The 258,269-nt window shown below is 38.2% G+C and overlaps 2 protein-coding genes and 2 long non-coding RNA genes across 5 annotated transcripts; 2 read left to right on the top strand and 2 right to left on the bottom strand.

Annotated features, from left to right (window-relative positions):
* The first annotated feature begins 17,574 nt into the window (after positions 1-17,574).
* On the top strand, positions 17,575-20,137 carry LOC137469489 (uncharacterized). Its single transcript, XR_010996557.1, has 2 exons — positions 17,575-19,326; positions 19,452-20,137. It is a non-coding gene; the product is annotated as an uncharacterized lncRNA (long non-coding RNA).
* A 367-nt stretch (positions 20,138-20,504) lies between these two features.
* On the bottom strand, positions 20,505-32,773 carry LOC137469488 (uncharacterized). Of its 2 annotated transcripts, XR_010996555.1 has the most exons (5): positions 32,504-32,773; positions 28,451-28,564; positions 25,008-25,313; positions 23,976-24,097; positions 20,505-22,003 (listed from the first exon to the last, which is right to left on the bottom strand). It is a non-coding gene; the product is annotated as an uncharacterized lncRNA (long non-coding RNA). The 2 variants fall into 2 exon arrangements; XR_010996556.1 differs by lacking the exon at positions 25,008-25,313.
* A 167-nt stretch (positions 32,774-32,940) lies between these two features.
* On the top strand, positions 32,941-216,187 carry VWA8 (von Willebrand factor A domain containing 8). The gene is made up of 45 exons (XM_068182240.1): positions 32,941-33,175; positions 46,340-46,417; positions 57,265-57,395; positions 59,460-59,570; positions 71,445-71,612; positions 73,412-73,576; positions 73,976-74,025; positions 74,343-74,451; positions 77,366-77,470; positions 84,158-84,289; positions 85,605-85,739; positions 85,820-85,897; positions 90,493-90,653; positions 91,797-91,910; positions 99,068-99,236; positions 99,519-99,596; positions 102,574-102,689; positions 103,647-103,753; positions 105,659-105,765; positions 109,856-109,927; positions 120,289-120,365; positions 132,475-132,550; positions 133,173-133,308; positions 134,637-134,756; positions 136,612-136,817; positions 144,768-144,919; positions 153,328-153,436; positions 153,873-154,011; positions 155,726-155,928; positions 162,489-162,605; positions 163,078-163,142; positions 163,242-163,367; positions 163,991-164,100; positions 166,128-166,282; positions 168,026-168,227; positions 174,609-174,690; positions 176,745-176,949; positions 192,323-192,431; positions 193,193-193,349; positions 195,481-195,589; positions 200,750-200,875; positions 202,544-202,702; positions 210,436-210,534; positions 211,724-211,962; positions 214,309-216,187. The coding sequence occupies exons 1-45, from the start codon at positions 33,031-33,033 to the stop codon at positions 214,415-214,417; spliced, it is 5,718 nt and encodes a 1,905-aa protein (XP_068038341.1). The 5' UTR covers positions 32,941-33,030; the 3' UTR covers positions 214,418-216,187.
* A 23,008-nt stretch (positions 216,188-239,195) lies between these two features.
* RGCC (regulator of cell cycle) lies at positions 239,196-252,870 on the bottom strand. The gene is made up of 5 exons (XM_068182247.1): positions 252,661-252,870; positions 252,327-252,503; positions 242,941-243,048; positions 241,442-241,504; positions 239,196-239,813 (listed from the first exon to the last, which is right to left on the bottom strand). Exons 1-5 carry the CDS (start codon positions 252,695-252,697, stop codon positions 239,806-239,808), a joined length of 393 nt encoding a protein of 130 aa, XP_068038348.1. The 5' UTR covers positions 252,698-252,870; the 3' UTR covers positions 239,196-239,805.
* Between the last annotated feature and the right edge of the window lie 5,399 nt (positions 252,871-258,269).

A 258,269-nucleotide genomic window follows, 5' to 3' on the forward strand; every position in this document is an offset into this window, starting at 1 on the left:
TGTTCACACTTTAGCCTTCTTGGTTTACTAGATACCAGCATCCCCTTGAACACCAGCCAAAGCATTACAACTCTTCAAGTGGATGTTGTATGTCCTTTGAACTCAACACTTTCACTCATTTTTTTCTCCCTATTGTGGAATAGTGGGATATGTGAAAAAGTAGAAATGGTGGAGAGAGAAAAATTGAGGGTTAGTCACCATTCAAAATAATGGGGTTCTTCACTCTACTTTCAGTCTGCCCTTTTGAATTTGCAGCTACTTGTTTGATTACAAGTTATCTTCAGATCATCTAGTTGCCAAGTGCAAACATGGACAAGAAATTGTATTTCACAAAAAAATAAAAAAGGAATTTGTATTTGTAATAGTTTTTTTTAATGCATTTACATTTTCATTGTGTTTTAAAGCTTTTTCATACCAAAAAAAAAAAAAACCCACACAGACATCTGAGCTTTTGCTTTTGCAAAATCCATCTATTTACAAAGATGTAGGAGTACTATTGGTGCAAAAAGATGAATCTACTCATCTACTTATCTACTCATTTAACTAAGGCTATAAAATACTCCCATGAAGTTGAGATGGTGCACCACTAAGCCAGGCCAAAGAATTGCCACAGCAGTTCACCTCATTTGAGGAAGTGAAACTGCTGCACTTCTTCCAGATGCAGAAAAAGGAACTATTTTTGTTGATAATAAGTTTATCAGCAGTGAGTTGATGAACTGCCGTGATGGTAAGAGTGTAACCTCAAAAGGAAGAAAACAAGATGACTTAGAGCATTTTGGTTTTTGGAAGGCAGTTTTCTGAAGGTAATGGTGAGCAACAGTTGCCCAAGAATGTCTGGTCTCCTTCCTTTTGTTCCCTGAGTGTGAGAGACTGCTGAGGAATGTCATGTTATAAAGGGCTTTACGCTAAGAAGGAGTGTCAGAGTAAGATTACTCAGCTCCCCTCCTTTCCCCAGGATGCACCGGAGGATCTCACATGATGGTTGTTTACACCTCTCAACATCTGGCCTCTTTAGACTTGGTCATGCTGGAACTTTGTGGGGAAAGTCACCTGCCATGAAATATATGTCATACACAGTCTCGCGTTCCCTTGCTTGCTGAACCACAAAAATTGAGTCTCCTAAAACTCTAAGAGTCTTGAAGTTGTTCAGTTCACATGCTCTAAGTCCCCTTTTGCCCTGAAATTCAGATTCTTACTGTGCCTCCAGCCGCATTTTCTGTTTCTTCTGCCCTGAATCTTATACCTATGACTAGATATGCAATTGTGCTCGCCTCATTTCATTCCCTAGAGTTCAAACCTTGGTTTCCATAAGTGGAAAGCTAGTATAGGCCCCAGAAGATTATAGCAACCTACTTAGGTTGGAGGTGTATTTCAAGGTCTTGTTGAATATGGACAGGCATCAGTTGCTGCACAGATCCTGCTGGGTCTAAGTGCAACCTATGCAATGCAATTCAGCTCAGCCCTGCCCTTTTGGGCTCCTGAATGCCAAACCTGATTTTTCAGTTTTCTGTCAGGGTGACAGATTTCTGTCTTTGCTAAGGAGCCCTGCTCTGTGTGATTTCCCTCTGCTCACTGAGTCGAAGAGCACAGTTCCTGATGAGACTGAGGTCTCTCTGCTGCTTGACTGAACTGGTTGAAAATCACAGGCCAAGGGTTTTGCTGGAAAATGTAATTCTGTCAAAGCCAACAAAGAATTTAAAGATAGACATCAGAATTACAGGATTATTGGGGTATTTTTTTTCAGGAGCACACTGCTGCATTTAGGGAGGGCCAAGGGAACTGAAGTCAGGCCCAAGGCAAGGATGTGACAACTAATCATTATGGGGAAGAAAATACTTAAGATATGTTAGTGAGGGGTAGAGGAGCAACCTGCTAGAACAAGGAGTGACCAACTGTTTCCTTTCCTTCTCCTTGGACTGGAAGAAGAACCCACGGGAGGCAGTTGGAGCAGGAGCAGTGGTTCTCCTATCAGGTGTACCAAACTGCATCAAAACATCTCCAACACAGCCTGGGGGTCAAGTTCATTTTGTTATGATTTTTTTATTTTGTTCCAAGTCATGTTGTTTGTTTGGATAATTTGGGGTTTTTTTTAATATTTTCCAATTTTTTTCTACTCAGTCTAGACATTAGGGGTTTAATTTCTTGGTAGTAGTCTGCTCTATCTACTGTGTTCAAATATGCCTCATCTCCCTCTGTATCTTTTGTTCCATGCCTTCAATGACTCAGTGAAAACTTGAACAACAAATCAAATGTTTCATTATTAACTTTTTTTACATGAAGTAAATTGAAAATAGGCTGCATTTGCTAAGCAAAATATTTTGGATATATTGGACACACTTAAATATATGAAATTTGATTCCAGTGCTGTGGTTGGACATTCACAAGAAGGTCCCCACCACTTCAAGCATTTCCTTTCTCTGGGTGTGGAAAAAGGAGCTTTCATTTTTTTTTCCTAAGTTGAGGTAGAAAGACACTATAAGAATGAGATTTTTAATATTTTTCTGTATTTTTCTACTAGCATTGCATTTAGCATACATAACATATCAAATATCCACTAATTCTCATCAATTTATGCTAACATGAAACTTTCATCTTTACTTGGCATATAGTGTCAAACCTAATTTGAGGAAATTATTAAGGAAATATTGTTCTTCTTTCTCTTCACTGTAATCATGCCAGATTGCCTTTTTTTTTAATAATTTTGCATAACATTTGTAGGTATGATTTCATCAACATGGTAATTGGGTAGTTCCTGCCAGCCAGCCAGGTAGCAACAACCTGCACTGGGTCATTAAAATGAAAAATGTATTAAAAGCAAAATATACATACGTCTCTGGCAATCCTTCAGATAGAACTGAAGTTACAAATTGGGTAATTTAAAAAATAAAGGCATATTTTTTCAGTAACATCCTGATAGTTGCCTTGAAATCCACTACTTTCTGCTTGTAAGAGCATCTAAACTATTGAGCAAATTCTGCATTTCTCCCAGTTTACAGGGCCTACTGCCTGGAATTCACATTGGCACCTGAGGAATATTTTTAGCCCACAGTTTTCTTTCATGGACTTCCTCCAGCATGTGCATTCTTCTTCATTATTATTATTCCTCTCATTAATCGAAAAAATTCAGCACAAAAACTACCTGTAAGCACCAGCATGGTTTTAAACAATTCCCTTGAATTTTGGGTTTTACAAGTGGGAAATCATTTATGCAGCTGGAAGAATTACTTTCTAAATGAAGTGCTTTAGAAAGAAAGAAGTCACTGAGAAAAAAGCCTTGGGAAAAAGTGCTTTACCGGAGCAGCCGCAGAGTCATGGAAGGGCAATCCACCATCCGCTTCATTTTTCTCCCAGCATTTTTATTTCCCCTTCTAAATTCCCCTGCCCCCACCAGTGTCAGCACTTCCTGCTTGTTCTGCTGGCATGGAGAACCACCTCAACACTTCCTTCTGAGTGCCAACATCAGGGATTAACGTTGTTGAATGGTATTTTCCTTATGAACTTTATTCTGAGACATCTGATGGGGGAGGAGGAGGGTGTTTTTGTCATCCCACCCCTTTGACTGCTCCGACTTTCTGCTGAAGTCAACAGATACCCTGAAAGTCAGAAGGAAAATGACATGAAAAAACAGATGGCAGTAGGTGGTGCTTGCTCAAACTGCTGCTAACTTTTACTAAGCACCTCTGCCAGTGCTCCTGGCTGAGGCCATTTAATAATCCATTTTTTAAGGACATTGGTGAACCAATAGCTTTGTTTCATAAAAAATATCTTTGGAAAGAGTAATTCACTCCAGTCTCTTAGACCCCTGATGACCAGGACTTTAGATCTTTCCTAGAGGATGTAGTTAGTAAATTACTTAAACCTGCTGCCTGAAATTTATATCTCATTCCCCATAAAATGGTTTCATATAAATGAAACCATTCCATGCATCTTCACTAATAACTTATGGTAGGTTTAGATGTTGTTGTCACACACCAGCCTCTCAACCAGCCTAATTTCATTCTCATAATTGACCTCTCAGTCACACTTCAGAGATGTTGCTTGTGGCTTGCTTGAAATGCAGTGCCCATTGGACACGATGCTCCAGCTGAAGCCTCACCTTAAATAACGTCACCCTGGGTTTGCCCAGGTGTGATGAACATACTCCTTGACTGATCATCCTGACCATTGATGAGGGTATTCTGACATCCTTCCTGTTTGTGTGTAAAGCAGGACTTCCTCCTGATGGCATCTTTTTAGATCTGTGAGCACCAGGGAATATTTCAGGTGAAACAGGGTTTCCTAGGAAAATATCACATCAGTTTCAAAAGCTTCAGTGAATCAACCCTATCCACAGTCCTGATTTGTTTGACATTATTTGTCCTTGAAAAGCCTGTTAGTTATTAGTTACACCCCTCCCTGCTATCTTCTAAGCAATTAGAAACATTTTATTTTTATTTTGTGAGGAGTATAAGTTTATGTGATGGATCAGTAATTCCCAAGTTCCTTCTTTTGATCCCTTTTTAAAGTTTCACTTCCTAATACAAGACCTGAAATGATTAAACACAGGATGTGTTCTAATCTCATTTTTACATATGAGCCAAACATCTGTAATGGAGCTTTGCATTTGTGGTTGCCCACTTTGGGATGCCTGGCACAAACTTCTGTATCCGTAACTTTGAACTCATTCAGACCTTGCAGATACAACTTTTTGACAAATATTTATTCTAAAAGAGAAAGTGAAATTACTAATAAAGCATGAAGGTTACTGATGTGATATTTTAAAACCACAGAAAAATTAGTAAGCATACTACTTCTGAAATGCTCAGAACTAAATTAAAGGTTTTGGTTAAACAATCTCTAAAAAACTAAAGAAAAACAGGAATGGAGAAAAGCACTTTTCTCTTAACACTGAAAAAGGAGAAAATAGGTGGCAAAATTATTTGTTTGGAAAAAGGAAAGACTTTAGCTCACCCAACAGCCTGGCACTTAGATGGAGCCATTTATTTTATTGTGTTCCAAAAAGCAAAGTATTTCTTTCCAATTACAGCAAATCATTATGTAACATTCCTGCTTTGGTAATTTTTCTTTTCTAAGTCTATCAAGGTACATATTCAAATAAAAATTAAGACAGATCTTCTTTTCTAAGTCTATCAAGGTATATATTCAAATAAAAATTAAGACAAATCTTGTTTTTTTCTTCAACTCCCCTGCTTAATAGAGGAAAGAGGCAGAATTTTCTCAGAGGAGTTTTATTACTTGCACAAATGAAAGGAAGAGGCAACTAGATGTGTGAATGTGGTGGGTGAGTATGAATGCATTCGTGTGGCCAATCTGAAAGTAACATGATGGACTCACATCCATGGTCCTGGTCTTCTTTGGAGATAAGCTAGGGGATACTGAGACCAATATTGTTGTCCTGACAGAAAAGAAAAAAAACTAGAAAACTAGTTTCTCCAAGAGTTGGTGGATGTAGTGCTGAAAACCAGAGTATTTCTGGGGCCAAGCCAGTGAGGTGTATGTTTACTTCTAAGGATGCAGTTTGTCCCATTTACTTCACTTCTAGCACATGCTGAAAGAACACTGTCTCAGTGGGGAACCTTGCAAATTGACAGATTTCAGAAGATAAATATCTGCTGTATAAAGAAGTTATGAAAGAAAGGAAGGAAGATGACTATGAGAAACAATAGAGAATGAAGAATGTGAATGCTTACTTTTCTAAAATGATACATTTTTCTGACAGTAACAAATAAAATGTTAGTAACTCCACAAAGACCAATATTAAGTAAAACAGATGCTTTTAGCAATTGAGTCAAGTATAACAAGATTAAAGTAATTCTTACTATAAATCCTGTAGTTTAAATTCAATTATCTCAGGGACAAATCACTCCACAAAGTTTTTCATAGATTCTATTAACTTAATGTGGAGTTGAAATTCTGGCATTGCTTTAACAGTCTTCCCATATTACTTTCAAGGGATCCCATCAGATGGTTTGTATAGCTATTTTTGCTTTCTAATAAAGAGAAGGTTTAACATGACTTACCAGAAAAGAAAATAAATTTTTCTTAATTTAGCCTTATTTATAAGTTATATTTCTAATTTAAATAAATAGTTTTAATCCACAAAATAGTGATAGGGAATGGGAGAACTCCAAATTAACCTTGGTTAGATATAACCAAGCCTAGTTTAGATAAATGAAAAACTAAACAAAAAGGACATTTTTGTATGTTTTAGATTAGAAAAGCTGAAATGTGCAGGGGTGAAGCTGTTAATGGGTCCTGAACATGGACACCATTGTGTCATTTACCACAGAAGTTGCCTGTGAGTAATGTTTGGTTTTAGGGAAAAATATTTTATTGTCTTAGTGAAGCTATGCACAGCTAAATTTTTCTATATTACTAGTACTACAATGAGGTGTAATGAGCAAGTATGTGTTACTATTAGGGACTTGCAGCTTTAAGGAGTTTATTAATAGAATTTATCAATCTCAACTACTGCTGCCAAATAAAAGCATATCTAGGCATGTATACTTCTACCCCCTCCTTGATATTTTAGGACCAACCATATTCCTTAGAACCTAGTTGGTCTTAAAATCTTACTTCACAGTGTGGTGACATAAGACTAGTGAGATTTTTTCCAACAGTCCTGGAAATCTCTTGTCACTGGATGGAAGAATTGTGACTGCTGGTGGGTTCTGCCAGCCCAGTCCACAGAGGGTGTGGAGCAGTGGGAAAGGCAGGTTTGTCCATCCTGCCGGGATGCTGTGCAGCATGGGAGACAGATCTGTTTGCTCATGTCACTGTGAACAGATCCACCAGGCTGTGAAATACCTGAGGAGCTAAATCTTCCCTGGTGAAGAATGGTGGAGTGAGGCAATGGGGACTAGCAAATACTTTTTGACCAGGTGAATAGCAAAAGGGTAAATTAAGGACAAAGTTTGAAGATGCTTTATGTTTTTCTGTACTTCTACAATGTCAGAACAGTAATAAAATTTACAAGCAACTTTTTTCTTGTGTGAGGTTTGTGAAACTTAGAGGGGGTTTCATATTTGAGACCTGGTAGTTGAAACTATGCCTGGTAGAAATGTTTGTGGTTTGGATGGAAAAGTAACAATCTGATAAACCTAGAAGAGATTGAGCAGCTCCTGGTCAGCCAGATTTATTAGGCAACAGTTTCTAAGATGAAAGCATCTGAATCCCATGGAAACAAGCAGAGAAGGAGTTAGAGGCAGGCAGGCTTTAAGTGATAATATTTGTAGATGTCATGAAGACCAAGAGGATGATAAACCATGAAAATGGCAAATCATTGAAACAAATCGTTTGGGTTGGCTAGTGAGGTGAACATAAGCAAATGTATTTCTAAACAGAAAAATGCTAAACTTTGTACTGAAATAAAAATTTTGTAGGAAATATATATCTTTATCTGTGGAAGAGATGCCCACATTTCAGCAGTTTGTAGAGAACTGTTGCCCATGGGATGGACTCACATTGGAGAAGTCTGTGGAGAACTGTCTCCAGTGGGGGGGACCCCACACTGGAGCAGGGGAAGGACCCCTCTCCCTGAGCAGTGGCAGGAACAACATGTGATAAACTGACCCTAATCCCCTCTCCCTGTCTCTTTGAGCCATTGGGAGAGGAGATAGAGCTGGAAAGGAGGGAGGGGTGGGGGAAAGGTGTTTTTAAAGTTTATTTCACTTTTTATTATCTTGCTCTGATTTTGCTAGTAATAAATTCAATTAATAGTCTCAATTCAAGTCTGTTTTGCCCATGTTGGTATTTGGTGAGCAATCTCTCCCTATCCTTATATCAAACCATGAACCTTTCATTGTATTTTCTCTCCCTTGCCAAGCTGCAGAGGAAAGTGATAGAGTGGCATTGGTGAGTGTCTGGCATCCAGCCAGGGTCAACCCACCATAGCAACTAACATGTCCTGTAGCATATATGGTGTATAAGCTTTTCTGACCAGATAATCGGCAGGGAATCTTTTGAGTTTTTAATCACAGAAATATGATATATTTTCTCTAGGTTAGGGGGGAAAATCTATTTTATTAGAGCAAGTAAGGGCATACAAATATCCTTATCCTGTCACAAAAGCAATATATTTTATCATTAAAGGAGGTCTGGGTCACAATAAATACCAGAGTACTAAGAATTCTACAGTTGATGCATGTTTTCTGCATCTCCCATCTTATTCTCCCGATGATGTCCTAGAGAGCAATGATTGAAGCTGTCTTTTTATTAGACATGACAGCTTCCACTGATGAGGGTGGTTGCAATTCTCAGTGAAGAGCATATGTTAAGATGAAATGTCTTCAGTTCTCTAACCACAGAGTTGTGTTTTTCAGTAGACTACTCAGACAGTGGTTCCGTGATCATTAAATACCAGCTCTACAGAGTTTTACATCATTTAGCAGTACAAATTTGACAAAAATCAGGCAAGACCATATGATTACATTTCAATTGGTTTAGCCAGAGCACGTGGTACAGTGTTTACATTCATTTTACAATTTTATGTTTATTTTATGCTAGCTTCAGGAAGACAGCATGAAGTTAAAGTTGCCTAGACAGAGAATTACTTGCTCCACATTAAATCTACATTAATCTGCTAGGACAAAATTCTCTTTTCAATTTATTGTTAACAAATCAATGGAATGACTCTGCACCCACATAATGCATTCTTATAATTACAGTGGCTTTGAGATTTGACACTGAGTTCCCAAAAAAACCAGATTCACTGTGTTGTTAAACCACAGCTTGAGAGCCAAGTTGGACTGAGAGTATAAAGACAGATACCAAAGAGCAATCTCATTGTGCCTCCCCTCCAACAACAAATGCCAAGCCCTGGGATACCTTTGAATTTGCCAGTGATTTCTGAAAAGAAAAAAAAAAGGAAAGGAAATTCTTCAGCCATTAGAGGAACACTTTCAGGAAAAGAGCTAGAGTTAAGAATGGTTTACTTTGAACTTGTTCTTTAAAAGTCAAGTTTTGTGTCTTTAGATGTAGAGCATTATTTGGAAGAGGTTGAATTCCCTCCAGTTTGACCTACATTGAGTTCTGTGGTTTGGGAGGGTGCTGTGTGAACTGGGCACACCAATTAATTTAAAGGATGGTAGTAGTCTTAGTAAATGAATGATGTAAAAGAAGGTATAACTTCTTTGTCAACTGGCTGAAAAATTTTAGAAACCATAAAGGTGAGTTTGTTGGATGTTGGATCACAATGATTATACTATTATTAAAAGCCAAAAGAAGCTGTGGTGACAAAGGCTTGCTTTGAAATTAGCTTGGGAGGGAGTGTTCCATAACACACAGGCAATACAAACACCAGTGTGGTCAGTGTAGGAATGAATTTTGGTGGACTGATTTTTAAGGAAAAATGCCTTGGCCAGTCTGGGATTACAATATCAGAATTTATGATGTAGGAAATAGGAGAAACAAGGACTTAAAAAAGACTGGACAGATAATGAGCACAGTCTTTGTGGTATAATTCTAGAATGAGACCACTTATCTTCATGGAGGCAGATGAATATATCTCTGTGATAGCCAGATCAGGTTCTATGTCATTGCTCTACATTTTGAAAATTAAACCTGCTTCAGGGCATGGAATAGCCCAGAAAGGGGTGCTTCACCCCTGATCTGCTGAATTTCACACATCTTTTATTATGTGAATCCACAAATGTTGATGTCTTTATGAAGTAATTAACCTCAAGGTAGATAGAACATGCCAACTCCTCAAAGCACAAAATTCAGTGCTACTTAGATAATCTTTGAAGACCCTTGAAAGCACCACCTAACAAAAATATGCAAAAAAGTTTGATAGTCTTTTTCTTTTTTTGCTTGGAGATTAAAGAGCTCCATTCTCTTGTAGTTTTGAATGCAGAGTCTCTCATACACTCATACAGTACATAGGATAAATCTTGCCTGGTTTTTTTTTGGCTTATTTTCATTCTACATTGAGAAAATACATAGCTAAAAATACTTCGTGGTGCTTTCCAGGGAATACCACCCATGTGTCCCTCAAGAGACTCTTCTTTAATGTTCCTTAACCCACATGGTATTCAACATTTCCTGTGACAGACTGTGCCTCCACAAATAAGCTGCACAAGTTCCTCATATGAGCTATGCACTCTGTATGGTGGAATAATTGCCTTAAAAGAATGTTGAGGATACAAAACTAAGCAGTCACAGAGGTAGGCAATGCCAAAATTAAGGCAGTCTGTGCAAACTCATTATGGTCCTGTTGTGCAAAAGCCTAGTCTGAGCCAGTGTCTCATCACATGCTTTTATCTCTTGATTCATTCCAGCTACAGGTACATCCAGCTATTCAGTGCATGAGAAACCATTTGGTATTTCTTGATATTCATAATTTTCATCACTCTTCTTAGTGGCTTATTACCTTATACTTGCTATCCAAAAAAAGAAAAGTCAGTCAGCATGAACATGGCTCACTTCACAAATAAAATTGGCTCTGATCTTCTCGGCATACTTTCCCTCATTGGTGTAGCAAAGCTGTGTTCAGATCATCTACACTTTAGGGAATTCCCCTGCTGTGTTTTCAAACACCTCCCTTCGAACAGAAAGGCTCTGTTATCCCTAACAGTGGAAAGCATTATGCAACCCAAGCTACAGATGCTACCAGCTGTTTTCTGCCTCACATAGTATGCCCTTCACAACTGCCATAGGAAGGAAAACTTGATCCTTACATCAGCAATATCTGTTCTAGAGCTGTATGCCTTAAACTACCAGGTGGAGTTATTTTCTTGGGTAAAGCACAAAATCCTGCTTCTCAATGCACCAAAGCTCTTCAGTGAATATCCCTCCTTCCATCATCCTTCTCGGCTTCAGACAGCCGAATCCTATAGGCATGGGTCCCAAGGAGAAGCAGACTTTCATCTAAATACCAGGTCTGTGTTTTTCCTATGAGCCAGCAACTATCAGTACCAGGCTGCAGAAAAACATCCCAACACCCAAACCCTTTGAACAGGGCATAAAAGACATTCTGTTTGAGAAATCAATGGAAAACCAGATGTCTAAATGGGTGCAAAGCGGTGCTGCTGCTATTAACGATGCAATGATTAATGATTCCAAGTATTTGGGATACAGTTAACCCTTTTCATAGACTCGTCTAGGCATATAAATAGAACTTGTATGATTTTACTCCTTCCTAAGCCACACAAATAGCCTGTTTTGCATTGGGTTACAACAGATTCAGAGACAAACAAGGCACTGATATGCAGAACTTTACAGAACCTCCCTTAGCATTAAAATAGGCAAAATATTCCCCCCCTTCCCCAGACCTGCTAGGCTACTGGCAAAAAAAAAAAAAAAAAAAAAAAAAAAAAGCACCATAGCTTCAAGAAGTCTCAGACACTCTGCTCTGGTTGTTGCAATCTTTCTGTTTGGCCTTTGAAGGAGTGAAGCAGCCCTTTCACACATCTTCTGTGGAGGAGTGAAGAAGATGAGCCCTACCAGCCTATTTTAAGTCCAGTGTCTTTGAGAGAGGAGGCTTTCTGGAGCTGGAAAGGAGAGCTGCAGGCTTTGCCCTGAGCTTGTGTTTTGTACCTAATGATATTGAATGGGTCTTCAAACAGGGCTGTGCAGAAGCTGTAAGATGGTTTCCCTCCCCACCACTATTTTCATAAGCTGGTTGTTTACTATGAGATCAAACATGTTGCTTATTTGTGTCATACTATCTCAGCTATGACTCCTTTGAAGTGAAGCGGTTTACAAAGGTCATCCGCAGTAGTCTGTAGCCTCCACTTTCTTCAGGAGCCTGAGTAATCTGCAGTTACAGGGATAAGACGCCTGATAATTCTCCCTCCAAAAAGACAGGGTAAAGGCACGCAAAGCCTGCCTAGCGCTGATAGCAATTTTACACGTTGAATCGTTGAAGCTGAGGAAGCTGCAGCTGCCAAAAAAATGGGAACATTTTTAAATTGAGACACCACACAGGCCCAGGAAAGTTCTCATTTAGCAAATGAAATGAGGACAAACAGCAAAAGAGATGTACTTCATCACTGATTTTAGCAGCTAACTTTCCCTCAAGGGTACATCAGGCTTCTTTTTTATTTTCTAATCTACTCTCCTGCTGGGTGTAGAAGGGGGAGAGGTGCAAGACCTCAATCATTCATTCAAATCTGGTTCATGCCGTAGGTGCGCATGGGAAGATCAGTCCCATCAATCTGACCCTTGTTTTGTCATAAAAAGGCAAGATTTCAGCACTCTTCCCCTTCTGTACTCAGGCAGAGTGGCATCTCCTTTTACACTTCCTCCTGCTTCCATGTAGCTGGTGCTTTTGAATTCTCCAGAGCACAGTGTATGACTGAGCTGCTGAGAGTTATCACAGGGGACTGGTACTACAGTGTAAAAGTGGCCAAGGCATACAGTTATTCAGCTATATTTATCCTGATGGGAAGAGAAGTGGAAGTAATGAGGAGAGGTATGTTGGCGGAACTGAGCAGCAGGAAAGACAGGACATTTCAAAGGAGGGAAAATGCAGATGAGAATCTACTGAAGGCTAGTTAAAGGGAAGGGAAGACAGGGCTGAACAGAGGAGGAGTGTATGTATCCAGCAGAAAGAGTGCTGTGGTGCTGTGCTCTGTGCCTTTGCATAGCTTTCCCATCAACAAAGAATTGAAAAGAGTATATAGGTTTCTTCTTCACATACAGCTTTCTAATTCGCTCAACCATACCCTTCCTTTCCACCTCAAGTAAGCAAGAGTCTACAAGAAGACTAAAATAAATGTTAAAATAAGAAAGACACACTCTTTCACACTGTTAGGATCATCAGACTAAATGTATCATTTCTGCAGCTCCATAGAAGGCATTGAAGCTGAAATTACTTCTTCATGCATGGATTACATTATTGCACAGTGATTTTTAGGCATCCATAAAATGCAGTGCAAATAGTTTATGCTTAGTCCTAAGGGTGAAGTGCTTTGTTTGTTTACTTCTATTAGATCATGGTTATTCTGAAAACTTGAGGAAATATTGGATTGAAAATTTTAGTACAAATGAGGGAATTATTTTGAAAAAAAAAGTGGAAAAGATCCACAGAGTGATAAAATGAAAGTTTAAAAGTACCTCCATTTGAGGAAAACAGGAAAAATAGTTTAGAAATACACAGTAGAATAATGCAAGCCCAGGCAGAACAGGAAGAACAAAAAAAGTTTTTATACCCATTTTTATTTGTTCAAGATAGGAGAAAATCAGAGACATGAAAGGCAGAAGAGACATCATGCCAGACAACTTTCTGATAGATAATGGGAAATCCAAACTTGCTATATTGTTGTCTTTCTTCGCTTATGTCTGACATCCATCTGCTAGGTTTTGTTGTACATCACACCTACATGGATTCAGTTCTTAGATTTTCTTCCTGAAGGAATAAAAAAAGTTCATTGGGGTGGAGGACAAATAGAAGTCAGTAATCTTTAATATGGAACAGACTTCATATTCAGGTTGTTTTATACAAAGTAATAAAAACAAAAAAAAAAAAGGCAAAAAATTGGATTAGCAGAATAGAAACATAAACACTGAACACAATAATAACAGATTTAAATTAAACACAAGTGCGTAAGGAGGCTAAACCTTTCAGTCACAATCTGTTGTGTTAGTGTAGATACACAGACTGATAAATTCTGTGTTGTCTGGTTCTTAAGGAATAAATGTCACTTTGTGTCCTCTGACTGCATCTGAAGTCAATAAATCCATCTGTTGCCTTTCACGCATGTAGAATGCATTTTCATCCCCTTTGAGCCATGTTTGTTGGCCAGCTTGCTATAAATAAATGACCTGCACGACAAATTCATATCCTTGAATTTCAGCCATTAATTTAAGTGTGTATATTGCAATCTCTCCCAAGTACAGGAGAAAAGGGGAGCACAAACAGCAGTAGTCTTAAGGTGCTTCCCTTGCCATTATAGGTTGTCAAGAGTGATTTTAAAATATTTGACAAATGTTAAATAAAGACAACAGGTAATTTCAATAAGAGCAGTCTATTTTAATTTCTTTTTTGTGATACCTTCTCTCAGAGTTCTTGGTAGCACCTCTGCAGACTGAGTGAAATATGGAGAATAGCATACATCTCCTTCCATTAAATTAATGCAACATCTTTATTTCATCATAATATGTTAACTTGTTAAAACTCATCATCTTCATGCTACACAATAAATCACTCCTTGATGCAACACAGTACTGTGTTGTCACCCAGCTCACCCAGAAGACAAATTCCATTTAAATTATTTTGTACCCTTTGTTGCTTTGCCTTGCCAAATTTTCCCTTTAAAGATAATGCCTGTGAGATGTTAATTGACATATTGTTTGGAAAAATTCTGAAGAAACCTCTTTGATTGAATCAGTCTTAACATACTAAACTATTTTTTATTCTTACCTGTTTGCATTTTTCTTTTGATACAAATCATATTTTCTCGCTTTTTTTCAGAGAAACTTGAATATCATTCCAGTTTTGGAGAAATTCAAGCAAACCAGTTGTCAATAAAGAGTGTCCCGTCTCATTAAAGACCAAAACTAAACAGAATTAGTGATCTTTAATATTGCTCCCACATGTAGTAGGGTTGCTTTTCATTACTCGATGTGGGCATGATTTCTTTTTTAGAATAACACTATTGCTAACACACCCACACAACTCCCCTCTTGACTAGCTAAATTTCTAACTTATGTTTTATATCAGGTTGTTTGGCATAGAAGCAGACTGTAGAGAGAATATTTTTAAGAGAAAAAATGCTCTTCTCAATCAGAAGTACAAGGACAGTCTGGGTACACTTGTGCTGCATGACTGAAGTTTTGTCTCTTTGTTTGCATTTTTGGTGAGAACTGAAATATCCTCCACAAGAAATTGTGGATCTCAAGGGAGAAGAGAAGGGAAGAGACTGCAAGCTACTATTCACCAGGATGTTACAAAAATAATTTTCATGTGTCAAGTGGTACAGTGTAGGTGGTGCAATTTGGCATCATCTTGCATCACTACTTGTCTATCACCACACTTTTAAAAACTATCCCTGTGCTTGGCATGGTGTTCACACACAAAGTGATTTCACTTTTTACTTTCCTGCAAAATAAATCCAGATTTCAAAACAATAGAAGCAGCCCAGCATAGGACTAACTAATCTTTACAAAATTTGCATACTTATGTACATATATATATACATATAAAATGAGATTTCCAAGTTTTTATTTCATAGGCACTGAGAGAGAGAGGTTTCTATTCTAATAATCTAAATAATGAGTTTGCAAATCCTTGCAATAAGGATTTAAAGAAAACTCATGCAGTAATAGAGAACTGAATTTGGAGGTTTAAATTAGATTATTCACAGAATTGGCTATTTTACAACCTACTCCAGAAAGTAGTAGGCAAAAAGCTCTCATGGAACTTTGTCCTTCCATGACTGGTGTAGCAATATGGGCTCTGGTTACCCAAGCAACTGATCAACAACTTCACCTTGGCTGTAAATGAAATGTTGGGAACAGATTTAAAAAAGGAAACAGGAAGCAGGGAGATAATTTGAATAGAAAAAAAATAATGCTTAGGATCATGAGCAGGCAAGTAGTTTTAGTTTTTTGTCAGTACAAGAAAAAGGACTGGATTCTTACAACATGACAGTATAAAGTGGATTTAAAGAGGTGCCAAGAAAGTTTCAAAGCCCTTACCTAGTGAGTCTTACTGAAAATGGCATGTTCAAGTTATATAGAGAATAAAGGGAATATTTTATACAAAACAAAACGTGCAGACATTATCCTCTTCGGGCAGTAGGGAAGCTTTTAACCTGAGAAGGTCTAGATTGGTTATCTGGGGCACAGCATACTACTGTGAAAATACATAGTATTTATTTTAAAACTACTGGATAACACTGGAGTAAAACCTAGAGGTTTTCAACCTTATAATAGTGACTCTCTGATTCAAAGAGACTGGATATACACAATATATTTACTTGAATGTTATCAAAGTTACAAAGATTAGGGATATAATTCTATTGCTTTTCATTCTATTTTGTCCAGTCCAAATTCCATTCTATTCTATCCAGTCCAAAAATTCTGGATTGATTTTTTTAAACCCTTTTACAGCAGTAAAGTTCATAGGAAACTGTCTTTTACCTTGCACTGTAGAGATCCTTTCACCACTAGGGCTGAGAGGTGTGATCCTAGGAAGAACAAGTTCAGTATGAATCCAACTCTCCAACACTCTAAGGAGACTAGAATGGGAAACAAGACAATAACTGAGCAGGTGTGTTGCTTGTGCTTGAGGGCCACGCAGGACCAGAGGCTGGTGAGGAGCTTGGCACACAAGCCCTGTGAGGAATGACTGAGGGAGCTGGGGGTGTTTAGCCTGGAGAAAAGGAGACTCAGAGGTGACCTTATCACTCTCTACAACTTCCTGAAAGGTGGCTGTAGTCAGGTGGGGGTTGGTCTCTTTCTCCAAGCAGCAACTGACAGAATGAGAGGTCACAGTCTCAAGCTGTGTCAAGGGAAATACAGGTTGGATATTAGGAAAAGGTTTTTCACCAAACGAATCATAAAGTTCTGGAATGGCCTGCCCGGGGAGGTGGTGGAGTGACCACCCTTGGATGTGTTTAAAAAAAGACTGGATATGGCACTTGGTGCCATGGTTTAGTTGAGGTGTTGGAGCATAGGTTGGACTTGATGATCTTTAAGGTCTCTTCTAACCTAGTGATTCTGTGAGTTCTGTGAACCACAAATAGTGTGGGATGAAGTATTTAAACTAAAAGCTCACAGAGCAAGTGTGGATACATGTGCACATTCTATAACGCATCTGATCTGGTACCTCTAGGCATGGTAAGTGAGAATTTAGAACAATAAAAAATTAAGATAATAATCAGTGGTTTAAAACTCCATTGATTGAAAGGTGCCTTATCTTTAAAGGGTTGCTTCAGGTCCTAAAGGCATTTGCTTTATTCTCGACTATCATCACTAAATCCAAAGCAAGCAAGCATACTGTGTTATAACTGTTTCCAGATGACATAAATTTTGCAGGAATGGCAAATACTGCAGAATACAGGTGTCTGAGCCCTCTCAGCTATTTGATAAGCTAACTATGAAAGTTTTAGGGCACTCATGTGCTAAACAATATTTTGAAGAAAGACAGAAAGCATCTGAGGTCATGGAAGCTAGAGACTGAACATATGCTCTCAGCCTGATCCTCTTAGTAAGGGTGAACACAATCTTTGCTGTATAATAGGAGACTGTATCATCTCTGACACTGGTGCCACATAGCAGCCAGAATTGGTGCTGGCCTGAACACTGTGAATGTCCACTAGACTTGCAAAATAAGAATCAAAAGGTTACAAGGCAATTGGAATTATTTGTTCCATCATCAAAGTTAGCCTTAATTTCTGATCATTGGAATTCCTTCCACATTTCTGTGTAGGAAGAAAGACTCCTTTCCAACTCAATCACTATTCCATGTACTGAGAATTAGAAACTGTGATCAAGATACATCAAACTTTTTGCTAGGCAACACTTTAAGAAGATTGAGCATATTGTGTTGCTATTGTTTTACAGCAATGCCCCTGTTTTTTACTCTCTTGACCAATATAGGCTCCTGCTATAATTTTTTGTTTGTTTGTTTTTTCTTGTGGGAGGTAGAAGGGCCAAGGGGCTCTTTTCTTATATTTGTGTTTTGGCTACAGTTAATGCAAAAGGATCTCCTTGTGTCCCCAGTGAGGAGGAAAGCTATGACAAAAAGGTGGAGCCTCTTCCTGAAAAGAGTGCTTATGTGTTTCTTTCCACTTTCATTAATCCAATTATTTTAGTGTGTGTACCAGCAGACATGTAACCTCAGACTAAGGATTATCCTGTGAAGGTTTATGCACAAATTTGACCTGATGTACTGCAAATTCAGAGACAAGATGTTCTTGCTGAGGATCATCAACCAATTGTCAGTTCTTCAACCCCAAACTTCCCACTGTCTCTCTGTAGATCTTAGAATGCTGTTGCAAATACTGGTATTAGCATTAAAAAGCTTACAATACCTCAAATTAGCCTTGTCCCTTCTGTGAAGATTAGTTCAGAAGTTTTCTTGGGGTTTTGGGGGTTTAATTTTCAAACTAAGCACTGAGGGCAAAAACTCTTCTCCTCTGAGGAACCCAAAGCATGGACCTGATTTCTGCAGATTGTCTGCTCTGAAACTGAGGAAACCTCAGTGCACGGACACAAAGTATTGTCAGCTGAGAGCTCATTTGCAGGATCGTCTCTCCTTTTTAACTGTGCTTAATTCTATCACTGAAATAAGGACAACAGGGTCTATTTTGGGGTTTAAATGTAATTTATTATATAATTGTTGCTCGGTAAATGAGTTTACGTGGGATACAATAATACAGAATTTCAACTGTACTTTAAAGGCTGTCTTGCAAATCACTGTCATGTTTCTACTCGTTTAGGATCGGTGCTGTCAAATATTAACAATATACAGGAAATATGTCCTTCTTTTTCAGGAAATGCTTGTATCATTGAGTCAGTAAAACTGTTTCAGCTTAAGAGAATCAGATTTAAATACCACTTAGAGATATGACTAACATTTATAAAAACAATAAATATTAGTGGCATATTAAGTGTTTGCTTAAATTCACAAACTAACAGATTAACTACCTCTGTGTTAGTCTTCTTCTTTCCATATACAACGTGATATAATAGTTTGATGAAACATTTTCTATTAAACATTTCTGAAAATATTTTCAGGACATGTATGTTCTGTACAATATAGCAGTTTTGGGTCTTGTGCAATACTGCACATAATATATATCTGTATGTTCTTTCTATATTATGGGTGTGTATTCCTTGATAGCAGGGGGGAGGAAAAGCAAACAAACAAAGTTTCTGAGGATAAACAGCATTATTTAATTTTCACCAGTGGAGATCATGTTATTTGGTTCTGAATCCTAAATCACTTTATTTCAAATTTAAATTTATTTAAACTGAAAATATCTGTGGTATCACCAAACTGATGAAACTTCTGATAGCAACTCTATACCTCAAATTGTCCCCTTTTCCTGACTTGTAACTAGAGACAGGCTATAAGGTGCAGGCTGGATTCTTTATTACAATTCAGTTTTGCTGGAAGGAAGAGGCTAATGGGAATGTCACATTTTTAGTTTCCATCATTAGGTCCACATGCTATTTACTCCAACTGTTTCTTTACTTGTCCTTCTTGATGATTCTGGTCCCATTTTCCACTGACATTACTCAGTCCATTTATGCCTAGGGAATTATATGAAAAAGAAATAAAGAATAACAACGATGGATCAACAGCAGCCAGGGAGCTTTATTTATACTCCAGCCACACTTTGATGATTGGTGCAAGCACATTTATTGCTCCAGCAGGTATTTTCCAGATCTAAAGCGAAATATTTTGTGTCCTTGTCTTGCTTTGTAGAATCCCAGCAGTAATTTTCCAGACATTATTTCCATTTTGCATTTTTCAGTCATTTTGCTTCTCTCTCTTCCAGATTATTTCACATATTCTGACATAACCCAAGAAAACAACAGATGGCAACTTCATCCAAGTGGGTGTTATCCACTGGGACTGCAAAACAGGAGCTTGTTTTCCAGTAACTTCCTGCCTTTCAGGTTAAAAGTTGCAGATCCTACTGCAGTGCTCTAATGTGAGTCTCAAATGTGGGTTAGGGTTGGATTGTCTTACGCAGAGTTAAGTCTGCTGTTTTCAGTAAAATGAGATTGAGCCCTGCCCTCAGTCAAAATTTTGAATCCAACCTCACTGACTAGACTTGGATGTGGGATTTCTAATATGCAGTGCATGAGCAGCAGTGATAATGCAGTCCAGCAGAAGAAACAGAGGTAGTATAAAGAAAAGTAGAATGTTGAAAAGTTGTGTGGTTATGTGGGAAACAAAAAACAGCTGGCAGATTAAAAGGCTTGGAAGAGAAGCAGTAAGAGGAGGAAGGGAAGAAAGAAGGAATAAAGAAGGAAAGGAAAGAGGATCAGAAAAAAAAAAGTGGCAGAGACAAGGAAGGAAGGAAGGAAGGAGAGAGGGACAGATATAAAATATAGGAGGGCATATTTAGCCATGCAGTGGTGTCACTGAACTCCTCCTGAGCAAAGTTCTATTTCTTCAAAAATTTAGGGCTTCCAGTTGTGCCAAAAAACCCAAATGAAAATTAATACTCTAAAAGTTTTTATTGGATTTCTTTGGATAGAAGTGGACAGTATCTGTATCTTGTCCTGACAAACAAGTAAGGAAAGTTTTCCTTCTGCTCCTCAACAAAAAATATCCTTTTCATCAACAAAGGTTGAGAAGTGCAAAAACTTTGAGCTATATATAGTGATTAGCTATGAAATGGGGAAGTAAGCACAGAAGCATGAGAAAATTCAGCTCAGGTCACAGATGAATTTTCAGCTTTTTTTCTTTTGCTGGGCCTTCTCAGCCCACAGCTTAGCCAGTACAGCAGGAGACAGCTAATATATGTAATAACTGCTACCAAAGAAAGTGGTATGTATTATTAAAAATAGTGTCAGAACACTGGAAAAATACTGAGACTATAAAAGCAAAATTAAGGGATAATCTTTAATTCTAGGATAAGGGGGAACTAGAATACAGGACATGTCTATTGTCAACTGAAGAAGTTTCAAATGCATACAAAAAAGAGCAATTTAAATCAGACAAAGATGTAAGTAGTTAGTTAGCTTTGCCTCACCTGCCTTTGGGTGTCTAAAGTAACCCATTTGACCTAAGCTAGTGAGACAAAGTTCCCACTGGAAGGAAACAGATGTTTCAAAGAAACAATTCATCTGAACCGTACCTGACTTAGGTTAAGAGGAAATGTCCTTTCAGGTTGCCTGTTTTTTTTCTCTGAGTATAAGGTGGACCTTCTGCTGGCTGCTCAAACTTTGGTGACATTTCTATTTGTTCCGGTTAGAGCAACACTAGGCCACCCAGGATATGCACTGCCACCACAGAAAGCATCAACACCTGCTTGAGATGAGGAAGACTTTTGTACTGGCTCCGGGAGGACTGGTACAAACCAGTGAACCCCAGCCAACACCTGAACACCCACACAGCCATTCATTTATACTCCTCTCACATGAAACAGAATAAACAAGCATCTCTGTAGGTATTGGCACTTGGCCAAGGTCAATCCACCATGTAAAGTGGGACTGACCAACTTTATGTGTTGGTCCATCTTGTACTAAAATCCTTTATTTCACCTACTTGTCAGGAGGACTTTGTATGTTGATCAACCTGTTGAATTAAAAGATTGTTAAACAATTGTTTACAAACCCTGGGAGCTATAAAAGCAATCTGAAATATTGCTATCATTAAACATATTTTGCACTACTCATTTCTTCCATTAAGAAACAGAAAGAATCTAAATGATGGCTCTTTCCCATGGGTTTGTTAAAAATGAGAAATCTTTCCAGAACCAATCAATAGGGTTGGTAAAATCCAGATGTCATATTTGTAGTGGCAACCTTTTGCCTGAGCTAACACACTTGGCAAGAAATTAAAATTAAATCCCACATTTCCTGATACTGACAAGGAAGTAAGAGAAGTAAAAATGCTGATTTACTAACACACACACACAAAAAAAAGTTCACTATGTTTAGTTGTCCAAACACTTTCCCTGATTGTTCCACCTAATTATTTTGGTGATTTCAACTACAAGAGTTTCTTCAGTTTGTCTTCCTCTAGTGGATCACCCCTTTTGTGTGTCAGCGGATACTTTATTTTCAATTTTTAATTTCCATCACTGGTATTGTGTGGCTATAATGTTATTATAATAATTGAATAATCTATACACAGCAATTACTCTATTTCATTCCTGATGACTGCATCATTTAAACTTATATTTCTTCCTATTGCCCCAGGTATCAGCTCTCTGGGCTACAATTCATGCAAAGTATTCTCAGTCCTCTTCTCATCTAAAAAAATACAATTATACTGTATTGCTTTTTGGTCATTCTTCTGTCTTCTAGATGAGTTCAGGGACTGGATAAGTAGAGGCCTATGTAAAGCAGCCTTTTAAGTGGTCTAAATTAGGAGCTGGCGAAACAAAATAAAGCTAGGCACAGTTAAATCATGTCACAAATATGGAACGCCTTGTCTAAGCCTCTAGCAAGTATCATCTTTCAGCAACATAGATATATTCTATTGCTTGATGAATATAAGACAATGTGGCCTAGTCTTATTTTTCAAAGGATTTATATGTAATTTGGGGAAGAATATATTTAATTATAATCAACATAGAATCTGTCTTGGGCTTATTTGTATCATCTGCATTATTATCTTAGTGTTTCTGTGGTGGATCAGAGCCCTTCTGTGTTTAACATCTATAAACCACAGCAAAAAGGCTTATTTCCTGCCTCAAAGATACTTACACTACAAAAGATAGGGTGGCCAAAAAAGTGGACTTGGCAAAGAGAAGGTGAGAATGGAGGAAGCAATTAAGATCTGACAGTTGAACTGTTGCTGAATATTATTAGTGTTAGCACAGGCTACCAAACATCTTTGTGACTGCTGTATTTTATAGGCAAATAAAAGGTTTCAGGTTTACACAGATCTGAAGAAGGAAAATCTCATGACCACTGGCACTGCTATGTCTGAAGGGGTACAACTCCTTCAGAAGTTTCATCCTGTGAATACGTTCAAATTATACTGTTGATTTTCTTTCCTTTTGTCCTCAACCCGGATAATACTTCTGTTCAAGTAGGATATAAAATAGATTCTGTTGTAATTAAGCAATTACCTGCACAATTAAATCTGAAGTTAGATAAGTGGTGTGAGCTCCTATTCATAACTTGTGAAGTTACACCCAGGTTTATTTGTTCCCTATTCACTGGACTCCCACCTCCCCTTCTTCAAATTCCTTCTAATACTTATGGGAATAATAATTAAGAACAATAGCAAAAAATCTCACTGTCAAGTTCCTACATACTGAGATACTAAGCCACCACATTTTTCTTGGGCCCGTTCCCTTACATGGCAGTGAGCTGATTCATCTTGTACCAGCTTAGAGAGTGGAGAGATTCTCCCACTCCCCTTTTTATGTCTACTTGGGAAGGGATTTCAGGGGTTGATCCGGAATGAAAAATTGCATAAGAGGGCATTAGTACCTTCCCTTCTTACCTACTGTACTCCCTGCTTCCATAGCACACAACAAAGTGGTAATTAGATTGTCAGCCACTGTTTGTGCAATAGAAAACACAGCCAAAGCACTCTCAAGTTTTAACAAAAAAATCCTCTCTCCTGTGAACTTGTGTAATTGTTCTCCTTGGACCAATTCTGCTAACGCCTACCCACTTGAATAACTGTACTCATTCTTTGAAATTGAAGTATGACTGACTAATTGCATGCAAACTGGCTTAAGCCCTTAAATTCTGAGCTTTTGAAGACAAAACTACATCTGACATGCTTTGTGCTGCTCTTGAACTACTTAGCACACTATGAAGCAAGGAAATAAAAGTAGAAATGGAGGCAAGGCTTTTAAGATGTCCTTAAACTGACCTTCAGACAGAACCAACAATGAACACTGAGAGAAAATTTGTCAATGAAGAGGAATGTTGTCCCATGTGTAAACAAAAGCTTCACAATCCCATTTAAGCATTCTTAGAACATTAATCCATTTAGGATATTAGGACAGAAAAAGACCATTGCTGAGGACAGAAAGTGAAAGTTGAGATGGGTTGGGTTGCTCTGTCCTACTCAGACAGATATCATATTTCAATTCTGAAAATACATTCAGAGGAATTTGAGGTATTTTCTTATTTAAGAGGCTCCATTGTGGACTTTAAAAGTGTTTATTTTACCATACAGCCACTCATAAAACAAAGGAAAAAATCCACCTCCTAACATATGAGCTAACATTGTACAGGTAGTTCAATCTCCTCATAATTACCATTTTCACATTTCTTTCACTTGTCATAAATTGAATCTTCCCAGACAGACTGTCTGATAAAATTATATAGCTAGCTATAGTACTTCAAAGAGGACAAATGAAAGTAAGTTTCATACTCACACACACTGAAAATCTGGTTGACCTAAAAAGAAAGAGGTTTTTGTATCTCCTGCCTCTTCTTTTGGAATCTATCCTTGGTTCATGCAGTTAACGTCTCTAATTTTCAATTTGAACTGTTTCATCTGAACATAATGGAAAAGTAAAACAAAGAGCTGAAACAACAATCAGATTGTTAGAGGTTTGTCTTTGTCTATTGCGTAAAAGATAATGCTGCTGTACTAAAAACACTGAGAGAATTGTAGTGAAGTTGGAGTTTCCCTGGAGGACCTGTATTAAATAGTCTCGTCCTGAGAAAGTAAAGATCGTACTTCACTTCAGATGTAGACTTTAGGAGATGAATGACAAACATTTTCAAGGTCTTTTTTTTTAGAAAGAAAACCCTATCATGGCCGCATGAGAGCTGGCTTGGCTTTGTTTTTTTTTTTTAATTTTAATTTCTTTCAAAAATTTTAGGCCATTCTTTAAAAAAAGATTTAATCAATTTTCAGTTTAAAATTCCCAGTAAAAAAAGTAATGTCATTCATTCTAATTTATATTACACACAACAGATTATATTAATACAACTCTGTGGGATTTCAAATCTCAGACCGGGTCATTTAGAGCTATTTTAAATCTGCATTTTTATACACGTATAGCCTGTGAAGGTTCATGTAATGCCAATGCAGTCATGACATGCAGGCCACAATGCCTTTTCCCACAGATGACAGCACAGAAGGCACAATTTCATGTATTTTATTTACATTGACAAGGTGGAGGCGTCAGGCTGCTGATTGTGAACTCTCCTGTTAGATGGACCCAGAACATATGCCATCAGGGAATTCATTGGCAGCTCCCTTAAGCAAAGACTTGGGTTATTAATGTCTAAGTGGAACAGTTGGGTGCTCACCTCAGCTTTCATTCTGGACTAAATATTTCACTGTGTGCCACTCACAGTTCTGCCCAGAGGCCAGCAAGATGTGTTGACAATTTCACATAAAAGTAATGACTACAGAGAGGTGAAAGGTTCAGAAATGAGGCAATAAGTATTTTCACCTTTTGGGAATATGTAAACCCCATAAAAGGCCTCAGGTTCTACTGCACTAATGTTGTAAGTTCTGCAGCTAGAGTATGGCGAAGCTGTATTCATTAACAGCAAACATGAGCTTGTGAGATTGCCTCACAGTTTATTGAAACTTCACCTTTGTGATACATGAATTTGCCTGTGCTTTACAGGGATGATGTTGAATTATAGGGAAGCAACATTATTCCTGTCTTCAGGAAATCTGGCATTTTACTGATGACGTTGGATCAATGGCACATGCCGCCAGTGACACTTTGGAGGTTATTCTGTGCAATCTTCTGAAGACAGCAAAAGGCAGTCATTGAGACATAATCATTAAGAAAAGCCAAGTTGTTTATAACTTAAGGAAAAAGGAAACCTACCATTTCAACATGAAAAGAGATAAAGATTTCAGGTAATCATTGATCAGATTTTGCTTATCTCTTAAGGTATTAACAGCTCTTCTAACATTTTGTGGCTGCCTTTGAGCTGTGGGCCGCATCTGGAAAAGCTTTAAAATATAGGCACATAAGACTGGAAATGGAACTAGTGTATTTTACCCAGATACTACCTGTCCATTCTACTAAACAGCTTTGTGTACAGTTGCATAACACACCAGTTATAAAGTCAAACACTAAATACAAACTGGTGAAGTTTTTTTGGCAGATATTTTACACCAGTGTTGAGGTGGGTGAAGAGGAAACCAGATTTGTTTTAGAGGATCATGACAGCCATGAAGGACACAGGAAGGACACCAGTGCCAGTGAACATACATCTGATGCAAATACAGATAAATAAGTAAAACACAAGTGAGCTGATAATGTGTATCAGAAACAGTGAGGCCAGCAGGCCTCATTAATCATCATGTATGATGATTAATGTGTATCAGAAACAGTGAGGCCAGCAGGACCAGATTGTCCCTTGTAATTGGCACTGGTGAGGCTGCACCTTGAATCCTGTGTTCAGCTTTGGGTATCTCAGTACAAGAAGAACATTGAGGCGCTGGAGCGTGTCCAGAGAAGGGCAGCAAAGCTAGTGAAGGGTCTGGAGCAGATGTCTTATGAGGAGCAGCTGAGGAATATGGGGTTGTTCAGCCCAGAGAAAAGGAAGCTAAGGAGAGACCCTATTGCTCTCTACAACTGCCTGAGAGGAGGCCTTAGCCATGTGGGGGTTGGACTCTTCTCCCAAGAAATCAGTAATAGGACAAGAGGAAATACCCTCAGGTTGTGTAAAATTCTTTCAGAAAGAGCTGACAAGCATTGGAAAAAGCTGTCCAGGGAGGTAGAGGTATTCAAGACATGTAGGTGTGGTGTTTAAGGACACAGTTTAATGCTGGACTTGGCAGTGTTGTGTTAACAGATAGACTCAATACAAAGGTCTTTTCCACCCTTAATTAGTCTATAATTCTAAATACACATCCCTGAGTTCCTCAGATTGTAGTATTCACTATCCAGGTACTGTCTTCTTCAGGAGGTGAGACACCAGCAGGATCTCAATGCGTGGATTTTCTGTCTCTCTCTTCTTGAAGGGGTCATTGTCTTTGTTAAAGTGCTAACACCTGAAGTGTTAACACTATGCTAGGTATTCCCTAAATTCATTAGCTCATACATGAGCCTTGTTAAAGCATGCTAGGCTTTGTCAATGAATGAATACCTGTGAAGCCAGTGAAACCCCAGTGTCTGGTCATCTTACTAATTAGTTTTGTATCAATAGCAACGACAACCATATAGTAATATTACACACATATTGTTATATATCAACAATATTGTTATACTTCCTGTAACAATACCATTTTGGTATTTAATTCCTGAACATTTGACTTCAGGCAGCTCATGCAATTCTGCCATATTAGTTTACTGTAGCATTTTTTGTTTTTCTAGAGTTAAAATAAGTAACAATTACAGAAATCAAATAAAAACAACCTTTCTGCCTCAGAGTCCAAGTAATGCATCATCAGAAGAGCAGAGATGCCCCTACCACTCAGACAAACAACATGAACAAACCAGTTCAGTCTCTTTTCAGTGGATTTCACAACTATTTTTGTCAGCAGAAGAATACTGGGGGTTCCAGTGGTGCTCAGGAGATGTAAAACAGCGGTCATGGTCCTTTCAGCATGTGTCTTAACCTCATCTGTCGTTACTATTGAAAAAGACCTGAAAGACAATGCAGTCATTGGTCACAGCCAGCAGACCTTCATGAGAGAAAAGTCCCATTTATCAGACCTACTTTCATTTTATGACAAGGTAACTCACCTGATTGATCAAGGGAAGCCCATTGATGTAATATTTTTGGATTTCAGTAAAGCTTTTAATACTGTCTCTCACAGTAGATAAAATGCTGGATAAAATGTCCAGTTCACATCTTGATAAACACATCATGCAGTGGGTCAGCAACTGGCTCACAGGTTGGGTACAAAAGGTTGTAGTGAATGAGGTGACATCAGAATGGCGACCTGTCATTAGTGGGGTTCCACAGGGCTCCATCCTTGGCCTGGTGCTCTTCAACATCTTCATAAATGACTTGGACACAGAATTGGAAGGGATAATAAGCAAGCTCTTAGATGATACAAAACTGGGAGGAGCTGTTGACTCCCTTGAGGGCAGGGAGGCCCTGCAGAGAGACCTCAACAAATCAGAGGGCTGGGGAATCATCACCCATATGAAATCCAACAAGGGCAAGTGCCAGATTCTGTACCTGAAATGGGGCAACCCTGGATGTACAGACACACTGGGGAATGAGAGGCTGGAGAGCAGTGCCATGGAAAGGGACCTGGGGGTCCTGGTCGATGGCAAATTGAACATGAGTCAGCAGTGCCCTGGCAGCCAGGAGGGCCAACCCTGTCCTGGGGGCATCAGGCACAGCATCACCAGCGGCAAGGGAGGGGATTGTCCTGCTCTGCTCTGAGCTTGGGAGGCCTCACGTCAAGTGCTGGGGGCAGTTCTGGGTGCCACAATATAAGAAAAACATTAAACTGTTTGAGAGTGTCCAAAGGAGGGCCATAAAGATGGTGAAGGGCCTTGAGAGGAAGCCATATGCGGAGCAGCTGAGGTCACTTGGTCTGTTCAGACTGGAGGAGACTCTAACCCTCGTTGCAGTTAGAGCTTCCTTGTGAGGAGAAGAGGAGGGGTAGGCACTGATTTCTTCTCTATGATAACAGTGACAGGACCCCAGGGAATGGCCTGAAGCTGTGTCAGGGGAGGTTTAGGTTGGATATCAGGAAAAGATTCTTCAGCCAGAGGGCTTTTGGGCACTGGGACAGCCTCTCCGGGGAAGTGATCACAGCCTGACAAGAGTTCAAGAAGTGTTTGGACAACCCTCTCAGGCACATGGTGTGACATTTGGGAATGTTCTGTGCAGGGCAGGTAGTTGGACTTGATGATCCCTGAGGGTCCTTTCCAACTTAGTTTATGATTCTTTGATAACTTTTTACTCTCACCCAACATCCCTGTAATGGTTTCATGCTCCCCTGCCTCCTTCCCCTTCAGGTTCCTTGCACTTAATTCACCATTTTCTAACTGTCCCTTTAGGCTTGACTCCTGATCCCTCTGCTCTGAAGAAGCACAGAAAGTCCATCAGAGTGTCACTGCAGTACTCTCTGGCCATAAAGGAGAAATAAGAGGGGGAAGTCTGGCTCAACTAGTGCAGTCTTCTAGTAGATCATCCTTCATGTTGACCTACCTGTTAAACTATTACATATTTCCCCAGTTTTCAGAAGGTCATGATTCACTCATAAAAAAAAAAAAAAAAAAAAAAAAAAAAAAAAAAAAAAAAAAAAGGATGTCATCAAAAAAGCATCTTTCTGAAACCAGACTCTCTTAGCAGAACTCTACTCCTTGATCTAAAAGTGAAGTATGAAGTACCTAATTTTAGAACTGTTTTCATGTGGGTAAAACCAGATGCAGATTTATCAGGCAGGACAAAAGTTTTAATCTTTATTCTCCCCTCCACTTTCCAGTAACAACAGGGAAAGAAGTAAGCATTTCCTTCATGTGATGTGGCTGCTCAGCCATGCCAGCTTCCCAGTCACATAGGGGTTATAGCTGCTCCTGTGTAAAACATTCTGTTTTCTTTTTTAAAAAGTGGCTAAGCTATTTTTGTTTAAGTTTTCAATAGAAGTGTTCCGCCTGCGGCAGAAATCCAGCATGAAAAATTTCTGCCCAAATTATTAAAGAATGGTGGAGTAACAAACTACTGAAAACAGATGGAGTTTGGCATAAGAAATTACAGATGCCATCATTCATGGCCTTTATATTCTCTAAGCATCTATACCATAACACATATTCAAATGTGCACTACCACTCAGCAGAGTTCTCACTTCTCTTACCTTCTGTGTTCCTTACAAAAAATAAATACAGACTTTCTGGTAGTAATACTGATCTTCAAGAAATGTAGCTAGAGGCTATTAGGTCAACCTTCCACTCAGCAATCAGGTGGCAAGAACCTCCTTACCTCAATGTCATTATTTCTTACAAAAATCAATAATGACTTTATCCTTACCCACTGTTTTAGTTCAGTGTAACAGTGCAAACAGCACAGAAAAACTCAGAGACAGAGGGGTCTGAACAGATACCAAGAAAGCTGAAGGAGTGGATTTTAATAGAGTGGGGTTTAATTTCTTGAAGGATGTTGCCATAAAAACAGATAGCAAAAATCTTTCAAGTCTTAATAAGAAAGGTAGTAATTATACATTCTGGGGTGGGAAATCTATTCTAAACACCATTTGTAGAATGAATTATAGCACTGACTCTTGCTTATAATATAAGGGTGCAGAGCAAAGAGGTGGATATTCTAACAACCACTGGATACAAAGAAAGACATAATGAATGAAAGTCAGTTTAGCAAGAACTAGGAGCTAAGACACTTTACATTAGAACTTTCATGTCTTACTGGTGGATCCATTGATTTTTTATATCAATTTGGATTAAACAAGGGGACAAATTTAGGATTCAAGTCAACAAAGAAACAGGTGGGTATTTCCATTTCTATTTGATTTATATTGTTACAAATCAATTTCATACAAGAGAAGCACCTTCTGGTATATCAAAGACTCACTATAGTGAATTAGAGTGGCTCCATGGAAATAATAGTTATATTTGTTCAAAATTGATACACAGTAAGTCTGGCTCTCTCTACATCTACTATTTAAGGCACCTACAGCTAATGTGGGAGAACAACTCTAAATTTTAATGCAAGGAAACTAATTTTGCTTAACTGAAATGATCCAGAAGTATCCTCTTCATCTCAGGAAAATTAATGGTAAGGAAGGCCTGAGATGAAGTATCCTCTTCATCTCAGGAAAATTAATGGTAAGGAAGGCCTGCACTAATAGCTCAACTTTCTCTGTTAGTATCACTAGATGGAATCCACAATACAAAGGAATTATATGAATTCTAAGAGACTTCCCTTTTTTGTTTCTTCACATTCTCTGGACATCATTTCAAAGGCCTTTAATGTTAGATAGACCTACCCTTTAGACAAAGCTTTAACAGTAAATGAAGACTGACTTACTCCTATTACTGTAGTCCAGCCAGACCATTTCAGTAAAATTCAGGCCTCAATGCATTCAGTGGGAGATTTCCTATGAAGTTCAGATGAAGCCAGGATTTCATCTCAGCTTCCCTCTTCTGGTGTAGAACTGACTACAACTAGGCAGAGATGATGCATTGTTCTTTACAGTCTGCACCTGTGTCTAATTTAGTCTTGCAGCTAGAGCTACACAGCAAAGTACTTGACAGCTACTAGAGAGAATAGTCTGGAAACTGTCAACTCAGAGGGATGCTTTTAGAGCTCTCACTCTTTGGAGTGAGTTCTTTTCTGTTTAATCAAAGGAAAAGTATTTTTGTTAAGAAACTTGACATTCCAAATAAGAGTGCTGTTAAGTCAAGGAATGAAAATATGAAATTGCTGTTTGTTACTGGTGCTGTAAATCTTGCTGAAAGCCTTCACAAACACACCAGATGCAGACTGCTAAATCCTTCCACTTCATGACAGCACCGAACCACTGACGGAATCACGCTTTCCACAGAGGGGATTCAGCAAGTACCAGATATGTAAAGCCTGTATGCATCACTTATGATTAGCAAGTGAGGCGGATGCCATACTCAAGCAATAATGTAATATTGTACAGCCAGATAAAAATGTCACACATATACAAGAAAAGGCTTGATTCTATGCATTCACACTATTACATTAAATTTTGAGTGCTGTCAGGACTGAGTGTATAGCCTAAAAACAGTGCAACATTCAAGTTGTGCATGTTTGTGTATACATGTATACACGCAACAAAATTACCATATCCATAATTATGCACAGAGATAACAATGTTTGCATTATATCTTTCACAGCAACAGTTTGAAAATCAGTAAGTATAGTTTTCCCTTGCTGCAGATGGAAAGTTGGAGGCTGAACTCGAGGCTGAATTTGAAGTTTTGGAAAAATTGAATAATTCAGAATTTTAAGACAATGCTTTAAAAAGCAAAACATTTTATAGATACGTGACTCAGAGAGGGCTGAAATTTAAAGCATTTAGCTTGACGGGTGCATATACATACACACACAAAGGTAAAAGGAGGCTTTGGACATGCACAGTGTGAAAGTACTGTGAAACACTGAATCTGTGCAAAACTGAAATGTCTCCTTATTTTCAGCATAGCATAAACCTATTTAGCATTCAGGTGATGCATTTAATCGTTTGTGTGTCTGTTGCTATTTATTCTTTTTCATATACCTATGACAAAGAAGAAAAATGTAGTCTTTGAATTTAATATCCCAGATTGCTAAGATGTATTCATAAACCATTCCATTTTGTCTCACTGGCCTTCTAGTCTGTTCCAACAAACCTTCTTGCTGCTTAGCCTATCTTTAGCCTCCAGCATTTGTGATCTTCAGTTTACAAGAAATTAGGGCAATATCCATAAAAGGATATTTCAATTTAGTTTATCCTGCCTTAGACCCAGAAAACAGGTTCACAGACCTATATTAGGTACTAAGAATAGAAATTATACCTAACCAATACCCTAGCCAACAGGAAATGCTGAAGATGGTGAAATTTCAGCTCTCGTAAGTGTTTAATGCACCTAACACTGAGCTGCAGAAACGTCTAGGACGAGACCAACATTCCTAGTTCGTTATATCTTATGGGGGCTTAGAAGTCTAGGCTGTCTGTGTTTCAACTGATGCTTAGCCCCCACTTTAATGACTTTCCTTTGGGATAATTATTCGGTGCTTGAAACATGCAGGAAATGGGAGGTTTACGGGAGCAAAATCCTCCGGGCTGAGAAAGCCAAAACCTGAAGTACAGCTGATAAAGGTGGTGGCTTCACTCTGGCTTGTACTTCCACAGAGGTCCCTCCCTCACCGTCTTTCTACAGGTGCTGAGATCCAAGTCTCATCTGGATTTTCCTTGGAATTAAGCTTAGTTATCATGAAAGCTTCAGCCTTCCAACAAATTATTCTAAAATTTACTCCTGAGCTTTTCCAAGAGCATTACCTTTAGCTGGAATAAATCAGTTTTGAAGTCTATTTCTGCAACGTGACCTTTTACAAAAATCTCACATCTAAGCCAAAAGTCACTCCGGAGTAACTCAAATTCCTCCTGAAGTACGAAATGCCTGGATCCCGAGAACGCAGGCGAGGGGCGGCACTGGGGCAGGAGGGCCGTGAGAGACCAGAGGTGGAAAACCTTCGGCGCACGCATCCACCTCGGCCGCCGCCGCCCGCGCCCGGCTCTCCGGGCCGTTTCAAACGTTTCCAGCTGTGGAGTTCAGCCCCCTCGTACAGAAAGAAAACGCGCTGTCCTCGCAGCTGACGCCGCACTCTCCCGAGGGGCCGCCCCGGGCTGGGGGGCCATGGCCCCGCTCCCACGGGTCCCCGCACCCGGCGGCACCGGCCCGCGCCCGCCCGGCCCCGGTTTCCGGCAGGACTCTGTGCGGCTGCGCTTCCCTTCCCCCGCGCTCGGCCGGGCCGCGGCGGTGCCGGTCTCCCTGCCCTGGCTGTGCCCGTCTCCCCGCGGTCTCCATGCCGTCGCGGGTGCTGTGCCTGGGCGGCGGGGCCGGGGGTCCCGCTGCGCGCAGGGTCCGCCTGCTCCTGCGGCAGGTGGTGGGCGGCGGCGCGGCCGCGGCGCGGTACGGCCGCTCCGAGGTCAGGGCGCTGCACAGCTCAGGTAACCCACCCCGGCCCCCGGGTGTGTCGACCCCCGCTGCCTCCCCCGGCTGCAACAGCCCCGGCGCTGCCACCGCGCCGTGGGGAGGCCAGGCCGGCAGGCAGGTACCGCCTTGCCCTTGCGGGCTGCCGGCTTGTCCCGGCTGCGCTGCCGCCCCTGTGTCTCCATGTTCGTGAGTGCGGGGGCTCCGGAGAAGGGCAAGGGAGCTGGCGAGAGGTCTGGAGTGCAGGTCCCATGAGGGCGCTGGGGTTGTTTGGCCTGGAGAAAAGGAGGCTCGGGGGGACCTTGTCTCTCTTTATAACTCCCTGAAAGGAGGGTGTAGCCAGGTGGGTGGGGGTCGGTCTCTTCTCCCAGGTAACAACTGATAGGATAAGAGCGCATAGAGTCCAGCTGCACCAAGGGTGATTTTGGTTGCACTTTAGGAAGGATTTCTTCACAGGAGGGGTGATTAAGTATTGTAATGGACTTCCAGGGACGTGGTGGAGTCACCATCCCCGGAGGTGTTTAAGGCACGACTGCACGTGGCACTCGGTGCCACGGTCTGGTTGACATGGTGGTGTTTGGTCGTAGGTTGGACTCAGAGGTCTTTTCCAACCTGATTGATTCCAACCCGGCATGAGGGGAAAGGTCAGAGCTCAGTCACAGGCTTGCAGGGACGCTTACTGTGGCTCGTGATAGCTCCTGGTCCAAGTGCTTCAGTGACAGTGAGGCAGGGGGCAGCGCTGCGGCTCCTGCCTGTGAGAGCCACCCTGCTCTGCAGAGCGTCTGTCACATCTTGCCATGCTTTCTGTTCCTGCATACATGGCTTCCTCTTTCGGCTGGGGCAGAGCCTCAGTGTTCGTGTGGGGGCTGCCAAGGCTGGTGCGTGTTCAGACAGTGTTCTGTGCCGGCAGCATATGGTGATGAGAGAGAGGGTTGACCTTGAGCCTGCAGATGCCATGAAGGATGGCCTGAACTGCCCTGGAATATCCTCTGGTGACCTTTGAGACAGGTTATGGGCCTGTGCAGAGTAGAAGTGGTGTCAGGAAAGGGTGACATATGCCTGTGGTAACTTACACTTCTCAGGATGAATGCCAAAAGCAACAAAGCTCCTAAGTACAGACTGAGTGATGAGTAGTGATCTGCAAGTGGTGCTGATGGGGGAGTACTTGCTCAAGCTCTTAATTGCCCTCCTTCAATCCCATTTATCTGCATTTTAATATTTTAATATGTTTATTAGTTAACCAATTAATTTGTTTAGTTTCTGAAAAGTTACTCAAGAAGGAAGTCATTGAGGGATCGATAGCCATAAAATTCCTTCAAGAATTTGTGAATAGATAATATCTTATTTGTGAAAAGTACTAAAAAGATTTGAGTTATTTGTATATTTATATTTGAGTTATTTGTATATTTATATTTGAGTTATTTATATATATATATATATATATATATATATATTTGAATTATTTGTATATTAATATTTAAGAGCTATTTGTATATAAAAAACTAGTTGGGGTTGTTTTGCCTGAAGAAAAGGAGACTCAGAGGTGACCTTATCACTCTCTACAACTCCCTGTAATGTGGCTGTAGTCAGGTGGGGGTTGGTCTCTTTCTCCAAGCAGCAAGTGACAGAACTAGAGGACAGAGTCTCAAGTTGTGTCAAGGGAAATATAGGTTGAATGTTAGGAAAATTTTTTTAACAGAAAGAGTGATAAAGTACTGGAATGGCCTGCTGGGGGGGTGGTGGAGTGACCATCCCTGGATGTGTTTAAAGAAAGACTGGATGTGGCACTCGATGCCGTGGTTAATTGAGGTTTTAGGGCATGGGTTGGACTCTGATCTTGAAGGTCTCGTCCAGCCTTGTGATTCTGTGAATTCTATTAAGCATCAAACAAAATAGCATGAATGAAAACAAGTTAACAATGAAGTGAGTCAAGTAGAACAAACACCTGAAGAAGGCAGCTCAGCACTTTTCAGCCCTTTGTTGGGACGAGTAACCTTAAGAAGAAAAAAAAATTTAATAGTGTAAAGTGGTAGCAAATGCATAATTCCTAAAAATATTTCATCACTTTAAATGTGCTGTGGAATGCAACTGAGTTTAAGTCAGTGATATTTGTGAATCCACTCTGTATATATGTGAATAGTAGGAGTATTCACAGTTACAATCAATGATGGTAGGAGTTTTGGTAGACAGATTTAAGTCTCAAAGCACTAGATTCTTGTAGATAATATTAGGGATATTTGCCCTCCTGACGCCTGAGACATCACACTCTTTGTAGTGCTTCCCATTTTTTCTGTGAATTTGGATCAGAAGCTGATTTTCTTGAGAATATAAAGAGTTTATATAGGGTTTAATTGTATGACACATATAGGATTCTATTTTTGGTAACAATTTCCCACTAGTAACGCATTCTTCATTACATCAGTTACCTGGTAATTATTACAAAGTTTCACAACATGTCTCTGAATCACTTCTACCCCAGGTAGCAGTTATCTGTGTCTGTCTCTCCCATGGTTTCTGCTTTATTAGGCCTAAGATACCAGGCTCTTTTATCAATTCCATTGTACTCTCTGTCTTACTCTCCATATTTGGTGCCTTGATGTTTAGAATACTGGTTTTTTTTCCTGTTTTATTTTGTGGGTGTTTTTAAAATGAATTTTTAAAATGTGTCCTCTTGCAGACCCTAGCACTTTTTTTAGGATACTGAAGTTACAAAGGATGATCTGAATTTTTTTGTGCCATATGTGTTTTTGCTATTTCTGTGCAGCTGCTGTAATTACAGTTCTTGTTGTAAGAGGTGTTGAGGTTTCATAAATAAATAAACAAAACATGTCTTAAAAGGCTGGAAGCTGTTAACAGTCAACCAAACAGCAAATTGTTTTGTACACAGTAATTTGGATGTGATGTCGCTGCCAGGTCAGGGTTGAAATCCCAAACAGGATTTACTGTCTGTCCTGGTACCTTTTGAGTGTAAGGGAGCAACTGTTGCCTGATGTTGTGTTGTTATGTGAAGAAGCCATCCTTCTTAGCTTTTCAGCTCAGTCTTTGCAAAGTGAACATGGCTTGCTGGTTCACTGGGGGCTATGGAGGAATCGCTAAAGCTGTCAAGCGGTAAAGCTTAAGAGAAGTCTCAAAAGTGAAAGAGACTGAAGGACAAAAGGGTGATGGGAATGTCTAGGAAGGGTTTGGGATTGCACAACTTCATTAACGAGGGAAACAATTCATAGTAGCAAATGTTGTAGAAGGCTGACTGTCAGAATCCTTTTTAATGCAGGTTTCATGTTTCCTTGTCGCTGTTGAGTCAGGGATGGGAACAAAAGACTCCAGTCTTCAGAGAGTGAACAGAAGGTGTTTAATAGAAATTAGCGCGTCCTTTATAACCTGACTCGCTAAGCTGAGACTTGATTTGGCCTAAAGCAAAAACCTCTCACACTATTGGTGAACTAAGAGTAGCACACTCTGGAAAATCATATCTATAAACAACCTGTGTAGAAAGAGAGATAATAATTGTTTTCATTCTTTCTCTGAGCTTTCTTCCAGCTTCCCAGGAAAATCCTGGGAGAGCTATGTCTCTCTCTGTTCAGAGGGTATGTGATTACCACATTTCCATCTAAAAGACTAAAAAGTATTAAGTTTTGTAGACTGTAGATTTTTGTAGACTTATAATGAATTAGTTTAAATGGACTATGAGCTGGATAAAATGGACTTCTATGTAATTCAGTTCACATTTATTTAATTATTTTAATCTGTATGTAATGTTAATGTTTTTAAAAAGTTGACAGAATACACAATATTGGAATTGCTTTAAGGGATTACAGGGAACAAACACTAAATTTGATGTAAACGGAAGAGCTGGAAAAATAAAAACCATTGCCAGTCAGATAGTACTGGCAAAGGAAGGTCTCTTGTGTGCTTTGCTGCTCAGTGTACATAAAATAACTTATGCTTTGTCACTTGTGTAGACCAAAATATGTACTAGCTGCATTTGCTGTTTTCTATAGCATTGCCTGTCCAGGTTCACTTCCTCTACTTTCCTTATGTGAAATTTTGGTCAATTCCAGTTCCTAATCAAACTTGTGTTTAAAACCTAGAAGATCTCAATAGTACATACAAGTGTACTTGTATGTATATCTGCTGAGTAAAATGCAGTCACTTGTGAAAATTGCATCACACTTCAGAATCCTACAATGTTCATCATCATTGTACAGGATCTAAAAGATTGTGGTAAAAATCAATAATCTGAAAGAAGGCTATGAATTTGATTGTGTGTTTGTAAGTGTTTTTGTTTTTTTGTTTTTTTCCCCACGTTTGTTGTCAAAAAACTAAAGATCTGGTTGATGATGGATGTAAATGCTTTCTGCCACGTTGCCTTTTCCAGTTTTACCTGTGTCATTATCTTTGTCGAGGTTCATTTGTTGACAGCTGTGTGTTTCTGACAATATTTTTTTTCACTGGCAAAACCTATTTTTAGAGAAACTTAATTCTTTCTTCTTTCTCATGACATTCCTATAATTGTTCATTGCCTCCGTAGTTGTACTTAGGGGACTGCATTGTGGTGACTGAAATGATTCCAGGGATTTGATTTATGGTGAGCCTTGTGTACAGTTGTTGCGTCAGCACAACTCAGAAGGCAGCAAATGGGGATGGGAATTTTCAAAGCCAGTTGTCTGAAAGTTTGCAGAGTTATGCCTGGGTTATTTCAAATTATTCTAACATTTAGAAAAGAAAAGGTTCATGGTAAAAAAAAATAGTGTATTTTATTAGACATGCTGATGTAGCTGGAACAAAGGGGTAAAATGTCAGGTCAACTTCTGTAGGGCTTCACTTTTGGTATATGACTGGATGTCACTAAATAGTTTGAGTGTTAATAGTTGCCTGTTGTTTGAAATTTAATTTTTTCTGTTAAACAACTGTTACAGGCCTGATATGTGTTGATGTGTTCTACAAGTTGTGCCCAGCTTAATGTGTAAGATTGAAGTTGTAGCTGCTTGGCATACTCAGGGACTCAGGATAGTTGTAGGCAATGCCATAGCTAATTTTAAAGCTGTTTTGTCACTTTTGGATAGCTTTTCAGTAAATGTGAAATTTCAAAAACATTTATCTTGATTTTCATTTGCAGATTCTTTTTGATTGAAATGCATTTTTGAACTTATAGTGATGTACTTGTTATCTAAGCTTAGTTTAGAATGGATAGTCTGGTTTTTCTCCACTGAGCAAAATGTAGTTCAGAAACCTTTGTACACTTTGAAAACACTCTGAACTGATTTTTCACAAAAGTAGCACAGGCTACAGAAGATTTGAAAGGGAGTACTGGCGATGTGGTGGACATCTGTCACTGTGTGACTAAGGGGAGCTAGTGGATAGCACTTTCTACAGACAGCTAGCAGTAGCCTCCCACTCATGGGCTTTCGTGCTCACAGAGGATTTCAGCCATGCAGACATCAGCTAGGAGGGCAGTCTGGCATTGTGTGTGCACTCTTAGTACTTCCTAGGCTGTGCTGGTAAAAATTTTGTAACTCAGATGCCAGAGTCAGGGTTAACTCTTCACTTTGTCTGCTGCTTTCAAGTAGGGAAGAGCTGTGACCAGTTTGGTCACAGGGAACAACCCGGATCTCAGTGACTGGAGCATGACTGAGTTGCATGTCTGGAGGAAGACTGGGAAGGTGAGCTGCAGAATTAGGATCATGGACTTGAGGACTGCAAGCTTTCACTTTCAGGAGATTCATAGGTAGAATCCTTTGGATAACAACCATGAAGATGGAAGGTACACAGGAGAGCTTGAAAATTTTTAATGAAAACTTAATGGCAGGTCAGGAATGAACCATTTAGCAGAAGGCCTTTTTGGCCAAGCAAGGAACTTCTCAATGACCTAAAACACAAAAGGGGAACATATGAAAGTGCAAGTAAGGACAGACAGAAATGTAAAAGTGCAATTTAGTATGTAGGGACAAAATCCCTACCATCTTGCCAGACTGCAGGCATTTAGTCCAGAAGGATCCTGATGAACATGAGAACTGAGACAACAGAAACCTCAGAAAGTTTAGGAAGTAGGAAGGTCTGCCAGTGGACTAAAGTGTTGCTGAGAAGGGACTGGCTGAGTAACAGCTTTGGTGAAGAGGCTGTGGGATTGCAGTGACATCTGGTTGAATACAGCAGGAGAAGAGATTGGCTAGAGTGGCTGTGGAACATCTGTCCTTGAAGGTTTTTGAAATTCAGTCAGACAGAGCCACAGCTCATCAGATCTCATCTTGGTGGTAAATTGATGTTGAGGTTGAAGATGACCACTGTTTTCTGGAGTGTTTTGATGTTTGATGAAATGAGCAGCTTAACACCTCTCTCACATGGTAAATGTATTATGAAGAGATATTCTGGAATTTATCATGTCTGTGTAAGATCATCATGGTAGTAAACATTTAAAATTGACTTTTCACCACATAAGGCTTCTGTAATTGAGCATTATCAGACTCCCTACTTTCGAGGTATTGGCCCAAACAAATAATAGCTGTTGCTAAGTAAAGATTGTATGCTTCCTGCATGGCTGGATGATAGAATCATACAACATGCTGAGTTGGAAGGGACCATCAAGGTTCGTCGTGTCCAACTCCTAGCTCTGTGCAGGACACCCCAAGAGTCACACCAGCTGCCTGAAGGGCATTGTCCAAATGCTTCTTGAGCTCTGTCAGCCTTGGTGCTATGACCACTTCCCTGGCAAGCATGTTCCAGGATTCAAACACCCTATGGGTGAAAAGCCTTTTCCCAATATTCAGCCTAAATCTCCCCGACACAGCTTCAGGCTATTTCCCCAAGTCTTACCTCTGGTCACCAGAGAGCAGAGACCAATGTCAGATAAGATTGTGTGCTCATGTTGTTGATCTACTAATTCAGAAAAATGAAAAATATTACCTTTCTGGAGTAAATACCAAGATTTTGGTTTCATGACACCTTGGACTGTAACCAGCAAAGACATTTATTAGCCAGCCCAAAACAGACAATTGAAAAATCTAATGTTCGCTTCAAACCTGAAAATCAAAAAAATAGGTCTAAAAAGACCATTGAGTAGAGATTGAGTAATATTCAAATTTTATATTTGAAACAGTTGTTTTGGTTTTTTAGAGGGAAAGATTTCCTTTTGCCCATTAAAAAAAACAGAACTTTAGTGGATTTGTTTGCTTAGCTCAGAGATAGGTTTTGTTGTGTAAACATTTCGTCTATTTCAGTCAGCAGTAGCTGTCAGACTGCATGCAGCATCCTGTTGACAGGAGCTGAGCTCCACCTCTACTATGTGTGAAGGCACTGGTGGTCAAGGAACAAACTTAAACCTTGTGAGTGCAGGGAATAGGTTTCTGTCCCTCATATTCATGTGTTTGAGAGGTTTCCAATACTGATATGAGGTGCAGAATAGGTAACAGTGTTAATCAATTAATGTAGTATTTGCAGCCATAGTGATGCTATGAAATGTAAAAAAGAAGTAAGTTACAGGGCTGCCTTTTTTTTTCCCTCCCCTGAATAGTGTATTTGATAAAGTTAAGGAAAAAGAATAAACCTGGAAAGTATAATTTCTGTTTCTTCAAAATAAGTCAGCTCTTCAAGGATAGTAAGAGCTGACACTTTTCTCTGTTTCTTTATGGAAGTGTGCTGGATAAATACCAGCTCAAAGCATAATTTTTTCCCCTCCTTCACATTAGAATGAAATTAAGACCTTGAAAATTGTATTTGAATATAATATAGTTTTCAGACTTTCCTTTAACTGGTGTGGTTTTATCACATAGACATTATTATTAGCAGAGCTTAGTGCCTTCACAGTTTTAATATGTTCTTGCTATTGCAGGCTCTTGAAACCAGATGGATGGTCTGTGTACAAGTGAATGTGCAGTATACTAAGGAGAGTGTGTTAATCTCACCTATTTACAGGACTAAAGAAGCCAGAAGGCAATAAATTCAGCAGCCTAAAAACATAATGTTCCTGAAGCTTCATTCGCGTGTCTTTCAAAAACACAGATAATACAAATATGATTTACACATGAGATTGGCACTATTTGTGTTGTGTACTCAAAAACCTAAATACATGTATAGATCTCTTCAGGTTGTTTTCTTTTACAGTGGGAGTTCGTAATTTATTTTAAAATAGCCTTTTCAAATGTATTAGTTTTATTATTTTTTTATTGATGTGTTATTTTACAGAAAAATGGCAAGTAGAATAAAACTTCTTTCTACTTTGTAAGTTCTTATTGTGTAGTTGATATGCAATCTGTTTATGCATGACCAGTGCTGCTGTAAATAATTTAAACAGCAGTGGCTTTTTCTTTTCAGCATACAGGAATAAATTGTAGGATTAGGGAATAGTCTCTTCTTGGGAGGTGGAGAGGTGAGGAAGGACAGTTGGTGTGGTACTTACTAGCTTTTAAGATCAGTCAAACCTGCCAAGTGCATAGTGAGACTGCATGTTCAGGAAGCCTTCTCACTGAGATTGTAGCATCACATCATCTACAGTGGGTCAGAACAAAGGTCCATCAAACCTACTGTTCCATATTGGCCCACAGTGAGTAGGAGATGCTGGGGAAGAATAAAGAGCACAGGGTGTTCATGCAGGGATGCCCTGCCAAAGTGCCTTCCCAGCCTCTGGCTGCCTTCTCTGCAGCTCAGGGGCTTGGAGCTGGAGATGCTGCCTTTCTGTTCAGACTGAGTAGAAGAAATAGGCCTGCTTATCTGAAGAGCTCTTCTCAGTTACTGTAAAAAAACAGATACAGACAATAATATTTCTTCTGTCTAAAATGTAGGTCTAAAGAAGAGAGCGTATCATTCAGTGCTCTGCAATTACTGGGTAGCTATATGTCCATGTATGCATTTCTATAATGCCAGAGGTGCAATTCACACCTCTCTTTTTCAGACGCAATAGAAAGAGCTCATTGCATGTATTGGGACTGTTTTCATATCTCTTTTTTTTTTCCAGGGAGTCTCTTCAGGATTGTGTTACTGGTTTCAATCTCTTTGTGTTAATTTTGTACTCCTACTGCATAGGTTCTCAAAAGACCTCCTGTGTGTGTATCCCATCTGCCCTGTGAATGGGATGTCCCATTTACCTTTTAGGTTCTGGCCAATGTGGCTCTTGTTTTATTTCAGCAGTCATGTTTTTTTTTTTTTTTTTTGTATATATTATGCACTGCTTGTATCCCACTGTTTTCCCCAAAGACTCTGGTATCTAAGGTTACTGTTTTCTCTGTGGGAGACAAGAAAGCAGAAGCACATCTTCACTGCTTGCCCAAGCAAGCCTGATACAGCCTACAAAGTCTCCATCACAAAATCCTGTGGATAGCTCTTTTCCACATTAGTGTGGGAGTAGCTTGTGGAATGGGTTGGAGTATATGTGGGCAGTTCCATAATTTGCCATGTAGTCAAACAATTTTGGATACATGTTCTCAAATTATGGGTTTTGCTGATTTAACACCACCATTTTATCAAGCAGGCTGTTATCAGTTCCTTGCCAGCTGGTGAAACACTAGAAAGAGCCTGTCCAGAATGACATCTCTGTTCAAAGGGTTTGGAAATGCAGTGGAAATGGAGTAACCAAACATGAGTTTTTAAACAACTGCAGAAGAAACAAATTGAGATGAGAAAATGTAGCCCAGGTGGAAGTGCGTGATAAGATTAGTGGGCTAATCCTCCCTGTGCTCATTTAGCTAGGAAAATGGACTTTGCTGTCTTGGTTTATTATTGCTTAAGGTTCTATTAAACACTGCTAATATTTTTGCTTTTTGGACAGATGCAAGCTGGAGGCAACATTTGTCTCCAGGCAACAACACACAATTAAAAGCTGAATACCCTGTGTGCTCAGCTCTTACCACATCTTACATAAAATTCTCTCCCAGTCCATTTTTCATGAAAGGGTCCATTGATGTCTGAAATTCTTGTGGGATTTTTGAACATGGTTAGATGTTGATCAAGGGTTAGCCTGATATGGACTGACATAAATACCACCAGAAGTGATGTATTTTTCACCTAGATGAAACTTGGTTTTGATGTGTTTGGGGTTTTTTTTAAGGAAGTGTAGGAAATCAACTAAGGCTTTTGAGTACTGTGCTAATAAACTAAGTAATTGGAATTCTATCCTGTAGTTGTTATCATCATCCCAATGTATTGGAAAAGTTTGACATCCTCTTGTTTTGGCATCTTGGCCCTACTGGGTTTTGGAAGACTATGGATGCATGAAATGGTATTTGCTATTCAGCTGAGGTGATTTCAGCTAGGAGCTAATTAATCATGTAGTCTTGTCTCATTGCATTTTGGCTGGGGAATTCTGAGAAAATAAACTGTCACTAATTTCTTAGGGATATGTAAGGCAACCTGCTCTTTTTAGAATGTTAAAGTTGTTCCAGGCTGAGCTAATGAGAGAGATGTCAACTTTTGCAGGAAGCAGTGGGCTCCTAGGGCGTTTTTATCAACTTGGAGGCATTTTCATAGAACCATAGATGAACAGAATATGCTGAGCTGGAAGATACCCACAAGGATCATCAGCTCCTGGCCCTGCACAGGAATTTTCTCCAAGAATCCCACCATGTGCTTGAGAGCATTAGCCAAATGCTTCCTGAGCTCTGACAGGCTGTGACCATTTCCCTGGGGAGCCTCTTCCAGTGCCCAACCATACTCTTGGTTGAAGAGCCTTTTCCTAAATCTCCTGATACAGCTTCATGCCTCCCTGGTCACCAGAGAGAAGAGATCAGTTCTTGCCCCTGCCCGTCCCCTCATGCAGAAGCTGCGGACCACAATGAGGTCTCCTCTCAGTCTCCTCCAGGCTGAACAAGCCATATGACCTCAGCCACTCTTCATATGGCTTCCCCTCATCCCATCACCATGTGTAGCCCAGATTAAAAAGGTGTGGCAGAAATGTTGGTGTCCTGCCATGGTCCCTATTAGCTGTTCCCAGTGAGAAAGGGTGAGCGTGGAACTCCAGTAGAAGAAAAGGAAAGGGAGATGATGCTTAGTCAGTAAAATAGTTTTGCTTACTTTAAAACTCAAAGAAATGGGCAAAACACTCGGATAGCCAAAGACTAGATTTTAGTCCCTGCAGTTCTATGTCTATTGTTCAGTGACTTTAATTTCTGTAACAGTTCCCAGAGTCAGGACTAGGGCTCTAAACTATGGCAGGACTTTCTTTTGGACTGTGTTTGAATGCTTCAGGCTGGAGAGTGCACAGTAGTCTTTGGTGCCTTTAAAATGAAAATTCAGCAAGGACCAGAAAAGGAGCTAAAGCTCTAGACAGCTGCCTAATTGTTAGCTTAGCCCAGCTCTGTTTGGATCCATTCTATTTCTGGGCTCTTGCACAATCAAAGAAGGATGCTTAGTTCAAGCATGGTGAGTGGGAACTGCTTGGTTCTGCTTGCCCTGAGAACCAGGGATGAATCCTTGTCTGCCTTTTGTGGCAGTACTCTGTCTCACTTTCTGGCAAGCTATTGGAGCACTGTATTGCTCCAACTGTATTGTTGTATAATACATATTTATATTGTGTTGCATAAAATGTGGGAATGATCACCAACCTACTACCTTTTGCCAACATTTTAGGGAAGAATGGAGGGCTGATTATTTAGACTCCAGAAGCAATGTAAAGACCCATGTGCAGGCATGTATGTCAGGCTATGAATCCCAGTCTGAATTCTAGTCAAGCCCTTCAATTTAGCAGGAAATCAGCTATAAGCCTTTTTTCACTGCTTCCTGTTTGTTACTGGAGGTGATTCTAGACTGGCTGTTATAAATCTAGTAATTTCCCATTAATTGTGTGAGCCGTTTTAGAACCTGGGAATTCTCAGTCCTGTGAGATGAGCAGTAACATCTGGGAATGGTGGAAGAGTACTGCATTTGAGTGTAAAACCAGAGTTATGGCTGACTGAAAGGAGAACTACTGCATGTGTGGGAGGAGTTTTAGTTGCCTCTTTTAATTCAGGCAAGCTGCTTCTCCAGCACCTCCCTTTCTGGTTCCAGCATTGGTCTTCCAAACTGTTTGGCTTCTTTCATGGTGTTGGTGATAGACAACTGTAGATTGGGTCCTCTTGGATGGAACAGGACAAGGGGGAGGTCTACAAGAGGATTGGATCCCTGTTTGATCTTGTTTGTGGGCTCTGTACTTTCTGCATCTCACTTCTGAGAAAAGAATAAACACATGAGACAGTTCCAAAACTTGGTCTCAGTTCATGCAAAGGAGGTGTAATCAGTGTTGTGGCAAAACTATACTCCTGTGCAGCAGTCTTACTCCAGCAATCCTCTCCATCCTCATGCATGTGCTACAGTGCAGTGGAGCTGGTGTTATCTTTAGGAACAGTAATGGGAAAAATGCCATTTTGCTAGAGTCATCTTACTTTCATGGTCTTAATACTTGTGAACTCATTTGTGGGGCCCAAACTCTTGAAAGAAAATAAACTTTGGTGTTCTTACTAGTTCAAACCTCATTTTCCTGTGTTTTGGGCATTGTGCTGTTTTTCAGTGTGACTACTGCTGTGTCAGTGCTTGCCCATTTCTCTACTGCAAACTAGATTTCACTTTTGATTTCCATGAGAAAGTGCACAGGGCATGCCCTGCAATTTAATTCAAGCCTGTGGTTGCAGAAGGATAGATAAGACAAGCAGGTCCTAGTGAAGAGACCATTAAGTAAAATGGCCAAATGCTTTCTGTTTGTGGAAACCAGAGCAAGAAGTGCTTGAGACCACTCAAACTTTGGAAAGGTGCCAGGTTCTGCAGCTGTATAGTCAGGGAGTGCAGGAAGGGCCCACTGGCATGAATATGTCACTTTGTACCTCCAACAGATACTGTTCCAGGCTGCTTGAAAACTCATCATCACCCCTACAAGTGTTTGTCACTGATAGCTCTACAGACAAACATGCTAAAGTCTTCATTTCAGTAAGTCAACAATGGTAGCTGGAATTGTGTTCTACTCTGGGCTTGATTTCCATAGCTCCCAACAGCTTAAGGTTGTAAGAGCAGCAATACAAGAAAAAAAGAGGAAAAAGTAATATTAATTACATGTAAATTGTCCAGGTACCTGATCTACTGAAAAGCAGCAGAGTCTAATTAGTAAACACAAACACATTAGAGGCTGCTCTCACTACAGTAGGCCTATGATTTAATTTTTAAGGACATTAAATACTTTAAAGTATCTAAGTATGTAAGAACTAAAAACCTTATTTTCTTTATTTTAGGTGATACTGTCACTATTGGAGATGTGTCTTTTAAACTCAAAACACCGAAGAACCCAGAACTTGTTCCACAGAACTACAGTAAGGATCTGCTTTCCTTTTGAAGGAGTTTCATGGCTTTATTAAAAAAAATTCTACTCGCTCAGTCATCTCACTGACTTTACTAAAATGATCTAAGAAATATATTTGGAAGAAGCATGCAATTTGCAGGAGGCTGTCCTTGCTTAGTTCATTATGATATCTCTGGTTCAGCTGGTTGTATAGGAATCTTTGAATTTAACTTGTTCCGTTGGTCAATGGGACAGTAAGAGAATAATTTGTGTATGTTTAATTATTTTGTACAAAAAGGTTCTTATCCAGGGATTACTTCTAAGAATAATCTCAAGTTGTTTACTTCTAAAACTGTGGCCGTTTAGAATTATCATTCAATTGCGATACGATTATAGGTCCAAGGAGTTTGCAGGTGTATGGTGGTTTTTTACTGTGATATTTAGTATTCCCAGATTATCACATAATTGTTGTCAGCAAACATACAGGTCTTTGTGATCCATCAAGTCAATGAGGAGTCAGTTGTATAGTCATGAAAAATGCTGTCAAATGGAAAATACGCAGACAACTATGCACATTAACAGCACACACACATGTACCTAAAATTGATTCACATTATCTTTTGATACCTTGTTACAGACATCACAGATTTGCAGCATCCTTATTTCCTGACTTTTCATGGAGAATACATGCTCCTTGAGCTTTTCCTTTTGCACCATGGATCATAAATGTATCATGTTTGCATTGTGGCTTTTCTCAGTACACAGGCCGTATGGTTCCTCAACATCCAAAATGATCAGTTGCCATTTGTTCAGTACTTTCACATTTAGGCTGCTGGATATCCAGAATGCAAGTTAAAAAACATCCACTAACGACTGATTTTTCCACTCAGATAAATTTGCAGACCAAAACCGAGCACGTGTGGCATTCTAAAAGGGAAGTCTTATACTACTGTTTACACAGGGGCAAGCACTGAGAATTCCTAATGACTGTCATTGCAGAGTTCTATAGGTGGAAAGTGGGTGTAATTATTGACTTCAAGTGAATTTGCTTTCCAGGATCAGGTCTAAATTCATTCCATGACATTTTGAATCAAGAAAACTCGTGGGGCACTGGTCTTTTTGCTTGTTTTGTTTTGTTTATTTTACAGAAGAATGGCATTGATAATATAAACAATAGATTTGCCACTGCACAGCTGGCAATAAAAAAAGTTTATATTGTTTTCTTAGGTAAGAGTGCTGCAGTTCATCAGACAGGCTTTAGGTGGTCCAGCTTGAGCAGGAAGGTTGGACAAGCTGGCATCAAGAGGTCCCTTCCAACCTCAACTATTCTGTGTTTCTGTGATTCCTGATTTTGTAATAACTGGGATAGTAGACTGTTAATATTCAGATAATTATTTCTTACCTCTATTTTATCACACAACATTTTGTCTGAAATATTTTCGCTTGGCGAGTTGTAGCAGAAATACAGAAACATAGAGCAGTTTCGGTTGGAAGGGGACCTTTAAAGGTAATTTAGTCCAACCGCCCCTGCAAAGAGCAGGGACATCTTCAGCTAGATCAAGTTGTTGAGGGGGCAGTATTAAGGGGAAGATTTTTTTTGCTTTGACTATTTGACTGGTGTGAAATCTGCAGTGGTCTGGTGGGCCAGATCACTGATCTGCATCTAGACTGTGGGCTGATGAAATCTCATAACTCAGTAGGCATCATGCTGTTGCTTTCCTACCAGGTGATGTAAGGTACCAAAAATTTCCAGTGCCCTGTGCCAGCCCTTGTTACCCTTGTTACCCTTGTTAGGGTAGCCTATGAGGAAAAGATTTCTGGTTTAGACTGTAATGACACATCCCATTCCTCGTGAATTCCCTGGGAATGCAGCCAAACAGTTGAGAAGTGTTGCACTGTATTATTACTTTTTACAGCTCCTTAAATAATAATTTTTTGCTTTTCACTCTTTTTTTGTATGCTTCTTCTCTCATTTTGATCATCAAGGACATCGGTTGTCTATGCTAATCCATTTCACTTATAATTTTGGTAGATTGATTTGCTGTCTCATTTTCTGTGCTGTACCAAATGTGTTAATTATAACAATGCTTTACCACATTTAACTATTTAACAATGCTTTTTCACTATTACATATTTTGTTCAATCTGCATTTTTCAGCAAGTTAAATGTTAGCTCTAAGTTACTCTAACAGCATCTCTTTCAGTTCTTTGGACTGAGAAGGTAAGAGAATTATGAAAGCATTTAGTAGAATCAAAGGAGAGATTTTTCTATTTACTGACTATAAGAAGGAAAAAGTGGTTGAAAATTGATAGTGAAAAAGTATTAAGCATGGAACTGTTCAGAATAATGAGATCTTAGCTAAAATTTAATACCGTGTAATAATAATGTTATTGTTACTAACATAAGTCTGATACCAACTAACAGTAACATTTATTAGAACATATGTATTATTAGTAGTTTCTCTCTTTAAAAAAAAAATAATGACTGAAAGGAGCCTGTGTCATGCTTGGGATACTGTTGTTCATCAGTAGTCATGTACTGTAAGTAGGCTTACTTAAGGTACAAAATTTTGCTTGTAAACCTAAGTATCAAACACGTTAAAATTAAGTAAGGTAGAATACTGAGGTATTTCATAGCAGAAAATCTATTTCAAATACTTGAGCGCAGTTTCTTTGTATATTTAAACTTAGGAATTTTTTTAAGGCTTAGTGTTTAAGTTCTTTGGTTATCTTACTTTGGAGAACAAAGATATATTCCTGTAGTGGAGTTAAGTAGATTTTATTGACTTCATGTTGATTATCATCTTGTGAGATATTTAGAGATTGTATGCATTATTTAACAGATTCTTTTCTTCTTTTAAGAGTACTTCTCTTTTGCTGGGTGAATGACTGCTGTAGATACGAGTTATTTTGGTGTAAACCAAACGGAAGTAATTGCATGTTTATACTAATTTATAAGCTAAAATATCATATATTTGGAAAATTTATTTTAGTAGTTAATATTAAATTTAAATTAAAAATGTATTTACCTGATTCTTTTAAACTAAGACTAGAAATAATTAGGTAATTTGCTTAAGTGGGAAATATCCCTGAGAAGGTCTCTGCCATTGTAATGTTTGTAGTGGAGTAAGAACTAGCAGGAAGAAATTGAAGCAATTGCAGTTCATTTACTAGTATTGCATATGATATTGTTTTCTGTCTTATCATTTGTGTGAAGTACAATGTTTCTGCTTTTGTTCTTCTGCCAGATAAAAGCCTTGTTAAAATGTGGTGACGTTGAAAGCGCATATCTATAATTTGCAGCAAATTTTAGGTATATTGTAACATATGCTAAACTCAGCATTGTTTTCTAGGCTCAAAAATGGCCTTAAAATCTGAAAAAATCGTAACACAGTAAAGAATGTAAATGTATTAAATACCTACAAAATTTTACATTTGTCATTTTGTCACATAATTTATACCAAAATATTTCTTTGTAGTACCAAATTAGACTGATGTTTAAATTCATTATTGCACCTTATTACATTTTGCAGAAATGGATAGGATAGGTATTGCTGCTTGTCCTATGTTTCCATGCCTTTGCTTTTCAGGTTTTTTGCTAGGTCCCTAGCAAGTTCTCTATGAAATGCTCCATTTTGTGTGTTAATGTGAAATATTAATTTGTTTTGCTGTTGTTGACAAATGGCTTTTCTTGGAAGACAATAATTAAAGGTACATAAAATCTGAGTTCTTTTTGTAAGTGACAAGTAAAAATGAGTCATGCACAGGGGAGTTTTATTAATGGGATTTCTGTCATAACTGTGTCTGACACATTCTACAAAGAGGGCACTTATTTTTGCACTGCTTTTTCTTTTATCAGTAAAAATAAGCCCTACATTTTAAGTCTCACCATGTCTGAAAGCATGATTGTTTCTTTATACTTTGGAGAAATTTGTATGACTTTCTGTGATAGTTTAGATCTAAAATTGAATTGCAAGAATGCACTCTTTTTTTGTGGGGGGGTGGGGTTCATGGCAGTGTACTGTTTTCCTTAATGATTTCTGGAAATGGTATGAAAATGACAATGTACTTGACATTTTAGCTGTTTATTAATCTTGACAAAACGATTCCTAACACAGCTCTTCCAGGACATTTTGTTTAATGGTGGCAAATCCTCATTAGGGCAGGAAAATGGATGTTCTTTTGCAACAGGACTTTGCCGCTCTGTGAAGGTGCAAGTGCATTTGAGAGAGTTTACATGCAACTGCATTGAATTGTGGAAGATTAATTTCAAACAGTGTCATTTTTGCCAGATGTCCTCAATCTGAGCACACCCCCAGTGTGTGATCAGAAGTGATATGTGTGTGTACGAGGGATTAAGTGATGAATTTTGTTAGGGGTTTTTTTTTCAGTTGAAATATATGAAACAGTAATTATTGAGAGGAATTCAAACAGAATGCTTGTGCATGTAATCCTCACAGGATCGTATGTGCCACATATTGAAGCTGGGACTGGTGTATGTTCAGTTTTTGCTCTAAGTAGGCTCAGATTTTCACTGGAATGTGTGCTCATTCTTTTTTGTGTTAACTTTACATCTGCGTGTCAGAGTGCAACACTTTCTAGAGACAGGTTGTATTGCACGATGACTGTAATTTGATGCTAACGAACACTTCATTCATTACATTTCTTAGTTCCTAGCCTCAGGGAAGGTGTCTGCTGTCAGAGATGGTGATTATTTCAACAGTTTGAGTTTTCATGTAGGCTTTCAACTATTCTGCTGTTTGGGTGTTACCACCCCATCCAGAATCTGAAACAGAGGGCTTTTTATCAGTGGAGCTCTGGACATTTTACATTATTTCGTCTGTACTGAAAGTGAGGCACAGGCATACATGGGGACATGGAAACCTACAGAGAATGTCTAGATGGAGCTCAGAGAGTTGTCTGCACTGTTCCTTGTGCTTCAAAGCTAGGTCAGCTGAATCCAAACTACTCCTGAGAGGTGTTTGTCCTCCTTGTTACTGAAATGTGCTCATGATGTAGATTTCAGAACTTCTCTGCACGCTTTGTTCCAGTAATTAAGGATTCTTTTGTGACAAAAGCTTATTGAAATTCTTCATTTAAGTTTTTTTGGGCACACTTTTAGTTGCCAGGGGTTTATTCTACCTAGCATAGCCTTGATGCAGAGAACGTTTTTTCTTCATGGTGGTTCTGTCTTGCATATTGGAAAACAGTTATTTCTTTTCTAGACTCAATTCAAATATCTTATGATAATTTTTCTTGGTTTTTATCCTAGATTCTCTCATACTTTTTGGTGCTGGCCTGAGCTGTTGTGCTCAAAAGCAGATGCACTATGTCCCTCCAGTTGGAGTCTGGGCTATAGATAACTGCTCTATGTATTTTTCTGAGTAGTACATCCAGCTAGGAATAGTTTCGCTTATTCCATGTTTGTGTCACAGGGAGAAACTTAGTCTTCAGAATCCCATTCAGGGTTTCTTCCAGAAAGTTATTTGGTTTTACATGTTTCCTTTACATTATCTTTCAATTTCTGTTCACATGGAGAATATGATTTATAGGTGTAGAACTAACACCTTCCTGTGAAGTAATCAACTCAGATGAATTGATAAATGAGTTTGCAGTCTCATCCAAGAAGTAACTTCCCCCTTTCTAAACCCCTGCAAAAACATGCAACTTGTTTCCTTAGCACCGCAAGACCAAAAATTTTTGGAATGAAGAGTGCTCCCATGAAAAGTTTATGAGGAAAAATAGTGTTCCAGTGAAAACTGTCTGTGATGTAACCACATCATGAGACTGAAAACTCTTTGGGTTCTGTGCATAAAATGGGAAGAACAGCAATGTTTTATTTGCTAAATGGCAGCAGCCAAAAGCAGACCACAGAGCAGTGCCTCCCCCTCTACCTTGGCCATGCTGCCTCCTTCACCCTGTCCTGGCCAACTAAGTCTCTTTCCTTATTGTCCCCTAGCCTGAACAAGCTGTGAAGTAAGTCTTAGTGAGCTCATTTAAAAAGTAAAATAAAAATTCCCTTTTTGAAATGTATTTATGTTTTTAGACAAAAACCTCTTCCTTGTCCCTTCTCCCTTAGCTGTATTTTACAGCTGCTGCTCCCTGTGTTGGATGTACTGCAGACAGCCATGGACAGGTACAGGACCCCTTGGTATTCAGATGGGAGGGACTTCTTGTTCCTGTCATTAATTTTTAGCTCTCCTGAAACAAGGAGCCATTTTCAGACTTGGGTCATGCCTTGTGGTTAAAGTTCAGGGTATGCAGAGGTCTTTTTTATTCTGTTGAAATTATGTATATTGGTGTATTCTAAGTGCCTGTTGGTTATTATGTGATTGACCAGAGTCATACAGGGACAGGAGTTGTGCTGGATTTTGTTCCATATCTGGAATAGGTATTCTTGGGAATCAGTTTACCTAACTGTCTGAACAGTAGGAAGAATTACACATCTCCTTCATTTATGGGATTTCTTCTGTAGGTGGGACACAAGGACTTGCCAGCAGATAATGTCTGGTATCTCCAACAAATCTTACAGCTTCAGTGAGTGTGCCAAGAATTCAAGTTTGAGTGAAATGGACTATTTCTGAGGCTAGCACAGCCATTTCAGTCTTGGTTTTATCAAAAGCTGATTTGTGGATCAAACAAGAGCAGCTGCTGCATTTGCTTCAAAATCTGTCTAAAACATTTTCTACTTTTCTTTTTTAGGGATTTCTCTGTTCAGCTTCAGCTGCTCACTTTACTGAATGTTTGTGCAGATTCTGCTAGGTGCAGATGCTGCTTAACACTTATCATGAATCAATAGAATGCAATTTCTTTTGCTGTCTGTCATTGATACACAGGAATAGCAAATTGTAGCACCAAGTACTCTCCTGCATGTGCCAGATGGTGTCTTAGATAACACAGTGTAGAGGCTTGCTAGGCACCATCCTGCAGATTAAGAATATAGGGCCGACTATTTAACTGCCGCAAATCAGCAGAGTGCCCCTAAACAGATTGTGCAATCCCAATTTGCATTAGATGCTATCTGACTCATCAGGTAATTAATAGAAATTGTTGTAACATACTTGTTGTATTGTGCTTTTGTATCTCATGTGTTTTCTGTATGGTTTGCCTCTGTACCCCCATATTCCCTAATGGTTTTACCCTTAACTGCCCTTCTCCTTATATGTCAATCCCCTCCTCCTCCCCTGGCGTCAATCAGCAGAGAATTGCTGAATCATTCCCCTGTCCCCTCCCTGGTGCCTTGTCCATCACTCGACTCCCCATCCCACCTATCTAGAACCTTCCACTAAGGGCATCGAGTGACTGGGCGAGGGCCAGGGGTTCCTCCTCCCTGCCTTCCCCACTGGGGATTGTATCCATCTGTCTCGCCAGCTTCCACTCCCCTAAAATCCCTCATTGGTTGTGAGGTGATCCCCTCCCTTGTCTCCTCCCTGGTTTATAAACTGTTGCACATTGCCCTTCTGGGCTCTCCTGTGTTGGCTCCCCTGAGTTTCGCAGCTCCTCGGAGCTTTCAATAAATCCTTGGACTTTGCCCCAGAAGAGAGTCAGCCTGTTTGCCTTCCACGGCCATCGCCAGCTGCTCCTCCAACCAGGGCTGACAGTGTGAGCGCTCGGCCCTGAGCCGCTCTCCAAATTCCGCCAGAACACAGGAGAGTGTACCCCGCCACCAGCTGTGTCATCGCTGGTTGGGCAGACCAAAGTGAACATCGAGTGGACAGGGCGGCATATACTTGCTGATGCTTTCCTCAGTGAATTTGCCTTGTCTTCTAAAAATGTCATAGAAAATTATTATATGGTACTTGTGGTAAAGTTGATACACATTTCTTAAATAGAGAGGATGTTTTTTCAAGTCATATTAGAGAAAACCTAAAAGCCTTGCAATGTAGAGAACACAATACAAGTAGTCCAAAATTATATAAATTATATTCAAGATACTGTGTATGTGCATCTGAGGTTGCTTTTGAAAAGCATACTGTGCTTTGGAAACTGCAGCACAGACTGCATGTACAAGAAAATTTTAAATTTTAAAAAGACAACTGGGAAGGTGAAGTAGGTTTAGTATCTGAACAATGTACAAATATCACATGTTAGAACTGAAGGAACTGGCAAGTGGAAGCTGCTCTCTTGACAGTTCACTGTAGGGAATGCTAGCTTGGAATTGTTGGCGTCGTTTGTAACAGGCTTTCTTTGAGTGAGTTTGCAGATGTTGATGTGCTACTTTGTGATTGAGAACATTTATTATAATTGATCTAGTGGTAATTTGTTTATGAGGAGAATGACGTGAATGGGGAAGCAAGGAAGCCTTTTTCTATGAAATGTATCAATAAGAAATTGTCTTTTGTGACCTTTTCTCAAAAAAAATCAGGATATTCTCAGACAGTAAGTTGTATTTTTTTTGTATTGCTATTGCAGAGTACATTTGGACTGTTTAAATACAGTGATAATATAAGTGCCCTTAAACTCCTTAAGGTTTTTCATGGGGATCATGTTCTAAGATTTTACATTTTTTTTTTATTCTGTACACTCGTGTTCTCTTTTACTTGATAGTTTTTTTTTGCAGGTGCTGCTGAACATTCTAAAGTCCTGTTGCTATTTATGGTACTGTTTTGAAGTGTAAGCCAAGTTTTTTCTTGAGACTATCCTAAAAATGAAAAAGATAGCTACACATATTAATGAGAATTATGCCAGAGGTATTTGTAGTCAGGCTGTGTCAAAGCTGGTTTTGCTGTGCTTCTAGTGCATAAATTTTGACATGAAAGAGTTCCAAGCTTCTTTTTCCACTGCAAGCAAAGTATTTTTCTTCTTTTGAGACCAGCTATTGTAGAAATACACTAGAGGTACATTGGCTTCATCCAGGTAGAAGTAATAATGAATGTGACATCTGTCCTAAAATTTTAATTGTACCTTCAAGATTATACTTCTTCTTTGTGTAGTGCTTTTCGAATTTCCATACCTGTGCAGTAGCAAAGTTTGGACACAGCAGTTATTCTGGTGTGATGTATTACCCTTTATTTCCCAAAGAATATATCTAGTAGGAACTTCCCTAATTTCCTTGAAAATCTTGTAGAAAGGGACACGCCTATTTCCCTGTGAGGAATAGATTTGCGCTTGCCCAGCTGTGTGTGGTACAACATGCATTGCTTTTGGAATACAGTACTTCAGCAAGGAAGAAGAAACCATTTTACATTCATATGATCTCACCGCACCGTATATGAAAGCTAATCCTGGACACACTAATGACAGTTGTTCAGAAAACAAAACTAGAAAATAAGGCAAACCCGAAATGTTTGTTTACAAATAATCTGATAATCCTAATGCGTATGTTGCTCACCTGCATGTGTATGCTATTTCTGTTCACGTTGGTAGTAAGGATATTGTAAATTTCTCTGGAAGTAAATGATTTCAAATGGATTCCCTGAGTGCCAGACCAAAGACCAAAACCTACAGTTAGTTTTTGTTAAAATTTTCTTTAATCTCTCTTGTGCTTGAAGAATCTTACTTGATTCTTACACACTCATTTAATGCTGTTTCTATGGTCTTACAAAAATAGATATTAATTGTGGTTTGCAAAGGTTCAGCAGTGAACTGAACTCCTTCAGAACTGAGTGGCTCTATTGCCTGCCATCCTTAACTCTACCCTGCACATACTGGTTCCCCTGTATCAGATGTAACAACAGGGTTTGTTTTTGTAAATATTGGCTTCTAATTGCACCCAGTAATCACACTGAAAAAAGGCGGATAACCAAGAATTAGTTTGGAGATTTCATGGCCTCTTGCTCCTTTCTTACTGCACTTCAGCATCCCAGATCCCAGTCACTGCCCTTGAGCCTCCGTCTTCAAACCTCATCATTGGTCTTGTCAGACAGTTCTGAAAGCAGCCATACACACACATGCATACGTAAATTGCCCCCCTCCCCGACTTGCTTATGTTCCCCTTCTCCTCCTGCACTAGTGCTTTTTGCTTGTGGCTGAGAAAGAGCCAGGCTTTGCTGGGGGAGTATGTGAAGGACTTTTCTGGGGATAGGATGATGTATGGCAATGAGTGTGACGTATGGCTCCTTCAGTGTGCGGTTTCTGCATGATGCTTTCCAGTGCTGCCAGCATTTGTATGCATGTGGTAAAAGTTTTAGTTTAATTATCATCAGGTTATTGCTTTTAAAATTAATGCATATGATATTTCTTAATAGGAGTAAATAGATCTGCTTTGATTTGGTTTTTTTCAATTGTGATTTTGGAAGCTGTATGGTATAAATGTAGTGATGGGCCAAAGTTTGGGTTTCCTTGATAATTTAATTCTGTGGTTTATTGTGTCAAAATATAAACAAGAATGCAGTTGTCTTTTAAAAAAGTAACAAATTAATTTTGTCCCTGAACACTAATCTTAGTCTGGTGCAATTGGAGTTTTTTGGGTTTATTTGAGCTTCACAATTCACAGAAGCAGTGGGACATAGGCTGGATAAATATTTTACAAATTATATTTTGTAAATATATTGTGTGAATGTATAATGTATTTATATTATATTAACTGATGCTGGGGAGTCCACTCAACTTTGAGTAATAAAAAAAAAATCTTTATGTCGATGAGTTTAATGTGAAATACAAATCCGCAACTTTTCTTTCTGGTTTATGTTTGTTGTTTTTTTGAAGGATGGAGTTGTGCAGAGAAAAAAGCAATGGGTAAGATAGATGTATCAACTTTTATATGTAAGTTAAGTGGTGTAATATAAACCCTGTGTGGAATTCTCTGCTTTTCAGCTGTCCAGATTAGGGCAATACAGCTTTGTGTATTTTAATTTTGGAGATAAGCCCAAAGAAAGTGTTGGCCAATTATCTAACACTTCAAAATTTAATAATGTGTTCTTATCTTTGTGTTTCAAAGTGACAGAGTCTCTGGCCCAGTCTGTAGTCCACCATTTAAGATGGATAATGCAGAAAGATCTTCTTGGCCAAGATGTCTTTCTTATTGGGCCTCCTGGTCCTCTCCGGAGATCTATTGCCATGCAGTATCTGGTGAGTATGTTGGTTTAAATGTGTTGGAGACATCATTATTAATGTCAGTCATTCTTATACTAGACAAGTGGTAAAAGGTAGAAAATCTTAGAGCAAACTACTTAGGAAGTAAATAAGTTTTTTCATAAATGTGCTTTCCAAAGCTCAGTTTTTGTTATAGACAAATAGAAAGTGCAGGCATTTTAATAAATGTTTTTCTGCTTAAACTCCAGGAAAAAAAATAGAGTGGGAAAACTGTGTTACCATATGCTGTCGCAAATGGAGAAACAGTTTGTTCTTGGCATTATGTATGTTAGAAGATTAAGATATCTGCTTTGTGCTACACACAACAAATCGTTTTTGCTTCATTACATCAAAAAAGAAGTGAAGGAAAGGATTTGGGAGAGAAGTGTTCTGAGTAACATTTGGGAACAGTTATTCTGAGTGTTTAGAAAGAGTAGATGCGTGTATGATCCTCTCTTGGAATGTGGGAAGGACGTGCCTACAGCCATCTGCATGAACCATGGCAGCACTATGTACAAAATTTTACATTTAAAAAGTCAGTGCCCTTAAATGATCAGGAGGAGGGGGATGTCTGCCCCAAAAAGTGATGTGGGTAGGACCAGGTCTGCCATGAGCTGTATCTGGAATCTGGTTGAGCAGTGGGATCACAAATGGAGGTGTATAAAAAGTTGTCAGAAAGATCAGACATTGCTTTAAAAATCAAAAGATACTAATTCAAAGGCTAGCTCCCTGAGGTAAAGCATAGAGGAGAAAGCTACAAGACTCTGAACTTTGTAAAGCAGAGAAAAGATTTTTTAATTCAGCAAACCAGATGTGCTACTTGATAGTTTGATGCAGTCCTTAAAATAAATGATTAGAGTTTGGTATAACCTAAAAAGAGGACTTGGAAAAACACCTGATATCCAGGCATAGGATATAGAATGTGTCTTGTTATTTATGCCACAGACTGTATGCACTTGAGATCTATTAGAAAGGCTGCAGCTTACTGATTCAATGCCAAACCAAAAAATTATGTGAACACTGGTCTTTCCATGTGAGCTGATACATGCTGTGGTGTCTTTAATGAAAATATATAAGCCTGGAAAGCTTCTATTTGCTGTTGCTGAAAGCTACTATGCATTCCTACACAGGAATGTTGAAAGCAACTCTTTTTTTTCCCCTTTAATGAAAAGAAAGTGCAACTCTATCTACCTGCAACATGAAGGAATTGGTGGCTTTGTAACCCAATAGACACTGCAAAAGTAGAAAGAAAATAGTTGTATATCTTTGCTTTATTTTTTCATACAACTGTAGTTGAAAGCTGTCTGTTAAGAGAGGTCTGTTAAATCAATGACACCTTGAATTGAAGAATAAGGGCTAAGAGTATTTCATTAGCAGAACGCATGATAACCCAAATACGGAAGTACCAGAAATATCTGTTATAAATACATGGGAGAATTGTTTTTATTCCTTTAAGACAGAAAATTCTAAGTATATCTCATATTGAATCAAAATAAGAAAAACAATACCCAAGGGTTCTCCTTTTTTAAATAGCCTATAGTTTTACAGATGCAGAGTGCATCTCATGACAGCCAAGGAAGAGAGGATAAGAGTAATATAGTTCATCAGCATACTGGTAGAGCATGTGCAGGTAATAATCACAACTGCATCATACTAGAAGTGTTACTGAACTGTGAGAGTTGAACATTTGAATCTTTTACAGAAAACTTCTGATTTTTATTTGTGATTTGTAGATGCTGGCTGTTTTTCAGAGTCTGGAACCAGAAGATTAATCTACAGGATGTTACAGATAATCAGTGGAAAGAGTATATAGCTCTTCTAGAATAGGTTTGGGGAAAATAAAAGCTTATTGAGCAGAAATTCAAACAATTTTGTTTGAGGCAGAACACACTGTTAACATTTTAAAAATAAGAGATATTAGATTTTGTTCAGAGTTATTTCAGATCACTGTGCTGCTGCCTAGAGCTTTTTTGTACAATTATACCATTAGGTGTATTCTTAAAGTTCAGTCACTTGGGTTATAGTGTTATTTTTGCAATAACTTTAGGCTGTTGTCCTCAGGAGCTGACAAAGCGGGAGGTTGAATATATTGCATTGTCGAGGGACACCACAGAAACTGACCTCAAACAGCGACGAGAGATCCGAGATGGCAGTGCTTTTTATCTTGACCAGGCAAGTTGCAGTCACACACCACCTAGTAATTATTCACAAGTGGTTTGAAGGAAGTCATGGTTTATCTTATGAAAAATCAGTATGTGGATTGACATGTTTCTAATCCAAGTAGAAAGTTTCTTGCACAATAATCTCATGATTATCATAAATGTTATCTTTACCCAAATCTAAGATTACTCTGTCTTTTAAGAGGACTACAGGGTTGATTTAGACAGACCATTTTTGGTAAGAGTAAGGTCCATTCTGTGCAAGTTAGATAAGCACTACCCTTGCTGTGTCTCTTCCTCAACATTTGCATCACATTAGGTGTATTCCTGAAATGAATCTTCTGATCTAGTTTAATTGTAAAAGCATCTAGTACGTGTGTTTTATGACTACTCTGTGTTGTGAGATCCAAGCACAGTAAAGGGAGACAATTGGGAGATTTGATTTGAAACCTCACTGCTGATCTGGAATAAAATAATGATTTAAACTCTCCTGCCCTCCCTATTGCCCCAGCCCAGTAGCTGATTTGGCACAGCCATGGACTGACTTGGGTTAGGTAAGATTTCTCTTCGTAAGTTATCAGGGGCATGTTTCCTTTCTGATTATGCAGGTAAAATACACACTTCATGTGAAATGTTTGTTTTCCTAGATACCTAAAATTTTTATGGAAGTTAGTTTTCTGGTTAGTTAGGACGGGTGAGTTCCTGTGATGTAGTATGAACTTAAAGAGTTTTTGGTTGGTGATGCGATACAGGTTAATGATATCACCATTATGCAGGTGTTCCGTGACAGAAAACGAGAAAGCTTTGTTCTCTTTTTTAAAGAAGCATTTTCCTTTCTTTTTTTTTTTCTTAAATTCCCAATGATCTCTTCTTCAGCTCCCAAACTTTCAAGAAACCTCTAAGTAGATTTTCCTGAAACCACAATAAATGGCTTTGAGCAGTGGAAGATCCTCAGAATGAAGAATTAACAATTAATCGAAATATATTTTATTTCAGTTACTTCTAGGACTTCAAATTATTTCATGCTTACCTGGAAATGCACAATATGAGATAATTTGAAGCACTGTACTATGTATTAGTGCTGTAAATGTCTTCTCATTTACCAGAGTATAAGAGCACTTGTGTAGGTTGTGGGTTTAACTCATGGACTCATGTCAGCTCCACACTTGTCTGCTGTTATGGGTAGCCTTATCCTCACACTTGGTACAGGATAGTCAAGGTAATTGACCCATGGTGTAATAGCATTAATTAACTAACATTTGTAAGAGCCACTGTGTCGAAGCCTGTAAGAAGCTCACCAAGATGTGAGATGGTCTGTCACTGCCATGTTTGTCTGTAGACCTTGATCACCCTGTGAGGCAGCCTCACTTCGGATAATCTATTTTGAGTCATCTCACTCCAGCATGGACACTCTGGGAAGATTTACTTCTTAAGATCAAGGTCTAAGATGACCACCTTCCTCAGTAAGTTAGAAATTTTCAGTTGAAAGGTTTTTGCCAGAATCCAGTACAGCAGTACTTCAGACCAAGACTTCACTTTAGCAAGATACCAAAGTACTAAAATCTGTCGGAATTTGTTGCATCTTTCCTGAGCTCCCATTTTACTCATTGTATTTATAACCAATGTATGTATGTTTATAACCATGTATGTTATGAATGGAACTTAGGAAAAATAAATACTTGGTATTTAGATGAACACTTCTAAAATACTGGAAATATGAAGGATTAATCTCATAGATAGTGATGTTCCAGCTGAAGTTTTCTCATCCTGCATTTTAGTTAGAGGAATAAAATGTGGTACATACTTTAGAACTATCATATCTCTAGTTATTCCATTCTATTATTGAGCTATAAAGTTTTATAGATTACACTGGTGCCTGAATTTCAATGAGTTAATTTAATGATTTTGAGATTTGCAGATGCTGTACTAAGAGCATTACAGAAGCCAGACACTACTCTTCTTTAAACTACAAACCATTAACTGAGAAAGGTATCAGTAGGAAGCTCTAACAAAATATTCCCTAAAGAGCTTGGATTGCTCCAGTTGGCATAGCTGAGACAAAGAGAAAGTGAATTCATGTGAGGGACTGAGGATAGTAGACTCTGCTTTTCAGATTGTTGTACCATTTCCTTTCCTGTAGAATCTCATGCTTGCTCTTCATGTCACCCAAGAGAAGACAGCAGAGCTTGCAGGTCTGGTTTCCAGGACATCCTGTGTCTGAATTCTACAGGTTCAATAAAACTTATCTGTTGTTTAAGATACATGAGGCTCTTTGTAAGCAAGTCATAATATAGTAATGTAGTTATTTTACACTTTGAATAATGATATACTATAACAAGCTTGGCATCTTGTGACCAGAAAGAACTTTAATTTAGTGGCTCATCGGGTTTGCAGGCACAGAAAGGTTTGCAAAGTTATCTCTGAGTGACTGTTAAGATGTTGTAGTTGTTGATAAACACACACATATGCCACATTTACTAGTGACAGATTAAATGCTGTAAATTATTATCTCAGAGGTTTCAAAACATCTGCTATATTTTAAATGAAGCTACAGAATATGATTGCAGATACTTAATTAAAATATATTTGAGAGGCAGTCATTTGGAAGTAGTTGTTGAAATTCCATATTGAAATATATATTGAAAGGACAGCATATCAAATAATCTTGCATATCAGCATTTTTTAGTACTAGAGTGAATCAAGTGGGAGAGTTGGAGTTAGGTGGTTAGAAGAGATATCTGTTGAAGGCTGAAAAAAAGGGGTTTATACCTCAGAAATAGATAATTAATAAAGGTTTAATTAATAGATAATTAAAATAAATTAATAGATAATTAAAATAAAGGTAAACATTGAATTGTCAAATTCATTTCCAATTAAAATAATGTAAAATAAAGAAATTGCGATGCAGTAATGGTGATTTATTTGTTTTAATTCATGTACTGACAGCAGAAAATTCTGTTTGCTTGTCCTTACTTTGGGCCATTAATTTTGGCTTACAGCTGTTAATTCACTGTTAAAAGCCTCAAAATTGTCATTATTGCTGTTACTGAGCTAATTAAGTAACCTGTTGGCTTTATTCTCTAATTTCTTGCATGGGTTAATTATATTGTATATCAAGTAATTAGAATTACTTTATATACATAAGTATTCAAATGGTACCTTCCGATTTTACTTTTATTGATAGAAGACTTGTCTTGCAAAGTGGTTTTCTGCTTCTATAACTCTTGACAGTTAATCTGTCAACTTCATTGAACCAGTAAGACGATTCTAATAGCCTATTGTATTTCCAAAAATTAGGGAATTAGGTTTGATTTTTTTTTAATCTTTTTTCCCCATTTCTATGTAGTTTTACTTTTTGTTTTGTGTGTACAGCTACATAAGTCACATCTCTGGTTTAAATTCTCATTACTACAGCCTCTTACATTAATAATTATTACATCTAAGGAAATCCTACTTTTTTTTAATGTAGCAGGTGAATTTGGGAGAGCAGCTAATCCACTTTGTTAGTGCTTGAGAGGTGTGTTGCTCCAGGATTGTGTTGCAAACCACTTTGTCCAGATTTCCCATTTTTGTTTACCCTTTATCTTACAGCATTTACATTAAATGTACAAAATTAGACTCTGTTTTGCAGTGTCTTTGAACTATGTGAACATACTCCTTTTAATACAATACTTTTACATCCCTAACTGCACCAGCATCCTAAATTATACAATGGCAAAATGTAAAATTGATTGTCAAGATACCAGAAGAATAATCTTCTGACATGGCTTGAAACACTTCATGTAGTAAACAATTTAAACACCCAGAGTGACACAAATGACAACTTAAACTATACTGCCTGTAAAATGAACGTAACATGAAATCCCCTGGAGTAGCACTACACAGTCTGGAGTCTGGCTTCTTTTAATCAAAGCAGATTAGAAAGGGAATTATAAAATAAGATGTGAGATTAATTGAATGAAATTATAATCATATTGGAGAGTGAGACTGTAATATTTGAGAGTGTGTCTGTATGCACATATGTATGTATGTTTGTGTATACAGATAAAAAACTTTCCCTATTTTCTTAAAGAGATATGTAAGAATGATTCATCTTTTAAGAAAAATTAACCAGTGAGTGAAAACTGTGTGATTCTGTGATTTAGTAACTTACTGCCTTGGAGGTGACAGTGGGTTTATGATCTGCTGGGAAGTTAGCCACAACCACATTGTTGCAAAGTATAATTTCATGGACTGGCTAACACTGCAGTATCTGTGCATACCTAGAACAAGGAGTAAGATAGTGAAATCTGAAGAAAAAAGAGACAAGCAATGCACTCCAAAAGTGTGAACGTTCCTATTAATTTTCTTAGTTTCTCCTACATTGGAGACAGAGGGAAATATTAGGTAGAAATCAACAGTATTTGGATGAAATTAATCTTTGTTGATGTTGACATAATATATATTTTATCTAAAAGAAAAATGCATGTTAGAGAGCTCTGTATGGTAGCCTTTTAACTTGTAGAAGTGATTTTGGTATGATCATTTGCAATACTTCATGTTTCTTAAAGTGTCAGCATTCAACTAGATTTGTTAGTCTAGCAGTTCAGACTCTAGTATCTTGTTTTGATGTACAAGGCATATAGATGAATGTCTGTGATGTAATATGAGGAAAATTAGGATCGTGTATTTATAATTCCTTATAAGAAGTGTGAGATACTTTTTTCTTATGTTTGTATCTGTTACACATATATTCCACTTCCTTTTCAGCTGTTTTTTTCTACTATGGGGAAAGGAGCAATACTTTGTAATATGTGGGATCATAATATCTATAGGCAATATGGACTTGATGGATGGTGCTCTGAGTCAAAGTGATTTAAGAGTGATAATTAACGTCATAATTTTTAGATATCTGTTAAGTATTTAATTTTCTTTTTATTTTGTTGTTCATCAGGAAGAAAAATTTTAATTGTCCTCCTCCCTTATTCCTGTACAGAAGATAAACCTTGCCTAGGTTTATTTCTTTGTAGATTTTTTTTTTTTTTAACTAATAAATCTATTAAGAACCTCAGTTTGCCTTCTGCTAGGCCTGGTTTCTGGCCACGAGGCAAAATGTTTTGCGTAGCTGATGTAACTGTGCTCTCATACTAAGATGCGTGGTGTAAAACAGCTAAAATAGTTGGACCCTGCCAAGGCAGGGATGTAATTTCTTGTAAATACAGTTTGCATGCACTGTTGCAAAAACGCCTGACTATCATGTTAGGGTAAGGGGTAATGGAAGTAAAATTGGATCACTTGACATGTGGTACTTCAAAAATGGAAAATAAAATTGTGTGGAGGAAGGTGAAATCAGTGACTGGGGAAACAAAAATCAATGACTGAAATGAAGGACCATTCCACTTCTTGTCACATTTACGTATTTATGCTCTCATCATATGTTGATTCACTTCCTAGGGTAAACTTTTCTAGCCAAGTTTTCTGATTCAAAATCGAATAAATTCAGGAGTTTATTCCTTTAGCTACTTGTCATTCTGTGCCATGGTATAGCATCATTAAATAGATGCTCACCAGTTCAGGCCATTCATCCTCACTGAAACACTAACTGCTGCAGACTGCTGGATTCCGTCTTTGGACACTAGCTAGCCTAGCTGACAGTACTCCGGTATACTGCAATTTTTCTGTCTTCTGTGGATATTTAAATTAAAAAAGGAGTGGATAACAATATCTGCTCTGTAATTTTGCTAAACTCACAGGAGAAAAATAGCTATAAAGCCTACCCAGAAAACACTTGATTAACTCAGTGGGGAGATAGGCTGAATAGTGAAGATGTAACACCCTGCTCCATTTCAGAGGGAGAAAATAGAATACACTTTTTTGATGAATGATAGGCCTGTTTGTCATCTCATCTTGGAATGGCATTATACATTCATAACTTTTTAATTAAGTATGTTTTATTTTAAACAACTAGCATAAGATTTTCAAAATATTCAAAGGAAAAAGATAGTACTAAGTTTTCATTGAAATGTGACATTTTAGCTTTTAAAGTGGCTGAATGTGGCTTTAGTAGGCCTTTATCTTACTGTGCAGTTTTTGCTCATATTTCTACTTTGGAGAAAGCCTATTCTGATATTCAGTCATTTACTGGCAGTCCTTATCAACTGTGGAAGTCCCAGGTGACTGGAAATTGGCAGATGTGACATCTGTCTGTAAGAAAAGTCAGAGCAAATTTGTGATTGTAAGATTCTATTACTCCAGTCCAGTAAGTAGTCATCTGTTTTAGTGTGGCTCAACAGGTTTCTAGTTTGCTCAACTCATGGGGAAAAACAATAGCTAGGGAATTATGAGGCCTTAAAGTACCTTGCAATATAGTCTTTGGTAGAGACACACCATTAGACATGTCTTTTACACGTATCTTGAAAGTCTAACAAAGTAGTTTCCCCAGTAGGAGACAGTAAAAGCTCCTAATATTCCATTCTGCTTCTCTGTCATTTCTTTTCCTGTTTTCTTTTACTTGTTGGGTAGTTTTAAAAATTTAAATTTTAAAGGTTGGATTAATTGTATTTGACTCATGGAAATGAATTTAGAAGATATCAGTTTCCTCTGAGTTTTGTGATATTTCTTAGCATGGTAGGTTACAGGGACTCAAACCTCTCATCTATGGAAGACAGACTGTACCACATATTTAATAGTTCACGTTTTGTCAGCCTGCTGCAGCCAGTCACCATTTTGTTAGCTCAAAACCAGCCCAGGTTTTGTGTTGTCTTTACCAGATGGTTGTTCAGGATCTCTTTTCATCATAAGTGACATCTGGACATTATATTGTTGTGATGTTTATGAGATACAGAAATGAGTGGAAAGAATTGGGTGGATGAGTTTGTGTGGGATATTGTGTGGGTGGTGGGAACATGATATTCCATTGGAAGGGACATCTGAAACGTAGGCTGCAGATGTGGAGGATCCTTACCTCATTAGTTCTCATGCTCACTGAGATACTTGTACTGTTGTTTTTCTACATTCTTATGGTTGCTGTGCTTGAGATGTCATTACAGGGATCCAGTTTTCAGAGTGGAGCAAGTCATCATGTAACAAAACCCTAAAATGTACCTTGAGGTAGCTCCTGTAAAAGACACAGTTATTGATTACTGTTGAGCAATTTCCAGCCTTTTAATTATAAAACAATTCTGAATGTAGTTGGTCCATCATATTCTGAATTATGCCCAGATTTGAAAAAAGTCCTTTGGGAGTTCCCCAAGGACCTTCTATGGGCTACCCCGGACCGAGTCCCACCGGGTGACCCTCAGTTGGCTGGTCAATGGGTGCCTGGATAGCGTAATTAAAATCCCCACCAGGAAGACGGAAGGACTCTTGAGCTGCTGGAATCCGAGCGGGTTTATTGAGGATTGATCAAAGGAGTAGGGAGGCAGAAATAGGAGCAGAGAGACAACCACACTCGGGAGAGGCAGACTTTGAGGGCCACTGGGGAAGGAGTGGCCAGAGTATATAAATGGAGCGGGAAGGAGTGACTAGAGTACAAATGGGAAGAGGGTTTAAGGGGGAGACAGGGATGGGGTAACATAAACTGGGCCAATGAGGGAAAAGGGAAGGAGTGGTTTACAGAGGGAACCATTAGGAGCAACAAGAACGGGGAATTTTCCAGAACTTGGGGAGATGACAACCACAAACTGACAGGTGATGGGCATGTGCTCATTTGCACTGGGGGGCAGAGGACTCTGTGGAAATGCCTTATGCTAAACAACTGTAGTTTCCCATGGCATTCCCACACTGTCCCCCCCATGGGCACATGCCACAGCCTTCCTCATGGATTTCAGGACAACCAGAATGTTCTGGTGTGCAATAAGCATTTTCCTGAGAGAAAAGAGCTACCACTTCAGTTCTGGTATGTGAAAACTATACTGTTAAAACTTCAGTGGCTTTACAAACTATTTTGGTAGGCTATGTAAAAATGTCTTCTTTCTCCGATGTTTTTGCATTTCAGTGTGTGCATTGTGGTGAGCTTTTTTCTGTCCTTCCTGTTCTGAAACTATATAACTTCATCCATATGTTTATACACTGTGATTTTTGTAAAAAATAGGGTTTACAGCTTCCTGCATTTGTCCTATTTTGCACTGCTTGCTATGATTCAGCAGCAGGAAAGTCAATGAAAGGCTGCCTAGGGCTGTCTTGTTCCTAAAGTGTTTTTGCCTTTAAAGATAATTTTTTGTAGGTGCATTGTGAAACTATTGTAAGCATTCTGCCTAATGTATTTGTTGCATAAAGCCACTACAATGAGAGCAGTGTTGTGTGAAGCATTTCTGCTCCCAGCCTCTGGTAGCTGCAGGTATTTTCTGGAGCAGGTATCCAGGTTACCAGCCTTCCAGAGCTCTGGCAGCACAGGTGGGAGGCAGCAGCATCTGTCCTCTGATGGGCAAAATAGTCCCTTTGCTGCAGTGACAATAAATCTGAAAGTGAACTTTTAACAAATCCTTCTTGACCTTTTAACAAGAATTAATATGTTTAATCTCGGATTTAGTGACAAGGTTGCATGGTATAAAGCCCTCCCCGTCAAATTTGTGGTTAATGTTAGACATTTACACTGAACCAAACTAATGAGAGAGGGGGTCAGTGCAACTCTCTCTGGGTTCTCATTATAGAATTATGAAGATTTGTTTCTTGGAAACGTTTTTTAAAATAATTTTCAGTGACAGATTGCAAACTTACTTTGCTTCCTCTGATTTTTTAAATGCGTTTTAGCTTCCATACCAATCCATCAATGCACAGCTAAAACTGATGTTTTCAGAGGATGCCTTGTAGAATGCCTAGCTTATTGGAAAAAAATTACTACTCATTACCAACCAGAATGCAGAAACAGTATAATTCAGAGAGAGATGTTTCAGCTCTTCTGGTCTTAAGAGCAGACTTTATGCTACTTAACATAAGAACATTAGAGGCAGATGAAGCGTGCGCTTACTTCATTGTATTCTAGAGAACAATTTCCAGTATTCAGCTATGCTTTGAAGATGGAAAAAAGCACATCTGAGTAAATTAGTGCCCAGGGTGGTGGTGGTGGTATCAATGTCATGAGGTGTCTTTGATTATGAAATAAAAAAACATGGTTGTGCATTCAACCTTTCCTGAATCTGATTGTAAAATGTGCATATAGGTAGGCAAAGATGATTTGAAATTTTATTTTCCTGAGAAATAGACTTCTGAATAAAAATTTCAAACAGTTCCAAGTTGTGTACTTTTTAAATTTTGATCCTGTAAGCTGATGATCAGCAGTCAGCACAGTGTATATAGTAAGCTGCTTCTCAGGATTGCATTGTTAATGGAGATCATTTTTTGTTGAAATTAATGATTTTTTGTATACTTCCTTATATTTGCTGTCTACCCCTACAGCAGATTTTCTTCATATACCAGTTCAAGAGAGAGGTTTTTGTTAGTACTGGAAGCCTGTTACTTCAACACATCCATAGTGTGCGTGTGTCTCCACATGAGTCAACAAGATTCTATGGATACTCAAAATATTTTGAAACCATATGAACAGAATGTGTATTTTCCTCTGTCTAGTAAAAATCAGTCATAAAGTCTTCATAGACTTATAATATGCAGAATCCGACCAGCTTGGCAAATAAATTGTTTGTTAAAACAAGTTCTGGTTATGTCTCCAAGCTGCATTTAGACAGAATAGCATTTTGTTCATGCCAGGTACTGGACTGTCTGGTGGAGACTCAGGTTTTCTATTCAAGCAGGTTGGAGCAGATTTTTGACACAACTAATGACCTTCCTACAGAAGAATGTTGGTAGAAAATTTGTTCTTTGTACACATTTTATGGGATGAGGAGAGAGGTATTTTATGTTGCCTGTTAGGTAGGGTATGATGTCCTCAATGAAGAAAAAAATTGCTTTTTTTGAAGAATTAGTGGTTCAGTGGAAGAGAAATAATTTGAAGTTTAGTCCTTGTTTAATGGGCTTATTCCAGGTTCCTCTGATACTGATTATGAGGCTAAATATAAAAGTGTTGTCTTTTTAAGAAGGGAAGTCGATCTGGTGATCTGTACAAGGATTTTCAAGTGCTTTTTTTCAGTATTGTTTGCCTGGGTCCAGATTAGATACATTGATAATTTGGAATTGTTTCCATCTTAATAGTGATGTGAAAAGTTTACTCCATGGCTAATATGCCAGTTTTAAGTTATGCTTCTAAATTGCACAGAAGCATCTTGATTAGTCTTCTTGTTTAGTGTTGTGGTGGTTTAACACCAGACAGAAATTAAACTGCAAATAAACCTCTCCCCTTTCCTCCTTCCCCCTCTGATGAGAGAGGAACAAAGTCCAAGATGTGGGGTGAGATAGCAATTTACTGAAAGCAAACAGCAATGGAATAAGAAATGCATAGTAAAAGCAACAGTATTAGCAACAAAAGTATACCAAAAAAAAAAAAAAAAAAAAGAAAATGTACTCACTACTTCAGCTTAGTTCTGGCTTCCCCAGACAAAGACAAGATGGTGGGTGCTTCCAGTCAGTGCTTCCCATCCCTAGCTCTGAGACAATGAAAAGCAGTGATGGACAACCCCTGAAAACCAGTCACATTGCACCATGCCACTTGTTTCTGGACAGCTCTGCTGGGACTCTGTTCTATGTGGCGCTGCTGCTTTTGACCAGTCCCTGCCTCTGAGGCTTGGTTTGGGCTGAGCTCCTCTCATCCTGGTTTTGCTGCCACTTCGTTCCCCACGGCCACTTCCCGCACCGGCACCATGCTGCGCTGGCTCTGCTGAGATTTGTCTCTGTGCCAGCTCCACTTCCAGACTGCTTTGCCAGGCTCCACTGGGCTCAGCTGCTTTCATCACCCAGAGCCACACTCTCCTGAACAGTGGGAAGGGGAGGGCAGGGTCACCATGGCTGGTCCTGAGAGTGGAGACAGTGTCCCACCCGTGGTTTGTGCTCACCCTTTGCTTCCCCTGAGGCCACACCTCATGATGACCTGTATGGTGTAGAACAGCAGCCTGGCCATGTTCATGTGGCTCTGAGCTCCGACTCCTCTCCGAAACCAGGGCAGGTGTCTTCTGTGTCTCCTCAGATGGGTGTCTGAGTCAGTTGTGTGCTTTAAACCCATGCAGCAATTAATTTGTTGTGCTGAACTCATCTTTGTTCCTACTTTATCCATACGCATTTGTCTTTTATATGTCTGCTTTCATATGTAATTTTTGGTGGGTTATTTTTGTATTCTGGTGCTTCATTATTCTTTTTCATATCTTCCTTCTTTCTGTCTGACCTATTTTTTGGCATCTATTGTATTCATCAGCGATTTTCATCTAGCATTATATGACAGGTTCTTCTGTAGGAGTTTATAGGAGACATGCTGGGAAAAGATTTCATTTGTTCTCCCTTTGCAACTGTGCTTGTGTCTGAAATTGTGTTTAAATGTGATAGGAATGCAAAGAAAGACTGGTGCCTCTAAATATTGCCTGTGCCCAAACCTGCCACATTATTATCAGCTTAAATTTCTGCAAATCAGAAGAAGACAAGAATGCATTGTATTTCAGAGTTTTTACTGGGGAGTAATTATGAATATTAGATATCAAGTGTACTTGATGAACTTGAGTTACACAAAATCATCAGCACCAGAGGTTAGTTTTACATTTTGGTTCCACATTAAGAAGCAGCCATATGCAAACAACCAATAAAGTAGAAAAGAAACCATTTTCTAACCCTAAGTTTTCAAAGGATTATCAAGTTAATGGCTGCATTGAGTCATGTTGATTTTTGCAGAAATAAATGTTCTTTTGGGAAAGTTCTTGGAAGAACTTGCAGGTTCTTTTTCAACAGAAGAATTGTTTGAATTAATTATGCAAAGTTTATTTCTATTAACATTTCTATTAAATGTTGGGGGGCTTTATTTTTTTTTATTAAGTGTGCAGTTCGTGCAGCTACTGAAGGCAGAATCCTTGTTCTGGAAGGCTTGGAGAAGGCTGAGCGGAATGTCCTGCCAGTGTTAAACAATTTGCTGGAGAATAGGGAAATGCAGCTTGAAGATGGTCGTTTTCTCATGTCTGCAGATCGTTATGACAAACTTTTGCAGGTATGGAAATGCTGTTTGAATTTTTTTTTTTTTTTTTTTGCTTCCTCTTCTTGGTAGTGCTGGAATATTATTGTGAAGGAGAGAGTACCTTAGGAGTCAAATGGGGGAAATTTCACCAAGGTTTCAGCTTTTTTTTCTGTGTTATCTACGTATGAAAAAGAGTAGTCCATGTTAACCTTGTATGAAGCCTGTATGTTTCTAAAATGTGAAAGCCACAATGTAAGAATAACTAAAATGTCCTTGTGAAAAGATATTTAATTTGAAGCTGTTTCCATGAAGTTCAGATAATGCTTCAGCATGGCAGTAGTCTTGTTGCTAAGCTTTTAAAATAGTAGGATACTAAAAGGTAAGTATCTCTATATTGTCACAATATTGGTGCTGTTTTGCCTTTAATTTACAAAAGTATATGTAAACAGTAGTCTGAACTATAGAAAATGGTTAGAGGCTTTTTCTTTGATGGGAAATGGGATTTCAGTGTCTGCTGTCATTACTGCTTTGAACCATTTTCATTTCTTTGAGCCTCACTGCTTGGGTGGATACTCTTCAGGCTTTTTTTTTTTTTTTTGGCAGTTTCAGTAGTACTTTGCATCTTAGTTCCATGTACTGTAGTTTCCAGCCACATACCTGTCAGTCTGACACCTGCTTCCTCACCTGCTTCTTCATGTTTCTGTTCTGTCACACCTGTGGTTAGGTGTATGATTCAAACCCATGTGGCACAGTGAGGAAATTTGCAATAAGCCTTCAGACACTGATCTCAGTTGTATGAAGTTGCCAGCAGTGCTGAAGTACCATCAAATTCTTTTTTTGTATTATTTAATTAGTAGATGCAATTACTGGAAGCATTATTATTATATTTCAAAAACAAGCTTGTAAAATGTAATTATAAAGAATGAAAATGAGAATACAAACTAAGATTTTGATGTGAAACATCTTTCTTACTTTTAAACACTTTTCTGATGATTAAATGTTTCAAAGTGATTGCCTGAGGCACACTGATAATAGTATATGAATTAAATAAATCTCTTGCTACAATACTAAATCTAATATTGTTGTTTTGTTGTTTGGGGACTATTTTATTATACAAACTAATGTTCAATTTTGCTTCTCCTGTGTGAATAATTTCTGAGCATTTAGGTCTCAAGAAAATGTATTCATGTATAGTTTTAGACAGGACTTAACTGTAATGTGGATAGATAGAGAGCATTTTTGTATGCAAATAATCCTTTGCGTAACATAATACAATATTTAATGTCTTCATGAGTGAGACTAGTTCTGTATTATTTCAAATAATAAAGTATAACTTGTGAATGATGCTTCTAAAATGGAGATTTTAGTTGCCTTTACACTTATAAGAGAGGGAAAAAAGAAGAAAAAACCTTGTTCATTGTAACACACTTATAATGTTTTACAATAAAATATATTTTGTGGTCAGTTTGTTCTCTGTTCTTTGTAGAAAGAGTGTTGTATTTGTACATTTTCACAAGGTGTAATGTAAGGTAACATCACAACAGGCACCATCATCTCTAGGGTTTTTGGTCACAATGCTATGGGTCTGAAAGCTATACCTTATTAATAATTTTTTTCTATGTTCATTTTGGAAAAACTTGTTTTTATCATCCAGAGATTTGACTGGTTCAAGTCTTTCTAGTCACTGCGTGAAAGACGAGAACATTTGAGAAATACCACATTTAGGCTGAAAGACTGGGGCTTTTAGTTGAGCTGGAGCTTAGTCATCATAAGTTTTTAATGACACAATGTGGTTTTTTTTTTTCCCTGTTGCTTTGTTTTAATTTTTTTAGGAGCATACAAAATCGGAGTTAGATGCATGGAAGATTGTTAGGGTTAGTGAAGATTTTCGAGTGATAGCCTTGGGCCTGCCAGTACCTAAATACTCTGGTAACCCTTTGGATCCACCCCTTCGCTCTCGGTTTCAAGCTAGAGATGTTTATCATCTACCCTTTAAGGTGAGTGTGGTAGCAGAAGACTGGATCATTTGTATTAAGTAGAGATAATATTCTGATGTTATGTTTTACTTACCTCACCTCTGAAAAGAGTTCTTGGGTAACAAATTTATCTTAAGGTGCATTTTTCATATTTTTGTATTGCATAATAAATTCCTGACATGCAGTGTTAGAGTTGCCATGGAATGTTGCAGCAGAAAATTAACTTCCATAGCACAGCCCTAAAATAAAGAATTTGATCTTTTTCTTATTCTTAAATAAAATTAATTTTCTGTCAAGGAGTGAGTAGAATCTTCATGTCTAAATTAGAGAGAAAGATAGAGAATGCTTCATATCATGACCTGTGACCCACAATATGATGCCAAAATTAATTTACTCTGTGATTTTATGTTCTATTTCCAGGACCATCTTCAGCTGTTATATTCAATTGGATCAAACATTTCCACAGAGAGGTAATTTTTCATAATTAGAAAAAAATTGAATGAAGAAGCTATGTCCTTTCAGAATTCCATGCTATTTTTGTGTCTCTATCACTGCATAGAGACCAGAAATGAAGAAATGTTTAATACGTGTGGGCATACGCTCACACAGCTTTTTGTATGCAGCCTTCATATAATGAATCCTTAGTGCTTTAGAACTTCGGTCACACCTTACTTGTGTGCACTCAGAAGTAGTTTCAGCATCTTTTACTATATTTAACTTTTTATGCTTTAGTATTTTGAATGCAGATAGCATGTATAAAACTCTGTAATTACTTTTTCATATGCAGAATTTCTCAGCTCCTGTCTTTTGCTACAACTCTCTGCTCTCAAGAATCTTCTACACTGGGACTTCCAGATTTTCCTTTAGACAGCTTATCAGCTGCAGTTCAGATTTTGGTATGTGCATACATGTGCTGTAAAACTGTTTGGGTTTAAAACTGCTCAGAATTAGATTTGATTTATTAATGTTGTTAGAAGAAGATTAACATGAATATTTGAAAAAAACCTGAAAACACTAAGAATAGTTTGAGGGAGAAAAGTCTCAATCATATATCTGGATAATACTTTAACCAAACATATAGCATAATACTGAAGAACAAAGAATGGTATGACATAAGATTTGTGTTGTTATTAAATGTATCTTAGTGCTCAATTTATTATTTCCCCTTCTCTGGTAAATCACCTTACCAGACTTCAGGGCATCTATAGTTTATCTGATGGCACTGAGGTAGCAAGTGGAGAGAAATAAAAACCACAATCTAAAAGTACTTTGTATTTAATGTTACACATGTAAATCAGATTGATTGTACTACAAAGATACCTGCTGCTCTCCACTGACACCTTAAAGGGCCCAAAACAAATGTGGGCATAGGAAACAGTTAAATTGTATGAGAGGAAGCCTACATTACGTCTTTGGGCTGACTGGTGAATTTACAATAAACAGAAATGGAGGATTATGTGAAGATGCAGGCTGTGCACTCTCGAAGATGCAGTGCTTCCTGACAGCTAAGTCCAGAGGGAAATAGGAATTATACATCTGCAGAGTTCACAGTGACAGGTCAGGCATCTCAGGACTAAAGCTGTGTCAGTCTTTCTGCTTTCCTGGATAGTCCTTTGTCCCTTGGACTTGATAATTACATGGCAAAAAGTCAAAGACAACATGGAAGTTGCCTCCTGAAGGAAGTCAGAGACGTGAGTTCTGTATAAAGAGAGAAGGGTTGGTGCCCTTTTGCCTGCAGGAAGGTGTGGTCAACCCAGGAGGGTAAAATGCCAGGAGAGTTTCTTAGACCCACTCTCTGAGGTGCAGGTGTCTGTAGAAGGAACTCTAGATCGTTCTCTGTTGTCTCATGTGCAATCATTTTAGCTATAGTACTGCTCGGCAGCAGATCACTTCCTACATATTTTATTGGATTATAAACATTAAAACATATCAATTACTTGTGTTACTGTGGTGCTCAATCCCCTCAGCTGTGCTGGATACTTACAGACAGAATTTGTTTTCTGAATTAGGAGTCCTACATCAGATACTAAGAAGTGATGAAAATTCAAGTGCAGTGAGGTGAAGTAGTATTTGAAGGGCTTTGGGAAAAAATATTGTTGGATTTTGAAATAAATAGCAACTTTTTATTCTTTCAGCCGCAAAGTGAAAAACTATTTTTAAATGAATGCCAGATGGCTTTCAGAGTAACAAAGAAAATGAGCCTTAAGCTATTGTCTAAACTATGGAGTGAAAGAAGCATTTTATTTTACATTAGAGAATGTGAACTGTTACCATTGTATGAGTGTCTTTTTTAGGTAAATGGAAACTGTTTCTTTTAGAATTAGTTTTAATCACTTGGATTTCTAAGCTGTGCTCAGTGTTTTTGAGCTACATCATTTTTCCTTTGTATGTTGGGTCAGTGCCATACTCTGCTTCTAGTTCAGTTAGTCTAACTGTTTAAAAGTGTGAAGAGAGTGCATTGTGATGAGTAGTTTCTTCTCTTCTGTCATAGAGTCACACAGTCACAAAACATAATTTCTTAGTTTGAGAACTCCTGCCTGACAAAAGGGAAATTTTTTCATAGGATCTTGTTCTGAAGAGCCTTATTTTTTACATTTCATTGTAATTATTACTAATTTGAGATAATGTGAAAAAAATTACATGGTATATCTTTATAAATAGATGAAGGGCTTTTAAAATGCAATAAAGGGCTCCCTGATCCTTGAAGCTGTACATTTACTATAGTGCAATAACTAGTTTATTTTTACTGGTTTTTTTTTATGTGGAACATTATAAATAGTGTTACTGCTTATAAATTGAATTACGTATTTCATAAAATATGTGTCTCCTGGTTTCATTTCCAAGGAACTCTTCTTTCAGCTGTGTGCTTATGTAAATCCAAGTGTTTAACTGAAAATCAGTTAATTTTATTTGAATTGCTTTATTTGCTTTGATGAAGGCTTAAAAAGATAGTGCCAGTCAAATGACTGTTTTCCACTAGTTTTACACACAAATAGTCCTTAAAAATTTGCAAGTCATTTTTGAAGCAAACAATCAATATTTAATCAATTGAGAGAGAGTTTGAAACACCTTTTTTCTAAAAGGAAAGGCTTTATGCATAGTGACTTCAGTAGTCATAAGTGCATTTATCTTTCTTTATTGCTGCAGCAAAATAGTCAAATGTGTTTCTAGTTCAGGCAGCAATTGACAAAAGAGTTAATACTTGAATCTAACAGGGAGATAGTTAAAAAAAAAGTTGGGTTTTTTTTCTGTAGGAAGTGCAAGCATACTTAGTTATTCTTTTCAAAACACCACAGTTTTACTTAAACTGTTCAGAAATTTCTATCAACTGATTTCTTAAGTAGAACTGCTACAATATGATAGAATAATAATACTAAAATCAAATCAAATACTAAATCTAATAAAATACTAAAAATTGCTGTGAATGTGTAGATTATTATTGAAATACAGATTTCTTGTCATACGGGTTTTTTTTAGCAGTACTGTGAAACTCATTTACCTGTGGTGGGATTTGTCTCTCTTGGCCACATTTGTCTTTAGGTATCTGAGCCAGTCACTGTAGTCACATTTATTAGGAAAGAAAATAATTTTTGGAACCTAGTTCTTCTAATCTACTTTGGACACTTAAATTATAATGACTTATACCCGAGAAGTGCCTGTTTTGACATCTAGTCAAATACTGCTTGTAGTGGTGCTTTGTATATTGCCCTTACAGTGTTATTTTAAGTTCAAAGCTGTGCATAATTTTGGGTTAATGGCTGGTGACAGAATGAGCCAATAATGTTTTCAATTTTTTAAAATTTTAATTAGGATTCCTTTCCTATGATGTCAGTCCAGCATGTTATTGACCGGCTTTACCCCTATCATCTTTTCCTTGGAAAGGAAGGCAGGACTGCAGTCAAAGACATGTTAAAAGTAAGTATTGAACAATGGATTATATTATAATTCTAGAGAGTGGTGGATTATGGCAGTAGCTCTCCTGATTAATTGTATGTCCTGGTTTAGGGCAAATTTTGTGAGGAAACTTCGGAAGTGGTCTTTTCTAGAAAGTCAATTCAAGTGGCCTCTCCCCCAACTGGTTTGGGAGGTAAACCTCCTTTGAGAAGAGTGGAAAAAACTGCTTATTTAACAAGCAAAGTGGTCACAAACATGGAAAAAAGAATAACATTAAACAATGTTATTGTTCTGTTCGGAAGAGATGGCAGATTCAGAGTCCTTGGCATGGGCTGGAGCTCAGCTCGCTCGGTCTCTTATCAGTCCCTCCTGCACTGGGTAATGCTGTGTCCTGGGCCCTGGTGGGCCTGGTGTTTTTCTGGGTTTTCAGTCCAGAGCAGGGCTGAACAGTTCCAAGAAAAAAAATACCAAGCACTGTCCGGGGAACTTCTCTGCCTCAGCAAGCTAAAAACTAACTAAAAGCAAAGGAGAGCCCTGCCCCACTGTCTGTGCTGCAGACAATGCACACTGAGAGAGTGAGGAATATGGGGGAGTGAAAATGAAGCTTCTGCACACACAAACTGCATGCCACCACTTCCCCCTCCCTTTGGTCTCAGATCTTGTATTAAAGGGACAGAACTTATTTCTGGGCTAAACAGATGAATCGGGATACAATTCAGCATCATGAAGTCACCCCAGTACATGGTACTTCATTATTTCTGTATAAAAACAGAAATATTAGGTAAATTAAATGGCTACATTATTGCTGATGCTTAAAATTTTCATAACAGTATTTAAAAATACCCTCATAAACTAGTTAATTTCATTATAGTGAAAAGTGAAACCTCTAGGATCTTTGAAATATTTAGACCTCAGCTAAAGACTACAGAAAAGTCCTCATTATATGATAAGTGATTAATTAATTTGAAAGTTGTTACTTGTATGGTTAAGGTAGTCAAATGCTTAAAACATATCTCTGGCATTTGACGTTTAAGATAAGATTCTAAAAAGACTAAATATCACCTGCACTAAGTACATTCACTATTGCGTGATTAGAGATTGTATTAGTCTCTGGATTTGGTCTGTGTTACTTTTTGTTGCTTCTTGTTGGTCAGATCTGTTTTTTCAGTTTGTCCATGTTTAAAAGTAGCTTACAAAGCCTATAATTATGATGGGTTATTTTATTTATCTTTAATAAAGCACTGTGTCAGCTTTCTTTAATATGTTGTAGGAGTTACATATGTTGCTGAAAATTAGCATTAAAGCATTTTAACCAGTTCTTTCAGTCCTGAAAATTAAATATTATTTCTGTGTTCATATTTGGAAATTAGCAACTTTGTAGCTAGCAAATATTTGGTTTCCCTAAAACCAAGCTTATGTGTCAGGGAAATGTTTGCAGCCCATCCCTGCTTTCCCCCTTCTCTCCCCTCTTTTTTTGCATTGGAATTCAGTCCTGTATTTCCTATGTAACTGGGGGGCTGCTCTCCTACTTGTCTTCCTCAGTTTTGGGATGGACAGTCCTTGCATTTGATTAGGAGGTTGTCCTGAATGACTTGCTAGCTTTTCTGAACCGTCAAAGCTGACTCTTGTAGGGTCCTACCTGCCACTTCTCTGAATAAGCCAATATGGCTTGAAGTCCAGGACCTGAAGTCATTTGTCACTTGCCTTCGACTGTTGCACAGGAACTTCCATCTGAATATGAGGAAGAACTTCTTTACTGTGTGGGTAACCCAGCACTGGAACACATTGCCCTGAGAATTTGTGGGGTCTCCCTCACTGGAGATTTTCAAGAACCGTATGGACACAATCTTGTGCCACGTGTCTTTCTCAATAATAATCTACTTCTAAGTACCTCGTTCATAGATTTTTCTGTGTTAATTTTCTTCTTTTTAAAGACAGTCTTCCTCATCACTACCTTTACTTACTATGTCAACAAGTACATTTAATATCATTTGGCATTTTATTCTATTTGCACACCACAAATCTTGTTAAGCAACGGACCTTAAGAAATACAGAAAATAACTGGTTGTATTGAGGAACATTGGTTTTTAATGATGTTATAATAATAGCAGCTCCAGAACTGTATAAATTTTAATGAGAGATTATTCTTTGCATTCTATAAGAATGGTCAGGGAGAAGAGTCTAGCAGAAGCAAGACTCTTCTTATCTGTGGGTTTCCTGAGAGTGTCCAGGTAATAACTGCTACTGAATACTTCTTTCTGTGTAAAAGAAAATGCTAATCTTTACTGGGTGGTAACAAGAGTTGAAAAAACCCAAGAAATACTGGAAGTGTATTGGCATTGATGAATTAATTTGTGTATTCAATCACTTATTAACCTCAGCTAACATTTAAAGAAAAAAAACCCAAATTTCGGATAATGGAATGTAAAGTTTAGGTGTCACACTCAGAGGGAGATATGGGGATGTAGTAATATAGCTGATAACATACCCTAATTTCAGGATATTTTCTCCTCCAGTCAGCTGTTGGAGCTGAGAAATGAGATAGCCTGTGGTTATGCCAAACAGGTAGTTTTGGCAGCTGTTAGATGCTGTGCATGTTTCCTGAAGAGATCACATTCTCAAAGCACTGTCTTCCCAAATGTTATCTTCAACTTGGAGAAATCCTTTCCTTATGCACCTTGCTTACTGGGGCAGCACCAAGATCTAGGCATTACTTGTAATTCTTATTCTCAGTAATGAAATAATGTGACACATTGTCTTATATCTTCCATGGGAGTGAAGGTAGATTCTTGAAAGTGTTTGTGGATGAGAAACTTAAAGTGACCCAGTAATGTGAGCTTTGAGCCCAGAAATCCAGCTGTACCCTGGTCTGCATCAAAAGCAGCTTAGCCAGCAGCCTGAGAGAGGGGATGCTGCCCCTCATTCCCCTCTAGTGAGACCCAGCCTGGAAAAATGTTGAGGAAAAAAGGATGTATATAAACCAACTTCGTAATTTGATACTAATGTAACTCCTTGTTTCAAACTAGTTAGCATAAAAAAATGCAGTTAAGGATTGTGTACTAATCCAGCATCAGCAGTGGTCTTTAGAGGTGCTTAACATACAAAAGCATTTGTACAAGTACTACAGTTTGCAGCATTCATTAGTTCACTAGCTTGTAACAGACAGTGTGGTAAGCACAAACATCTGCAACAAGACAGGGCACAAGTATCAAACTTGTCAATGATGTGGCTTTGTTTACTCTTATCTGAAGTTTCTGCACTTTGGCAACTGTATCAATTTGTATTCTGATTCTCAAAGATTATCCTTAACTCAGAAGATCTGATAAAGGAATATATGAGTTGGCTGGAATTTTGGCCTTCAAAATTATTCTGTACTTTCATGAAATAGTGGCATGAGAAATTATTTTGACAGACAGATGAACATTTGAAATATAATTGTAAAAATCATGTTTAAAAGTATATATGGCTTTTCTCTGCAAGACTGAGATACGGAGAAATCACTGATTTCAAGGAAAACACCTTCCAGTTAAACATTGTCAAGCAATAAGCTTGAGCATGTTTCTCACAGCCCTGGAGTTTTCTGTATGCAACCAAGAGGCTTTTATAAAACTGATTGGTTTCATTTAGGCTGAGCATGGTGGCAAATAAGAGACTCCATATTTTCTATACTTATTTCTTCATTCTACCATAAACTGTTACTATTTTACTCCAGATTTATCAGATTTTTGGGTTTACTCATTTAATTCTCACATACCTTTCGTGCGCCTTTTTTCACGGTGTTGGAAACACCCACTGTTTGGATTTTTTTACCTTCTAGTCATGAGAATCTTTCCATGAGATTTTAGAAAAATACATACAGAACAGATTTGTCTTAATAAATGAGCAAGTCACTTTTAGCCTATATCCATTTTTAGCTTCACTCTAAAGCCCTAGAATTTTTCTTCGTTTTTTTCTTGCTTTGATTAATTCTGTGTTTACTGTCTTGATCTTATATCAAATAAAAGTTTTTTCTTGCCTTTACTCATTTTTCTATTACTTGCACACTCACTTTAATCTTACCTGACCTCCTCATTGAAAACTGTTTCCTTGTCTCACAGTACATAGGAATGCTTGTAAGACTGGAATTCTATTTCATGTCTAGACAAGAAAAAATTCTTCAGAATTCTTTTCTCTTCTAAGATATTTTGTTCTAAGGAAGGATTTGTTTCTCTCTTGCTCCTTCCAAAGTATTTTATAATCTTTGGGGTTTTGCATTAATAGCTGCTCTTAGTGCCAATACATATCATTGTAGTGGAATCTGTCAGACTTCATATATCAATCCATCCCATCTTGCATTTGCAGTTCCTATTTTGCTCCATGTAAATCAGTTCAGTCCTCTGGTTCTTTGGAAAATTCTCTTTCCTTTCCATGCAGAGAATCTTCCTGACATCTTTGCATGTCTCTTTTGAATAGCCTAGCTGCCTTGTGGGTTCAACTGAATGGTCATCTGCAGCTCTGGCTCATTTTAGCTCTCTGTTCCTTTGACCAGCTGGATTACTGGTGTATTCTTTGCATTTTCCATTTTGAGATATTGCCAGTCATTAGATGCTTCCAAGTGGTCAGAATTCCTCTTCCTTTTTTCCCTAACTTTTTACAGTTTGCCTTTTCTCGCATGTTCTTAGGCATGCAGAAGGTGGCCTGATGATTATGAGCTGCCAAACCACTTCCCTGGTTTTTGGTGACTGGTCTATTCTTTTTGCTTTCCTCTAAGTCAGTGAGGCTGCCTGCTTCTGGCTTTCCAAGTATCTCTTAAACTTTCTGATACTGAATGTGCTCGGTAGTTGTTCTCTCAAACCACAAACATTTTTTTCCTTTGCAGCTATCAGCTCAAATATTTTATAGAGGAAGTTGTTTCTGGCTCAGCAGCAGTGTTTAATGTGTTGTACATCCGTTTTATGCCACTCTGATTCCACTTCTACCTATCATAATTCTAAATGAAGAACTGAGTCAAAGAGACCTGTCTTGGTCTTAAAGACACAGGCAGTTTTGTTTGTTGCTTCTGTTCCAGTGTCAGTGTGGTATTTACTAGAGGTGTGAGGTTATTTAATTACCAGAGTATTCAGTTCAGCAACATCAATGTAATTACATGTGATAAATTCAAATTAACTTAGATGAATTGTGTAAATTGTGTAGATTGTGTAAATTCAGTAACAATTTGCACATAGACATTCTTCTTTCACTGTCCTGACTTAAAGTCTAAAATGCTACAGAACCCTCAACAACAACAAAGAACAACAAAGAAAATCCCACCAAAACAAAATAAACCCCAACCAATCAAAATAACACCTTAGAAATTTTAAACTCCTAAGATCTTTGTGTGCAATTCTGTTGTTGCTGTCTCTAAATCCTTGTTACCCAAGATCCAGTGTCTGCTGGTGCAGGTAATCTTGCACACTCACAGCTATCTTCTCTTGTTGGTAAGGGATTTAATGTACAAGCAGTTGGCAATTTTGTATATAAACACCCTTGACTCTATCCAATATGCCATTAAATTAGTAAGAATATTGCAATTTATTAATGGAGATAAGAGTGAGAGCATTTGATAGTTGCTTTCACAGAATTGTAGTTGGAATGTGTCTTAGAATCATACTTGGAGATAGTACTCAGTAAGCATTCCTGTCTCTTTTTTTTAAGAATTTAATGGTATCTGAAGTAGACTCAGCTGTTACAATAAGAATATAATTTGATGCAGCCCTTTACTAAAGCACATTTACCTTAAGTGTTTAAACATAGTATTTTTGTAAGCTTTTGCTCCAGAATGGAAATTTACAAAGTGATGAAGAGAAAAAGCTTTTGTAAAAATCCATCTCAGTGTTCTTTTTGAACTAATAGGCAGTGCTATGAATCCTAGTGGTAATAATACTATATGCCTTTTAAGAGTGCTTTTACATTAATGAATTCTGTTTAAAAACCTCTGTTTTTAAAGAATTCTAAGGAGCGGGACAGTACTCCTTTTTCTTTTGTTTACTCAACTTTCACTCTGTGGAATAAAATGGCTCTATGAATTCAGTAGTTCCAGTTATTAGTGTTTTGTGCATAAAGTCCCCAGTATGACTCTCCTTACTGAACATTTAAAAATTATTCTCGTGCTTTCTATGTCCAGCAAAAATAAAGAGTATAATGCTCAAAAGAGGATTAAGAAAACATAGCTCCCGTTTTGTCCTTGATATACCCAGAACATGCTGAAGACTTAATTTGTACAGGTTGTCCTCAATTTTCATTGTATGAGGCAGCTATGAAACTAAGTAAATGCAATGTTTGATGGTTATTTTTATTGGTAGTCAGATGTTTAAATCTACAATTGGTTATAATGAGCTGCAGAGGTAGGTGATTTATTATTACATATGCTAAAGGCTATGGTTAATTTCTTGTTTTATTTTAGACTGTCAGGCCAAGACTTGGCAAAGTCACCATGTTACATTTTCACTTTACATCTGTCACTACAGTTTGAATAAGTATACAATCTCTCTGTTTTGGTTTTAAATGTAAAATATATCAGCCATCAAGAATCTGAACACGAGTATCTGCTGTAAAAGTTGAAGTAAATGGATTTAGGACTTTACAAGCAATTAATTATGAATATGCTTCTGGCGTTATTTTAGAAGGAACAGTTCTAAAAACCAGAAAGTTGTTTTTAATAATTTATTTCCTCACCCCTGAATTTTACAGCGCTTTGAGCTTCAAGATTCAGAAAAATACTTGTTTCCCAGGAAGATTACTAGAGTAGAAAGTGTACATGGAAACAAACCCTTTAAGGCTGATGTAACTATCCAAATTGGTGAAAAAGACGTGACATTCCAGGTATGAATTTATATATTCATCGACCTATAATATGTTTTTAAAAAACACTAACTTGTTTTTGTCTCTTCAAGAATTTGACACAGTTGATAGTAAAAGTTATTTGCACTGAACATTTTTTTGGTAGAATAACACATGGTATTTATTGGAGATGCATTTAGATACTGGAATATTAGTTTATGGACACACATTTATTTTATTTCTAGATAAAGTCATAGTTTCATCCATGTGAATCATTATGGTTTAGATGAAAGAAAAAGCCGTTCAATTCCTTTTTTTTTTCTATTGGATTAGAATAGCAGAGAGTACTTATGATGCTCTTAATGCTGCTTTCCCTTTTTCTTTTTGTAAAAACAATAGTCTGTCTTTGTTTACACTTCAAATAAAATCTAATGAGTGCTTGGTAATATTCTGACACAGGATGTTGGGAAAATGGAACAAAGTAATCACATCAAATATGATTAGTTTGTTTTGTCCAATGAGGTTTATGACCTGCTAGGTGGTGAAATAAGTTCTTAATCAGGAAACAGATGCTGATCTGAGAATTTGAAGTTAATGTTGAATTTGGAGAGTCTAGAGAGTCTGTAAAGAAGGTGAATTAGTGGGAGTCAGAGAGATTATAATAACATTGGTGAGGAATATCCTAAGAGAGTTTGTACCCTGACAAAATGAAGAGGGGTATAACAGCAAATGGTAATTTTTCAGGAAGAGTTGAGTCTGTTAGAACTTGATTCAATTCTTTTCTGAAGCAAAGGTTTTTGGTTTCGTTTGACATATAGGTGATACGTTCACAAAGTACTTCTGCAGAATGCCTCTCTTATGCTCTCTGAACAGGAGGGCATAAGAAGTTTGCAGATTAAACAGTTTCCAGACTAGAGCAGGAAGTGGAAGTGTAGAGCATGAGCCTTAACGTGGTGAACAATTGAATCTCTCCAAAGTTTGGGTCAGAGTAGTTCCTTCAGATTTTCACAATACTCATTGCTCTATCTCTTCCATGTTTCTCTGAGGAGCAGTGAATATTGGTGACTTCTTACTTGTCTCTTTCATGAACAGCTTGAAGTTCTTCGCATACCCCAATGCTGTAATTGTATTGATTCACATTTCGTTAATTTTTTTCAGGAAGAGTAGGTGAAAGAGTTTGTCTATTAGAAATTAGGGGGTTTAATTTTACAACTGTGACAGTTTCTAGTTTGATGGATGGCAATTATCAGCAAAATATTAGAGTAGTTTTGGACAAGCATAACCTAGTTCACACAAAGCTTAGAGTTATCATAGTATTGCTTATTTAGCATTTTGATTTACTTTTTTTTCCTTCTAGGTTCCAGCTGGAACTGGAATGTTAAAAAATCATTCTCGATCACATACTTTCATAAGGACTTCCAGCCATAATCAACTGTTGGCAGAAATGATGCAGTCCCATATGGTTAAAGATATGTGTTTAATCGGAGAAAAAGTAAGAATTTAAATTTCTAGTCTCCCTTCTTCCCCATGATCTTTAGAATGTAAACTAATTCATATTTTTTAAACTTTTAGGGCTGTGGCAAAACAGTTATTGCCAAGGAGTTTGCTGATATACTGGGATACAGCATAGAACCTATCATGCTATACCAGGTAAGCATGCTGATGATCATGATTTAAGTATGGTCTTAAACAAAGACTTTCTCACAGCACTAAAGGTGTTGGGTGTTTTTGCTAGCCCTGAGCTCTGTCAAGCTTAAGAGCAATGTCATAGCCAGTGGTCACTCAGTACTTGTTTGGAAAGAATTGTCTGTCTTAGGTTGTAGTACACTCTAACCTCATGGCATAAGCTGAAAAATTACAAGATTTGAAAGTAGAATTAATTAATTTGCTTACTTTTCACACAGAGATCACGTGTGTAAGGTTGTCTCCGTAACCCTGAGTAATGAAAGTGCTTAAATAAAATATAAAGTCAAGGGTGTCCTATGACCTTATGAGCCGAAATACACCAAATATAACAGGATTTACAGTTCTAAGTGATAGTTGGCAATGCTGCAGGAAAACATTAGTATCAGGTTTAATGCAATATACTGGTCTCTTTCTTCGATCTCTTTTCTGCTTTAATTTTTTTCCCAGACAGCATGGAGACCTCCAAAGGAAGAAATAGTGGTGGCATCTGATTTGAAAGTGTACTGGCATGTGGGGAGAAACACTGACAGAGATGGGTGGTGAGGTTGAAGGGCTGGAAAAGTGAGGGGAAAAGAGAAAACAGAAATACTGATGATGATGAATAAAGACAGTCCATTCTATATTCTCCTGCACTGTTGAGAACCGCCTCAGACAGGATCCCACTGCTCTTCCGTCCCCCTCTGAGTGTCTTCAGCTGATAAGGGTGAAAACTTAAAAACTATCTGCATAACTGGAGTCAGACAGATGACTTCTGCCCTTTTCTTACACTTTACCGTGGCCAAGTGTGAGCAGATTTGGGTTCCAAGGCTACGTATTCTCATCAGTGTTATGTCATGTTCATAATAATATACCTGGATTCCCAGCAGTGCCTACTATCTTTTGTCTAATGGCCTATTGAAATAGGTGTATAGTTTCTGAGCTAGAACTGTGTGTCCAGCTACTCTGTGTACTTCTCTCTGTACTTGTCAATGTAAACACAGTTTAAAATCATCCCAGAAAAATAACTTCTGCAACTTGACAAACCTGCTTTAAGGGCAAGCACACCCTAACCATTGTATTGTTGCACACAATACAATATTTGGTATTCACCAGCAAAATTAAATAATTATTTGCTTAAAAACATGGCCACTGTTTCTCAACTTCCTACCTTTCATTAGTGTGGCTTCTATGAATATGAGCAGAAGGCTTCATTTTTGGAGCCACATGAGCAGAGCTGACAATGGAACTATTTATTTAGTAAACATCTTTCTTTGAATGGGATCTGTAATTCCTATAAAAATAAAATCTAGGAGAAGATTTGAGGTATTTCTCACTGAAGTGAATGTTTCCTTTGGTTTCACCAGGGTTTAATCAACCTCAGAGGGCAAAGGGGTTTTATAGAAAGGCTTTTGGTGATATCACAACAGTATCAATAAAGCAAATAAATGACTGAGAGCTGCTTGTTCACTGTAAATTCCTGTGTAGCCAAGCCTAGGTAAGATCCACATATGTATCTATGCATATAAATGTTTCCTAATGTACGATGTGTTGCATAAATTCAAAAGTTTTTACAAAAAGCAGTGTATAAACATACATGAATGTAGCTGAGCTGTAAATAGAATTTCAGAATTCATTTGTTTTTCTAAAAATATATAACATATCAGGGGCTTTGCCTAGCAAATTAATAGTATAGTTTAATGATGGAACAAATGTTAAATTCATACGCTAATTCAGCAGTGAAGACTATGAAAGTTTGTTAATGCTGTAAATTTACCATATTTTTCTACTTTCATTCAAAAAAGTGTCTTCTGAATTTTTTTTTCAGAGACGCATCATACTGTTCTGAATCCATTTCTAAAATTAAGGAGGCTTTTCTTTGTTCTATAGTTGTTATTTACTTTCTGATAAATTTTGCAGGCACAAGGATGAGTAGAGGGACATTTACCTTTGGTTTGAAGCAATAGCACCATTTCTGCTCAGTCTGACGGAAGAAATTAATTCTTGGATTTTTTTTTAACATACATATATACACATACATATAGTCTTTTAGTATTTGCTTCATCATTCTTTGCAACTGAAGTTGATTGAAGAACTTGAATAGTGTGAAAAGGTGTATTTCTCTATATTGGTTTCACAAAAAAAAAACAACTCTAAAAGTTTTTGTGTTGTGAAGCGAGACTCAAATTTACCTAAAGCAGACCTTTTGGAACATAGATCATCTCTTATACTAACAGTTGGCTGAGACAGCAGTTCCTGTCTCATTTGTGATATCTGACATCATTATATGGATTTCTCATTATATGCAGTTCCATGTAGGTAGATTGCTGAGAAAGGAAATTCATCCTGATTAGGAAAGGTTTGTTTTTAAGTTGTCTCTTAATGCAGTTAAGCAACAGCAATTGAGAAGCAGTAGCCAGTTAGTGCTTTGTGGACTGTAACTAGGGAACTTCTAGTCCAAATGCTTGAAATAAAATATTTTCTCCCCCCAGAATTTCAGAGGGGGAGAAAAGTAACAGTTGAAGTCATGTTATAACAGTTTTCCAGCAACTTGCTCCTTTTCTTTCCTAGCAAAAACAGTTTTGTAAGCACATCAGTAGTGTTTGTGTACTGTGATGTTTTTGTTTCTAGGACTTTTTTTTGCCTGACCTCATAATTTTTCTTTACTAAATCCTTCCAGTTTTTTATTTGAGAAATACTAACAAATTATGAGTCCAAATATGCATAAAAAGCAGGAAACGTAGATTGTTCACCTCATAATTGCCAAGATCATGATTAATATTACGAGCCATGGAGGCTTGTGTTGGTATAGCTGCTAGAGGGAGTGCAAAAGAAGTTATCCTACTTGATTTTTCTCCTAAATTTTTTTTCTTATACAAACTGCTTCAGAAAATAAACAGTGAAATGTAAAACATGTAAGTTATAATGACTGCTACAAATTAAAATAAGCTTTTTTTTTTTTTCACAAGGCAATATATTGTTGTCATTGCTTTGTCCAAAACAAGAGGTATAATTAATTCTTATACTTCAGTTACCTCCCCTCCAATGGGAGGCCTTTTTAGCATTAGAGTATTGTAAGATTAGTTTTAATATCATACATTTAGTGATTTGAATAAAACTTATTAAAAAATGAGTTAGTGTAAATGAATAAGCACAGTAAATCACTGAGCAGGTACTTAGCCATAAAATAAGTTCCTTACAAAAGTTGTGCAGGTATTAGCAATGGTATTCCTTTTTAATCATCCCTTAATTGAATCTCAATTGAATCTCATTCAACCATTTAAATCACAATGTTATATTCATGTTCTATTTCAGAAAATATTTTGCACAAAATACTCTTCTGAGTTTATCTGCAGAAAATTAATGCATGGTTCTCATTGTTGGAATTAATGATGGACTTGAAGTACAGCATACCATGCTCTCAGTCAATTCATACTATAAGTTGTTTCATTTCTCTAAAGGTGAATTATCCAAAGGTGTATTAGTAAAATATTCATTACGGCATTTACTAGCTGCTGAATGTGCAGTTCTTAAGCAAGTCCGAAGCCCACATTTTTCTCTTTTATAAAAATATTTCATGTCTAATTCATTAATAGTATAGAAAAGAGTGAGCACAGCAGTAAAACAATAGAAATACAACAATAAAAATATGGTATGATTTTGTGGATTTGAATGTGAGACTTTAAATTAGATAAATGTGGAAACACTGAAGGAACCAGACTTTGTCCTGTTATTTTAGGGCTTTTAAGGAAATGTAGAAAAAGGAAATTATTCAGGCCATATGACGTAATGTATTCTATTTTTATTCCTTTAAGTTCAAAAGGTTTAGGGTTGTGAAAAAGACATGTGCAAAAGCTACAATTACAATAGAAAATATGTTTTTATCTGATTTTGGGTTGTGTTCACAGCACAGCCGGAACAAGGAATTTAGTCTTCCAAGTCACAAAATTACTATTATATCTTTGTTTCTCTCGTGCTTACCTGTTGTAGTGGAACATCTAAAATATGTGTGCTGGAGGATATGCTAGATTTTGTCTTTGGTTTTATTCCTTGAGTATTATTTTGTGCTAGGCTATGTGCTTTTGATAAGTTCTATGTTACGGGCTTTTTCTTACCCTGTTCATTATTCTCTGATGCTTCCAGCAGTATTTTCTCCTGAGAGGTGGAATATCATGCTGTTTTGTGTTCAAGATTAATGATAAAATCTTTGCTCCTTCAGGTGCCTTCCATATGAAAGAAATTATTCTTGTTTGCTCCAGGTGTAAATTGCTGCCCCCTTCTGTGCGCAGGGCAATGTACAAGTTGTCATCTGCTTGTGTTTTGTTAAAGAGGCAGGGGGGAGAAAGGCTTTTGTTCTTGTTTCAAAGAGGTGATATTGGCAAGTCTAGAACTTGCAAAGACTATCTAGCATTTTGTGAGTAGCTTTGTGTGTGTATTGCTAATACTCTTTGGAAAAGTAGTTGAAGATTTCCTTCCTTTATTCTTGGGAAGAACAGAATGCATTTTTTTAAGGAGAAAGCATGTACTTGTAAATTAAGAGAATAGATCATAATTATATTCTTCTGATGGACTGATACTTCCAGGATATGACAGCTAGAGATTTGCTACAGCAGAGGTACACTCTTCCAAATGGAGACACTGCTTGGAGACCATCACCACTTGTCACTGCAGCTCTGGAAGGAAAGCTTGTTCTTCTTGATGGCATCCATCGAATTAACCCTGGCACTCTAGCTGTGCTCCAAAGGTCAGGATGTGAGTTTGGATAACCTGGGTGCACGTGATGTGTGTATTGAGTGCATGCATACCGAGACCTTAAGTTGCTGCTGGTGAATATGGCTTTGGAACTTCAGGAATACTGTAAAGATCAAGCTGAGCATTGAAGTTTCATAGAATATATAGTGCTCATTTTTTTACTTAAGAGCAGAAGCAATTCTTTAAATTTTTGTAAACCTAAAATAATACAGGAAATTTCAGCCTGTTTTAAATAGAGTGTAAGTCTGAATTTTGGAATGAGCTCGATTGTATTCTAGAATTATCAAAGCTAAAAGTTAGTAATATTTGTGCAACAATTTTAAAATGCAAGATTGTCAGAAAACAATTGAAATACTTTGCATTCTGCTTCTAAACAAGTATGTTATAGTATAAAATATGTTACACTGCATACTTCATATTGATTCCAAAGATCTCTTTCTAAACATTATTTCATAATTCAATAAAAAATAAATTAAACTTCGCAGAACACAGTAATAGGAAATACTATGTTAATAATTATTTAAACTGTCTGGTCAAATTTTTATGCCATTTCATATGCATGCATCATATACTGCCTTTTGCAAATCAGAGGACATAGTGAGCTTTAAAAGCAGGTTATAGCAATAGCATTTTCTTCTTTCTCTTATTATATATACGTGCAGAAGGACAGAACAGAGATTTATACTTGCCTGTGTTTTTGCCTTTTCATCTGTTTAGTGTTCCTTTTGGATTTTTAGTTTTGACATGTGCATGCATTGTAGCTAATCAACTTCTGCATATCACAAAATAAAACCTGGGTCTGTATGTATATTAATCATTGAAGCCAGCTGAAAGATAGCATTTCAAGAAATAAAAGTATATTATTTGGTACAAGCATAACAAAAAAGCAGTTTTGTGCCATTTATGCACACTCCACTGGTAAGACAGAATGTTTTATTTTTCATGTTCTTACCATATGGATTTAAATTGATTGACTGTGCATTAAGACTTGTGTATGTTATTTTACCTCCATGCCTGGATGCATCTTGAGGTGGTATCATTTTTTCTTTTTGATCACTTTTAAAAACACCCTTAGTTGTTATATGTGTTATAGAAATTAATCAAAGTCAAGATAGAGCTTATTCTTTATTTTCAGACTCGTACATGACAGAGAACTGACTCTCTATGATGGCACCAGATTGTTAAGGGAAGATAGATACCAAAACTTAAAAGAAGAATTGCAGCTCTCTGATGAGAAACTGCAGGAGAGGTAAAGTATCATCTACAACTATAGAATGCAAACATCATTTCAATTTTATAATTTTCAGTCTAATAAAAAAATGCAAAATGCTTTTTTGTTAAACTAATTCCTTTAAATTGCTAAGAGAAACATATTTTAAACATAAGGCTCCTCCTTAGCTCTATTTCTTTTTGTGGTATGGCAAAATTATATCCTGTTTAGAGTGCTTGAACTAAAAGGAAAACATTCAATAACCTTTAAGAGAAGGAGTTAGAAATTGAAAATAAATTCTAAGTTGGTAAAAAAATAGATATAAAGCTATATAGTACTTAATTTTGGAATATTTTATTAAAAGTCTTGGAAAATAAAGCTAAATTGAAGTTAAATACTACTTGTTAGTTTCTTTTGCCTCATGAGCTAGAAAGCTGGTATTTAATTTACAATTAATATGGGGCAGGAAATCCTAAGGATGGGTTGGGACCCATTATGCTTATTCTTTTTGTTCCTTTATTTCCACTTGTCTGCTAGAAACATTCCACAGATAGAAATGTTATGCTGCAGGGTGTGCGTGTGCCCAAACTTTGAAGAGGCCTGATGGGTTTATGGCAGGGGTGCAGTCATGATATGCCACACGTTTTCTCTCAGTGTCCTGCTGAATCTGATTTTTTTCTTTGGCCTCCATAGTCTGCCCTTTAGAAAAGCTGCTTTTCTTTTACTTCTTAGTTGTTTCCATATTTCTGGTTCCATTTTCAATCAAAATATGGTGGGTTTAAAAAAAAATAAGGCAAGAATTGCTCCTACAAAACCAACAAAAAACTCAAACTTCATTCTAAGCCTGTTTGTTGCAAATTCTGTCCCATCTGCAGAGGCACCTAGCTAGATGGTCATTTCCTGCATTTGTTTTATTTGTGTGAAGAACTATGTAACAGGGAAGTGTTCTGTTTATCGGGATTTTAAGCACAGACTTTGAAAAGAGCAGCAAAAAAGCTCCAAGGGCCCATCTGGGATGGTATTCCTACTTTGCATCAGACTTTTTACTACAAAATATCTGTTGTGCCAGTCTCCTCCTGCTCTGTGTTGATGGTTTTGTCCAACATGCTTTCAGGCAGAATGGTAGTGGCTGAGCTGATTTGCCTAGTACCCTTTAGTTCATTGCCAATATACTCCAAAAACCTGGATGGTTCATCACACATTCATCTTCAGAGCGACCACTCCTAGTGGATTAAATCTCTCTCACAAGAATAGAGATTTACATCTGGATCCTGCACATCCTTTTTTGTTCTGACAGTGGCTGTTTTGGCAGTGGGCTCCCTTTAATCTTCATTATCTGTTAGACCATGAGCACTGTCCAAGCTGTCTTCTTTAATGATTGTTCTGCAGACCCTTCTCCTTTGTGTCACCTGTGTATCTACTTTCCTTCTTTTCAGCCTCATTGAGTAAACCTTTTGGTTCAGCTGTTCAGTGGTAAATCTGCATTATTTTGACTACTTTAAAGGCTCCAAAAGTTGGGGTGTTTTTTTTGCTTTCGTTGAAAGGCTGTCTGTCTTTCCTTCAGATCCTGATATACTGCTTTTATCGAACCACCTCAGTATTTTGTAATATAATGTTTCTGAGTTGCTAATCTCTTAATTATCTGTTTGACTGACAGTGAGCTTTCACTCTAATCCATAAGCAAAGGGTGTCTGTTGTACTAGACATAAATGCATTTCTGATTAGTACTTGGTCTTAGAAACAGATACCCCATTGTGATACCCCATTGTGTAGACATCCTTATGTCTGGAAGCTCAGTGTCACCCTTTAGCACCATCTTGGGTGCTGATGAAAATTCTTGCTCTTCAGTTATCTGAAGTCCGTTTTGCTGAGAATCCTTACCTCCTATGTGAAGTGTTCAATCTGCTCTTGTTTTCTGTAATGACTTATTTTAAAAAGCTAGGTTAAAGTAATTGCAAACATGTATCTGCTTCTTTGGTTTTGGCTTTGAGCTTCTTTGACGTCACTGGATGACTCCTCTATAGAGAGGATACTGTTCTCATCAGCCCTTGAGGAAATGAAGGTGTTCCAGGACCTCATCCTGATTTTGTTGACTTGCATATTCTGAAAACATCACTGTCTTTTAACTGACTCCAGGATGCAATGTCAATAATTGCTGTTTGATTACAGGACTGTATTTGTCCTTGCTACTCATCCTTTTCAGCAGTAGTTATCAGTCACTACAAACTTCACTACCTTCCAGTGTTGCAGAATCCAGCAGAATTAATCTATCAAATGACATCTGAGGTACTTACAGCTGATTTAATCACAGATTTTAATCCCAACAGTGCTCACCATCCCTCCTTTGCCTGCAATAAATACTTTGGAGAAATCTTTAGAGAAGCTACATAGAGTATGTTGTAATATGAATTATTAGCAGATTGGTTGGGCAAATTCTTCCCCAAATCACAGGTGGGAGATGTTTTCCATATTGATGAGACATCTCTCTTGCTGCATGCCAATGACTGTGACTAGTGGCCTTAGCTGGATTTCTTAAGATGAAAGACAGCTTTACTTACCCTGATTTGCTGGATTTGAATAAAGTAATTTCAGTGCAACTGCTTTTTGCCAGGCCTGTGGAATAGATGATGTCATTCTCAGTTTTGTTGGGACTGAATCTGTAATGTTTGAGTGACACATTGTCTACCTAATTTTCCAATAAGTGAATATTAATATGTTCCTGCAGTTTTAGTGCCTTTAATCTTTAGTGCTTCAATGGTCAAAATATTCACATGTGTAGTTGAAGAGAAAGATGATCAACAGGTTTGCTTGTGCTTTTTTATTAAAGGGATGGTATTCAGATCACGCTGTGATCTTGAGAAATCATATGCCTCTGTGTACAAATGCAAACAGTATTACAGTAGAGAATGTGAATATGCTTAAACCATGATGATGTTATTAGAGGTGCTGAGCAAAGAGGAAAGTATGGTTTGGTTGTCAGGTTGTTTTCAGTTTTTGCACATTAGAGCACTATTATTTATATGTTACATATTTGACAACATTTCAAAGTTTTATTACTTTTGTAAGAGCTAATAAAGTATATTTTGATTTTAAATGAGGTTAATTATTGTCATTGAGTAATATGTTCACTATTATTTCATTACATTTCTACATCTGTAGAAAAATTTCCATTTTTCTAAGAAGGGCTTCAGGCTGGTGGGTACAACAGCTCTTTCAGGAGTGACAAGTGCAAGCAGTGCATTGCCTTTGGGACATTTTGGGATACTCCTTGCCCTGCTGAAAGCCCCTAAGCTGCAAAGTAGCTAGTGATGGCCACAGAGTCCTTTTTCCGGTATTCTTTCTTGTGCCAGTTTGGCTGTGAAGTTAAGTTAGCAAATGGTTGCAGAACTCATTCACTCCTCTGAGGAAAGTAAGAATTCATGTTCATGAGTTTAAGGAGAAGAAAAAAAGCTGCCCTTGAGAAAGTGACAGATGGTCCTTAAAGATATTTTACATAGAAGGAAATTATAGCTGCCGATAACGTATTCATTTAATGACTGCATGATTCATTTCCCTGAACAAGTTCAGAGAGTAAAAGAAAGTGTGCATAGACTTCTGCATAGAATTTCATCTGTAATTATCCATTACTTCACCCAGATAGATACTGTAAAGGTAGCACACAGCCTTTACAAATCAAGCAGTGAAGTGTTTGTTTGTTTCAGGCTGCAGTATACAACCTGTTGGTGTAGGTATACCCCCTCAGCACACGCAGATGCTAAGTTCTCAGTGTGGCGAACAGATAGGCAGCTATTATGGGAAAATCTAGGAGTAGGTACATAATAGGATAGTTCAAAAACTAAAAGAAGTCTCTCATAATGCATGGGTGGTTTTAATGCCTTGCAGACAGTGGATTCTTTTCTATGTGGTTTGGTTGAAAGGGAATGCACAGTAGATAAGACAAATCTGTATAATTGTGGCAGGGAGTAAATTTAACAAGCAATAGATTTTTTAATTGCTTACATTTCTAAGCTTTTATTTCATTTGTTGTTTAAGGGTTTGGCTTTTTTCCAGTTTAGTGAATTTTAAGATAAAGGCATCTGTTAATGTTAGACTGTGGTGAAATTTAAAAGAAACAGCAAGAAAATAACAATAGGTCATTTAGGTTCTAAGGTTAGAATAATTCCCCACTTATAAAATTTGATAGAAAATGAGATTTATTAAATCATGTTACAGGAAGAGATAATCAAAAATAGTTTGGTCTTAGAAAAAGTGGCATTAGAAATGCTGTTCTGCATTTTATTTTATTCTGTTTTTTATGAGAAGCTTCAATTGCTCAGAGCCATGGTCAATAACAAGAAAATCTTTCTTTAAAATCACCCTGATCAATACGTGTGATTTTCTTTGTGAGAGCAATGGTGGTAATTCTTGTCTGAAAAATTAAACAGTGATGTCAAAACAAGAATACTCATTTTATTAGGAGAGTGCCTTGCTGCCTGTATTGTCAGTAAATGCTTAATAGAGAGAAGGATAGACTCTTTGCATGAATCAGTTAACATCAAATCTTCCCACCATGTTTGAGGCTCATTAATTTAAAAGATGCCAAGTTTTTAAGAAGATACACTTACTTTATCTTGATCTGTAAAACCCACAAGATTTCTTGTCATATCAAAGATTTCTTTTCTGTGAAGTACTGCTCCATGTAGGAGCTCTCCATATTGTGTTCTTTTTGAGACTTGATCTGTAATGTGATGGAACAACTTTGAAGCTCTTCAGTTGTGCTGATGGAAGATGGGAACTTAGCACTGCAGAACTCAGTCATTTATGGTATTTGTTTAATAATACACTTAGCCTGATATTTTCAACATTGCAAACATCACTCCAAACAGCAGGCTTTTGAAATAGCCAAATAGTTTTATTCATGTTTACGACCTGGAAACCTAGAGCAGTGATGTTGTCCAAGTCTAGAGAGTACGTCAGTGAATTGAACTGATATCGCCAAGTTAGCTTGCACTGACTTTGCACCTCCTCTCTTTCCACTTCTTTCCGTGCCCTCCCTCGCTGTCCTCACCAAGCCCTTTGAGGGCAGTGACTAGGAGCTGATACAAAAGAAATATGATTTCTTTACCAGGAAATGATACAAAATAAAACAATTTCTTCACCTGAAAAGTCGACTCCTTCTTGTCTTTTCTTACGGTATTGCAGAAGGGCCAGAATTTGATGGTTGTCTGGAGGAGGGTTGCTTTTTTTCTTAGTAATGTTAGGGAAGATAATCTTGAAAGTATATGTATTTATCCTATCTAGGAAATGTTTTCTTCTATAATAAAGTTGGCTAATGTTCCCTAACCTTCTTTTATGCTTAGTGACAGTGACATTCCCATTGGTTCCTCTTTCATGTGATGTTTTCAGACATCTATTTCTATTTTTATCAATCAAGGAGTAGCTTCTGGGCTTATGACTTTCAGCTGAGGATAGTTCATACCACTGCCTTTGTTTGCTTTGATACAAGAGACTGCTGTAATTGCCCTGTTGTATCACAGGTTTATTGTTTTGATGCACAGATGAGCCACTATGCAGTAGATTTGTCAATTTATGTCTTCAGTAATTTTTATGGAAAATGATATGGTAACAATAATATAAATTTTTGCCTAATCAAATTTCACTTGCTTTTTCAAATGAATATCCTCTATTTTAATAAATTAATATCCTCTATTTTAGTAAGAGTACTGTAAAATTAGCTGATGAAAACAGGCCCTTCTTGCACAAAATTTGACTGGCTTTTGTATCTGATGTGTTACTCCATTGTTTCTGCTGCTTCTGGAGATCATCTTTGGTCAAAGCATGGTGCCAATAACACCAAGGTCACAGGTCTGATCTCTGTATGGGTCATTCACTTAGGAGCTGGACTTGATGATCCTTCTCTGTTGCTTTCAGCTCAGACTATTCACTGATTCTGTGTGATGCTGTGATCTTGCAGGTGTGCTGATTAATGAGCACCAATGAGTGCCCAGTCAGAGGAGGTGAAAATATTACAGAGATAAGGGATACAAAAGATGCAAAGAAGGCAAAGATATCAAAATTCAAGGCAGCAGACTTTTAGTGCCTTAAAATACACATCTGAAAGCTGTATTTTTAAGTTTGTGTTGCAAGTTCCCATTATCTTCAGTGGAGTCAAGACTGTTAGTTACCAAATCCTCAAGTGAGAGCTGGGAAACACTGACTTAGGCTAGGAGGTCAGTGCCATAAAGACTTAAAAAACAATAATAATAAAAGTACCTTTTACAGCGGGGAACAGGGCGTGTTTTTTCACAGGAAGCTGTGGAGGCAGATAGGATGAAGAAGGGAAGTTCAGAACAGTATTAGAAAAAATTTTTGGGCAAAGATAAATTAAAGCAAATAAGGTTCTATCCTGTGATGCCTTTTTGAAGATACGGTTGGGGGGTGCTGAAAGAATATGAGAGAGAGAGACTACTTCTTGTGGCTAGACTTTTGTGCTTGGTTGGCTTAAGGAGCCAGGACAGCAATTCTGAAGTTCTTGTAAGTCTTAATCTCCCACTGGAGCGACCTGTTTCCTCATGCTGACTCTAAAATGAGCCAGGGGTGAAGTGACTGGTTTGGTCTTTGAAGCATAGCTTTCAGGAGTTTTATGAAGTTAGACATATTAATCCAAGAACCACAAAGATAATCTGTAAGGGAATGTTTCTAAACTGTTACTAGATTCAGCTCTTCACAGTATCTAGGCGAATCTCTACAGTGTCATCCTTTCTGTCAGTCTAATTCAGTAAAAGAAGTTACCCATTACTGCAGCTCTGGTAGGTCTTCTTTTGTCCCTGAGTTGCCTGTGAGACACCCTGTTGTAGGTAAAGCACTTGTAGAAGTCCATGAAATGAGTGAGATGTGCCTATTTCAGACACACAGCACAGTAGAATGTAGCTTGGTCATATTTGTCCATCTTGAGGCATGCAGGTCCTGTTGCAAATGAAGAGACTTGGGTAGACTTCTGAGCATAAAAAAATGTGTAAATTAAAAAAAAATTCAAGTTACTTTATGCAGCGTGTGTATTTTCTTTTTTTTTAAAAATAAAGTTGCATTGCAAATAATCTGGGTATACTATGGTATGTTTCAGTACAATAATTTATCTTTTTTCATCTATTGTAAAAATTAAATCTGATATTCATTCCTTAAGCTAGGTAATGCATTTTTAAACTCTTTTTTTGCAGGTCTATCTTTCCTATCCATCCTTCTTTCAGAATAGTGGTCTTAGCAGAACCTCCTGTCATTGGAAGTAGTACCCAACAATGGCTGGGTCCAGAGTTTTTGACACTGTTTCTTTTTCATAATGTTCGATCTTTAAGCAAGAGTGAAGAAATTGAAGTTATTAAACAAATGGTAAGTACATTCAATACTTTAGGCAATTACTGGCTTACTGAACAGGATTACATATAAAATATATTGCTATTTCAGTGTAGAATAAAGGAGCTGATTTTTGAAGCTTATCAACATACCTGTTTATCTTTTAATGGCATAATTCTTATTTTAATATTGAATACTGCTGTAATAAAAAGTACTCTTTGTCATAAAGCAACTGTGGCAATGACATGGTTATTGCATATGTGGAACTTGGATATCTTGATTAATAGGTAAGATTAATACTGTTTTTCTTTCAACCAGATTCCAAATGTACCCAGTGTGGCTGTGGAAAAGTTGTTGTCAGTAACACACAAGCTTCGGGAGACAAATGATACCACCGTGAGCCCTTTTTTTTTTTTTTTCTCTTTGAATTTACTATCTCCTGCTGTGACTGTCTTAACAAAGCCTAGGTGAAACGTGCTAAGCTATAGGGTTTTTTCAAAGGCTGCCTGATTGGAAAACCAGCCCCAGAAAGCTATTGCTGGCAATTATTGTGCTGCATACTATAAAATTCTTTGATTTATGATGTATGTATTTGGAATCTCCATAAGTTCTAGGAATTTGTACAAATCCCAGAGAATCAAGAACAGAACACAGTTAGTTTAGGTATGATGCTCACAGTGAAACGTGCTGAGGTGCCTTTTGAATGTGTATGGATATAATCACATGTGTTTGGGTATTTTTTATTACTTTGCTTTAGTAATTAGAAAATTGATAGCTGAAGTTATTGGGGCTTTTTGAGCAATAGGAGCTATGTAGTCATTATAAAATGACAACGGGCAGCAGCAGAGATTCAAAAAATAGAATGCTCCAGAACTCCTGGCTGCATTGCTGCTATAGGCTATTCTATTAAAGAACTAATGTCAGGAAAAATAAGTTCTGCTGACAAAGTGACCACAGAATTCTTTAAAAATACAGTTAAATTATGGTGACAAGAAAAAGAAATTATTGCTATGGCAGCTAAAATACAGCATGCCTTGATGGAAGTAAAATGTAAAAGATTTTTAGTGGAATCCAGCAGTACCAGCTTCACAGGTGCTTAATAAATTTAATTCATTGTCCTTAGTTTCCACTATTTTAACATCGATAATAGCTTTTATAGTTTTACTGTAAAGAAGCTGAGAGAGGCTATTATGTTCTTTTGAGCTTAAAAAAGTAAATAAAAAATGGACTTATAGGTACACTGTTGTGACAGTTGTTACCCTCGTCAGTTGAGCTTCCTACATTTAATGTATAAATGTATCGGTTTGGACATACTTGGAGACATACCATGCCTGAATAGAGCATCACAAAAATCTTTTCCAAATATGTGGATATCTGTAGAATTGTGAAATATCTAAATGAATTACGTGATACTGAATGAGAAGTAAGTCACAGTGTGGTTTGAGAGAGGATTCTTGTAGATCGGCAGTAACATGAGACATGTTGGGAACAGCGCACCTGTGCAGAGAGATGAAATGTGTGCCTTATGTACATTAGGCTATTTATAGAGTTGTCTAAGTAAATAAGTCTCTGCCAGAGATTCTATTGAAATATTAACCATTGTTTAAAGTTATTTTGTTAACAATAGAATACCTGGAGACTGTTCACTCTGTGGCCGTTGTCCGCATCATTGTAATAGTTTGCTTGATTTACAATAGAATCTGGAGGCCACAATCAAGATCCTGTTGAATTAGATGCCTCATAGATGCATATTTAAAAAATTGTCACTAACACAGTTTTGAGTTTGCAGTTGTTTAATATAAAAAACCCCAAACAGATCAGGTAATAGAGAAGGAAATTTTATTGACAATATTTTCAACTACCAGTTGGAAATACTCAGAAGATGTGATACAACTTTACCTCAATGGTCATATCCTCTATGGATAGTAAGGATAGAATATTTACCCTTTCCCTTGCTTCAGGTATGGCTGAGTAGGTCTTGAAGTAACTCATTAAATGCCGTCATTTACATCACAGTGTTCACAGTGCTGGCTTGTAAACTATGGTTGTTCTGAAGATGCTTCACAATCTTCTGTCAGTGAAAGCAGGAGGAACAGGAGTAGTAATCTTTGCAGTTAGCCCAATCTAAGTAATTCTTGCTTATTGCTCAGAGGTATGCTAAAAAGTATTATTCTTTCCTTTCTCATAATTTGAGAAAAGTTTTGAAGTTTTGTCTGATTTCATACAACTGACTTTTTTAGGTTTTTTAAATTTAAATGCCTTTTTATCAAAACTGATGTTTTTTGGAGGAAGGAATTGGTGTTAAGATATTTCTCATGCTTAAAATTTAATAAAGGGGGAAAAGGCTCTGAAATTCATGAAGTGTTGTTTTTCTCTATTTCTTCCCCTAGATTTCAAATGTCAAGATTTTTTTTCCAATTGAAACAGCATCATATGTTAAGACATTTTAATGCAATTAGAAATTTTATATAAACTTGTGTAAACCCAAACAAAACATTTTGAATTACCTAATTAAAATATTTCACTTGACCCAGGCAAAACATGGCGTGACTTATCAGATCACACTCATTGTTGTGAGTTTCCTGCTAAAATAAGGAACCTATTTGTATTAGATACCTTCATCCGGTAGATATAATTATAGAATGATTTCTTTCTCAGTCTTTGGATCCTTCTTTAAATACATGGTTGCTTGTTTTGTGGTTGTTTGGTTGGTTTTTTAAATTGTGCCATGTTTGTTTGAGGTCTGCCTTCTCAAGCATTGAATAATTTCTGTAAATCTTTGCTGAATCATATCCAGTTTTTAGCATTTGTTTTAACATGTGGGCAACGGCAAAGGACACAGTGTTCCAGTAATGGCTCGCCCAGAAGGCGTGTGCAGAGGTGATACAATCTCCCTACTGCTGCCCAGTGTTGTCTTGTTTATATGTCTAAGAATCCTGCTGGACCTTTTTGCCAGAGCATTACATGTGGAGCTCATATTTAGTTTGTGAAGAGCAGATGACTTTTTAGCACATTGATCCTTTCACAATAGCTAACCTGGTTTTTATTGCTGGTATTAATGTTAGGGTTTATATTGCACATAAAATTCAGTTCACGTTCACAGCACATTTTTCTTCCTGTTGCTTATCAAGCGATATTTTAAGACTAATCTTTTGGTGACATAATGATTTCCATGACAGTGACTTACTGCAAAAAATACAGAATTACAAGCTTGCCTATTGAAGTGCACGAGTTGCTGTAGAAGGCACAAAGCATCCATGAATCAGAAGAAAAGTTGAAATTATTCCTTTTGGATTGCATTTTTCTCCTGACTTGTTTGCTCTAAATCCCTCACATGGATTAAATAATTTAACTACCCTGTATTTTTTGACAGGCACAGTCACTGGCCTCGTTTTTATCTACTCGACAACTGTTGCGAATTTGCCGTCGACTGTCACAACATCCAGATGAAAGCCTTTATGATGCTGTTAATAAAGCCTGCCTTTCCAGGTAGAACTGCTAGTTTTGGTGGAAGTTCCAAGAGCTTTTTGGTCAGTTGCTAGCATGCAAGATAACTTGTAATGTGTTGTAGTAAATAATGCAATTGCTGTCTCGCTCCTTGAACTTGATCATTTTGTTAAAAGTATTTCTGTGGTATTCTCAAACCTAGAAGGTAAGTAGAAAGGACTTGCTATGCTTTTCCCATCTTTATGAAGATACGTCATTACATTATATAAATTCGGTCACCATTATCAGCATTGGTTCACTGTCTAAAAACACTCAAAGCAGAGCCATATTAATGTCTAGTTTGACTTATGTTTCATGGACATTTGGTTTCAGTTCTAAAAGCTGTGTCTAGAAGAGTTATGAGGGTTTTGTTTGCTTTGGGATTTTGTTTGTGGGTTTTGGTTTGTTCGGGCTTTTGTAATTTGGGGAATTTTTGTGGTTTTTTCATCTTTTCAAAAGAAAGCAAGTTGTTATTATCAAAAAGTCTGGAAAACTGAAAGGATTTCGTTCTAGACACCTCAGAGCTTACCCTTTTTCTCTGGAACCTGAGATCCAAGTGAATTGAGTAATGAGAAAAGGTATTTCCAAAAAACAGTTGTTTCTGTTGTGGCTCTTACTTGCAATGGAATGAGGATATTACATGCCTTCAGTTTTAAACCACCCTACATTACAACCCCATTGCAATATTTCATAACACTGAAGCCTTTAAAAAAGAGTGCATTGTGACAAGTGTAGTTCATTGCCTGTGAAAGAAGCTCAATTCCTCTCCTTGGGGATAGATGAAATGTAGAAGGCTTTTTTGTGCAAGGAATAGACATTCAGGATTTGGAGGTGCAAGTGAATCTTCATTTTAGATTACAGATTACATTAGATTTAGATTTTTAGATTACAGAAAATACTGAAAACTTTAAAAAGAAAAACTCTTAAAATACAACCTCCCTATTGTTCTCCTTCTTTTAGATTTTTACCAAACCTCGCCAGATCAGCTTTACATAAAAATCTGCAGGATTCTGGTATTGAAAAAAGTCCAGATGACACAGGGAAACTAGAGGGAAAGGATTACACATGTAAGGTTCTGCTATTTTTTTTTCCTGCTCTGCATGAATGTTACTCAAATTGCTGGGTGTATAAAGGTATACTAGTTATCCTCAAAATTAAATGCAATTTGCTTCAGTTATATCTCTGTTCTATCTGAACATGTTGCTGCTGTCAGTGTGTTGTATTGTCTTCTGAGTTCCCTGGTCATGGAATTTTGTTTTCCATCATGTTTAAGTGTTTCTCAGTCTTTAAGATCCATGGTCTCAGGCTTTTAGTACTGCTTTTTAATTTATTTTCATCACTGATAGTTAGTCCTCTGTAGAGTTACAGCCTTAGTTTGATCTTAACATTTCTCTGTTGTATTTTTTTTTACCATTGCTTTTTTCTCTCCCCTATTAAAATCACTATTTTTTTTTTGAGATTCTTGTAGAAGTTTTGTGCTATCATTTGCTTTCATTCTAGCACACACTTCTTTGTTATTCTCTTTATTCTCTTTAAATTGCTGTAGTAGTTGCATGTCACCTTTATCAAGCATATCTTAGTTTCTTTGGCTTATCCAACTTGTAATCATTTGTAGTAGCCTTCAGGGCTATGCATATATTTCTGCTTCTGCCGTTTTTCTCACTTCTGCTTTCTCATTCCTGTATGACCCCCCTTCATCCTAGCTGTATATCTTTTCATATCCTCTGTCAGGCAGCATACTGTGAGCAATTTGCCATTTTCCATTCACTATGTTTTTCCTATTCTCTGCTTCACCAGTGTTATCTCTGCTCTTATTCTTCTGTATGTTTGTTCCCAGTTTTGTGATGTATTAGATCTCTGTACTTTTACTGTTAGATCTGTGCAGTGGTAAACACATCTTTGGTTTTAATTCATGTGGATTCTATTTTTATAAATTTATTGATGTCTGTGTATATAGAAGTACACGTGTAGATACCGATATATTAATGGATATATAGTTTCTATTATATGCAGTACAATATGTGTATATAACTATATACAAATATCTATGCAGCCAGATGTATATGCATATATATCTGCAGCCATCTATGTATTATTATATCTCAAAATAATTTGGCCTTTTGCCAGTTGTGTAATGCTCCCTGCTTACTTTTTTTTTTTTAATCTGGATACATCCCTTGTATTTTCTGGGTTTCTCTGTTTCATCCATAAAGGCAAACAGCTAAAAACATATGTCTAGAAATAAGGGTATTTTCAGTTTTATACCGTGCCAGATTAAGAAATTAGTAGCAAAAATTATATTATTTTTATTTCATTTGTTATTAATTACATGTTTTTGTTATTTTCCTAAGTACTGAATTTATGGTTCTTTTGATCTAAGAAAATATTTTAATGTACTTTTTCTCTCAGAACTGTAGTTGAGGGATATTTCAACTATGCAGTGCTGAAAGGAAGAATTAGCAGTTACTCTGTACAGTTGTGATGGGTGTCCTTCCCCTCTCAGCTGAGCACCCACAGAGCCACTTGTTACCTCCCCTCTGTGCTTCACTCCACAGTGGGACAGGGGAAGACAGCAGAAGAATCGAAGAGGGAAACCTTGTGGATTGAGGAAATATAGCCTAAAAGTACTGGTGATGTTCCAGTAATACAATGAGAGTGTCAAATTAGACCAAGGCAGTGGTCACAACTTCTGGTGTTTCTTATGGTCCTTTTCCTGTAAAGTCACCTTTTCATCATTTATTGTAATACACTTCTTTACAGTTTTAAAGCGAATTCAAATTCATGATAATGCAGCCTTTTGTAAATTGATACTCTTCCAAGTGTTCTCTTTCTTTAGGTAGAAATAATTTACTCTGAACCAGAGCCTTGTTAAAATCTGTAAATCGTTACTTGCAAATGTTAATATTGATTGCATTGTCTGCTTAGAAGATGTCGTAACAAATACATTTGCTTGTTTCCTGAAAAATGACTAGGTGAAATAAACAACGGGATTCTGAGGATAGGGTCTGTGACCATGCCAATTTATAACTCAGCTGAGAAAATGAAAGTGCCAGATGTTTTGTTTTATGAAAATGCACAAGTAAGTACAAATCTCTGACTTCTGAGTTAGAAAAGTTTGTTGAATGTGTACTAATGGGTATGCTCATATGTATAGTAAATAATGTATTAACTACATTTTAAGGATATATTTCTGAAGTAGTTTCTTTAGTCTTAATTTTTTCTCATAGCATTTGCTGATCATTACAGACATATCTTCATCCCCGTGCAAAGAGATTATAACAATTCTGTTGAACATTTTGTTTGTTTACTGCTGCTGGACTGATCCACCCTTAGGGCTGGATTGTAGATTGCATCCTGAGACTGTGTTTTACAGGCCTGTTGCATAAAGCTGTACCTCCCTGGCGTGAGTTGACCTTGGCTGAACTCCAGGTACCCACCAAGCCACTATCATTCTCCCTTCCTAGCTGGAAATGGGAGAGAAAATAGGCTGGAAAACAACTCATAAGTTGAGATAAGTCAGTTTATTAAGCAAAAGATTGTGTGTGCACAATTAAGAAGAAAAGCCAACAATTTAATTCTCTACTTCCCACCAGCAAGTGATGTTCAGCCACTTTCCAGGAAGCTGTGGGTATCAGCACATGCTGTGATTGCTTGGGAAGGCAAACATTGTAAATAACAAATGCCCCCACTCCTACTCCTTTTCTTAGCTTTTGTATCTGAGCTGATGTCAAATGGTATGGAATATACGTGTGGTTACTTTGGGTTATTTGGCCTAGGTGTGTCCTGTCCCAGGATCTTGCTTACCCCAGACTACTGATGGGGAGGAAATGCTGGGAAGACAGTGCTGATACTGTGCCAGCCCTGCTCAGCAGCAGCCAAAGCACTGGTGAGGCTGCCCCAGCTCAGAGCAGAGCAGAACAATCCCCTCCCTTGCCCAGCTGTCGATGCTGTGCCTGATGCCCCCCCAGGACAGGGTTGGCCCTCCTGGCTGCCAGGGCACTGCTGACTCATGTTCAACTTGCCATCGACCAGGACCCCCAAGTCCCTTTCCATGGCACTGCTCTCCAGCCTCTTATTCCCCAGTCTGTCTGTACATCCAGGGTTGCCCCATTTCAGGTACAGAATCCGGCACTTGTCTTTGTTAAACTTCATATGGATGATGATTGCCCATCTCTCTGATTTGTCAAGGTCTCTCTGCAGGGCCTCCCTGTCCTCAAGGAAGTCTACAGATCTTCCCAGTTTTGTATAATCTGCAAACTTGCTTCTTATCCCCTCCCATTCTTTAGTATCTCTTCCAAGACATGTATGAAGATGATGAAGAGCACAGGAGCCCTGTGAAACCCCACTTACTGACTGATGTCCCCTCATTCACTATAACCCTTCGTGTCCAACCAGCTCCAACTCAGCCAGACCCAATACAATCCTTTACATTAGAATTAATATTGCATGTTTGAAAAGCAAGGCAAATAGTACTTAGAAAATTAGTTATTTGAGTTATTAATTATTTCTTTTAAATAGTTCAGCTTATTAATTAGACATTAGTGTCAATTAGTTCATAGTAGTAGTAAAGACAGATTAATGAATACAAGGAAAAGGAAGATCTTTATGACTGTGGGCTTTTTGGTTTCTATTTCTCCAGCACCCCATTTTGTAGAGCAGCTTTCTTCTCTGTCTAGCATAAAAGCCTCAAAACTGTCAGACAAAGGTATTATTAGGAAGAGATTTACTGTCTTGGTTACCTTTAGAATATTTTGCTACTTAAAGGCAATACTGACAGCATGATCTTGTGAAATACATTGCTTTTAGGGGCCTGGTATGGGTTTCCACACTTTCTTTTCCTAGTCTTTATTTGTACCTCACTTATAATTTTGCCTAAGAAAGACTATGCTACATGGTTATCACCTATTGAAGGTGATGACAAGCCATGCAAGGGGAACAGATGACAGACTTCTTCATCTTCCTTACTAACATTTCATGTGAGATTTTGTTCTCTGTTGCCATTTTGATAAAGCACATAATCTGTGTCTCTTGGAAGTGAAATCCTGAGTTTTCCTAGGATATAACACCTGCTTTGCTTTTTCCACCTTCTTGCTTATAGCTTCAGAAAACCATAGACAAAACTGTGTTCAGATTTTATTCAGGGAACTTCTGTTTAAACTGCTGTAGAGAATGACCTGCTCTGTATCTGTCTTTGAATAGCTATGCCTGCTAAATGCTGAAGAAAACAGCAACCAAATACCAGTCAGGATAGGTGTTCCAATTTCTAAATGACTTCTACTCTTATTTTCTGTATTGCTACTTTGCAGTTTGGTGATTCAAGTGCTGTAATGATCACTTAACAAAACCTGCTGGAGAACAAATTTGATTTGATTTTAGTGCAGTGCTTCATTACCTAAAAGCTATGGAAATAAACTGAAAACAGAGAAAAAGATATGTCCTCAGCCCTTTGCAGTGCTGCACAGTGTAATGAAACACATACATTTTTGCCTTTATATGTTTGGTCTTGAAACAAACATTACAGTGAAATTTAATATTGCCACAGAACATTGCTGTTGGTCCACAACAGGTGTCATAGGGATGTAATTTTTTTAGGTAATATTCCAAATGCAATTTTCAGGCAAGGCACTGGGGAACATGGATTGATAAAGGTGACAGATGTGTTTACTTACAAGTCCTTTGTGTAAATAGCTAAGATTACAGATCTGCATGCATCATCATGCAATGCTAATTTGAGTCCTGGTGCAAAAAAAAGAACCAACAAAAGAAGAAGTATCAATACATAGTATTTCTGGTGGGTAAGCTGCTTTGCAGAGGGACCATAATGTACATATATTAGTTCAATTTAGGATAAAAAAGTCATCAAAAGGATGTATTTGTGTCTTAGCAATAAAATTCAAAATTGTAATCAGTGTGTGTGGTAAACTGACTTCCTAGAATTTCTCGTATATCTGGTCATATTTATTCTCCTCAGTTACAAATTTCTAGTGTATACACATGCCAAAAAATAGAATAATTTTCCTTGAAGTGCTCTCCTTAAATTGTGTGTTGAGCATTCAGTAGTCTTTTGAAATGCCTGGTTAGGATTTCATGGTATTAAGCTGTGTTTACAAGAGTTTCTTTCCCCACCCCCAGCCTGAGTTCTAGAGAGATTTGGAAATTTAAAATATTCTTCACATAGAAACAAAGGGTTTTTATGCTCAGAAATTATAAGCAAGCTGCTGGTTTTTAATTTTTGTATTAATCAAGTCCTAGAGATGAGATGATCATGTATTTATTTAAAGACAGTCATTCATTTCTCTAAGTAGATTGACTGACCTACTTACAGATGACCTATTTTTACTAGATACAGCGGAGAAATATACACGACTTCATTGCGAGTAAAGCAGTCTGCATTGCCACATTATCCTGAAATCCTTTCTATCCTTTTAAACAAATCATTTGTGAGAAGCAAGATAAGGTTAAATTATGTACAGTGTATGTTACCTGTTATGATACTGGTTATATAAAAAAATATACATCCAGTATTTTGGCTTCAATTAGGCACATATGAACTAATAATTAATAAAAATGGAATAATTAGGCACATATTGTAAGACACATATAAACGCTTTCAGACGTGAACATGCCTATTCCTATCTTTATCTTCCTTGAAAATAAAGTTTGATTAGAACAGAAGAAGTATATTTGTTATTAAGTTAGACCTGGTGTTTAATTTTTAATAATTTATATATTTATATTTTATGTGTATAATTAACATATGTCTTTCATTCTCTCTATTTGGTTTTTGTAATGTTCTACTAGGATATTGCTGGAAAGTTGGCACAAACTAAAAGAAAGTTCTTACACTCTGGGTGACAAGCATTCAGCTAGGCTAAAAGGAAACATAAAAGGAATGATTACAAAGTATTAAAAGTATTTAGTGAAATAGGCTCCCACAATGAGTTTGAGCAGAGGATGGAAATGCTTCCTTGTTCTAGTCACTGGATATATTGTCTCTGCTATTATTGACTGAGAAGCTCTTGCTATGTAATAAGTAGCTGTAAGTATAAAGTTCAAAAATATTTGGCCCCAAATCCTTGAAGTTAGGTTCCTATTGTACCATTGTCATTAGTGAATGCATAAACTTGAGAGCATAAAACCAAGTGAAAATTGTGGTTTTGTTTCTCTAGCATATGATGGTAATGGAAGATATGCTCAAGGACTTTCTGCTGGGAGAACATCTTCTTTTAGTTGGCAACCAGGTGAGTTAAATATTTCTTGCAATGCATGGAACAAACTCGTTGTTCAGTAATGAAATTAAATCTCTGTTTTGCTTCTTTGTAATTGCATTCATTTCTACTACTGAGGTATTTGGCCCATTTTTCAATTCCTTATTTAACAGTGTCCAGGGGTTTTATGGGCACACATTTGTGGAAAATGTAAATGCCGTAAATGTGTTGTATGTGGCTGTCAGAGTAAAAAGTCAAGGCATTAATCACAAAATATTTTGGGTTGGAATGGAGCCACAAGGATTATCAAGGTACAACTCCTGGTTCTGCAAAGGACTATCCTTGCGAATCACATGCTGTGCCTGAGAGTGTTGACCAGATGCTTCTTGAACTCTGTCAGGCCTGACCATTCCCTGGGGAGCCTGTTCAAGTGCCCAAACACCCTCTGGGTGAAAAACCTTTTTCTGATATCCAGTCTAAACCTCTCCTGACATAGTAATAGCTATATGTAACATCATGATCATAAAAATCTTCAGTTAATGGCTTTGGTTATCATTCTTGATTATGTATCAAACCACTCACTCCTTTAAAATCGCCAGTGGTAGGTAAGAAGTGTACACTCATTATTACCTAAATCCTATTGATAGCTAAATATTACTTTTCTCTAAAAGAGTAGCAGATTTGTTTACTTCTTTGACTAGAATCTTAGCTGATCAATACTTTATTGGTGAGGTTTGTTTTTCCCCCAAAAAGTAATATATCCCCCTTTAGTTTAGCTGTCCCTTAGCAAGGATACAATCATTTTTTAGCAGATGTTTCTCTTTTTGTTTTGCAATAGTCTGTAGAAAATGTCTAACACAAAGCACTTTTGATCTAACCAATATGGCAATGAATATAAAATGCTAATTATTATTAATGGGTGTATATTGAAGTATATATGCTGTTTAGCATCCTTATTACCAATTTGAATTTACAAAGATGGTTTATTTGAAACCTCTGTAGACTTTTGATGGATAATGCCAGCTTCTCCAAAAGGTTTAATCTCTTCATAAATAGAAATTGATCTATTTCATAAATGAAACAAGATCTATTTATTTTATTTCATAAACAATGCTGTCTATGCCCACTTCCAATCTGGTGTTGAAAATGTTATGTAGTACAGATTGCCTGCAGCAACTGCTGGCAAGGAATAGCAGGAGCAGGCTGAACCACAGGAAGAGAGAGGCAGGGACAGACTCCTTAATGACAACTTTTGCAGTCCCTCAGTGCCAAAGCAAGAGTAGCAGGTCTGGGGACCGCAGCCATGGTCATCCAAGTGCTCAGTGGCTGCCAGACAGGTCCATGGTGAATGAGGCAAGTCTGAGATCAGGCTGGGATCAGCAAGATCCAAGGATCAGGGCCAAGCACAGCATCGCCGCAGTGCAGGTTGGGAAGGAACCAAGGCAAGGGCTTGAGTGTAAATGCAGCTCCCAAAGCATGGGGGACAAAAGGAACCCCGGCAAGGCAAGAAAACCATGTCAGAGTTGACCTTCAATACTGAGAAGTAAAACCCTGGGTGTGGTGTTGCATCCCGGGTTTTGGGTTCAGATTAGGGGTTTTGATATGTATTACATAGCCGGTTCCAGGTACCCCTTTGTACACCCCTGTTCCCCCCGTGGCGTCCAGCTCCAGATCAACTCCAGTGACCACCCCCTGCTCCTTCCTGAGGCTTCCCTGTCGGTTACCCCGTCTCCGCAACCCTATTCACCCCGCAGCCTGTGTCCGCCCCTGTCGCGTCCCCGTTGGCCATGCCAGTCCGCGTCACACCCCTGTAGCCTGCCCCCATTGGGCGAGGGGGGCTTGTGCCTCCCCCGGCCCGCCCCCTATAAAACCCCACTCCATTCTATGCTCGCAGCCATTTTGTCCATGCGGCGTTGGAGAGCAGCAGTGCTTCTCCATTGCAGCTTCACGCGCCAATAAAAACTCTCCAGCCAACCATGCGGACAGAGTGGACAATTCCTTACTTCTTCGCCTCATTCCTCGTGCCCGGCAGCAGAATGCAGCCAACCCATCCCCAGTGCGCAAACGCAAAAGCGCCCAGAAGTAAGTGGTGTACCCAAGTCCTGCCAAGAAGCAGCGCCACTCCAAGCTCTCTGGAGCTGCACAGGACCGGGGAAAAGAATGCAACGTCGCAGTGTGGGGAAAGAGCTTGTGTACACCAGTGGTAAATCAGAGCTCTGATACGTGCCTCATTTGGCAGAAAAGTTTTGAGGACTATGCAAGTACAAATATTAGGAATAAGGGATTTTTCCAGCAGTTGTATTCTCATCTCTAATAACTTAATGCATGTCACATTTTCTTCCATCTTTTGAGTCTCTAATTGAAGACAGCATTAAAAGATTTGATTGAACTATTGGAACATATTGCTTTGATTCCAGACATCAGCTCAGCTGTACCATTAAGTTGGAAAATTAGTTGATTTGCTGAGCTTTCTCTTTGGCAAATCAGCAATACAGTTGGTTTTTTTTTAATTGCTAACATACTGTTGAGTACTTCCAGATTTACTCTTTACAAATTTGTTCCATACAAAATTTTTGTATGTGACTAAGAAAAGGCCAACTGGCCTTTTCCTTTCAAAATACTGTTTTTAAGTTTGAAGTGCTGTGTTTGCCATTCTGCAGTCTTTTTAGAGCCACAACGATCATTCTTCATTTATCAGGAATGATCACTAACCACTTAGAAATTTCTTGGCCAATTCCTTAAATATTTTACTGTAAATTTGTGCAGCTTGTAATGAATCATGTTCAAGTACTTTAAAAGCAACCATATTACATCAGTTGTGCTTTCATGCAGTATGTGTAGATACTTCATTGAAGATATTAGTGTTTTCATCCATTTTTTGAAAAGAAAATTATTTTTAAAGTATTTTTTAAATTCTTTTTTTTTCTATTCAGTTACTTTTATCAGTTCAGTCTATATAAGAAGCTAGGGTTTTGTGATGCCTTGATATATACATCAGTGTGTACCTGTGTTTCTCATTTGGAGAAAACAGATAATGATTTTGAGGAGATACAAAGTACTTTCTCTTAAATATCTTACATAGTGAATGAGTGAATCATGGAAATTCAGTGTAATAACTGAAAATTCAAATTCTCTGAACCTGAGTATTTCAAAACATAGGACTAACATCCCTTTGAATGCTTGTGTCATTTCCTACATATTTAATTGAGTTGGCATTTACCTTAGAACATGATTTGGTCTTTCAAAATGATGACTGTGTAAGAATCTCCATTCAGCTGTAATTTAATGTGCAAGGCTTGACCTGTAGTCTTCCTTTTAGAGTCTGGATTTGGTTTTGGTTGGTTGATTAAATGTGGTTTTCTACCTTTGCCTCTTCTGTTTGCATAACACATGTACACACACAAAATTCCTGTTAGCTTGAGGCCTCTGTCTTTTCAAAGTCTGTAAATGTGGTTTCTTCTATAACTCTGAGCTGACTAATGAGAACCCTTTTACCAAGACTGTTTTCAAGATACAGACTCTGACAATTAGTATCAGTAAATTATAATTAAATTACCTTGGTGGATGTTAGGGACTAGCTTTCTTAATGAAACTGAGGAGTGTTTGAAGACAAGTGTCAGATGGCAACAGATATTTTTAGAAGTACTCAGCTTCTGAAGTAAACTGCTTTACCACACTTCATTCATGTTTGTTCCATGGGGCTTATATGACCTAGGATTTCACAGCATAAACGTTTTACATGAAATATAAATATTTGTTTACAGTGGGTGATGATTTACTTTGGATGTTAACTGGAATGTGTTTCCATTTTGTATACAAGCAAACAGGTTTCTTTGAGTTCAGTGGATAGATATGAATTTTCAGCTATGAAATATTTTCCAAGTGAAGGACATGCCAGTACCTTAAATATGGATTCTGATATTGCTTTCTGAATGAGCCTGTAGTCTGAGTGTGAATGAATCCATCTATGACCATTTACAGTTTTTCAAAGCTCCTGCAAAGCAGCTTCTTCTTTGGCTGAGTAAGAAGCTGCATATTACTCTCACACCAGCAGGCAAAGAACAGCAAGAGCCCCAGTTATTTCAAATGTTGCAGTGACTGTTTATGCACTCATTAAATACAGGTCTTGCAGTAGCTTTTGAGCTTCATGGGACAGACTGGAGTAGTGATTCTTACTACCTAGGAAAATTTTTAGACTGTGTTTTTGTGATATTTTTCCTGATGGATAATGTGCAGTTCACGGATTGGCCACTACTTGCTATCTTTTACTGTCTCCTTGGATTTTCTTCAGCAAATGCAAGAGAAACTATATTAATAAATAGAATTTGTTTATGTGGAAAACCTTGGAAAATAGCATTGGCTGAAATGATTTTATTTTGTCTCACAATTTTAAATGTTAAATATCAACTATTCCCAAATAGTTGCATTTGGAGGTTATGTAAAGAGATGTGTTGGATTCTTACACCTTTATTGGTCATAGGTGAGGTCTTGACAGCCATCAGCTGTCTTTCAAGATACCACACATAGTATTTATGGTTACATAGGATCTGTGGCTTTCTGGATAGAGAAGGCTCACAACCCTCTCACTTCTGAATTGTTTTATTGCCTTGAAAGTTTAAAAACACCCAACAGCAAAATTGAGGTTATTTTATTTGGCATCATTCTGTTGCCATGAGTTATTGAGTGAGCTGTTCAGAAGTAGAATGAAGAATTCTATGAAGATGCTAAATGTTGAATATGAGGAAAAACTTCTTTACTGTGAAAGTGAAAGAGCATTGGAACATGCTGCCAGAGAGGTCATGAAGTCTCCTTCCCTGGAGATTCTCAAAACTCTCGTGAATGCAATCCTGTGCAACCTGCTGTAGGTGAACCTGCTTTAGCAGGACAGATGGACTAGATGATCTCCAGAGTTCCCTTTCAACCCCAACCATTCTGTGATTAAAAGGACTTAGAAATGTAATGGCATTCTGGTACATTTGCTAATACATTTCCCTGACAGAATGTAATTTCATCCTTTCTGCTGCCTTTATTTAACTGGGAGATCAACTTACATGAATTCTTGGGCTGACACTAGGAATTTATTTTATTCTTGAAGAATTTAGTAGGACAAATGATTGAGTCTTTCTTAAAGATATTTAAAATGGCATGCTTGATTAGATCTTTTCTTCTAATACAATATTTTTATTTCTAACTCATTGTGAAATTGAATTAAGTACAAACTGAGAGTGTAATAATATCAGTCATCAAAAAACTTGAAATAGCAAATGCTTGGCATTTCAACTTTTCTAGAAATAAGTCTTGTTTTCTTGCTTAAACTTGTTTAAAAATAGACAGTTTCCTCTGCAAGTCAAGAATGTACTATCCCAAACCAAATTTTTATTATTATTGTGAGCATGAAGAAACCAAGCTCCAAATGAGCTAAATTGGGCCGAATGCTATGATATTTCTTGTCTAGGGAATTAGGTATGACAGTTGTGGAAAACTCAGAAAATATTTCTCCGTCTCGTGTGTACACATATGAGAATAGGCATGCTTTTAAAATGTGTCTCTACTTACAGTATTGCTTTCTGCCTTTACACATTAAACTGAAGAACCAGAATTTAAAAAGAAAAAATTAATTGATTTTTCTTTTGGATACTTCTTCTCACTGATTCTTTCCCTCATAGACTTTTCATATGCTCCTCTCCATTGGACCACAGTTGTCTTAACTCACTGGAAGCACAATGATTGTATTTAGCCTGACAGTGCTCTGGGTTGAAGGGCTCTGGTTGTACTTAAAGTCAGAAAAAGGCATCAACTCTACAAGCTTGTCTAGAACTACAGTCAGAGATGTATCCAAAGCATTCCATTAATGATTCCTATCAGGGAATTAAGTTGATTATTACAGTGAAATTTTCTTCTTTTGCTGTCACTATAATTTTGGTGTGCCCCAGATGATAATCTTGTATTAAAAAAAAAAGAGATACTAAACCACAGAACACTTACTTTTGTAACTGATAAATACGTAGATATGTAGATTGCATCTGGGCCAAGAGTTAAAATCACCACTACTTTTGTATTTAAATTTGTTGCTAACATTCAAGCAAGGTAGCCATGATAGGGTTGATTGCAGTGGTCCTCTGGTAGCAATGTCTAGTGTCTGCTGGTGGCACACCTTCTGCAGTTATTAAAATGCATTGTTCACATTTGTTCCAAGCAGGGCTTCTCAACACCTGGAGTGTGTGAAATAATTCTGCACAGGTACTGCGAATTTCTTTGCTGGTACTAGTGCATTTTTTTGGAAAGCCAGAGACATGTCCCCTGGTCTAAAAATCGCAGCCTCAGCCAAAATTGCCTCAGCAATACATGCATGGCAAATGTCTTTGTTGACAGAAACACGGAAGCTGTAGCCATGAAAGGTGGTTTGATGCCAAACCCAGGGTTAGAAATGGAGCATTATGAAAAGTGTTTTCATTTTCTTTATTTTCATTGTTCAGCTAAAAGTTTCTGTGATAATGATAATACAACACTTTCTGTGATGTTAGAAACTGAGAACGCTGACATGAAGCCTCTGTGTGCTAAAATTAACTCAAATTTAACTCAAATTTGTCTTTCATTCTCTAATAATGCAATTTTAAAATTAATTATAAAATGAAACTTCTTGCAGTGAAAAAGTGATAAACTGCATTTTTACCAGTTTCAAAATTTGTTTCATTATTTCGTAATGAAACGGGTGCTCTGATATGGAGAAGGTGTGTCTGCAGTGTTTCAGCTGAAGGGCATTACTGAAGAGCACAACATGGCAACTTTTTCAGCTGCTTCAGTATGACGTGCAAATCATTTAAAAGAAAATAAAAATGAAGCAGCCTGGTTTAGAATTTTTTTTTTTTTTTTTTTTTTTTTGCTAAGAGGCAGACTGTTAATTTCAAAAAATTGAGTCCAGTTCCTTTGGACTGTAAATTTATTGCCTCTATTTGGGCTGTGCAGGGGACAAATTTCAGTTGTCAGTTCTGCATCCTGAATTGCAAAATGTCTCCTGGGACTTATAACAACTTTGTTTATATTTGAAACTGCAGCTTCTGCCAGGAAATGAAGCCATTTCATCCTTGGTAGCAAGTGTTTACAGTGTCAGTTAGAAGGATTTTTAATTAAGAGATTATTTTGCCTTCTAATTGCATAATTTCTTGTTTGTTATTTGTTAGTGCAGCTATTTACTTCCCATTTTTCTATTTCAGTTGTTCCATATGTCTGATGGAGTAAAAATTGTCTAATATTTGCTTTCTGAAGTATTTTTATTCTGTTCAGCTGAAACCCCAACACAGATGTTCTTTTCTCTCTAATTAGCATATGTTTATATTTCTGTTAAATTAAGTAACTGCAGTAAGTATGTATATAAATAGTACACATCAGGTGTTAATGGCAAACTGGCTCATCCTCTGAATGTTACCTTAGCCTGCAATAATTGCAAAATTACATGAGATTATGTTCTGAATCCAATCCAAGTTCAGTTCAGTCTTTTAGTATGTTCATATGAAAGGTAGTTCAGGTTATTCCTGTTTAAATAGTTTACTGCTAACTGTGTGGGTGTTCAGAAGATCCAGCTTGATCTTTGTCAGTCAGGGCAAAGGAGTGTGACTTTGTTGCCATTTTTGTAATTTCTTGTTTCTTGCCTGTAACTAGAGTTGGTTTGGTTTTTATTTTTCCAAAATGTGTTAGCATTTTCCACATTTCTTGTTCACCTGAAGAAGACTACTACCCATATTCTTTATCCCATGGAGGTCAGGTGAATTTGGAACAAACCTGCTCTTTTTTGCCTTACATTAATGCATAGTACTTAAGGAAAAAACTCATTCAAACTCTTGTTTTTTGGAATTTCTTAATGGTGCTAAAGAGCCTTCTTAATATCTTTGGTCTCTTCTTTCCTTTCTATTATATTGTGACTTCTTAGTGGAGTAGCTGAAACCTAGGGGAATGGTAACTTGTCATGAAGTAGGAATGTAGAGGGATGGAATCAAAAAGCTTTGACGTGAACTTTGCTGCAGCTACTGTTGCCAACCAGAGATTTTATGTGGTACACCACAGCCTCTGTGAAGGCACACAATGTACCCTCTGAAGCAGTTCAGTCTAGAAGCTGGGCAATGTTAACTTGTTTGTAATAGCTAAAACCTGGTGGGAATGCCTTCTGGCTTTTAAATACTGCATGCACCTTTTAAAAAATGTATGATATTCTGAAATTGGAGTATACTTAAATAAAAGGAAATATGTGGAGAGTGTGGAGAGATGCACAGATAAAAATGAGGAAAGGGTGAGATGTGATCATGGCACAGCTCCCATTGACTTCATTGGTTTACTTTGGTAACTGTATTTTTTTTTAATTACAGTAACGACTTTGTGTAATATTAAGTGTGTTTTACATTGATTCAGTATGTCGATCTCTTTCATCATCTTTGTACTGGCCATGGCTGGCTGGAGTCCCACTCTGCACTGAAACAGGATACGCGATCTGCTTGGGATCAGTACAGAAACTGTGCAGACATCTGCCCAGCCATCTTTAGCTCTCTTAGGAGAGGAAGCTGCTTTCAGCATGGGTGTTTTGTGCTTGACATTAGAAATATTCCTGTTTATTCACCCATTTATGATCTGACTGAAAGTAGCAGGAAACATATGTGAATAAAACTGTCTGTGTGCACCACTAGGGGATTCTTAGCCTGTTCCTGGTTACTTTTAATGTCACTGATAAAATTTCTGAACTTGAAAATTTCCCACCAAATGCATATGTCCTATAAGTTCCTGCAGGAACCTGTGAGCACAATTTCATCCGCTTTCACAGCAGTGGAGAGCTGTTTCAGGTGGCAGTTTTCAGAAACTACTGTGAAAGGTGTTAAGTGTGTTGCAGCTTCTTACTACACCCATATAAAGCTGTAGATTCTTATGAAGAATCAGATGGAAGAAGATTTGTCAGGAGGCGTGTGGTAGAGCACTAACAGAGTTGGCTCTTCTGTGTGGGAGTCAAGTCTGCAGTAGAATATAGGTAGTTCTATTTTTGTCTCCTGTGCAGTATTTTTTTCTCTGCTCTCATGGTGAGAACTCTCCTTCTGTGATTTCATTATACATATGTGCGTGATTCTCCATTTTTACAAATGTAGTCAGAGGAGAGACTGTGGTCCCGTTTTAAGAAGCTGAAACAGTTTGCAATTCTGCATCTGGCAGTTACCATCACTCAGCTAGAACTTACAGTCATAAATGTCATAACTTGCAGCTCTGAAAGCTCCTATTCTGTTTCAATGCCAAGTGAAACAGATTAGTGAAACTCAAATTGGTTTCATCTAATCTTTTTAATCTTTCTTTGGGTTATATTTATCTTCTTTACAGTGGTGTGGACTACTAGATACATTCATGCAGTCAGAGTGAGAATCTCAGCAAGGGAATAGTGTCTTGTTAAACAGCTTTTGGCTGGTCTACGATTGAGCTTTTCTTTCTGCTGTTTCCTTTTTCTTTGCAACCTGTAGCACTCTCACTGGCATTCTGAGCTTCCAGCAGCCACCTCCTTGCAGGGGGGATAAGAATTTCTGCATGTGAGCTGTCATCTTGGTCTGCATCTACATTAGCATTTCTGACCAGATCTAGAATGTTCTTTTGAAGGGAATTTCCTTACGGCAGTTCGGTACATACTCATTTCTCTTAGGAGGAGAGTGAAGTGGAGGATGTTCCCCAACAGCCCACCTAATTAGTGCTTTTTGATAATTCCTTCCTTGGGGCTAGGTTAGACCTGGACTGAAATACCAGTTCCTAAAACGCTTTTATAGGGCGCACCAAGCCCTTAGCAATCCCTAATTTCCTGTCATGATTTTCCACAACTTGCTAATGCATACATCCTTCAATAGAGTTATAGATCAGTTTTATCTCCAGCTGAATTCTGATTCCATCTGGGTCTCTTTTTGTAACTCCAGTGGAATTTGATCAGCAACTATTACCAAGGCTGTGCCCAAATTCCATGAGACATTTACAGGATTTTTCCTACGACCACCAAGAATTAACTTTGCCTGTTAATTGCAAGACAACTTCCTAGCATTGACATTGCAATACCTTTGTGAAATAAAAAGGCTGGAAAAACTTGTGTTAGTTAAAGGATGCATAGCACGTGTGACGTAACTCTAAGGACACAATCCTATTTCTGGTTATTTCTAGTAAGACAGATAGGTATTTTGTGAATATATATATATGTATATATATATAAAATAAAATACATGTAATCAGTTTGTGTTTAGAATTTTCTGAAATAGATTGAAGTTGTATTTACCTATGAAGGACTATGGAGAGTATTTTAACCATTTTGGCAAGTTATCTTTTCTGGTTTTATAACTCTTATTATGTACATCTGTATTATGTCTTAATATTATATTTTTTTTCTGCAGGGTGTTGGGAAAAACAAGGTTGTTGACAGATTCCTTCACCTTTTAAACAGACCCAGAGAGTATTTACAGCTGCATAGGTAAGAATGTGTTAGATTTCCATACTTTTTTATTTTAGTCAAATTTCTCATGTTACTAAAACTCATGTTTCTGAAGTTAATGTGTGTTTACTGTTTGAACAAAGACCCCCTATTATGGCAAGCGACACACAGACCACAGGAATGTGTCTGGCAGAGGCAGTAAGCTGACAGGTTGAGGAGTGGGTACAAGAATGTGATGCAATCACCTTGTTTGATACATGAGGAAGTAGAAGTCAAAGTGTTCTGATGCTAAACCTTGTTCAAAAAAACAAGTTATATTGTGCTGTCATTTCCAGAAAGATTTCCCTAGCATGAGGTATTGTGTGAGGGAAAAGTTGTTTGAATATATCACTCATCAGACAAGAAACATTTTGCATAGTAAAGACTTTTTGGCTTTTTTCCTTTGGCACTCCTGCTAAGTGCATGTATTTCTTTCTCACCCCTAAGAGCTTGGATTAGAAAATTACATCATAAGCTAAAAAACAGACTTCAAGACAATAAACCAACTGAAAACAATTCAAAAGCTGAAATAATAGGAAATTATCTGCCTGCTTTTTAGAACATGAACTTGAAACTAATAAATGGAAATAAAGAATAAATATGTCTAGAAGACTCATTTTCAATTTAAGTGAATCCCATTTTAACTTCATTCCTAATCTCTATCTCTTTGTCTTCAACTTCCTAGCTTCATCACCCTGCCTCTTTCCATAATCACTGTTTTTTAAATAGTGCTAATGAAAATGTCAATCTTTGGTATTTTGCCCATTAACAGCATAATCTCTGTAACACTTTCTCTCTTGCTTTCTCACCCAGATTTTTGTCTTCAAATGTCTTGTACTTGTATTTCTGATACTTGGATAGCTCTATCTCATTACTTTTCTGTTGTTGTTTTCCTTTATACTACTTATTCTAGACTACTTATTTCAAAGACTTCTATATGAAATGCTGCTTTTGTGACCTCCTACTTTCAGCTTTGTGTTAACTTTCCTGCTTGGAACAGCCACCCACTTCATCTGGATAAAATACACTGCGATTTTTGCAAATCCCAATTATGTCGCAAAGTACTACATTATTTGTGTCCTTTTGTGTGTTCTCCAGTGATGAAGCAGAACAGTGCTTAATATGAATTCATATAGCTCAGGAGAACATTGTATAAGCACCATGTTTGGGGTTTTCATGTGGCTGTAGAATGTATAAATTAATGCATGCTAATTGAGACATCACTAGGAAGAAAAATGTGCATTTATTGTCTTGCCAATACAGTGTTCTACAATCTCTGTAAAGTACTGCTTATGATTACAGGCGTTTGGAGAGAGGTTGAAGTAGAAAATAAAGCAGAAAATTATGAGCAGTCCTATGCAATTATACAAAATAATTTGTGAATATAGCAAAATCAGAAATTTCTATTTCCTGGGTAGTATTTTGAAATGCTATGTGAAGAACTCAGTCTATGTATTTTGATTATACTTTACAAGGTAAAAGTGTTTAAACAAGGATTACAGTATTGTTAGTGCACTCTTCTGGATTCAAAACAAAGTAAGACCAAGTTTACAAAAAACCCAAACAGTTTCCTAGTAAGCTTTTTACATACTTTGTGAGGGAGATTCAGTCAGTAACTTATGGCATAGATGTACATTATTAGAAAATATTCTAGAATGTGCACTTCATCTTTGATAGCTGTGTGTGTTTCTTCAGATTTCCTAGCGAGCTACCATAAGTACCTTCAAGCATGCCAAGGAAAGTATTTCTAAATATAATGCTTTTAATGGTGCTTGCATACCTGAATTACAGATCTTGACAAATTCATTAGGGTGGGTTTTTTTGTTGGTTTGGGGTTTTTTTACTGTCTTGCTGAAAGAGTGTAAGGAGTTCTAAGGCTGTTCTAACTCTACATATGCTCAATGACATTCAAGCAGGGAATATTTATCTTAGAGGCAATAAGCTATTACCAGGAGTGTTTTTAAAATCTCACATTTTATGTCTTGTACTTCAAGAGGATGAGAGGAGAAAAAATACAGGAAAAGAGACATCTGTATTTACTTGCTCTGCAACGGATTCACATGGGCAAGGTCAGCCTGACCCAAAGGTTTTGATTGCTTATGGAAGTTATAAATCCTTTCTCTTAACCTTTCCTACAGCATCTCATTGAGAAGTTTTATATTCTTGAAATTTGTAAGTCTTATAATCATTTCGGTACCATAAAGCAGAAAATCTTAATGGAAGGAAGCCGCAATTAGATTCAATAATGACAGAAATTAAGAAAAATATGTGCTTATGAATTATTCAAATAGTTGACTGCCTTCTCTTACATACTTCCTAATATTAGCAGCTGATCAGGAGTTGACCAGCTCTCTCACTGCATTAATTGTGGGGTTATCAAAACAGGTAATATGGCACAGGCTCAGACAGCCTCTTCCTACAGCTGCACTTATGAAGCATTTTGCTGCTTTTCTGTGTTAAGAGCTTTCATCTGCCAGGATTTCCCCGTCACTCCTTTCCTACAAGAGTAAGTTTCAACAGAGAAATCCCAAATTTTGTTTACCCTCCTGGTATAGTTGTCTTCAACTGGGACACCGGCTACATGTTACAGAATAAACAACAGCTATACTTTGTCTAATATTAAAAAACCTTTAAGAGTTCTTATAGAAATTAAACATGTACTGGTTTTACAGACAGTAACTAAGGAATTGGCTGTAAGAAAATGTGATGTTCTCCAAGCTAATGTAACAAAGTCAAGTATTTGTGTTGCTCCTAAATTTGTGAGCTCTGGAAAGCCTCATTATTTTATGAACCTTTCTGTTACTACTTTTGCTATCTCTCCTGTGAGTGATGTGGAAAGAATTTTCCAGTGGTTCTACAGAAAAATCTGAAGTTAAATTTGGTAGACTAAGTTAGTATTTCATTAAATCAGGAAAATAATTTTCATGGAAACTGATAATCATAGAATCATAGACTGTGCTGAGTTGGAAGGAAACCACTAGGATCATCAGAGTCCATGCTGGCCCTGCACAGGACCAAGAGTCTCACCCTGTGCCCAAGAGCATCGTCCAAATGCTTCTTGAACTCAGACATGCTGTGACCACTTCCATGGGGAAGCTGTTCCAGTGCCCAACCACCCTCTGGGTGAAGAACGTTTTTCTAATATCTAAACTAAACCTCCCTGACACAACTTCAGGCCATTCCCTGGTCACCACAGAGAACAGTTCAGTGCATGCTCCTCTGCTTCCCCTCACGAGGATATCTTGCTTTATTATTCTTTATTGTATATTTATGTTTCATTATATCTTGCTTTTTTTATTCCCTTGTGATATATTGCTTTGAATTACAAAGTCTCTAAAACCAAGAAGATTCCACAGAAAGAAGGAAAAAAAAGTAAAACGTTATAGAAGACTCATTCAAGAAAATATGCCCTATTAAGTCCATAAAATCCTTCTTAGCATTGATGTGAGCAATAGATAAGTATAAAACTGTAAGTTTCCCGCTCTCCTACATAAAAATGTCAGAAGAAAGTATTATGGACTCTAAATAGTTGTCTCCTTTGATATGACCAAAGAAAATAGAGATTGATTTTATTTCTCTTATCATCAAATTGCTAACTAATTTTACAGAAAGGATGATTTTGCTGGAGTAAGAGGTTCTTTATCTGTCATTTAAACATTTAGGTTTGCATCTATTTGGAATTAAGTCATACTCTTAAGGTGTTCTTTATATTTCAATTAGAATTATTTCTCCTCCTTGCAATTACTATTTTTGTGATGACTATATATACAGAACTACAGCATTTATCCTTCTGTTTTCAGTTCAAGCTTGATTTATTGTTCCAGTTTGGGGATTTTGGAAGGATTTTTTTTGTTTGTTTGGAGGTTTTTTTTTGTTTTGTGGGGATTTTGGGGGTTGTGAAGAGAATTTTGATAGAAAGTTTCCTAAAAGCATAGGTTTTGACTAGGAAGATGTAAACTTTAGTGACACATTTTTTATGGTAGTTTCCAGTGGTATAAATAAGGTGCTAAATGTGGAGAGGCATGTGGATTAATATATATGCATTAAGTTTTTTGGAGTCATGTATTGTTATCTGATCTTTGCTTTCATCAAAATACACTGCTATGCTTAATACAAATGCATAAAAATAAAAGAAATTATTAACATGTAGTTTATTCTGATATACTAATTTAGACAACTAAAAACAACTGGAAAAAATACTGTGGAGAACAAGACCCGGGAAAGCTATCACCGCTGTTCTGCTGGTGCGGGATTTGCTTTAAGTCACGTAGCCAAAAAGAGCTACTGGTAACATGAAATCTCTGAAATTACCATCTGCCATCATGAACTGTGCTCTTAATTGCTCTGATAGCAAACAAAAACCTCTCTGTCTTGATAGTGCCTTTACAAAAAAATTTATTGTAGAACATCTGTGTTCTAAGAAACGTTTTTGTTAGGTTCAGGAAGGCATGAAGTTCATTTATGTATGTCAAAACCTTTTCTTTAAAGTTTGGTGTACATTGTGCTCCTTGATTTTTTGAGTTATTCAAAATCTGGACGCTGGATACTCTCTTCAGTATCTTGACTCTATGTGGCCCTCTTTAGCAGAGGGGTTGGACTAGATGACCTCCAGAGGTGCCTTCCAAGCTCAAACATTCTGATTCTCTGATTAAGCAATTTCTGCAAGGTAGCAGCTGGATGACCCCTAGCTCTTGTTCTAGATATGTTGTAGTAATGTTGTAGTCTTCCAAAAAAAAGAAAAGTTAAAATGAGTTTATTTTATCTTCATAAAATTATATAATCCAGCAGTGCTTGTTGCACGAGAGGAAGCCATTTGCACTGTCCTTAGCTGATGCTCAAATGTATTAGTAGGAACAGTAGTTCAAGTTGTGAGAATTAAGAAACAGTTTCAGACTCAACATTGTTTTCAGAACAGTGTGTTAATGAGATTAAATTTGATAACTTCTAGATAATTTATTTATTGTTATGATACACATGTAAATAATGGGTGGTTGTTAAGCAGAAGTTTCTCAGTTATGTTTCCAGCTTCATGTTGTGTCAGTGACAGATTAGGTGTAGCAAATGCAAAATTTGGAGCCCACAATCTCCTCCCCTGCCTGTCTACCATGGACATTCCTCTGTACAATTGAAAATGATCAGGAGTAAAGAGTACTGATCCTTTTCTGTTTTGATGGGAACTTGGTTACTCTTAGCTAGTGGGAGAACTGGATCCCTCCTCTGAGCTACTACCAATGTAGCCACTGAAGTCATGATAAGTAAAGCTAGTCAACTTCAGCTCTAATGTTTTCAGTGTATAGATATGCATAAGAACATCACCATCACTTACAGAAATAGAAACTTTTGATGTGTAGACTGCAGTGTAATCTACATCAATAATTTATTGATGGCTATGAATGGATTTTCTGCTGCTCAAAACCTCAGTGAATCCGCAGCTGTGAAATGATTAGTTTTGTTCCATTGTTCTCCTTCTGTGTATCAAGAAAATCATCTTCTAGGAAGTTAGTTTATTGTGAAAAAAGATAATATGAATCTTCATAGAGTCATATGACAAAAATAGGGAATGTTTTTTAGTGTATGAGGGTTGCTCTCCATGAAGTCAAAAATGTTAGAACAGCTTGTAAATATGATGCAATGCCTTTTCTTGAAATAGAGAATGTAGGAAGTTTTCTTCTTTAGCTTTTTATAAAACAGGTTTATCCCTAAATTAGCCATGTTAAGTCTTAGTTCTCCATTTGATATCTTTTTCTAACAAGTTGAGATAACTTATTTTTCTAAGCATGTAAATATATGCTACAGCAATTTATCTTTGTTGTAAATGTGATGTTTGACACTGTCAATGGAATACTAACTGCTATTGAAATTCCATTTTGTATCTGATTATATTAGTATTCTCTTTCAAGATATTACACTACCTTGTTCTATGTGTCCCAATAAATTTCCTTACAAAGAATTTGCTTAAAGCGTCTTGATTTGATATTACATCTTCCTGTCAGTTACTATATTTATTTTAGTGACTGATGATTGGAAAGTGTGATACAGGGTTCATTTAAAAAAATCTACTTCATTTTGTGTTGTGCCTTTTCTAGTTCCCTAAAAAATTACAGTAATCTGATGATCTTTTTTCCAACATTTACCTGAGTTTGCATATGTTATCCTTTTCAAAAGAAACGTAATTTTGCTGTGATCTTTAACAATCCAATTAATGGGGAGTTTGAGGTGGGAAAATGAGCTTATGGTGTCCCTACAAGCAATACTTACTACAAACTGTGCATTAATCTTTAGATCTTGATTTTCTTTCCCTCTTTTTCAGCACATGTAATAAGTATAAAATCTAATTATCTGTTTCCCCTATTGAGATAATTTAAAACTACCCTTTCAGCTTTATTGACTTCAGATTTTTTAAATTCCAATTTAAAAAACTGTTTCAGAAGAAACAGCTTCCTTTGCCCAAGATAAAGGTGGATACTAGAATTATATTGTACTTGTTCTCAGAACTGCATTTGATTATCATCTCTTGAAAGAATATAGGACCACATGAAATAATTTAAATGCTGATATAGCTCTGCAGGTCTGTTTTTAAAAATGAACAATACAGAAAAGCTATCTCCATAGTGGGCTGTTGAAGGAAGTGTTCTATAGCTGCACTGGTTTATTTCAGTTGATCACAGCAGAGGCAGGGGAGATGTTGTGTTGTGCTTTTGTTTGTTGGCAGCCACAAAACAAAAGTCTATGTAATTTTTCCTCATGATTCATGCATCATTAATGTTTAGATTAATTTATTTTAATATTCTACTTTATAGTGTGTGTTTTATTCTTTATGTAGCTCATGTTTGGAAATTAGTAATAAGATGATACATTTTTGTCATGAAGATTTATGTTGTGAAGCGCTGAGTGCATTGACTATATAACAGGTGTCTTTATGGTTTTTTACTTGTTTTTTGCCTGTTTTCTTAAATACATTTTCAGCCAATACAGAGTTGCAATGCAAAGCTATTGAGATTTCATGCCAGCCGATGGTCCCTGTTTCCAATGTTATCTTTTTAAAAGCTGGCTGACTAGCTCTGTTGTTGTCAGATTCTGGGTGTTAGAAAGCTACTTCGTTTTTCTTTTTTGTAGGCATTGAATTCTGCTTTAATATCCTGCTGCATGGCTGTTACAGAGAAATAGCTCAGGTTAGAAGACCCTGTTGTTTCATTTTCCTCTAAAACTGAAGTAAAAGTTTCTCACTGTTTAATCAATTAAATGTATTCTTACAAGCAATAAGGGAAGCTGCAGGGTGTCATGTTTCCCCATTTATGGAGTTTACAATTAGAGTGAGTGAATTTTGCATCTTGTTTTGGCAGATGGCTCACATACAAGTAATTTTGTAACTTCAGATTTAAGCATATAACATGAATTAAACATAATTCCCTTTGACCTTTCTTCTGCCACCTGCAGTCATACTGAGTAATGAGTACCTTTATAGTCAAAATAATTAATTGCATTTTAAACAAACTTATGTCCTGCTGAGTAGCTGTAACAGCCTAGCAGGAAAAAAAAAAAGGTGAATTTAATTATCAGTTCATACAGATAAGTCTAAAAGCCTTTACAGGGTCATTTTTAACAAAGCAATGAGACATCTGGTTGGCTTTTCAGATATTTCAGAATTTCCTAAACATAGCAGTCAGATCAAGCAATGCAATGGCTCTGTGATGGGTTGACTAAAGAAATTAATTTGTAAATGTGAAAATTGTGCAGATTGATTCTTCATGTTGGGATTGCCTGCTCTTCATCAGGATAATCCGTGAGTGGATTAACTGACCAATTAACAGCTTCAAATGGCCTTTGGACTAATTATTTTTCAAATACTCTTTCAAATTAGGTCACAGCAGATGGGTATATTCATGTCTGATTGACATGTAATTGAGAAGAAATACGTATCTATGCACATAGGTATTTAGATAATAGATGCCTCACAGAAATGAAGGAGACTTTCTAGAGCATACCCTCTACATCTCTGGTTTTTCCTTTCAACTACCATGAAGTTTTGTGTGGTGAATCCGAAGAAGGCCAAACCTGATCTTGATTTATGTAACCTTGTTACCATGGGCAGGGACCCCTAGAACACAAGGTTGCTTTGCACAAATAATCTCTTACCCTTTTAGCCTCAGTGTAAGTACATACAGAAGCCAGGACTGTATTCTTCTGCACTTGTCGAGATGGAGTAATTCCATGGAATGTGAGTGTTTGTGATGTTAGCTGGGGCCCTGACACTGGGTCCTGTATTAGGACATAAGCTTTCCTGGGGACTCAAATCTTAAATTAAAGCATTGGAACACCTTTTGTTAAACTAGAGGACAACAACTAACTCTCTGAGGTTGATGGAAATTTTTCCTGACACAGTTCATAGTTGTTCTCCAGAAGGAAGGCATAGCTGTCAGTGAAACAGAAACTGTCACAGCGGTATGTTTGAGTCAGTCTGCAGACCTCAGAAACAGCTGCCTTCAGGGTAAACAATGCAGCAGTAGCAAAAAATAAATAAAAGACAGTGATATGAGCTAATTAAAAACATGAGAAGAATTCTCAAAAGTCCTACTAAGAATTGAGTGGTCCTGTCAGAGTAGTTGCTGTATTTCAGTAGTAAACATTTTTTCTTTTTTTTTTTTCCTTTCTTTTTTTTTTTTCTTTTTAAATGGAGCACTTGTGAGAATGGCTTCCTTGATAAAAGTAAAAGTACATTCTTAGGAAAGACATTAGTGAGCTTTTCGTGTTTTTCTTTTACAATTAGGTGAATACAAAATCAGTTCAGTTGGGTAAGATGACAGTATGTCAGACAGTTTTTCTCACTCTACATTCCTACAGTCTTGCTTCTTTGTGTCAGACCTATTTTCATTACTGAATGTGATGAAATTAGGAGGTTTTGGTATTCATGTCTTTGTTAGAGCCTGTTAGTTATTATTAAGGTGCTATTATTACTAAGTGGAAGTGAATTGGAGTTTTTAATTCCTTTCCTGTGGGAATTATGAGTGCCAGACATTTTTTACATTTAGGAAATGCTACTTGCCATGTTGTTCAAAAATACTTTGGACTTAGTGTATTTTTATCCTTTCCTTATTTCAGTGCCTTTACATTTACATAATTTGTTACAAAGTGGAAAATTAAGAGAAAACCCTAAGGAGACAGTTTATTTTTAGCCATTCTTTACTGTGTTTGGGTCATGGTAGGTTTCTGACAAACAGAAATTAATTATATATAAGTGTATAGCATATAATTCTGAAAGGAAAATAACATTAATCTGTTATAACCCTTGTAAAATCATTCATACATGTCTGAATAGCCTAAGCAAATACAGCAGTTTCACATACCCTTAAATTATCAAGCCAGTGGAATTAATGTTTGACTTACATTTAACTTTGCAATGTATTTGTAATACATTGCAAATCCCCCAATGTATTTCCTTAAATATTAAGGCTGACTATCAACAAAGCAGAAGAAAGATAAAATAAGAAAAAAAAATAGAAGATAGATTCAGGATGTCAGTTTTTATTTTTGTTACCGTCTATATTTTTCTGATTATGCTACTTTTGCAATAGCACTTAAATGAACAGTAAACTCTTGTAGTGTTTATTTTCCCCAAAAATATGTCAATTCTGTCTTCTCTGAAGAATGAGATCATCCTAAGGATTTGTGTGGGCTGCTGATTATTATGGAATACTAAGCACAATTTAGTATTCTGTATTAGGGGGTTGTAAATAATCTCTGCAGAGCCAGAGGATTAACTCGCTCAGCAACAGTAAAGTACTGTTTCATGTTACAGTAAAACACAATTTGACATTTTTGTCTTTTCTTGTGTCATCACCTGTTACCATCCACAGCATCCCTAGAGATCATTTCCTGATGTGTTTTGTTCATTTTATTGTTTTTCATGCATTACCTCCTAAGTGCAAATTTATGATCTGTAAAGCATCCTGTAATTCATCTCCCTTTACATTATTCTTGGCCTATGCTATCCTCGGGTCCTCTCATTTTCTCACCTTTCTGTTACTTTAAAGAGATCACAGTTCAAATTTGACAAGTTTTTTCCCTTTTTACCTTGTATTAATTCCTCAGAACATTTTTCCTTGAGTTATTTCTGACTAATTAGTACCTGTGACTGTGACCTTCATATACTTTAGCATTTGGTTTATGCATCTTAAAATTCTTCTGCATCTGCAGCTGTACAGGCTTGAACCAGAAGTGTTAACTGATAGTGGAGGTAGGCTGATACATACAAAATGAAAATTTAGTCCCTAAATAATGTTCGTTCAAGAAACAAAAATCATTGGTTTATTGTTATTTTTGGATCCGTTATTGATTTCTCTGCCCAGCATATAAATTGCTTAGAAACACAGGATGACAGTAGAAGATTTGTTTTTGTGTTCACAGTATGATATCTAAGATAATAGATTAGTGCTACTGCTTATTTTAATTATTTAAAAAGTTATATGTTGCAAGTGAATACGATATTAAGATAACTGTTTGAGGCAGGGTTGCCTACTTGTGACAGGGTTAAATGAAGTGAATGTGGTCCCATCTTTATAACTTTGCCCCTTCTGAATTGGAGTTCAGATCAGATAGCTAAACATTCAAAGTCTCTCTTTCTGCCCTCTGCTTTATTTCTGTGCATGGAAACTGTGGGATAAATCAATTGTGGGCTTAAAACTAAGCAAGAAATTATTAGTGATTAGGGACAGAAATCCTGCTGACAGCAGTTTCAAATAAAGGAAAGGTGCAAGTTATCCTCTCAGTTTAAAATTGTAATTGGAAGCTGGCCACTTAGTGGTGTGTTGCTAACAGTACTGTTTAGTTTCCTGTACCCATGGAGCTTATCAGAATTGTTGGTTTTTACAAGGTGTTGCAAAATTAAAGATAGAACTAAGTGGATATTTGGAAGAGTGAGTCACCTAGGCTTAAGCAAATAGTTTTGTTACGCGGCACAGCTGTGAAAGGTAAGAGATTTGTTGTATCAAATGTTACATACGGTGCAAAGGTTACCAACCTTACCAATGGATCAGTGTGTGTATCTCAAGCAATATTAAAAGAGGTTTTCCGGATGGGTTTTGTCCTGTGATCAGCCCATCATTCTTTTGACACAGACTAATCCAAATTTTGAAATACAGGAGGAAAGGGATGGCAAAACCAACTTGCCTTAAGACTGAATTTCCTGTTGCCAGTTGAAAACATGGGAGCCATGGGGACCTTCTGTCATGACCCATGTCTGGATTATGCTCTAGCTCATTGGTCCATCTGAACCCCAAAGTAAATGGGGTTGATTATACAGAGCATTTTAAGTATATGTATTTTATACAATCAGGAGGGGCTTTCCCTAGGTTATGGACATAGTTTATGTAGGTGATTCCATTGTGGTGATGTCTGTTGCTTCACCTTTCTGAATTGCAACTGTTTTTGATTTTTCTGTACATTCAGTGGTGGTTAAAATAGATTAAATAGTGAAGATTAAGGAATGTTCTCATTACAGATTTTAATTAGCACTATTTTAAGTTGGAAGGAAAAGTAATTGAGCAATTCAAACACAGAATTTCAGAAAGAAACTCTGCTGCTGAAGCCTCTGACCCATCTAAGAGCTTATACTGTTCATGATATAAATTGTAGCAAGCCAGTAGGGCTTAGAATTAAAAATAATTTATTTTAAGAATTCCACATGATAGGTTGTTGGATTTATTTGTTTGTCTGTAGGCTTTTTCATTATGATATGTGGAGAAGAACAGCTAAAACAGTAACAATTCCTGTTTGTCACATAAATGACAATTCCAGCATACTTAACTAGAAATAGTAACATCAATAATGTGCCTGCATACAAAAAAAGAACAATTCTTTCCTCAGTGGTTTTGTTTTCAGGGTTTATGAGAAATGGAGAACTACTGTGAAAGTCCTGGCAGAGGCAGGGATATTCCCATTTGACCACTAAGTGGGCACACTGTTGTTCCCAGTTATTCAAGTATTCTAAAAAAAGATATTTTTTCCTCTTAGAAAGGGACTATTCGGTTTTTCATTTATTCATTTTGCATTTTATTGTAACTAAAATTCCTGTGTATTTTTAATTAATACCATCTGTTTTTCCACATTTCAGGGACACCACTGTCCAAAGCCTCACCCTACAACCTTCTGTAAAGGATGGTCTTATTATATATGAAGATTCACCACTGGTCAGTAGTAGCATTTGGATTTTATATTTGGAAAGGTTTTTGATATAAAATGTTGGTGATTTTTTTTTCATGGCACAGTGAGTGTGCATAGTAACAACATTAATTTTTATTCGGTCACATTTGTCACATTTTCTGTGCCAAATGTGAATAAGATGATAATCTGGGAGTTCCCACACACAAAATGAGTATGGAAAATAATTTAATAATAACCTGACACATTCTAACTGGTAGAGTGATACTTGCCTCGTTCTCCTTTGTAGCACCTCACACCTACATGCTAAGTTGGGCTCCAAACAGCTGTTGCAGCCATTCTTCAGTTCTTTCAGCCACTGAAAGTCTAGATGCAAACTGGCTTTGCACTTCTCTGTCTGTACTCCAAGTTGTTCACGGTCACTTCCCTCCCTGGCATACTCCTTTCCATCCCTATCCAGGAGAAAAGGAAACGCCCAACTTTCTTGCCTCTTGCCTCACCTGCCTCCTCTTCCTTGTATTGTGATTTGGTCACAGCTTATCCCTGTTCTTAGTCCCTTTCTTGTCTCAGTGCTGCTCACTGAGAAATCAGTAATGCATCTCCTTGCAGGGTTTTGGCCAGCAGTGATGATATGATTCCTTTCTCTTCTAGGTAAAAGCAGTCAAGTTTGGACATATTTTGGTAATTGATGAGGCGGACAAAGCACCAACAAATGTTACCTGTATCTTAAAAACTTTAGTAGAAAGTGGGGAAATGGTTTTGTCAGATGGAAGGCGAATTGTTGCCAGTAAGTAGAGTGGAAGTGTTTTCACCATTTACAGTAAAATGTAACATGTTGCTTGTTTTCAGTTGCTCCATAGCAACACAGACCAGTCCAAATGGATAAATTGTTTGTTCCTAAGTTTACAATTAAAGAATTTACAGTCATTTTCTCTACTACTATCACAATAGCCACTAAGGTTTTTTTTTAAATTAGCATTCTTGTGAAATTTGCTGAAGAATTTAAAAAAAAAACCTAAACCCAGAAAGTGTAACTTGACCTCTCTGCTTCTCATTCACCATAAGAAATAAAGATTTTGTTGAGAAAATGTGATTATGCCTATCTAGACAGTTGGGGTATCATTGGATCAGGTCTGAAATGAAGATAAGAGTATATCTAGGGTCAAATTGTTAAGGGTTTTATCTAATCAAGCATTGTATATGTTTACTTGAGTATATGGTCACTTAATTATTTAACTATATCCTGCAGGATGAGGCTATCTTTAATTTGATGGAATTTAATTCATCTGACTTCCAGGAAATAAATAGTTTTCATTATTTTTCAAAAAAAAAGACCATGTTTGAAGGTATCGCTTGATGCTACTAGACACCATAATAATTAGTTTTATTTAAACAATATTGGGAATAATGTTTGAGTGTAGCAGTCATGCAATACTTACATGGCACACCTGAGTTTTGCTTGTCATTATAAACTCTAGGTTGGTTTATTCTAAAATATTTTGCTAGCCAGTTCTAATTATTACTGTAGTTTTTTAGAGGCAATTAAAGGATTCCCAAACACCATGTGCCACTGGTATCATGCTGAAAGGGAGCAAGGTTCTGAATGGGGCCAGTCTGAGTAGTTTTGGAGAACCAGAGTCTTCATAATGTGTTAAATAATGTATCTCTGTCTTCTCACAAATTTTGTAGTAACCAGGAGGAATTTTGGTCCTGTCTTCCCAGATCAAATAATGTCAGACCTATATAAAATCACATTTTATTCACCATTGGCTTCACCATTTTAGTGAAATGAAATATAAAAAAAACAGGTAGTCTGCACCCCAAGAACAGTGGATACATTTTTATGTTTTTTCAATTAAACACTTTAGTTAATTTTTTTGTGAAACAAACTATGAAACTTTAAGATGAATGCTAGAAAACTCAGTTGAATGACATGTAAGAAGCTATTGAGCCCTTTTTTTTTTGTAACTGTTCTTCTAATTCGAAGAAGAATGTAATTAAATTAGAAGAATTTTTCTTCTAATTCTAGGAATTCTTCACCTAATCTAATTATATTCATTCATTTAGTATTGCAAAGCTTAAATATGTAAGTATTACATTTTATTTCTTTTCCAGATCATGCTCATGTAGAGGGGAGAGAAAACGTAATAGCTATTCATCCTGATTTTAGAATGATAGTTCTGGCAAATAGGCCTGGATTTCCTTTCTTGGGTAATGACTTTTTTGGCACATTAGGTAAGTGATTCATATTAATTTATGATCTTTAATAGACTTGACTAATACAATATCTGTCTTTATTAATTAGATTTCATTAGGAGAAGGGGCCTTATGCATATTGATGCTTTGTTTCATGTAAGACATTAAGACTATCATGTAAATTTATGTATCTTAATAAAAGTGCCCGAACTTGCCCTGAATGAAAAAGCTGTGTATGATCATCTGTGTTAAAACTATTTTGTTTTATGGGACGTGGATGGACATTGCAGACACAAGGTTATGGAAATCTTGGTTAATGAGTGTATAGAGTATACAAATACTGCAAACAAATTAACTGTAAGCTTGACACCTGACAGCTCTCTCAACTGCTCACTGTTTTTTTCCCCATATCAAACAAGCCACAGCTCGCATACTGTCCTGTTTGGTAAAAGAGATGGTAGCTTGATGGATGGTTCTTTTCTTTGCTTTCATTAGTAAAGGCTACTATATTTTTGCTGCTAGCACTGTGCTACCTGCTTCTTAATCTTTATTTGCTTCTCCATGCATATGGCCTTAGTAAAATATGCATGTTTGACAAGATACTGAATTTATCTCAGTATCAGGTAAAGCTGTCCAAATTTCACATCAATGATTTTCATATCAACAGAAGCCTTATTTTGGAAAGCTCCTGGTAGGTCCCAGAAATTCTGTGTGTCAGCAGAGATTCTCTAGAGCTTCATCTCATGCAGAAACAAGAAATTAAGTTGCACAGGGGCAAGTGGTGAAGAATTCATTTGTCTGTATTAGTGTCAGTGTTAGTCTAAGTGGGCCTCTAGCAAGGTTTTGGCATTGTTGCTACATGATGGCTATGAACTGAATACCGTCCAGACTCCACTGACTGTATTATCTGTGTTAGCTTGGCCATTTTTATGCAGGAACCTTAATTTATGTGGTTTTGCCTCTTAACTTTGGCCATAATGCTTAATCTGCAAGAAATAACATACTCCAAAAAGCAGTTGCATACCAATATTACCTGGTAGTTCTTTGTTTTTCGGGTGAGGTTCCCACTGAACGGACATTCTCTGTCTGAAACTCACTGGCTCTGAATTTCACCAAGCTATGCTGTCCCAAAAGAATTTATTGTTGTGTTTCTTTTTCATAGCCTAGTTTCCTTCCTTACATGGACCCTTTACACAAAACCAATCATCCCAGTGTTACTGCTCTTGATCCACATGGCAGAGGTGTGATTGAGTCTTTGGGGTTCTTTATTGATATTATTTTTCCAACTTAGGGTGTCTTCTGCTTTTCTGCATGATCTGATCATGCTTCTTCAAAGTTTTGTACAACTGTTCAGAGATTTTTTTATGAATAAACTCAATTTATAGATTATATGTTTGGTATCAATATAATGCCAATGTATGGAAATAATGTCTTGCCAAATTTCTTACCATACTTCAAGACAGGCAGGGAGAAAAGATAAAATAAATTCAGTATTTCCTCTAGACTTCTTAATTGTGTTTGCATTAGGGCCTTCCTGCATTTCAAGATTTCCCTGCATTCTATGGTGTTTTGAAGGAGTTCAAAAATGGGTTCCATTCAACCAGTTATGTTTTCTTAAAATCTTTTTTTCTTTTATTTTTTCCTGCATTCATTTGATTTGTGTTTCTTCTTGAAGTTGATTTCTCCCTCAAGATATCAGCTTCATTAAAATGACAGGCAAGATCTCTCTGTTTCCTGAAACCTCAATGTTCTTCATTTTTAGCAACTTGGTACTCAGCATTCTTTTGAAATATATCTTTTCTATTAAAGGGCCGGTATTAAACTTAAAGGGGCTATTGTGATGCTACTTCTTTATAAATTATCTGACTTTGTGCTTTTTCTTTTTTCATTGTAGGGGACATTTTTAGTTGCCATGCTGTTGATAATCCCAAACCACAGTCAGAACTGGCAATGCTTAAACAATATGGTCCTGATGTTCCAGAGGCAATTCTGCAGAAACTGGTAGCTGCTTTTGGAGAGCTCAGGAGCTTAGCTGACCAAGGAATTATTAACTACCCCTATTCAACTAGAGAAGTTGTGAACATTGTAAAACATTTACAGGTACAGTATATCAGATTTAATTGAAAACTTGAGTTCATCAATGCTAATTTTTTAATGCCTGAAGGTTTCAGAAAGAAGATGCCGCTATTGTTCATGCATTTTTATTTCATTCTTGTGAAACACTTTACATTTTGAAAGAAGCATAATATTAAAGATGCTCACATAGTCAGAGGTTAAGGATCACAGATGTATATGGGCAGATATTTATTCTGCATATTTTTATCGATAGAAAAAAACCCCCTGTAAATCTGTTTTTCTGCTGTGTAAGAAAAGAATTGCATACTATGAATACTTTGTGCAATGTTCATACTGGCCCTCATTATAAAACTCCATATTTAATATACAATACTTCCACGACAGTGCAACTGTTCATTTTATTCTGCTATAAAATTTGTGGGTTTAATCCTTTCCTGTGAAAAAAACAAATTCCTGCTGCGTAACAATAATACATCTGTAGTGAATTTTTTCTAAGGAAAATGCTAGGTGGATAACAACTCACCAAGGGAATGTGTAGGATTCATGATTACTTCCTACACACATTTAACTGTAAAATTGTGAATTCTGATTTAATGATGATCTGGTTTTTAAATATTACAGTAAAGTCTGACTTCTGTCTTTATAAATTGAAGGATGTTTTTTCCTGAAGTATTAGAAATATAAAGTGTCTTAATGCTCTTTGAAATAGCAGTGCTTTTATTTTGTTTTGTTTATAGTTCTAAAATTGGTAGTTTGTTAATTTATAGGCCATTTCTTGAGTTATTGAATCCTAGATATTTTTTAAAAATAGTGGAAATTAATGTAATTAATACAATTAGAATGTAATTTCTCACAAATTTGGACCTACTGCTCCTGTGTTTTATACTGCATGCTATAGCAGGATTGAATGATAGTTTTGTGTTTGTGGTCATGTACATATTCACACACATTCAGCTGTATACACAGACATTCAGATCCTGCAGACTGGAATTACTACTTTTAAAAGCCATCATCTGGATTTCTGGGGAGGATAGATTTTTGTGTTCCGTGGTCTCTAGAGTGCAAAAAGATGTCAAGACAAACTGGTGCTACCATGTTATCAATAATAGAAAGAAAAAAATAATGCTCTGTAACTTTGTGCTAAGGATTAAGAAGATTCAGGCCTAAAGGCTGAGGAATCCAGACAAACACATCAGCAAAGCAGTCTATTAGGATCCACTACCAGCTCATAGGTATTTGTTTACCGAGCTGATAGAACATGTGCATGCTGATCTCTAAACACACATTTACTTTCAAAATGACAGTGGAAAAATTACAGACCTGAGGAATATTTGCTGTGCTGCTGAGAAGCTAATTTTTTAGGGTGTTTATTAAATTAACTCCTTTTTGTCTTCATACCTTTCTGCTCTTCCTACCTTCCTTCCTAGCTTCTTTCATTCATCATCTGTCTCCAAGTAACCTGAAGTTGTACTGATTTATGTTGGCAGCCAGTGCAGAAACGTAAGACTTAATTCTTGTCTTATTTGAGTGTGAACAGCATCTAATTGGAGATTGGAAGAACTGCATTGCTAATTGTCTTAAGGGCTCTTACTGTCTGCTTCGGCCTCCTTCACTTAAGCAGATTAGTACGGTCACTTCAACCTGGACATTGGATGCAGTTCAGTGGTCAAGTTCCCATCTGCTAAGCTTTTACCTCTTTCAAAGTGTAAATATCCAAATACACCTCCAACATGCATCTTTGATTTGTTTTGTAACATTTATTTTCAAGATCCCAGTCTTATAGCAAGAATGCAACATTTTGTTTACTGTAACTTGGTTTTCAGTCTGAGTAATAAAAAAACTGGGAGTAGCCAAATGTAAACAATGAATATAAACATAATGGTTATTCCAAAGAAACTTTTAGGTCTTCAGGTAGAGAAGAAAGAGGAAGGAGGGAAATGAGTCAATAAAATTGCTGGTCCTTAGGAAGGAAGGAGGGAAGTTAGTCATGTTGTTAAACAATTTCCCTTACAGCAGTTCCACAGCCTTGCTCTCTTTGTACTATTGTGTTGATTTCTTTCACATAATTTTGGAATTTTTTGCTTGTGTAAAAAAAGGTTGGATGTTTTGGAGGAAAAAAGTGCTTTTGATTACTGCTGTCTGAGAGCACATCTGAGCATCAAGACTAGTCAGTTAAAAATATACTTATTGCTATGGTGTCAGCATATTGTTAGGCTAATCTCTGACTAATTGTGATCTTCAGCGTTTAGGATACACACAGGGAGTGCAGTTACAAGATTATCTCCCCCTAAAGATTATGCAAGTAGGGAACATGTAGTAATTTAGTTGTAGCTTAGACATTGTGCTCAGAGCTATGTTGCCTCTATACTAACTTTTTCTTAGGGAAAGGTTGTTTTGGTGATGCTTGAGACACCAAACTATTTTGAAGACCCAAAACTCCAGGCATAGGGAGAGTTGTCTAATGCAGGTACCTAACTCGATTGCTGCAACTTTTTCTCCTCACATTCTGTATCAGGAATTTGGGTCTTACAGCTCTAGTTTGCAGGTGAGTTGGATGCAGCCTTTTTGTCTTGCTTACCTCCAGTTTTCAGACTGTCAAATGTCAAAAGTCTTTATGTTAATTGTAGCTTGTGGGTAAGCTCAGAAGCTCTGCCCTTGCTCTGTTGGGTTACCATAAGATGCCTGTAACCAGGCATCTTCCTATGACTGCTTCTCTGCAATCTAACATGCTGTTTTTCATGAGACCTTGGTAGATGTTAATCAGGAAAGCCACATTAGTCCATATAAAATGGCAATAGCTTTTTTACTAACTCTTTTTTAGTTTCAGAAAGCTCAGATTTTTTTCTTCTCAGTCATCTTTCTTGTTTATATCTGAGGTTGCTTCCTAACAGTAGGCATTAGTATAACAGTTTTCAAGTAGTAAATGCCTAAGAAACCTTCTGACCCTGAAGTCTACTCATCATCAGGTTTTAAGGCCTATTCAATAAGCTTTTGTGGTAAGATAGTGCCTTTTTTTTTTTTTAATGTTCAGCCTAATCTCATAAGGAAACTAGACATATCAAATAACAGTTTATATCCCCTTCTCACTTTGCTGCCTAATAACCTTTTGCCCTTTTGGCCAGTCACAACGGATCTCAGTTATCAGTTTTCAAAGATAATTAGGTTTCTGCTGGTTTAATCAAAATCAGTGGCTATGTGACAGAGAGGAACTGATTGAAATTGCAGGGGGAGAATTCAGCTGTTTCATTTGGCAGTAGATGATGCCCACTAAAGACACAAGTACTGGTTAATCCATTAATATGTCTGTCACTCAGGATGAGCCATAGACATGGTGCTTCTGGCCCTGCTGAAGGCCAGCTGAGGAGGCACAGAGAGAGCTGGCTACATTCAGTAAAGGACATGGGGGTGGGTGCAGGGGGAAACCAAGAGCACGGGGGAATGAACAGTTATCTGAAGGCACCAAGATACATAGGAAGTGAGCATTAGTGAGAACACAAGGTAGAAGTCTAAATCAAAAAGTCTGGACTCATTACAGACTGAATACCAGATAATTTATCACTTTCTTTTCAGGGCAGTTGTAGAAGTACAGTAGACCTCAATGGGTATAGCATATTTGAATTAAGATTCTTGATTTCTACTGGAAATTGCAATTTTGCTTATAGATTTTACACAGACTGTAGCAATATATATCCTCATGGAATGCTAGATCCAAAAAAATATGGCTTTTTCACCAAGTCAAATTCTGTGTCAAATAAAACATACAATATATAAATAAAAATACAAAATTTTTAAAGGCAAAAAACTATGTTATTTACTATTTTAAGGAATGGCCAAGAATCTAAGTTGTGAAAATAATCTAAGGTACACACAGAAGTGTTAGTTGTAAGGGGAAGGATAAGTGAATGACAAGCAGACAGACTGATAAGAGATCAATATTTTCTCTAGTAATTTCATTTTAAAAATCAATAGAAACTAAATGACTTTTTTTTAGATGTTCAATTCAAGCCCCAAACATTCAACCTTTTTTTTTTGTTTGTTTTCTTGTATTTTTCTTTTTTTCCCTTTAAGTGAACTGTCATTTGCTATCTTCAGTAAGTTGTCCAACCAGTTATTAAAGAGAGATTGGATTTGTTCTGGTTGAAACAGAAGAGTTGTGATTGTTTTTTAATTTCTGAAGTAGAGGATCTTTGTACAAGTGGCTTGTGTTCCCAGAAGCCATCTGTTGTACCTCAGGAAATTTTTTATGATGTCCTGCTGACACAAGAGGCATGGAAGTGTTGAGGCAATTCATTGCAGAAAAGTGTATTGATGACAGAAGTTATGCAGTGATACAGAAAACTGCAGACATACTTGGAGACTTCTAGGGAAAACTGGATATTATTTGAAGTACTTGACCAAGGTTTCTGCCGTACCTAGTGCAGGGAGGTGAAAGCATAGTTTGTGAGTGAATTAGATAGCTTGGGGCCAGTGTGTTGGTTGTGCTTTGCACTGAGAAGAACAGAGAAAATGCAGTGTTCATCATATAAATGTTGTTTCAGAATGATTCTCTATTTTTGACTCCAAGATGCAATTAAAAATATCGAAGTTAGAACTTTCACTACTAAACATGGTCACAAGAATTTCAATTCACCTTACATATGAAATGTTTATACAGTGTTTACTTAGAATAGATGATGGGAGAATGGGTTTAGTACCTGTTTTATTGTACTTGTTACTTTGTTAGAACTGGACCTTGTAACAAGGATGGCACAGGCTGTAGAACAATTTTATATTATCTCACAATAACTTGTATTTTGCTAAGCTGTAATGATGCAGAACTTCTAATAGGTCCCTCATAGGCAGGTTTAAAAAGGACAACACAGTTTAACATGGTTTTATAGCAACACTAGTACTAAAATACTCTGTGCCATGTACACCACAGATAAAAAAAGGTTTGTACAAGTTTAATTTAGCAGTGGTATTCTAGTCTATCACAGTGACTAGCTAATTTTAGTATAGCTTGTGTCACAGGTATTTTAATATTGAGATCAGATATTTATAAAGTTGGGAAAATATTAAACTCCTAATGTTGATATTTGATTAAGAGTATAGGTCAAAACATTTCTGAAATTCTTCTCTTTTCTTCTGTTTCAATTTTTAATCAAGATTCAAATATGTTTATTTTTAATACATTTATAAACCTCTCTGACCCTTAAGTCTGTTTTTCAAGTTTTCTGTACCAGCCTAGCTCACTAATGGGGAAAAAAACAATTAAGACTACAACTTCCTAAAATACCTCTCCACAAGTTTATGTTCATCACTGTATATGTGCCATACTGAGATGGAAGTGTCTAGATCCTTGTCTGAAAAATCTAGTATATGAATGAAACGCCTGTGGAGAAAAAGTGAGAGATTTTTAAATAGAAAGATTCTCGCTCCCATCTCTTGCCAAAAAAGGATAAAATTAATCAGTTAGGCAGTAAAGTTCCAGAATATACAGCAAGTTGATAATTATTTTTTTAAATTCTTTATTTTTGGTGTACTCCATTTACATTTGTGGTGGGCTAACTCTGGCTGGATGCCAGGTGCCCACCAAATCTATTCTGTTGCTCCCATCCTCAGCTGGGAAGAGAAAATATAATGAAATGCCTGTAGATCAAGATAAAAGCAGGGAGAGATCACTCACTAATTATTGTCACAGTTAAAACACATTTGACTTGAGGAAATTAGTTTAATTTATAGCAAATCAAATCAGAGTAGGAAGATGAAAAATAAGCACACATCTTAAAACACCTTCCCCCTACTCCTCCCTTATTCCGAAGTTCAACTTCACTCCTGCCTTTCTCTACCTCCTCCCCTTCAGCAGCACAAGAGGATGGGGAATGGGAGCTGTGATCAGTTCTTCACATGTTGTCTCTGCCACCACTTTCTCCTCAGAGGGAAGACTCCTCACTGACTTCCCCTGCTCCAGTGTGGGGGCCCTCCCATAGGAGACAGTCTTCCATGAGCTTCTCTACTGTGAGTCTTTCCCACTGGCTGCAGTTCTGCAGGAACTGCTCCCACCTGGGGCCCTTCCACAGGGTCACAAATTCTGCCAGCAAACCTGCTCCAGCATGGGCTCCTCTCCCCACAGGGGCCACAAGTCCTGCCAGGAGCCTGCTCCAGTGTGGACTTCTCACAGCCAGAGATCACTGCCTCCTTTTGGCATATACCTACTCCAGCTTGGGATCCTCCACCTCGGTGGCTTTCTTAATCAATGACATCAGTTTCTCTGAGTGGTTTTGTGATATTAAAAATTCTTCATTTCTCTTATTTTAACTCATTGAATCCTAGAATAGTTTTGGCTAGAAAGCACCTAAAAGATATTCTAGTTCTAACCCTGCTGCTTTGGGACGGGACACCTTTCACTAGACTAGGTTGCTCAAAGCCCCATCTAACCTGTCCTTGAGCACTTCAGGAGCAGGGCATCCACAACATCTCTGGGCAACCTATGCCAGTGACTCACCACCCTTAGTAATGAATTTCTTCCTAATACCTCATCTAAATCTGCCCTTTTTCTGTTTAAAGCCATTCCCCCTTGTCCTATCACTACGTGCCCTTCCAGTCCCTCTCCATCTCTCTTAGGTACCGGAAGGTGTTATAAGGCCTCCTTAGAGTTTTCTCCAGGCTGAGTAACTCTCCCTGCCTGTCTTCACAGGAGAGGTGCTCCACCTCTTTGATCATCTTTGAGGCCCTTCTATGGACTCAATCCAGCAGGTCCATGTCTTATGTTGGGAACCCCAGAGCTGGAAGCAACACTGCAGGTGGAGTCTCACCAGAGCATAGCAGAGCAGAGGGGCATAATCCCCTCCCTCACCTTTGCTGCATTCAGTGTAGCCCAGGACACATTTGGCTTTCTGGACTGCAAGTGCACATTGCCAGGTCACATCCAATTTCTCACCTTCCACCACACAAGTCCTTGTCAGAGCTGCTCTCAATCTGTTCATCCCCCTAGCCTGTGCTGATACCAGTGGTTACCCCAACCCAGGTGCAGGAAAATGCACACAGCCTTGTTGAACCTCATGAAACTCCTGTGGTCCCGCTTCTCCACCTGTCTAGGTCCCTCTGGACAGCATTCCATCCCACAAGCATGTTAGCTATATCAGTCAACTTGGTATCAATCTGCAAATTTTCTGAGAGTGCACTCAATCCCACTGTGTCATTGATGAAGATAATAAACAGTCCTGGTCCCAGTACAGACCCCTGTAGACATTTGTGACAGACATTTGTCACACATCTCCATTGGGACCTTGAGCCATTGACCACTGAGCCATTGGATGCAACCATCCAACCATTTAATTCCTCATTCAGAATAATCAATCCATTACAGTAACAAAACTTTAATTTCTGCTAAAGATACTAATGAAAGTCTGATGAATATTTGGGATTTTTAAAGGTACATAGCACATTTCAACTAGTATTCTTCCCTAAGGAAAAAAAATTTTGAATCTTAAGTGAATTTCTGTGTCTACTAAAATCCATCATGACCTAAAATAGTTTTTGTTAATCAGTGTATTATCTGCTTCTCCATATTAAACATTTAGACTCAGAATTCTTAAATTAATTGTATGAGTGAATTATATTAATGAGTGTCTTTGTATCAGAGCTTCATAGTTTACAGAAAGGAAATTTTAAGAATACAGGCTATTATTAATTATATTCTCCAGTGATTACACCATCTTGTTGTGTGTATAATGAAAGTAATTCTTTAAACCATTAATGGTGTTTAGTATTAAATAATTGTCACATGCTTTTTTTTTGTTTAAATCAAGTTTAGTGTCAATAATTTGATTCTGACTTGAAATGATATCCTGGAAATGAAAAGTAAAGAGTACTTCAGAACTTGTCTGTCAGTCAAAATTACTGTTACAATTGTTCATTTTAGAAGTACATAATGACGTGCTGTAACTTAATAGATAGTTGCTAAAAGAAATTTGGCGGTCTGTTTCTTTACAGAAATTTCCATCTGAAGGACTCGCAAATGTTGTTCGAAATGTATTTGACTTTGACTCCTACAACAATGAAATGCGTGAAATTTTATACAACGCTTTGCACAAATATGGGATACCTATTGGAGCAAAACCAACCAATGTACAGCTGGCCAAGGAGTAAGAATAACATAAGATATATATTAAGAAGACATATTTCTCATGATCGCTTTATAAGTGTGTTATCTTGCTGCTAATTGATTTTAAAACAACCTGAAATTCTTGGAAGTCAATCCTCTACTGGTTCAAATTTATAATCTTTCAAATAAGTTACAACAATAGAAATTACTTCATGATCGAGTATTTGCTTATTATTAATATTTAATCTGTTACATCCATGTACATATTAATAGCTTGTAAGGTAAACAGGTATGTCTTAATAAAGGGAAATACTTGTTTCTTCTCCTGTGTTTTTAATTCAATTGCAATACACTTCTGTCCTCTTACTTACCACCTAAGTCTGCAGGAAAAAAAGCTGTCTTCAGTGGTAGCTGGGTTTTGTCTTTGATGCTCACAGAGGGCTCTACAAAAGTATTTCACCTGAATGGAGCAGTGTGTGTAAGCTCCAAGAACAACTTTTGTATGTGTCTGTAACTCACTGTTATTCTTTAATTATATTACTATTTAACATATTGCACCTTATACTTCTTTTGCAGAAGTTAGAATCAAACCAGCTGCATTACGTAGTAATGCCCTCCCATCTTCATGCCATCCCCCACTCTCTGAAGGGGCCTTACCAGAAAGCTGGAGAGATACTTTTTACAAGGGCCTTTATTGACAGAACAAGGGACAATGGCTTTAAACTGAAAGGGGGTATGTTTAGATGAGATATTAGGAAAAAAATCTTTACTGTGAGGGTGGTGAGTCACTGGAACAGGTCACTCAGGGATGCCCCCTTCCTGCAAGTGTTCAAGGCCACTGCAAGTGTTGGGCAGGGCTTTGAGCAGCCTTGTCTAGTGGAAGGTGTCCCTTCCCATGGCAGGGAGGGCTGAAACCATGTGATCGTTAAGGTCCTTTACAGCCCAAACTATTCTGTGATTCTGTGAAACAAATGTAATACATTCTTCCAAAATTCACAGAGAACAGGCTTAAGTAGATCATATTAAAAAACAATTAGAAAACTTACTCTGTCTTGAGCTCTAATACATAATTTATTTATGAAGAAACAAATATTTCCCTTTCACAGAGAAAGCTTTATGGATATATGGAAAATTGAGCTTGCCATATGACATACATACTTTATATTTGCTAAGGAGGGACTGATTTTTATGGCATGATGTATTGATAGTGATTCTGGTGCAGGTGAGTGAACACTGAACAAATTGCCCAGACAGGTTGTGGAGTGTCTCTTACTGGAGATATTCAAGAACCTTTGGATGCAACTCTGTGCCACGTGTTCCGAGTGACCCTGCTTGAGCAGGGAGGTTGGAGCAGATGACCACTGTGGTCATTTCCAGCCTTATGCATTCTGTGCTATTGTGTGTAGGTTCCTTCTGCTGCAACACCACTGTTATCATATCTAATATTCTACATATAATTATTAAAAAAGATTGGCAGAGTAGTGCCTATGGTGGACCTTTTAATTTTGATGACAGGACTATTACATGCCTGGGGAGCTAGTAATTGAGCAATGAAAAATTCTGTCAAATTGACAGAACACACTTGAAAGTCTTGCCATAATTTCTTTGCTGAACATCACTTGGTAATTTCTATTTCAATGAATTACAATATTTGTCATAGTTTTTGAGAAATTTGGTCTTTGTATAATTTTAGAAGTATTAGATGTGGGAGAGGATTCTTTAGTAATGAGACAATCAGGTTTAGGAAACATAACAGAAAAATTGCTATAACTGGGGACTGCTCAGTCTAGAAGTGAGAATAGAAGAGAAAAATGTAATTATATTGAATTGAAGATAATCAACTGATCATTTTGAATTGATCACTGAGGTTTTCTAGGACAGGTTACACCAAGGATGACAGACTTACAAGATCCCCACAAGATACTCACCAAAAACTCCACTAGACAGGCAGCTGTGAGCATCTAATTTGTACACTGAAGGCCCAGGGGAGGAGCAACTACAGCAGCAGTTCACACACAGCTGATAAAAACTTTTTCTTAGATCTCACGGTGCTGAGCTGAGCACTTGGCTTTGATGATCTGTCCAGCCTACCTGTCTTGGTCTCAATCCCTCACTCTCATCCACTACAGCTGGTATTTCAGATTCTTACCCTTCCATTGTAAGACAAACTTGATTTTGTCATGAGATTCACTCCTATGGAGCTTGTAAGTTCCACAGGTAGATCACCTTGAATTACAGCTACATCTTTCATGTTTAGGCACAGTTGATTCTGTTTTGAGATTAAAGAACATTGAGATAATCTCTCCAAATCTGTTCCAGCCCAAATTGCAATCTCCCATGATGGACAGACACATTGAGGTAATTGGGTCTATGTTGTTTGGACTGCTGCAGAAAAGATACTGGAGTACTGATCTCTCTATTGTTTTCCATGAATCTGAGAATAATTTAATGATGTTAATCTTGTCCGGCCCACTTCCTTCAGAAAAGATGCAGGTTTTTCTAAAACCTTATCTAATTATTTCATGATTCATGCCTGAAGACCTTCAGAGATGAAGTTCTATAACCTCCGAAGGCAAGTCAGTCTTGTTTCTAAATAGCCTTGGCACTAGAAAGTCACTTCTCAATCTTTCCTGTTATTAAGGCCTCTGGTTAGTTTTATTTTTCTTTTATGCTCCTTGTCTTCACTTGATGTGTGTCCATCGTTAAGTATTGGGTGTGAAACTGGTCAAGTTCATTTTTGCTGAAGCCAAGTACAGTAGTATGAGAGTATAGAATAGAAATGTATCGACATTTTAAAACCAACTCTGGTTTTCTAAACATAAATCTCTACATCCTTTTTGCAAAACCCTCCATAGCACTTGCCCCATCTTCACTTTATGTGATCAACTTTCTTCACGCTTACATTTTTCCTACTGTATTGAGTTTTTTCAGATTGGTTTTGTGACATGTCAAGATCACTTTCTGTTTTAAGCTCGTTTTCCTACCTGCTTCTAGGCTCTCACAAGCTGGCAGTCTGAAGGTGTGATTTCTAGGTGTGATTTCTATGTTGTTCTAGCGACAACAGCATCTACTCATAGATGACTGTTGTTCCCCAGTCTTTTTTTGGTAGACTTTAAAGACTTACTAGCTATCATAATAAATTATTCAGCAATTCTATTGAGTAACATGAAAACTGAGGTAACAGTCCAAATCAATTTTTCCTGAGGATGTTAGTCATACAACAGTAAAATTATTGTATAAGAATACAAATCCTGAACAATTAAATTTTGTGATATAGAAGCATTTCCAGGAGGTTCTAGGGCAGGAAAATTGTTGTAGTGAAATGCTGACTCCTTTACACAGGTGCTCTCTGGCATGTCTTGGATCAAATGATTTGTGGATTCTTATTTTAATAAGCTTTGGAGAAGTCTACCACCTATTACTGAATAAAAAGAAAAACAAACTTGCATAAATCAGAATTATTTAAATTGCTGTTGCAACATAACTGCTGTAAATCTAGAAAAAAAAAAACATGAGACACACAAGCAACACACTAAAATACAGGGTCTCAGTAGAAGAATTATTTAGGTATGTATCCAGCTGAAATTGCTGAAATCCAGGGGAAATTGAACAGATGCTTGCAGTGACCCTTACGGGAATTTTAGATTAAATTCTGGAATTAATATGCCTAGTCTTGGAAGGGAAGATTAGATGGTCTATAATGATCATTTACAGAAGGATTCTTGCAATAGTTGTTTTTTCAAGAGAGAAATTAATTTGTTGATACTAATTTTCTTATTAGCAAAATGAATATCATATATTAGACTAATAAAGGAATGCATCACTTGGTCTTTTTGCTTTCGTCAGTTGTCATTTTTTTCCAGGTAGGATAACCATTCTTCAAGGCTCTGACATGTTCAGTATTGTCAGGTGTTAAAGTACTGTCTGTCTCTCCTGGTACCACCTGTCCACTAGTTTATAATTTTTATCAGTATTGTATGTAAAGCAGATGGATTGTCTATGAGGGTTTGCCAAGACATAGTAGGTAAAATGAATTATTCATGGTACTAACTCGTTATCTTTCTTTATGTGTACAATTGCATTTTGTTTTTCCCATTGACATCTGTTATGTCATGTTTTTCTAAATTCACGTTAATCTGCCATTTTGGTGCACAGTTCAGACCATCTGCAATTTCTAGGTAAAATAGCATTTAATCCTAATTCTGACATTTATCCTTGATGAAATTGCCATTCTGTATTTTTCCTCCTGTCACTATTCACTTCCAGGTGTTTCCTATAAATTCAATATTTGTTTTGTATGAACTGGGTTTTTTATATGTAATGTAAATACGTATATTTTAGCAGCTTTGTTTTTCACTTGAGACTCTTCTTTCGCTTTTTTTTCCTGGGTAATCTGTAGTTAATTATTGGATATGTCTCATATCATCTGTTGTCAACCCTGTGTGTTGCAGAGCTAGTTGAGGAAGGGGAATTGTCAGGGAACAGGAGTTTTACCATACAATTGTTCTGAATGTCTACTTCAGAATGTCTACTGAATGTCTTCAAATCAAAATATGTTTGGATAAATTATGGAGAGCTGGTTGGCAAGGAATTCTCCTGATTTCAAGCTGTATCTTACTTACGTCCAAAAAGGTTACGTGGGATGGAAATCTTTTCAGCTAGATGCAGCACAGGCTGTTACTGGAGGTCTTGAATAATACGTTCTGTGCCAGCACTGAGCTGGTTTACAAGATCATATATTAAGCAGCTTTGTTGTATTTTGTATGTCATAGTTCATCTCCACAGCTGTACTAATACGATGCCTGACAGTGAAGAATTTACTTTCAGTGGAGCTGCAGTTTTACAACATTCATATCCATCTTTTAGTATGTTCTCTGAAATCTAAACAAATAACTTTATAAAGCAGGTTCTGTTGACTTTTTTAACACAGTTGTTTGGTGATTTAGGTTTTTTGGGTTTTGATCACTTTTTAAAATAACGTAAAATGAATTTATTTTCTTAAATCAAAAATACAAAATGGAAAGAAATTGTGTTCTATAGGTGTTACTTTGAAAGGTTTTCTGGTAGCACAAGAGAATTATGTTTTGACAGATCATTTCCCCTCTGATGGCTGTGCATGCAGAAATTCAGGCTAAACAGTAATTTCTTGTAGAATTGCCCCATCAGCTGTAGGTCTCATAAAATCACTTTTCTGAACCCTGCCTATATATACATTTCATGGACAGCAATAATCATGCAGAATACTGGCACCTAAAATTAAGGGTGAATATACAGAAAAACAATTTTGAATTTTCCTTAAGCAACAGGCTTTGACATATCCATAATCAAAGAACTGATCCAGAATAATTCCTTAGAAATTACTCTTAAATCGTGGATTTCTTACAAGATTAATGCAGTCTACCTGTAGCTTTTCTATTCTAGAAACCCTTCTAGCTTTTGACGAAGGCAAAAATCATGGATTGCTCTTTACACCCCAGCTTGGAGAGACCAGTGAAGTTTTAGTACCATTCTTACTCAGACGCTGCACTTTTTATACTTATCAGATCTCTTTGCCTTACAGATTTTTGCCAGTGTTGACATTTCCATGTATTCTATCTGCCTCTTATGTAAATGCTATTTGGTTAATTAATTTGAAATACAGCCATGTGGCAGGAGCATCTAGAGAAGTTTTTACTAGTCTTGTCACTTCAAGTTATTTTTAGAATTTCATTGTTATAGGTCCTGGGAAAAGAAGGTAATCTCCTTACTTTGATGTGTATCATATGTAGTCACTAGGGGAAGGCTGTTAAGATGTATACACATTTTTTGTGTGGATATGTTGTTCCAGTTGTTCTGCACCCTCACTCCCTCCTGAAAGTCATTCAGGAAGCAGACTGATTTTAAGACATTAATGCCACCAGCTTCTTCAATACTCAGTCTTTCTTAGACTGGATTTACATGAGAGAGCAGTGGGACAGCAAAGAAAAAAAAATTGCCAGGCCCTGGAAGAATGAGATCCCTATTACTCTTGACAAAGAGCTTTGTATTGTGAACTCTGCTTTCTGCATTATTCTGAAATTGAGATCTACATTTCCCTCCTCTTTGCTATTTATGTGACTAGCTCTGCTGCCTCAGAGAAACAAAATCATTCAGAAACAGGGAAGAGAACAAAACCTCAAAAATCTAGGAGAAGGAAATCAGTTTTCCTGAGGGAAGAGAGAAACTGTTAGCAAAGAAAATCTCCAGAAAGCTGAAACAGAGTGGAAATGTTTATTTGGGAATGAAATCTGTAATTCTGTTGCTATAAAAAGCAGGGTATTTGGTTAGAGGTGGTTATTAACATATGTTTTGTTTCAAATTTTAATAGTTATTCATGATCATTAGTAAAGTTCTTGATTTCTGGGATGTTGTCCATGGGAGTAATGTGTAAGGAATTAAAACTAAAGTCCAAATCCTTGTGAGAGCTGATGTTCCACTGAGCTAATGGGAAATAACTATTGCTGATTATAGGCATATCAGAGATTATGCTACTCAGAGTCACAGAGCAAAAAGAATTCTCTAGGGTGTTTTTGCACACAAGACATAAACAATGCTTTGCCAACAAATCGTTTAGAAACCCAAATGGAAGCGTGAAGTAAAATTCTATTTCATAGACATATAAACTGACATTTAGTCTAGTGGTTTGACCGTTTGCCTGTTTTTCTGGTTACATGAATAAATGTATCTAAGAATTTTGTATATGTTGAAATACTGCATCATGAATGTTTTTTCCTAATGGTGTTGAATGTTGTCATTTGCCATGTAAAAACACAACCCCATGTACTTGTGGTTTTTTTGTTTTGTTTTATTTTTTTAAATCTGGCTTAATTTCTCTTCTTCATTTGGGAAGAATTTTGGCTATACTAGCTAGGTGTAAGACTGGAAAAATGCAGACTGAAGTGAAGAAAAATGCAAAATTAATCACTCTGCAAACATTGATATCTATTGATATTTTTAGTCAGGCAACAAACAGGCAATGAAGACTCTCCTGTTTCTTTGACTGAGAGAGGGAATTAATGAGATACTCTTTCCTCATTACATGCCCCAGTGGCACATTGCTGGCAGCTGGCCATTTATTTATCTGTGAGCATCAATGATCAATAGCATCCAAACCATTTTCTGTTTGCAAAACGGTGTCTTTGGCCGTCTGCCATGGCAGATGGTTCAAACACAGAATGGTGATGGAGGCTGAGTGAATGCCTGCAACTTCTGGCTTCTGGTTGCTTGAGGTTTGGTATCAATATATCATTAAGAAATGTTAAGACATCTTTCCTGAATGAGTAGCAAAAATTAAGGGATATCTGTATTCATCCCCTGACTTTTCCCATAAGTTCTTAGGGGGAAAATAAAATAAAACTAAAATTCTGTTAAGTTTTATATATAGTCCAAGTGATTTTTTTTTTATTTGAGATCCCTTCTTATTCTGAAAATAATATAGAGAAGAAATTAAACAAACCTCTAATATCTAAAAGTGCCAGATTGCTTGGTGAGGAGAGGGAAAATAATTGTAATAGTAGGAGCAAGCATCAGATAGGACAGAAGAGAACAAGCAGATACTTTTAACGAACAGTCTAAGAGAACTTCCTTAAAATAGACTTTGAAGTTATTTATAGAAACTGGGAGAAGGAATGTCTTCTATTCTCTTGCCAATTCCTGTAGCTGTGGAATAATGTGCAACAGCATGTAACACAGAATGCTGTTTTGATAGGAGATCTCTTTAGGAGTGACTGGTCCACAAAAAAAGAAGCCAACAGTTATGAGTTCGTTAGCTTGAAGTTATCTGTACCAATTAATGAAGTCAAACTGCTTTCAGTGGTTGTAAATCACTTCAGAGGAAAGAAAGAAAGAAAGAAAGAGAAGGAAAGAAAGAAAGATTGCACTGTCTGTATTTTGCTGTGATGCAAAATGATGTGATGCGATGATGTCACACATTGGCATTTTCTTTTCCTGTATAAATGAGTTTTGCTGTGGTCCACATATTTCTTCCTTAGATAAAAGATACAGAAATGAGGAAATTAGACCAAGGCAAGAAAATGTGGCTTTTGAAGATGTCCCCATCCTTTCTGTAGATTGTACTGTCCAGAAGGCAAAGGGATCCTCTCATGTCTGTATTCCTTTGCCATTTTTCATGATCTGGATATAGCTCACATAATTCAGGCTGGAAAACTTTTCCTTTTGAGGTCATATTATATATATTGCTGCTTCTTTTATGATACTGCTTAGATTGTATGTATTAGTAGTCCAGAAGGCTAAATTTTTTGTGATCTAAAAATGTAAAAAGGAATTAAATATTTTAGCAAGGAAACACTTTCTACAAGAGAGTCTTCAGATACATTTTGTTGGAAAAATGCAGTTGTCTAAATTATTTATTGCATAACACTTACTGGTAAATAAATGTAAAAATTGATTTGTTCCTACCTTGTTTGACAGACTGCCATTACCAGATCATAAGTTTATGGGCTACTGGAAGGTTGATCAGCCAGGAAATGCACAAAAGAAAATGCTGTGTCCATCAGAAACTCAAAAAATAGATGTAAAGGTTTGTCTTTTAAATTATTTTTTTATACATATAATACTGTTTTTAGATATTGGGTTGTGATGAATCTAAAATGTGATTAATTTCTTCAGGAACAAGAGTGTGTACAAGGCATGGTATTTTCCTTGTATAAACTGTGTTTCATCAGTACATTATATCTCCTCGTGCTACTAAGTGATAATGGTTCCAAACCATGAAAAGACTGAAGAGGAGAGGCACGAGGTTTCTATACTGTAACGGAAATGGTAGTGTGGACATTCAGAGAGTTTATAGAAAAAGGCATTTCCTTTTCCCTTTGTTTTGTTTAGTAATAAATATAAAATTATTTAGCAGTTATTTATTGTAAATAGTATTACAGCATTAAGAAGACGCCTGTATTCTCATAAAGAAAGCGGAGTGGTATATTTTAGGAAGCCCTCATGGTTATTATTTGTTTTAGGGCCCTGTGTACTTAAATATTCAAGGCTTTCCACTGGAGCGACATGAATCCAGGTCCATCAGTTTCACGGAAGAACTTGCTTTTTGGACACTGCCTCTAGATGAAATTAACTTAGTTTGCGACATCACGGTAACAAAAGGTACAGTAAGAAAAGCTACTGACTTTTTTAATGATCTGCAACATTACAAAGAGGTGACATGTCCTGGAGATGAGGAAGGACTGGGCTGTTAACTTCGTAAGTGCTTGCCAGTAGCCAGTGGCAGAATATAAAAGGGCAATATGAGCGATTTCAAGTGTAGTAACAGCACTCCAGTGCATTTACAGTAGTGTGTGTTTCTAGATACACTTGCAGTAAGAGTATAGGAATAATACTAGGAATTGTAATATGAGAATTAAAGAGTATGGGAGTGAACTATAGGAATAATAACTTACCTTTTTCCACTATTTTTTTTAATAGTAGGTGAAATATAAAAATAATCAGTGCATAATTTCACTGAGTCATTGTGGTCATTGTAAGGATATGAATCCTTTCTCAGACTAAGAAAATGATGTGTAATTAAAATAGAACACAGCCACAAAATTGCAAATTTTTTGCAATTTTTGTTTGTTAAATTTGTGTGTTCAACACTGCATTACTTGACAAAAACAATTCTTTAACTTTTCCTCTCTCAATTTAGTTTAATAGAAATCTTTTAACTTGGAGAGTGCTGTGCTTCTTTCCTCTGTGCTCATACTGATTCTTTCTCACTGCACCAAATCTGCTTTAGTTACCTCTACAGCTTATGTCCCAGAGGGAATTGCACCATTGGGAATATTCATAAATATTTTTAGGGTTCATCATTAAGCATGTCTTGCTGCCTTAAGTTTTAGCTTTTATAATTTTCAGTCCTGTATTGCATTAGTGTATAACTCTGAACTCCATACAAAGTGCTAATAAGCTCTCATCACATTTTGGTCAGACAAAACAATCCTTCCAGGCCTGGAACCAAGGTCACCCTCACAGCCTCAGGCCCTGAAAAGTATAGATAAAAGTGTATGAGGGGGAGCAGACTGGGGGAATGTGACTTCATTCCCTGAAGTTGTAATTGGACAATTAGCCTCTGATATGTAAATAGACAAAGCATATCTGCCCAAAAATCTCGTGACCATTGTCCGTCTTGGGTGTTGCCTCTGCAAAGCTTTTGCACTGCCCAAGGTGTATCTGTTAAAGGCTTTTAATAAATACTCACTTTGTTCTCTAACTCTGTCAATCCTCTGTTCTAGGTAGCCATTCCAAGGCATCAGTCTGAACATTATTATGTATTATATACAGATCTTTAATGATCAATACTGGAATGCTGCTATTTCTACTTGCAGTCCAATTTGCAAATACATTAGCAGACTTTCATGGAAGCAAAACAGAAATTAGGTAGCTTTTTATTGGTTTCAAGAATTGTCTGAAATTATTCAGGAAGGTGGTTTATCTGAAAAGTTCTGTACAATGTTTGTACAATGTACTATGTTTAATTATTAAATACACGAATTTAAAGGGAGGATAGGCTAGAGAAAGAAGAAGAAACAAGATTATAAACCAGCAAAATCAGATGAACATACTAGCATCTGGCAGACACTGCAGTCATGCCTACACAAATGTGTCTTGGACTACTTGTTTAGAGTTAATAGTGTTGTGGCAAGGTTCTGCCTGTTAACATTTAGTTAATAACCAGAGATCATCTCTATTTATCTCCCTTGTGGGAGTGGTAATTTTTCAGTTCTTTTTGCTATAACATCTGCCAAGTTTATGACATAATCTGTTTCCAGAAGAGAAATGCACAATGTCAGTAGCCTTTCACTATTTTGTTTTCTTATTTCAGAAGAGGAACATAAAAATGTTCTTTATGTTACTACATGCAATCCTGTTTCCTTGTACTTCATGAACATTTCTAGTAAGACTGGATACTTTGTGGATCTTTATGACCTCTTCCCAAGAACAGTTGGAAGTGTCTGGCAACCTTTTGTGACTGCAGCACCACTGGGAAATCCACTTAAAGGTCAAGTGGTTCTACATGAAGAGGAGGTAAAAAAAATTTAATCCCAGCTAAATGCTTAGTCATGAGCAAAGCAGTATCATGAGAGTATGTCACTGCGGACTCCACCTCTATAGACTGGACAAGGCTACCTCCTGCTGAATGTTCTCTCTTTGACTGTACTTTTAGCTTGGGAGTTGCCTTCAGCTTTAGTTTTTAAATGGAGATTTTCCTCTTGCACTCTAGCTGGACAATGTTCTCTTCCATTCTTGAAGCTGAGTTCTACCTGCTTATCTTCTCTTACTGATAGAGGGAGATTGGGCTTATGGGAGAAGGGGGGAGAGTGGGCCAAGTTCAGGAGTCTCAGTCAAACAGCATATACTGTTTGCAAAGTACAAAGTGTTTTATGTGAACTTAAGTTCTGCTCCAATCTTGTCCCCCTTTTACTTTTCAACTAGTATATAAAAGACACATTTTCTGAGTCACCAAGTAAAATGTTGCTTGTATTTGCTCCATATTTTTTTGTAAATCCTTCTTCTGTTTTGTAAATTCTTCTTCTGTAACCTGTAAAGTGTTGAGACTAGAAGGAAGAGTAAGTAAGCCTTGACATCCACAATGCAAATTGAGAACCACTAACTGTTTCAGTGTTGGTTTGACTCAAATGCTTTTTTAAAGACAACTGTTGTATAATTTGCACTTTTCCTTACTATCTGTGAGCTGATTGTAACATTTCCAATTCAAAATTTCTTTGCCCAGGAGTGAGAAGAGGCAACAATATATACCTGCTGCTGCTGTTCATTTTTTAACGTTAAAAATAGTTTATTAGGCTACCTAGCACTCGCTGTGGTTTGACATGGGCATTAAATCAGTCATTATTGTTGGCTTTTTTTTCTTTCCTTTGAATTTCTTCTGTCAATGTTTCAGTAAGTGAGAGACTTCAACCTAGAAGAACTTTTCCTACATAGAGTTGGAGTGTTAATAGTTTTCAGTCATTTCTAGTGTTTCTGCAACGCTATTGTTCCAGGAACATTTGTCAAGTGTTGCTGCCACTACCAGGAACATTTGTCAAGTGTTGCTGCCACTATCTGGTGTCAGATGCTGTTGTTAAGTTCAGTGCCTTCTGAGAAACACAATTTTTGTGCCTTTGGTAGAACTACCTATGCAGGTGCAGCTGCCTATTGGATACTTTCCAATGCAAACTGGAAACAGTATGATTCTGAGGTTACCTGCTTGTTGAATAGCTATAGAAATACCATTTGGGCTATTTTGAGGTGCACGTAGCACTTTTTTTGGTTCTAAATAATTCTTGGCTTTCTTTGGAGAAGTTGATGCAGGAAACTAAAACAGATGGCAGTCCGTCTTGTATCTAAGAATGTGTATTTAGAACGTCTCACACTTTTTAATATAAAGCCAGCAATATCCTTTGCATTCCAAATCTCCAAAATTCCTACCATTTTTTTTAACCAAATGACAGTAGCATCTGGTGTCAAAAATGAAGGTTCTTCCGTGAAGCTTTAGGTAGTTATCTCAGAGTCTGGTTTTGGCTGTCCTTATGGAATACACCTTTTAGCAGTGGTATGATAGATATATTTTTCAGACTCTGAAATAAAATTTGTGACATGGAGAGACTGTGGTAGTTCAGTGTACCTTTCCAGATGACTGCAGTCATGCTATAACCTCATGTTTTTCTCTAATAAAGCTTAAATATTGCCAGTTTCAGACTTGTCTTTCTTGGCAAGTGCTACAGGTCTACAGTGCTACATCTTGTCTATAGAAAAGCCTATTTTAAACTGGAAAATAATACAGAATTACAATATTCTGAATGTTTTGCATTATCTTAGAACTTTATAGATATTTTTACCATTAAGGTCTTATTCACTGTTTGTGAAAATATGTTTCATTTAATTACAAACTTGTTTGCAAAAACTCCTATTCTTAGGACACCATTCAAAAGTAGTTTTAGACTTCTTGACAACTTAAGAAAGCAACTTAGAAAATAAAAAAGAAGGAAGATTATTCTCTTGTATACTGCATGTTCATATCCATGGACTACATTGGTAATTTATTTGGGATTGGTTCTTAAGTGAGGCATTAAAACAAAGGTTAGACAAGTGCTGCTGTTGTAGTCTTCATAGCCACTGCTATCCTTCCTTATGTTGGGGTTCAAGTGTTAGGATCTCTAGCTCCCACTGAATCACAAGAGGGATTCTCAAGCAGTATAATTTTTCTACATAGAGTTTAGGTTTTATTCCTAACTCTTCCTGCAGTGAAGCCATGGAAAAATCGTGTGCTCTGTGCACCTGTGAAATAAGGTGGATGTTACTGTGTATGAAATTTAATCCATGATTACTGATGTTAGCAGGTAAGCATATGGCCTAAGATAATCAGGCAAGTACCTTCTGTATTTGCTGTGAGAACAGAGGTGGCCTGAAGAGCATTTCATCTCAGCTAAAGTAGAACATGTTTAATTGCCCTCTGGAAGTTGCTCTCTCCACTGGCTACAGAAAAAGGCTTGACATATAATCAAGGTGCCTACATTTTAGGTGTACTAAGATCATGGGCAGGCATAAACTCAAAACTTACAGCATTTACCTGTTAAGAAAAGTAGATTAGTGGCACATCTGCATTTTGAGCAAGGCTACAAGAGTTAGCTAGTTGTGCCAGGGTGAATCAAACAAAGCAAGGAAAACAAATAATATAAATAACATATTTGATGCTTTAGAGATTCATCTGTGTTTAGTTGCAAAAAGACTAAGAAGTACTAACAATATTTGTAAAAGAAATAATTTGCATCTATTAAATAAAGTAGCCACTTGACAGCTGCTATTTCATAATAATCAATGTCACCCATTAATTAAGACAATACCAAAAGCAGCTTTTTCTTTTTTTTCCTTTTAATAAAGGTCTTTGTAGATAATTGTTTCTGACTAAGTTGTAAAAAAGAACAATTTTAAATGGATGATAAATTTATTGGAAAAAATGATATTGTGGCTCTTCAAATAAGCTTGTAGGTTTTATCTTGTTCCCACATGACATCCATCTAGATTAAGTAGAGCCCTCCAGTGAAATAAAATGAAAAATCGCCATTTCTTCCTGTCCTTTTAAATAAAAATTTACTGAAAGTAAACTCCTCAGAGATTTAACTTAATGGCAGAAGTGGGAGATGTATCTGATTTTAAGCCACATTTACATCTTCTTGGAAGAAAGGGTAGATGATTTTATTCCTCACGGTGGCCATTGGTCTCAGTGAGTTCAAGCTGTTTTGACTCTATCTTTTTGTTCAGACTAAACTCATAGACTTTGAAAGGACTCTGCAGAAATCTCAAGTAACTTCTTTGTAAGATGGGAATTGCGTTCATCTTTTCAAAGCAGCAATGCCTCTGCCATCTGTCCTCCCCACAAGTACTTCAGGGCCTACTCTTATTTCCTGCTAAAGCTTTGTGCTCTCTGTATGTGCTTTTCTTTCTGCATCTCTCACATCTACTGCTCAGAAGGAGAACAAGTACAGACAAAAAAGAGGTTTGATAACTTTTATGCATGATTTTCGATGGGGTTGTAGGAGCAAACTGTGCATGGAGAATTGATTTGCTCATAAATTAACAGCACACTTCCGGGATTTTTTTACAAGCACTTTACTGTGTTGAAAGGCTACAACTGGACAAACAGAGTAACCTACAGGCTACCTCAGGGACCACAACAAGCTTTGTTTAGGCAGTGTCCTTCTGGCATCCTTTAAGTCTGCTTTTATCTTTCTTGGTCAGGAAGTGGGGTGGGGGGGAAGGAAATGCTTTTCCCTGTCCCACGTGCTGCTGCAGTTCTGTCAAAGCTCTCTGATGACAAGGGAGTGAGAGTCTGTGGCACAGAAACTCACACAGAGATCCACCTCACTCACCACATGTAGGAGATGGTAACCATTTTTTAAAGGACTTATTTTAACAGTTTGTGATCTGGCCTGAAGCACAAGTGAGAATCTGAATATGAAAGTACCAGTAACATAGTAGTAGTAACTCCTGTAACCTCTAGCCCCCAGGATATTCTGATGTATGTCTTCAGAACAAAGGCTGTATTTTCTTATTTTCTTTAAAAAATAGTTATTTTTTTAATATTATATAAGACTTTCCTTTTCTATGAGTACACCTTATAGTAAAGGTCTGCTTATATAGAAATGTGTGCACCTTCTGTAGAATAGGATAAGGCTCATTTTCCGTAAGCACAAAGCTTATACCGCTATTTGTTGTTCTCAGTTCACTGAAATCTTGAATACAGTCTCCCAAACCATCCGGAAGACACCACTTGCATTAATTAGAACACCAGTAATCTACTTGCAAACATTCCCCTACCTCTGAAGATGTGATGGTTTGAACCTCAAGCCATAAATTTTTGCACAGCTTTTTTCTAATTGAACCTGATGAACAGTGTGTTAATGTTTGTATCTGTTGCTATATTTACAGTTTCAGAGTTGTTATGTTTCTATCACTCAAGGAATCCTTGAGTAGCTTTAATAGAAAAGGTGGGACAGGAGGCAAGAGGATGTGTGATAACCCTGCCCAGCTAAGGATCAGCCTCAGTCTGAAGCAGACTATGTATGCAAGCTTGCTTGCTGAAGACATGAGCATTGAGCACAGAACAGATCAAAACTGACAATGAGTTTGGGGAGAAGAATACAAGAATGTTAAATTGAGTTATTTGCACTGTCCCACTCTGAAACTTCCCCAAGCTCTCTCCTCTGTCTGCAAAACCATAAGGAACAACTTCCCATACCAGCAAAATGAAGTCACAGCCCTGTTTGGTTTAAGAACTTTTTAGAGGAAAATGCTGGCTAAAATAAAAACAGCAGTAAGGAAAGGGAAACTTTGCAGTAACTAAAAATAAAGGCACACCACTTCACAAGATTGGTTATTGCATCTGTCCGGAGTTTGGAATTCCAGACACTGGGGTCAGGAGGTTGCTCAAAGGTTACTTTTCTCCCAGTCAAGAACAAACAGAGCACAATTGCACACCAACATCTTCTCCCAGCCCACTTGAAGAGTTGCCAGAGCTACTCTTGGATGTGTTCACAAGTGACGCAAAAATCTATTCTTAAACACAGACAGAATATACATCAGTCACTTCACACAGAAGGAAACCATTAACATCAAAAGGGGTGGAGTAGAGAAGCTTTTTATACTACCAACTGCTCTCATAAATTTAACACTAAGTAGAAGAATGTAGTTGATTCGTATGTGTTCTTTATCTCATGTGGAAGGCTAATGCTATTTCAGAATTGTATAAATGAAATATGGCAGAAACCAAAATCCAAAGCAAATGACCTATTTTTTTTTCCTAAATCACATTTCTATAATTTTAGTTTGTAATACATAAGCAAGCTTCTTTTTTTAGAAATATTGAACTTGAACTGAAATTCCCAAATGCTCCAAATAACATGATAATATTTTAAATACTTTACCATATTTAGCTTCAAATTACTGTCATTATTAAAGTTAACTCTCACAAATATTTCTAGTGAAAGTATGAAGAGTACCCAAATAGAACAAAACTGCTGTGACTCAGATTGTTCATATTTGTTTTATTTAGGGGAATTCTTTGGAATTTATGTTTTACTTCCTTAACATCGATTGTGCGTTATTGCACATGTTGTACGTAGGCAGTTTACTTTTAGTAAGTCCTTGCAGAACCTAACGTCCTTGCAGAAGTGAACGTTTCCTTGAATGGCAAACAAAAAATTGAACCCAAGGCTTAATTAACTTATTCCTTTGTACCTTTTGAGTTTCATTTGATGCAGTTAAGGTTGGCCCTGAATGACTATTGTCTTAAATTCTTAGTTAAAAACATTAGGAGCAGCTATAGTGCTTTGCAAAAAGAAATGTTTAAAGAGCCCCCATCATTTGATAGCATGTGTTGACCCTTGGGCATCAAGTAACAAATGAGAAATCTGAAGAAGTTCAAAATTTAGCACACTGTTATGTGATGGAGATTTGCACGATGCTTCTGGTCTCCATCCTTTTGAGTCATCCTGCTGTCCTCCAACAGCTGTCCTACCTCTGACACTATAAGCTGTCAGAGAGTGCAGGTCACAGAAGGATTGTCACACCCTGGGAAATTTAATATCCACAGGCTCCACAGTATCAGAAGTATGAACTTAGAGAGAAAGTACTAAGCCATTTCTTCTTTCACCAGTTTGTCAGCTTCTGTGGAACTTAAGCAGTAGGTACAACAGAAAAATGGTAAGAAAACATGAAAACTGAAATGAAGTATTTTAGTGACTTGACAGAACAAATTGGTATGTCTCTTATCTGTAGCTGCATCTTAGACATGTAAGCCGTACTAATCTGGTTCCTAGATGTTATGCAGGAGTGAATGTGAGATGTATAGATAAAATGCTGTGGAAAAACTGTAGTATCATTCCAGCTCTTGCATGTACTTAACCTCTTCAGTTTCTCTATGAACTTCGAAATGAACCAAGAAAATCCAGCTTACGTTTTGCAACAAAATCAAAATCATCTTTGTCAAAATGTTATAAGTGGCTCAAATTGCAAAAGTGCTTCAGATAGATTCATTGTAGTCTCTTAAACAAGCTTGATATGTACATGGATCTACTTTTCATTTACAGAGCAATGTTGTGTTGTTGCTGGATACTAGCAACGGTGCCCTTAGCCGACTTTTGCTCTCACCAGATGCTCAAGATTCTCCTAAGAGAACATCATGGTGGAGCAGCAAGGAAGAGAAGGTGAGGAATAGCACCTGCCCCTATTATACTAAGTTTTTTTAAAAACAAATGTCATTATTGGAAAAACAGAATCATTTTTTCCTGGTTTTACATCTCAAGCATTTATTTAATTGTTTACTCTTATGTATGTTTAAATGTCTTACACATAAAATAGCATTGTTATGGAATATTGATATAAAAATATAAATAAATTTTCTGAAGATATGTATCTTTAAAATATCCTTTTTTAGGGCTAGAACTGAAAATAATGGAACATTTTGTTACAATGAATTATGTCCAAAATAGTGAACGTAGCTATGATACAATTTATGACTAGGAACAAGGCAAGCTAGATAGCATTTTGAGAGATAATTAAAGCTGTGGATTCTTTTAAATAAAGGAAAAAAAACTAATACAATTTCAGAGGAGTCAGGGAAACTCACTGGGACAAATCTAACAAATGCTGATTGTCCTGTGATGTATGTTTATACAGAGCAACTACAAAATGTGCCGAGAGTTTTCACACAAAAACTGGCTGGTGTTCTACAAAGAAACAGGGTGAGAGTAAATTATATTCTTGTATTAAAATGATTTAAATCAGATTTCCTTGTATATTTCCCTATCTGATTATACTTTTCTTGGCTTCCAATTTTATAGAAACCGCCTTATTGTACTGGATGTATTGGAGGGTCAAAGTCACACCATCTCACTTCCAATCAGTCTGAAATCCGTTTTCCTGGTGGCTGAAGACCGGTGGCTCTTGGTGGAAAATGAAACAAATAAGTTCGTTCAGCCTACTTTTCTTGATGGCATTATTTCTTGCTTGTGTCTCGTTTGTGTTCAGGAGTTTCACTCCTGGTCTCAAACTTATTTTTTTCTGTTTGTGAAAGTGGCTGGACTTAAAAAGTGGGTGTTTAAGATACAGATTTGCTGTGGTGAAAATGCAAGTAGACTTTTAGAGTAGGAAATGAAGAGGATATTCCAGCTTCTGAAAGTCTAAACTGGCTTTGATCATATGTGTGTTAATATTAATTTTACTGAGGTGATACTGATTTTTAGAAATGAGAATGTTGGTGGACCTATCTCTGGAAATACAGACATGTAGTCCAGAGTTAGCACCTGCTTCCTTTACTTTCATGGTCACATGAAAGAAATGTTACTCTGCTGTCTCATTTTTATAAATGCACAGCAAATGAAAAATAGTTACCAGAAGACAAATCTGTCATTTGCTGGCCTACCCCTTCCTATCTCACTGATGTTTGGGAAATTATATTTAGTTTTCGCAAAAGGTGTTGATAACCTTGTGTATATAAATGTAGAATGTTTTCACTGTTTCGAAAGATAGAAGTCCTTGTTTAGAGTGACAAGTTTAATCGGGAATTATTCTAAATGTGTATCTTTTACAGGAAATTTCTTTTAACTAAGCATGCCCATATGGAAGCTCAAGGCAGTGAGGTTTGCCAGCTGCATGCATTGAGTGAAGAGCCAGCTGACATGGGATTTGGCTTAACAACAGGTACTGAATGCAAGCTTGGCTAGTTCCTTTTTTTTTTGGTTCTTTTTGTCATTTCTGTTTGCAGCTGCACAAACAAGACTCTTTAAAGGTCTGAGTAACTACCTCTCCTATTCTGTTTTTGCCCCCTTACCGTGTTTGGTTAATAATAACAGCTTTTCTCAAGGCTTGGCACATTCCATGCTCAAACTTCAAGTGGTTTGAATAAAGCATTTTTGTTTAATTTGAGCATTCAAGACCCTCAGTCATGGACTTTCAGCAAACAGAAAAGCATGTAGAATGGAAAAGGAAGAAAGATCACTAGGCAGGAATTAGAACAGGAATAGAAGGGAGCAAATATACTAATGATTTCAGGCTGTAGACTGTTGCAGATCTGCTACTCAGATGAGGTAGAAAACATTTCCCAACCCTTAGAAAAATACAAACCACCTACTGATAAAACAGACCAAAAGTCACAATTTCTGTAGTTCTGTTGATAGTGTGCAGGAGACCATCGGGGCCATTACACATGTGTTAAAAGATATGGGGAATTTGATCAGTAGCCTAGCATGCCAGATGCTGCTAGGCATTGAGGCATGTCTTAGTTACACAGTAAGGCAGAAATCTTCAGTGATAATCATTCTGCCTGGTGAGATCTGTCTATCTTCAAATCTGATAACATTTTTAACCCTGAACATTTGATCACAGTGCACAAAATCTTTAGTGTATTTGGTTTAATAAGACTGGAAATACATGCGCGTCCCACCTAGCAGTTCATAGGTTTTGGTCATTATATATCAGAGAGACAGAGGAAACAAACAGAGAAACCACTTTATATCTCTTAAAGAAGGAACAAGTTTTGTTCTGGTTCTTGTGACTAGCATAAATAAGAAAAATGAGATTAACACAGTGTAAACATGGTACAAACAAATGTTTTTGACAAATAAAAGGACTTCATTTACATAAACAACAACCAGGTGGATACCAAAAACTAACCATAGCCTAAATATCCAGAATCCTTTTTAACTCTTGTACAGTTTACTCTATCAACTTATCAAGCGCTATCAGAGCACAGTAGTTTCCTTCCTCTTACTACCTTATTTAGAAACCATTCTGGAGTATTATTCCTCAGATGGATAGAAATGTTATTATAATTTCCAGTCTCAAACTGTTTGTGGGCAGTTTATTGCTGCATGTTTTCTGTGCTATTTTTATCCTTTGTTATCTTGTTTCTTCTCTTCCAATCTGAAATGTTATCATATCCCCTGTTCACCCTTTTCCAAATCATCCAGCGAACCCTAAATGTAGCATCTTCAGCCTGTTCTTGTTCTTTGAAGCAGAATCTGTGGCAGAAGAACTAAAAAAAGGTAGACCAGTGCAGGTTTAATGCTGACCCAGACCATTTGTCCTTTGAGGGAGGAAAGATTTTCTCCCACTGCCATGTAAACAAGATAGTCTTGTGACCATCAAAGTGGAAACAGTGCAGTTCTAAAGATAACAGGTTCTGTTGGACTGTGTTAGTAATTTGAGGCAAGGTTAAGGGCTCGCACAGATGCACAGAATAAAATTCAGTTTTTCTTAGCTTAAAGACAAAGAAAACCAGACCAATATTTAACAGAAATGCATTACAAACAACATTATTTAAATTACAAAGACAAGAGAGTCACCAAGAAATGTCACATTGACACTTACCTGTGCAAACCTATGTGTTGCCTTCTGGTGCATTTGCATTACAGCAATTTTCAATGAGATAATATGCTGTTTTGTTCTATTCCATAAGCTTCCTGCCTCATTTGTATAGTAGAGGGCAAAATTAAGTGGTAAAAGCAACTATAAAGCTAGTATTTCCTGATTTTAAGTACTTGACTTCACAAAAATAGGATTATTTCCTTCTCCTCTGTGTTACAGTATAATCATGTTGTCTGCTTTTTAGTAATTTTATGCTCAAAGTAATAGCCAATGTTCAGTGCTCAGCACTCTTAGAGGTAATATAATTTCCTATTGCACATCTGGATTTAATGACTTTCATTTTGTTTAATTTTCCTGTTTAGTGTCAGAATTGTGTGTGCCTCATGCAGTTTCAACTGACCAGCTATCTTCAGAAAACCTCAGTGCAGCTGTGGGACAAAAGATCAGCTCCCCCAACAGGATCTTCTCAGATGAGCATAATTATGCTACTATTGTCATTGGTTTCCCAGACCTCTTGGTAAATACTCAGCATTATTGTGCAATGAAATAATATAATCTCATTTATTCTGCAACCCATTAAGTACCTGTTTACCAAATGATTTGGAAAAAGAAGGGAATGACAGCAAGGGACAAATTCCTGTAGTGTACACCGTTTGTTTTGGTAGTCTAATCTAGAGGGATGTAGGTGGTTTTTTAGGTAATAAGAAATGGGACAATACAGTGTCTAGCACAGACAGAATACATTTTCGGTAAGCTTTGAACAGTGCTGGCTAGAGTAATATTTTCTAAATCATGTGTTTTTACAGTTTTTTTTAATTAAGCATAACCTCTGAGAAAAAGGATATCAATATAATTTTGAACTCTTCAGTGTGAACTTCTTGCCAGTGTGCAGCAGGTAGCAAGACTAGATCAAGGAAAAAGGAAAAAAACAATACAGAAAATCATAGCAAAACTATAAAAGCCCTTTCACTACTGAATAATGTAGTTAAGTGTAAATACTACATGTAAGTGTGCTCATTGCCGTGACACAGTTAGACAAGGACCAGAAAAGAAAGTGAAACTTAGCAGTCTAATGACTAGGGCTGTTGCAAGGAGTAAAGGTAAACACAGGGAAAATACAAGCAGTGTGTTTAATTCTTTGGACTTTTTTTTATATTTTCCACCTAATGGTACCTAGACAGGGTAGTGATTATGGAATAAATAATTGTATGTCATCTTTATTTGATAAATTGGGGCAAATTAGCAAATGTAACTGTTAAGAGACATGAATTTTAGGAAAGCCAAAAGACAGAAGAAAATTCTTTGCAATCTGAAATTATTAAAAAATATTTTTTGTCAGTAAGACAGTCCTTGCAATTAGCTTTTGAGTTTTCCTTGGTTTGGTTTTATTTTATCAGATAATTTATTCAAGCTTTTCATATTACTTACAGTAGATGTGAGTTTATTGCTGGAAAAGGGAGGTGGTCTAGAGCAGGGAGTACTAAAGAAGCTGCACACTTCAGTAGTAACACACCAATGCGGGTGGAGAAGCATTTTTGGCTCTGCCTGATTTAGAATGAGGTACCATCTTTACTCATACATAGTTTTAGATATCCATGTGAATTTCAAAGAGGGAGTGCTAAGGGTGGATGTAAGAGTGATGGGGTAAAAGTTTTGATTCAGTGTTTAGTGCTGGTGGTGTAGATGTGTAGTATGAACAAGGTATCTGAGCTCTTATTTGTAATAGCAGTGCTCAGTTGACCAAACACTGAGACCTTCAAGATTATTTTTTCGCCAGACTCTTTCAACAGCAGTGGGAGATGAAGCCACTGGCTTTCATGTAGAGACCTACACTTAAATCTCTGAACCTGGAGCTAAGTCCCAGCCTTATTGCTTATCTTTGAATTTATTACTGGAATACATATTTGCATTTATCTATATTAATGGAAACCGAACAGTTTTTTACATAGTTTGATTCCAAATCAGGTTATTTCAATGATTTCTGTTCTTGGTTCAATTAAAAAAAATTATATTCCACTTCAGGTCTTCAAAGCATCTTGATGCTTAAAACTCATGTAGATGGTTTGTTGATTTTCACCCCATAGGAATTTTTGATGACAAAGTAATCCAGGTTATTCCTTGTTATGTGGTAGCATAAGAAGTAACCACAATAACCACATTTGATTTGAAATTAAATAAGAAGTGTAACTTATCAAAAAGTGTTTGCTCTTAGATATAATAATAGTAATGTTTTCTTCAGTGGACACATTCTCTTTTGCAGTCTCCCAGTGAAGTGTATAGCTGGAAGAGAAATTCCTCTCTGAGTCACAAACATGCTTCTCCTTCTGATCCACTTTATTATGGAGCCCAGAGGAAAACAGGAGCTGCAAAACAAACCAATTGTGTTACCTTATTGGCTTCTAATCAAATAGTCCGAATTTTAGCACCCGGAGATGTGCCTCTGAAAGACATTTACCCAAAAGGTAAGAGGTTCATATACTTGTGCTGCAACACACTAGTTTTTGTTTCATAATCTGCTATCACTCATTAATTTTTCCAGAATGTTCTTAAACAGTCACAGAGCAAGCATTTCAGAAGGAAGGAGTTTAGTGGCACATAGTTTTAAAATTAATTTGAATCTTATTAGCATGCTGAATTATACTTCTGAGAAATTAACAGGGTGTCTACACTGTGGATGTCTCAGTAGATGGGATTTTCCTCTGTCTGCAGAGGAAACCCAGTAACAGAAGATGATCATTCCAGTTCAGCAACTGGCCTTCACCAGTACTTCTAGCTTCTGCTCTGCATCACACAGAGATGCAGTGATAAACTTGTTGTATGACTAACTCAGAATTTTATCCCCAGCAGGGACAATAGGGAAGGTTATTTTGGGAATGTATGTGAGCCTGTCTGCTTCTTTGTCTTCCTCTTCATACTTTTCAATATTTGCACTTGTTTTGCTGGGGATGTTGCAGAGGACATCCCTGCCTCCGGCTTTAAATCTGCTTTTATGGACCTGTTGTCCACAAGTTTATCTGGTGCCTCTTTGAAGCTGTGCATCTCCACAGCAAAGTCACAAGTTCATGGATTTTTGTGATCAACTGATCTCTTACCAGGTTTCTAGGTGCCCCTTATTCTAGCATTGCAGGCTTTGGTGAGAAACAGTTCTGCAGTCGCCTTAACGATTGCCTTCATGACTTGGCAAACTTCAGTCACTCCAGCCTTCTCTCCAAACTGAAGAGACCCAGACTATTTAGTTCTTCTCCTGTCCAAGAGAATGTTGCATGAACGTTAACATGCAACAAAACCATCCTACTTTCTGACACTAAAAAAGCAGGTGTAGACTACAGATCTTCAGACATTTTTGTGCTGCTATGCCAAGCTTTCTTTTACCATTATAACTTTAGCTTCTTCAGCCTATAACTGAAAATATACCAATTAGTGCTAAATAACAGCATTTGTGAGTTTTACATTAATTACCTTTAGAAATCTGCAAAGTTTACTATCAAAAGAGAAAATGCCCAAAATATTTTTGTATATTAAAATGGTTGATTTCATCAGCACAATAAGCTATTCCTGATTTAGTCCCTGTGTCCCTATTCTGACCCAGAATAAATATTTTATTCCAAATTAACTCAAACAGAATGACTGATTTAATCTGCCTGTTGTCATTTAACACAGATCAACTTCCCTATGTAGAGAAAATCTTTTATTTATTACCAAGAGGATAAAACACTTACTTGACTAAAGAAGCCAAGTCAAGGATATCAACAAGGTAGAAAGTTTAAGTTACCTCTGTTTGTAACTGAAGGAAAGATTACCTCTTAAAAAGATTAAACTTAATAAAATTAGTTGGAGTTAGAATCTTGGAACTAATTATACAACTTCAGGCTGTAATCTTCTCGTACTTTATAAACTGCAGAAGGGTCAGACTGGGTCACTTTTTTTCAGGCCTTCACAGAAAAAAAAAAAAATCTGAATCTGAAGCAGATGTTTTAGAAGGTAAATCTTCTGACTAACTAAAATTAGTTTACTAATTTGGGAGTGAGGGAAGTGTCTTCCCTTAGTGCTTCCAAATGATACCTAAATTGAGATCTTGACTGCTATTTCTAAAAGCCTTTAAGTTGCTGTGCCATATTACACCTTGTACTGCTAGGTTATTATAATTAAACACCGGGGGACATTCTTCATGAGTCCAGGATACCAGTAACCTGAGCATATTATCAGTCTGAGAATTGGCTTCTGTCTGACCAAGCAGTTTATTTTTTTTTCTCAGGTGTGATGAAATATATTTGTGAATAGGGATTGATAGCTTGAAATATATAGAAAATAGTGTGAGGTTTGCACAGTGCTTTATGGCTACTTCAGCTGAAAGATTTCATGCCTTGAAGATCATTATCATTGATTTTTTTTTCTAAATGATGTTTTAATTTATGAATTACAAAGACTAATTTTAACTGAATCATATTTAATATAACCTTACTGATTCAATTAAATAGGACCTGAGTAAGACTCTAGGTTTTTTGTTCTATAGCCTTTTTCAGGACTTTTTCAAGACATCTCCCTTTATCAGTTAGTGGCTGGATTTTCTAGTGGAAGAGGAGCTATGAGGGAAATCCTGTGGTAACTTGTGCTACTCAGCATGTCATGAAAAAATTGAAAAATGAATTAACACTGAGGTAACAGTGCTGATGATAGTGGTTATTATTCATTGTAGGAAGGATTTACCATGGAGAATTATGAGAAGAACTACAATTCTGAATGCAATAGAAATAACAGGTGAAATTCAGTGTAGATGAATCTGTGGAGGAAGAAAAAAATTCTAATTCTACATCAAAAAAGAGGGGATGATGAGAACTTCTTACAAGCATTATTTTGCTGTCATGATAGATGGTTTCCTTAAGATAGCAGCTCAAACTCAGTAGTACTTGAAAAAAGGCAAATAAAATGTTAAGAATTACTAGGGAAGAAACAGAAAAAAAGCAGAAAATCTCTTTGTGCTGTTGTTCAAATCCACATGTCCTTAACACTCTTTAGTTTTGGTTCTCCATCTCAAGGTGGGAGAAGGCTGAACTGGAATAAGTTCAGAAAAAAACAAAAAGGATGAGCAAGATTGCATTGGCCAACCCTCCAACATGTGAAGACAAGGTCAGGAAAGGGACATATGGTAGAGCTCTACAAAAACATGTATGACATGGAAATGTGGAAAAAACCAACAATTTTGCACTCAGTACCAGACTTAGGGAGCAGCTAATGAAGCTATTAGAAAATTCATCAAAACAAACAAGATATAGTTCTTCATAGAGTACTAACCTATGAAACCACTTCCCAAAGCATGTTGTGAATGTTTATTTTTCCAAAAGAAAACTGGTCAAATTCCTGGAAAGGTAACTAAATACATAGATATAAAAACATGGACAGCACATTCAGTTTAAGTTCCCTAGTTCCCTAGATTGGAACTAATTGGTGGCTTGAGGAAAATACCATGTGCACTTGTCCTTTCTTACACATTTCAAGCACCTAACTACTCTTGGAAACAGGATACTAGATTAGAGGAACCTAGTATTGCCCTTACTATGGCACAAATCAAAAATATTTCCAAGTGAAAAAGAGAAGACAGGAAAAGAGAAGCATGTGTCTTTGTGCTCACTTGGAAGGTGAAATAATAAGGTAGTAGCCCTTATGATGCCCATTTGAGATTCTGTTTTTGCAAGCTTCTTTGCTGGGCTGTTGTTTCTTTTGGAGTTTGCCTCTCCATCTCACTAATTGATAGAGTATTTGATTGAATACACATTACCTACTACCAATTGCTGCCTAACAGTCTTGGTCCCTTGAACTTCAGTGCTGCTTATTCCTAATTGTGCTCCATTGTTTCTGTATTGGAAACCTGTAATTACTTACCTATGAAAGTTGTATCCTTCCCTGGGAGATGGTAAAGTGAAGCAAAGGCATCCTATTACATGAAATCAGGTATGTGTCAGTCCCTTGAAGTTCTTGCACTGTTGTCTTCTGTTCCTTTGAGAATCTGTTTTACATTTTTGATTTTGTTTCCATATCTATCAGATTTTCTTTCTCATCTTCTTGGACAGCTGGTCAGTTCTGGCATACAGTCTTTTATTTCTATTAATAATTCAAAGTACTCAGCCAAACTCTAGCTTACTCCAATATGTATTAGTGAAGCTGTTCCAGGAACAATAAGCAAAGAAATATTTGTCTGTGTGTTTTATTGGAACTGTAAACCAAATGATAGTTATTTTTGAAAAGAAGTTATAACAAGTAATAATTTCCCCAAAGACTGCCAAATAGATGTATGGACACAAAATATAAACTCAGAGAAGAGATCATGGCAGAATCCAGCAAAGAAGAATTAATGTTTATTCTAAAAACAAGACTGTAAAGATGAGGGACTACTTGAGATCAAATATTTACTTGGATTCTCAGCACTTTCTATAGATGGACATAAAATAACACCCTGTTACTGAGTGTGTATTCCTGTGAGTATGACAGTAACTGGAACATGTAGTGTAATACAATGTTACCAAAATAGCCTTGACACATCATCTGGTCCACCTGTTTATATAGGGACAGGATGACGTGTAATCTCTTCTTAACTGAGGTTTGTCAAACAATTGGCCTATTGCATTGCTTCATTCTCCTTTTATAAGAAAAGCTTTTCATGGTATCCATCTTTTCTTTCTCTAAACAAAACTGAATTCTTCATGTCACCTTCACTCAGGATAATATTGCTCTCTTTATAACGATCTTCTCAATAGGATTGGATGTGTTTAAAAAAAACAAAACTCTGTTTAGACAAGAAAAAAAATCCTTGCATTTGTGCTTATAATCCATCTGTTCTGACCACTTTGTCATCCTCAGGAGTATTTCATGTCACAGAACCATGGAATGGATAAGGTTGGAAGGGACCGCTTGAGGTCATCTGATCCAATCTCCCTGCTCAGCAGGGTCCTCTAGAGTATGCTACTCAGGATTGGGTCAAAACAGTTCCTCTCCAGGGAAGGAAACTCTACAGTCTCTCTGGGCATCCATTTCCAGTTTCAGGCGTTCCAGTTTCTGTGCATCATTTTCTCACTGTTGCCTCTTGTCCTATTGATGGTCCATCCTCTAACACCCTCCCTTTAGACATTGATGTGGTCCCTTCTCAGTTTTCTTTTCTTGAGGCTGAGCAGGCCTCAGTCCCTCAGCCTTTCCTCATAAGAGAGTTGCTTCAGTCTCCTCATCATCTTTGTAGCCCTCCACTGGACCTGCTCCAGGAGCTCTATGTCTCCCTTGTACTGAGGAGCCCAGATCTGAACATTGTGTCTGTTTTCCTTAAAGTCTGATGTCTGGAGCTGTGCATAGCTGTTCTTCTCCGTCAGGCTTTGGCAAAAGAAGAACAAACTTCACTTGTTCATGTCTAATGTTCATGTTTCATCATCAGGATTCTTGACTGCAGTTCTGGGGCCTGGCCAGCAGTTCTTGCGTAGCATTTAAACATTTGATTGCCTTGTTGTCAGCTTCGTACTCTGCAATCCTTTGTCTTTTTATTGTCTTTAATTTGTTTGATTTGTGTTCTTTCTCTAATTGATTAACTTAATTTTTAATTCTTATCCCACAGTTCTACCCTTTCTAGTTCAGTATCTGCCCTTGTTCTAGATCTTCATCAGAATTTTTCATGTGTATCTTACTCTTTGTTACTAACAAAAGAGAGAAATCACATTTTAAAATAGTAACAAAATCTAGGGGAAACCAAAAGTGGCCTTTGGCCCACAAACCTGCATTTTCCCAGATCTTTTTCCCCTGTTCCTGATGTGTTTGATATTCCCATTTTTATGAAGATGACTAAAGTCAATAGACATGCTGCTGTAGGCATGTATACTATAGATATATAAATACCTTGGGTATGCATGAGGTGCTGCTGTGAGTTATTCGGTGTGCTTCTTTGAATATTAGATCTCCTTATGCTGCTGATCATGTTGGTCTTTTCTGTGTGTGCTCTATGCAAGCATCAGCATTTCTGCAGGTAAGGTCGGACTCCTTCATTTCAAGGAGGTGAAAGATACATTGTTTCAGAGGAAAATCTAGACTTGCTTTCATCTTGTGACAATGACATTTTGTATCCATATTGGGCAATGGGATTCAGTCTTGTGGTTTCTTTTCTAAAAACCTGCCTCAATTTACTCCACGCAGATGAAAGTCAGCTCCTAACTGGAAGCCACTTCTGAGGCCAGGCACAATGTACTCTTAAGATGGCAAAAGCCAATGTAGGTACACAAACACAAATTTATTTCTGAGGGAAGGACCATATATTAGCTGTATTCATTAAACTGTCCATAAACAGAATATTTCATACACGATAGTCTAGGGTGTATAAGTTATAAAATCTTTGCATATTGAGAATCTGCCTCCAAAAAGAGTGGTTCAATTTCAGGGAACAGCATTTAGGTTGGTATTATTGAGACGTTTTCAAGTGGAAGTCATAAACACAATGTTTTGATATGTTCCTCAACATGTGTTTAAAGTCAGATATACAACTGACATTATCTTCTGTGACAGATCAAAGCAGCGAGGTTGGGACTGCAGTAATACTTGAATAGTGCTTTTGTGAGCAAAGTGATATTTGTGAGTAATTTTGACACTTGCTGTAAAAATACATTGTTCTTTTGTAACTGTGACTGTCTGATTACTCACTATTGTAATAATTAAACAATTCCTTATTTGCAAGTTATATTCCTGTATTGAATATGAAAGCATATCATTTTCTGACAGGTACTGTATAATAAAATGTTTAAATTTAAACTGCTAAATGCAAATGTAATAACCAGTTAATCATGCAGCTGGAAAATAACATGTTTGTTTGTTTTCAGATGTCACTCCTCCACCAGCTGCTGGATACTTGGAAGTAACAGATCTTAATTCAAAGAAAATCAAATACATTGCAATTCCTAGGTAACTAATTTTATTGACTAGATCACTGTCATCTTAAAAGGAGAGCAAAGAGAATTTAGTGTCTATTATAACTTCAGGATAAGCAAATATTTCTTTTGATGTGGAAAGTAAGACTAATTAATACCTAGTATAAAATTTTACAAACATTGCAGTTTATTTTTGTCAACATTATTTTTTGGTTTTTACTAGGAAATGCTGATGAAAATGTAGCAATTAATTAGTAAATATGATCGGTAGCTTTATCTTTTGATTTTCATTCCCTTTGTTCCTTCCCCCTCTTCCATCCACTTTATTCTCAACCCTGTTTCATTATGGTTTGCAGTCTATATTTTCTTGTCCTTTTTCCCTGTCTTTAGGATCTGAGAAACCCACTGCTAGGTGTTAGGAAACTGGGAATCAAGTTCTGGTCCAATATAAAGTTTACTTTGAAAATAGCTTGAGCTTTTCTGTAGTTCTTCCTTTGGAAAGTATACATTCCCATGTATCTTGCATGATACACAAGTATCTTGTATGATAAATTAAAATAGCCAGATTCTATGGCTTCTGTTTGGTTTTAACATCTATGTCTCACAACTCTGTGGAGAGTATTTGCAAATGTTTTATTTTATAAAGATATATTTTGTCCCAAATTGTAATTTTCTACTGTAATAATAAACATTTTTGTTTCAAATAGCACTTTCTCCACTTTGTGTATTTAAATAGTACATGTATGAAACTCACACATGAAGATTTTTTTTTTATTCTATTCTCTTAATATTGGTTAAGTGGTTCTTTAATAATCTGGGGAAACTCACACATGAAGATTTTTTTTTATTCTATTCTCTTAATATTGGTTAAGTGGTTCTTTAATAATCTGGGGAAATTTTAATTAATAGAGAATTATTTTTGCACTGTTTGCTATTTATAATTGGTCCATTGGGCTGCATCTTACACAGTCATTCAAAAATGAAAGACATTACCATAAAAATAGTGAGGAATAGCTTTATTTTTCACTAGGATTTTATAGGAAATAACAGAAATTATAAAGCTATTTTTCAACACTAGGACTCTTAAGCTAGCATTAGGATTTAAGCTGTGTATGGCAGATCTGAGCAGAAGTCCAGGTTTAAAAATGTACTCCAGTAAGAACTGATGAGGAAACTTAAGTTTTCATCATAAATGCATGAATAGTTCTCTGTTAAAATCTAACAACCTTTCTTCCTTCTGGCAAAGTTAGCCCAGACAAATGCTCAGATAACTTTCAGCTGAGTTAGTACATGGTGGTTTCAGTAATAGGTAGAAGCCTGTGTGTTGCTCCTTCTTATCTTTTTGAAAATTATTAATTTTGCTATTAGTGCAGGTTGCCAAGTCATTTATGCATGTAATTAACAGTAATGAAAAATGCACAGATTCTTCCCTGCATTGTCTAAATTTCCTTTCATATTATGTACTTATTATTATTTACTATGTTCCCTTCTTTTTATGTACTTATTATTACTTATGTACTGTCTTTAAACAGTAAATTTTTGTCAGAAAGCTGTTTAAAAAAGTGCTACAATTCTCTGTACATAAAGCTGTTAAATTATCATTGTTAAATGAGTATTTAAATCTTAATATTTTATTAAAGCACTAGAGAAAGGTGTTACTCTAAGTTGATGGAAGTGTATTTTCCTCAGTGCTCAGATCATGTTCTCTCTATTTTAGTTTAATACTTTTCAGTAGCATCTTTTAAAACTTTTTATATTCTTAATAGTTTTTTTTTTTTCTAAAGATGGACTACTTTTAGATAGACGAGGTACTTCAGTGTATCTAAACTACAGCAGTGGTTTTGGCAGCATGTTGCCTTTCAGCCTGGGCTTTTATACTGCTTCTTACACAATCAGGTATCTTTGTTACATCCAGTTTCAGTAGGTGGAAAGTTTCAGACAAAATAGTGGGTCCATGTGCCTGAGTTATAGTCTCTCATGAAATGAGGATGTAATTTCATTTAATTGTCGCCTTGACTGCAGAAATACTCATCCCCCTTTTAATTGCAGCTTCAAAAAAAAAAAATCACGTTAATTCATGTTTTCCAGGTCACAGTCTCTCTCTCCATATACATCTTGGCTCTCTAAGATCTCCGATGCTGATGCTCTGCTGGCACCCCTGGGCAAAGTGGGTTTGGTTACTGTGGACATGGGAGGAGGTGTGAGGCTTTGGGAGACTGGGCTGGAAAGCCTCCAGCAGTCACTGCAGGACTGGAGGAACATGATTGGCCAAGAAGACGGTCGTCCTGTGCAGGTAGGACTTCACAAAGCTGAACTGGAAGATGTAACAAAATGAGCTATGGATGAGTTTTCAGCTGGGAAAGGAGTTGAGGGGAGAGGTGTGTTGAAAAACATTATGAAGTAGAAGTGCACCTGTGAGAAAAAAAATTCATAGATTTCTTCCCTGAAAAAAAGAGGCACAGTAGCTTAATTTGAAAACATTTTTAACTCCTATAATTATGGTTACTGACAGACTCTTTCTTTCACACTGTTTGTACTTTTGCCAAATTCCAGTGCAATTAAATGCAAATAAATTCTTTATCTCCTACTGATTTTTAACCGTAACTTTCAAAATTAGAATAATGAAATTAATTTTTAAGAAAATTACATACTTTTCCAGAGTTCAAATTCTTGGAAAAAGATATTGGGGTTTTACTTTGAAAAAGAAACTTGAAACCTAGGTGAAAAATGCCTTGAATTCACAGTAGAGCCTTTGGCTGATCTTGATAATTTTCCCAGCTGAGCAGAGTTGCAAGGATCTCCATACAGCCATGTTCTCATGTGGAATGTTTAGGGAGATGCTGAAAATATACCGCATATACATGTATGGTGTGTGTGCGTGTATGTATGTATGTATATACGAGTGTTCATGTACTGTTAATGGCTAACATGTGTGATCACCGTAGCAACACAGAGGGAATGTTCAGTGGCATCTTTAATTGGAACGGGAAAACAGAATGAGTCTATTCTTAACTGGCTCTCTCTCTGGTGTTGGCTGGGGGGTTGTGTGAATGAGATATATTAGGCCAAAACGTCTTTGACTTTCTTTTCCCACTCTTTGCTCCCTTTCTACAAGATGTTCTGTGGCTACAGAGACTTGGGCAAGAACTGACATGTTCTTGTTACTGGACTTCAGCAAATGCTATTCATAAAAGTCATGACAAAAGCAAACTGTTACCCAGTAACAGCTTTGTGCTCAACACTTGTGGCTTTGCCAGTGTCATGTTCATTGCCAGGGCAACAGCACTAGCACCATCTTATGGTCATATATAGTCGGTTTACACCAGCCCAGGGAGTTTGACTAGTTTTAATTGTTACTTTTTCCTTTTTTCTTTTTTTTTTTTTTTTAATAACTTGTTATTTTATTCAACAGTATTACTATATTGTCAATAAAAGCAAACAAACTACTAGACAATACTGGCTTGGAAAGTACACTCCATAAGAAAATTTAAGTCATTTAACTAGTAATCTCAAGTAGCTATTTTAAAGAAGGCTAAGAAGTTTCACCACAGTCACAACATAATTTTCAAAATCTGCTGTAGAATTCCTCTCCACTGACAGCCTGCCTCACTACTGGGCACACTCCAGGGTAAAACCTCCTTAGAAAATCTTTCTATTTTCCTGTGTCAAGCCAGTGGTTTGTCAGAACTGAAATAGTATGCTCTTTTGTTGCCATATTATATCACAGTACAAGCTGGCTTGTACTGGGCAAATTAATTTGGCTACCCAGCCAGTTCCATTAACTAGCCCCTGGGCTGACTGACAGGAACTCCAACCAGTTATGTTCCTTCCTAAGCTGCAAGCATATCACTGGTCCAGGATGTGGGAGGCGTAAAAGATCAGACCAATGAGCTATCCAGACCAGGTTTTTCAAATGCCCATTATAAAGAAGGGCTGACGAATAAACTCTCTCTTTTGCCACATGAACATTGGGTGAGTGGTTTTCTTTGTCTCCGACCCACTCCCCCCCACATTCACACTCTTTGATTTGTGCTAAAGGACTGGAACAAAGCCTCCTATATGATCTTCTGACTTGCATGATTATCACTAACTTCTGTTTCCCTACTTTACTTTTTTGCTTTGCTTTGAATGGAAAGATAACAAGACCTAAGAAGCTTTGTTTACAAAGGCATTGCAGAGCAATAAGAAATAAATTAGGTCTTTTATTTTATGTAATCTCCAATAAGGTAATAGATATGTAGTTGCTGTGTAAACTCTGTACTTTGCTAATTCGAAATGAAGGCCTTTACCTTTCCTACTTAATTTCTCAATAGGCCTAGACATAAAAGCAGTACTTTATTAAGGCATTCATTTCTGGAAATGAAAGGATCCTATCACCTTAAAAAGATATTCATGTAGCTTCCCTGTGTAACTAAGTATAGCAAGAACATGTCTCTTGATCCAGGGACAATTACTTTGCTAAGAATGCTGAAGCTAAATATATCCTGATACCTGTTTTTGCAAAGTTGGACATATTTTGCAGCTATGTATTGATCTGATCATTCAAGTATATGAAAATTACCTCCTTTTGTGTAATGTTTTGTGCACATGCTCGTGTTAAGTAGCTTCAAGTCTAATGAGGTTTCTCTAGTTCTTTGACTAAACCCATCGTTCCCAGTCATCCTGTAGCAGAAACTCACTTCAATAGAATTGTCAGTGTTCCACATACCACCCCCCACCTCCAATCTCCCCTTCCCTTAAAACTGCCATTGTTGTATCTCACAAAACTGCGACAAGCTTAGCAAAGCTTATTATCCCTTCGTGGTGATGTCCTTAGACTGATCCAAGACCTGTCTATGTGGTTGGGAACCACTGATCTGCAGAAACACACACAAATTTGTTGAATATTCCTGACTCTTTAGAGAAAAAAGAATTAGAGGGCTTTCAATATAAATATAGTTTCAAAGAATTGGAATAAAATCTTCAACGAGGCTCCAGTTGGAACTATTGGTACTATCTTCTAGGGCTGCATTTTTGCTTTCACAAACATGTTAGCTCTGAGAAGAAGGCTGAATATAGATAAGCAACGAAACAGAGGAAAACAAACAGCTGTTCCACTTGTAATCAGTAATTAGGCTCCCTTGATATAATTTGTGGCAATCTTCATAACAGTCAACATTTGTTTTGTATTGTTGACATACTCAGCAGAGTTCAAACTGTTGAAGTCTTGAGGCTACCAAATTAGTTTATCAAAATATGGTATGTGTTTACATAAGCCTGCATTTATACAGGCAGGTCAGAATATTTTCTCATTTATTGAAATTTTAAACTCAAAATAAGACTACAGTATTCTGAAATTATTAAAGTGGAATGTCTAAAATACAACATCTAAACAAAATACTGTATTATCTAAAGCTGTGAACTCTACTCCAAAAACCATTGAGCTTTCTCACTGTTTGGTGTCTCCAACAAAAAGGTCACTTCATTATCAAATACCAGAAGAGAATTTGAAGGACAATTTATTTTTAAAATTTTGCCCTAAAGTTTCATGGCAATAAGCAGACATTGATAAGCTTGTATTTCTTTTTTCATCCAAGGTTTATTGATGGAAATTAAATAGAACAGCACTGATTACATTCTGATATAGTAAGCATTATTTAGTGGCATGTCTCATTTAGATAAAGTACAGTGCTTAGATTAAAAAAATTTAAAAGTACATCATTAGAGGTATTTCAGTAGATGTTAAGGCATTTATCTGTGACTATTAGCAAAAACATTTAGTTCCGTATTCACTCCACTTAATGTTCTCCTCCTGTAGACTGTTGTCCAAAATGTTTCATGCTGCCTACTCAGTATGCCATTGTTTTCAGAAGTCCCAGGACATATCCAAACCTGTAGAGTGCATGAAAATATACTTAGTCAAAGATTGCAAAAGCTTTGCCATCTAGTTTATACTAATATGTATCTTAACTCAAAATCAGATTTACAACATTTTTTTAAATCACAGTGTAGTCTTGGTCTAGGTCATATCACCATGCAAAGTGACATCCTGAAGCTGAGGATAGTCTCCTGCCATTTCAGATTGTCCAAAGAAGTGATCTGATTGATTAAAGAAAAATAATAATTCTTGTAAACTAAGATTTTTAGGAGTTTATTTGGGTGGGGTATTTTTTTGTATCTGTTGTTTAATGTATTTGTGGGACTTGCAGTAGTTGTATCATCTCCTACATGCATGAGATGGGTTTTTGAAATTGCAGTAGTGCCCTCTGTTTGTGGCTGTATATAAAGGCCTAATGAGTTAAGTAGTTGTGATTGTGACTATTTTGATTTCCTATGGACTGATCTCTCTCATATTTGGTATAGGAAGCCTTCCTCATAAGCATTCAGGTACGTAGTTGGAAATAAATTCATACTTACATCTAAATGAATAGTTAGCAAGTAAAAAAAGAGAGACTTCTTTCCATTTTCCCATCTTTCTGCTGTCCTAAAACAGGGTCACAATTTCCTGCTACATCCCAGATCTTAAAGGTCAAGGCCTGCTTGTTTTACAGTACACTTCTTCAAGGATGGATATTGCTTGTGTCTCTGGCCCCTGACAGAGCCCCACTCCAACATGTGTTCTGTGTAATGTGTGGTTTTCCTCAAAAACTTAAAAAGTTGAAACGTTTGACTCAGGTTATGTCTCCTATAACTCTAGGAAACTCAGGTGAGTTTCCTAGATGATTCAGGTTCAGCCAATATGATGTCAAGACCACATAGTGTAGGACTGAGCAGAGTAAAGATGTAGCACGTGTGAATTGAGTGGGCACCAGCTGTTTAAAAATAGATAAAGAACATTTACCCATGAGCGAGTGCATGTGCTGTGTAGAACCTGAATAATACAAGACCTACATGATCCCACCTCTCTAGTCTGAAAGCTGATGGGCAACACTCACCTTAAAAAATGACGTACTTCTTTGTAGGTGTGTCAGTCCAAAGGAAATGTGTAAGAGAGACACTGACACCTTAGTATGAGACCAGGCCCTTCCAAGGAAAAGGATCAGCCTGGAAATGTTTTCTCCCATTTTTTCCTCACTTTGCTTTTGTGACTTCGCCTGATGTAAAGGTTGGAGTCAAAGTTGAGTACACTCCTGAAGTATTCATAATGCCAAAAGTCTCACATTTCCTATTAAAGTTAAAAGAAAACCAATCACATTGAATTAGGTGATGGGTGTGCAAATGTAGCTGAGTGTGTGTATCTTATGTATTCACACACAGGTACATGTATATATTTGCACACACACATACACACACGTGCTCATTTTTTCCCCAGTTGTCATACCTAGACATTGGTTCTCTTGAATTAGAATTACCTGAAGGATCATCATAACTTTGCAGGCAGCCAGTCCCAGAGGGACTGTATTTCATAATGAGCAAGAATTGAAAGTCGATTTGGATAATGATCGTCTTATTCCCTTCCTTGAATAGTCTCATTTATTCCATTTGTATTCCATGCAGCTAATCATGTAGAACTCTACATGAAGTATTCACTCCTTAAGTGAATTCATATTGTTTTATTTTATTGAATGCATCCTTTTTTTCTCTTGTTATTTTCTGAAGCTGTACTTTAAAATTCAGGTTAATGCAAGTTCACCTGATGAAATTTATTATTTTAGGTTGGATGTTCATCTAAAGAATAATTAATTCAGGAGTTTCAGTGATTCCAACTTGCTTATGTTTACTGCTCAGAATCTACTTTAATCTATACTGATGGTTTGGGGTTTTTCTTCCTTTATAAAAAGTGACATTGTACTTTATAACATAACAAAAATCCAGCCTTTTCCTGATGTTAAAACTGAACTGGGCAAAGCTGCAGTTCTTGAATTGAGACAAAAGCATGACCTTTAGCAAGAGTGGTTCTTCTCCCCACCACCCTCCCGTTCTCTATTTTCTACTTTGCACCAAGCAGTCTTTCTAGCCACATGAGGGCAGCAGTAGGCTAATAACAGTGATTTCCCTCGGCTTTTAAATGCTGTCTGTGCAAACCCCATAAATTATGAGGAATACATGCAGTGGAGAGTTCTTGCAAGTTTGGAATAACCATATGATGGCATTCTGCAGACCTGCACAGGATCCTGAAAATCTTGAAATACTGCAGATTGCAGAGTTCGTTAGTTAATAGGTGGATTCCAAGATATAGTTTGATAGCACTTCCAGTTCTGAGATCCACGAGCCCCAAATCCACAGTTTAGTTCTGTGACCTCTTCCCGGGCCGTATAATTTATTCAGCTGAGGACTAGCAGCTGTGTGCCAGCCCTTGAATGAAGGCAACTGAGTATGGGGAAGCATGAGACTGGAAAGCTGTGAACTCACAGAGTTAAATAACTGCATGTCTCTAAAAGTATTTTTGGGATAAAGTAACTCAGATAAAGATCACTGGCTCTCTGTCACATACCTTTTCTATACATTTCCTGAGCTTGAGTGAGGCCCTTGTTAGAAGCACAGTACAAACACGTCTAAAATACATTCTCTTTCCTAAGGAGATCTTCCAGTCTAATTGGAGCAGACAGACAGAGCAGGAGGGAAATAACCTTAACTTTCTAGTAGAGCAGTCTGATGCAGCACAAAGTTCCCTTTCTTTCTCTGACGTTCCTGTGGAAGCCCAAACTCCTCATGGGAGAAAAGGTTATTACCTGACCATACCATCTTGAAGATCTCAGAAAGTCTGGAGCAGTGCACATTGCTAACATAAAGGCTGGAGCTCCTAACACCAGTGAAATCTTGCTGTCCCAGGAAGACAAATGCATACTGATAATTATGCCCTTATGTAAGTGGTTCCCTGATTGGTGAAAGGACAAACATAGGGAAAACTTAAGTAATCTGATATGTTACACTAATCACTAATACCAATTATAAGAGGCTTTCCTTTAGAAAAAAAAAACAGTGTAGTAGATATGAAATAATTTCTGCCTCTGCTTCTTAAGGACAGCATTGACAAGGTCCTAGGTATACAGAAAATCAGGCTTTTCTCCTTCCACATGTAATTTTTTTCAACTTTCATTTTACCCTGTGGTCTTCAGTCTGGAATATTCCAAACTGACATCATGTGTTCACTTATTCCATCTTTCTAGCTTGTCTAGGAGGTGTATAGTAGTCATGATAAATAACCAAGCTAGATGTCATCTGTCTCCTTTGATAATATTTCATAGTAGATTAGAATACTAAAAAGATGACAACCTCACATCTTATAGTTGAAAAGAACTGACTAGGGAATTTTAAATAATGACAGAGGAAAATGGACTTTATATAGGTGTTAACATAACAGAGGATCCATTAGATCGAATAAATGTATTATATTATCTTATTACTTTATTTAATTTTCCAGCTTTTAAGCCACACGCTGTATATTTGTGGGCAAAATACTCTAATGCATCTGCTGTGCAGAGTTTCTGAGTTGGTTCTTCAAGTGACAGCATTTAGTTCAAAAAAGAGCCCATCGCAGAATTTTGTACAGTGGTTTGGCTTTTTTAGTTGGTGTATATAAACTTAATTTGTAAGCCAGATACAGCTTTTTATAAGTTTCACTCCAAATCTCTACCTCTTCCCCATCTAGATTCACTTTTCTAAAATGCCGTCAAAGTTTGATGATGCTTTCAACAATTCTGGTATTCAAGACAAAAGCTTAATGCCTGTATGGATTTCAAATGTTACTTTTAGAATTAAATATTCACCAGAGTCAGATGATGCATGAAGTTTATTAGTTCAGTTTGAAGTCTTGGAAAATTTTACAGACAAGATAGAAAATCAAAGTGAAGTCAGATGAAAAAGAGAAAACATATCAAAAGTTTTATACTGCAGTGCAATAAATGTTTTTTTCACTTCAGGATACAAGTGAAGAAACAGGATGTATTTCACACATTTTTATTGTCTTATCTAAGATTAAATAGCTTTTCTGTGGAAAAATTCCTGGTGGACTCAATTTTGTGCTGTTGTGAACAGAAATTATGCTATTAATTTTTAGTACATAGAAAAAAGCTGTACATGATACAGTACAAGTGAACAAAATAGAAGCCATTAGAGGGGGTTTTGCCTATTTATGCCTTTCTCTCACCAGTTTGTGTAAGTAGATTATAAAAAGTTTTCTTTCTCTCTTTAGTAGAATCAGTTTTGCGGTAGAGTGTAAAACCACAATGGAACAGGCAGGTTAGGCTGTGATCTGCCTGATGTGGAACTTCTTTGCTCTTTGAGAATGTAATGTGTATATTCGTGCTGCTGATAAAGATTGTGTTAGAGGAAGGTATGTTCTTGTGACCTGTAAAACCCTAGGATGCAGCCTAGGATAATATTGAGAGTTTAAGGTTAGAGAAGCTCAGGAATAAAAGAAAAATAATTATTTGGTTTCAGGGAAGAATCAGTCTTTTGCACATCTGCAGAAGTACATTCCGCATTCCATGGAATACATTTCCTAATCCTTTGTGCCACTGTGGGATGGATTGCTTAATGCATTTTTCACATGGAGTGCAGTTGTGTTTTGTTACAGTCAAAGTCAATCTTTTTTCATAATAATGTATGAGAGTGAAAGCAGATTTTGTACTGATTTTGGTAATGAAATTACCATCTCCCAAATCACCCGTAAGGCAAAAATCTACAACATTTCTCTTCTTTTCCTGCAATATTCTACTGATGCATGCTCAATCTTTGTCTACAGCACTAATGAGGACAGCGAGGTAAGATACTTTACAGTCTTTCTAGTGGGTTTATGGTCATATAACTAATATTTTTCAGCAATAATTTAGTGCCTTTCATGGAAAGTAACCTGTTTTCTTCATTGACTATAAGCCACCCTGTTTAATATGTTTTATGTTAATGAAAAGGCAAAATATAAGATTAACTCTTTCCTTCCGCATCACAGATATGTTATGATAAGAGCAGATATCTTCTAATTGGATCTTGGAAGATTTCTTTCCTTTATGTTAAAAAAAGTAAATGAAGAATGGGATCTTGCCAGCCTACATCTGCCTACACTCCAGGACTGTCTAATCATGCAACAAATTAAGCTAATGCACACCTTCTTAATTTACACTGAACTAAGCACCTGAATCCTACTAATTGTATTCTGCCTCAAATCTTACTGCACACATTCTTTTCCCTATTTTCTTCTTATCAACAGTAAGAAACAACCAATAATGCAGCATTATTACTAATAGTAGAACAAGTACTTTTAAAAGCAATATTTGGGCACCCTAGAATTCTCTTTTTAAAGATTTTCCTCCATAAATATTCTTTATATCTGCAAATACTGCAGCTGTGTCCCTGTTTGCTTGTATAATTTGTATGCATTTATTCAGTTGTGACACATGAAATCGTGCTGGTTGCATCTTTAGTAAATGTGTTCTATGTGGAATGATCCACTGAATGCTTAAAAGGGCTTAGTAGAGAGGTTGATTTCTTGTCACCACATGCAACAAGGAGGAATTCCATTTATTTCTATTATAAAGATGTAAAAGCCTGTAAGGAATGCCTAGCTCTGCTTAAACATTCCCAAAAGGATAAGAAACACTTGGTTTGGGGAGGTTGGAAGAATGGAAATATAGACTATTTTTTAAAGTGAAAATTTCATCCCTTTACACCTGAGGATGTTAGCCTGGAATAAAAGTGGGGTTTTTTTCTGGTTTTTCCACCTTTTTGTACCTGAAATATTAAAATAAGCATTGTGTTTTATGTGAGAGAATTAGATATGAGTTCAGCCTGTCAGGGCCAGAGATAATTGAAACTAAGAGGTGAAAGGTCTGTTCCCCTGTACATGAGGCAGCTTGCCCCCATCGGAAACCAGAGTTTCTTTGCCATTCCTGGGGAAGAAACTTGCTTTTGTTGCTGTGAGCCCCACAAAGGAGCTTTCTGGCAAGCAGTCCTGAATGGGAGGCACTGACACCTCCTGCACCCTTCAGGAATTTTAATGAAGTTAGCCCTGTCAGGATACAAAAGTAAGCTGCTTTATTAAAAGACCATTCACTCTTTAGTCAATTTGCAGTGCTGCAGTGTCAGTTACAGGGCAGGATGGCAGGAATATCTACAACCAAAAAAATTGTCTGCATCCCAATTGCATTACAATCAGCATTAAGGAAAAAGCCCTTCGCATTTTACTGGAAGCTGTCACTTGTTGATTACTTTTCTGTTCAAAGCTAGAAATATTTTCAAGCTTGTCTGACTTCTGCTTGCAAGTTCTAAAATATATTTCCTAACCTGTAACCTTGAGTTCTCCATCTGCCAGCAGTTAAGTCTGAGTACATGTTCTGCCCCTTGTTTTTAGTGAGCCAGCTTTTTGCACAACTGTAACGGAGGCTTGAACAGTGAAATCTGTTGGCTCAAACTCTTGCATAAACCTGCCAGGAATAAATAAAATTTCAAGTGGGATAAGACAGGAGGAGATTAAATTCCCTCTCTTTCCCTGTCTTCACAATAAATACAACTTGAGGAATTTAGTCTTAAGTAAATTGTAACAGACCTGAAGAGTGAGGAGCTGATGTATGACTTAAAATACTTGGAGGAATATTGTTAATAATCTGAAACATGAATGACTGAATGATAGCTATACTGAAATGTTCATTTGACTTCAGTTGAAGTTAACAGTTAGTTGACTCCGTCAACATTCAGTTGACTTTGCTAAATGTCTTTTACTCATTACACTGGATATTATTATAAACATGTTAATAATACAGCTATTAATATACATTTAATGCAGATGTACTTTGAATAGTACTTGCTAAGATACACAAGTGCACAGTAGTGCTGCTTGGGACTCTCTTTAAATGATTAATCTTCTTTTTAAAGATTTTTTTTTTCTTCTCAGTTTTGCTGCAGTGTGGGATTAAGATTACTGGACACTAAAATGTCATTAAGGTCACCTGCACAAAATCAGCTGAAGCTAAATTTGATAATGCTTTTGGTCAGTTTTACTCAGAGAGACAGAAAGATATTTTGCAATGCATTAGAAGCAAATTAATTCTGAAATCAAAAGGGGAGTACTGTATTGTGAAAATAACTCATATATTAGAATGAAATATGGGTGTGTATGGGGCATCAGTAATTTTGATAATAGAGTACAGCATCCGTCTTCATAATTCCCACGCTTTTATTGTGGGTTATTTTCTAATGAGTTCATGCAGGCTCTTTTCTTCCCATAGCCGACAGTGTCTTGTAGCAGTGGCAATGCACAGTGTATCTGGGTCAGCTGTGTGATCCTCAATACAGCCTCTGTCTCTTACTGAGGAATTGTAAAAGTGTCAAAAGTATGCCAGTGCTTCCTTAATCTCCAGGGGTTAATGTTATTAAATTAGATGATTTCACATCAAAATTCAATAGAATTCATAGAATTCAATCCCACATTCACTTAACTGGCATGAATGTGGTTCCAGATCCACTTCCAAAATAGTTAAAATTTGTTTAGTATGCAATATGCCATAGTTTGTCTGACCAGCTGAGGTCCAGACAAAACTACCAGCCTTTGACTCATCTTCGCAGTGGCCACTATTGCAGATTGGTATGTGTTTAATGGCTGTTTGGCATAAATATGGCACAGATGTGAAACACCTGGTTTCACTGTGATGTTGAGTGCGGTAAATCATGTAGTGGTCTTCTTTCAACCTCTTTATATTCTTCATGAAGGATGATAAGATCACTTAGTTTCCAAACTGAATATGTTTGTATCAGTTTTCCCTTTGCAGTTTGCTTTTAGAATCCCAGGGTTGTCAGGAAAAAGGAAAAAAAAAAAAAGTGTAGCCATATAAAAGCATTTTGTCATACATCCATATTTTTCAGAAGAAACTGATCTAGAGCAAGTTGTTCAGATGCCAAGTATCTCTCACTGAAAGTGAAATCAGTGTTTAGCTCTATTCCTGCCTGGCTACCCATACTGTCAGGAGTTAATGGGTGTATAAGAGGCAGAACCAGAAAATTAAGTCAAAGAATTAACAAGTCATGCTATTTGTTGTTGTTTCTTGATTTCCCTTTTTTTAAGCACTCCTTTCATGCCATTGCCTCTTAAGAAAAGCACGTTCCTTTGGCATCCTTCTGACCTTAACTGTTCATATTCTTCTCATGCAAAATTTTTGCTGTTTCATTGAATTTGGAAGACCTACAAAGTCTACAAAGTCCATATGAATGTACCCATTACCTATTGCTATAAGTGCCTGAGAAAACAAAGAAAATGAGAGAACAAAAGTATTTGAAACCAGAGACTAAGATCATTGATGATTACTGAATTAGGACTCTACAGAGAATAAAATAAGAATTGTATATTCCAGGAGAGGATGGTAGTTGTGCTATTTCTGTGATAACGACTTTGAAAAAAAACCTTCCCAAACAGGGAGTGGAAAAGTGGGAGCTTTCACACTCACCAATATATATAAACAAGTTTAGATAATTTACAATTGAAGTATGTGTGCCTTGAGCGTTTTGGAAATAGTGGTTCTTTTAGAAATCAAAAGGAACTTTAAGAGGGAAAAATTCAGTTTTTCCAGCTATTCTTCTCTGACCTGTGCCTCATAGCTGGAGCTCAAGGCTGCAAGAATGAATTTGTGTGTTGTTTCACAAAGCCATAATATGCACACCAGGCAGTATGGAATCTGCACAATGATGCAGTAATGAATAGTGCCTTTCAGTGCATGTATAGCTAGGAAGAACACATATTTCTCTCAAGAAGGGGTGATTAATGAAAACTTTTTGAAAGGAAAAAAGTTCCTAGAAGTATTGCAATTAGATTCAAATGGAAAATATTCAGGAGGGGACAGGTCAACTTTTAAGCAAGGAAATCATTTATGTATTTGAAAAATACCCATCATAACAGAAATAGAAAACTCATTGTAGAAATTACAGTGAGAAAAGCCTGGCAAAGCTAGTGTGGATTTTAGGTTTGCCTGAGTCCTTTCTCTGCTTTTAGTACTTGTATCTCTTGTCTTCCTTCTCACTCTAGACAAACTAGATATTTCCTGCTGAGTGTTCTTCAGTTTCTCAGGTTCCTAATCCATGCAGTTTTGGATTCTGCCTGCTAAATCTATCTTTCCAATAGTTTCTAATGTCAAGAATTTCTCCAGTCCTCAGAGGGGTGACGTACCTGTGGCTCTTCCATCTCTTTATATTTGTCATGCTGAAGAATGTATCATTATCCAAATTTTTTCTCTTCATTTTTTTTTCCTGATCCTCCCTCTAATTTCATGTCAAGGCTCATTGATTTACTGTTTATTTATTTGTAAAATATATCTTCAATTCTAATGTAGGTATTTGGTAGTCTAACTTCTAGTTTATAGAGGTGCTTTCAGAGTAGAGACAATTTGTTGGCTGTAAAATTACCTTCCATAGGTATGGGAATGTGAAGGGGAAAAGTCTGACAGGTCACTAAGGGAATTATCTATGAGCTCAAAGAAAAACCAGGGAAGTATATCCAATGGATTCTCTTCAGAGGATTCTAAAGTGTGCTTATATAATGCAATTTCTAAGTATATGGTAAATTTGAAAAATAATTACCCCAGCAAACCAGTGCTAATAAAAATTGGTTGTTAAAATATTCAGAGTTAGCAAAATTCTACTACCTTTTGTCTACATAAGTGATACTTAAAAGAAAAGTAAATAAAATTGCTGCAATTCACTGGTATGACATTTATACATCTGCTGGTGGTGTTCCATTCCAGTATCATTGAATTTTCAATTATTTTATCCATTCAGATATTAACTATACATAAAAAGAAAAATAGTGAAGAACTCGTATTCTGAAGCTATGAGAGATTGTAGCCCTTGTTTATTTTCTTCTTTCTCAACCATTTTTTTTCAGAGTTTTAACAGAAATTAAATGTTAGATGTTTGGTGTCCTTTCAAGAAGAGAAAGCAAAAAATCAATATAAGATAGAAAATTTTCTATTAACCAAATGCCATTTCAAAGTTACAAATACCTGCTTTAATCAGATTTAATCAGATCAATACTGTTGTAAAATAAGTTTATACTAGAAACTTGTCTAGTGCATGTGTACTAGAAACACCATTTGTGAACAACTTATACTTGAGAAAGATATATGAGCACCAAAGTTCTTTTGTCTACAGACCTTTTCACTGAAGGTTTAAACACCGCTTTTATTTCAAAATGTTTAGTAGAATTTTTCAATGGAAAAACTTGATAAAAATAGAATATGACATTTGCATCACTGGTTATAGTTATGTTTGTTTCATAGAGTTTTCTTTTGAAGAAGGAATATTTTTCTATAAAAAATACATAAGCATGAACATGTAAAATTTTTGCCTAATTTCATGTTTCTCATTATAGAATAGTATTTTATTTTGTTTCATGAAGCTGAAACAATCATTTTGGGTTTATAATTTTGTTTTAAACTAAATTCAGCAATTTTTATTAACTAGTGGTTTTGATAGTTTTTAAATCTACCAGTTATGCAAAAAAAGAATGGTTTATTTTAGAGGAAATCTCTTAAACCAAAAAAGTATATAACCCTAAGGTATATAACCCTAGCATGCTGTTGTGGTTATGTGTTTTAACATTTCTATACAAATGTTAAATGGATGTAATTTAGCAGATTAGATCTTGATTTTACACTAATGACATGGTTCACAGAGGATGTGTTGTACCTCTTTGAATTGATATAAATTCTGTAAAGGGAAAGAAAATGATGTTTTGAATAGCTGCCAGGACGGTGTTGTTAGAGCACATGTTTTCAGTTCAAAAACACATGTGGAATTCATGTCAGCATGAAGTTGAGTCTGCAAGACAGTGAATTCACTGCTCTACAGTGAAAACCCTGATAATGCCAGTGAACTTCTGAGAAGGCAATAAATCGTAGTTGTTGGGACATCTAAATTCTTGGAGAATTAAATGTATTATGGTAGATAAGAAGAAAGTTAATTTTAAGTGGTTAGATACAGTAATTTTCTATCTCAGTCACTGGGTTTCGTCAAAAAAAATATAAAGTGGCGCTAAATTATAGAGGATTAGTGAGGGGCAGTTCACACATGATTCACTGATTTACTACATGACTCAGAGTTCATAACGGGAAGGAGTATTTTTGCCTTCAGTCACCCACTTAAATCCAGCCCCAGCCTAAAGTGACTCAGCCCTGACCATCTGGCAGCTGTTGGGCTGTGCTGTGAGTCAGTGGCGAAAGTGCCATCAGCGGACAGGTCTGGAAAACCCAGCATGTGAGAACTTCTGTGGTCCAGGCAGCAGTGTTGAGAATTGGTGAGCCTGTCATTTGAACTGGCCGTTTGCTGACCAGTCTCATCTCTAGTTGCTGTTCATGAAAGGAACATCAATCTACCCATCAATAGGGAATGTGGGACTGCAGCTGGGTGCACATGAAATGTGTAAATGGATGTTCTGTGGATATGCAGTACTCTGAGAAGTGTTTGAACTGCAGGTGATTCTGTCTACAGGGGGATTTTGAGTTATGTTGGGCAGTTATCAGGAAGCAATTTCTGGTCTGGATATGAACAGAATGCAGAGGGGCTCAGATGTGGCAGTAGCCTTAGTTCAGGTGTGAATCTAAAGTGCCGCTCAGGAGCCCTGTTTTACTCTGCTCTGTTCTGAGGTGGAATGTTGCATTTATTGAACTAATGCCGGTCCTACAGCTGCTCAGCACTCCTAGTATGTTGTTATTGGGTTGCGGTGTTTTCTTTACTGTAAGAGATATTTATATCTCTCTCTTTTACAGATAACCATTGAGAGGGAAAGTGGTTTGGATGTCAGCTCCCCCAAACATGGAAAAGTGGATCCAGACAACATGCCACATGTTGGTGGAAATATGTGGGCTGGTGGAACAGGTTTTTAATTTTTTTGTTGTTTTTTGGGGTTTTTTTGTATTCATCATTGACAGATATTTAAGGGAGGTGCTGTGCCAGTCAAAATTATACAAGCTGTCCTCTGCCTAGAGCTATTTTACCCAATACAGGGTTGATTTATTGCCAGTAAAAGGAGAGAAAATAAGTATTTGCAATGTCTAACTTAAACTGTATGTAGCTGATCTCTTCTTCAATTATATTTTTTTGTTTCTTTTTACTGGCCATACAGAGAACAAGAAGTTTGCAGCCACAGAAACTAGGCTGAGTCATTTGCCATTCTCTTAGATGTCCCTGTAGCTGCAAAAATTTAGATAGTGTAGGGAAGAGGTATACAGAACAGGCAAAGTACTTCCTAATTCTATTAGGTCATGATAGTGGTCACAAGATAAAGTGATATGGAAGCAGTGTAAACCAACAAATTCTAGGGAGAAGACAGAGTCTGAGACCAGGAGCTTTGAAGAGATGTACAAGATTTATATGTTCTGTGGTCCCCTTTGTACAGCGTGGAAAGCATTATGAACCATGTCTCAAGGAACTGTAAACACAAGTATTCCAGGGGAGTTCTTGTTTACCATGATAGCTGTTACGTTTTGAAAACCTTTGACAATAAATATTTCAACTGGGGATTGTTAACAATATTTTTGGAACATGTGTAGATGACAATGGAAGCTTTAAAGAAAATTTGTTCTTAAATTTTTATCAAATCTATATTCCTAATGTTTTTTTTATCTCAACCATCTTAGGAGGGAGAGACACTGCTGGGTTAGGTGGCAAAGGTGGGCCGTATCGACTGGATGCTGGCCACAGGGTTTACCAAGTATCTCAGGCTGAAAAGGATGCTGTTCCTGAGGAAGTTAAGAGAGCTGCTCGAGAGATGGGTGAAAAGGCCTTTAAACGGAGGTGATGTAAAAGTCTTTCTTTGCTTTTCCATTTCCCAGAAGAATTTGAAAAAGATGGCTGAAAAGAATTTTCTTTCTTAACTGCATTTATTAGCTACCTTACCCTATTCATTATCACTTAACAGAGATTACCAGCACACGTTTTTCAGCTGTTCTGGATAAGATGTAAGGAATGTTTTACTGAATTAAGCCACAATGTTAAAATGACCGTGTGATTTGGTAAAACATAGCTAGATGGAGAAGGAGAGTGAAGTAAATATTTATCATTTTTAAAAGAAATAGATTATATGAAAAATTCTTTGAATTATGAGGAATCCAGATTGTATGTTGTTAGGAATTAATCACTTAACAAGTGTCTTTCAAAATGGACCACTGAAAGCAAATTGCTTCTCTTTGAAAAATCTGTAGCCAGATGATTAGAACATGGTGTTTATAATATTGTGGGTTTGATCCCTGTATGGGCCATTCACTTAAGAATTGGACTTGATGATCCTTGTGGGTCCCTTCCACCTCTGAATATTCTGTGATTCTGTAATTTGAACTATTAAGCTTCAGCAGCTAATTAACACAAACAGCAGGTCTTCCCAGCATGAATGTAATGTGTGATTACTGATCAACCCTTTCCCAGAATGTGCACAGAGATTCAGATTTCTTCCACCAACTGAACTCTCAAGTCAATCTCTAGTATTTTGTATTTAAAAAAGCATCACACATCTTCAAAATTGCTTCTGAGCTGCTTCATAATAGAAACAATGGATATGTATGGTCTTGGATACTGTACATATGTCTGTACATATGTCCACCTGGCATGCTTTGATGAGTTTCTACTGCCTGTGTGGTGATTTACTAAATTACAGCACTGAAAGTTAGTTTTTCCTATTTCTAATGAATAAGAGTTGGCTATAATGACTATGTGTATGAAAACTTTAAATAGAAAAAGACGTCATGATAGAGACAACAAAGATGTGATGTTTGATTTTAATATTATCTTCAAAGGGTTGGTCTAAACAGCAGTTCTCAGGTATACTTTATGATGCAGGCAATTAACTTGTGATAATGTTATAAAAACTTGTCATTAGAAATAAAATTAGCCTATACATACTTTACTATCCATGTATAGTTCAGTTAAAAACACGGTATTTTTTTAAACACCGTGAGTGAGATTATGCTGTTATGAAGTGCTTGTTGGAAATGGGCTGGGCACAGATAGGCCAATATGTTTCAGCTCAGGACTGAACCCAGCCACATGCCGGGGGGGTTGGGTTGGGTTGGGCAGGTACCTGACTGCTGCCTCTCTGAGTGATGTTGGGGCATGGCAAATACTGAACAGTGAGCACTCCAGGCATATCTGCCTGTCCCTTAGCTCATCCTCACTGTTGGACCTCTGTAATTACATTCCAGTGGTGAATTTCACCTGTTCTGCTAAGCTATGCTGTTCAAAAGGTAATACAGAACTTGAAATGGACACATCTTGGCTTATAAAAAAAGCATGTATCTGTTTTCATGGTGCAGGTGTGCTCTCTGTCACAGGCCTCTGGACAGGATAGTGCATGACTCATTTTCAGTGGGGAGAGCACAATTTTGTTAATGTTCATTTAAAACTTCTTTGTTTCAAGGTTGCTTCACTTAATGAAGCACAAAGATAAGTGTTTGAAACAGTTACTGTTTGTAGGTCTTCAAGGACAGATTTTATTGCATTTTACTTAACCTTTGTGTGAAAGCATGAATCAGGATATGTTTCAAATACTCTGACAGTGAAGTAATGAATAGACACTCGTGATCCTTTTATGTACAGATAGATAGCAGCACCTGAGCCAACAAAACCTTTCAAATTTGATCACATTTTCAGAACCTCTGGTTTACTTCTCGAACTTTAAAGCAGATTAGAAGAGAGTAATATATTAATAACTTCAATAAGTTTTAATGTGATTCAGTCCCTGTAGACATTGGTGAACAACTGCCTTATCAAAAATTCACAAGAGCAGCTGCCACTTCTCTGATTTGTCTCTTCTGTGTGCTTGTTGGAGTCTAAATTTCCCTATTACCAAGTAAATAAACTTTAAGTTTACATAAGTAAATGGAAGATATGCATGTTTCCTAAACTGTTCTTAGCTCCTTGTTCTTTCCTTTAGATTGAAAGAGATTCAGATGAGTGAATATGATGCATCAACTTATGAAAGGTTCTCTGGAGCAGTCCGACGTCAAGTTCAGTCACTCCGCATCATCTTGGACAATCTGCAGGTAGTCTGAGATTCTCTGATAAAGGAGCACAGGGGGGTTATTACATTAGGCCCCAAATACTATCCTGTTAATATCCTGTTAAAATCTGGTGGTCAAACCTTTGGAGGCTAAAAGAAGATTCAGGTGATAACCAGTTAGGAAAAACAGTTTCATATTACTGTTTTAAAAGGCAACCTACATGTGAATGCCAGTGCTCATCTCTACATGTTCCATTATTCCCATTCCACACTTTACAGAGATTACTTACTCAGGAGCACAGTTTTGTGGCAGAAAATACTACTACGCATTAATAAACATTTTTTTAACGTCTTTAGAGCCCAGTCTTTGTCTTTACCTCCAGTCCAAAAGAGTATTTTTTAGCTGTGAAGTGCAAATGCTATAGATGTTAAAAGAGGCACCCACTCCAGGTAGGAGCTTTACTACATATGCAGCTGAAAACATGGATTTTTCTCAGGTTTTTTTAACTCTTGGTAATAGAAATAGGTATAGCCCAAATGTCTTAAGCAGAAACTCACTGAAACCACCAGTTTGCCTTTCTTCTGCTAACTGGCGTGGTGGCTGTTCTAGGATTTTTTTAATACTAGTATTCATATACAGGGTAAATAAAATTGTAAGAGCATTGTTTCTAGGAGGCATCTGCTAACTTCAGTGAAAATTACAGGAAAAGTGATTTACTCCTTATAAGACTTATTTGAGTATAAATATTTCTGTTGAGGGCTACTAACCACTAGTGTATATATACCTTAGATTACTAGTCACTGTGCTGTATCTTAAGCAATAAAACTGAAATACAGAAAAAAAATCCCTCTGTATGATAAACAGCCTCCTCCTGGACAACGAAATCCAATCCTCTGGTATTGCAAGCAAGAAGGGTAATACTTCTTTACTTTTTTTTTTTTTTTTACCTTTAAACCTTTGTAGCTACAATGGCATTACTATAATCATATACATACACAAAGAACCACTAGCCAGTTTTATTATGAATGTACCAATTCAGAGAACTCCTCCTGTAGTGAACATATAAGTTAGGCATAATTAGGTGATTCATGCAATTAACAGGTGTCTCAGTTCAGGACACAGACTTTTGGCTTATAAAGACAGGTCTCTGTTGAAAAAAATCAGATTTCATTCTCAGTTTTGTCTACAATTTACATCTTGGTGGGTTTTTTGCTGTGTTTTTAGCACACATGCTATTGGAAGCATGCTCTGGGTATGAAATCAATGAGTGAATCTTCAGTTTGAAGTATTTTTTTGAGTCTGCCTCATCTGTCCCTTGGAGCCAAAATTCTTACATTCAAGGGTCATGTTAATCATAATAAAAAAAAAAAATATTTTAATATAAGGAGGCATATCCTCTTGGTTTTTTAAAAAAGGTCATTTTAATATCAAGGCAAAGTCTTATAAGCTGCAATATTTTATGAGACTTTGCTAACTTCCTGCCAAAACCTGTAACAGGTAACCACAAAGTTATGAAATGTAATTTATGATGAAAAAAACAAATTACTGAATTTGAAAAAGCTAGGCATAGAATAAGAGCAATAGTGAAACAAAATTTTTAACTTCATAATTTTTATATAGATTTTGGTAGGGATTTTACTAGAAGATGAACTAGGAAAATGAAGACAAATTGTAATAGGAGATGCTTACTTGGTTGTAAAATGCCTTTTGTTAATAAGGAAGCTAAGTACAAATACATTTCATGTGATATTTTTGAGAGGAAAAAAAGTTTTTTTTATTATTCAGCATAGTAATTAATCCAGCCCTCATGAAGAACTGTGCATCTGTCTCCCATTATTTTCAGTATAGTCCTGTGTACACCCTGAGTTCTCAACTAGAACAGTTTTCTTTCTGTTGTCAGTCAGTCATTCCACATATCTTAATTAAGAAACCAGTGTCAAAGTTCATTGCAGTAAAATTTGCAACTCAGATGTCTATGTGTTTTTAACTTAGTGAAAATCCCAAATTACTTTCTCAGTAGAGAATGTTTGGCTTTTTAAAAATGTTTGCGTTTGCTTTGTTTCAAACTGTGTTCACATAATCAAAATGTGTTGCCCATGTTCACTTAACCTGGATTTTCTCTTAAATATATGCCTTTTTATTGTTAATTTTGTGGGTTTGTTTAAAATATATTCATTTAATTAAATTTTATCTCCCTAGAATCAAGAGGCTGGGGTTTGGGTCCAGTTGTCTATGGCTCTCCAAACATTAGTAGCAGCAGAAGGAGATTTTTGGAATAGGCAGATCCTTGAAAGTGACACATAAACATAGTCTGAGAATGTAATTTCATTGTTCATTTTGCTTTTTATAACTTGCTGATCTCTGTCAGCTCTTTGAACAACGTTATCAAAACATAATGAGTTTTTGTTTATCTTCTGTAGAAGTAGCAAAGCCAGAAGTCCAGGAAATCCTGCCACTGATGGGCTCTTTCTTCTCTCCCCTGAAGCTTGTCTGTCCAAATTCAAAAGGTTATGTCAGTCAGTCACTCAGAAAGACCTTCTTTAATGTGAGGTGACTTGCTTTCCAGAAAGTACTTCTCTCATTATTGATTATTGCAGAGGTAACTAGGGGAAACTGTCCCTGTAGCTTCTGAGCATCATTTAGGCCCCTACATTTAAACTGGGCAAACCTGAGCCTGAGTTACTGAGCCTGCTGGGTACTGTCTGATTTAGACCATGTAGGAATGGTCTGGTCATAGCAGCAAGAATAAAATAGTAGCAGTCATATAATAAGCATGGCTTGGAGAGCCGGAAATGTGAAAAATCCTGTGCCCTGTCAGTAGTATTTTCATGATTTCAGCAGCTAAGGGAACATTTGTGTAACATTTTCCCAGAAACAAATGCAGACCACAACTGGCAGTGTTTAATACATCTCTACCATTATGAGCTACATAGTTAGATGTGATAATTTCACATACAGACCTTTTTCTCTGACATTTACAGACATAACAGCTCTATTTTTTTTTTAATATGCCTATGATATCTTCTGGTGAAAAGAATTACTGTAGTGGTGCACTGTGATCAGCCACTGCCATACTGATAAGATACAGTATCTAGCACATTTTTCTAATTCAAAAGCAGCACAATAAATGTATTTTTCCATCAATATGGTTGCAGTATATTGAAATTGTAATATGTTTTATGTCCTTTCTAATTAAATATCAAAACAAGGTGTATATGTATTAGTTACGGTTTTCTCTTAAAATTCTGAATGCTTTTAAACTTAAGTTGGTTTTAAACATATGAAAATCACATATTAAAAATATTTTAATTTTCTCTGTCATATGTAAAATGTGTGCATTGTATAATGCCCTTGCTCAAGGGGATTATTTTTTTCAGCATTCATAAAAGGAAAAAAGTTCTCAGTAGTTCTGCATAGAAGAGGCAGACACTAAGTAGCCTGATTTTAGCATTATTTTGGAAAGAGGCAAGATCAGATTTTGTCGGTATTCTTTCCTATTTTAGGATAGGATGTCAACTCCATGTTCCTCCAGTAAAATTTCAGCTCAAATTCTGGCTTTTGAGGTCACTGGGAATTCGCAGGTGAATGTTATGCAACTCTGAAGGCAACAAAGGGATCCGTGATCCTATGGAAGAAGTAATTTAACTTTCATCCCAGGCATATTTAATGACAATAGAAATTCCTAGTTGGTGGTACAAACTCATGGATGCCCCACTGCCAAAGAGGCTCAAAGCTCAATTGACTGTAGCACTGTGAAAATGTATCAGAGAACATAAGTGGCTGAATTCACAACCTCAGAAATCTTTTCGGCTTTCCCTTCTGTGATTTACTGAAAGGCTGAGGTTTCCATGTCTTTTGGGAAACATTGTTTTTTTTCTTCCTATCAGGAATCATCTGTAAAGCTTTTGATTTTGTTAATTAAAACATTTTTCTGTGGCTTTGTAGTCTTTCTGCCTACTTGTTTTCATGGGCAAGTAGTCCATTAATCTTGAGAAATCATAGGCAGTAGTCTGAAGTCCAGAACTCCTTCTCTACACAGTGAAATAAAAACTCATACATTAAGTCCAAAGCAAAATCAAAGACTCTCTGAACCTGAAGAAGTCATTACCTGCCTATACAGAACTATAAAGATTCATCTTTTCAAATCCCAGGCCTGCAGTTTACTGAGGATTTGTAATGTAAGACTTCCTGCTCATCAGAGAGGAATTGGTTTTCATTTCCGAAAGTCAATGTTTAAGGGAGTTTGTGTCCTGTTGGATATTCAATTTTCCTCCAGTTGCTGACCAGCAATTTGCTGAGACGGCAAAAGCATTATATGTATACAAATTCAAAATTGCCTTTCCTTGTTGGGCTTACTACTAGGATGAGCACTTTTAACATGAAGAGTTAAACAAATTAAATAAACCATAAACCCTATATATACAGACTCTACTGTCTTTAGGGGATCTTATGTATTATGAACCTATCCTACCTTATGATGAAGCTATCCTTTGAAAACATGCTTAAATATGTTGCTTATAATATTGTAACACTTGAGTCTTTGATCTTAACTGCATGCTCTGTGTACAGGAGTTCCATGAATGTTTGAGTTCATGGATTGTAATGTATTTTCATCTAGTCGGGCTGTAGATAACCAATGTCCTTTTAACTAAAACAAAAGAAGTGTTTATTGGACTGTCTCTTGAGTATCATGATTTTAAAAGTAGGTTTTTTAAAATATGTAATTAGTTTATACTGTTAATACTGTTTTAAAAGCAACCAATTACCATTGCCTAAAGTAGATAAAGTGGATATTGTTTTGTTTTTTAAGTCACCCAGTGACTTTTTCTTGTTCTGTGTGGATTGAAAACACCTAACAAACCGTTAGTTATGTGTGTCCCTTCAGTTGTATGTGTGTCTGAACAGGCTTGCCACACACATTTTCAGCATATTTGCAAGAAGAAGGGTTGACATTTCTGCCGTTCACAATTGAATTCCCATAAATGAAACTACTGAAAAAAGACCAAGCTACAGAGGGAACATGTTCTTTTTCAGTGTTGATTTTTCTTTCAGAGAAGACCAGGACAGCTGTGAACATGTGTTTGGATTTCTTTGACTTACGCCAAAACTATCACATCATTACAAAGAAATTAATGTGTATGTCATGTGCAGTAGGTCATACATTGTCTAACACACACGCACATCACATCTTTTTTGTTGTAGGCCAAAGGTAAAGAAAGACAATGGCTGAGACACCAAGCTGTTGGAGAGCTAGATGATGCCAAAATCATTGATGGGCTGACAGGAGAAAAAGCCATATATAAACGACGTGGAGAACTTGAGCCACAAGTAAGTATCCAACAAGAACCAGGGAAAGGTGGAGAAGAGCTTAACCAGTTTGCTGATTTCGTAGTCGCTGTACAGTGCCTCTGTTTGGAGTTTGAGTAGGTTATATGGATGAGAAACTCAGAAAAATATCTCTGGTTTGGGATGTCCCTGGCACAGAGGCAACCACTGGATAGAAAATTTGCTATACCTCTTCTTATAGTCTTGCAGAAGTGTTTCCTGTTGGCCACCCTCAGAAAGAGGACACCCATCTAAGCAGTGTTAAGTTTTGATCCAGGGCAACAGCTTTTTATATTTTTATTTTGTATTTTAATGATCAGGAGGCAATTAGAAGAAAACATTTATAAAAATTATATAAAAATTATAATAGGAAAAAAAAACTGTGAGTAAAAGCCAGTAAGATATTATAAAGTTGACTGTCCTATGGCCCAATCAGCCATTCCTTAGAAGGCTTTACAGTAAGATCTGTGTGAGTCAGCAACAGAGAAACCACTTGAATCAGACCAACTAAACCTGGCCAAAACTAGTGGGGCTACTCCATAATATTTAATGGTAATAGATAATGACAGATTGCAATTTTTAAGTACACTAAGTTGTTTTTTTTAATGGCTGAGTACAGCATCTTTTTGCATGTCAGCTACACACATGTAATAAATCCCTGAAATTATTTCTTATGCTGTTTGGTCCTTAGGTTGCTTTGAATGATTTGTGGAATTTGCCACTGATTGTGTGAAAGATCAGTAAGAGAAAAGTGATTGAATTCTCATATTTTCAAAATGTGTTTACTCAATGTGTCAGTTTTAAGGCTTTGTAAAAATAATTCATTGAGGAAAAAAAAGGACACCTTTAAGTGTGTGCATAAAAACCAAAACAAATGTAGGCTTTAATAGGCCTTCTTTTGTTTCTGGGAGGGCAGGGATGCACAGTCTATTAAAAGACTAATTAAAAGAATAAAGTACAGAAATCTTTTAAAGGTAAAAGGAACATTTTAGCTATTTGTTTATATTGTGAATGGATTTCTTTTGTCAGGTCATCTTTAATAACCTCATACCTGAATCTAGACACATCTCATTGCTTGCTAAATCTTGAATGTACTATGCCAAAAATTGTTAGAACAGATGGGATTTGTTTTCAGGAAAAAAATAATGGTTTCAGCGTTAGAATGAAGATGGAACTAGTAGTTAATCAGAACAAGATTTCAAACATTTTTGGAATGTTATTAACCTCAGCAGACAAGTTTTTACAGTCATATACAGTCGCTGTTAGTACTGCATGCCAAGGAAAAGCATTTCTATTATGAGCCTTGGCAGAAAGCGCAAATTTGAGAGTTTCTTTACTGAAATAAAATGTTAAGAATCAAAACTGAAGCAGAAAAAGGTATTTTCCTGACAAGCATGTGTGGAATTTTTTGAGGTATTTTGTTTCCAGTCATTGAAAGTGAGGGGAAACAATGAGCTGAGTAATCTGTCTAAGAACTGGTTTGAAATAGAAAAATAGTTGGTTTTTTTGTTCTTGAATAAAAAACGAACAACAAAACCAAACAATGTTTGCTGGATAAAATTTTCTTGGTTTGCGAAGTGCATTAGATTCTCTTTCTGGTATGTTTTATTTTTACTAATGTTTAGCTTCCCCGTTTCTAGTGGGTTCAGTTGTGTTGTGTTTCCCTGTCAGCCGGGGAGCCCCCAGCAGAAGCCCAAGCGCCTGCGCCTGGTGGTGGATGTTTCCGGCAGCATGTACCGCTTCAACGGGGTGGATGGGCGGCTGGAGCGCTCCATGGAGGCCGTCTGCATGGTCATGGAAGCTTTTGAGAATTATGAGCACAAATTCAAGGTAATTGCAGCTGGGTTAGGAGCTCTGGGGTTATTGCACAGGCTGTCTGCAGCACTGGAAAAAGTGTTTCAGCAGTCAGTCTAGCCAAAGAATATTATTCATTCCCACAAGGAAATAAAGACATTAATCTATTTCTAGCAACCTGAAAAGTAATACTAGAGAGAGGGTAAGAAACATTAAACATTTCAGCAGGGGAGTATTCAATCTAAGACTTGGATTAGTGAGATTTGCTGGGGTTTTTTTCTGGTTTTATCTGTTTCTTTGAGAAGAAACACTTAAGCCTACAAAACACAAGTAAATATGAGCTTCAGGATGTGTGGAGATACCACATCCTTCCATGCACCCAGAGTGCACACAGCAGTACTTGCTCATGGGAAGAGACCCTTCTCTCTTCTAGTTAACTGAAAGCAAGAAGTAATTTCTTGTACTGAAACATACTAGGTTCCAAATGTTATTTAATGGTAGCCTGGAAATTGAAATGTAAATAAATGTAATGTTCTTTTTGTCTCAGTAAGCCTAAAAAAGGTCTAGGCCATGTTTCTTTAACCATAAAGAGGAGAGGAATGGCAGTCTCCAGTTAATTCTGGTCATCCTCTGTGTTAAACAGAAAGATAGAAATGTCCACCACCTTTACTGAAGAGCATATCAAACATAAGAATTAAAATACATCTGAACAAAATGTAAAATCTCCTGAACAAAGTTAATAGAAATTTAGTCCAGATCAGTTCAGTCAGGTCTGCTTCACCTTCTTCCTCCAATGACGTGACTTTACAGGTTTCTGTTCTTCCATAGAATCTCATGTACAAAATCGGGCATATGCTTTTAGAATGTCTTCTAAAGTCCAATCATGCACACTTCTATTTTTCAAGAGAAAAGTCTATAACAGGAGACAAGAGTTACATTTTTTCCTAAGAAAACAGGGCATGTGCTGCCATCTTCTTTGGCAGTAATGCTTTCTTGCCCTTAAACTTTCTTAAACAGCGCATGTTGCAAAATTTCAAACAAATTTGAAACTATGATTTTGCTCCAAAGTCACTACATTCCTGAAAACATAATGAAAATACACCGGGTAGAGAGTGATGCTGTGTAATCCTGTTGGAGGAAAATGCTGTAACCATAAACTTCTACCTTAGCCCAGAAAACCCATGTGGGAATTAAAATATAATTTTAAAAATAATTGGAAATCAGGGCTTTATTGGTTCTGCTGTTCATGTATCTCCTGCTCACTGATAATAGAAGAGGACAAATATTTTCAGTGACAGTTCAATTATGCAGCATGATTTGTGTAGCTTGGTAAATCAGGCATATCTGAGCAACACAGATATGAGTATGGCAAAATGCAGGATCATCCACACAGAAAAGCAGTGGGCACAAGGATTAATATCATATACTGTGGTGTAGTCCACATGGTTCTATAAAGGCAAGTAAGGTATCTATGCATATGACAAGCAAGCTAAGTTGGTTGGTTGGTAGAGTCTCCTTAGCCAAAAGCAATTGACAAAGTCCCTTGGCAGAGGCGTTTGGGGATAAAAGAGAAATCCTTTAGATAAACAAAATACTGCTAAAAATGTAAGAAACGGCCTAAGTGGTCATTTTTTAGTGGGTCAGTGGTGGAGCTGTGGTGGGATCTGTGCCAGAGTCCATGCTGTTTTGTTGTTCTCTATATACATGAGTGATCTGTTAAAGGGGATGAATAGTGAAGTGACAAAAGTTGCTAATTATATGAAGTTATTTGAGAAAGTAACAAGGGAAACCCAGCTACAAGAAGTTGAGAAAGACCTAGCCAAAAATGATGACTGGGAAATAAAATGGTAAGTGGTGTTTAGTGATTTTCAATGTAAAGTATGGCAGGTGGAAGAAAAGAATTTTGATCTTAAATACACAGAGAGAAAGTCTCTGCTTTCTGTTAGTTCTCACTCCCAGCTATAGACTGGTGCCCAACAAAGATGTCTTGTAATTATGTTGTGTGGTTCTTTGAACACTCCATTCTCACCAGCTGTCAAAAAAAAAGCTAATAGAATGTTCTAAACTATTAACAAAAGAAGAGAGAAGAAAGGAGAATGCATGAGAATGTTGCTATAAACATCCATAGTGCATTCACATTAGGAGTAATGTGTGCGATTTTGCTCCCCCATCTCACAAAAGTTCTTGAAGAGATGAAAAAGAAAAGAGATAACAAAGATTACAAAGGGTATGGATGAGTCCCCATACAAGGAATGACTAAATAACTAAGCAAGTTATATAGTAAAAACTGGTCAGTGTGGAAGAGATGAAAATCAAGAAGCTGATAAAATCTTGTCTAAAACAGAAATGGTGACCAGGGGACAGTCTTTCATCCTGCTCTTATTTTGAACCATAAATTATGTTACATTCACACAGCTGAGAAAAATGGCTTAGAAAGTGATAATACTGGAGAAGGATGTAACGCAATGGCAGATAACCATTTGTCCTGATTTCCAGTGCAGCTCTAAAGCTGAGAACCCAGAACCCTCAAGTGCATGCTAAAGGAATGACATGTAGAACTAGATATGCAGGCAGCACGCTGTGGATAATTAGTTAAGATCATTACAAACTCTCTTCAATTCTGTGATTTTAAAATCTATTGTTCAGGCTTCAGAGAGCAGGAGAGGCAGTGATTTTTTTTAAATATCACTGACTTCTTTCTGTACAACTCTTGACACTTTGCATGATGCTGCTGATTTTTCTCAGGACAAAGCTGAAGGTTTGGTATGTCTGCAAAAGTAGCATGCATTTCTCATATCTAAGAGAGGAACCATTTGAAAAAGAAAAACACACAACTGTGTAGTGTTCAGTTAAAAACCTGCAGTTTATCACTGTTTTCTTTCTTCCTTTTCCTTATTCTCTTCTTCCCTGGTTTTATAAAAATAGACTTTTTTGGCCTTCAGATATGCCTGCTGTTACCTGTTCCTGTTGTAGCCCCATCTGCACGGCTCACAACAACATATGCTGCAAATTTGAGGGGTATTTTGTAAAACATGTGTTGAACCAAGGGGATCATCTAGCTTGTTGAGCAAAGGGGATTTATATAGTAAAGTTCTCTTCAGCTATCTAACTGTAGTGCAGACTTTGGAAAGTAATTCCTGGCTTTTGCTCAGGATGACTTTTCTGGTGGTGCTTGGTTTACTTCTCTGCTACATACAGTTTTGAATTAATCAGATGGGCTCTTCTTTGGCTGTTTTATCCTACCCAGCTGAGCTTTCCCCATGGGTGGTACCCCTTGGTATCAGGGATGATGTTGATTGTCTGATGATCTTAACAGCACTGAGTGAAGGTAAAAAATAGTTTTTTCTTGCCTTCTTATACAGAAGAGCTGAGTATTGGGTGTGTGACTGCACCAAGCAGGTAATGAAGTTACCTTTTATAAAGTCAGAGGAGTGCAGCAGGTATTTTTCAGCTTTTTATGCTCATGTGGGACATCCTCCCCACTTCCATTTCGTGTAAGTGCAGGTAGTGAATCATTCCTTGTCAAGGGGAAAACAGGAGGCCCATCTTCTGAACATCCCATTTTAGGTTCCAATTGTTTGAAAATGCACAGAAGGGCATTTTGTTCTCTTTTTTATCTGAGGTAGTACTATGTCTGTCACAAACTGCATGTTTTTATATCATCCCCGCTTACTGTGATTTGCACACATAATGGCAGATTGAGGAGGCATGTCCAGTAAATTATCCAACAGCAATTTTATGGAGCCTTAAAAATATTGTGACTCAATAAATAGCATATTATGTAACCAGTAGGAAAAGCCTGAATTGTTATTTATAGCTATATTAAAGGGATATTGAAGATTTTATATGCCTCTTCCAGCATTATGTGTGTTTGCAACATTTACTGTGGAGGCAGCATTGCTAATTCAGGAAAAGAAGAAATGGTCCACATGTTTGGCAGAATAGTTTATTTTAAGTAATAAACAAAAGGTTTTAAATAAATGCAGAAAAATAGAGTGTTCAGTGTCCAAAGAAGAGACAAATTTATAAAGATCTAGCCCTCCAGCAGAGTCTGATTCACACTGCCTTTTACATTCAGCACACATCTTCTTTTAGCTTTTTAAATGCCTTCAGAAATGAAACCTTTTGGCATGGCAGCTGCGGAAGACAAAGTCTTCCATTTTACCCATTTTAGGCAGCAGCAACCATCCATTCAGTGCAAAATGTGGCAGTGAAACAGAGATTGTTTTAACTTTTTCCTATGGAAAGAAACCAACAAAATTATGCTATTTTGAGATACGTGTTTACGTGTTGTGTACCCTGAATAGAGCAGTCCTTGTCTCAGCGTACCTGAGGCTATTGGAAAACAAGCTCCAGTGTACCACAATAATGTATTTCAATTAAGCTGCACTATGGCCAATGTATTTTTTGCTGCTGGATTTGTCCTGAGAGCCTTTGCTTGCAATTTTGTAAAACAAAACCAAAATCAGTTTCAAGTAAGATTGTATCACAGGTTTTCTCTCACTTGTAACTCCATCCACATAAATCCTCCTTAGGGAATTTATAGGGAAAAAGCATCAGATTGGATCCTTGCTTTTCAAAGGCCCTTCTTGTGTGCTTAACTTTAGCTACTGCAAAGGAAGGAAACTGGTTTTGACAAAATCTGCATGTGCCTGCATGTGTTGGGGTTCCCAGTTGACCGGGACTGAGGAGCTGTCTGCACCTTTACTTTACAATGAGTGCACTAAGGTAATATGAAATCACTAAGGATTCATTTACTAGAACACAGATCAGGAGGAGGTAATAATTTGCTGCAGGAGAGATTTTAATTCTTTGCCATTTCAGAGTGAGCTTCTTTGCTCCAGTTTTACTCCTCTCCCAAACTCTGTTTTCCTAAATTGTGACAGATTCCATACATTCCCCTAGGCAAACATCTCTCTTCTGTCACCTCTAGAACTTTGCTGTGAGCCTACTCCCATCCCCCCTCCCAGGGAACATCTCCCAGCCTGCAGTCTTATGTTGATTTAAGTCAGTCCAAGTCAGTACAGCTACATTCCCTTGCTGTGAACTCATCCAGCCTCACAGCTTGGGGAGCTGAGCTTCCCAAAAGCAAACTCACACTCATTAGATTTTGGCTACTACTGGTCCTTGACTTGGCTTCGAGAGGGATCAGAGGACCATGAGGACCAGTGCACAAGGGCTGTTGACCACAGCTCCTCTTTTCCCCAGTGCAGCAGGATCTCACTCTTGTTCAGGAGGCCCAAGTTGACCCAGAACGAAGCAGTCAGGATGAATCAAATACGCACTTCTTCCCTGCTGCCTCACCAAATGTTTTTAAATCACAAATAGCATAGTAAGCTGTCAGCAAAGAAACAAGGAAACTGATAACATCTGCTGAAGATAAGCACACGTATCATATCGGGTGCATGCATGGGCACACACAAAGAATAATAAGTAGCTCTCTGAGCAGGGAGCAGACAGGACATGATGTTCCCAGGTGGATGCCTTTCCGTGCCTGCAATAGTTTGCTCAGATCATTTCAGCCTCGTCTTGCCTGTAACCAGGTTGTCTGTTCCCACCTTATGGAAGAATGTGGAGGGGGCCCTGCTGTAGGGTCAACATCTAGTGTTTCATCAGGAGATACAGCAATTCCCCTTACACAGGCTGTCACACTGAGTTTAAACTCAGACTGTTTGTGATGAAAGCTTGGTCTGTTACTGGTGTATGTCAAGAACCACAATGATATTCCCAAACAGCAAAGCTTGGCCTATTCCCATTAACTCAGTACAGCAGAGATGACCCAAGGACAGCCAGTGGGAGACATCCAGGAAGCCAGGAAGGAGCTTTCTATGAAGGGATCAGCCTTTTTATACAGTAGAATGGCAGCATTTTGCTTTAAATAATTAGGTTATTGATTTAAAAGTGATACTGAATGCAAAACTGCTCAGCAGAGGATGTGCAAGGTTTCATAATTAAGAGCCTACCCTGAAGATATGTGGGCATTTCTGACATTGCATAAGAACCATGAGCACTGTATATTTTCTGCTCCATTAAACCTCTGCTTTATTTAGTTCCTCTGATTTGAATAGTCTCTAATTTTTAAAACAGTACTCATGCACATATTCCCTGTGCGTGGTTCAGATTTTATTAAACAGGATATATTCCTGTTTTATTTAGGAAGTATGCTGAATGTAACCTCAGCATTATTCTCAAAATTTATTTATTTTCATTTGCCATGTCTTCATATCCATCAAGAGAGAGTCTGAAGCATTATTAGTGATAAGAAATAGGTTTTGAAGAGAAAGCATGTGGCAGACAGAAAGCTTTCCATGAGGCTTGGTAGCAAATACTAGGCATGTAAGAGCTGAGGAGAACAGAAATGGGAAAAGCCAACAGAACAGAGAGAAATGGGATTGTGTGGGGACTAGATTATATAAAGGTTTCCTAGGGGAAGGAAATCTGGTTTACATGGGGCTGTCATAAAATGGTCTGAACTTGGGTGAAATAATCTACAGTATGTAGCACATTTGCTCTTTAACAGAGCGAGGTGTCACCTTTAAAAGTGTTGTTCCAGCTGCTCTAGCTTTCTTTTGATACATTTTAAGCAAATTAGTGATGTGGAAACAAAAAGGGCTTTGTCTGTAAAGACTGCCATTTCTCCTCTCCCTAGGACCTGCCTTATACCAAACAAAGTGTCTTTCAATAAGAAAGAAAAGACAGAAAAACATTGAAGAATAGACCTGACTTTTACCTAATGATTATATGGGAATTAGGGATGGTGAACCCAGCAGGAACCTGTAACAGTACTTGAAAAAAAGAAAACAGAAACGTAAAATACTGCATCAAGGCTCCCTGTCAAGTAAAGACAGGTCTGTGCCAGGTAGGCAGGGGGAAATACAGGCATGTTCATGCTGAGGAATTGCCAGCTCAGGTCTGTCCGGGCTCAGATTCTGTACACTCTGCTCTCTTGCTTGGTGTAGACAGCTCTTAAATCCATTTTTGTCCTTGTCATGAATTCTCCCTGGAGTGACTGCCACATCCACAACACAAAGGGCAGGTCAGGACCTTGCCATAACTCAGCTTGTCTTGGTTTTCATGTAACAACAATGAAGCTCTCACAAGAAACAGAGGCGTTTGCAATATTGCATTATTTGTTCACCAGGATATTTGAACTATTGCAGTTCTACATGTCAGTTTTGCAGCATCTCACAAGAGAATGATGTGCACACCGTCTCCTTTGAAAACATACAGGGGCTCTTGGAATTTGCTTCTCTACATACTTTCAACAACAGCTTTGATCTGTTATGCACAAAAATAAGGAGTGCTGATTTTCAAGAAAGGGGATTTGTAATACTTTTTTTTTTTCGGAGCAGAATGAGGTCAGCAAAAAGATTCATCAAACATAGGAGCTGCTCTCAAACAATGTGCTTCTTGTTGGTCAGACTCAAGAGGATGAAAATTGCTGCTTTAAAAGAAATACGTGGACAATGTGAGAGGGCAAGGTCTTGATCTTACACATCTCCACTCTGAAGTTGGTGGGATGACATGAAAAACAGATCATGGAAATAAGGAACTGTTCCTTAATTTCATTATTTAGCAATTCTTTCCTACGTTTTCATGTCAGTGAGAAAATGCAAATTATTCTCTTAAACAGCCCATAAACAGAAATAGGGAACAGTACTTGGGCTCTTCTGTTGAAAATTGCAAATTGCCTTTGATCTGTCTTATGTCATTGTGAGCCAAGGGCCATTTGTGACTAACAGATGACTGATGATGTTTCTTTCTTGTAGTACGACATTGTTGGACATTCAGGAGATGGCTTCAACATCGCCTTGGTTGGGTGTGACAAAGTTCCCAAGAACAACAAGCAAAGATTAGAGATTCTTAAGGTAAAAGTGATGGTGGAAATTAAGGATTTTATGACTGGAAAGATAAAATTGTAGGCAGGTCACAGAATGCAAAACATGAGGATAGTAAAATAAAGACAAGAAAGCAAAAATCTGTGTATTTCCTTAAATTTAAACAGGACCTTACAGAGACATGGCAGAAAACAAATTGTGCCAAAGTACTAGAAGCTAGGTATGCCATATTCTGGATGTCTACACCCTAAATGTGTCATTTTGACTTCCTGTCAAAGGATAGGGGAAGTTCCAATGATTATACGGTGATATAGATAGCTCTACCCAAACCATGTGATATTATTAGTGCACAAGTGACTCTTTCAAAACTGTAGAGGGACCCCAGGTCAGTGATTTAGCCTGGTACCTTCAAGAAGTAATGCATCACAGTAGCATTGGGAAAATGTGTCAATGCTAAATTGGAAACACGGCAATGATGATTGAAACATCACAATGGCAAAGTGAGTGTACTCACCAAAATTTTTCTATAGTAGGATGAAGAAAAATTGAGTATATTGTAGGATTTACGTGGTTGGCAGCTTGATAGGCTAGAAGCATGTATCTGAGCTTCCTTCAAAAACTATTTTTAAAATAGCTCCTTCGATCAGAAGAACCTGATTTAATAACATCTAAAACTCCCAGCCTTCTACATAGGTAACAGCTTCACCGTTGAATATGGTGTATTTATTTTGTAACAGCTCAAACAAAATGTTTTATTATTTTTAAATATGACTGCCACTGTTAGGAATCAGATATTTGATAATAACTGAGACACTGCTAGGATTTGGAAGTCCCGTGCAAATTATGAACATGCAGGAGCTGTTGATAGCATTAGAAAACTAAGCCCTGTTTTCTTCTTAAAATACATAGGAATGTATCTATTCAAACTGCAGCTGACTGAAGTATTTTACCTTCCCTAAGGCCCAGTCTAATTAGGTCCCTGTGTGGATTTTGATTGTTTGACCCACTGTGTTTTTAAGAAGTGCTGCCTGTCTTAAAATACGACATACTATGTACAAAAAGCTGCACCTTCTTTTCTATCTGGAGCACTTGTCTGCATTTCTGATGGATCACCTAATACTGCAGTACTGAATATTTACTCCCTCCTGTGCTAGCTGAAATGAATGCTTGTTCCTAAAGTCATCTTACACGTTTCCATGTGGTTATGCTGTGCACACAGACCATGCATGCCCATGCTCAGTTCTGCATGAGTGGAGACCATACCTTGGAAGGGACAGAACATGCCATTCGGGAAATCGCCAAGGAGGAGGCGGACGAGTATTTTGTTATCGTCTTAAGTGACGCAAATCTGGAGCGTTACGGAATTCCGCCATCAAGGTTTGCACAGGTCTTGACCACCAACACTCAAGTCAATGCTTTCGCCATATTTATAGGATCCTTGGGAGACCAGGCAGATAGGTAAGCGTGTTTGGTTTATGCCTAGTACTGTTTGCTTTCATTCAGCATAAATCTAAATTATGCTTTTATTGCAGTGAGTTGCCCACACTGTTGTTCTACACCGAGATTTTGGTCATAGTATCATAAGATCATAGAATGGTTTGGGTTGGAAGGGACCTTTAAATATCATCTATTCCAACCCTCCTGCCATGAGCAGGGACATCTTTCACAACTTCTCTGGATGACCTGTGCCAGTGCATCATCACTCTCATAGTAAAAATTTCTTCCATAGCTCCAGTCTAAATCTACCCTCATCCAGTTTAAAACTGCTACACCTTATCCTGTCATTACTGGCCCCAGTGAAAACTCTCACTATGTCCTTATGAGCCCCCTGTATTTATTGAAAAGCCTCAATAAGCTTGCTAGACTTTCCTGTCCAGGCTGAACAACCCCAACTCTCTCAGCCTGTCTTCATAGCAAAGGTGCTCCATCCTGCTGACCATTTTTGTGGTCCTCCTCTGGACCCCCTCCAACAGGTCCATGTCTTTCCTGTGCTGAGGACCACAGAGCTGTACACAGCACTCAGTCCAGGTGGGGTCTCACCAGAGTGGAGTAGAGGGGCAGAATCGCTTTGTTCACCCTGCTGGCTGTGCTGCTTTTGATGAAAGAAAGCCAGGGTACAATTGGCTTTCTGGGCTACATGTGCACATTTATGGGTCACGCCCGAGTTTTCACCCATCTTGTTTTTACTATTTTCATTATTCATGTACTGGCGAGAAGCTATAGCTCCTGAGTTGTGTCAGGGAGGAGACTGGCTTGTAGATCCTGCAGACAATCCCTTATTGCCAGCAACTTCAGAGCATCCTTTGCATCCAAAGGGAGCAGCTGATGCCATTCTCCTGCTGCCAGATATGCACTATACGCTTCTGTAGTGTCACCATGTAATCATAATAGAGATGTGGTGCCTTTGTTATTGCCCAGTATATGATTCCAGTGTATGTAGGCCTAAGAAAAGAGATTAAAACAAAGTATGCTGGACTTAATTGGTCTTCCAAACAGCCAAAATTTTGACTTAGATACACCCCTTATGTTAGAGACATAAATTCTTTGGAGTGTCTGAGACAATATGCCTGGGTTTAGTTCTGCTACATAATTTCACTTTAAAATGTTTGGGCACAAGGGGGAAAAAAAGAAATTCTGTCCCAGTTGTTCTTTCAGGTTCCACATCCACTGAGGACCAGTACCTGCAGCAAAAAGCTGGTATAGCCACAAATATCAACAGTGTCTTTTCTGTTTCTGTTTGAGTCTTCAACTAGAGGAGAATGAGAGAAATCTGAAAGGGAGTTGGCCCCCAGTAGATAATTTTAAGCAGTAAAGGGTTGAGAGATACAACTGCACAGACACCATGAGTTGTGGCCGTAGGTGTGTACATCAGAGCTGTGTTAATCATCAAAACAGAATCCATTCTGAAAGATTATAATTACAGAAAGTAAATTTACTTTACTTTTTGATAGGAATTTTAAAAAGGGGAAAAAAAACAATCTTTGACCATGTCCTGCTTTGTAAGAGATCTTATAATGGCTTAGTTCACTGGGTGTGGAAAATGCACACAGTGCTGTCACTGAAATGCATTTCTATGTATATGGAAGTGCAGAATTAGACAAAGCCTTCCTCTAGCTGCTGTGGGGGAAGGAGAAGGAAATTCTTTGTTGCAGTTTTCTTTTAAACTAATTTTAAACATGAGAGTTTACTCACTTTTACTCACTTGGAGGAATAGTATAGAATTAAATTTCCTATAAAAAGCAGAGAAAAAATAAATCCCAAGGCTGCTAACTGAGCACGAGGGAGATGAGATTTGTAATATGCATCTAGTTTGACTTTTAAGGATGGATTAAGCTGTGAATAAAAATGTGTCAGGTTAATATTGGCAGAAGAATACATTTCGGTGTAATCTGCAGCAATGTCAAAGAAGAAATACAAAGAGCACAGTTGGAATCACTGGACTTGTTGAACTGAAAGAGCTGTGGGTTCATGGTAGTCAATTTAGGATAAGTATCTTCATTTCCAGTGTAAATCTGTAGCTGTCCTCAGCAAACCAGTTGTGGTGACGCCTCATGGGATCACTGGTATCTTGATCAAAATGGAGTTATGGCGTGTCAGAAAGAGGACGTGGATCGAAATCTCTGGAAACACTCTTGTTTGTGTTGCTGAAAGGAACTCTGTGCCCTACCTGCTCTCAATGTTTCTCCCTCTGTTGTTTTCCCAAACTTTAATTGCATGGTGACAGCAATGTGAGGAATCCTTGTCTTGTGGTAGGAAGATAATTTGAGGTGTTAATTGTGTTTTGTCCCTCATTCTGCTCCTTAGGCTGCAGAGGACACTGCCAGCAGGTCGGTCTTTCATTGCCATGGATACCAAAGAGATCCCTCAGATTTTGCAGCAGATCTTCACATCCACCATGTTGTCAAGTGCCTAAGCATCACTGATGTCACTGTGTGTGAACTCAAAACCCACTCCTGCTGGAGTTACAAACCCTAAAGCTGAGGATAAACACAGTTATTAGTAAAATGCATACCCTTCTTTAATCAGCCAAGCAACCATAATCTACATGACGGCCGGGCTGTAAATTTTCCTCCAGAATCTCTCAAGCGACTCAGCACATTCAAAGGGCTGCATCAGGGCAGGATGGCGACAGAATGAATGTTTTTCCTGAGGGACAAACAAACAAAGGACAGTCTGTGATCATTCCTCTGCCTGCCGTGTTGCCAGCTTGACAGAATCATCTCACCCTGTTTCATTAAACACAGTTCACTGGGATTTGGTAATCCTGTGCAAGGCAGATCCAGGCAATCTGTGTCAGTGGTTCGGGTGCATATGTTTGAATGGGTGGTTAACTCTATCTCTGATTTAAACAGGACTGCTCTTACCAGGCAGGAAATCCTTCCTCTCCTGTTGCTTTCTTGTCTTGATGGGCATCAGGGCTTCACCCCGATGCTGGGAACAATGGAGCAGTTTGGAAACACTGACCATCACGTGTAAACATTCATTATCTGATCAGGCACGGTGCTCCGACTTGTCAGAGCTGGAGAAAGTGGCTGTTAAGAAGTAAAAGAAAACAAAAATACATTGGTTCAGTTCTGCCTATGATAAGGGGAAAAGGTCAAAACACTCTTAAGAGCCCAAGAGGCAGTGTTTCCAAGAAGGGCCGTGTCTCCTTTGCACAGCTGATGATGCTGCGCCCACTGCACTGTTACACAGAATCCCTGAGATGGCCTCAGCACGTGGGGGTGACTCTTCAATCAGGAGACAAAAAGATTACTAGTGCTTTGCTAGAGCACGTTCATGGTCTGTTTTTCTTGGGTCATTTGAAGGTTAAACTGGAGGAGAGATTTAGGCACAAAAAAATAAGTTATTTTTTATAAAGGAAAAGGGAAAAGTATTTCAGCAAGATATCTGTGTTAGAATGTATTTAATATCCAAGTTAGTTGTAAAGACTTACTTCATGATTCAATCAGTTGGCATTTGGCTTGTCCCATGAGGTGATAATTCCGCTTTATCTACTAAAGAAGAGCTATTTTGTAGTTCTTTGGGAACAGTGGAATACTCAATGAATTGAATGTATGATTTAATTAAGCTGGTGCGGGGGATGTACATCATAACTGATACTAATTAGAGAGTAACTGAATAAAAGAACATTCAGGAAGAGTGCTTACAAAAATCTGAAGGAGGAATTGCAATTATTTTAATTTTTCTCTTCTGCAGTTGATCAAGCTGCACCTTGAACAGTATCTTCAGAAGAGAGGAGACAAATTAATTTGGTCTCATTAAATATAACCATTGCTGTTTTAAAGGGTCCAGCTTATGGTGGTCATTCTCTAGTCCATCAGTCCTGCAGCAAAAGTCTTTACCAGAGCATCAAAAATGTGCCCTGCTTAGGATGAGTTTTGAAGCCTGGTCATCTTTCAAACTCAGTATGACAAGAGGGGACGGAAGACATTTTTCAAAGTCTTGTTAGCATTGTTATGATAACTATATATGTGAAAACAAAGAGATTGAAGATGCAGTTCCTGTTTGGAATTGGGAGGAGAAAGTTGAGAAGGTTATCCCTGGTTGGGACAAATGTACGTGTACACACATACACGCAGATGCTGCTACTAAGGGGAAGTATGCTTCAAAATAAAAATATCTTGGTCCTGTAAACACATGATGAGATACTAAATGCAATAACAAATTGAAATATTAATAAGGCTCTTACTAAATGTGTGGTTACATGGAAATTCCTTTAGCATATCTGCCTTTACTGCCAGCAGTCCTGAAAAAAAGAACCTTTTTCTTGCAGTTAATTAGCAAATGCACTATACACTTTCTATATGACTTGTGTGGATAAACTTTCTCACCTCAGATTTAAATGCAGTAAAATGCTATTATCTTTATTAAAAGAATCAGTGCTGTTTAAGGGAAAAACAATGATAAATCCAGTTTTTAATCTTTTGCTTGATTATGCCTCTAAATCATACTTCATGTATAAGTATCATTTACAGTTACCTTTCATTACAGTTACATCATTTTACAGTTACCTTTCTGTAGGGTTTGGTTTTATCTTTGTTTCAGGGGATGTTTGCTGTGTTTCAGTTCTTGTTCCTCCGGCTGGTAGGATTCATCCATGTCCAGGGCCAGGCCTGGCTGTGAGGGTGGGTAGGAGTGGGTGGAAGTTCTAAACCTGCCCACTTTCAGTATCAGGCTATTCCCACTTGTCCTATTGCTACATGCCCTTGTAACATGTCCCTCTCCAGCTCTTCTGAGCCCCCTTTAGGTACTGGAAGGTGCTGGAAGGAGTTCCTGCAGCCTTTTCTTCTCCAGGCTGGGCAACCCCAGCTCTCTCAGGCTCTCTTCACAGGCGAGGTGCTCCAGCCCCCGGACCATCTTTATGCCCATCCTCTGGACTCACTCCCACAGGTCCTAACTGTGGTGGGGCCAGAGCTGGATGCAGCACTGCAGCTGGGCTCTGTCACGAGTGGAGGGGAAGAGGCACTGCAGTAGATTTTGAGAGAAAGGGAGAAGAAATGAGTGAAACTTTTATTAAATTTTCAGTTCAGAAGGAAAGGGTTTGGGTTTTGGCTTTAATAACATTTCATTGCAGAGCATATTTGACCTGACAGTGTCTTTCTAAATCATAAGAATTCAGGGCAAAATTTTCCCCAGGCTGTACATCTCTCACCTGCTTTAATGTCCATCGTTACCCCAGGGAAATCAAAGCAGCAACTGTGCTTTTCCCTGTCTCACCAGGACTTGCAGTGTTATTTCACTGCTCAAAAATTCAACAAACACTCCTCTTTCATGTTTCTAGGATTTGCAGAGCTTCCTAATATGCATTTATTTTTAATTAGCGGAATGCTTAAGAGTAACATGGCTTTGTCTGCCTAACCAGTGGCTGCTCTCACTGCAATGCAGGCACCAGCTTTGTGTGTCACTCATCCCCTCTGAAAGTGTGTTAAGGTATTTTTCATCTCTTCTCACAGTTTAATAAGGCACTTTTGCACTCATCAGTTTTTATGGAAAGGCCCTGGTTTGGCAAATGAATAGAGCTGCCAGTTGGAGCAGGTGCTGACCTATCACTAATGCTTTAATAGCATTAGTCACATCAGCAGTAGTTATTTTAATTACCTCTTGTAATGCAGATTTTGGTCTAATTCTGTTTGTATATGTAATGTGTTCATACCCACTAGCCATCTAGTTACACTATACAGTCATTTTTGGGATTATTATTCAACTTTGGTGCAAAATTAAAAAAAAAACAACCTAAAAACCCACCAGAAAGTCCAGGCAGATGAGATTTCAATCAGAGCAAATGCAGGTGATGTCTCACTCAGGCATGTCGGATTGTTTACAACAATTTGTAGCAAACAAATTCCTCTACAAAAAAAAGCTTGCAAAGCAAACTGTTCAGCTGAAGGATTTCCTCTCTAGGAGACAGGCTTTACACCACCAAAATAAACAGCTAACAAATTGCCTAAATCAGAAGTGGTTTTGTTTTTGAGATTGCTGTGTCAATGTCAACAGCATTGTCACCAAATAAAATGTTTTCAAGTCAACTGCATTTTCTGGGAAATAAGTGTATGTGGGAAGACTGCAGAAGAGATTCAACAATTCTTCAGGGTGAAAGTGATGGTGAGTTTTTTCCAAAGACAAAATTATAAAAATTTAATAACTTCATTTTCATGACCATCTATTCTCCACCTTTTGACTGGACAATTGAACATATGAAAATTAAAATCTATTTTTAAAAACCGGATACTTTAACATTACTCATAACATCCTTAGTCTGAGCATCTGGTGTGACTGCATGCAGAAAAATTTTGTGTATCAGAACATAGATCTACTACTACACTTGTAGTGAGACCATAGTCAAGAAAAACCTCATGGCAGTAAATTTACTGAGAGTTAGAAATGTAAAAAAAAGAAATCTCAGATATTGACCCTGTTTTTTTCACCCATCACATACAGTTGTTCTTTGGACAGGCTGAGCTGTGCAAATCCAGGTAGGGCTGGAAACTAGACCCAGACCCTAGTTGCCTGAGGCTGTGGATCCCTGCAAGCTGCATGTAACCTGGCACCAGAGTTCCCTCAGTTCCAAAAGAAACATAAGGAGAGAGAGCAAGCATGGGAAAGAAGGACAAATTCCTCATTTTCAACCTGCTCAGCTTTCTGAACTGGCTTGACTTGAGCAACAAAGCAGGCGCGATCAGGATGGAGGTGAGAAAAGCAGATGAGGTAGCCAGAAAGATCTACCAGGCACAGCCAGAGCAGCAGAATCACCCCCAGTGCAACCCCCAGTGCCAGGCCAGGAGAGGCACACTGGGCACACGGAGCAGAGTGAGGTGTGCCATGCCCTGGCCAAGCCCTTCTGTGGGCACCAAGCAGCACAAAGCCACCCCGGCTGAGGCTGGGCAGGCTCAGATACGGAGCTCAGCTGCCAAAGCCGGCACCACATCAGAGCCATGAGGGCTGAGCCTCAGGCTTTGGCCCTTCAGCTCTTGTGCTTAAGCAACAGGCATCAAAAATCAGCTCTTGTGCTTAAGCAACAGGCATCAAATAAACTTCCCAGGCATGTGCTCAGAACAAATTGAGGCTTGTTAACCTCATGGAACAGTGGCATGGGGACTAGAATACAACATCTATGTTCCCTGCATACAAATTGCAGGAGCTTGCTTTCTTTTTAAATATGTACAAGTTCATTCTAGCACAAGCCAAAATTTACTGGTCCCTGGAACCTCTTACTGAGGGTGGAATTATTCACTCAGCATCTATAAACTAAACACATCTCACAAATATGAAGGAAAAAAAGTTCATTTTATATCAGGACTTGATAAAAAGCCCATTCTTAGAAACAGCCTTTTCAGTTCAAATCATTAAATGAATATTTTATATGAGCTTCTCTGGCCAGGCTAAGATGACAATATCATGTGCAGACTGTGGTCTGGAAAAAGTCTACAAATAACATTCATGGTTAGGAAAATGTGTTATACTGCAGGCGATATGAGGAGCAGTGTCCCACATATTGTTGCTGTCGTCATGAATAAATCATGCTCCATACCATCTGCACCAACATCTGTATTTCAGCTTGGTTCAGCATCTGCAAGGGTCACCTACTTTGATTTCCAAATTGATAATTATAAATATGTTTGAGGTTTTTAAAGAAATGCATTTTGTTAGAAGCAAGGATGCTCCCTTCGAGTGCTGCATTCAGCAGCAGAAAGCGTGGTAGAATTTTGATGCACCAAAATGACCATATATTTTTTCCCATCAGAATTATCTGAAACTGCTCTGCAGGTCTCCTGCTGTCTCTAGCTCCCTTGGCATTCCTCAGGAGGGTGAACAGGGAACACTGAAACTCTGTCCTCCTTCTCTGCTGTACTGAGGACTGAGTACCTCACTGCATCCCTTCAGAAAGAAGTCATATAATGTGATCAAAACAGCAAAATCAGAGTAGTGATACAGCTGCCATAGTCCTCCTCACTGCCTGAGTTTTCTGACATGACCCACTTTCAGTGTGGCACAGTTCGAGAGAGCGAGCCAGAGGCAAGAGGAAAAGGGACCTCCCACTCATCAATACATTTGCAATTAAGACCCTGGAGAAGGACCATATTTATCTTTAAGCACAGATTTCATGGGACAAGGGCTGAGCATTGGTCAAGGGCAGGCACAGATTGGCAAGCAAGCCCCTAGTGAGGAGATGCTCTAAACTGGCTGTCAGCCTGGTGTCTCAGGGCAGCAGTCATGTTAGGAAGAGCAGTGGAGCCCATGCTCGCCCAGGGCCATGCTGACCTGCAACACATGGGTCTGCCACACTGCAGCTGCTCCCCGTGTCATCACCGACCTCCTCTGCTGTTATCTTCTCATTTGAAGAGGACAGAGATTGTTTCCTGCTTCTGCTGTGATTTCAAAAATTTGCTGCAAAGGTTGTAGCTGAGCACTGAACAGGCATGGGCTGATGGAGCAGTGAGTGAAGTGGGGACAGTCACTGGAAGTGACACTGAAAAAAAATTTTAAGAAGTTGCCTTATTCTCCCTTATATTTACATTTTTAAGTGCCCTCAATCGCCATTGCACTTAAGAAGGTCTCCATGCCCACTAAACAGCAGATTTCCCTCTGTGTCATAGTGCATTTAAGACCTCAAAACTCTCCTCTTCTTTAGCACCACCTCAGAAAAAGTATATCATCATCCCCTCAAATCATTCCTCTCCCTGCTGCAAATAGTACTATAAAATCAAGGAGCCTGTGGGGTCTGGTCTTTTGCAGGCAGGAGAGGTTGGAAGCAGGAGGTCTTAAAATGCACAAGATCTGGATTCAAACAGCAGAAGCCCCACAGCCCAACACTCAGGAGCCAGGCCCTGAACTGCAGCATCCATACCCAAACATGGGCCAGCATTAATGCTGCTTATGCACTGGGTGCAGAAAAGTATGAATTGTTTTATAAAGCCTTAATCACATGGTTTTAAAGCTCTGAAGTCATTAAGGAGTTTATAATGCAATGAAAACATATACTTTCTCCTCTGCTTTTTAATTCATCAACTGTGAGTTCTTATCCACATGCATATCACAGATAAATCATGCAGTTAGAACTAGATAGTGACAAAGGCCAAAATGTCATTTAAATTAGCATCTTAGAGTGTCAATCCTGTACTTGGAATCAAAAAATACAAGCAAAACATTTCCGTAAATGCATCTGAATTATTTACAAAGCAGCTGAAAGATCCTGGTGTTTGGTCAAAAGCAGCTCACAGCCTTTTTCTTTTTTTTAATCATCCTTCCTGTTTAGTACAGCTCCTAAAGGGGGGGGGGGGGGGTCTCAGGATTGACAGGCAGATGCACAGTCACTTAACACAAGTTAAACCTCACCCACTGGCACCTGCAAGTCCTCTCCACAAGACTCTGCACTCCCTTCTCAGCCTCTTCCAGATGGTTTGGCTGAAAGATTGCTCAAGTGGTTTGCTAAAGCAAGACACTATAATGTGCACCAAGCATCTGCAGCAGGTGTCTACACTGACACCTAAGCATCACCCTTGCAGAGAACTGTCACATGAGCCTTTTTAGGCCTTGTTTGCACCCTCCACACCTGCCCCAAAATCCGTTACACAAATTGGAGCCAGCACGTGGCGGGGTTTAAAAGCTTCCTACTTCTTGAGCACTGGTGTGTGCTCTCATTAGTGTGCCTCATTTGCAGGACGGAAAAAAAGAAAAAAGGAAGCAGCAGTGATACGCTGTAAAGACAAAAAAGGAAAAGACCCTTCCTTTCACAACCACCAGGAAAAATGAAGAGGGAAACCAGGAAATAAGTTATTTTTCTAAAATAAATGAGAGCAGAAATAGATGCGAGGGGCCGGCTACAAAGAGGCAGGAAACCAGTCAAAGCCAAGCTGACACAAACAAAAGCAAACAGCCAAGAACAAGTGTGCCCAGGCAGAGGAGACCCTAAAAAGAGCTCTTTTCTATCCTCTGTTCCTCTCGAGTGCTGTGCACACTGGTTCTTGAATAGGTGTCAGACTCCAGACTTGGTATCTTCTTGTCCCACCCAGCAGCTCCTGCCAGCCACCCTTTGGAGGCCCAGGCTTGGCAAGGCAGCATCTCCATGGGCTTTCAGCTGAGCCCTGCTCAGTGCATGCTTCAGAAAACAAACACACTTCTTCAGAAGGCTTGAGGCCTCCTGTCTGTCAGCTCACAGCCTGCAAAGCCCAGCCTAACTTGAGGTAATGGGAGACAGCAAACTAGAAGGGCACTGAGGTCTTTCTGTGCCGTGGAGTGATCTGAAAGCAGCATTATTTAACTCAGCCGGCTGCTCCTAACAAAAGGCACCTTGTTCCTCTGGATGACTTCTTCTAGGAAAAGCATGTGTGGGAAACTTGGACTGGCAAGGCAATGAAGGTCAAAGTTTAGTCAATTTTTCCTCAAAACAGGAATTCAACACTTCATGGCTTTAAAAATGCCTAATATCTAATCAACCCCCTTTGAATGGCTCAAGTTTTACACTCTGTCCAAAACTAGGTAAGTGTCATTTGTTCAGTCCTTAATTCAGTCCTCTCTAGAGTTTTGGGTGGGTCTGGACCCAAACCATAAAGGACCAGTCTCCAGGCCTGAATCTCCAGTTCCTTCCAGGCTGCAGTACTCACTGCTGCTGACTTTCCACCGTGCCCCTAATGAGTGATGTAGCCACTAATGTTCTCCTTTACTGCCTCAGGGTGACAGCTCCCATCCTACACCATTCCTTCCCATTTCTTATCTCCTGCTTCAGCAGCATCACTGCAGGTGGGAAGAATTTGCTGGTCTTAACCTTACTGATGATTGATATTTTCTTGTGGGTGCTAATCAGCCAGCTTTGTCCACAGCAAGAAGGATGTGCCACTGTGCTCCCAAGCCCCTGTAAGGTGGGTATGCCTCCTACAGGAAAGGGTACTGGAAAATGGAACAGGCAGAGGCTTTCTCAGCATTAAAGTATTATGGTACAGGATTACATTAGGTCAAGACAGGAATTAAGATTCTTGCAACAAACCCATTATTAAAACAGTTTTAATTTAACAAGGGCTAATGCATACAAATATTTAAGTATTTGAGTGTCCCTTTCTAGTAACTAAAACTCCCAAGTTTCCATCAGTCATGGAGCCTCGGCTAACACTGAAAAATGCCAAGATGAAGCAAACTCCTCAGGGAGTCACAGACAGAAATTCTATGCATAGGCATGAAAGTAACTTGTTCCATTACAGATGGGGTTTGAACATTACTTTTGCAGTTCAGATGCTGTGGTTTTTGTGAAGACACAGCTGGTAGTGTGGTTTAACCCTTTTCTGCAAAGCTAATTATTTTATTAATATTTATTTCATCTGTTTGTCATTGCTGCAAAGCATGCCAAGAGATTTGCAATGATCATTTGCTTATGGAAAAAACTTAAAGGCGTGAGACATCCTATGAATCACATTAACCCTTGCCCAGCCAGAGGCAATGGTACATGCTTGTACCAGGTTTGACACAATCTAATTGCAACAAGGTGCTCTAGGAAAAGTCCACCTCCATCTTGCAGGCTCACCTGAAGATCTCTTTTCATTTAGGCTGATGGTCTTTGTTAACTTATGCTATTCGTATCTCATGCATGTTAAAAAAAAAAAACAAAAAAACAAAAAAAAACACCACAAGAAGAGAGCAATCAGAGGATTTTGGGGGTTCTCTTCCCTCTCCTAGTGGATATGGCAAATGTGTTGGCTCCCAGGCTCAGGGGCCACCATGCTCCAAAGGGCAGCACGATGGCAGATTTCTGGTGGGATCTGAGAGGGTCAGCTCCAGCCCCTAGTATGCAGGTACACTGGAGGAACCTAAGGGCACAGACAAGTAAGAAGCTCAATAAAATGGCTAATCTATCATCATCCAAGCTCCTGCTGGCTGTTCAGCAGGGTGCCAGCACACACTGACCATTTCCACTTGGACTTAGAACCCACAGCCAGTGGTCAATTCATGTTTATGCAATCCTCCTTGTTTTCACCACAACACTGTCAGAAAACCCTTACAATCCAAAAATTCTCTATGGCTTCTCCAAATGCAAGAGCAGAGTTTGGAATCAAACCCCCAAGAGATTCAGTTTGTAAGCAGACACCTCATTGTGCTCTTGTGATCACTGTCTGGGTTTTGTGAATTTTGTCCCTGAAAAGTGCAACCTCCTTTGTCCAAACAACTGGAAGAAGAAGGAACGTAATTAAAATAGCTGAAAGACCCCCTGCCTTGGAGGTAACTCCATCCTCCTCTGGGTACAGACCACCAGCTGCTGCCCTATGGCTGTCAAGTGCCAGGCCAAATGGGGCAGCTCACTCTTCCCTTGTATTGGGGAATACCAACACGACACAGATCCTGCCAGGCACCTCCTTCTGCAGAACACAGGGCCAGGGGAGGCTGGTTGTTGGCACACAGCAGCCCTGAGCCCACTTCCCCAAGGCCAGCCTTCCACATCCGTGTTTCTAGTATTTCCTAAGCCTCAGGAGTCCAGGAAATCCCAATCACTAACCAATCTCTCATTATCTTAAAACCAAAAATCCCGTTAATGGCTTTACCTCATACTCTGCAGCTCTGGAAACTTGCCCAGCTCCTTCTTGAGTTACTTACTTCAGCTGATGATCTTGGCAGGTTTTCCCCTCCAGATCTTGGCTACTGTTCCTTGGTGAAACTGTGATCAACCTTCTTGTTTTGTGGTTGTCTGTCCTCAGGCTTGACTCCACGGGACATTCATTCCTGCAGCCATTCACAGACTAAACGCTGAGCAGGAAATTAATCAGTGCAATGCATGGAGGCTCTCAGGCACCTACAATCAATTAACCACTTCATCCTGTGTTCATTAGTTAAGAAAATGTTTCCATGCATACACATGTGATAAAATCACTGTGAGTGGTTAAACCTGATTTCCATAGCCTAATTTAAAACTTAAGCTTTAATGCAGTGGTTCTCCCATGGCAAGGCTGAAAGGTGCAGCCCTTGCTCTTGTGACTCCTTTAATGAAGTTTAATAAAGTTCCCATTTACAAGCATCTCTTGTGCCATTATCTGGCATGAGGTACACAAGACAAAACCCTTCAGAGCCAGCACCTTTATTAAAAGCATTGTTAGGGTTTCATTTGGGGCTCTTTTGAAGGTCAGTGGGATTTAATGACCCTCCTTGCTTTCAACACTGAAAGCTGAGCAGGGGCTGTGCAAAGCTGAGGCCCAGCCACAGACAACTGGTGGAAGAAAATAGCTCCAAGTTTCAAGGCGAGACACCATCCATGCAGAAATCAGACAGGGGTGTAGGATGGGGTCTAAATTCCCTGAAGACATGCATTTGCACCAGACAAAACATAATGGGCTCCTACAGCTGTCTTATGTGTTAGGGCTCAGTTCAACCATCTCTTATTAGGTGACACTTTTGGGCAGTTGCATCCAGTCAAAGTACCCTGTGATTTGCCCTTGGGGTGTATCCATGGAGAGGTTTCAGTGAGGTTCAGGACTAACCCCATCAGTGTCTGTTGCTTCCTCAGGTGCATTTTAAACCAAACTGCTCAAACAGGGCACAGGAATGCTGTTTTCAGGAGTCATGGACAACCCACAGGGGTACTCATGTCAGCTGCCACCACTCCCAGTGCAAAACCCACTGGCACGGGTGACAAAGACATTAGAGACTAAGCTGTATCTCCTAAAAAAAAGATCTGGGATTTCTTTATCCTTGCTAAGACAAAACAAACAATTATCTCAGATAATCTGAGCAAATTTAGCTTGCAGACCTGTTCTTTTCCCTACCACATGTATCCATAGAAGACCATTGCCCCATTGAGCCAGGTGGGTTGAAGGACTTAGAATTCTCTTGGCCACCACTCCCAGGCAGCCACTGTCTCTTCTTTGTCCTGAGTTAGCAGCACAAGCAAATCTGGGAGTCGTGCTCAGCGCACGCCAGCTGCTGCATAATGACGCACGAACAAAAGAAAGCCGTGTTCCCAGGCCTGGCATCTCCCAGCAGAACAGTCTCCTCTTTGTGGCTTCAAAGAGCCCAGCACTATTTACAGCACTTCAGTTTCTGTTCTTCAGCAGTTTCATGTTCATTGAAAAACAACTTTCTAATTTTGTAATGCGGCACAAAAAGCACAGACGAGATGGATTTGTCAGCTGCTCCTGCATGTAAAATAATAATAATTTTACCACCAAGTCTTCCTTCACCAGACTCTTTCCACCCCTTCCCCAATACTCTCTCCCACCAAGAGCTTTTACAACTTCTGCCTTTGCAGGTGGACAAGTACCTTGCCTCTGGCAAAGCACTTCATTGAGGCAGTGGTAACACTGCAAAGCAATGCACAGGGCAGGACTCACAGAAAGTCATTTTACATATCTGGACTTGGAAAAAGCAGTGAAGCCTCATTAACAGATTAATAGTTCTGGGAGCTCCTGTGAGGTGATAGTGCAGCTCCTGACCTTCTGGAAAGCTTGTGGGAGACATTGGTTTGTATTTATGGTGAATGCAAGAAGGGGCTGCATGTGATTTGCAGCATAGAACCACAGAAGATTTTGGGTTGGAAGACACCAACCCCTTGCCAGGTGCAGGGACACCTGCCACTACTCCAAGTTGCTCAAAGCCCCGTCCAACCTGGCCTTGAATACTGCCAAGAATGGGGCATTCACAGCTTCTCTGGGCAGCCTGAGCCAGTGCCTCATCACCCTCATAGTGAAAACTTTCTTCCTGTTATCTGATCTTAATAATGAATCCAAAATTAGTGTCTCATGATTGGGGAATATTTGAGTAGAAGGTGAGAATTAGGTCATAACACTGTGGAAGAGCTACAAAGGAGCTACAAGAATAGCTGGAAATATCTTATGCCATTGTTTACCATGGACCTACATACCTGTCACAACATCTGCTTGAGAAGCCTAAAGTGAAATCAAAGGCTTATTTGAAGTCCAGAATGATTTACAGTCCAGTTCCTTAAATGTCACATTAAAAGAGAGCAAACTGAGAAGTTCCTACAGCATTTCAGAAAGAAATGCAGAAAGAAATTGTCTAGATAGTGAACACCAACAAAGACAGAACACCTGGCAAAGTAAAAGCCACCACGCTTAAGTTGGTTATATCTGAAGAAACTTTTCTTTTTCCACTTGTGAGCTCAAACTTATTTATTTTGGAGTGTTCACTTTTTATTCAGAGCTCTGCTTTAAGATCACATTAGGTGAAATTTTCCCCATCTTTTTAAGCAAAGCTTCCAGCCCTTCTGGTTTCAGGAAAAGTTTTAAAAATATTATACAAGTCAAGCAAAGGATTAAAACGCTGTAATAATTTCTGATGTCTGCCCTGAAATCAGGTTCAAGACAGTTTGGAGTCTCCTTGATGTGTTTTGAATACTTGTCATAGCTTTAACTTTAGCTTTCTAAAATGTTCTTGTCTCAGCAAGGCAGACAAAAACATGGATGACTGTTTGACCTGAGCAGATCAGATACACCATCCTGAAAGAGAACATGACTTTTGGCTGGGTGTGTGTGTCCTCAGCAGTTTGCTATTTGACCTTTCTTAACAAACAGCACTTCAGCAGCGGGACTGGGAGCTACTCCCTGGGCAATTCTTTGAGCCACTCTGTCATTGTTAAATATTTAAATGTCCTTTTAAAATGCTCTCCAGATTTCATAATATTCACCATCAAGTGTTTGCACCTTCTTTGCTGGGCATGTCCTCAAAGGCTCCTAGTTGCATGAGTCTCCTTACCACGGAGGGGCAAGCCTTGGACCAACAGCTTCTAAGGTTTTCAAAAGCTTTGCTAAATCAGTACAAACTGGTTCTGACTGGAACATTTTATAGTTGGGCTGCTGGGGTGGTCTGAAGAGCTTTTTTTCCTCCCTTTGTGGCACATTGAAATCCGAGGCAGAAGATGAGGGTCTGGAGAAGGTAGTAGAGCATTTCTGGTCACAAATGGGGGAGATGAGAAGCTTGGGCCCAAGGCTGCAGACAGTCTCCTCTTTCCAAGTCCAGAACATCATTTATATTGGATTTAGAGGTTTTAAGACAATGTCAGTTTTCACCAGAGGTGATTTGGGACCTTGGGGTAAAAGAACAAGCATCTGGTGTCCAAAGTTAAGATGGTATTCAAGCAGAAGCACAGGTCCTTGGAGAGTGAGCATCAGAAAATAAAAATGAAGAGACACAGCATGAAAAGCTCAGAAAAGGCAGCAAGGTATGCCATAAATTAATAATCAGATCAACTATCCAGAAAAACACAATTGAATGAGATGCAATTACTTAAAGGCAAATAAGCATGCAGAAACAAAGATAGTAAAATAAGCTGCAGTTTTAGACCCCCTCTATGTGGTGCATTGCAGATGACCAGGTGGAGTCAGCTGGAGTCTCCTTGGAAGCCTTTCCATGCACTGGAAAGATTTTATGATTAGTTGCTGCCAATATTCAGTCACAGAAACAGGTCTCCACCTCAGATCTTGGATACAGACCCGTGTCTCCGGCCAGCTGGAGACTAAGGCCTTGGAGCAGAACACTGGAGGGATCCCTGAGGTGTATGGTAAGCACAGAAAATCAGAGTAAATGCCCAGGACAGTCCCTTTAAACGCTCATCTGACATGAGAACTCATACAAAATGGAGAGCCTGGATGTGGCCTGAAGGGATCTGAGCAACTTGGCCCATACACATTGAATGGGAGAAGAATTTGGCCCAGGATACACAAATCCTCTTCTCAAAATCAACCTATGTTTTGGGCTGAATGAAACCCAAAAAAGGTTCCAAAGGGAATCACAGCTGTGGACTGCACCAAAAAGGGTGGAGGCAAACCTCCACTGAATCACAGTCTTCTGGAAGAGTGATGAATGCTTGCAAGGAATCTTTATTTTGGGCAAAGTCAGTCACTCCTGAGTCATGCCAAAGCAACACCACTCAGATGATCAGGCAGAGAAAAATATCCACATTGCCTTTCCCAAGCAAAGCAGGTGGCAAATGGTGTTCAGGGGAGTGACAATGTCCATCTGCAGCCCTGGTCCCTTTCAGAGAGCCCTTTCTCTTCTCTGAATCCTAAAACCCAAAAATGGATGGGAAAGAGGTGGGAAAAGGCCTGGAGTTCTAACGGGATCAGTTCAGCTCCCTGGGAGGGATGTGGTTGCCCCTCTGCAGTGAGTCAGGGGCCGGGAGGGCACCCAAGTTGCACCACCCTGGTTCCTGTGCAGCTGCCAAGGCCAATCCCTCCAGCTGCAGAAGAGCCTGCCAGCCCCGATTCCTGGGAGCAGGAGGAACTCATCAGGGGCAGGGAGGGGAGAGAGGGGTGCTGGGGGCAGCAAGGGAGAGCATGGGAGGCAGTAGAGGAGAAAATGAATTGAGGGCAGAGAGGATGTCTCCAAAGAAAGCCAGAAAGCACCTACACATAGTATATAAATAAACACTTTCCTGTCCCTAATTTTGACATGTGGAAAAAGACCTTTTTTGCTGTGCATGATGGTGGATCTGGGGGTGGATCTCAGCAGCTGCAAGAGGAGCACACACTCCTCAGTGACTCCCTTCGTGTCAGGATGCCTGGCAAGGAGAGACCTGCAGACATCCACCCACAGCTGCTTCCCTCAGCTCCTGCACACCCAACAGTCAAAAAGCCCCAGATATTGGGTGACTTTAGCATACCCAAGAACAAGGCAGGAGTCCTGCCCACACACAACTCAAAACTCTATTTCCTTTCACTGAAACAACTTCTGCCCCTCAAGGGTGGAAGCTTAACAAAAACCACAAATGGGATCTACTGTTTCAGCGTGTTTTCCAAAGAGAGAACACCTGTGTGCACGTGGGAGGAAAAACCATCCACTCAAGCTTGGGCACCCAGGAAAAGGACCCACGTCAAGGCCATTATTTCAAACCAATGTAATTTTCCTAGAACTGGTAGGGACTTGGGTTAATCTGGCTTGCAGATGGGGAGAGGCTCTCACACAGGGTCAGGCACAGGAGCTCAGTGTCTTTAGGACAGGCAGTAGGTCTGAGCATGACACTGGCAGTGAGTCAGGTCAGCTCCTCATCTGTGTGGCTGAGGTTTCACAGGACAGTCAGCAACTTTCTCAGCTCCACTTAGAGCACAGAGTGAGCTAAACATGAAAAAATGTCCTGAAGCCAAGCCGCTAAAAGCTGAGAATACAAAATTTAATGCTAAAGTAGGTCTTGATTTCTATTGAGCTGGCTCTCTAGTGCACATTCCTGCATTAGCTGCTTCACATCGCATCAGGCTGGAGCATCACACTACCACTTGTTCACTGCTTACACTGAAGCTTGGTTTCTGAAGCAGTGAGCCAACAAGCCAGGTAGATTCAAACTTGCCACGCAGAGACTTGTGTCACTATTTGGGTGTTGTTTGGGCAAGCTTCCATTAAAAGCAGTTTATTTTCCCCTGAGCTTTGGCAAGGAAGTAAATATGCTAAAAGGGCCAAGACACACATGGCCTATCCATCAGCTTCTTCCCTCTGGATGAATGACATTAACACTATAATCAATCCATCTGGCATATCTGAAAATGGTTCAGGATCCATCCCTGTCTGCCTTCCTTTGATGGTTCCAAATGAGGGTACCAAGGCCAGAGGGCACAAGGATTTTAGAGGGGTTTCATTCTACCAGTCCTACCATCTCCTGAACCTCCCTTCACCTGCTGCTGCATGGTGGAGCAATGGTTCACTTCAGATAGTAGAATTTGGCATCAACCTTCCTTTAAACCAACAAGTTAACCCCCAAAAGGATTGAATACTGTACCAAACAACTTCAGCAGAACTTAGAAACCATTACTGATACTTGCTTGTGTCTGCAGGGACCTTAACACAGCAGACAGTCACTGTAGGGTCCCAAAACAGCAGTGGTTTTGCTCCCTTTGGGGAAAACCCAGCATCTTGGGGTCTTTTCTTCACACAGCCAAGGTGACAGAGGCAAGGCCTCATGGGGCAACAGAGAAACACTGACCTGGTTAACACTTACACATGCACATACCGCATTAACAATCTCATCTGGCTTCATGAAATTAGATGGAGACATTGCAGTAGGCTCTGCATATAGGCTAGCAGATCACTCACCACATAAACTGGGGTTGTCTGGAAATCTTACATCTTTTTTTCCATTATGAACAAGAGACTGTTGTAATTCTGGCACTGAGATGAGCTGAGGGCATCAGTTCCCATGCAAATCCCTATGATATCAGTCTGATTATGGGGGAAAATAAAAGTTCAAAAAACACAGGAATTGGAGAAAAGCCAAAGAATAGGAAAATGAGAGGCTGAGTCCTTAACTGAGCTAAGCTGAAAGAAGTCACTTTTCCTGCCTTCTCCCTTTAGCATGGTCAGTTTGAAACCACAATCACTACCATGTAGTAGTGTTCCTTCTTGATAAAAAATCTGCATTTGTGAGACTGGCAGGTCTGTCATCCTACCATTTGGTTGTCACAAAAGCCAGGAAAATGTATCTATCTTGAAGGTACTTATAACTTTCAAAAGATACAACAGAACTGGTCTGGCTTTAAGAAATGGTCTGTAAATTGTAGAGGAAACTTCTGAAATTATATCAGTGATTTAACAGATACATACTGCAAATGCAGTATATCTGTACAGTTATAAAGCAAATCATTACAGCCTGGCACCCTCAAAATCATACCTGGCCTTTTCCCTGCTTCAGCAACTTCATCTCTGCTACTGAGTTCTTCTTTTAAGGACCAATACCACCCTACTTCAGGCCAGGCTTTTATGTATATGGAGATCTGGGCACATCAAACCTCCAAAGGAAAGGCTTTCCTCGAGGAACTGGCTCAGTTCAGAGTCTGTTTCCCATTTTGGACATCATCATCACCACACCAACTGCTCACCCCCAGATGGAAAGAGAAAAGAGAATGGAGAAATAAGAGCTGCCTGGAAAATTTTCCATCAAAGTCTAGACACATCATTATGGGGAAATAATCTGCCACAGAGGTGCTCTGAAAGTGAAAATTCCTGAATAAAAAAAAGTAGCTCAGAGAAGGTTTCCAGAAATGTTTGGGTGATTTTATTCTCCCTACCCCTCACTTCATGAGGTGCTAACGATGGCATGTCACAAGATAGCACAGAAGCTCAACTGTCTAACTGTATTTTGAATATCAGCCAATGAACAGAATCAATTTAAACCACCTTTTTTTTACCATCAGGCTTTTGTTACATGGGAGCCAAGATATATTTCAAAACAATGGTGTTATTCAAAATACATAGGGAAGTCTGCCTCATTGGCTTAGTAATGTAAAATTTATTTTTAGTCAAAAATAAGTCAGTTTTTTGAAAGGTCACTGGAAAAGCACAATTGGCAGATGCTGAATGGCTCCTTCTTATTTAACCACTCAGTCATGAGGACTAGGGAAGAGTGGCAGATGGTCCAGCCATCACTGTGAGAAATGCTTGTTTTAGTCTTAAACCTGAGTCCATAGACTCCTGTGAGCCGTTGTGGATGCATCCTAATAAAGAAACACTGAAATAGACCTGACATTTAAAATATTTAAATGTTTTTCAATCCAGATTGCTCATTGTTTGGGTGCTTGCTCCCTTCCCCTCCACCCCTACCCCTGATAGGGGTAACTAAAGTAATGCATACACCAGGGCCCATCCTCTGAAGTTGAACCATTTAATCACTAAGAAAATTTTTAAAACAAAACAAAACAAAAAACCAAACAAACAAAAAAAGCAACAACAACAGATGTCAGATTCCAATAAGCTGTGTTTTGGTGCTTGCTACTGCTCTAGCACAGCCAAGGCATGTGCAAGGCTGCAGCTGAGCCAGGCGGGGCAGGGCGGGACAGGAGCAGAGTCACGCCACAGCCACACTTGGCCACTGAGAAGGGATGTGATGACAGACCTGCTGCCCCTCGATGCACAACAAAGCACTGATGATGCTGGGGAAAGCCAGAGTCCATGAAACAGTCTAAAGGCTTATATACTTTTCCTATGGCCCTACAAATCAGGGGGATGGGGCAGCTGGGCTGCAGAAGGTGTAAAAGCTGTAGAGATGAGCACGTTTTTCTCATTTAGCTCAGCTCTGGCTCTGCCTGCTTTCTGCCCCTGAGGTTACAGGCAAGGGGCTCATGTCTCTCACAGTTCTTTCCCAGAGAAGACCATGTGAATTTTGAGCCACAAATGAAGATGAAGGAGGAAAAGAAAACTGCAGCCTCTAACTGTGTCTCTCTTCTTTCCTTTTGCCTGTCTGTGGATGGACCAGCTGTCAGACAGCCTGTAATGCCCATCTTTTGGTCTGATTTGGGAAGACCACTCTGTAAGAAGGGGTTTTGTTAGATACAAAGAGATGTAGAGGGAAGAGAACAGTGCACGGGAAGCATTTTGTGTTGAGGTACCTTCACAGCTGGTGGAGGTGCCTTTCAGTAATGCATTTCATCAGGAATCATGTGTTTCTTTATACCTTCATGGTCGGTGGAAGTGTAAAAAAACACATGGTCCCTGATGAAAGCATTACTGAAAACACTAAACAAGGATACTAATGGATTTCAGACAAGTTTCTCGAAACTCTGTAACTTTCCTCTACAATCATCTGGGCTGGAGTTACTGGGTAACAACCTCAGGAAAAACCCACCAAGTTAGTTCTCTTAATTTCATTCCGCAGGGCTCAGGAACGTCAGACACACTTGCTATGGCAAGACATTTCCTACAAGATTATTTAAAGATGAAGTGCTGTGAGCAAGAAGCCCTAATCCTAAACTCAGCATTAATGCAGTCTTTGGATCACTGATAGACACGGCCAGCCTCCTCTGGCCAAGCACCAAACTTTCACCTCTCCCTCCAAACTGGGGCTGCTGCATGCTGGAGAGATCTGCCCTGCGCTTTATAGTGGAATTTATTTATTGGAGCATGCCAAAGTGCTTTGAGGCAGCTGATGTATAGCTGCTAATGTGTAGTAACTACTGTTGTATTAGCAGCACATTGTACCAGCTGTCAACAAAATAAATTATCTGGGATGCTATTTGGAGACTAAGAGCTGAGCTGTTCTGTTTGGCCTCTGAGAAAAACATGTCTTTTGTTTCACATCATAAACTCTATACATAAACAAACATAAATGTTCATAAATCAGTTTTCCAAGAGCGTAAAACTACTAAAATATACACAGCCTTGAGAACCAGTCTATGGAGACAGATTGCCAGCATCAGAGCTTAATGTTGCATGAGAGTCCATTGAAGTCACAGCTTGAAAGCACAAAATATTTGTGGGTATAAGCTCTTAGCACCACCCTGTTGCCAAATCCCATGGGGGAAAGAGTGTCAAGTCCCATCCACCCTCATGAATCACTCTGCTTCTCAGAGAGATGGAATAAAACCAGGGGACAGCACAATTATTCACACAATTTTCTGAGATACTAGGCTAAATGCCTCCTAAGATGTTCTAAACAGTGTTCAGAAATCTACTTGTGCTTCATAAGAAAGCTGACACACCCCAAATTTACAGACTTTCTGGAGCTCTGAGGGAGCCCAGCTACACGCTGACACAGAGTCAAATCCCAGCCCACCTGCAAATTTCACCGTGGCCTTCAGTGGCATCCATTCAGTCCTGAGCCACACATAGATAATCAAACTAGAAATTGTCTAGCAGCTGAGGTAGCCACTGGCATCGTCCTAGAATGGTTTTTAAAACAAGCAAACAAACACACACACATACAGTGCCAAGGCTCCAGCTATCCTGCTACAGCAGCAGGGCTGCCCTGGCTGTGAGCACGGGGTGGGCAGGCCGGGGACTGGAGCCGGACTGCGGACAGGGAGCACTGGCGGGGAGCAGCACAAGAAAAGAGAGTGTGCTCTGAGGGTGCGGGCAGCCAAAGGGCACCGGCCTGGGGTCAGCACTGCGACAGCCAAGCACCATCCTGAGACTCCCCGTGGTTTCCTTGCTCCTGCCCAAGGAGGCGGCCGTAACGCGGTGGCCGCCGGCAGGCAGGGCGCCGGCAGCGGCCAGGCCGAGGAGTGAGTGAACTTCCCAGCTCGCCCTGGCAGCTCTGCTCCAGAGCCCTGAGCTCCCGTGGCTCATCCTGTCACATCCCACGTGGGCTTGGGCCCGGGCTGTGGGGCCAGCAGCTCCCGCCTGGCTCGGCAGTGCCATGCCCCAGCTCCCGGCGCTGAAGCAAGCAGCCGTGCTTGCACAATGTGATGCCGAGTCCCAGACAGGGAACCCTGCCCAGCTGGGTGTTTCTGCCTCCGCTCTTCCAGCCCCAAAAGCTGGTACACTTTAAGGCCACTTGGAGGCAGGTTTATTTTGACACCTACACTTTTCTTTAGTCAGCGGATTGAGAAGCCCACGTGAAAAACCTGCTTAACTGGAGTGTTATACAGTATTTGCTGTAGCAAAGGACCATCACTGGGGGATAATTCAGCCTTCTCTCCTTTCTGTAATGGTTATTGAAGGAGCCAAGGGCAACATCCTAACCTCAGTGGTTTTCCTAATGCTTAATTCAGGATAAAATTGGTCCTGACTGGATTTGATAGAGTAACAAGATTTTTTTTTTTTTTTAATGCAAAGACTACATATATACCATAATACTTTAATTGTTTTCGGGTTTTCTAAGACAAGGACAACAGTTTTAATTAAAACTAATGATCTGAAATACATTATCAACAGAAGGATGGCAATCGGTGTTACAGCCATCAGCTACGGAGAAGGCAACATTCACCTCTAGTCTGAAGCCTATTTAAGCATCTTCAGGCCTCCCAGAGAAGACAGTGAACTCTGATGCCTTGGGAGAATGGAGGCACAGGTCTCTAGTCTGTAGCTTTTAAAAACTAAACTAATAAATATTTTAGCTTTCCAAATAGAGGTGTGAAAGAGCAAAAGCAACCAAAGCACTGGGGTGCCTTTGTAAAGACTGGCCTATTTTAATCACACACGTCAGTCTACAATATTTGACTGACAGCTCTTTTAACCTCTAAGAAAGGAGAGGACCTTGAAAAGATCTGGTTTACAAATCTGATTTACAGTTTAGAATCGAAACTGATGAGATGTAGCAGCCAGGATCATCTTACATTATTGTAAAGTTATCTAGAGAGCTGGAGCTGTCGGCCAGGCTGCAAAAAAAATCAGGAATGTAGCAAGTAACACAGAAAACAGGAGACTTCCCCATTGAGAATATGGATTTCGTGCTGTCAGTATGCAGAGCTGGATTCAGTTCAAGAACTGCTGCAGTCATATTGGCTTTGCTTCCAAACATTGCAACTTCGGAAGTTTCTCTCCAACAGTCTAGCAGATGTCATGACTAGCACCTTCAGATAAATTAAATCTCCCATGATGGGCTTGAGGGGTGCAAATACCAGTCATATGGTCAGCTGGGTACACCTGAGCCATCTGAAATGAGCTCCAGAGGAGACCAGTGCAGGGTGGACCTTTCCCTCTGATGAATTCCTGATATTTCCCAGCAGGCAGAAACTTCCTGTGCTGGTTTTCTCTTCAAGCATCCACTACTGAAACCAAGGCTTAGATGAATCTGTGAAGTTCTAAACATGGATTTTCCTGCCCTCTTTGACCCTTCAGATTAGGCAATGCTTCTGGAAATCAGTTCCACACCCAGCATGTACTGAAAAGCCCACAAGAGTAACAAAGAATGGAAGAAGGCACCAGCACAAGGGCCATGGGAGCCAGCAGAGGTCAAGTCCTTCCCTTCCAACCAAGTTCCATCACTGCCAACGCAACTGTTTTCCTCCCTCCTAAAAACTCACCTGGCTGTCAGTGCATCATTTGTGGCTACTGATGCACATACAACCCAGGAAAAACATCAATCCCTCCTTTGTCTGGTCCCTCTCCCTTATTAAGATTACCAAGCATAATGTGTTACCTGGTATCAGCTTGCACCAAGGACACACAGAGTCAACAGCAAACCCAAGATAAGATGCATTAGCTCAACCCTTGGTGGTGGAGGGTTAAACTAATCCATTTAACCTAGAATTTGCAGTAGGTAAAGAGCAATGTGCAAGTAATTATTTCACCTCACCTTCCACAGGTTAAGCTGTGGCAGCACATCTGCTTAGTCTAAGCTGCTCGTTTCCATTTCTGGGTGCATGGTGTTGGCACAACAGTGCTGAGATTCTTCCGAATTCAAATTCAGCATTGCAGCATGAGAGGGAGGTCAAAACAAGGACTAAAAATTCAGCCAGGCCTATAAGGACAGTGCAGTCTCCAGCAATGCTCCTTGGGGATAAAGTATGACAGAACTTTTTCTAGCAATTCATTTTTCAGTGCCATATGTAATCAGATGATGAACTTAAGTCATAAGCGTCCTCCAGTGAAATGACATCTACATTAGTGCCTTCCTTCTGACACATTGGAAATTGAACATAAACTGGCAGGAATTCAGATACACAGCTCCACAGATTTGCAGCTGATGATCTCCAGATCTGCTGTATAAGCAAGAAGTCTCCACCTGTTCATGCATAAACAAGATTAAAAAAACCCAAACAGATGGTGACTTAATCCCCAATTCCATCACCACTGACGGTAAACAAAATGAGGAACACGCCTAGCTTAAACCTTTGCTTATACTGGAAAAACCTTCAAAACTGGGTGTCTGTAAGGACAAAGTACTGCCTCTCCAAAGTACTGCACTAATGTGGTGATTTCAATCTATAAAGGGAGACATCTGACTTTAAATACTGATTATAGGCAGAGAGTATTCAACAGGATCAAGCAAAAACTGAACATGCAGAAGTGGAAAACTCATGCCTCAAACAATCCATCCCAGGGAACAGAGGAGAAAATAGCTGTCCATCTCCCATCCCCTTGTTCACACTATCAACTAGCATTTAACAGCCAAAACTGTTGCTGCTATTCTAGCAGGTTTAAAAACATGCCTTATGCTAAGGGTGTTCCTTAAAAGAGAAGCAGAAGCTTGTCCCTCCTGTCCTGTTCCCCTTCCCTCAGCTCCTGCTGAAAGGCACATTGTCTCTACAGCTAACAGAAGTCCTACACCAGCCAGAGGGATCCCTTCACATCTGGGACTGGGGAGGAGGGCCAGACACCCTCTCAAGTTCCACAGAGGCAATAAAAAGGAATAATTGCTCCTGTATGATTACAACATAGTAGCAGTGAATGTTACACTGCTAATAATGGGGTTCCTGTGATGTAGAAGCATCTGGGAAGGTCCCAGACAAAGGAGAAGGACATCACTGGCTCAAACCTGAATCATAACTATTTCCTTCACAGATCTGAAAGTTAACTACTACAAGCATGAAACTTTACCCTCCTAAATAATTTTATTTCCTTTCTATTCTACGGGACAATTTATCAGCAGAATCTGCAGTAGGAAATGCTGAAAGGAAAGTTTCCTCTTCAGGAACACACTGCACCACACACTGTGCACTTTACATTGCCCTTCTGCCTGAAAGAAGGAAAAAACCCACACAAAAACCTCAAGACTCTTTCAGACTGATAAAAATGTACTCAGTTCAGAATTTTTTTTTTCTTACTAATGAATAAAACTGAGGGGGAAAAATCATATGGTGATAAATAAAACCCAAATGTTTTAGTCAATTTTTAGGAAATCTAAAATCCAGGGAGATGGACCTACACCATTCTTATGATGTTCCTATTAGGAAATACACAGTAGGTTCTCTGCAAGCTGCAGAAGGCAGGTCCAAGTCTGTCTTTTAAGGTCCCCTAAACAGATAGTTGTGTCATAGGTACACACACACACTCCAGACACACTCAAAGATCATACATCAAAGGGGGCACAATAACTGAACCATTCAAACAACTGCTCACAAGACAGCTTTGGTCAAAATTCAGCAGGAGTTCAATCCAGCCCAGCCCCAGCTCACTTGGTCTGAACAGACTGGAGAGCACAGCTCAGACAGCAGAGCCAGCTGTAATGCCGGCAGCAGCTGGAGGAGATTTCACATAATGACATTCCCAGTGCCTAATGCATATGGAAAGAATCAAGCTCCTTGTAAAAAGCACAGGTTCACCTTCCCTCTTTCTGCACCACAGTGATGGCCAGGAAGTCTTTTCAGAGTGGTTGATCATTCCAGACCCAAGGGCCTGGTGTTAGAAACATCCAAACAAGTATTGTCTCAGCAGTACAGGACCTCCATACCTTTAAACTGATGGGCCTAAATGTCTGACCTTCCAAAGAGTGAGTGCTTCATGTCAAATGGTCTGAGAGTTTACAACCAGCTTTTACATAGGGTTTACAATAGGTGTTATTATTCAAATGTCTAGTAAATCAGTGTTACTTCATTTATATTAACACAAATCTGAAGTAATAGTTTGACCAAATTTATTATTTTCCTGACTGTATTAATTTTACAAAGTACAAAGTTCTTATTTAAGCAACCACATTTAACTAGCATAACAAATTTTGCCTAACAGGGCAAAAACATACCATTATTAAGATATTTTAAAGTATGTTGTTTTCAATAAGAGTTTAATTGGTACTTATATTTCAGAGTTTGCATGTTCTTAGGAAGCTTACAGACATCGGGATTCCAGTTCAGGATTTATTTGCATACAAAAATATATTATAATGGAGAAAAGCATTAAAGTTTTCAACTATATAAAATTACAAATATATTTGCATAAAAGCACCTTTAAATTAAAATTCAAGCTATATTTTAAAGCAAAATACAGCTCTAACATTTAAGTTATTCCATCTGCTGCAAAGTAAAAAAAAAAAAAAAACAAAAACACCCAAAAAAACCGAACCCCCAAAACCAATGTTGCCAGTTAAATACTTGTAAGAATTCACAAAGGTTATGTTCAGAGGGTATCTTGGGGAGTGAAGTTATCAGATAAGGGCAGCAGTTCTCACTGATTGATGTAATTTATCCTTCAGAGGACATTCACATGCAAGCACAATGCTGAAAATTCATTTCACATACCTGAAAATACAGAACAAGAAAGATCACTAAGCTCTCTATTAAATAAGATTGCATGTTGTTGACATATCAGACCCTTGCCGAAGCCCAGCTTGCTAGACTGCCTGACAAGCCAAATTATGTATTTTTTTAAAGTTAACAGGAAAGCTGAAATGCTGGTGTGCAAAAAGGACAAGGCAAGTACTGTTCTAACAAGTGCCTTAGGCTTGAAAAGGTATCTGAACAAAGTTCTGTGTAACCTCAAGCATATACATACAACTCCTCAAAAATGTGATGATAAATACCAGATGGAAGTTGGACTTCTTCCTCACTGTACAGTGATACTGTACAAATGAAACTCTGCTGAGATCACTGGAGATATGTCTACTTGAGATTAAAAAAAAGGTCTCACATCAAAAAAACAAAGCACAAAACCACTAGAGCAGGTGGTAGTTCCTGCTTTCGCCTTTGATGTACTTGGCAAGGGAAAAATAAAATCTACGTATTACAGGCAGCCCCTTTAGAGCTGCAACAAGCTATAGCAATGCAAATATTTGCTGGTTTGGGCTTTCATTGTCCTACAGAAACCTTCAAAAACTTGGATTTTTTTCAGAAGAGTGGTCAATTAAATTTCAGTGGTAAAGATGAAGTTAGCTCAAGCTTACTTCCATGGCAGAAGACAGGAAACTAAAAAATGTATTTTAAGCATGAGAAGTGAAACCAGGATTAAGATACAAGACAGCAGGGAAGCAGGAAGTTCATAAGAGCAGCTCTCTTTAATTAAGTCCATATCTTCAAGAAATACAGAAAAGGGAAAACACCTAATGAGTACACAAAATTCCCAGTTCATAGTTTGAGAGGGCTTTGTTTATGCTGTTACTAAGGTCTTGTCCTACAGTTTGTTGGTTTGGGCTCTATAGCCTAGTTCCACATAAAAAAACTCCAACCTGCAACACAAAAGAAATCTTATTATGTCCACAACAGAAGAGGAAGAAGCAAAAGGAATAGGCAGAGTACATGGTTGGCAATAGGTGGCCAGTTTTTTGGTTGTTTTTCTTTAAAAATAAAAATGAAGAATTCATTACTGTAGCTGAAAGATACAATTTCTAGACAGTGCCAGAAATAGTGATCCAAGTTCCATTCCTGGTAAAAAAACAGGATTTTGACATTTAGTTTAAGTCAATAGATACAGATATCTGCTCCTTAATTCTTTCACAAAGCAAAGTCTAGAACAAAAAGGTTTTTTCCTCACCAAAGGATACTCCTCCAGTTACTTAGCTTTATAATGAGGAAATAGATCACCAGTTTTTAAACTGAGTTTTGAGTATTTAAGAAACTGATGTTTATTTATCCATCCTTTGTCAAGGAGGGGTGAATTGCAGCTGACTCAGAGATGGGACCAGGGGTTCATTGAGTTCAGCCTTTGTCACACAGGATAAGCTGCATGCCTTGAACATCCAGGCAAAGTCTGAATTTAGTCTGTTTTACCTTTTTATGCAGATAATGATCCACAGGACTAGCAAATTAAAAGGAAGCCACATTATATAAACCATTTCTATTTTTCCCTTCCCTCTCTCCCTATACATTGACTTTCAACATTCTTTGTAACAAGCTCCAAGTGAGATGCAAGCAACTAATAAAAATCTACTTACTTGCTAGTGTTCTGTCAAGATCAGCAATGAAGTCCTCCAGCTCTTTCGTGTCTCCAAGCTTTGCTGCAAAACAAGGGTAAATACTGATTAGATAGGACATGTTTCTCTGGCTAGAAGAAACACTAGAAACACATGAGCCTCCAAATAATTTTCAGGGGTAGCAAACATGCCGTGGATTATTGTCAGCAAAGTTCAATAGAGTTGCTGCAATGTCCAAAAGCACTTAGGGAACATGGGAGACTAAATTGAAATTCTAGCTTTCATAGTTTTCTACTTGACAGAAGCAACACAAAGCAATACTTTATGTAGTCTCCTTTTAAAAAAGGGGTTGTAGTGAAGAATAAAAGATACATATCAACTAATCCATGTCTTTGCTACTGTGGCCATCTTTCCTGTTTCCTCTCTTCAGATGCTGCATGCAAGGCCCTAATCAATCCCTGTGAGCTCCCAGCCCTACTCAAATCTCAGCCTTTTTGAATCACTTTAGTGTCACAGGTTTGCTGTGCTGCCAGATCCTTTCATCTTGGTCCATACACTATACATTTGGAACTAAACATTCACCAAATTTTCTGCTCCTGGCAACACCACTGCTTCCATTCAATCTAGTTTTACTGCAAGTTGCTTCCTTATCTCATGTCTGTGGTCTTGTCCAAGACAATGTCTTCTCATCAGGAAGAACATCTTGTCCTTTAGTGTAATTCTTCACCAAGTATTTCCTGTCAGTTTAGCTGAGCTCTTTTTTTGCTACTTCACGGGAACTGTTACTCATTATTTCTCCTTACTATCCCACTAAATGAAAAGAAAGCATACACCTTGGTTTTTTGTGATTGGTCACTGTGGAAAAGATATGAAAGGCTATTGAACATGCACCATGTAGTACAAATGTATGAGTGTTCACTTATTGATATGTCTGCTCCAGAGTTAATCCAAGTTAACCTGAATGAAACATTGTCCTGGGAAGTTGGATCAGCTGAAAGACAGAAGCCTCTTTGAAACAGCATAGCTTCAATGGAGGAAGGAATTGCTAATATATGGCTTGTATAAGCACTGCGTAAGGTCTACATGGATCTGAGCAATTGTGTTAATTAAATGGCAGCATACAGCTTCAGAGGAGTCCCTCTACCCCTGTATCCAGGCTAAGAATTTTATAGAGAAATGGGACACTTAAGCCACTTGGTTGCTTCTGTGTTTAGCAGAAGTTAGCTCAGTGTTTCAAAACCAAAGGACTTGCCAGGCCACCTGCAATGTGCAGATCTAGAATGCTATTGCCATTTATAATCAAGACAACAATATTTGGATCTGTAGTGTTCTCAACAGTAATCCTTAGTTTTGTTGTCATTTAAAAAGAAAAACAAACGCAAAACCCAAAAAAAACAACAACAACAAAAAATACAAAGAAAAAAACAAAAAAAGTCCATGCAAGCATGTGAATTCTGGCTCCCAGCAAAAAGCTCATATAACTGAGGATTAGGAAGAAATGCCAGCTAAAATTAAGGTACCTTTACAAGGAGTTACTGAAGGGGATGGCAAGCTTGGAGTAGATGCAGTTGAAGAGTTGAGCTTTTCATCACTGAGACTGAAACTATTTCTGTAGAGGGAATCTGCACCTGTAAAAAAGCAACATTATATAGTAAATCTGACACCTCCTGAAGTTTGCAATATAATTTAAACCCAAAACGCAGCCTTTCCTATACCGACTTGAGTATGCAGAACTCAAATTTAAAGTCTTCAAAACCAGAGAAGTGAATAAATAAACACTTTATTGTGTGAAAGCTGCTGCTCCCACTCCTACTGTTAAAAAGAAAGCAGGACTAGGCTCAATACTCACCCCCAGTAAGGAAAGCTTTCCCTAAGGTCAGCACCATTTGAAAAAATTAGACAGAAATTACAATTATCCCACATCAGCAAAATTAAGTCTGGTAGGACCTGCCCAATTCACAATATTCTGGGAAATTCTGTTACCTAAATTTTTCAAAAGTTACCAAAAAAACCCTGAATAGAGAGCTCCAGGACAAGGACAACCCCTCAGAATAAAGAATATATTTTGTGGTGTCCTTTATCCCCAAAGCAAGTGAACCCTTTTCTCCATACATTACCCTGTTGCTTTAAGTATGACATTTTAAATTCTTTTATTCTGTGATTCTCTGGAGTTCGTGAAGCAGTACACTGATACACGAGATGTCCTGCAACCTTATTTTAGGTGATCTTTCAAAGAAGGCCTTCTATGTCCTGGAAAGGAACAGAAAAGGCCCCAGTATAATTTCCATGTTCTTGTATTTTAAGCTCAAACAGCATCAAAAAGTATCTTTAAGTACAGGGACATCCCAAGTATTAGTCCTGGCTCCACTGGAAGGAGGCATTGTCATCCTGCTAGAGACTCTAAAACTGCTGGTCCTGCAGTTTCAAGTCAGCAACCTGAACACTGTAGTTCTACAAAAAGACACCACTGTAATACAAACATGTCCGTGGTCTCCACTTACCTGGCACATTGCCTAGGACATCAGTGTAGGTCTCAATATATGGGGTGGTGACAACCGCTGCTTGCCACTGAGGCCAGCAATTCTGCTCCCTGCAACACACACAGCACTTGTCCCTGGAGCCCTGGAGGTGGCTACACTGCAGCACCAAGTCCATTGCAGAGACAATTGTCACACTTCCTTGGACACTTGTCCCATTTGCTGTGCCAGGAGAGGACCGCTTTAGCTAAATTAAGGGTGTCTTGATGAATTGGCAAAAGGGGGCAGGACCACAGCTTGCCTTGCCAAGATCTGCACATCTCCACCTCCACAGAATGTCTGGATGTCTCCAGACAGCAGACACTGAGAACATCCTCTTGCAGACCTGTGCCTCAAGTTCAGCTGTCTTTGGGAAGAAGTGTGCGTGTCCCCACCCACCTCCTCTAGCCTGCTGTCCTTTCCAGCACAAAAGCACCTTCCACAGGAGCATACAGGCACAGTGACAAGGCAGACCAGATGACTGCACCTCCAAAGCCTCTCAGATCTTTCCTCAGCCATAAAAGCTGATTTGTTTGTTCTGCGCTGGTTTCCAAGCTCACCTCTGTTTCAATACACACTGAAAAGGCTTGAGGGAAAAGCTTCAGCCTGGAATACTTTCCTCTTTCTCATGCATTTTGGCCCACCACTGGGCTGTATTTTCAGCTTCCTTTGCCATCATCTTGGATCCTGTTCTGGCAAACACACATGACCCACAGCACCACACAAATGTGAGTGATGACGTGACTGACATCTGTCACCTGGAGCTATTGCCACCTGGTCAGCCACCACTAGGTATTTCTTGTTTACAGACATGAGTATAGAGTTTGATGGCTTCTTCAAGGAACCATCTAATTGGAATTTCTTTATCTCCACTCTTAAGAAATGCTGTTCTTTCTAAACTTCAGCAGATCAAAACCAAGCTACGTGAAACTTCAAATATAAGAAGGACTTCATTAATACAATGCAGAAAATAGATAATTTTAGATAGAAAAATGGGGGGGAAAGCCATTTTAAAAGCAGCTCCTAAAAGCAGGGGGAAAAGTAACCTAAGGGTGAAAGAAATCTGGTAGTGCCCTGCAATGATGTGTGTCCCCAGTGCTGTACTACCCCACATGAACACTGTACATGAATTGATACTTTCTCTCCATTAAAGGTATGGCAAATTTCCTCTGAAATCAGTTTACAGAATAATTGCCTACTAAGGCCACATTTTTTCAGCCAAGATGCAAACCCCAGTGACTAAGAAACACAGAATGGAAAATTCTAGCTGTTCAGGACAAAACCCCTACCATCATAAAAAACCCAAGTAACTTGTAATAGCTGACACAAACAGTGGTGCAGCCAAGACTGTAATTCACTGAAACACTGACAGAACAGACCAAAGATAAAACACTTTTCAGGCTATTTATTTGAATAGGGAAGAACAAGAATTTCCAAGTCAATTCATATTTGAAAGGTTTTACAGCTCATTGAATTAATAAAAAATACAGAGAACTGTGGTTATAAATCTGAGTATAATTTGAATGTGAACTCTCTGATACTAACGTCCAGACACCAAATGTAGCAAGGCTGGGTTGACATCAGAAAATGTCATTTCATAGTGGCTTCCACAAACATTATGCTGGGAAATATTTACAACTGGACAAAGATAAAATATGACAAAACTGTTACTTTAAATCTCTGAATGTTTTTCTTCCAGTTTCAAAAGGTGGAATGTTTTCACATAACATTGTTATCTTCTGATGGGTTGTAATAGTTTCAGGAAAATATCAACATTTATCTTTCTCAAAGCAAAATATACATTAGCTACTGACTGTGGCTTATTCATGCCACCAAGCATCAGAAATTCTAGTGATGTAAGGAGGAATGCTTTGACTCCACCAGCAAGGTCACCATACCTGCTGAAAACAATTTACTGTTAAAAAATACTTATGACATGCAGCACAGAAAAATACCCTCTTTGCCAAAGTGTGGCTGTAGGGCAGAAAGTTCTGGGAAAAGGACACTTCAGTCTTTGCTCTCTACAAGCTGCCAAAGCCAAGATTTTCTCATTCACCTCCAATAATGGCCCTTGGAAGAGTTTCACTGTCAGACAAATTCAACATCCTCTGCAACCCAATAACCAGGGGCTGATGCCAGGGATCTCATTGCTGCTGTTCTTCCTCATCCAGCTCCTTCTCTCCCATCACAAGTTTCTAATCCATTATCTATTTTTCACTTTGTACATTGATTCTAGTCCCAGTGCTTATATGTAGACTATGCCACTTCAGCTGTTTAAAAAATAACAAATTATCTCTCCAGAAGTAAAAAAAAAGCCTTAAAATCTGAGGGTTTTGTCAGTGAGTCGACTTGCATCAGTCAAGTTACACTGCAAAATTAAGGGGTAGGAATAAATATGGATGTATTTTACTTTGGCAAAGTAATCTGTAGTTAGTATAACTTTACTGTTCCAGTATATGGTTAAACCACAAAATAAACCATGGCAACACCATGTAAATATAGAAATGGCCCCATGAAATGAGCAATGGAAAGGCTCCCAGCACTAATGGACTGAAGGAGGAAAATCTCAAACTTTTCATTTCAAAATAGACAATGGAAAAATTCAGCCATGCCACTTCTTTAGTACCATGCTCTTTCTAGTACCATGGCTCAAAATACAATTTTGAGGAGCACTGGAGTTGGTAACATTTTTACTGCAGTTTTCAGTGGGGAAAGTTTTAGGGGAAAAAGTTACAGCACATCCCTAAAGCTTTCAGAGAAAAGCTTCACAAATCCACTCAAGTGTCATGAATTCCTTATGAAACAGTAACTCAGCACTTAATGAGCAGACCACACAAATAATTTCTAACAGAACATAGCCTACTTGCAAAAAAAAAAAAAAAATCTGGAAATTGTAATGTCACCAGCAGAAGTGAGAAATATTCATGCTACAAAAAGCCTGTTTCAAAATGCATATGTTTCAGCCCCCCAAGGACAGTGTTTATTGTTATCATCACAGTTACACTGTTACACTTGGCTACATTGTTTATTTTTGTGGGGATTTTGCCTAGCTAACAAACATCTGTTCAAATAGTGACCAAAAAATGACACCTTCTCTCTATTGACACACCTAAGCATCACTATTTAAAGGATTTCAAATCACATAGCTACACAAAAGTGATCTAGGAAGCCTGAAACCCAGATGCACAAGCATGTTTTCTCATTATATACAAAGCTTACCTTCCCACTTCCCCCCCATGCTTACCAGCTATGAGGCAGTTTCCAGCTCCAGCCTTCCCTTTACTTATCTGCCTTTCTAATGAATAAGAGCAATGGGTATGCTGAAGTGACAAGAACAGGAAATCTTAGGAAAATTGCATTTCACAGCACACTGAAACACCTGTAGAGAAGGCTATGCACCTGAAACTTCCACTTTTTCTTCCCCTTGAACATATCAGTAATGTAATAAAAATTTATTTCTCAGATCATATAATAAAAGGGACTTTCTCCAGAAGAGAAAGTCTTCACTTCACTTTTTTCATTATAAGCATTTTATTGTCCTCTTGTTTGAGACAAGCCATAGGAAGTTCACAGGCACAATCTACCTCCTTTTCATGTTACAAGGCTGGCATTTGCTGCAGAGACCAAAGGCTCATCTATGCCACATCCTGTCTCTCACACCAACTCATGGCAGATGCCTGTAGAGGAGCTTCAGAGTGGTGCAGCCACACACTGATAGTTGCAGGATGAGCTCTACCAAGTTCTTCCAACGCACATACCAGTCTCTTTCCTGAGATCCCAGTGGCATCAACCCAAGCAGTCCTCAATGGCCTCTGCTGGGATTTTATCAAATTATTTTTGAGTATGTGAAGGTTTAATATCAATAATACCTTAATCTTTAGCTGTTCATGAAGGAAATAATACTTCATTTCTTTGAAACATGCTAATTTAATTTGACTTCCTCATACTGGTGACATAGCAGTCACTTTCCTAATGTCACTTAGGATTCTCCGGAAGACTGTCTTGTCCACACCCAAAACATCTCCTTTTTTTTGCCTGACAGTCCCAGGTTATTTAAGCATTTGGAAAATATTTTACATCTTCAATCATTTTCGTTGCCCTTTTGCCTTCTTTATGGTCACATATTACAAGACTGACAATGTAAACGAGTTTTTCAGGGTGAGTGCTGCAGTACTAACAGCGCCTGATGCTTCATCTCTGGATGGCCCAGGCATGAGCATGAGCATGTGGAGACATCCACAGCCACATCTATGTAAACACAAGTGCTGCCACTACACCAGGCACTGTGTGTTAAAAGACCCTGCTTCAACCCCTGCACCTACTTGATTTTAAAATAATAAAATTAAGAGTTCTAGATGCACTCAGGATTTCTTTCTTGTGTTTAAAAGCCATGAGGCATTGCTCAGAAACCATTTACTTAACCCTGAAAAATAACTCCAAAGAAACACTGCTAGCTGTATGAGCAGAAGAATTTAATTGATTAATTTATTTTGCAATGCTTTTAACATGGAGGCAGGAAGCTGAACCTGCCTCAAGAAAACATGGAGCTACAAGTGTCAAACATTTCTGAGAGCATGACAACAGATTCTAACGTAGCTTTTCTGTGTTATTGTAACTTTGGCCCAAGAAACACTAAAGCACTTCCCTTCTCAACCTCTCATAAAGTCCAACTTCCCATTCATTATCCTTAGTCTAAACTTGGAAGGCTGTCCTGACACTGCCATAAACTGTACTGGCACTGTGCACTGACTGGGTATGCATTTTACACGGGCAAGCCTGCACTCTTCTTTGCAAGCTTATTCTGACACAAGACGACAATGCTATCTGTAAGTTCATTAATACAGCTTCAACTACACAAGTGGCTTCTGCCAGCACAGCACTCTCTAGCACAAATCCTCCTTTATCACAGCCAAGATATGCTGTGAATAGCAAAAAGTTATAAAGTATTCCGCAGCTTAGAAGCTCCAGCACGATTAATAACCTAAAGAACAAAGCTGCTGGGCTCCAATTCGTTTGAATACATCAGTTTGAAACATAACTGGTACTCACTCACAGTCCAGAAGCTCTGGCATGCTGGAGTAACTCAGCAGTTGCATCATGATTTCCAGCACTGACCCACTCAGCTGTGGTGGCGAATGCAATACTCGTGGGCCGAGATCATCACACACATCTGCACTCAGAGCCTCCCTGTTACGGCAAGGTCTAGAGTCCATTGTGCTACGTACAAGGCTTAGCCACAGCTGAGCCAGGCCGTGTCCAAAAATCATTTAGTCAAATGACAGGACAAGATGTGGGAGAACAAAGTACTATTGGACCCATTTTTCATAGAGAATCTTCAAAATCCCACTTTTTCTCAAGAGCCAGAAATATGCAATTTAAGAACTTAAAATAGTATTTTTGGAGGTAGCTTCCTCAGGAGATTTTAAGGATAACAGAATATTTTCAGGATTAACTGCATTAACAGAGATATTGTGTAAACTCTTCTGTTAAATTAAATAAGCTCATGCCCATGGCAGGTACCCCAGGAGAGGAAAGGCTTCCCTTACCCTACTAAGCAATATCATACAAGTACAACCACTTGACATCTGTTAGTAGCTTCTCATGAAACTGAATTTAAGGCTGATTCAGGGACACTGAAACAAACAGTTGCAACAGTTTAAAATGTTTCCTTCCCTTACAGTTCCATCCCCCAGTGGAAAGATATCACTGCAGGAGTGGCCAAAAGATACATATCATCAGCCACACCACATCAGTTAGGAGGATTAGATCAAACAACAAACAGATAGCACTAAAATACAATAGTCTGAACTGTTCTATATCCACATGATAAAGTGTACTTGAAATAGTCTTGGCACTGGATAACAAAATTTTGCAAAGATGTAAAGAATCTTCATTAACAAGATGATCATTCAAACTACCTGCAGATAATGTGGTTTTTAAAGATTCGTGTTATCAGAATTTACTCTTTCAGCCCAGTTACCCCTTGATTCTGCAGTGGTATTTTAACCTAACCCTTATTACAGTAAGAGCAAGGTCATGAATTCAGCACTATACTGGCTAACACTAAATTACAGAAATCAAAAGGAAAATAAACTCAATAAATACTTGAGTTTGAACTGAAAGAACCTGGGTAAGTAGGCAACTCCCTGCATTTATTCTTAAAATAGATGTAGGGAGTGTAGCTGGATTACATCAGACACTAGAGCCTGTTTTATAAAAGAAGCTCTTCATAAATCCACGATTCCTCTCCAATCCTTCCATAACTTCAAAATAAAACATTGACTGCACTGAACGACTCCTATAGGAAGTGTTTTACTAGGCCTTTTCTGAGCCATGAGCAGAGCTGGCTGGTTTTCTTTTCCCTTAAACATATCCTCATAAACTCTGGTGCACCCTCCTGGTCCCTTATATGCTGGTGTCCAGAAGGCAGTGACTTCGACTTCTCCAGAGCCACCTTTCACACGATGCATCACCAAGGGAGCAACTCAGGCATGGAACAGGATTTGAAAACTTGACAAGTTCCTCACACAAGATCTTTGAGTACTTCATATAGAGCCATCAAACCCCGTCTATCTTACTACCCCCACTACTGCCTTCAGCCTAAATCCATGTGAATTTGCCACACATATTTTTATTTTCCAGATCTCCCTGAAGATCTTATCTGCCCATTTACATGAGCATGTTGTTTTCTCACCAGGCCTTCTGCCCTGCCAGAGAGAACTGCCATCTTCCTTCGAAGATCCTTCTTGTCAATTCTAACAGAGTAATTTTAAACAGTTTTCAAGATTTAAGTATTTTGAACCACAGCAGATAGCTATCTGTAGTTACTTAGCATTTCTCCATACAAGAAGAATAAATTCTAGATGCTAGGTTGGGGTTTTCATAATTTTCTCAACAGTAGATTATTTCACTCTCATTACAAGTGTCTCAATTGTGAAATACATTAAGTGTATGTGTTAGGTTAACATATCACAACTACGAAGACTGCAAAAGAAATAGTAACACCAGGGCTGCCAGTTTGACTCAGTAAAAGCAGGTTTCACCTTACACACCCTCAGCTATAGGAAAGAAAAATGTTTGGTCTAAATTGGTCACAGAGTTCAAAATCCTCCTTGGAAGTAGAGATTCTTAGAAGGAGTTTTACACTCACTATGTTGTAAAACAGAAAAATAGCATCTTGATCCCTGTACTTCCACAGAAAAAACTTAAAGGCAGTGATAGGCAAGGTATTCAAGTTCAGGACAGATAAAACAATACCTGCCAACAAAATTAATTACATTCATGATGATGAAATAAAGGGCTCTGATAATTTGGAGTCTCTATGCTCTCACAGCTCAAGTACTAGGGAGATAGCATTAGTGTTTAAGCACTAAATCAACAGAATGGCACCTTGAGTCCCTGAACTGATAAAGAGGCAGAACAGAAATTAGAGGAGCAGACTTATTATGAATAGTTGCAAAGCATGTACATTTCATCAAATTTCCAATATAGTTAGGAACTTAACAAAAAAACAGAAACAACAACAACAACAACAAATCCAAAAAAACAACAGCAAACCAAACAAAACTCAAATCAACAAAACTGGTTATATTTTGCATTTAGCAAAACTTACTTCTGAGAAAGTAACCTACTGCTCAGCAGGGAACAGCAGTTTCCAGCTTCACTATCTGGAAGAGGAAACATGTTTTCTCTCCGTGATTGGTAAAGCCAGTAAGAGGGGTTGAACTTCTTTCCAAGTTAACTAGAAAAAATTTAGCCCCAACTCTACGTTTTCTTGCTCCAAGTAGCTTTCTACCCTTCCTGTTCCATGTTCTGCACACACCATTCACATACACCTAGCGTACTTGGGCACAAGGTAGTTAAAACCAGCACCTCTGAAACAGCGATAACACTGCCGTCCATCCGGGTGGATGGATGGATGACCATTCTTACAACGGGAAACCTGGGTGAGTTTCCACCTGCTGTGGAAAGCACATTTAGGCTCGCTCTGTCCAGATGATTCTGGTTACCGAGACACAGCGGACAGTCTCTATGAAGACTGTCCCGCTAAGAGACATCTTTCACTGCAGATGCCGGGACGTCCCGGTGTCCCGCAGCCCGACCTTCTCCCGGAGACAGCTCTTCAGGCTCCAGTCCAGCAACTCTGCCCTCCGGTCAGCAGCAGCGAGTAAAACCAGCGGGGCCAGCCCTTGCATCCTGCACTTCCAACCCAGAAGGCGAACGAGAAGGCACTGCTTCTACAGAAACAGACGGGCTCCCGCTCCCTGATCCCTGCCTCGCTCAAAGAGGGCGACGTGCTGGGTTAGCACCCGCTCTGGAGCGTCGCTTCCCGGCCGCCCCCCGCCCCCGGGACCGGCACAGCCGGCACGGACGGACCGACGGACACTCACTCTCGGAGTCGCTGAGGCCGCTGCCGTCGCTGACGCTGGCGCTGCTCCGCCGCTTCATGCGCTCCAGGTGCTCGCCGTAGAAGAAGCGGCGCCGGCCGGCGGGGCAGGAGAACTCCGCCAGCACCGCGTCGAACTCGCCCAGCGCCTCCGCCAGGCCCCCGCCGTCCTCTCCCGGCGCTGCTGGGCGGTGGCAGCGGCGTCAGGACCGGACCGGATCAGACCTACCCGACCCGGACCCCGCCCGCCGCCCCCCCACCCCGGCGGAGGGAAAGGGAGGGAAGAGAAGGGAGAGAAGGAAGGGGTCCCGCCCGCCCCCTCAGCCCGCCGCTCCCACCTTGCCCCGCCGGGCGCTGGGCTGCAGGAGACTTCATGGCGGCGGGCGGAGATGCCCCAGCGCCGCTGCCGCCTCCCGCCGCCAGCGTGAGCGCCCGGCCCCGCCGCTGTCCCTCTTATAGCGCGGCGGGGCCGGGCCGGGCTGGGGCGGGGCGGCGGCGGGGGCGGCCCCCGGGCGGTGCAGGTACGCCCGGTCGGCCGTCCCAGCGGCCGCAGTCCTGCCAACAACGCCACCGCCGGCGGGAAGTGTCGCCCGTCGCCGCCCGGCCGCCACCGGGAGTGCGGCTCCTTCGGGAGGATCGCGCTGCGCTAACCCCAGCAGGGGCTGTGTGCCGGGGCTGCGGAGGGAGGATACAACGGGAGCCAGAGCCGGCTGTGAGGAGGGACTGTCACGGGAACTCAGGACTGGGTCAGCCTTACCAACCCCGCGACTGCCAGCAGGACAGGGCACACAGCACGACGAGGAGGCAGCAGCTCGCTTGCAGTGAGCCCGTGGCTTTGCATGCAACACCACTGCAATGCTGCTCGGCCACCTCCGGGATCCCCTTCCTTCCCCATCGCCATGGGAGTGGGCTGGCATCTGCCTGGGGTTATTGCCCTGCTCCGTACATCGGAGAGCTGCGGGCACGGCTGTGGAGGCAGCTGGGCCAGTTAATCCCAGAGGATGACCCGAGGAGAAGAGCAGGTGGCAGGGGACGTGCAGGGAACGCTCAGGCAAAGGGAGCCACGGCCCCAGGTGCATCAGCCAGGGTGCTGTCCAGTGGAGTGCTTCACTTGTTCTTAGGAGGAGGATTCTGGCACTTGTCCTGAAGTCAGGTAAACCTGATGTTTATACATGCCACAGCTACAGAGTGTTGCTTTTGTCTGTCTCTTGCTCGTTTTAAATGTAAGCTGTCTGAGCAGCTAAAATACCAGTTGTGTTAAATACTCACTGGGGAAGACTCTGTCATGTTTAGTTATGGCCAGAAATATGAAAACAGACATCAGGTGCTATTCCATGAGAATGTGTCAGGAGTTATGATTATGTCTGTGTGCTGATGAAAATATTTAGAATTAGTAGAGTCAGGGGGAGAGGTAAGAAAAAACATCTCTGAAACTTTCTGACATTTTCAGACATACTGTCATTGCTCCTGCAAGATACAAAATTAGAAAAACAATGTTCTAGACAATAAAACAGATTTGTCCACCTCTCTTTACCGGCTGATATGGAGGCATTTATTTATTTTTGCAGTGAATCAAAAGAAGTTCTCATTACGAAGTTCAATTGTTGTTTATTCTGTGGCTTCCTCCTCTCTGTGGTCTTCCTCTATTTTATTTTTTCTGCTAATAAAAGTGTCTACAAACAATCCTTTTTAAAGACCATAGTGACACAGAGGGAAAGCGAGGTTTAGAAGTAGGGGACAAGAAGATACAAGGGCATGACGTCAATAGCACAAGCAGGATGAAAGACAATGGATGCAAGGCAGAAGGGGGAACTGCTGAGGACGTGACTAGGCACAGCTCACAGCCCAAAAAGACAAGGACCTGGCCCTGCAGCTGATGTCAAATCTCTTTTGCTCAATCACATATGATCAACCCTACCTGTACCACACACATCCCCACCGAGCATGGTGCTTGGTCTTTAGCACAACCTGGCTTAGGGGCAAAAGGTGTTGGAGGTTAGGCTTGAATCTGTCCATTTGCTGAGGAATACAGGCAAAATAACCAAAGGCTAAAAGTCTCCCTGTGCCCTTCCTGTTGTTTCTCATAAAGATGGTCAAGCAACCTCACAACCTTTTGGGACGGGGTCTGAGGTCATGTCACAAAGAAAGAGCACAAAGGGAGATGAAGCTGTAAGAGAATGCTTGCATTGCTTGGGGCCTTGCTGCCAGAAAAGGGGAATGACCTGCCTCCTTCTCTCTTCTTGTGCTACTGGCCTAGACCTTCTGCATGTCTTTTAAGCAGGTTTTTCTCATCTGCTGCTGAGTCAATTCAACACTTTAGAAGAGCAGAAAACTAATCCAGGAAGAAAGTGAGTAATTTTCTGTTGAATTGAGTTGAATGGGTTCAGCTCAGGGAGCTAATAAAAGGAGGGTATGGATAGGTATGGAAAAAAACCAACTTCTTCCCTCTAGTGATATAAGAATTTATCCCTGGCATTCTCTTTAAATTATTATCTTTCACTCAAATTGACCATTTTCAGAATAATTTCTAGGCATGCTGAAGAAATTATTCTATAAACTTCCCTTCTTTACAGCCATGTGTTTGGGAAATCTTCTTTCCTTAAGATGACCTGGGCTTAAAACTACTTAGTTGTATTTACTGCTCCACAGACTAATCTCTTAACATTTCTTTCAGTAAATACTCATGTTTTCTCCTAAGCAGCCATGATTCTGCTGAATGTAACCACGACAGCTGGTGAATTTTAGTTTAACACATAAACCATTAGCATATACAAGAGGAAACAAAGATTCACTTTTATGTTTATTGGTTCTATGTCATGGATCATGCAGCCATGCACATCCATAAATATTCTTGAAAGGCCTCAGCATGCTTCAGCTGAACTGGCTGCACTTTTGCCACAGATGCCAACAGGAGCAAACCACATCTGGCAAAAGGAAGAAGTCACTTCTAAGTGCAGTGCCTTGAAACTCTGCAGGCTGACACTCCTGGCTGCTCATGCTGTTGGGGAGAAACATCCAACACAACTCCTAATATAAACCTCAGCTACTGAATCACTCTCATTTTCTAGGCAGCCGTCCAAGGCGTATTTAAAGTGAATTTCTTCTTGCCCATTCGACACAGTGTCTCCAGATCCTCCTCAGCTGGTGACGCGATGTTTACAGTGGTTTCCTACTGCATTTTTAACCTCACAAACTTGTGAGCCACACAGCCATTTAAATCAACAAATCCTGCCTGGAAACATGCTTCAGGGAAAGGCTTTTAAAACAGGCATTTTTGATATAGTCAAGCTGCAAGGCTCAAGAAGCACTAGTTTTCTAAACAAAGCATGGAAAAATTTGGGACACAACACCTTGTGTTGCTACACTGAAAAGACTCCTAGAACAGGTTTAAAAAGGCATTGATGCTGCAGTTTGAATAATCTAGTTGCTTCCAAAGCACGGCCCAGACATGCCCACAGATCCATGAACAACTTCTGAGGCATTCATATAAAACAGAAAAAAAAAAAAAAACCCAAGACAGAATGAGAAATCTATTGCAAACTGGTTACAATTCACAGTACAGGTGCAGCATCATATGCACGTACACAGAAACTGGAACTGCAGAGGGGGGAATTTGCAAATCTGAATGGCTGAGAAGTTTGCGTCTAATGAATCATTTATTTTCACCACTTCAAAGATCAAGAATAACCCAAAATATCAATTTTGTTGAGTAATACCATATTCCCATATTTAAAAACAAATGTCTTGTGAAACCTACACCTGTCTTCTCCTTGTTATTGATACCAGACAAAAGCCAGAGTGCCAGATCCCTGCCCATGGAAGCAGCCTGGAGTTTTGAATATTTAATTTCCATAGGTCTTTTAATATTTATTAGTATGTGAAAATAACAATTCTTTACATAAGTAACAATACCAACTTGTTAAAGTAGATAATTTAAAACCTGTGAATGACAAAAAACAGTCCATCATTGCCAAACTTCTAGTTGACGGAAGCAAGGGAACCCAAAATTAAGACAGCTGTCAAACAGAAAAATGAAAACTGACAGAGAATGAAAAAGCACAGGTGCCAGCTGGACTGACACACAGGGAAATCCAACACCTTGGGCTGCAGAGCAGGAATAGATCAAACACCACCAGCATAACTTGTCTCTGCAACACATCACAACCCTGCCCTCAGGATGCTCATTTGAAGGGAGGCAGTGGTTGACACTCCAGCCTCTTTTATCCTTCATGCTGCAAGTGGAATTGCCTGTGTGAGCTAATTGCTAAACTTGTTTTGTAATGAGGAGAGCTGCCTAATTATACCTTGTCAGAGACATGAGCCATGCATTTCACATAGGCTGCCTAATTACCATCCAAGGTGTTTTGCTACTTTGGCTGCCAGCTAGGCTAAATAAAAGCCTATGACTGGTAGCTCAATCCACACCATCAGTGAGAAGAGTGAGTGACTTACAGCAATACATTAATCTTGAAAGATTGTCAAATAAAAAAATCTTTTGCCAGAGGTCTTCCACAGGACTTTACTTCCTCTTCTCCCAACATGTTCCGTAGACCTTGAACTGGAACCTGGAATTTTGACAGACTGATGCATTTCCTTTTGGTTTTCTCTCTGCCCTTGACTGATGCACAGTGGATGCAAACTCATAGACCTGCTCACAGTCATTCACAGCTGTGGCCTTGTGAGCAAACCATGCACCTCTTGCTAAATTCTGCCAAAACCTAAACTCACTTTCTCTGGCCCACTAGCCTTCTAAATTTTCTGCTTGCCAAATTATCCTCCTGAATGTGAACACAGTATGGTCTCTGTCTCTGTCTTTCAGTAACTAGAGAAGAATCTCTTCGAGTTTTGAATGGATGTTTTCAAATAAGTTAATGACACCGAAACGTATTTATGGCAGTTTGGATTTAATCACTATTGTCGTAGCTGGATTAAAAGTAATTTAAATTGATAAAGTAGATTTGTAACCTATACTGACATCACTGGCATATAGTGTTGAATGTTGAGCTTCTGCCCACAGTAAAGAGAGATGCAAAACCACTCAAGATTTTGAATGTTCTGGGTCAAGGGGCTTTGGCTGAGCACTGCATGGAAAAAGGGAGAGAAGTTCAGGTAAGGAGAGGGATGGCAGTGAGTAAATAAGACATAAAGAAGTCTGTAGTCTTTTTCCTGCAGTGCAAAGGAGCCACCAGAGAACAAGCAGAGAGAAGAGGACAAAAAGCCAAGAAAATGTAAGCAAAGGGACCATGGCAGTAAGCCAGGAGGGGGAGAGAGCCTGGCATTTGGAGTGCTGTATGGCAATTAGAGGTGAAGAAATTGCCTCCATTCTGGCTCTGTTTTCAGGAAAACAAGGCACATATCCTTTGCATGAGGAAGTTGCCCACAAGCCTCTGCACAAGACTGAGTGGAGGAAAGGGTTTGTTCTTCTTCCATTAAGTCCTCCCTCATCCAAAAGGGTCCAGTAGCAGTAAATATCCATTTTAAAGGGTAATGTGGGGGAGAAAAAAAGGAAAAAGAATACTTAATGAATGCTAGGTAGAGAAATTTATTTCCTATGTTAGGAAACTTTAGGCTCAAACTTTTGGGCAAACCAATTTCTCTACCTCTACCCGATGTTGCTGCTACCATACCAGGGTCCATATATAAGGTTCAGGAACTGGAGACACTGAATTCTTTACTTTTCTGCCAGTTTTGCTTCAAAACCTTTCATGACTACCACTCCATCAAGAAACTTGTACTATTTCAAACACTAATGAAAAATAGTTGTTGTTTTCCACCTAGTTTGGCTCTGAATTGTTGATAAATTGAGGAGTTAAGATTGCTGGATACTGTGCTACTTTAGAAAAAAAATGGCAATTTTGTCCAAGGGAGAAGGAATGCTCTCTCAGTAGTGAGTGATTACACAGAAGAAAAAAAAATGGAATTTAAGGCTCGAGAGGCTTGTATTTTA

Source organism: Anomalospiza imberbis, chromosome 2, assembly GCF_031753505.1.
Source record: "Anomalospiza imberbis isolate Cuckoo-Finch-1a 21T00152 chromosome 2, ASM3175350v1, whole genome shotgun sequence".
Taxonomy (NCBI): domain Eukaryota; kingdom Metazoa; phylum Chordata; class Aves; order Passeriformes; family Viduidae; genus Anomalospiza; species Anomalospiza imberbis.

Excerpts from the sequence above, each read along its gene's own strand:
- VWA8 (XM_068182240.1), top strand. The coding sequence starts at position 33,031 with ATGCCGTCGCGGGTGCTGTGCCTGGGCGGCGGGGCCGGGGGTCCCGCT. Across the intron at positions 84,290-85,604 it reads AAAAAGACGTGACATTCCAG|GTTCCAGCTGGAACTGGAAT; the intron begins GTATGAATTTAT and ends TTTTCCTTCTAG. Across the intron at positions 163,368-163,990 it reads GTGGAAAATGAAACAAATAA|GAAATTTCTTTTAACTAAGC; the intron begins GTTCGTTCAGCC and ends TATCTTTTACAG.
- RGCC (XM_068182247.1), bottom strand. The coding sequence starts at position 252,697 with ATGAAGTCTCCTGCAGCCCAGCGCCCGGCGGGGCAAG. Across the intron at positions 243,049-252,326 it reads CGGCCTCAGCGACTCCGAGA|GTGCAGATTCCCTCTACAGA; the intron begins GTGAGTGTCCGT and ends GCTTTTTTACAG. Across the intron at positions 241,505-242,940 it reads TTCAGTAACTCCTTGTAAAG|CAAAGCTTGGAGACACGAAA; the intron begins GTACCTTAATTT and ends CTTGTTTTGCAG.